The sequence below is a fragment of the Macaca mulatta genome, chromosome 2 (assembly GCF_049350105.2).
Source record: "Macaca mulatta isolate MMU2019108-1 chromosome 2, T2T-MMU8v2.0, whole genome shotgun sequence".
In the NCBI taxonomy this organism is placed as follows: Eukaryota; Metazoa; Chordata; class Mammalia; order Primates; family Cercopithecidae; genus Macaca; species Macaca mulatta.
In genome coordinates this window covers 4,949,281-5,193,073 of record NC_133407.1, presented here as the reverse complement: position 1 = coordinate 5,193,073, position 243,793 = coordinate 4,949,281, and the positions used below count along the sequence as shown (strand labels likewise).

The window sequence follows — 243,793 nt, the reverse complement described above, 5'->3', positions numbered from 1 at the left end:
TCGAGACCATCCTGGCTAACACGGTGAAACCCCATCTCTCCTAAAAATACAAAAAATTAGCCGGGTGTGGTGGTGGGCACCCATAGTCCCAGCTACTCAGGAGGCTGAGGCAGGAGAATCACTTGAACCTGCAAGGCAGAGGTAGCAGTGAGCCAAGATGGTGCCACTGCACTCCAGCCTGGTGACAGAGTGAGACTCCATCTCAAACAAAAATAATAATAAAAATTAAAAAATCATAGTGGTTATATTATGGCTCGATCATTGGATAGCCATGAAAAATTTGGCAAGTTGCTAAATTACCCTAAGCTTCAATGTTTTCATCTTTGAAATGAGATACAATCCCATTACTCCATGACACGGTATTATTGGAAGAACAAATAAGATTGTATACATGCCCAGTCTCGTGTCAGACAAATTATAAGACATTTTTTAGGGAAAAAATAGTATTGGAAGTTGAATGGTACTTGAGAATTTTTTTCTTCCCAAAAAAATATGAAATGGGGAAAAACACAATCGAGCAGTTTTATATTAATCTTTCTTATTTAAGAACAGGAAAGATTATACCTGGTTTCCCGGAGGATTGCTTGAGGAGTGTCAGCCCATCAGGACAAGGGAATGCAGAGAAGGCCTGGCTAACCCACAGACCTCACCAGCATGGTCTACCTGCCAAAATGAGAGAAAATGAGAGCCAGAAACTCAGGGACCCAATTCTCCCCTCCTAGACCTAGTATCCTTATATTAAACTGCTACTTCCAGTGTTAAGAACTCCACAGAAACCAAAGTACCCACAAATAATAAGAACTGTTTGCCTAAGAGTAAATGATCACCACACATTGATTTCATCCACTTTAGCCAGGTGAGGTGGCACACGGCTGTAATCCTGGCTACTCACGAAGCTGAACTGAAAGAATTGCTTGAGCTTGGAAGGTCGAGGCTGCAGTGTGCTGTGATTGTGTAATTGCGCCACTGCACTCGAGCCTGGGCGATAGACCGAGACTATCTCAAAAAAAAAGTTTGCTTTGTAACCCACAGAATATATGCCTAAAATGTTGTTTTCTTATTTTATTTTATTTATTTATTTTTTTGACACGGAGTCTCACTCTGTCGCCCAGGCTGGAGTGCAGTGGCACGATCTCGGCTCACTGCAAGCTCCACTTCCCGGGTTCATGCCATTCTCCTGCCTCTGCCTCCCGAGTAGCTGGGACTACAGGAGCCCGCCACCGCGCCTGGCTAATTTTTTTGTATTTTTAGTAGAGACGAGGTTTCACCGTGTTCGCCAGGATAGTCTCGATCTCCTGACCTCGTGATCTGCCCGCCTCAGCCTCCCAAAGTGCTGGGATTACAGGAAGTGAGCCACCGTGCCTGGCCCTTATTTTATTTTTTTAAGATCATTTATAAACTATTTCTTGTTAGGAAAAATATTTATTTCTTAATTATTTATTATAATTATTATTATATTTATTTCTTAATTATTTATCATCTGAACAATGTATGACATGCTAATATCAAAGAGCACTGGAAGGAGATTTACAACCAACCTCTGGCAACCTTACTGTCTAACTTGGGGTAACCCCTGCTGTTCAAATGAGAGAAAATGAGAGCCAGAAAAGTTACCTTCTACTACTTCTAAGTTAGCATTAGAAGTTGAACAGTACTTGAGAAATTTTTTCTTCCCTAAAAAATATAAAATGGAGAAAAACACAATTAAACAGCATTATATTCATCTTTCTTATTTTTAGAATAAGAAAGATTATGCCTGGTTTACTGAAGGATTGCTTGAAGAGTATCAGTCTATCAGAACAATAGCATTCAGAAAAGGCCTGGCTAACCCAGAGGCCTTGCCACCCTCGTCTACCTGCCTAGTTGGGCCTTGCTGGAAGCACTTGTGGCTGCCACCTACAGGCCTGCTTCCAGCCTATACGCCTTGTGGCAAAAGCTGCATGGCATTTGGCAGACTGGAAAATCATGCAAATATTCATGATCTGGCCAAAATCCCTAAATGAGGGTGAGCAAGCTGTTAAGAGAAATTCAACTGTATCCTATTAAATGCATTTGCAGGAACTTATGAAGATGTTTATCTCAAGGAACAGGAGATTTGGGAAGTACAGGTTGGTCATCATGAAATATCTGACAGTTTATAGTGTAAGGTGGGATTGACACTAATCTAGTGATTCCAGGGTAAGAACTAGGGTTAACAAGTGGAAACTGCTGCCTAGTAATTAAGAGTAAAGGCTGCAGTCATCTTGGCTGTGGTGATGGTTTCACAGATACACCATGACGTATTTTATACTTTGGATATGTGCAGTGTATTTTATTTCAACTTCAGTAAAGTAGAAAAGAGTATAAGCTATAATGTCAGATAGTTTGGGCTCTATTGCTTAGCCACTTACTATCAGTGTGATCTAGAACAGAGATCCCCAACCCTTGGGCTGTGGACAGGTATTGCAGGAGGTGAGTGCAAGTGAGCCAGCAAAGCTTCATCTGTATTTATAAGCCACTCCCCATCACTCACATTACCCCCTGAGCTCCACCACCTGTCAGAGCAGCAGCAGCATTAGATTCTCATAGGAGTGTGAGCCCTATTGTGAACTACACATGAGAAGGATCTAGTTGCATGTTCCTTATGAGACTCTAATGCCTGATGATCTGTCGCTGTTTTCCGTCACTTCCAGATGGCACCGTCTGGTTACAGGTAAACAAGCTCAGGGCTCCCACTGATTCTACATTCTGTTGAGTTGTAGAATTATTTCCTTATATATTACAATGTAATCATAAGAGAAATAAAGTGCACAATAAATGTAATGAGTTTGAATCATCCTGAAACCACCACCTCCCTCCCCAACAGTACATGAAAAATGTGTCTTCCATGAAACTTGTTCCTTGTACCAAAAGGGTTGACGACTGCTGATCTAGAACACATTCTTCAACCTCTAATACATCTCCTGGAGTCAATATGAAGTTAGGTGAGATAATGCATATAAAGTGCTTAGCATGGAATCAACATGTGGCAATCATTTACTGTTAGGCAAACAATTACTGTTATTTTGAGGTACTTTTTCGTTGGCATTCTTAAAATCGGAAGGAGTAGTTTAATATACGGCTACTGGGCATAGAAGGGGAGAATTGGGGCCCTGAATTTCTGGACCCTTTGAAAGGACATCAAAGAGCACTGGAAGGAGAGAGATTCACAGCCAACCTCTGGCAACCTCACTCTCTAACTTGGGGCAACCCCTGCTGCTCAATTAAGAGAAAATGAGAGCCAGGTAATCTTGGCATTAGAAGGAGCTTTTTGAGACTGGCTGGTCTTACTTCCACCCAGTGGTCCCAGTCTAGCCATGAGATGTTCCTGCTTTCCTCATGTCCCTGCTCTCAGTCCCTCTGCAGAGAGCTCCTTCCCCAGTCAGCACTCTGCTGGCATCTGACAGCCAGGGGGCTTGCATACCAAACACTATTAAGTAGTTAAGTGTTTAAAAACAGGTTGTGAGAAACACATTCATTTCCTGTTTCTTGCTGCCTTACTATGTGATGTTGAACAAGTCATTCCACTGCTCTGAGCCTCAGCTGACTAATCTGTATAATGGGACTGATATTACTGTCCTACTCTTGTGATATTGTAAAGTGCTTGTTTCTGCTCAGCACAGAGTTAAGTGCTCCATTAATGCCAGGTCATGAGATTATCATGCACATCATGAGAGGTAGTAGGTAAAATTGGTAGATATAGAATGCAGTGCCCAAGTCCTCAACTCACGAACCTGTGCAGCTACTGACAGGAGAAGGCCAAAGGGCTTTCTTTCTCCCTAGATAATTCAGGTACATTTTAGACAATGGTTCTCCAGCGCTAATGTACCTGCCTTTGTTCTCCTAACCTACTGGGTTTGCTACCTCCCGAAATTCCACTTTCCCTTATTGAATTTAATACCTCAGTAATTATCCTTAAATTTGGATCTCCAGGTTTTTCTTTGCTTTGATCTTTTTAGCCCCATGATAGAACGGATGGTCTCCAGCTTATACCTTCCTCAGATGCGAGCATTTCATATGTCCAAGCAGCAGCTGGCCTGCCTCCTACTCAGTGTACCAGTGACCTATAGGCCCTATATTCTGCCTTCAAGAATCTGTGACTGCTCCTGGGTACGCAGCCTGGAACCTTCTTTGCTGGGGCCTCTCAACCCCTGGAACATGTTAGGCATCACAAGAGCCTGGCACCACTTTCCCTCTCTCCCTAAAACATCACACACATACGCAAACACAAACTCACACACACACTATTGGAGCATGAGCCCTGGTCACACTTCCATTAGATCCAATGGTAACAGTTGCCTCATCATTCCTTTCCACTACATTCTTCACCCCTTTCACTTACTTCGGAAGGTCTGTTGCTAATATCTTCAGTCCTTTTGGTCAAGGCCCTGTCTCTGACCCCAAATGTCACTCACAAAGCCTAATGTTGTGGTTAACAATATTTGCAATTACTACTAAAATATTTGATGGCACACATATGTTAAAAATGAAAAGAAGTTTTCTGGAAGATTATTTGTTAATATTTATCAAAGAGGTTATCTGTATAATAATCATACCTAACATGAATGTTTGCCATGTACCAAACACTGTTGTTAACTCTTATTTTCCTATCTTCAACTCTAGAAAACAGAGACTTGCGTTACTACCACTTTATCCCACTTTTGGAATTCTCATAAGTGAATCATCTCAGATTCATTCAAATTGTATGTATACAAAAATGTATCACAGCATGGTTCAAATTGAGTTATATCCATATAATGGAATATTATGCAACCATTAAATATCAGAACATTCAGGAATGTTTAATATTTTGAAAAGGATAATTAAATATTAAATAAAAACAATATATGCATATTTTTATACAACATGAGCCCGATATTATCCATGGGCACATAAACCAAAAAAGAAAACAAACAGAGAGAGATGTGACAAAATCCTGACAGTGAATATCTCTGAGGGAGAATTCCTTGCTTTATTCCCTTGTCTCTGTCATTCAATTTTCCACAATAAACATGCTTTAGTGTTATCAACAGAAAAGGTAAATGTATTAAAAATATATTTTGCTATAGCACAATGTAGTTAAGTTTCGCTTAATTTCTGCTGGAGCCCAAGTGTCCTGCTCATCCTCGGGAGCTTCACAGTCTCTCCGATGCAGTCCACGGATGTGAATTAACATTATTTCCAAAGAAGAGGACCCAGAAATGTAAGGAAGTTTAAATTTACTCCAATGTACAGAAAATATCCAAATAAAGCAACCTATGGTCACTTAGTGCCAAGAAATGAATCCTCATTAAGGACCCACCAAACTTCCTGCACTGCCCTTAGAAATGGAAATTTAGCTACCATGTGTTAGGTTTTCTCTTTTCCACCAGGATGTTTTCTTCTTCCAGGATTTTTTATCTCAGCGATATCCTTGGTTTCTTTCCTCCCCACCAGCCCTTGTCTCTCCCAAATCTAGTCGGTCCTGGTTCTGTTTAAATCCTGCCTGGAGGTGCCTCCAAACAGACTCCCCTTCTGACCTGTGAGCCCGAACAGAACTGCATGTTTGTGCCTTTGGTAAAACTGGGCCACCTGAAGCACCACCACTTTCTTTCTTTTCTTTTTTTTTTTTTTTAGATGGAGTTTCACTCTTGTTGCCCAGACTGGAGTGCAATGGCGCAATCTCAGCTCACTGCAACCTCCATCTCCCGTGTTCAAGCAATTCTCCTGCCTCAGCCTCCCAAGAAGCTGGGATTACAGGTATGAGCCACCACACCCGGCTAATTTTTTGTATTTTTAGTAGAGACAGGGTTTCACCATGTTGGCCAGGCTGGTCTTGAACTCCTGACCTCAGGTGATCTGCCTGCCTCGGCCTCCCAAAGTGCTGGGATTACAGGCATGAGCCACCACGCCCAACCCAAGCACCACCACTTTCTTTTAACTACCAAAGAACTTTGGCAAACAGTTGATTCCAGGAAAAAAGCTGTTTCTTTCTCTAGGGGGAAAATGTAACAAATGCAAAATCTTTCATCTAACTGCAGTAAAAAATAGACACTTCTCTTCCATTTTAGTCATTATTTCTAGACATATTGAAAGGAGTATGGATGTCTAGTCTCCCATAATCTGGACCTAAAGCCAGGCTCTAGAATGGGTTAGGAGAGCATGTGCAAGACTGTGAAGGTTGTTCATCTACAAAATAGGGCTAATAACTTTGAGGACTGTTGAAAGAATAAAAATTGTACATAAATGATAACATAAGTATACATAAACCTAGCACTCAGATCTTTGTTTCTAATGCCATTCTCCAATAAAAGGAACCAAAGCTCCTTGGAAAAATGGCTGAATCTAGGACTGAGGACACAAATATACAAGATGAGCCTCTTGTAGTGCCAGAACATACAAAAGTGCTTAAAAAATTAATGAGGATGGGTCAAATGGGTACAGGAGAAATGAAGGAGCTCCCAATGGCCAAAGTTGGAACTATCTGAACAACAAAAAAAATCAGTACTGTTTTATAACCCAAAGTATAAATAAATATTTGTGAACCCACACTGATATAAATAAGTTATAGAATAAATAAACAAATGAGCGAGAAGAGAGAAATCTCTCATGCAGAAGAATTCAAACAATTTATGTAGATACTACACGCTTGCTAATTATAGGCTATTCATAGGGATTTCCTTCCAAAGAGTACAGTATAGAAAAGAAGGAAGAGAGAAGCTTTGCAGTGGAGAGATTTGACTGACACTACGCCAACCAGCCAGGTGATCAAGGTCAACGTCCACAGTGGCAAGTCATGCTGAGAGTATGTTATCCTTAATATAACGGGATAGGAATGGCACTTTGCCTCTGTGCACTTCCTTCCGAAAGCCCAGAATTCTAGTCTAATAGTGAGAAAAACGTTAGACAAATCCCAATAAAGCGACACGCTACAAAATACCAGTCTAGTAGTCCTTAAAATTGACAAGGTCATCAAAAGCAAAAGTAGTTTGAGAAACTGTCACAGCCAAGACGAGCCTAAGGAGAAATGACAACTAAATGCAACCTGGTGTCCTGGGTGAGATCATGGACAGGATAAAAAGCATCAGATAAAAACTAAGGAATTTTGAATAAATGACGAACTCTAGTTAATAACAACATAGCAGTATTGGGTTTTTGTTCTGGTTTTTGTTGTTGTTATTGTTGTTTTTGGTATTTTTTTGTTTTTTTGTTTTGAGAGAGGATCTCGCTCTGTCACCCAGGCAACCATAGCTCACTGCATCTTCAACCTCCCGGGCTCAAGCAGTTCTCCCATATCAGCCCCCAAGTAACTGGAATGACAGATGCACACCACCGTGCTCGGCTAATTAAAAAAAAAAAAAATTATGTGTGTGTGCAGACAGGGTCTTGCTACGCTTCCAGGCTGGTCTTGAACTCCTAAGCTCAAGCAATCCTCCCACCTCAGGCTTCCAAAGTGCTGGGATTACAGGTATGATCCACTTCACCCGGCCTGTATTGGTTACTTAATTGTGATAAATAAACCATACTAATGTAAGATATTAACAATGAGGAAAATTGGGTGTGGGGTATGTGAGAACTCTCTGTGCTATCATCACAGTCTTTCAATAAACCTAACACTATTCAAAAATGAGAGTTTATTTTTTAAAAATTACACATACAAATATGCTTTACCAGCAGGGCATGGTGGTTCATGCCTGTAATCCCAGCACTTTGGAAGACTTGAGCCCAGGAGTTCGAGACCAGCCTGGGCAACAAAGCAAGACCTATCTAAAAAATAAAAAATTTAAAATTAGCCAGGCGTGGTGGCACACACCTGTAATCCTGGCTACTCGGGAGGCTGAACTGGGAGGATTGCTTGAGCCTAGGAGGTCGAGGCTGCAATGAGCTGCGATTGTGTAATTGCACCACTGCACTCGAGCCTGGGCAATACATCAAGACTCTGTCTCAAAAAAACAAAGTTTGCTTAGTAAACCACATAACATATGCCTAAATTGTTGTTTTCTTATGTTTTAAGATTATTTATAGGTTATTTCTTATTAGGAAGAGTATTTTATTTCTTAATTATTTATCATTAGAACAATGTATGACATGCTAATTATAAATTATATACTAGCAAAATCTCAATGCATTTTTATTGATTTTTTTTTTTATACTTGACAAATGGGAAGGGGAAACTATCAGGTGACGTGAACAGAATGGAAGGATAAAGGACTGGAATAAAAGGCCTCATACCACCACAGCGTTTACCTTTATTTTCTCCTCATACGATTAAACTCAGCCTCTTAGCATATCCTATTCTTGAGTAAAGCAGGGAGGCAGCGTCACAGCAGTGAAATCCACAGGCTCTGAGTTCTCACAGACCAGAGCTTGCATCCTGGTTCTCTAACACGTACCAGTTGTGTGGTCAGGGGAAATAATTTATCTCTACAAACTTCAGGCTCTTCATATGGGACCAAAGGGTAATAATATCTCCCCTTAGGACGGTTGCTAATATTAAATGAGATGACGTATATACAATGCTTAGCACAGTGTATATATAAACTCAACAATTGGTAGCTATTATTATTATTAAAGGGGTGTAAAATTTGGCCAGACATGATTGTAAAAGCAAAGTAGAAAATCAATATCTGGCCAGGTGCGGTGGCTCACACCTGTGATCCCAGCACTTTGGGAAGCCAAGGCGGGTGGGTCACCTGAGGTCAGGAGTTCAAGACCAGCCTGGCCAACATGGCAAAACCCCATCTCTACTAAAAACACAAAAATCAGCCGGGCTTGGTGGTGCAGGCCTGTGATCACACCTATTCAAGAGGCTGAGGCAGGAGAATCCCTTGAACCTGGAAGGTGGAGGTTGCAGTTGCAGTTGCAGTTAGCCAAGATTGCCCTCTGCACTCCAGCCTGGGAGACAAAGACCTGTCTCAAGAAAAAGGCAGGGCAGGGCAGGGCAGGGCAGGGCAGGGCAGGAACGGGACGGGAAGGGACGGGACGGGACAGGACAGGAAGGGACGGGACCGGGAGGGGAGAGGAGGGGAGAGGAGGGGAGGGGAGGGGAGGGAAGGGAAGGGAAGGGAAGGGAAGGGAAGGGAAGGGAAGGGAAGGGAGATCCATGAGTTCAGAGAGAGATATAAATAAACAATTGAATAAATAAATGGGGAGAATAAATCTTCTGTACAGAATTCCAGATAATTTATGCACATAGGGCTCCTCAGACAGGGCTACACAACTCTGCACTCCTTAACCCTGGCTGCTGGTAGTGACTTCCTTCCACAATGCATGGTACGGGGGGTGAGGAGGAAGTAACCTCGCGGTGGAGAAACCCACCAAACACTGCTCAGTCAGATGAAGAAGGTTAATTTCAAAATTGATACATCATGCTGCTAGCATGGCGTGATGAGCATGGCACATTACCTCTTATGTTCTTCCTCCCTAAAACCTACAACTCCTGTCTATCCATGAGAAAAACATCAGACAAACCCCAATTGAAGGGCATTTTATAAAACACCTAATACCCCTCAAAGCTGTCAAGGTCAGCACAAACAAGCAAAATCTGAGGAAATGTCATGGTCTAGGTGAGCGCAAGGAGACATAACGCTTCAATCTAATGTGGTATCTTGAATGGAATCCTGGTACATGAAAAAGATATTAGGTCTGTGAAATAAAAAAATTTTAATAATAAAAGGACGTTAGGCAAAAGTAAGGAAGACTGAGTTATGGACTTTAGACTTCAGTTAATACTAACACATCAATATTGGTTTACTTGTTGTAATAAATGCACCATACCAATGTAAGATGTTGACCAAAGAGGAAGCTGCCCAAGCAGTCAGATGGCTTGGGCCAGGAGTTCAAGACCAGTCTCAACAACATGGTAAAACCCGCCTCTACAAAAAATACAAAATAACAATAATAGCCAGGCAACACGTGCCTGTAGTCCCAGCTACTCAGGAGGCTAAAGTGGGAGGATTGCTTGAGCCCCAGAGGCAGAGGTTGCAGTGAGTCGATATCATGCCACTGCACTCCAATCTGGGGGACAGAGTAAGACCCCATCTAAAAATATAGGGGAAACTGACTTTGTTTGGGATATATGGGAACTCTCTATCCTATCTTCATAATTTTTCTGTAACTCTAAAACTATTGTAAAATAAAAAGTTCATGTTTTAAAAAAGCAGTGGGAATAGAATGCTTGTTACAGTAATTGGGAACTACCTGTTTTAAAGCAGTCTTGTCTTTGTTTATTAATTTGTTAAAGTAATTGAAGTCTCCATGATAGCAATGTCAGAATTTAGATCTAGATGGATGGTATGAACTAGTTTAGGTTTAAAAAACAAACAGAACATCCTCAGTTTAGTGGGATGCCTCTGCCCCCTAGTGTCTTAACATTCAATCTGCGTTTAGTGGCAGAGGACAGCCTGCAAGCTTCAGTCACCTGATGTTTCAAGGTCTGGACAAGAGTGGAGACATTCTCAGAGCACCTGACCTACTAGGATCATATTCCAGTTCGTTCGTACACCCAGAACCTTTGCACCGCTGAGTGGTCCTTGAAGACACTGGTACACGCACGTGAGGGAACCAGCTGGTGGGAATGTAAAAGGCAGGAGAGCAGTTTGACATGTGACTAGGACGCCTTACAAATGTGTATAGACCAGGTGCAGTGTGACTCACACGTGTAATTCTAGCACTTTGGGAGGCTGAACTGGGCAGATCACTTGAGTTCAGGAGTTTGAGTCCAGCCTGGGCAATATGGCAAAATACCCTCTTTACAAAAAAAAATTTACAAAAATTAACTGGGCATGGTGTGCACGCCTGTGGTCCCAGTTAGTCGGGGCAGGGGATGGGGGTGGTGGGGAAGGGAATAAGGGCTGAGGAGGGAGGATGGTTTGAGTCTGGGAGGTGGAGGTTGCAGTGAGCCGAGATCACTGACATGGTTTAAATGTTCATGATATAATGTTTAGCAAAACTCTAAACAGTGTGTTCAAAACTTTAAGGAATACCACAGATGTACTTTAAGGAATACCACAGAGAGAGATATATATATCTATATATATATAATTATATAAAATATGTATAAATATATAAATATAAATATATATTTATATATAAATATATAATATATAAATATAAATATATAAATATATTATATTTATATAAATATAAAAATATAAATATAAATATTATATATTTATAAATAAATATATAAAAATATATTTATACATATATAAAAATATATAAATATAAATAAAATATATAAATAAAAAATATATATATAATTTTATATATATATATATATATATATAATTTGTATCTACTATGCTAGCAGCATCTGAGACATACATCTGTGGTCCCACCAGGACTTTGATCTCAGCCTTATCTCAGCCCTTTACCATCTGGTGGCAAATGACTCTCTGGAGCACCTTCCCAAGGCTCCTGGACCACAGGCAATTGGGAATGTGGCCTTGCCCAGTTCTTCTCACTGCCACTGCAACAGGCTGGCATGAGGGGCTCCTCAGTGAACCTCCTTCCCTGACTTCTCAGGTTTCCCCAGGAATCACAGTACAGTTTTTCTCCACTCGAGGTTCCCATCCCTACCACTCTAGAACTTCTAGCATCCCACAAGGTGTGGGGTCATCTCTGAGATTTACACCAGCACCCAAACCCAATCATAGTTACCAAATCTCTCCTCCCTCAGCTGTGGAATTTTATTGAATCCCAGCTCTTATATCATTCATTCTTCCAAAATCAATTATCTATAAAATAAAATTTAGCTTTTGTACACAAAAGTCAGACTTTCAAATTCAAAATCCTTTTTCTCCAGGTAAGGTCTCTTCTAGGACTTCAAAAATCTATTTAGAAAACTTAAGTGCTAATAATTGTTTTCTTTCTTTCTCTTTGCATTCCTGCTATAACCTTACCCTGAATGCACATAGAAAGGCCTTGTGGGTGGTTGAATGATGAGGGGAGGGAGGAGAGTAAACGGGAACTAATCTACATACACACACATGTATATATGTGCATATATGCATACATGTTTATATAAAGAATAGGGAAATTCATTCTACAAAAGTTTTAATGATTGTCTATGCATTATTTCTTCTTTTTAAATACGTTTCCATATTTTCCAAATTTCACAAACAAGTTTTATATAATCAGAAAAAGAAAATTATATATGGAAAAGAAACAGATAAGATGTCTGCCTCCGGCATCACCATCCACAGTGAAGGAAAGTAGGGAACACAAGCTTTCTGTTGGCCACATCTCATCTGCAGTTCCTGGTACTTGATCTTTGACCTTATTGATCACTCTCTCCTTGAAACACTTTTTCCTTAAATATTGGAACACCAAGCTGTCTTAAGCTCTTTTTGTAGTTCTCTATCCATCAAAAACCTAGATCTCAGCTAGGCACAGTGGCTTACTCCTGTAATCCCAGCACTTTGGGAGGACAAGGTGGGCAGATCACTTGAGGTCAGGAGTTCAAGTCCAGCCTGGCCAACATGGTGAAACCTTGTCTGTAATTAAAACACAAAAATCAGGCAGGTGTGGTGGTGTGCACCTGTAATCCTAGCTACTTGGGAGGCTGAGGCAGGAGAATCACTTGAACCCTGGAATGGGGGGAGGCTGCAGTGAGCCAAGATTGCGCCACTGCACTCCGGCCTGGGCGACAGAGTGAGATTCCATCAAAAAACAAACAAAACAAAAAAACCTAGATCTCAAGCCTGAGTCTGATTCTGTAATGGGACAAAACGTGTGTGTTGAAGGCGGGTGAGTGGGGAGAGGGGGGCAGTTGGTGAGTATGAAGCAAGAGGGTAATTTACACGTAGGAGTAATGTGACTCATTTGTAGCCAGTGGGCAGACTGTGGTAAAATAAAGATGACCATATATCCCCTTGAATCTGGAAGCCTCTATGACTATTTTGACCAGTAGAATATGGCACCAGTGACATTTAAGGCTCAGATCTTAAGACACTGGCAGCTTCCACTTTCTGTCACTTGGAATACTTTCTGTAGGAGTCCACTTTGTCAAAAGTGAACTAGTCTGAGAATACTCTGCTGTGAGGAAGCCCAAGCTAACCACATGGATGTGCCATTTGAAGAGAGACATAATAAAATGGTTGTCGTTCTAAGCCACTAAGTTTTGGGTTGTTAGTCACGCAGCAATAGATAATTGGAAGTTTCCCTCCTATAAAAGGGGTTAATACTATCCTTGTGGCTATATAAGAGGAGCTATAGTGAGAACTGCAGCCATATTAAACTTTAACTATCATCATGGAAGTTTCTAGAATTACTATGGAGGAAGAGGCTTTTCTGTATAGGAAAATACTTTGAAAAGCCCATTAGGAGTAGAAGGTGAGATCCTAGGGGATGAGTTGACAAAGAGAAATAAAAGATATAATCAAACCACTTTGAATTTGAATTGCGCAGGAATTTGGAGGTAGGAAAGAGCAGAGAATAGAGAAGCAAGTAGAAATAAGGGAACAGAAATGAAGGAGAGGCAAGAAATGTGGCCAGGGAACAGAGATCAAGTTTCAAAAATAACTGAAAGGCTTTTTAAAAACACAGGCATCTAACAAATTTGATGTTGATTGTATATCCATGGGGAAAATCTCTATTAGATTAGCAGCCCCTGGCGCAGTTTTTCTAATTAATTACTAAAATACCTGAAAATCCCTATGTCTCCAAAATGTCCATAAAGTTTGCTACTAGTATAGATAACTTTTGTGACATTTCTGTTTTGTTTTTAAATTCAGGTGGAAATTTTTTTAAGTATCTGAGTGCCACTCATAGGCTGACTTGGTACAGAAGAAGGATAACAGATGCCATTTCCTAAACTGAATTAATTTAGACATAGTGATTTTCAACCAGAGGTGATTTTGCCCCCCAAGGAATACCTGATAATTTCCTAAGGCACTTTTGATTGTCTTGACTGGGACAAGGACTGGGATGGGGCAGGGAAGAAGGACAGCAACTGGCACCAAGTGGGCAGAAGCCAGGGATGCTGTCAAGAATCTTGCAGTGCACAGCCTCGCCATCCACCAGGAAGAATCTTCCAGCCTAAAATGTCAATAGTGCCAAGATTGAGGAGTCCTGATTTAGAGGAAGTCAAAGATCCAAATCAAAGGTGTCCATGAGAGCCTAAGCTCCCTGCAGGAAGTACAGGAATCCTGAAGAAGACATTAGACTTTCCACGATCCATGGAATGTGGCTTGAATCCATCTTATGTAAATTATCGGGCAGAGGGTGATTCTAATTAACCTCTAGGTTACGGCATCAAATAAGAAAAACTAATCAGTTAAAGTTCTTAATTGCAAGTAACAGAAACTAACTCTGGAGAAACTGAACAGAAAAGGAAGGTATTAGGTAGTAGTGGGCAGCTCACAGAATCTCTGGAACAGTTGAAGGACCTGAGCTGGAGGCTAAGTAGAAAAAAACAACACTTCAAAGCATCCTACAGAATGGTCCATGAAGATATCGGTGCCTCCACCACTGGCACAGACACTGCTGGAATAAAGGAAGGATGAATGTTCTGGCAATCAAGATAGAATAGATGCTTCCAAATAAAGAAAGGAAAAAGAAGCAGGACCTCAAAGTTTCATTTTGAAAACATTTAATATCTTTCGGCCTTAACACGAGAAAGTGAAAACTCAGCCACGTAAGCTCAAAACCTCAGCGTCATTGTTGACTCCATAATAGTAATCCAAGTCAAAATACACTTGGATAAATACATTGCCCTCCTAACAGGCCTTCTGGTTTTAGTCTTCCACCTATAACCAACACTACATCCACTGGTAGAGTAACCTGCTATTTGGATTACGGTGCTTCCCTGCAAAGAAATTATGCATACATTACCTTTCAAAACAAATCCAAACATAATTTGACATCATTCACAGCACTCTGTGGTCTGTTCTGGACCTACACTCCAGTCTTCTCTCCCACTACTCATCTGGTCAAATGATTTGCTTATTGAGCCCTAAGCATACTTGGCAAATGGTTTTCTTTCTTCTGCACCTTTATTCTCACCATTCTCTCTTCTGAGATGCCTTTTCACCTTTTATCTATCTAAATCTCACATTCGTCCTTTAAAATCCAGCTCAAAACTCACAGAACACCTAACAATACCACCAACCTACTTTGTGATCTTGAGAAAATGATTACATTTCTCTGAACTTAAAAAGTACAAAGCGGAACATTGTATTTTGTATTCGTATTACACAATGTATACAATTAACATCGCATTTTTATTACATTTTGCTGAAAACTTTGTACTAGGAAACCCCATTGTCTACACTGTGCTCTAGTGGAACTGGAAGCTCTAAACCTGTAGTCCTGAGGCACCGGGAGGGTGAGTGCAAGAGCACGGTAATTCCGGTGACTTCTTTGCTAATGAAGTAGGACTCATTTTCAAGTCCACCCTTTATCAAACAGATCTCTATGTTGCAATCTAACATACAGAAGACTGTATCTCATGATAACCTTTTCTTCCAGTGCTTTCAAACAGTGAGGCTTTAACACTTACATGAAACAGTTCTGAAAATTAAAAACACTTCCATCTCTTTTATTCTCTCTGAACAGACAATATGTTTTAATGGAGCAAATTCTCAACTTTCAGACTGCAAATTCAAGTGCATAATAAATATTGCATTTCTTGGGCTGGGCGGGGTGGCTCACTCCTATAATCCCACCACTTTGGGAAGCCGAGGCAGGTGGATCACTTGAGGTCAGGAGTTCGAGACCATCCTGGCCAACATGGTGAAACCCTGTCTCTACTAAAAATACAAAAAGTAGCCGGGTGTGATGGTGTGTGCTTGTAATCCCAGCTACTCAGGAGGCTGAGGCAGGAGCATTACTTGAACTCAGGAGGCGGAGGTTGCAGTGGGACGAGATCAAATCATTGTACTCTAGCCTGGGCAACAGAGCGAGACTCCATCTCAAAAACATCTACATCTATATCTATCTATGTATCTATCTATCTATTGCATTTATTTAAATAGACTTAATTTTAACTGTACACCTTCATTTAGTTGGTTTCTGGGAAGCAATTGCTGCCATTTTGGTAGTTCTCTCAGTATGAAAAATAAAATTAAGTCATTCTCCCATTATAGAGAGTGTGGTGGTTAATTTTATGTGTCACCTTGACTGGATTAAGAGATAACATGACAGCTGGTAAAGCATTACTTCTGGGTGTATCCATGAGGATGTTTCTGAAAGAGACTGATTTTTGAAGCAGGGACTGAGTAAGGGAGATCTTCCCTCACTCAATGTGGGCAGGCACCATCCAGTCACCAAGTTCCTGGATAGAACAAAAAGGCAGAGGAAAGGAAAATACCCTCTGTCTCTCTCTTCCCCTCCCCCTCTCTCCCCCGGGAGCTGGGACACCCATCTTCTCCTATGCTTGGACATTCGAAGTCCACATTCTCCCCATTCCAACCAGAAACTGACACAAATACTATCCTGGCTGGGTTGTAGCCAGTTTTCTTAATGTATGTGCTGATTTCCTTAATTATTTCTTCCTATCTCTTCTGGCTATAGGATGGCTCCGTGGAATCCATTTTATTAACACCAACAATTAGTTGTTTCACACCCTGTGTGCAAGGCAGAAGAGTACGATCTGTCCGTTCTTGGAGATACCAGCTTCAAATTTGCCAACACCAGCAGCAATAATCAGGACAACACAGACAACCTGATATGTCCCTATAATCATGTTTTTGATAAAGTCTCCCTGGCCTGAGGCGTCAGCGATAGTCACTTGCTGGTCTCCAATTTCCACAGGGAGGTATCAATGGTAAGTAATATCACATTCACACTCAGCCTTCAGTTTATCCAACACCCAGGAATAGTGGAAGAAGCCCTTTCCCATCTCAGCAGCCTCCTTCTCGAATTTTTCAGTGGTTCTTTTTGATGCCACCACATGTGTAGATTGGATGGCTAGTAGTGGTGGACCTGCTCGAATCTACGTGTCCAATGGTGACAATGTTGATATGGGTCTTTTTCTTTCCCATTTTGGCTTTTAGGGGGTGGTTTTCATGACACCTGTGTTCTGGAAGCAAACCTGCGGCAATAGGAATCTATATGTATTGATATACATATACATATATTTCTATTCTTACTATAAGTAGTGCTTTTGGTGGCAGAGTTAGGCAGTCTAAACAACACTCTGTTTTCTGCTATTGCTCCCAGTTTTACCTGTGGTTAAGTTGGCCATATGACTAGGTTTTGGCCCACAGGATGTGGGGAGAAATGAAATAAGTCATTTCTATGCCAGCCCTTACAAATTATCTCAGACAATCCTCCGTGCTCTCCAAAGTGACCTTGGAAGCCACATGTTTCAGATGGAGTAGCTGGGAACAACCTGGGTCTTCAGTTTCCTGCCTTTGCAAGAGCTCCCAATGCACATCAGACTGCCATGTGAGAAGGAAATGACCCCGTATTGTGATTAAGTCCCTGAGATTTGGGGGTTTGCTTGCTCAAGCAGCGTATCCCATTCTGTCTCAACTGATACAATCACTGCATGCACACTACGTGTCAAGCACGACTCTGAGTGCCCATACATTAACTAATTTTATAACGAGATACACATATTAGCAAATATCATAACATCATGGTAACAGAATGATACAGAAGGACATGCCTAAAATGGCCATTGAACCCCAAATTTACCACACATGTCCTTCCAGTATTTCTTCTCCATTCTTTCTGCTTGTCTAAATCTCACCCTAAATTTCATTTCAGTTAAGGAACAAAGCGGCAAACGAGATACGTTAAAGTAAAAAGGAAGAAGTTCTAGTGTGTGTGTTTATTTTATATAAACATGTGAATCCAGTCTATTTGCTAAGAACTTCTTAAGAGCTGTGGAGTCCTAAAACCTCTCCTGCTGATAGAGCCTGGTAAATTGACTGCAGAAAGTGGATTAATTTTGCCTTCTCTAAACACAAGCACCACTGCTGTTTAGGTGGGCCTCCAAATGGGGAAAGAGTAGGTCCCGTTGTTCTAGTGGTGTTTGTGAGTTGGACCAGGATTATAGCAGTTGTCGTAGGATATAGCCTCAACTTGATTTATCTTGGCCCTTCCTACCACCAAGGATTCTTAGGACCATACAAAGTATGAGAGAAAAAGGAGACTGTCAACAGCTTGTGACAATGGGCAGCAAAGATGTGGGAGCTGGTCCCTTTGCAAGGCACACAATTTGACTCACTCTTACAGAGGAGGACGCTAGCAAGCTAGAAACTAGTTCGGTGTAGGCACCACTAAGAAGAATCACCATGCGAATTTCTCAAAGCCTAGTATATATATTTTTTTATTGTACAGGCCAAGTTACAGAATAGGATGAAGGTGGGGATTATGTTTTTAGTCTAAAACGGAAGCAAAGAGAAACAAACCAGAGTGTGAGCAAAAAATACCTCCAAGTAGGGGGAGAAAACCTCAGAACTGGGGGGGTGGGGAGGAAAGGGAAGGTACAATTTTGAACATGACATTGGCTTAAAAGATTATAAATTGTAAGAGGCATAGAAACTTCAAAAAAGAAAGAAAAAACTCAATTGCAAAAGCTTTTAATGATGGGAAGGTTGAAACAGAGTGAAGAAAAGCAGTGGTGTGCTGCTCAAACAATGGTGTAGGGGTAAGTGTTTAACAACGGGCTCTTCCAAAATCAGTGTGTTCATATGCACGTTTCTTATAAATTTTACTGTGAATAAATGCTTCATTACTATCAATCCTATCTATTTCAACAAAGAAGCTGCTCACATCACTAACCTATGAGTTTAGCTCTGACATGAATATGGGTTGTATTTTCCTGCACATTAGTGAATAAGAGAAAAGTGAAACAATGAAAACGTACATTAGGAAAATTTAAATTAATGAAGATGTGCAAGACTTCTTTACTGAATTAGATAATAGTTTTCAAATACTGAGAGAATATTTTCTCAATTCTCTATGTTATTCACAATGTAAAACCACAGACAGAATACACTTTAAAATTTAATCTGTAGTATTATTTTTTTCCATCACTTTCTTAAGATTAGATAATCAACAAAAAACAAATCAAGCCCTGATTTGTAGTGTGTGCTGATTTCTACAGTGGAAATACTGCCACCATAACTAGTTTCAAGCTATACCAGCAACATGTCCCTGAACACAGAGTTAGAAAGAGAGGCGCAGTAGTACCTCATTGTATGCATAGTGTTTCCACCATACAAACGTAATGGACGAAAAAACCAAGTGCATCGAAAATAGTTCTTTATGCTTAGTAGTCACAGGTAATCTCTGAAGTCCCCCAAATTTCTAGCACTCCTAATCCCTTCAAATCTGATGAATCTGATTATGTTTAGGTGGCATGAATTATTTAGGAGCCTGAAACCTCTCAAGAGAGTGTTAGGAAGGGACACTGAAGGGAAAACACTTACCTCTTCCTGCTCTCTAGGCATGTCTCTCCTCCCATTTTTGCTTCTCTGAGGCCCTCTCTTCTACTCCAGGCCTCCCAGCAAAACCTGGTTTTCTTATAAAACCAGAAGAGCCTTGAATTGCCAACATTTCTCCTGCTAACATCCCCAAGGCAAGGTTACAAAAGCTGGCTGTCTTTTCAATGAGGACAGAAGAGAGAAGTCTGGAAAACATAACATAAATCGAGAATGTATCTCACTTCAGGAGTTGGTACAGCTGAAGCAAGGCTTCAGTGTGAACACTGACAATGGGGCCACATGTTCGCAGCCAGTAACGTATTAGATTAGCAATCCCTGGCACAGTTTTTCTAATTGATACTAAAATACCCGAAAAGACTTTATCATATATATATAATATATACATATATACTTATATATTTATACTTTTCTTTTTCCTTTTTTTTTTTTTTGACAGAGTTTTGCTCTTGTGGCCCAGGCTGGAGTGCACTGGCATGATCTCAGCTCACTGCAACCTCCCCCTCCAGGGTTCAAATGATTCTCCTGCCTCAGCCTCCAGAGTAGCTGGGATTACAGGCACACACCACTACGCCCAGTTAATTTTTGTATTTTTAGTAGAGATGAGGTTTCACCATGTTGGCCAAAATGTTCTCCATCTCCTGACCTTGTGATCCGCCCGCCTCAGCCTCCCAAAGTATTGGGATTACAGGTGTGAGCCACCGCGCCCAGCCATATGTATACTTTTATATACATATATGCATATATAATATATACATGTATATACTTACAATATATACATATCTACTATATATAATAGATATACTATATTATATATACATATATACCATACTGTATATACATATATACACTGTATGTATATACATGTATATACTTATTATATATACATATAAGTATATACACATATATGTGTACATGTATATATGTATATACTTATAATATACATCTATATACTTACAATATATGTATATATTAATAATATATGTATATATTTTATATATAATATATATGTGTATAACAATGAAAACCCTCTAGCCAGAATCATAAAGGAATAATCACTCTGGAGTAGAATTAAAGGGCATAGTTATGGTCAATACATACTTTACTACATAAAAATAAAGGAGGGGCTGGGTGCGGTGGCTCAAGCGTGTAATCCCAGCACTTTGGGAGGCCAACGCAGGCAGATCACCTGAGATCAGGAGTTCGAGACCACTCTGGCCAACGTGGCGAAACCCCATCTCTACTAAAAATACAAAAATTAGCCAGGAGTGGTAGCGGGCACCTGTAATCCCAGCTACTTGGGAGGCTGAGGTAAGAGAATCGCTTGAACCCGGGAGGCAGAGGTTGCAGTGAGCCGAGATCGCACCACTGCACTCCAGCCTGGGCAACAGAGTGAGACTCCATCTCAAAAAACAAAAATAAAATAAAATAAATAAATAAATAGCAGGATGACAAGAAAAAACAAGATGATAGCTGTAAAAAATATTGTATCAAATAATAGAAGGAGATCTCATATATAGAGGAGTAGCCTAGTACCTGGCACACTAAATCAGTCTTTACTATGCATATAATCATAATAGTTGTTATAACAGAAAGATCCGAAGGAAGATTGTATCTCTGAATTTATTAAGGGACAAGAAAAAAAATCAGACAATAAGTTGGCATCTTCAGTATAATGAAAGAAGCTTGACCTCTAAGATACAAGCACAGTAAGCAATACAAATAAGTAAAGGAAATATTTCAAGTTTTATAATTCAAGAGTAAATCCTTAAAACTACTTAAAAAGCAGGAAAAGGCAAAAGTGTCACTGCAAAACAAAATGAAATTTCTGACATGCAGTAGATTCCAGAAAAGGTATAAAAATCTTTTTTTAAAAAATGTTAAACATAGAGGATTTCTAAACAACGATTAGAAGTACAATTTTAAAACTACAGCTAGTTCCAGGTGTGGCTGTATAAACTGATTCTTTCCTGCCCTTTCCCCACGCCATCACACTCACACATTCCATATCAGAGATAAATCATTACACACAATCTCCCCACAAAGAAGTCTGAATCCTCACCAGAAGCTGTGCATATGGCAAAGGGTAAATAAGTTTGCTGACCAGTTGACCTTAGAATAGGAAGATTTTCCTTGATTATCTAGGTAGGCTGATCAAATCACACGGATGCTTACATGTGGAAAGCAGAGGTGGAAGGGTTAGCATTAGAGTGATGTGGTGTTAGAAAGATTTGACCAGTCATTGCTGCCTTTGAAGACAGAAATGAGGCACAAGCAAAGAAATGTGGGCAGCCTCTCAAAAATGGAAAAGGAAAAATAAAAAAGGATTCTTCCCTAGAGACCCATTTCTTATTTCTGACCTTCAGAACTATAAGATCATAAATTCGTTCTGTTTTAAGCCACTAATTTGGGGTAATTTGTTATAGCAGCAATAGGAAATGAATACAAGCCGGAATAAATTCCACACAGCACACAAGGCTCTTTGCCTTTTATGCTCACCTTCTGCTCCTCGTCTCTATACTAAAGAGGCTGTCTTCTGTTGGGTCCATTTCATTTTTCTTCTGTATGCTTCTTTGCATCTTTTTTTTTAACAAAAAAAGATACATTTTAAAATGTTTATAATGTTAACTTTCAATACATGCAAAGTGAACAGAAAAGTATAATGAACTCTCATATACCCACTGCCCACCTTCCATGGTTATTAACCTTTTGTGATTCTTGCTTCATCTAACCCCTACCCACTTCCCATCCTCCTCATGTAATCATTCTTCATAGTTTTTTTAAAATGTAAAATGTACATACACAAATCTAAAATTTTAAATGAACAAATCTTCACTATCCCTTCTGACAAATGGATGTGTTCATGTAACCAAGACTGCTATCATGATATGGAACGTTTCCATGTTTCTAGAAAGTTCCCCAATGTTCCTCCCCGCTCTCCATATCTATTTTTCCTGGTCTAGAGTATCATATAAATGGATGCTCTAAATCAAGCTTGTCCATCCTGCAGCCTGCGGGCTGCATGTGGTCCAGGATGGCTTTGAATGCAGCTGAACACAAATTCACAAACTTTGTTACTGTTTCTTAAAACATTATCAGTTTTGACCAGGCACAGTGGCTCATGCCTGTAATCCCATCACTTTGGGAGGCCAAGGCAGGTGGCTGACTTGAGGTCAGGAATTTAAGACCAGACTGACCAACATGGTGAAACCCCATCTCTACTAAGAATACAAAAATATTAGCTGGGTGTGGTGGCAGGCACCTGTAATCCCAGCTACTCAGGAGACCAAGGCAGGAGAATCACTTGAACCCAGCGGGCAGAGGTTGCAGTGAGCTGAGATCACGTCATTGCACTCCAGCCTGGAGTGTTTGTAGGGTACAAAAAATTAGCCAGGCGAGGTGGCACGCACCTGTAATCCCAGCTACTCAAGAGACTGAGGCAGGAGAATCACTTGAACCCGGGAGGTGGAGGTTGCAGTGAGCCGAGATTGCACCACTGCACTCCAGCCTGGGCGACAAAGCGAGACTCTGTCTCAAAAAAAAAAAAAATTATATATATATATCCTCAGACTAGGGTTCCTAGGAAGCGACCGTAAATGTTTGTTCATGAGGATCATAACATGCTTTTCTGAGGGATGGGGAGAGTTTGATAATGATGATGGTGTAAATATGTGTAACTGCAGCTGATTGTTGGCTTCTCCAGGAAACCACAGAGGAAGAGTACAGTGTGAAGGAACTTGGAGATCTCCCAGGAAGAACTTTGCAAAAGCTTTTCTGTAAAAATGTAAATATAAAACTTATGAAATCAATTTTAAACATTTCCATTTCCATTCACATCTCTCATTACCTTCCTTTCTGAAAATTTCTGATTTGCTGGATAATTCTGAAAGGGTCCCTTTTCCTGCTAAGGTAAATATTTTGAGTTTTACCTGTGAATTGCTCAATTCCTAGCTGAACATAAAATTTTAGTCTAAAGTAGTAAAATTGTTTCACGACTTCTGGATCAGAAAAATATTTTAACATGTTTTTACAAGTAATTAATACACAAGTTCAGAGTACGAAAGGGTTTACAATATATGTAAGTCTCCCTCCCACTCATGAACCACTATCTTCAAGACCTTCCTTGACTCTGCCCTTCACTAGGACTTATCAGCTCCAGTGTTTCCGTGGGTTAGGCATGTAACATAAATGAGTAATGCAAGTGTGTCTGTTGTATAATGTCATATTAAATTGTATTCTTTCAACATCATATGATTTACTTGCATACTTGTGTTCTTTTGCCAAAAAAAAAAAAAAAACCCACTCTTTCTCCTTATTTTGGAAACGGCTGACCCTCTCAGTCCTTCATTTTCTCTCACTTTTGATATTGTAACCATCCAACAGGTTCTTCCTGCTCACTGCACAGACAAAATCCATTCACTGAGACCATGGCATTGCAATAGAAAAAGAGTTTAATTGATTCAAGGCCAGCCTACGCAGGAGAACTGGAGTTATCACTCAAATCACTCTCCCTGAGGGCTCTGAGGTTAGGGGGTTTTATGGACAATGTAGTGGGCAAGGGGGTAGGGAATGGGTGCTGCTGACTGGTTGGGGATGAAATAATAGGAGAACATTCCTCGTGTACTGAGTCCACCTCTGGGTGGGGCCACAGGATCACCTGAGTCATGAGTCATAAGTCTCTATGGGGTGAGTCTGAAAGATACCACAAAAAAAAACAGTCCTAGATTCTATAGTAATGATGTTATCTATAGGAGCAATTGGGGAAGTCACAAATCTTGTGACCTCTGGCCACATTGATTCCTGAGCAGTAAGGGACTATAGAAACTATACCTACATCTTAGCACAGTTCAGGCCCCTCTCATGATCCTATTCTCTTGGCCTTTCTTACAAAGGTGGTTTTTGGTCCCTGAGCAAGGAGGTAGTTAGCTTTAGGAAGCGACTATTATAATCCTTTCTTTCCAGTTAAACTATAAACTACATTCCTCCCCAAAGTTCAATTGGCTTAAGTCCAGGAATGACCAAGGACAGCTTGGAGGTCAGAAGGAAGATGGAGTCAACTATGTCAGATTCCTCTTGTCATAATTTTGCCAAGGCAGTTTCAATACAAGTAGTAGTTCCCTTTCCTCTTGATTTTTACTAAGAAAAGTAGAAGCACAAGCTTCATGATAAATAGCAATTGATGTGTTCAATTTCAGAAAGATGAGGGAGTTTGACCTACTGGAGAGGACATGAGTGCCCGAAGGATAAAAGTACTACTTGGCTCCTGGTTCCAAGACATTTTTTGTATATAAGAATTGAAGGTTGATGTTGTTAGGCGTCCTGATATTTTTATGATTTTTTTAAAATCGAAATTTCTTGATTTTTATTTTGGCAACAAATGTAGTTTTTGTTTTGTTTTGTTTTGAGATGGAGTCTCACTCTGTCACCCAGGCTGGTGATCTCACTCTGTCACCCAGACTGGTGATTTTTCTGCCTCAGCCTCCTGAATAGCTGGCTAATTTTTTTATTTTTAGTAGAGACATGGTTTCACCATATTGGCGAAGCTGGTCTCAAATACCTGACCTTGCAATCTGCCTGCCTCGGCCTCCTAAAATGCTGGGATTACAGGCATGAGCCACTGTGCCCGGCCCAAATGTAGTACTATTTTTAAAACACCGGATAGGCCAACACCATTCAAACAAAACAGGTCTGTGGGCTGAATTTGGTCCAATGGTGGCAGTTTTGTTATACAACAGTTTGCCCTCTTCTCATGGCAATACTATGTATATATGGGAGATTATTCGTTATCAGGACATACAGACCTAAAGCATAGGTTTTCATGGCTAGTATGGATGTAATTTATTGTCTAGTTTCTATACATGGACATTTATATTGATTCCAATCTTTTGCCATTTCATACAGTAGAGAAATAAACATCATCATGCATACATCTTTGCATATGTGGGAATGATTCCACAGGATAAATGCCTAGAAGTAGAATTGCAAAACAAGGGCTTCATAAAACATAATGATAACCACATATAAATGGTGATGGAGGTAAGTTTCTCCTTTTTTTGTGGTTAAAGTCTTTTATCCTTAATTTTTCTTTTTTGTTGTTGTTGTTCAAGTCTTTTGGTTTCTCTTATTTTCTAAAATAACAAGGAAGTAATGATTACAAAGACACTATTTGTACAACCCTACAATCCCAGGAAGATCTACAGTTTGCATAGGTGGGTATAGCAAGTTGCTAACTGGACCTGCCATTGAAATAGTCACCACAATAAACAAAGAGAATTCCAAGAGTCCTGCATTAGGGAATTGTACTGCCAGTGACTAGGTCTTCACTTGGTGGTATTGTGAGTGCATGGGTCCAGACTTATGATTCTGACAATTAAGGGAAAAGGAATTTTCTTTATGCTCTGTGTATTTGTGTATGTGTGTGGCATGGGTGGGTTGGGCGTGGGGTGGGTAGCGAGCAGGAGATGAAAGGTGCCTGAGGTAAAAAGGATGCACAGGACCCTTTGATTTTAGTCCCTAAAAATTGGCTTCATAACCTTTCACAGGCCACATCCCTTTTATGGGCTCTAGTTTCCCTTTAAAACATAAAAGGTTTGTGTTGGAAAGGAAAAGGAGTATTTAAAGCCACAAAGCCGACTTATATTACCTAAGGAGAGAATGCAGATAGAGAGGGAGAGGAGCTCAAGATGGCTGGCTGACATCTGGGCCTGCCCAACATTGAGAAATTTGGGAGGGGAGCCAGCAAAGGCGCCTGGGAGCAGCAGTTCCGGACAAAAAGGAGAACGTGACATCCAGAGAACCAAGAGAAAAAGTGGCTGAAGGAGTGCTCAGCACTGGCATCTCAGCTGAATGCTGCGGCAGGCTCAGGGGCCACAAACAATAGGGAGCTGATGGAGGCCTTGGCGAAGACCATTTCAACAAACTGATGGGCTTAAAATCAAGAAGAAAGTTTGTTTAAACAGCTAATGAACAAATCATTTTGACGCCTTTTATAAACCACACAAGCTTATTCCAAACCCGTTACTGGCCTAATTGATTGAAGTCCCTTTCCGACCTGATCCTCAGAGAGTCTAAGGGACTTGGCCTATCCACGACTCTTCCTCTTGCTTCTCACCTCCCAAGATTGCCCTCAGGATGTGAAAGTGCTTTCAAACAAAGATGCCCAACAAAGAAGCTGGGCAAATCTGCAAGAATTAGTTTGTATTAATCTATTACTGTATTTCACCTTGCACTCTCCTTCGTGCTTCGTGCTTCGTTTCCTTCGTGCTCCCTCAATATCCAACTCTTAATAAATTCATGGCTCCCGGTGAGCATTCACCACTTCTGATTCCACGCCTTTAACCCTTCCCGTCCCCGCCCAACTCTCGCTCCCTCCCCTGGCCAAATCTCCAACCCTCAAGGCTAATTCTGAATTCCAAACCGGAAGCAAGAGGGCGGGGCCACGTGACAGGCGATGGATTGCGCCAGTGCGTTCCCGATGCACTATGCGCATGCGCTAGTCCCCGCGGACCGTTCGTGCTGCCCTCCTAGAAAGGGTGAAGTGGTTGTTTCCGTGACGGACTGAGTACGGGTGCCTGTCAGGCTCTTGCGGAAGTCCATGCGCCATTGGGAGGGCCTGTGCCGCGGCTCTGTGCCCTTGCTGCTGAACGCCTCTTCCTGGGTCATTCCTGGACCGGGAGCCGGGCTGGGGCTCACACGGGGGCTCCCGCGTGGCCGTCTCGGCGCCTGCGTGACCTCCCCGCCGGCGGGATGTGGCGACTACGTCGGGCCGCTGTGGCCTGGTAAGTGCAGGCTCTAATCTGGCCCTGTTAATTCTGGGGCCTCTTGAGAGTGGGGTTGTCTTATCTCTATGTCCAAAATGTGCAGATAACTCTCAGGCCAGGCCGAGCGCAGTTGGAGAATTCCCAGATGTTCTTAAGGACCCAGAATGACAGGAGCCCTGCCTGGGCTGACGTTCGGAGCCGGCTTCAATTCTGGTCCTTGTCTCTGGCCCTATCCAACCCGAAAATTCTGGACGCCTCTCAATCTTGGCCTGTCTCTATTGTCCTTCTGTCTCTGCCCTTTACACTCTTGTGTCCTCAGTGTTCTGTCTTTCTCTGGTTGCCTTTTTTGCCTTTTTTCTGTCCTCTCCATGCCAGGTTTGGCTCTGTCCATGAGTCACCTCTCTCCACATTTCTTCTAACTCTCGCTGTCTTCTTTTTCTTCCATTTCCACGCCATGCGTACATTGCATCTTCAGGTACCTGGGCTCTTCTATCGGGTAAAGGGGCGTCCGTCTCTTTCCCTAGCCCGCTGATAGGAGTCAGAACTAGAGCAGTGACGCACACGGTGTCAGAGGTGGTGATTCGAGATGCCCTTTCAATAGCATTTTTTTTCAGTGTGTAGAGAGGGAGACTTGCTTTTTGATGCAAGGTTGTGAAAGTGGCACCACCGTTCAATCATTGTTGCTCTGGGCTGGTTTAATTCTAAAAAGAAAATCATAGAAATCTTTTCATTTCTGTGGGTTACTATATGCATTGTAATGAGTTTAAATTGGATTTTATAGGAAATTTTGTTCTAATATCCTTAGATACCTTCAAGCTTAGCTCATTGTTGAAGGCATTTGGTAGGAAGTAATATGCGTCAAGCAAAATTGGAAAAACGTGGTTTTCCTGAATTAACTTATAAACACTTGTCTTGAATTTTTTCCAGACCTTTTTAAGTGTTGTAGATAATTTACCGTGTTTATAAGGAATGGAATGTATTTGTTAGTTTTGTTTTGTTTTGTTTTATTTTGAGCCGGAGTCTCGCTCTGTCGTCCAGGCTGGAGTGCAGTGGCGCGATCTCCGCTCACTGCAACCTCCACCTCCCGGGTTCAAGCAATTCTCTAGTACCTGGGATTACAGGCGCCCATTACCACGCTTGGCTAATTTTTGTATTTTTAGTAGAGACAGAGTTTCACCATTTTGGCCAGGCTGGACTGGAACTCCTGACCTCATGTGATCCACCCTCCTCGGCCTCCCAAAGTGCTGGGATTACAGCCGTGAGCCACCGCGCCCGGCCCAATTTGTTTTATATACTGGAGTCCAAAATGCAGAACTAGACGAGATACAATAGTTAACGGTGTTAGTTAATTAGAATTATTGCCTGGGTATTTTTAATCTCACGGAATTTTAGTCTTTGAGTAAGTTCACAGCCCTTGGTATTAAAGTAAGTTATTTACAACCTTTGCATTTCTACTTCTCAATATTGAGCGGGGAAACGTATCTGATTTTCTTTAACTAAAAAGAGAAAAGCCTGCAGAAGACGGCATTCTCTGTTGGAGCGGTTAAGGTGTGTAGGAAGAACTACAAAGATGGAGTTTTAAAACCAACTGATTTGTAAGTGGTATTTATTTAATTGGATGTCATTGGGCTAAATTATTTCTAAAGTTACCATGGATACTATTGAGTCATGGCTTAAAAATGTCTCCTGGTGATGGCACAGTTTAGCTACCTAAAGAAGTAGAGATGTGGGAAGCCAGAAGCCCCAAACTCTGGAATCTGTCTTTTGCTATAGTTCCTTTGCATGTTGTGAAAGAATACAGTTAAATTCCTGCTCCCTAACAGATGAGAGCATAAGCATTTTTTTGACATACATATATAAATGCGTGCTCATGGACATGTGAAAAGATCAATACTAACATTTATTTGGGTGCAATAAATAATTTGTGTAAAATTATTTTTAAAAGAATTACATATCAGGAAATGATATATTGATTAAAAGTGATGGTCATTGAACAAGAGAGTAGTTGATTTCTAGGGGAAACCTATTTTGCATCATATTTGATTTTTAGTTTTGACTGAATATTGAAGTCTATATTCAAAATTCTTTTCCTTTAGAACTGTAAAGGCATTGCTACATTTTCTTCTAATGTAAGTGTTTGGTGCTGCTGAGAATTCTCATGACAATCTGTTTTTTTCGTCTTCATGATTATCTTGTTTTTCCCTTCACGGAACCTCTTAGGGTCTTTATCCGTTATCCTAAATTTCTCAAGGCTTGGACCAGATGTGGGTTTGGTTTTCTTTTCTTTTGCTACTCACGTGACTTGGCTCACTCAGTGGGCCTTTCCCTTTATCTTTCTTCATTTCTGAGAAGTTTTTTTCTCTTATTTTTTTATTTTCTTCCTTTCATTTTTCCTGTTCTTTTTCTTTCTAGACATCTCTTAGGTGGATAGTGGTCCTCTTAGATTGATCTGTTATGTCCGTGATTTCCAAAATAAGACCTTTACTCATCGTCTGTTAAAAGGAAAAGCATACATGTACCCTATGTATGTATGCACACTTTTTTATTTTTAAATTATATATGTATCTGTACCAATTATTTACATTGTAAGTCAACCCTAACATAATCTTAAAGGATAAGATACAAAACATACTGCATCTAGAAGCTTCAGTACTTTCTTCCTGAATTCCAGTAGATCCTGTTGTTCATCCCACGGGATGCCTTCCGCCCCCATCCTCCCGCTCCCTTTGGATACCACATTCCCACATCTCTGCATAACTTAACTTTCCTTTTATGTTTTTCACCTTTTTTCTTTGCTTTTTATGTCCTAGGAAATTTCCTTAATTCATTTTATGATTTTACTGTTGATTTTTTTTTAATACTGGCCATTGCAACTTTATTTATTTATTTATTTATTTAACACAGGGTCTTGCCATCTTGTCCAGGCTGGCCTCAAACTCCTGGGCTCAGGTGATCATCTCACCTTGGCCTCCCAAAATGCCGAGATTACAGGCGTGAGCCACCACATTAGGTGGCAACTTAAATTTTTTATTTTTATTTTTCCTTTTAGAGGGCACCTAGCACTGAGTATTGCAACTTTCATTTCCATGAACTTTTAAAAACATTTATTAAACTCTTAAAGACATGTTTAATTCTGTACACTTTCTATTGTTCTTTGATTGCTGTTTTTGAATAACAACAAGGAGTACGCATTGGCATTTTGATGGTATCCTCTTAATAGTCACAATAATAGTTCCCTTGGCATGCTGTATACCCTCAAGTCTTAAATGTTTTGTATGCAGCTATACATTGACAGTGGAATGGTCTTGCTCCAACTGGATCAGCAAGAACATAAAGAATCATTTAGCTGGTACAAAGCTGCGACTTGTGAATTCCCTGTTAACACCAAAGAGACGTGTGAGACTCATAGCGAAACTAAAGATGACTTGTGAGTTCCACACTGAGACCAAATAAGTCTTTATGATGGTGACAGAGAGTGGTGTCAATGGCTAAAGTTTTGGTCAATCTCTCTAAATTGAGGTGCTGACCAAAATGGGGAACTTAACTATATTAGACATAATTTTGAGAAACATGGGTATGTAGATGGTAATGGAGGAAATGGGTGTAGATGAGATTGCCTAGGGAGAGTGAGAAGTACGTTAGGTCTAAGCCCTGATGAGTTCCCAACGTTTCCAAGGTAGCTGAGGATACTGAAAATGAGTGGCCAGTGAGATAGAGGTAAAACTAGAGACTGCCCAAGGAAGAGGAAGTTTCAACAGTGAGGAGGTGTCAGCGTTGTCAGGAATTGCTGAGAGGTTAGATGAAACCAGAATTGAGCAAAATGGCCATTGGAAGCCTGCGGTGCCCTCAGTAAGAGCTGTTTCACTGAAGTGATAGAAATGGAAATCGGGCTGGGCACAGTGGCTCACTCCTGTAAATCCAGCACTTTGGGAGGCCAAGGTGGGCGGATCACCTGAGGTCAGGAGTTCGAGACCAGCCTGGCCAACGTGGTGAAACTCTGTCTCTACTAAAAATACAAAAATCCAGCACTTTGGGAGGCCAAGGTGGGCGGATCACCTGAGGTCAGGAGTTCGAGACCAGCCTGGCCAACGTGGTGAAACTCTGTCTCTACTAAAAATACAAAAATTAGTCGGGTGTGGTGACGGGTGCCTGTAATCCCAGCTACTCAGGAGGCTGAGGCAGGAGAATCGCTTGAGCCCCGGAGGTGGAGGTTGCAGTGAGCAGAGATCGAGCCATTGCACTCCAGCCTGGGTGACAGAGCAATACTCTGTTTCAAAGAAAAAAAAAAAAAGAAATGGAAATCGGGATGGTTTGGCTTTTATTTTAATAAAATAACTAGAGCAGGGAAATGGGGTACTTTTTTTTCCCTTTTAAGATGAGAGATAGCCGGGTGTGGTGGCTCACACCTGTAATCCCAGCACTTTGAAAGGGAGGATCGCTTGAGCTCAGGAGTTTGAGACCAGCCTGGGCAACATAGCAAGACCTTGTCTCTACTAAAATTAAAAAAAAAAATTAACTGGGCATGCTGGCACACACCTCTAGTCCCAGCTATGTGTGAGGCTGAGGCAGGAGGATCACACTTAGCCCAGATAGTCGGGGCTGCAGTGAGCCCTGATAATGCCATTGCACTCCAGCTTGGGCAACAGAGCAAGACTTTATCTCAAAAATAAATAAATAAATAAATAAATACCCTGTCTCACAAATAAATAATAAAGATGGGAGGAGAGATTTGACTTAAGATTCCTCAAAGGGCAGGAGGAAAGAGAATTCCAAACAGCGATTCACCTTTAATGGGAGGAAGATCGCTTAATTTTATGGATAGAAGAGGATTGGTGGAGATACAGTATGTGAACAGCTTTTATATGAGGAAGTTGAACATGTGTCATTGTAATAGGTTCCACTCTCTGTGAAGTAGAGGACAAGGTCATCTACTGAGAGTTGGGGGAGATCAAGAGAGATAAGGGGAGATCAGAAGAGCTTGGAGAACAAGAAATACTCCTAGCAGAGAATGGAAGAATGAATTGCTAAGAGAGATGAAGTAGGATTGTTAAGTAATTTTGAGGGCCTTGTTGAGATGTGCTTGCAGTTGGGTGTAATTTTCTCCAGTAGTGCTTTACTCCCTGGGTACAGGCATAGAGAAAAACAATAAGGCTTATGTAGGGTTTGTATTTTGTTGGACAAGTCAAACACAAAAGTCAGAGGACAAGGGAGTTTAGAGTATTTGCAAAAGAGTTATTGAAATGATGAACCATATAATCTAAGGTGGATAAGTGGGTGAATAGATAAGGAGCATGTGAATAGGTAAGGAGAAGAAAGAAATATTCCATTATTGATTGTTGACAGTGACTCTCTAATACAGCTATTATGCCATCTTAACTGATTAAGAAACTAAGGCTTTAGGAAATTCATAATTTGCCCTAACTGCACAGCTAGTAAGCAGTGAAAATGTGATTGGAACCAGAGTTCTTCTGACTCAGTAGACTAAATGGATGTAAGGATGTAGTTGAAAGAAGGGTGAGCTAAATGTTGTGGAACCATGAGCTCTTTCTCTGGTTGATATGCCTGTCTGTAAGTGATAACATGGGTCACCCTGGATAAACCCTTGTGATGATCAGTGACTTTCCTTTGTCCTTCCTCCTATGCCTAGTCTGCCATTCCCATATCCTTTCCTTTTCCCTTTTCCTTTCTCATTGCTGCCACCTAACTTTAGGCTCTTCCCCTTACATCTGGGTAACTGAAATAAGATCACCTTTTTGTTCCCCTTCTGATCCACCTTGACCTAACATTATCTTTACTATTTTCTTTAAATTACTGTTTCGTTAGTCTTATTCTACTCAGGAACTCTCTGTAGTTCCCCATTGCCTACAAAACAAAGTTGAGCCTCAGCCTTGTATTCAATGACTGTTCAATTGGATATTCAGTCCAGTTTTACTCCTCCTATGACCCTTCTATGCCAGCTCCTTGGGTCTTTTGCCCTTCATTGTCTTATCTCTGTGCTCTTCTTTCTCTTTTTTATTTTATTTTATTTTTTTACATTTTTGGTTTTATTTTTTGTTTCTTTTTTTTTGTTTTGTTTATTAAACCTCCATCACACTTCATCCTATAGAGTTTTGAACCAGAGCATGGTGCATTATCATCCAGGGGCTCTGGAGGAAGTGGCAGGGAATCCAAAATGTCACCTTCGCTTCTTATCTGGGGCCACATATATTTCTGCATCTGCTGCTTCCCACACTCTTGCCCACAAGTGTTGCTTGTGGAAATAATTTGAGATTTACTGTCTGGCTGACCCTAGTTTCAATCTCTTTTCCACCATTTGCTAGTCATTCTACCTTAGGCAAAATATAGTATTCAAAGAAAACTTCGGACAAGTTAAATTTGACGGAGTTCAATTGAGCAAAGAAAAGAAATTCCCAAATTGGGCAGTCTCCAGAATCACTGCAGATTCAGAGAGACTCCAGGGGTGCCTCATGGTCAGAACAAATTTATAGACAGAAAAGGTAAAGGGACATACAGGAATCGAAATTGAGACATAGAAACAGTGAGATTGGTTACAGCTCGGTGTTGACCGTATTTGAACGCAGTTTGAACACTCAGCGGTCTATGAGTGGTTGAAGTATGGCTGCTGGGATTGGCCAACACTCAGCTGTTACTACAGATGCATACTATGCAGTTAGGTTTTCAGTTTTGTCTTCCTATTAAGCTAGGTTAGAGTTTGTCCACAAGGATTCAAATATAAAAGTACGGAGTCCTTCTCAGGCCATGTTTAGTTCGCTTTAACAATTCCCCCCTTTTGGTCAGCCCCTCAATTTAGAGAGATTGACCAAAACTTTAGCCATTGACACCACTCTCTGTCACCATCATAAAGACTTATTTGGTCTCAGTGTGGAACTCACAAGTCATCTTTAGTTTCACTATGGAGTCTCACACGTCTTCTTTGGTGTTAATAGGGAATTCACAAGTCGCAGCTTTGTATCAGCTAAATGATTCTTTATGTTCTTGCTGATCCAGTTGGAGCAAGACCATTCCACTGTCAATGTATAGCTGCATACAAAACATTTAAGACTTGAGGGTATACAGTGCGCCAAGGTGACTATTCTTATGACTGTCAAGAGGATACCATGAAAATGCTAAGGTGTACTCTTTAAGTTCTTAAGAAATGAACTGAACCAAATTAGCCAAGTTAAGGTTCAGACAATATAAGCAGTTCAGCAGCATTAGGGTCTAATTGGTCAGAGTCTTCATGTGGAGTATGATAGTGCTTAAGGATCATAGTGCGCTATAAAGTAGCTTGACTTAAAGAGGTAATCATTTTCATTGTTACACTGGTAATACAAATCATAACTTGGAAACCTACTAGAAGAAATACAAAGATTAGAAACCCGTGGAAAACCCAAGTTTGCCATTCATCACTTAGGATGCCTGCAAACCAACTGTTAGTAGCTCCTATAAACATATCATGGGTTCCTTTCTCTTGAGAGATTCCTTTAATGTACTTGGTGGCAGTGTCTAAGGAAACAGCAGTATCAGCCACCTTTTTAATTAAGCTTTCTGTAGTAACAGAATCAGGGGAGAGATAAGTACAAAATTCAGTTTTGTTAAACACCATATAACATAGGCCTCCAGCTTGAGCAAAAAGATCTAAGACTGTATGATCTAACATTAAGTGTTTTTGTTGAATATGTATGTTGTCATGTCCCTTTCTGAGAGTAGCTTCTACCCATCTGAAACCCTGGGAGGTCTGACTGGCTACAAAATCCAAGATTTTTCCCAATACACAAATTAGCTTTGAATTTCGTACAAACGGTACTTCACTACCACCAAGAGTGAACCCCTAGGAACCCCACTGGAATCTTTCCCCAGTAGAAACTAGCTTATCCTTGTCCATTTCGAGGCTAGTGCTAATTTCATTTTTTGATCATTTTGGCCTCCAATCATAAGAGCTATCATGAGAATTTTCAGGGGAAGCAATTGGAAAGGCAGGAGCAGGCCAGCAAGGAGGCAGAACAGAATATGCAGATTCTCCACAGACCCAATATAGACCCTCAGGTTGGAAAAGGGGGCCACCTAGTTGTATTTGAGCAGGGATCATTCAGGTTTGTTCAACCATAAATCTGTGTAGCTCCTGAATATCATCCAGTAGGAAATTTACTTTTCTGTGGCCCCTTTATAGTGTGTTGTAAGGGTGTATAACCAAATCTAGTAAAAAGAGACACTACTGGATTGAATCTGGTTACATTATACAAGCAATATTTCGTACTAACATAAGTAATTCCCAGATCTTGAGTGTGTGATGCCTGCAAGCCCAGTATACATTTTGCAGACATCACTTAGATTGGTTTTTTATATTTAGTGTGATCAACTTATCAATTGAAAAAGAGTATTGTTTTTAGTGAGTGTAGGAAAGCAAGTACTAGTGATGTTTAGAGTATCAAGAATAGCTTTCCATTCTTCCCTTGGAGTTTCAGGGTGACTCACTGGGAAATGTGGAGGGGCACTGGCACCCATGGAATCGTTTCCTGATTTTTTGGAGTTAGCCCACAAACGCAATAATTACCCTAGAGCGTAAGCTCGAGCTGAAGCCATCCACTGACTATGGTCCCATGGATTTTTATGTAAGGAAAAGGAAAGGATTAGGGCAAAAAATGAGGAAAACAGAAAAACACATGAGGCTTTCATGGTGGCAGAGAAGTCTTGATCCGTGATCTTGAGAGAGCTACTGCAACTAGGATGCTGTCTGCTTCTGGGGAGAGATTTCCCTGGTCAACTTTTCCTTAAAGTCTCCAACACATGTACAGTTCCAGGAGTCTGAAGGGACCCTTTTGACCTGTGAGATGTGGACCCATGATTCAAAGCCCTGAAGCGTCACTGCACTCTGGGTAGTGAGAAGAACTTGGTATGGTCCCATCCAACGAGGTTCAAGAGTGATCTTCCTCTGATGTCATCTCCAGAAGGCCCAGTCTCCAGGTTCCAGACCATGGAGTTGATTGTCCTCAGTTGGTGGATGTCAAAACGCTTCCTTTACCTGGTGGAAGTATACTTTGGCATAATACATTAAAGTCTTGCAGTATTTAGTCATATCAGAGTTTAAGAGCAGGAGAAGCATGAGATGCTATTATTAGGGACATGGGCCTCCCAGTGACTATTTCATAAGGAGTCAATTTATATTTTCCAACAGGAGTGAATCTGATTGACATTAAAGACAAAAGGTAGTACCTTTGGCCAAGGCAACTCAATTGATTTAGTTAACTTGGCCAGTTTCAGTTTTCAGATGCCATTTCTCTTTCAACCTTTCCGAAAGACTGAGGGTTATAAGGACAATGGTAATGCCACTGTGTCAGTAACACCTTATTTAACTGCTTTATAACTTGCCCAGTAAAATGAGTTCCTCTATCACTGGAGATTTTTAGAGGGATCCCCCATAAAGGAAAAACATTGTCTTGATAATTTCTTAGCTGTGGTCACAGCATCAGCTTTCCTACATGGGAAGGCCTTTATCCAGGCAGAAAACATGCAAACTATTACAAGAACATACTGATACCCCATTGAGGGTGGTAACTGAATGAAGTCTATCTGTAAATGTTCAAATGGTCCATCAGGTGGGAGAAGTATACTACCTCAAGTTTTTCCAGGATTATGAGTTTGACAAGTCAAACATTGATTATAAACCATTTTAGCAATTTGGGACAGTCACCCCACCAGTACTTTTTCATAATTTGGATCATTTTGTCTGTTCCATGATGAGCTGTGGGGTGCAGAGCTTTCAGTAATGGAAGATTCAAGGAGGACCAGGTGGCCGTCCGGGCCCTCTGTGAGTCCTCCCTTCACGTTAAAGTTACATCCTTTTAGATACCAATTTTGTTTTTCCAAATCAGATGCATTGTACTGTTCATTAGGTCATCATAAGGAATTTGGCTTAATCTTATGGAGTTCATTCACATTGCATATATTGATGGTTTCAGCACTAGCTGATTTAGCATAAAAATCTGCTAAAGCATTTCCCTGATATTTGGGTTCATTTCTACAAGTATGAGCTTCAATCTTAATAACAGCAGTCTGCATTCATAACGGGATAGCAGAAAGGAGCTCATCTGTTTGGAGTCCATCATTGATGGGGATCCCACTAGAGGTGAGAAACCTTTGTAGTTTCCATATCGTACCAAAATCACGTACTACTCCAAAAGCGTATCTACTTTCCATAAATTTTTACTGACTTGTCCTTAGCTATATGACATGTTCAGGTAAGGGCAGAAAGCTCTACAGGTTGGGCTGACTTGAATTAAGAGTTCCCTTCTCTATTAACTCATTTTTGGTAGCAATAGCATATCTTGCCTGATTTTTTTTTTTTTTTCTGAGTTTTTGTCATAGGACCCATCAACAAAAAATAGTAATTTCAGGATGATCCAGTGGTGTATCTTGTATATCAACACGAGGGACCACTATTTCTGACACTACACTTACACAATTGTGGTCTTCACCATCATCAGGCAGAGATAACAGAGTGTCTGGGTTAAGTAGATTACAGCCTTTTAGATGAAGATTAGAAGGAGATAGGAGAAGTAATTCATAAGATGTTAGTCTACTTGCTGAAAAATTCTGGGTTTGATTGGAATTTAATAGACTTTCCACAGCATCTGGGACTTGCAAATTAAGTTCATTTTGTGAAACCAGATCTGATGAAGCTTCTACCAGCTTGGTGGCTGTGGCTACTGCTTTTAAACAATTAGGATATGCCTTAGAGACTGGGCCTAATTGCAGGCTGTCGTATGCAGTGGTCCTATGTTTAGCACCGTGTTCATGAGTAAGGACTCCTAATGCCTGATGGTAACACTCATGAACAAAGTGAAAGGTTTAGTGTAATTTGGAAGTCCTAAATCTGGGGGGCTGTTGTAAGGCCAACTTCATTTGGCTAAAAGTCTGCTTATGACGATCTTCCCAAAATAAAGGCTCTGGTACAGCATTTTTAGTGAGCTCATACAGTGGTGAAGCTATTTAGGAAAGAATTTGGAACCCAGGATCTGCAATATCCTGCAAGCCTAAGAAATGCTTTTGTCTTTTGGTTGCAGGTTGAGGAAAACTTTAAAAAGTTTTTATCCTCCCAGGTGAGAGGGAAATCCCTTCAGCAGCCAAGTCATGTCCCAAATAGTGGACTTTTTTTGAAAATTGAAGTTTTGGCCAGGCGTGGTGACTCACGTCTGTTATCCCAGCACTTTGGGAGGCTGAGGCGGGCAGATCACCTGAGGTCGGGAGTTCAAGGGCAGCCTGACCAACATGGAGAAACCTTGTCTCTACTAAAAATACAAACTTAGTTAGCCAGGTGTGGCGGCACATGCCTGTAATCCCAGCTACTTGGGAGGTGGAGGCAGGAGAATCGCTTGAACCCAGGAGGTGGAGGTTGAGGTGAGCCAAGATCGCGCCATTGCACTCCAGCCTGGGCAACAGAGCGAAACTCCTCCTCAAAAAAAAAAAAAAAAAAAAGGAAAAAAAGAAAACAAAGAAAGAAAGAAAAGAAAAGAAAATTGAAGTTTTTCCGTTGAAGCCTTGTGACCTTTATATCCAAGTTGCTGTAAAAGGTAAACAGAGTCAATTGCCGAGCACTGCTTAATAGGAGAGCATAACAATAAGTTATCTACATACTGAATGAGAGTAGAATTTTGAGGAAACTATAGTGTCATTAGGTCCTGATGCAGTGCCTGGGGAAAATATGAAGGGGCTTCAGTAAACCCTTGTGGTATTACATTCCAGGGGTATTGCTGATTTTTTCCAAGTAAAGGCAAACAAATACTGACTTTCTTTAAGGAATGCTCAAGAAGGCTGAGCCAAGATCTAGTACTGTGGACAACTTGGAATCAGTGGGTACATTAGGTTATAAAGTATTAGGATTTGGGACTACAGAAAATATTGGTATTACAATTTTATTTATTGCCTATAAATCTGGTACAAATCTCCAGCCTCATCTATTTGGTTTTTTAACTGGTAGGATTGGAGTGTTACGGGGCTGGTACATGGAATTATGAGTCCTTGTTTAATTAAATCTTCTACAATTGGTGAGAGCCCTTGAATTGCTTCAGGTTTTAGTGGATATTGGGGTAATTAGGCAAAGGTTAAGAATGATCTATTTGTACTTTTATAGGTTCTACACTTTTAATTCTTCCTATATCAGTTGGGGAAGAGGCCCATAAACATTTAGGTGTTTTCAAAAGATCAGGGATATTACAGGCTTGAGTTTCAATCTTATCAATTTCTGCCTGTAAACAGCATAACAATTCTGGTTCAGGAGAATCAGGAAACTCTTAAGATTATTTCTCTTTCTGAGGAAAATTGTATGTGCCCTTTTAGCTTTGAAAGTAAATCTTGCCCTAACAAGTTTACTGGAGCAGTATCACATAGTAAAAAAGTGTGGTTTTCTGAAATGGGGCCCAGAGTTACTTGGATGGGTTCAGATATGGGGGCCTCTTCAACTGGGTTTGAAACCCCTACCACAGAAATGACCTTTTTGCTCGTTTGGGATTTGTTGGCTTATTAAAGTGGGATTTATGGTAGCTAGAGTAGCCCTGGTATCCATGAGGACTGTACACGACTCCCTATTTCTTTTAACCTCTGTTTCCTCATGTTCCTTTACAGGTATTACGGGGAGCAATCCACCAGAGTCCCTTGGAGCCTCCTTAAAGTTGATTATTGTCAGGAGGACTAAGGTTTCCTGGGCTCCCTCTAGTGGTAAAACAGTGTGGCCTGGAGGGAGGTTTATCGGCGGACAATCCCTTTTCCAGCCCCGGTTGTTTGCAATACGGGCAGACATCTTGGGGTAAATAACTTCTTGTTCCAGGACCTCTTGATTGTGATTTAAAATGAGGACAAGATGGTCCCTTTGGTCCCGGTCCCTGTAACTGTTCTAAATGAAGGGGCATAAGCTTGTTAGCCTTTTGAGTTTTTTCTTGCCCTAGAGTCCTCTCAAAATGTTCGGCTAGGCTGGGCACGATGGCTCACGCCTGTAATCGCAGCACTTTGGGAGGCCGAGGTGGGCAGATCACGAGGTCAGGAGATCAGGACCATCCTGGCAAACACGGCGAAACCCGGACTGTACTACAAATACGAAAAAATCAGCCGGGCGAGGTGGCGGACGCCTGTAGTCCCAGCTACTCGGGAGGCTGAGGCAGGAGAATGGCGTGAACCCGGGAGGCGGAGCTTGCAGTGAGCTGAGATCCGGCCACTGCACTCCAGCCTGGGCAACAGAGCGAGACTCCGTCTCAAAAAAAAAAAAAATTCAGCTAAGGCCACCAATTCAGTCACATCTCTAACTTCCCATTGCAATTTATGGTTTTTAATTAAACTGCTACTGGAGTCCATTTATAAATAAAGCAGTTAATGCTGTTTCAGCCCCTGCAGGGAATACTCCTTGCTGTACTTTGAGTTCACAATGCTTCACAAACAATAAGTGAGTTCTGTAACCTGAAACTGGTTCCTCCTTTTTTGTTTTGTTTGTTTGTTGGCTTACAAGATTGTATGATGGACCAATTTTTTGTGGAAAAATTTTAGGAACTGAATGAAAAGATTTTCAGCAGTTTTTCTAGGTACTTTTGGTCCTTCTCGTGAGGAGCTTTTGGAGGGGCCTCTAATATCATCCTCCTCAGGTTTGGTCCGTTCTGCTGCTGCCATCCATTTCCGACCTTCACCAGCCCCCAGTATCATGTGAATAAATTGGTAAATTCAGGAAGTCCTGGATCCTAAGCTGCTATTAGCATTCTAAATTCCTCAGTAAATTTTTGAGGCTTCTCCCTTGGACCAGGGAAGTCCTTCACAATGGGGCTAAGCTCAGTTTTAGACTATGGAGTGAAAGTAGTTACAGCAGGTGAGGCCTGACTGATCAGAAGGTCTCACTTTGTAAGGCGTCTCTCTAACTTCCTTTTTTTTTAAATCATCTTCAGGGTAAAAGTGTAATTTAACAAAAAGATTAGTGGACTCAGAATATGTGGGTAGAGACGGACAAAGAGAAGGAACAATTGAGATTAGGTCAGTCAGAGTACAGTCCTCTTTCTTCATCTCCTTGGGCTATTGCTTAAGCTTTTCATTTGCTTTTTGCAAAGAATCTTTTAAGGAGGCAAGTTTTGATTCACTTAGTCTTTTAGAGGCCTTTGCATATCCATGAAAGAATACATCCCACTATATTTGTGGGGGCTTTGATCCCCCTTTTTCTGATATGCCTTGCAAACAAACAATTTTATCCAAATTAAAACTTCTCCATTGTGGCCATCTTAATTCTAAGTTTTCTTTAGTGAGGTTAACACATTTTTTCTAAAAATGCACACATTCTGGGCCCATAATTTTTATACATAAAATTAGCTGGAGTCCCTGAAGATGGAGTCCCAGACTCCTTGGATTGAGACGATCCCATTATTAAATAAGGTACCTATCAGAGGTCTGAGGCCTCTAACTTAATCCAATCCAGTTACTTATCCAATCCAATTTGGTCTTGGATCCAGTCCAGGCTAAGTATTGCCCAAGTAAACTCAGAGAGCTCAAAACACAAGTTATTGGCACTCGGAATCCAAGAGAAAACTCACCTATGACCTCCAGTTACATTCAAGACACCAGTGAGTGCAGTGGGTTCAGCAGGTACCTCACGTGGTCACCTGGTGTTCCTGGGGGTTGCCGGAGTTTTTCTTCAAATCACACTTCTGACACTAGATCTGTTAAAAGAAAACTTCAGACAAGTTAACTTTGATGGAGTTTAATTGAGCAAAGAAAAGAAACACTGCAAATCAGGCAGCCTCCAGAATTGAATGCCATTTGAACACAGCAGTCTATTAGTGCTTGAAGTATGGCCACTGGGATTGACCAACACTCGGCTATTATTGCAGATGTATACTACTCAGTTAGGTGTTCAGTTTTGTCTGCCTATTATGCTAGATTATGTTTCATCCACTAGGACTCAAATATAGAAGTATGGAGTCCCTCTCAGGCCATATTTAGTTTGCTTTAACAATACTTAAAGAAAAAATTGTAAAATAAGGGTACTTACCTTACTGGATGCTTCTGAGACTTAATATTTACATAGTTACACTGTAGTGAAAACAGCTAGCGTAATGTCTGGTATGTATAGGAACACGAGATACCACTTTCCCCATACCATTCTTCTTTACAGCATTGCTTCTGTTTTCCTTGATTCCTTTTTTTTTTTTTTTTTGAAGATGGAGTCTCACTCTGTTGCCCAAGCTGGAGTGCAGTGGTGCGATCTCAGCTCACTGCAACCTCCGCCTCCTGGATTCAAGCAATTCTCCTGCCTCAGCCTCCTGAGTAGTTGAGATTACAGGCACACACCACCACACCCAGCTAATTTTTGTATTTTTAGTAGAGACGGAGTTTCACCATGTGCAGGTTGGTCTCAAACTCCTGACCTCAGGTGATCCGCCCACCTTGACCTCCCAAAGTGCTGGGATTACATGTGTGAGCCACCATGCCCAGCTTCCTTTTTCTTAAGAAGTTTCCAGTCCCATGTATTTAAAGGAATTAATATTTTTTAACTACTTAGAATCAAGACTGGCCCTGATTATTAGTAAGCAACTAATAGTAAGCAGGCAACTATATATGCAACTATGAGCATATGTTAAGATATGGTTGTTGGTAACCTTTCATTCTCTTCAGGAAGAAGAGGGTGGAGCTCTACAGTGAACGTGTACATTTAAATTCTATTCTCTTTGGGGCTTTTTTGCTACTTTCATTTTTCTGGGGATCCAGGTGCTTGAGTTGGGATTGATTAACTTCCTTAATTTCCACCCCTGTGCTGTCAGGATCAGGAGACATAGATGAAGGTGTTCTAAACTGCTAGAAATTTTGTTTTTGAAAGCAAAAGTTTGCATGCATTTTTTTTTTTCAACTTTTACTTACAGTGAATAGTAGTTAATAAAATAAGTCCCTGCCTTTTCTCTCTTTGGTTTCGATTCCTGAGACCAGGATCATAGCCCACATATTAGAGTGGAGTCCCACTGCTTTGGTTTGAATCCTGCCTTTATTTCTTATGTCAGTGTGACTTTGGGCAAGTTATTTAAGTCTTTGCACCACATTTTCCTCATAAAATGCAGATAATACTAGTACTTTCTACATAGGATTATTAGCAGGATTAAATGAGATAGCGCATGCTGTAACCATGTCTGGCACATAGTCAATGATTAGTGAATGTGAACTATTGTGTGACATTGTGGTTAGTCAGGTATGGGAGTATGTGTGTTTCCTTTAGTATATTGCTCTTTTCATGTGGTTTCCTTTGTACTGTTACCCTATCTGATCTTTCTTCCATATTCATTTTTCTTTCAGTGAGGTCTGCCAGTCTTTAGTGAAACACAGCTCTGGAATAAAAGGAAGTTTACCACTACAAAAACTGCATCTGGTTTCACGAAGTATTTATCATTCACATCATCCTACATTAAAGCTCCAACGACCTCAATTAAGGACATCATTTCAGCAGTTCTCTTCTCTGACAAACCTTCCTTTACGTAAACTGAAATTCTCTCCAATTAAATATGGCTACCAGCCTCGCAGGAATTTTTGGCCAGCAAGATTAGCTACGAGACTCTTAAAACTTCGCTATCTCATACTAGGATCTGCTGTTGGAGGTGGCTACACAGCCAAAAAGGTAAACTTAACATTCCTACTGGTTTTCCAATTATTGTATCATGATTAAGTTTCTATAGCATAAATCATTTTTCTTTTGTATAGTGGAATACAATTGGGTGTTTAAACATTTATTTTGTGTCTCTGCCATGGACTAGATTGTTTTAATGATGCTAATAGGAAGATACCTTTAGAATCTTACCTATAATTATAGGAAATTAAAATGGCCTAGTGGAAGGAGCACAGGGCTGGGAGTAGGAACACCTAGGTTTGATTGTGAGCTTTGACGTTTAGTAGCACAGATGTGAAAGTCAGGTGACATTCTCACATAAGCCCTTCTTGGCAGCTCTGGGACCAGAAGCAAGGCATCCTGTCTCCCAGTCTGTCTTCCTTCTACCCCACAGTACTGTTTAGAGCAAAATTATGAAACCTGTTTGAAATAAAAGTATATTCTGAATTTTTACATTTCCCATATTTAACAGAGGAGTGTTTACATGTTTTATGTGCTTGTTTGCTGAGGCCACTTAAATTTGTTTCTTAAAAGTTTTGAACATAATACATTGTTCTTAGTAGATTAATGTGTTTTTATTAAATAATTTTTCTTTACGTGTTTATTTGGCATGCAGAGCATCTGATTGACACACTTTTCTTATCTTTTAGACTTTTGATCAGTGGAAAGACATGATACCGGACCTTAGTGAATATAAATGGATTGTGCCTGACATTGTGTGGGAAATTGATGAGTATATCGATTTTGGTTTGTATCATGAACATTAAAATACTTTTTTTGGTCATCTCTTGAGGAAAGAGAAGTAGTTGTATTGAGATAGTTTCTTAACTTATGAACCTAATATATCACAGTTTTATTTTAATGATATATGTAATATAATATCAATGAAAAAATCTGAACAAAAGAAATACCCAGTAGTCCATCACTTTACCACAGCTGCCACTAACCATTTGGAGCATTTTCTTTTAATTATACTTATTATATGTGGTTAGTATCTTTTTAACTTATGGATTGATTGAGACAGGGTCTCACTCTGTCACTCAGGCTGAAGTGCGGTCTTGCAGTCATAACTCACTGCAGCCCTGAACTGGGCTCAAGCCCTCCTTCCGACTCAGCCTCCCTAGTAGCCGGGACTACATGCGTGTGCCACCATGCCTGACTCATTTTTCAATTTCTTGTAGAGATGGGGTCTCGCTGTGTTGCCCAGGCTAGTCTCAAATTCCTCAGCTCAAGGCTCTCACCTAGCCTCCCAAAGTGCTGAGATTACAAGCCTGAGTCACTATGCCTGGCTTAATTTTTTTCTTTTAATTGTTTTCTTTTCATGAACACTACCACAGAGTAAAATTTTAGTTCCCTTTTTAAAAATTATGTAATCATGGTGAATATACACTTTGGTATTTTGTCCTTTGCTACTTAACATATTTTGTCAGCATTTCCATGCTGCCGAGTAGCCTTTCTATTAATAATATCATTTTCTGCGTTATGTGATGTTGCCCAGAGCGTATTTATTGCGACCCACCTAACTAGCTCCTTTTGAATAGATACCTTGGTTATCTCTACTTTTTGTAGCCAAGTTATTTAAAAGTCTGTTAGTATCCAGAGTAATTTCTTTTCTTAGTTGGCCACTGCTCTCCCTTTTTCAATAGGTGGATGAGAAAAAAGTATATTGGATAGCTACGATTGCCAGTAATTCATGGTGATCTTTAAGAAATATATTGTCATCAAATTTTTTTTTTAATTTTGTCAGATTTCTTAGTTTAGGTGTATGTGGAGGTGGAATTTTTACTTGCACTTATTCACAGAATTTATAAAGATAAAACTGTTCTATGTTGACGAATGTATTTGCAAAAAAAGCACACTTTCAAATTGTTCTTCTGGGATTAATGAGGAGAGCTTTCAACTTGATGTATTTGCCAGTACCACAGCATAGTGACTGAGAGCCTATATTCTGGAGCTAGACTGCCTGGGTTGGAACCCAGGCTCCTCCACTTTCTTGCTGTGTACCTTAGTTTCTCATCTGCAAATGGGGTTGATAATAGTAGCTGTTTTGTAGGGTTGTCAGGAGGATTAAACAAGTTAATACTTTAGCCCTTTATAAGAATAGTATCTGACATATTTTCTTAGTTTCACACTCTGTATGTTTTGATCTTTTCCAGAGAAAATTAGAAAAGCCCTTCCTAATTCAGAAGACCTTGTAAAGTTAGCACCAGACTTTGACAAGATTGTTGAAAGCCTCAACTTATTGAAGGACTTTTTTACCTCAGGTAAGGAAGGAGCTGTTTGATCCAATTTAAAATTTTAAGAACCATGGAGGAAAAATACATGGATTATTTGTTTATTCCCATTTTTTTTTAAACTAAAATATTTAGTATCAATGAAAAACAGGACTTTTTTAAAAAAGATAAACACAAAATTTTGTTATGCGATGGTTTTAATTTTTGTTTAGCCCAGTAAAATGGCAATTCATAAGCACTTAAACATACTTGGCTTTTAGTGAGGGGGAAAAAATATCACTTGTTCTTGACAAGTAGATGAGACTTCCTATGTATTTGCTTTTCATAAGTGGTTGGACCAATTTGGTGGTTTTTAAATAAATTTAAGTATGATAGACCATAATGAGTAGCATTTATTAAGTTTAATCCTGGCATATTTGCCCAATTATTGCCCTATTGTAATATGAAATCTGAGATCTCAGACATCTTTGTTTGCTCATTTCTGTTAAATTTTACATTTGTATTTCCCCTTTTGCTGGTTTTTCACAGGTCACAAATTGGTTAGTGAAGTCATAGGAGCTTCTGACCTACTTCTCTTGTTAGGTGTGTAAACAGACATTTTTGCTGACCTTAACATGCCTTTTAAATGCTTCTAATAAACTAGTTGCAAATAAAATTGCAGACCAAATTTATAATACTGCTTATGCTGAATTTTAAAACCCCAGAACTATATTAGGCAAACTCTTTATCCTTTAGGTGGAAATAATAAAATAATTATTTTGTGATAAAACTAAAATTCTTAATTATGTATGTGTATGATAAGATTAAAGCTGTTAAAAGAAAATTTACTTAGCAAAAATATTTTCTTGAAATAGATCTAATTGTTTTTGATAACTGAAATGAAAAGTAATTTTAGTTTGTCTCATCTGCCCTGTCATGGTTGACATTTAAATTTGTTTTCCGGCCGGGCGCGGTGGCTCATGCCTGTAATCCCAGCATTTTGGGAGGCCAGGGCAGGCGGACCATGACCTCAGGAGATTGACACCATCCTGGCCAATACGGTGGAACCTCATCTCTACTAAAAATACAAAAAATTAGCCGGGCATGGTGGCATGCACCTGTAGTCCTAGCTACTCGGGAGGCTGAGGCAGGAGAATCGCTTGAACCTGGGAGGTGGAGATTGCAGTGAGCAGAGATTGCGCCACTGCACTCCAGCCTGGGGGACAGAGGGAGACTCTGCCTCAAAAAAAAAAAAAAAAAGAAAAAAAAATTGTTTTCCTACTATACATGGTCTGTATTGCCAGTGGTATGTGGCTGAACTGTAAGTACTCTCATGTAAAATAATCCTTACTAAAGATTGTCTTATTTTTTATTGTAATTTTCAGTTATATATTTTTAATTGTTAGGTTAAACATATGCTGTGATTGCTATAGTTAGTATTTTTTTATTTTCTGCACAGGTTGTCAGTCATGTTCCTTAAAATAAGAATAAAGGTGATTTGATTCTTTGAACCTGAATTGCTGTAAAAATCCATTCACCTTTTCATTGACTCAATGTAATGTGAAATTCAGCTTAGGCTGTTGACATCACTGGAGAATGTAAAGGGTTGCGTATTTATCTTTAAGGTTCACCAGGAGAAACGGCATTTAGAGCAACAGATCATGGATCTGAAAGTGACAAGCATTTTAGAAAGGTAAGTGTAAAAGAGAATTGTTCACGTAGGTAGTCTTGAAAGATTTTTTAAAGTTTTTACTTCTTTGGAAGATTTTTAAATGATAACATCTGAGGAGCAAATTCAAAAGCATCCAAATAGAGGTATTGTTACTAATCTTAGTGCAAAGTACAAGGTATTACGTGGCAGTTCTAGAAATATAATTGAGAAGCCCATTTCCTTCACGTATGTTCTGTGAAACATTAGTTTCAAGGGTTGTACCCAAGAAAGAGTTTTGTTGTTAAGTGTGTGGGGGGAGAAAGGCTGCTTTAGACAAAGCAAGCAGCCTTCTTTTCTTTCCCTAGGACTTCTCAGACTGTAATACATTCATGCGCATTGTGAATTTCCGAGGAGTCAAAGCATACAGTGTTTTCCCGAATTACTTACCAACAGAACCCTTTTGCTCATGGAACATCTTATAGGGACTAGATTTCACTTTGGGGAAACTATAAAGGGAATAGGAAGTGGGTAATTAGGAAATAAATCAATTCCCCAATATTGATAGTTAACAAAGTTATGTATGGGGTTATTTACGGTGTGTTATTTTCAATACATATTCATTAACAAAATCCATATGAAAGTTATAGGAGAATTGCTGAGGCAGAATAACATACTTTGCTCTGTATTTATAATGCTCATGTATTTACCTGATGTTTTCTGAGTCTTCACTTTTTTCATTCTTTTGGAATTGGTAAAATAACTGATTCCTTGAAAGTTTTTTTCTACATAATACCTAGATAAATAGATTTATAGAAAAAATACTGTATGAATGTTTTAACATTAAATATGGAACGTGTAATTTTTATATTGGAGGTTATTGTAGTTTTAATACATCGAGGAAATAATTTTATGTTTATTTTGGAAGCAGGAGGAAGAAATAATTTCTATAAATAGATTTTCATCTCTTTCCTTGTTCTTCAACTTTGAACTTTTTACATTATATTCCAAATTTTAATTATATTTCAAAAGATGTTTTTCTTTTGCCTTTTAATTTTATCTTTTGGAGAAAAATGTCTGTCAAAATGTATGTACGTGTATTTGTCTTTTGATTTGATCTTTTTTGACACTCTTTTGCATTGACATTATTTTAACCAAAGGACACTCTTTGATTGTTCTTGCTACTGGGGGAAAAAAAAAATAAGTAGAAATTAGCTTAATATTTGTGGCTTATTTTGAGTGAAGGCCTTAGCCCTTAAGGCAATTAAATTTAATGTGGAGAGAAGATCTAATCTAATGGGGAGAAGGAGCCTTTGTTACAGGTATGGTAGTATGGTTCTTTGAGTGACAAGATTTCTGTTTGCCAAATTGGTAATGGCCAGGTCTGTATGTCAGTTTTCTCTCTGATATGGCCTAGGATCACTTTGGTGAATGAAAAACCTGTTTAAGGGCCTGACTCAGATAATTCTCTTAAAACCCTACTAAGATTGTAAATGAATAATCAGTAATTGAACAGAAGCTCTGCAATAGAAAAGAAGCCAGATAATTATTTTTGGAAATTTAATTATATTTACAGATTTTATTTTATACAATAGACATGGAATTAAATTTATTACATTATGTTCTAATTTACTCTTTGCTTGTTTTAATTTGCTTGTTTGACAATAAATGTCCTTGTAAACTATTTCCTTTTGACTTTTTCTCAATTTGTGGTGCTTATTTTGCCCATTAAAGACTTATCAATTATTTTTTTTTCAACTATTTGTTATACCTACTGAATCTAGAGTTGTAATTAAGCTACTTTCATTACTGGTTAAGTCAAATTATAGCAAATGCTACTATAAAAATTTACTATCCAAAAATGTATCTCAAGTCCTAACTGATGGTTTCAAATTCTATTGTTAATAATATGCAGCATCGTGTTTGCAAAGTTTGGCTGTTACTTGTGATGCTTGAGAATGATGAGTCACTCAGCTAAGATGCAGATAAACTGACTGATTTTGAGACTTGTGTGCAAATTAATGGTTGAATGTAAGCATGCAAAGAGAGACCTTAGCTTAGCAGTACCCTTTTTGAAATCACTCTGACATCAAGTTTGAAAATGTGGGCAATAATCAGAGGTGGTAGGGTGGCCAGGCTTTAGCTGAATACTTTTTTAACTGGTTCAGTCTGAGGTCTGAAAGCCCCAGATTTAAAATACTATTTAGAGTTTGAAGCAGTCAAGTATTAGTTTAATGGTTGTCAGGTTTGTAACAAAGTTTCTGGCTAGACTTCTAGAAATGTAAAAGTATATGTGAATCAGCTTTTTAAGAAAGTAATAATAATTGAAAAACATTTCTACAACTAGAACTGAAGAAAAGAATTGTCCTTTCTAGTAGGAAAACACATCTGGAGAAGTGCTGGCAAAGAGCAGAACAGTTAGGACCATTCAAAGTCAACTGAAGTGGAAGTGACGGGGAGCTGAGGGGAGCACAAATAGTTTGACTTCAGTCAGACCAAGTAAACAACATGATGAACCGATAACCTGTGATTCCCAGCCTGGGGTTACTACTGGAGTTTTAGGTGTCCTGGAAAGTTATAATACCGGTCTTCAAAAAGTCTACAGAAAACATAGATTTCCACATAATGCTGCTGCACAGGCTAATGAATTATCAAGTTTCTTTGGTTTGGCCTGGATTTATATCCATTCAGTTTGTGGACACTAATGAATTATTTATGTCATGTTAATCAGAAGTTCTGATGTGATTTGATTAATGAAACATTTAAACAAATAGTAAAACCAACCATTTTTAACCTCGCCCTACTATCTTGAGGTATGACTGACATACGTTAAAACCACCTCTTAATAAATGCTTCTTGTTAATCAAAAATTTGAAAACGTATGTCCGCTGGAGGAAAAGAGACATAGCCCTTGATGTGCATTGAATATTATTGAGACTTGGAGACCTTCAGAACTACCTGAAGACAAATTGAAGTGCTGCCTATTTTAGAGAATTGGTGGACTAATTCAATTTGGGAGTCAGCAGATTTCTGTATATCAGTCATCATATATACAGGTGACAAGACCACTTAGTTCATTCCCTTTTTTAGATTCTGTAAGATTATTGTGTTCCAGTGAAATTGATTTGCAAAATGTGACATTTTATTTTCTGTGCTTTTGTTCTATGTTTCTGATTGGTTATAAGCATCTCACAGAAGTAAGGCCATTCGGAAGGCAACAAGCACATTTATAATTTGTAGAAAATATTTGAAGGACTTTTTCATGGCCCAAATCATGAAAAGTAGTAGTATTGTTTTAAGTATAATTATTAAATGATAATACATTAATGTTCTTTCTTGCAACATATTACTCTCATTTTATTTTTTTTTTTTTGAGACAGAGTCTCGCTCTGTTGCCCAGGTTGGAGTGCAGTGGTGCGATCTTGGCTCACTGCAACCTCCGCCTCCCAGGTTCAAGTGATTCTCCTGCCTCAGCCTGCCAAGTAGCTGGGATCACAGGCTCCCGCCACCACACCTGGCTAATTTTTATATTTTTAGTAGAGACAGGGTTTCACCAGGTTGGCCAGGATGGTCTTGATCTCTTGACCTCATGATCCGCCCACCTCGGCCTCCCAAAGTGTTGGGATTACAGGCGTGAGCCACCCGGCCCTCCGATTCTTAATTTTATGGTTTATGTTGTACCTCCCCAGATGAAGTGTCTCTTTTCTTTTTTCCTGCATGTTTAGTTTTCACTCATCCTTGTAGCACAGCTCAATTGTCACTTTATGAATCCTTCCATAACCTTCATAGCTCCATTAATTATACTCTTCTCAGTGTTTAAAACACTTGCCATATGAAACACTATTTACTTTTGCTTACATTCTTACCATTTAGTCGGCCATTTCTGTTACTAAATCTTTTTCTCAGAGCACCTGGGATAGTGTTGCATCTTAGTAAAACCACTTGATTGGTTTAACTCGGTAGAGGCTGATTAAAGTAAATAAATCTGGCTGATGCCAACAAAATTTTGGTCCCCTCAATTTTTTGCTCTGATTACCTGCAGATTCTCCCTGGCCTTCATATTTGGCAACCATTGAGGAGAACAAGGCTGTAAAAGTAGTTCATGTACTTGATATTCTGAATTGTAATTAAGCAGTGTGGCTTAAATAGGATTTGCTTTTCTGGGATTTCCTATGCAACAAATAATGTAGTAACTGGAAATCCAAGTTCAAGGCCCTGGCAGATTTGATGTCTTCTGAGGACCCTCGGCTTCATAGATGATGCTTTCTCCCTATATCCTCACATAGCAAAAGGGGTTAGGCAGCTCTGGCCTTTTTTTGTAAGGCCAGTAACTCCAGAAACCTCATGACCTCATCACCTCCCAAATGCCCCACCTCTCAATACTATCACATTTGTGAGGTTAGGTTTCAACATATGAAATTGTGGGGGACAAAAATTCAGACCATAGTATAGTATTTCAAGATTACTTAAAATCTTCTCTACCAAACTCATTAACTTTTAGGTTAGCACAGTATTTTCATTTGATATTTGGTTTCTAGAGTTATTACTGATTTTCTTGATCTGATGTTATAACTAAAAAAAAAACAGAACATTGTACGTGAAATGAGACTGAGATGTGAAATGAGACTGAGATAAGGAAGCTGACTCAGAGATGGAGATTAAAAAAAGAGATGAGAGATTGAGATCTGCAGTGTCAAACTGACAACAGCCAGGAGTCAGGAGACATTAAGAGACTACATCATCTTTGATTGTTAATGATTATTTATTGTTATTTATAAATACTACTGTATTTTATATATGATATATATTATTTTAAAAAGTATTTTTGTGCCATTTCTTGAAAGAAAAATTGCTAAGCTTGGGAAAACATGTATTGAAAAATGTGGTTTCTACATCTGAGGAGTGTATCTTGCACAGTAGGTGCATAGATTTCTTCCTCTTCCTGTTCCACGTGGCCTTAGCTTAGAGGCTGTGTGGCCATCACTTGGTATTTAGGGTAAGACTGGTGCACAAAATCAAAGACGGGTAACCTTGGTATAATTGTAGTATCATGTAAATAGCTTTTCTATGTCTAATTCTTGTTTTCTTCCTACTTTTTCAGAAGGTCAATTTCAGTTAATTTCAAGTATCTTTACATAATAGTGCTTCAGTAACAGGCGTGGAAGGAAAGTGACATGTCCCTAGAGCATTTTCTTGAAATCTAATAGATGATTGGAGTATTTACCATGCAGTTGTGTATATACATAAGCAGTGAATTCGAGATGAATTTTTAAGCTATACATAAAAAAGCACTGTGTGCCTCATAGACATGAGTAGGAAATGTGGAATGTGGCTGATCCAAAGGGAGTGAGTTATCTCGATTAATCACAGTCAGTTACAGATTGAACTCTTTGTTCTACTCTTTGCCTCCTTCTCACTATTGCACTTGACTAGTGTTTAAAAAGAAAGAAATGTGGAATATTTTCTCACTGCTTTGGGATTTTATAAATGAAAATACTAGTGGTATGTAAGTACAGCAGGTACACTACTGTATAAACCAACATAGGAAGCCTTCTTTAAAGGGAGTTGTTTGAGAAATTTGAACACTTGGATGATTTGAATAAAGGATTATGATAAATGACCAAATGAATGAAAATAAATCAGGTTACTCTTCTTTCTGCTTGATAAAGCAATTTTTTTTAAGGTAAAAATTATGAGAATGATGAGGGTAGTAGGTAGCATTGTCTTTCTTTGATAGATTTGTTAATGATCATAAAACTGATTTATTTAAAGACATGTCTTTGTATAACTATATTTTATACTTTTGTATCTGGAAACAGATACTGAATTTCAATTGTCATGTGGAAGAAATCAACTAGTTTTATCCTTTGATTTATAGTAAATCAACCAGTTTCATTTATTGTCTAATATTGGCAATGATCACAGCCTAATGTATCAAAACTAACAATAAAAATTCTCCAAATTATATCCAGATTTTAAGACACTTTCTAATTATATAAAATTAAATATTTTGGGCAGTCATTTTTTTTTTTAACTCTGAAACTATTTAGAAGTCCTACTTTAGAATATCTTAATAAATACCCATTTTCCTCTTTTTATTTTTGTAACTTGGGTAAAAATTGAGTCGATTGTTTTCCCAGAACGCTGTTCTTAAACAAATGGTTACCTCATTCATTAGAACTTTACTTTTTTTAGGATTTCTAATTAAGAAAACATTAGGCTTGTAACATTGTCAAATCTTGGTTGTCTTTCCTCCACATTTTTTGAGGTCAGTTATCTAATAGGCCAACAATTAAGCTATGTAGGAAATGACGTGTGTTTTAGTATGCCACATGTGAATATGCTGTATTAAAAATTGTGTCAATATACTATTTTATAATTATGAAGTGGAATGAATTTCAGAAATAGAAAGGGTGATTTTTTGTGCTTAGGTCCAAACTCTGTTTTGTTTTCATTTCAAATGTTCATAATAACTATATTGTCTCCATATCTTAATTGTGTTCTTTTATAGCACTTTTGTTTAGTAATTTGTATATGCTTGCCTGTATTCTCAGAGGCTGTTTCTATTTAATGTCATCAGAACAGCTCATAAAAAAGTAAAAATTCGGTCAGACTAGTTATTTGATGTTATATATGAAATCAAAACAGAACCTGAAATATTATCTTTTAATTTAAATAAAGAACCCTAAATTTTAATCAAAGGTATGGAGAGGCACATGGAATATATGACTTAATGTAAAACCTTGATTAACTTAATGCTGGAAACCTGTTTCTAGGGACCTTTACTTGAATCAGTGAAATATCAAGAAAAAAATATTTACGTAAGAATAATAATTTAATAATTAAGTAAGCTAGTATGATCTTCAATCAATCCTGAGAGAATCATGGTTGAGAATTAGAAAATTTTGACCAGTAAGATCAACACTGTTATAAAAAAAAAAAAAATCTGTATTTTTGTCCATATTTGGTGTATATCTGGCTCATTTCATTTAGCACTTAGTATTGCACTTTCCTTTTCACTTTTTAAACTGGGCTGTTTTATTTTTCTGAGACATCTAATTTACTGAGGAGGAAAATGGAAATGCAGTACAGAGCCCAAGGGTATGACAGCTCTAAATGAGTTTCCATTTCTGTTTTAAGTTAACCATCCCTCCCTATCTTACATCTGTTCCTTTGTTGCGCCCTTTGGTTTAACATTGTTCTCCTCCCCGATTTCCTCTTCTCCTCATTGTGAACTCATGGCAGGGTCTGCTTGGTGAGCTCATTCTCTTACAACAACAAATTCAAGAGCATGAAGAGGAAGCGCGCAGAGCCGCTGGCCAATATAGCACGAGCTATGCCCAACAGAAGCGCAAGGTGATGGATGGTTCAAGGGGGCTACCGATACATTCACACTAATCAGCCATTTCTGCCAAGATCATGTCGCCTTAATCCATTCATGGACTCCAAATACAAGAAATTGATTTGACAAAGTAAACATACAAAGATATATCATAAATATGGAACTTCTCTCGAGTGGGTAGTATAGGAAAAGCCAAAAGTAACAAATTCAAGCAGAGTTGTTTTAGTTTCTGAAAATTAGGTTATCTGTAGGGTTCCTGTATTTATATTTAGAATAAAATTAGGAATTGCTGTTTATGTGGTCCAGTTATTGAGTCACCCTAAGTTTGTAGGCATCTTACCTACCTACTTGCTCCCCAAGTTTTTATTTCCAAAGTGAAAAGGATTGTTGTAGATGACCAGTTTACACTAAAGAATAACATTTATTTATTTGTTTTAGCTAAAGTGTATGGATAGGAAACATTCATGTTCTTATAGAAGAAAGTTATTTTGACTTAACTTTTAGGCAAAAGCGCGTAGTTCTTATACACTTTGACAAACTCATTACGTACATTTTTCACGTTAATCAAAGTCAGCACAAATAAATTTTCACCTTGGACTACTGAAGGTTTGAACACTGGAAATTTGATATCATCCTGGTTGCTAAAGAACAAGTTCTAATAAAAACGTAAGTCTATACCAGTATGTGGCTTTTGGTGCAATCAGCAGGTCCATAAAAATATTATTTTGATGGTTAGGTAATCCCACCATGTAGATCCCAAAGTTCATGTTTGGAAGAGACTTTTAGGTCAAAGTGAAATAAATGTAATGAGTTTAAAATTATACTCTGAGATCTTGAAATCAGCTAATTATGTTACATCTTATTAGATCAGAAAAGTTTTGAAGTTATATACAAACCCTAGTCAGGAACAAAGATTCAGTCATATAATTCTTGTACATTCTGCTATTTAAATCAACCAATATTATAGATAATGATTTAGTACAGTAATTTTGCTGGCTAACCTTACCTCATTTGGTGGTGGTTAGGACTTCAGAGTACTCACCATAGTTTCATTTATTTTTTCAGCGTCACTTCCTGGCTTTTCTCAATTCCATGGCTGTGGAATCAATTCCTATACATATTTAGCTTTGGTGAGCAAAAACATAGGTAGAAAAAGAAAAGAAGTGGGTTTCCTACCTGGTTAAATTAAAGTAGCTGTGTTAAGCCGAGGAGGACTTATTTTGAACGGTACTTTAACAATCCCTGTTCTGTATACTGTGAATATATCATTTAAATAGCTTGACAAATTGGATGGTTAGGCTGAGCCACCCATACTTTAGTTTCGTTACAGAAAGAAGGGAGAAGAGCGAGTATGTTCTTATATGTTACTTAGAAATAAGAATGTAGCTGTAGTTACATGTTGTTCTTAAGTTTTTTTCATAAGACATCTTGAAATGTGTCCCATAGGCCTGCTATTTAACATTCTGAGATATGACTTAAGATTAATGATGAGCTTTTGAATCTGACAAATCAAGAGATATCTGTAATGAATACTGATTCATTTTCTCATTGCTGGAAGCTAATGTTCATTTTAAGCCTCCTTTACTAGCCTTTATTTGGGCTTAGAGATGTTATTCGTCTTTCTAATATGTATTGGGTTATCTGTTTAACCCTTTTATACCTCCCTTTCCCCATTTGTAAATTAGACACTGGCAAGACGTTTTACCCTGAGTAGAGCAGCAAACAGGGCCTGTTCCTGCCCACATTGTAGTTACCTTGAGGGGAAGAAAATGTGACTTTAAAAATAATTTATGCTCTTTTATAGTGAAATTATCCCTCTTACTCTCCGAAAGACTGTTACCTTACAGTATCCTCCACTCCTTTCCCCCTGTAGTTACTACAGAGATGACTTTTCAGTTCTTCACTCCCATAATGATCAAAATCCTGATTCACGAGATTTTTATCATTCCAGGCATGTGAGGTTTACTTGATGCACAAAACCACAGTACTTTTTGTTGTTTTTTAATTGTTTTTTCTCCCTTATCTTCTTGAAAGTCTAAGTAGATCATCATTTTGGGTATCTTATTAGTAGCAACTAAGAAATTTTCCCTATATCTTCTGAGCAAAAGATAAAAAAGAACTCAAGCAGAGACAGAAGATTAAAACTACCATTGGTAGTTTTGCCTCCTATGGATATGTTCACATACATCGAAATTTTTACAATGACCTTTTTATATATGTATTTCAGAATTTCAGAGTGGCCTCAATGGCTTAATAGGAAGAAATACTTGAAATTTTTAAATTAGGCTTGGTTTTGTGAGGAGCTAGTAAAGGTTTTTCTCTTTCAGCTTTAGCTTGTTTCTGCGGAGGATTCCGCTCTTTCTCCATCAGTTTCATAGCCCTGGAATTGTAGAAAAGCTCTGGTTTCAAGACCATTGATACCCATTTCTGTCAGGGTGAGTTTTAAATTTATTTCATGATGCAAACAATATATTGAACATCAGGACATGAACTTGCTCTTGTTGTAAGTCAATGAATTTTATCAGTAAATCACATCAAAATAAAATATACCCCATTTGCTAGTTAAGACCTAGAGTGACAGATTGAAAATAGCTTGTGTTATTCTCTTAAGAAAATATATAAAAATTATCATCTCATCAATCTTAAATGTTTGTTTTATAAATCTAAATGTTTTTATCTTGTTTCCTAGGAAATATTAGGTCTGATTTTTTACTTTACCACCAGTTGTCTTTTATTTTACTTTATTTTTTTTGAGACGGAGTTTTGCTCTTGTTGCTCAGGCTAGAGTGCAGTGGCACAATCTCAGCTCACTGTGACCTCTGCCTCCCGGGTTCAAGCGATTCTCCTGCCTCAGCCTTCCAAGTAGCTGGGATTACAGGCATGCGCCACCACATTGGGCTAATTTTGTATTTTTAGTAGAGACGGGGGTTTCTTCATGTTGGTCAGACTGATCTCGAACTCCCAACCTCAGGTGATTGGCCTGCCTCGGCCTCCCAAAGTACTGGGATTAGGCGTGAGCCACCGTGCCCGGCCAGCTGTCTTTTAATATAACATTGTGATTAATTGTGATGTTCCATTAAACTAAGCAGAGAGGAAACATGCTGGTAAACCATGTGTGAGTTATTCATTGTACCAGAAAGGCAAATGATACATTTAAATACTCCTAAAATTTAAATTTATAAACATCTTAACAGTTGTGATCATTAAATACTACTAATCTAGCATAGAAATTATATTTTTAATATTCTGCTAACCTTGTGTCATTTAAATTTTTTATATAACCTTTTTATTTTGCCAAATTAAATTAACCTTTTATAGCCCTTGGCTTATACTAAACATCCTAACTTTTTTGTTTAATTGTATTAGTTTTTAAGATATTGCCCCAGATGTCAAGTAATGCTGGATTTTCTATAATAATTTAGGATATATTGCCTGAAGTCAGTATTTACATTTAAAACTAAAACAATTTATACTAATACAGTTTATACATTTCATACTAATTTAGCTACAGTTGGATAAATATTTAATGGGACAGAGTAAATCAAAGTACCTTTTAAAATGAATTGGAAATTAAATCCGCGTAACAATTTTTTATGACCGCACTGTTACAGTGTGATGGCATGCCAAATGATCATAATGTGGAATTATTTGTTTCTTCATTGGCTTTCAAGATTCTGTTCTTTAGTTTGTGGACTCCTCTCCAACTTGCTTGTCTCCTCACAGTTTAGGAGACTGTTAATAATTCTTGTCCATCCTACATAAACACACACAGTCAAAATGAAAAAAAGCTTCTATCAGCAGGTCTGTGCTTGCTGTACAGGAATGGGAAAGCAATTGAAGTTTGCATTATCTTTTTTCTAATTACCAAATCATTTTTGGAGCTATTTAGGCATAGACTTTTAAGGGAAAAAAAAAATGTGCAAGGGTTGTCATCTATATTGTTGAAATAAAAAATTGAGGAAATTATGAGAAAGTATTTAGAAATAGAAATTAAAATCTTAACTCTTCATATTGTGGACAAGAGTTATTAATGTCTACCTGAATGAGCAAATCATTTAAAACTTTTTCATGTATATTTGCTGCCATGTTGTGTTGTGATTGCTCAAATAACCAATGAATGAAGATCAACAAGGATTTAAATGAAGAAGAATATGAATTTAACTATTTTCTCCTGTGAAATAAGTTCATATTTACAAGTTTTGATTTTCAGAAGTTAGACAATTATTTTTAAAGGCTGGGGATGACAACTTCTGCCTCTTACCAAGAAGTCAAAGCACAGTTATGTGAATTTGTCATAAATCACATCATTTTTATTATATTTGATTATTATATTTTGTATTTATAATTGTATTGTGACTACTTTAAAACCTGTTATATAATAAAATTGTTTGTTTTTTAATATTTTATTTTAGAATTACTAGCATTAATAACAATTTGAAGTAGTTTACACAATACCTGTGGGTTTTATTTTTGTTTTATATTCAAATTAATTTTAGTTGCTTTACTTGGCTTCATTGCTATGGATGCATTCTCTGTATTGTGAGTTAGCAGAGCTTTCCTTGAAACTGAATTTAAAAGCAAGCATTTGGCTCCACTTAAATCTCTGAAAATGCGCAACTTGTTCTTTGCATTTATTATATAATTCGCTACTTATGGTACAGAAATGGATACAATACAAAAATATTTCCTTATAAGATACACTGTGACCAATGAACTTTTTAAATAGCTGTCAACAGTAACATGTATTTGACTTTTCAAAACACATTTCTGGAGGGATATCAGTGCTTTATTTCCCCAAATATCTGAGTCCCTATGCTTTAGTACAAAACAGCTTCTGAAGAATTTAGTAACCATATGTGTTGATTTCTTGTTTTTCTAACTAGTCTTTCATAAGAAATTACTAGAATAGCAACAGAAAAATGATTGCCTTTTAAGGTTTTTGTTTCTCAATATAAAATTTTGGTGAACTATTTTTTTTGATAAATACAGATATTTTTACTTAAATCACTTGATTTAAAATTACTTTGATTAAATATGCATATGAAGTCAGTTTTTTTAACTCTCAATACTTATCAAAAAAATTTAACTTGTTGCACATTCTGTATAAACCTAATTCTATTCAACTAAAATTATTTTAAACATTTAGGTGTCAGACAAAGAGAAAATTGACCAACTTCAAGAAGAACTTCTGCACACTCAGGTAATCGTGATGACTAAGAAAATCTAGGGACTTTAAAAAATTATATTCGAATATAACTTTGGTGATTGGACATTTATTTTTTCAACAGAGCAAAATTTGGAATGTTAATGATAGAACCTTATTATCAATAGATGCAAAAGCTAATTGAGAAATAAGGAATAAAGATGGAACTAGATAAGTATGGAGTTAACTCATTTATATGTAAAAACCTATTTTGAGTGAATCTTATGCCCAAAAGGAAGAAAGTGGCTTGTCCTTTTAAACCATGCTTGCATTTTTACATTGATAAGCTAATACAGTTAAAGAAATTTGAGTTGAGTCTACCTCATCGTTCTAGTGAGCTCTCAGGAAGCTTTTACTTTGCTTCACAAGTCTGAAACCAGACAATGCTTATCTAAAGTTCTTTTTCTGGCACTACTTAGAAAAGCTATTTTCTTATAGTTGGTAATAAAATTATTATTTTAAGGACCTATTTTGTGCAGTGTAATGAGTGGATAACATTCTAGTACAAAATTACCCTATCACAGCCCAGCGCGGTGGCTCACGCCTGTAATCCCAGCACTTTGGGAGGCCGAGGCAGGTGGATCACGAGGTCAGGAGATTGAGACCATCTTGGCTAACATGGTGAAACCCCGTCTCTACTAAAAATACAGAAAATTAGCTACGCATGGTGGTGGGCACCTGTAGTCCCAGCTACTCGGGAGGCTGAGGCAGGAGAATGGTGTGAACCCAGGAGGCGGAGCTTGCAGTGAGCCCATATGGCAGCACTGCACTCCAGCCTGGGCAACAGAGCGAGAGTCTGTCTAAAAAAAAAAAAAAAATTATCCTATCACTCAATCATCAGTTTTTCTATGTAGGTAACACTGACATGCATTAATTAACTTATTTTTTAAAGTTCAAAGAGTTACTGTCAGCTGGGCATGGTGGCTCATGCCTGTAATCCCAGCACTTTGGGAGACTGAGGCAGGAGGATTGCTTGAGCCCAGGAGTTTGAGACCAGCTTGGGCAACCCAGAGAAACCCCATATCTACAAAAAAATTTTTAAAAATTAGCCAGGTGTGTGGTTTGTGCCTGTAGTCCTAGCAACTGGGAGGCTAAGGCGGGAGGATCACTTGAGCCCCAGGAGGTCAAGGTTACTGTGAGCCATGATTGCTCCCTGGCCAACAGAGCAAGACCCTGTCTGGAAGAAAAATAAAAAAAAAGAAGAAGAGTTTATCTTGGATCTCTTTTTTGTGAAAAAGTGGAACAACTACAAGTTGAGTATCTCTTATCTGAAATGCTTGGGGCCAGCATATTTTAGATTTCAGATTTTTGAATTAGGGATAGTCAATTTGTAGTATATGTTGAGTCACAGATTTCTTTGGTATCTATTTATTGCATCTCAAACCTCACTATACCCTAGACTCAACTGTGCTCTGAGTGGCACTATATATATGTTTTTAAGGCTTCCTAGCCAGGTGATTCCAGTCTGCAACCAGGGGTAAGAATCATTATTGGTCACAAAGCACAGCCTCTGGAGCACATTAGAAATGCACATTCTTGACCCCGTCCCATACCTACTGAAGAATCAGAAACTCGGAGTGAAACCCAGCAATCTGTTTTTAAAAGCCCTCAAGGTAATTCTGATGCATTCTAAAGTTTGAGAATTATTGTTCTAGAGCTTTGAGAGACAGCCAAATAGCACATCTCTTCAGGATGGCTACAGATTGGCTTCTGTACCACAGAATGTTTCCATCCCCAGAAAATGTAGACCCCGAAAATGATTTTGTGCTTACAAAGAAATGAGTCAGTGGAAATTCTACCCTCTTATATATCCCTTGATATAAACCCTTCAATTTGTGCAGCTGTAATTGGCAGCCACTAGGCACTGATAGACTGTATTATGGAGAATTCACTGGGTTTTCTGTATCGATGATGTCCAATAGAAATATGCAAGCCACCTGTGTAATTTTTAATTTTTACATTAAAAAATGGTAAAAAAGAAACGTGGAATTAGTTTTAATAATATATTTAACCTAGTCTATCCCAGATAGTATCATTTCAATATGTGATCAGTATAAAAAATATTAATGAGGTGTTTTACACTTACAGCACAATCTCACTTCAGACCAGCCACATTTCAGGTGCTTGATAACTACATGTGGCTAGTAGTTGCCGTATTAAACAACACAGATCTAATCCTTAGGTACTACCACAATTTTGTTATATATACTATTACTAAATATAAATGAATAAGTTTATGTAAAAATATGTTTATAGTAGAGTCTAGCTAGTAGTTCTGTCTCATACTATGTATGTGTTCAATTATGTATGTGTTCTTTTAATTTGGCTTGAGTTGGACTTTCTGTAAGGATAGAGCCATGATTTCCTGTTACTTACTTTGTTCTTGAAAGATTCCAATAAACTAAAACGAGTGTAAGGAATATTTTCTGTTATAAAAGGTATGATATTATAAGTTGGACATAAACATTCTGCTGTTTGTAGGAAGGGGTTATTTTTAATAGGTTTCTCTGTATTGTTAATGTTTTGAGAAGAAATAAAAGCTGGGAAGACAAATTAGAAAGGATCAAATTTATTTGAGAAGGAAAATGTGTAGCCAAGCAACTACTTGACAAAAAAAAAAAACCTGTTTAGACATATTAGTCTTCTTTAAAATTCTGTTTTTATATCATTATTTTGTGTGTGTGTGTCAAATAGTTCCTTGACTACACATTTTCCTTCTCAAGTAAATTTGATCCTTTCTGATTTGTCTTCCCAGCTTTTTTTGTCTTTGCCAGGCCGGAATGCAGTGGTGCAGTCTTGACTCACTACAACCTCTGCCTCCCGGGTTAGCGATTCTCCTGCCTTAGCTCCCTGAGTAGCTGGGACTACAGGCACCCACCACGACGCCCGGCTACTTTTTGTATTTTTTGTAGAGACAGGGTTTCACCATGTTGTCCAGGATGGTCTCGATCTCTTGGCCTTGTGATCTGCCCACATCGGCCTCCCAAAGTGCTGGGATTACAGGCATGAGCCTCTGTGCTCAGCTTATATCATTCTTTTAAATATTAATATATTATCTCTGGACACGGAAATACAACAAAACATAGAAGAGTTTGAGCCTCTGACAGACCTCTATTCCCAACCCTGCTTCTCTACTAGATGACCTTGGGCAGGCTGTCAGATATTCCTTGCTCTTTATTCCTAGTCTGTGTAATTCCTGCTTTATGGGGTTTTTGTGAAGGTTAAGGGAGTTAATGCGTTTGCAACACTTACTAAGGAGTCTGTCACATAATGCATGCTTGGGTACTGCTAGCTATTATTATTTTATAGCATCTTAATTAAAACATAAAATAATGCGAAGAAAGGGAAGAATTTGAATTTTTGTCAAATGGCCCTGTAATATGAAGACTTAAAATTTTGGTATAATAGGAAATATTCCCTTCTAGAATGTACTTAAGAACTGCTTGTTTAAATTCTTACATTTTTAGTATTTCAGAATAATTTTTTCATTGTGAGTAGCAAGGAATTTTCCAAATGAAATTCTTAATTATGATAGAAAATTACAATTATTTCCACTTTTTGTAAGAGATAATAATCATTGTTTATTTTATTCCCAATGTTTTCATAGATGCTTTTAAAATGTAATACATTTTAAATAGGAGCTATGACTTCCATATTTTGGAAGATTTTAATTTAGACTTTATACTATTTGATAACCCATCTTTTTCTTATATAGTTACACTTATTATTTTGTTGCAGTTAAAGTATCAGAGAATCTTGGAACGATTAGAAAAGGAGAACAAAGAATTGAGAAAATTAGTATTGCAGAAAGATGACAAAGGCATTCATCATAGAAAGCTTAAGGTATTCTACGTTTATCTTGTTTATTCTCAAAACTTTACTGCTTAGCATTGTGTGTTCATCAGTACCAGGTTTTAAGGAGCTGTGAAGTATGCTGTCGTCCTTTTCTTTCTAATCTAATGTCCTTGGAGGATGGAAGATCTCTTCCTATATTTAACACATTTTAAAAGTTGTAGTCTCCAAATGCTTGTTTTATACCATGCCCATAAAATCTTTACATGTTATTTCATGTGAATCAGTTTATTTTTCTGAAATATCTAGTTTATCTCTAGGTTTAACTTTTACATAAAATTTTATATAAAATCAGAATTGTTAATTGATGGACATGTAAGTGACTTATCATTATTGCTTTGCTTGTATGCCAGTGAATGATTAGACCACTTTCTTCAGTTTTTAAAAAATTAACACTTTTTTTCTAAGGAGAGCTTTCTTAGGCATTGTAAAGAATTTTTGAAAAAGTATGTGCTGGTATTGTTACCATCAGCACATTGGTGAACTTATTTATCAATAAATTGAGTCTTACTATTCCCCACCAAACTAAGCCATATGTGCTAAATTGAATTGAAACAATTATTTAACTTAAATCTCATATAAGTAAGCAGGGTTTATATGTAGCAAAACTACAGTAAATCATGGCATATACATTCTGTAGTCACAGTACAAAGATAATATTATAGTTCTAGCTTAACAAACATGCATTAGTAGCTTTGACTCTAAATCATGACTGCACAAAACAGATCGATAACATGACTGTTTACAAGTGGCACTTAGAACTGAGAAAAGTCATTTCCAAGTGCTAATATATGTAGAGTTTACCTCAGAAACAGTATTTTCTCTCATAAAATGCAGTGGCAATGAACATTTTTTATTTTTGGGTGGGTGGGTTGGCAATTGCTTGCCATTTAATTTTTTTAGGGATTAAGAAATGAAGGGAACCTTAAGCCATCATTTTGCTCCTGCCTTAGCATTAAAACTTATCCATAATGATTAAATGCTTGATGGTACTCCTTTTTTTCAGGCCTGTTTTTTTGTTGTTGTTGTTCATTCATTCATCAAATAATTACATGAAGCTTGTTACATGCAATACAAGGCACCACGTTCTATTCTGATTCTACAGCAAGAAACGATACAGGATATTTGCCCTTGCTACACTCGTATTTCAGCCTGCCCAGTTGTCAGTGGATACTTAACCACTCTTCCTGGTTTAACCATCTTCCTGGTTTATCCTTTATTCAGATGTTTGCTTGCACATGCTCTCTATCCTCTTCCCTCTTTCTCCCTCATGCATGCCTCAAACTTGGCAAAGAATAATGTCATTGTCAGTTGGTTACCTGACCACCTTTTTTTGCCTTTTTGGTGCTAATGGTCTTTCCTTGCATTCAGTATTAGCTCATCAGTATTAAGTAATAATTTCCATCTTATTTAATGAGAATGTTAGGAAATCCTGAATTAATTAACTTTATTAAATCATTATATCTAAATAAAATAAACTGAATGATAAATGGACTTTTAATCTGTACTATTTTAGTTTTTACTATGAAGATGTATTTATGTAATTTGAGAAATCAATACAATGATTGTGGAAATTTCAATTTGAATTTATCATTTTTTTCTCTTGACACATCTGTTATGTTTTTTCTGTACTTTCACTGTTTTATATTATAATTTTTTAAAATTTTTACAGAAATCTTTGATTGACATGTATTCTGAAGTTCTTGATGTTCTCTCTGACTATGATGCCAGTTATAATACACAAGATCATCTACCACGGGTATGTGAAAAATTGATAGTGAACTTGCCAATTAGCAAAAAAAGAAGCAGCTTAGCTTCTTAAAAATTATGTGTATATATGTACACATACACATATATATATACTGGATGTAGGCATTTATATTTTTGATATAATCTTACATGTTCCAAGTAATGTTTTAAGCAGTATTATTTGACTATTTTAGTTCATTATAAATATAAGTACATTATATTTATGAGTTACTATATGTGTTATGAAGGAAGATATTTGTGTTATATAGTCATAATATTTGTAATAAATACTGAACAGTGGATTAAATTAGCCATATGCGTGAAATTTAACCTTATAGAATTGAAAATGTGTTTGTAAAGAGTAAACTAGGTATGGAAAAGACTTACAGAAAGTTAACAACCTGGTTTTAGAAACAGTGGTTTAAATTAGCACAAGTTTTTAAAATAAAAATTGGGCTGTAAATAGTGGATCCAATTACTGTTTTGCTGTCCCTATTTTCCATGTGCATACATGTAGCAATCTTTTTTTATGGATTTTAAAACATTTTTTTCACCTGTACAAATTTTAAAAGACTAAAAAACCTCAGAGCAGCATTACAAATAGGTTTAAATTTTAATTTGGTATCAGAAAAATATGAGTAAGTGTTCTTTGTTTTGTGGGAAGGTTGTTGTGGTTGGAGATCAGAGCGCTGGGAAGACTAGTGTGTTGGAAATGATTGCCCAAGCTCGAATATTCCCGAGAGGATCGGGGGAGATGATGACACGTTCTCCAGTTAAGGTAAGAAAATAGGCCGTCTCAATGAGGTTCCTTAGGAGAGTAACTGCTTCAATGAGATCTGTTCATTGTGTTGAAATGAAGACTTTCAACCAAAGAAAGAATTGATACATAGCGTTTGGAATGATCCCTAGTGTGAAAATCAGTAGGAGGCACAGCCAGGAGGCCAGTGCGGCAGGAGGTGAGTGAGGGGAGAGTGGTAGGAGAGGATGTCAGAGACCCAGTTGGGAGGCCTTTGGATTTTATTCTGAGTAAGATAAGAGAGAAGTTAAGAAAATGAGAATATTGGAAGTGAAGTCAATGAATATAGATAATTTTCTAGTTTTATTGTGACAAAAGAGCAGAGAAATGAGGCAGTAGCAATTGAATGTTGTTGAATTAAGGGAAGGTTTTTAACCTGTTTCCTGTTTAGAAAACACGTGCAGCTCACCACCAGTGCTTGTTTAATTTTACGTAAACACCCTTTGAAGCTGAAGCAAATCTGACTAATTTTCAACGTGAAAATAAAATATAAAAACTGTTCTTAGAGTTATTTCTAAACAGTACTAACATCGGAATCATCTCAATCATCAGAAGGTCTGTTTTTTAAAAGTCAGATTTATCAGATGAATCTTTGGCCAACAACTTTTTGAGAATGATGTAAACATCACACATAGAAATTCTACGTTTTCTAGGATTTGACATTTTCAGCTATTGAAAATTACTATATTTTGTAAATGGAAATACTCCTACTAAAAACAGGATGCTTTCAATAGAATGATGTCTTTTGTTTCCAAAATCAGTATACTAGAGCTATGCGAAAATCATAATAAAAGCGAGATATTTTATGGCAGAGTCGTCTTGGGGCAAACACTGCAGCTGCAAGCGCTGCTGGCAAGTATTGTCGGAGCAAGTGGGAAAAGGGTTAAAGATTTCTATATGCTGATTATAATGATTTAATAAAGGGCGGAAATGATGCAGGAAAGAGGGAAAATTACAAGAGCAAAGTGGCTGAGGTGAAGGAGATTGCAGCTTGGTGTACTAGTCCATATCTAGGCACGCTGACAGTTTTTCCATGGTCATAGGAAGAAGGCATGGGGCTGCAGAGTCTTTCATTGAACAGATATTTATGGAATGCTTAATGTGTACCAGCAGCGTTCTGGGCAATATGTTGGTAAACAGCAACAACAAAGAAGATCCTTGCCATGATGGAGGGTATGTTCTAGCAGAGGGAGACAGATAATAGATAATAAATATAATACATGACTGTGTAGTATGTTGGAAGACAATAGTGTTGTACAAAAAGAAAAAGTAGAACCAGGCAAGGAGAATGGGGGTACCAGGGTATTCGTAGATTGCATTGATAAGGTGGCGTTTGAACCAAGATTTGCAGAAAGTGAGGGAGTAGTCATTTAGATATCCTGTGTTCAGCAAGGAGAATAGCTGATGCAAAGCCTCTGAGGTGGTTGTGTGGCTGTCATGTTCAAGGAATAACACAGAGGCCTGTGTGGCCAGGTCGGAGTGAAGAGCTAGCCATGGTCGGGGCGAATGATGACATTAGAGGAATAATGGAGAGCAGGGAGGAGCAGATCAATAAGGCCTTATAGGCCATTGTACAGACTTGCGTTTTATTTTAAGTAAAATGAGCCAGTGCAGGATTTCGAGCAAAGTAACAACAGTGCCTTTTAAAAGGCTACTCTTTTGAAAATAGTTATAGGCAAGATGTAGAACCAGGGAGTCCAGGCTACTGGAGTATCCAGGTGATTCTTGAGCTAGGGAAGTAGCAGTGAAAGTGATAAGAAATGGATAGATGATAAATGTATTTTGAAAGTAGAATTAACAGGATTTCTTGACGGGTTTGATACGGAGAAGGGAGAGAAGAAAAGCGATGGGGAGAGAGAGAGAATGTGTCAGTCATCAGTGATGGCTCCAGGGTTTGTAGCCTGAACAGATTGAAGGATGTAGTTTGCGTGGAAGTCTGTCAGTGGATCAAGTTTGGGGGAAGAAGATCAGGGGTTCAGTTTTGGACTTGCTGAGTGGTGATAACAAGCAGTTGGGTATAGCAGTTTAGACAGAGGTCTGGGCCAGAGACACACATTTAGGAGTCATGATCAACTATCTAAAAATAGTATTTAAAGTCATGATCTTACTGGAGAAGATCTTGAAGGGAGTGAGTAGAGATAGAGCAAGCAGTATATTCTGGGCACTCTGAACATTAAGATGTTGAAGGAAGAAAAAATAACAAACGAATGTGTGAAGGCACAACCGGTGTAGTAAGCAGGAAAGCAGGGCAGCTCAGTGCACACAAAGTGGGGTAAAGAAATATGGAGTAGGGGGGAGTGATAAGTGAGGTCACATGCTGCTGATCCATCAAGGAAGGTGAAGATAGAAACCAGTCATTGAGTTCACCAGTGGAGGCAAGAAAGGGGAATGTGTGGAAGTTTCCTTCTGATTTCTTCTGCTTACTCAGTGAAATACTAAGCCAAATGATCAGCTCTTAATTAGAAAGGAGAAGAGATTGAAGACTGAGGCAGGAAGAAAAAGTGAAGTCTTTTAAGAGATTCTGGTGACTCTAGGAGTGAATCAGTGGAGGAAGTCAAGTGATATTAGGATTGCTGAGTTGGACTGAAGTCCCTTTAAGTTCTGTGGACATACATTTTAAATGAATCTGTATGATTGTGTTTCGTTTTTTTCGTGTTCAGCTGGTGGGGGTAGGTGTACAGTAATTGGAAAATTGAAATTACCAAGAATTATGGCAAGAATAGTGGGAGAAAGACAGTGAGGCTGATGCTGAAATCTTCAAGAAATGAAATCTGTTTACAAGTGCAGCAGGACCTGGGCAGCCTAGTGTGATTCATCCAAATTGCACTTTTGTGGGTCTAGCTATGAATTGAACTGTGTTATGTGTTACTAGTTGTTCTGTGTGTGGTACTGCGTGAACGTACCAGACTTTACATACCCCTTTTACTATCGATGGGAATTTGGGGTACATCTAACCTAGAGAAAAAAACAAAATGGGCCTTAGACTACATCTCATATCATGTTCAATAATCAGTTGTAAAAACGTGGGAAAGAAACCCACCTTTTACATTGTTACTAGCACCCTAATTGTAGAGGCTGTGGATGATAGTTCAAGAAGGAATTAATTTTGTTTTGGCAGGCAGAGCGTGAACAGGCAGAGTGTGAACAGGCAGAGCGTGACCAGGCAGAGCGTGACCAGGCAGAGCGTGAACAGGCAGAGTGTGACCAGGCAGAGCGTGAACAGGCAGAGTGTGAACAGGCAGAGTGTGAACAGGTGTCCTTGAAACACATGAGGCTGGTCTCTTTCCGGTGTGTCGTTGGTCCCTTAGTGTTTACTGGAGCTTCTCTTTGACCAACCCTGAATTCCAGTGTTTTGTTTCCCTAGAGCAGTGAAAGTGCCAGAATCCCAACTTAGCATTTTAACCTCCTTAGCAGCTTCTTTCTGCTTGGTTTCTTAATATGTGAATGCCTGGAAAGGAAACTGTGCACAGGATGTAGGGTTTCGTTTTGGAGGTTTATTTCTGCAGTCTGTTTTTCTCTGGGATTGTGGCACGTTAAGACGTGACTGCTTGATAACTCTGAATTCCAGTCTTGTCTACTCAGCCCAGTGACACTGCTACACATTTTAAGTTTTTCTCTTGGGCCTTTGCCCTGTGCTACAAATCAGCAAATCCTCTGATGGAAAATAGCTACAGGAAAATCCTTCCAGCTTAGGCTGGCCACTATGGTTGCTTTCAAACAGCTGTTTATTGTTTTTTAATCTAGCCTGTTTAGCTAATCTCAGTAGAAGGAGTTGTATAGAAAAGTGGCAATTAGAAGTTTAGAAGTTTTTGTGAAACCACTGACTGTTAATATACATTGCTATAACATTTCTTGGCCAGGCACGTTGGCTCATGCCTATAATCCCAGCACTTTAGGAGGCCGAGGAGGGCGGATCACCTGGTCAGGAGTTCAGGACCAGCCTGGCCAACATGACGAAACCCTGTCTCTACTAAAAGTACAAAAATTAGCCAGGCATGGTGGTGGGTGTCTGTGATCCCAGCTACTCGGGAGGCTGAGGGAGGAGAATCACTTGAAACCAGGAGGCTGAGATTGCAGTGAGCCGAGATCACGCGACTACACCCCAGCCGGGTGACAGAATGAGACTCCGTCTCAAAACAAACAAAAAAACAAACAAAACAAAATTTCTTTCCCAAATATCACTCCTTGAGTGAAGCCTGTCATAGCTCCCTTATAGTCAGTTCCATTCTCTTCTGTGGCACTCTAGGTTTTGCCACTCTCTTCTGTTATGTCTGTGTATATTTCTCCCAGCATGTAGTGAGGTCTAAAACCGGGACAGTCAGCTCTGTGTTTCCCCACCTACAACACCTGACACATAGTTCCATCTCTATAGATGTTGAACGAATGAATTGTCCTTTACCTAAATTCAGCTTTGAAGTTAAATGCAAGGTTTCCTTTTAGTGTTTTAGAGAGATGATTTTGGGCTTAGTGCTGTGTATAACCTTGACTGGGGAAAGAAAGAGGCAGCAGCATTTTAGGTCATAAGAGATAAAAGGAACCAGCATTCTTGTTGGGAAATCGCAACATGTGTGACATATGTACAAACAGTACAAATACAAAATTATTGTCTTCTCAGAACTACCATGTTGACAACTTCAGGGGGTGCGCCGGCAATAGTGTGAAGAGACTCTTGGATTTGTGGAATGCAGTAGCCCTGTCTAGACCACGTAAGGGCTGTGGGAATTAATAGTAGTTGTAAGTGCATCATTACATCTCAGTTTTCTGTTACTATCAGGTGACTCTGAGTGAAGGTCCTCACCATGTGGCCTTATTTAAAGACAGTTCTCGGGAGTTTGATCTTACCAAAGAAGAAGATGTAAGTAAAATTCATCTAAGGTTGATATGTGTAATTTTATAACCTGGATGAGCTTATAAAAAACAATTACAGAATATTTGTGAATTAAGATTTTCTTAGAATTTTGTGTTTTCCATTAGCTTGCAGCATTAAGACATGAAATAGAACTTCGAATGAGAAAAAATGTGAAAGAAGGCTGTACTGTTAGCCCTGAGGTAAGGGTTACAATTCATTTCAGTGACATTTTATGGAAATTAAATGTTTATGATTTCAGATAAATCATAACTTGGTATCGATGTTTAGATTGCTGCTGTTCCAAGATATGTAGAGCTTTTTAAAAAAAAAAAAAAAAATCCAAATAATATATCATTTTGTGGGTAATTTTCCAGAATACTTACTTTTAGGATCAGAGAAAGAATACCATTTTTGTGAGCATCTTATCTGAATGGATGAGATACAGAATTTTCAGAATATATTTCACCAAAAAAATTCTTAACAAATTCCCCCCAAAATTTAACAGTATTTTATTTTTATTTTTCCTGAATAGACCATATCCTTAAATGTAAAAGGCCCTGGACTACAGAGGATGGTGCTTGTTGACTTACCAGGTGTGATTAATGTAAGTATATACAAAACATGTATTTTATTTTATTCCTATTGTGTGAAGCATTTATAATGACATTTAAAACCTTTTTCTTTAAGACTGTGACATCAGGCATGGCTCCTGACACAAAGGAAACTATTTTCAGTATCAGCAAAGCTTACATGCAGAATCCTAATGCCATCATACTATGTATTCAAGGTAAATCATATCAAAAGATTTTAGCATACTGATATATTTTCTTCTTTAGCAATCCAAGCTTTGCATTAGTTTGCGTTATGTAAACATACAAGATAAATGCATTTTTTGCCTTCTTTTCATATTTATTTTATTAGCAAATAAAATCGAAGTTGAAATTATTTTGATAAGTTTTACGTAAGCATCATTGAAATTTTTATTGGCTAGGATTTCTTTTTAGTAAATAACGTAAATGTATTAAAATCTTTCTTGCTATAATGTAGGCACAGGGGTATAATTTGTGCCAAGTTTTAAAAATCTACTTTACATCTTAAAATTCCACAGTGTCATTTTGTAATTTTTTTCAGACGGATCTGTGGATGCTGAGCGCAGTATTGTTACAGACTTGGTCAGTCAAATGGACCCTCATGGAAGGAGAACCATATTCGTTTTGACCAAAGTAGACCTGGCAGAGAAAAATGTAGCCAGTCCAAGCAGGGTGAGATCAAATTCTTTGTTGCAAGCATAGATTCTTTGTAAAAGCTCCAGCTGTGATAGGGATTGGTTATTTAAAAAAAAGCAAACAACAAAAAAACACCTTACAACTAAGATTTATTACAATGAAAAGATAAAGCAAAGTCACAAAAGGAAATGGTACATGGTATGAAATCTGAAGGAGATCAGGCTCACATTCCCACTAGTTCACTCCCAGGAGACTCACATAGGGCACATTTAATTCCTCCAACAACAAGCTGCTTGTTAGAGACTCAGCCCTTAAGGTTTTCATTGGAGGTTAGTCATTTCGGCACCCTCATGTACCAAAATTATTTCATACTCCCAAAAGGAAAGCCTATGTTATAATTAAACGACATTACTTGAGTAGTGAGCCACAGTTATATAGGGAAAGGTTTATATCAGTGTAGGGAACTGTTTACCATTTAAGTTTTCAGATACAAGCCAAAGGCAGGCAGGCCTTTTTAAGGATAGTAGTCTCAGGCCTGCTATGTTAACCCTTTTCTAGGTAGCCACCATAACCTCCGCTCTGCCTTATTTTTAAGGGTAAGGCCTGCCATGGCATTAATGGTTCTGATATGGAGAAGGGGAGAAGTGAGGTAGAAACAAATTTCTGTGGCCTCCTCCCCATCTTTCTTCATTCCTTTCATTTCTTTCAACTGTGGGATAGTGAGTTTATATTTCTTCTGAGATGCAACTGAAGCTTATTTCAGTCCTTTTTGTATAAAAGATTCAGCATTAGCTTAGGTGTAACTGATTCTCATCCCATTATTAATCTGAACGGGCTTCAGTGGGTAGAAACTCTAACATATGTGAAAGATCTCTGTGCAAATATGCATTTTTCTGGGTACATAGTCTATGTTTTTTTGTTTTGTTTTGTTTTGTTTTGTTTTGTTTTTTTGTCACATTTAGAAATGGATTTTTGATCCTAAAAGAGTTGAGAACCAGTGGATCCAAATATTAAAGAAGAAGGTGGGAGGGGAGGAAGGAATAAAAGAAGACAATCCAGCTTGGTCAGAATTTAGATATTTGAAGAAAGTATGGAAAAATAATAATAGCTACCATTTATTGAGTGCTTCCTGCCTGGCACTGTGCTAAGTATCATATTGTCCCATAATCTCATCAACCTTTTGGAAAAAATTAAGTTGTTTACTTAAGATCGCATAACTACTAGGCAGCAGAGCAGAAATTCAAACTAAGGTCTGTCTGACTTTGAAGAACTACACATCATTCCGGGTTTTTGATATGTGTGTTTTAATAATACATTTTCAATATAGTAAAATTAAATGTAGTTTTTTCAAATAGCAATGGAAAAACATTTTAAATGCTTTTGTGCAGATTTATCTATTTAACTATATACATGTATAGCATTATTTTGCTTTCTAAATTGTATATTATGCTTTTAAAACTATGTAAATTATATCTCACATTAATTTTTCCCACTTTTAAAAATAGATTCAGCAGATAATTGAAGGAAAGCTCTTCCCAATGAAAGCTTTAGGTTATTTTGCTGTTGTGACAGGAAAAGGTATGCAAAGATGGGTTATAATAACTTATTTTTAGTTTCTGTCATTTTCAAATAATACAGAGTAATTTTCTTGGTGAAAATTTGACCATCATTATTCCCCAGGGAACAGCTCTGAAAGCATTGAAGCTATAAGAGAATATGAAGAAGAGTTTTTTCAGAATTCGAAGCTCCTAAAGTAGGTATCTTGTTAAAACATTTAAACATTTTACAGTAAGAGAGTAGCTTAAATTAAACTGTTTTCACTTAAAAGATCAGGTTTTATAACTATTAGTTTTACATCGGATTTCTAGAATTTTTCCCAAATAGTGAACTGTATCTAATAAGCAAGTCCTTAGCTACTTTTTAACAGAATTGAGAGCAGTTTATCACATGGTACAATACATAGTGGCATGCTTCCTTGGATGTGGACACCGAAAGACAACAAAGATCTCTGCCTCTTACTTTATTTTACTTATAAAGTGGTTTTAGAAAATCGACGCTTTCATTTTTAAATATGTGTACATATTTCTCTTACAATATTAGGAAAGGTTGGAGTGGAGTTGTCAAAGAAGTATCCCTAGATAGATACTGACAGGAGATAAGATAAGCAAAAAGAGCTAAAGACCAGTTGTATTACTGTATACTAAGACTTTAAATGTTGAGTTTCTGGAAATAGAAAAGTATGTTTGTTCCTAGGTTAGTATGGTAAGTCAAGATAGTTCTTGCAAACCATAATCTTACGTGCTTTGGGGAGTACACTGACAACATATAGAGCTGTGCTGTCTAATATGGTATCACTAGTTTTGTGTAGTTATTAAAATTTAAATTAGTTGGAATTAAATTAATTTCTGGAAGATGGCTTTCTTCATGTTCTTTTTAAAGCATGGTGGCTCACGCCTGTAATCCCAGTACTTTGGGAGGCGAAGAGGGGCGGATCACTTGAGGTCAGGAGTTTGAGACCAGCCTGTCCAACATGGTGAAACCCCATCTCTACTAAAAATACAAAAAAAATTAGCTAGGCGTGGTGGTGCGCACCTGTAACCCCAACTACTCAGGAGGCTGAGGCGGGAGAATTGCTTGAACCCTGAGGGGGTGGGGGGCGGAGGTTTTAGTGACCCAGGATCACGCCACTGCACTCCAGCCTGTGTGACAGTGTGAAACTCCAGCTCAAAAACATAATAATAATAAAATAAAAGATAACATTAAATTTAAATTAGTAAAAATTCAATAAAATTAAAAATGCAGTTCCTCAGTTACACTAGCCACACATTTCAAGGGCACAATAACCCAGTGTGCCAGTAGCTACCATATTGGAATGTTTCCCTCATCACATTAATTTTATTGAATAGCATTGGTATAAAAGGTAAGAGTGGCTGTTAGCAAGCACATTCACAGACTTGGTGGTAATATGGTTATCGTTTTTGTCATTTTAATATACTTTAGCTCTTGTTTTTTTTTTTTTTTTAATAGGACAAGCATGCTAAAGGCACACCAAGTGACTACAAGAAATTTAAGCCTTGCAGTATCAGACTGCTTTTGGAAAATGGTACGAGAGTCCGTTGAACAACAGGCAGATAGTTTCAAAGGTAAGTTGGATTTTTTTAAAGAAGCAGACAACTTAAAACATTTTCTTAGCTGGCAGCCTTTGGCATCCATCCCATTCTGTACTTCTTTCCTTTAACAGTTGCTTGGTAGTTCATTTACAGTTAGACAATATCTGGAAAATAGAAGAATACAAACCTTCAGTTATACAAGAACGAAATTTTTCCTTTCAGAGGAAGCATCTCTAGGAACACATTTGCAGAGTTCAAACAGATGAGAACGTTTGCTAGTACTTGGAAGTACACAATAAATTATAGAGAATTCAGATTCACCCTGTTGAGGGCAAAGAGAGCAGATGTGTTGGGAAGCAGAGCACCCTGGACTTCATTTACATGGTACCATTTCCTGAATCAATGTCATGGTACCATTTCCTGAATCACTCTCCTGCTCAATGTCTTTTATCTGAAGGGAATATGTTTGCTTTCCCTTTTCCCATATGTAAATCCTACCTGATCCTACCTATTTATCCCAGTTGTCCGTCTGCAACCTTGTATTACTTTTATTTCCATTTTACAGAAGAGAAAACAGAAGACAGAGTAACTTACCCAAATAACTTACCCAGTGGCACACAGCATAGGTAGAACACCCGGGATTTGCCTGTTGGTGGTACAACTACTGCAAAGTCCATTCTCTCAGCAGCTCTATGATACTAAGCTACTTCAGCTGTGTGCTAATGGATTTAACATGGAGAAACTAGAATCAGGGAGAATAGTTTTGAAAGCTGTTGCAAAAATGAAATTCTGAGACGTTGAGATCCCAGAGTACTAAGGGGTGATAGGCACACTCTCAGAAATTCACTTAATACAGAGGACATGTATTTTAACCGCTTTAACAACTGCATCTGGAAAGAAGGAGAATCATCAAACTTGAACTTTTCCTTCTTCCTCAGCAACTCGTTTTAACCTTGAAACCGAGTGGAAGAACAACTATCCTCGCCTGCGGGAACTTGACCGGGTAATATTTGGATACTCATGTATTTTGTATGTATCTTAATTTAATGTTGTGTGCTGACTAAATTTATGTTGGGAGAAAAATCCGATGAGCTAAATTACTTTGGTTTTGACTATAACTACTAATTTGTAAGAATACATCTCTAGGAGCAGTTCTCTCTGACAATAATTTAAATTATTTATTATATAATATTAAAAACAGGGATTATAAGATGTCAAAACAAGTGTTGAAAATATTTTCTGAGAAGGTAATGAATATGCTTTAAAGGTTTTGTAGAATTTGTGTATTCATGTAATTTAGTGGGAGTTAAACATTGTTTTTCCTTGATTTTAAAATGCCCATTAGTTAATAAAACACAGCATTAATGTGTAATTACTGATGTACTAAATTAATATGTATTGATGCTTTCATATAACATGAACAAGTGTTATGTGAAAAACTGCATTCAACATTGAGAAGGTAGATATTTATGTCAGTTTCTTTGTCCTTATCTGGATAATGGCATTCCTTAAAAAAAGACACTAGAAGTGCATTTTTACTAGTCACGTGTATTTAAACCCAAATTCAGCCTAGTAGCCTGTCAAAAACCTCCTTTTGGTTATCTCTGAAAATCATGACGGGGTAAATTTACTGTCTTATGGAAATCTTACTTACTTGTATTTATATTGCCTAGAATGAACTGTTTGAAAAAGCTAAAAATGAAATCCTTGATGAAGTTATCAGTCTGAGCCAGGTTACACCAAAACATTGGTAAGTATTTGATATTAATCTCTTTTCTGAAAGACTTTACTGGCCGGGTGCGGTGGCTCAAGCCTGGAATCCCAGCACTTTGGGAGGCCGAGACGGGCAGATCATGAGGTCAGGAGTTCGAGACCATCCTGGTTAACACGGTGAAACCCTGTCTCTACTAAAAAATACAAAAAAGTAGCCGGGCGAGGTGGCGGGCGCCTGTAGTCCCAGCTACTCGGGAGGCTGAGGCAGGAGAATGGCGTGAATCCAGGAGGCGGAGCTTGCAGTGAGCTGAGATCCGGCCACTGCACTCCAGCCTGGGCGACAGAGCGAGACTCTGTCTCAAAAAAAAAAAAGAAAGACTTTACTATATGGGTTATAATGAAATACTAAAACTTAGATTGATAAAGCAGTGATTTATTATTACCTTGGCTCTTAGGCAAAAACACAATAATATTTTTTTTAGCAATATCCACTATTGTAGTCTAACCAGTTGAATTTCTGGAAGATGGTTTTCTTCATGTTCTTTTAAAATCTTGATTCTCTTTGCCTTTTCTTTATCTTATACTTAATAAATACATAATCATAATTTCTGTAAAGTCATTTAGGCAAAAGTTTCATCAAATTGTACTTTAGGTAAATATCAACCTGTCAAAATTGGTTTATAAAGGGAGATTAGTATATATTTTCAGCTTCTCCATTCTGAATAAGAACAGTTAGTGCTTTCTGTACCATGTGGTTAATATGTTATATACAAATCACATTTTGAACTTAATGCTATTAATATTTGAAATTTTTAAAAATAGCAAGTAAATGCACCCTTTTGAAAAATTTTTTATGTTAATCTTTTCTAAGGCAAGCTTACCTTCAGTTTATGTTTTATGTAAGTTTGGCCATTCCTAAATTCAGTGGAATGAGACATAGTAAAACAAGGTATTATAAATAACCTTGACATTTTTGTAGTCACATGTTAATTAACAAATTCCTCAGGCAGAAATTATCATTCTGATGAAGACTGGTATTTTTAAGAATTTATTCTTGGAGCACAACTATCCTCACTGCCATTCATTGTAAATATTTTCTGTACCTAGTCTATTCACTCAGTTAAAGGTTATCAAAAGTGAGCCTTGATAGTGGTATCTAGTCTGTACATTTAAATTCAGCATCACTAGTTTCCTCATCTCAGTGCCCTTTCTTCGTCAGTGGTGAAACCTCTTCTGTCTTCAAGTAGTCCACATTTGCCTGTTTTTAATCTCCATTCCTTCTCCAAAAAAAAGAGATCTGATTTTATCTGTTCTTGTTGATTAATCAAATATTATTATGACACAACTTATGTTTATTTGTATCTTAGCCCAGTTCCATGGCTTTGTGTCAGTCAGCTTTGAAGTTACAAAGAGATACATAGGTTTACAGATTAACTATAATACCAGTTGCCTTGCTAGATTGTATGAGGGTATTTAATGTATATAAAAGTGATATATAAACTGTAACAACTAATAATGCTGTTTATGGGGAGAAAATGTGGTCCTTCTATAAATTAATTTTTGGTATCATCAAATGGAAAGGTTAGTTTTGTTTGGACAGAGCAACCCTGAACTCAAAGTATTTCTTCACTAAAGTGAGCCTTGAAAATAAATGTAATTTATTTAATACAAAGGTAACGGAAGAGAATTGCCAAGGGACAGTGAACGCATACCACCAGATTGCCCATTGAAAAGGCAGGGGTCAGAACTAGGACATCTGGCTGCTAGAGATTTCTTTGCGTAAGCTGCTGGATCATATATGATTCTCTGTTTTTTCAGACTGTAGAGGCTGAAAAAATGTTATGCTAACACAAATATAAATCAGAATAGCAGGTCCAAGCCTTAGCTGTTCATGCCACATTGAATTCAAGTGCATTACACCCCAAATATTTTCCAAATATTTTATTATTGTGACATAGTTGATGTTGTCTTGAAGTTTCTGTTGGTATGTTTTTGTTGAATAATGCCTATGTGATATTTTAGGACAATGCCTAAAATGCTTACAATTATTTAAGTCATAAGACTGTTTAAATCTATATTTAGTTATCTAGAAACAGTGTTAAAAGCATTTTATGTCCTAACATGACAGTTTGTTATTTATTTGTAGACATTCCACTGTCCTTTGGTTAAGTTTTAGGAAGGTTATTAGGGGTATAGATTTGACATATAATACATTATAGTTGGAAATAGGCTCTCAGCATTTTTACGCCGTGCCTGGTTTTCAAGAATGAATCACTGACATTCAGCAGGAGGTATTGATATATCATTAACATCATGTGACCATCAATGTAGATATATCTTTTCTAGAAGGATAGCTAGCTAGCTTCACAGAAATACATTTTTTCAAAAAATGCTAGTATGGTACATTTTTAGAAATTCTCGGACTTCAGAAATCAAAGATTTGCAATGTCATAATTTGAGGTTTAAAACATGAATAAGTGTTAAGGCAGAGGCAGGAATATGGTAAGGGCCAGGAGATGAGAACAAGAAAGGCGACACAGGTAGCTGTGTACTGTGGCTTTAACATAAATGGGGGTAAGAGGCAGGAGATAAAACAGTTGATGTAAGCAAAATATTAAGTTTATTAGCCATATTCAGAAGCTTAGTATGTATTCCGGAAGCAGTGGGGGGAGGGTGGTCACTGAAGAGGATTAGGTCAGATTTGCATTTTAGAAAGGTCTTTGTAGTAGGCAAAATGGAATACGGGTGGAGAAGACTGTAAGCAAGGAGGCAGTTGGCTGTTGCAATAATTTAGGCAAGAGGTGTTTGTGGCTTAAACTTGGATAGTGAGTGGTAATACAGGTAGAGAAGAGACACTTGTGAGATACTTGAGAGGTCACGTAAAAGATAGAATTTACAGAATTTAGTGATTGTGTAGATAATGAAGAGTCTTAAATAAAGAGTATGTTTATGTTCAGTAATTACATTGCTGGGAATATATGCAAATAATGATATATTTGACAAAGATGAACACATAAAACCTTTCACCTTGGTTTTTTTAATAAATGTGAAGAAATGGAAAACAATTTATGTTTCCTATTTGGAATTATATAGTATTTGGTTTATATAGAGCAGATTGCTGCTCTATGGATAGAAGTAGCCTTTGAAAAGTATAGGATGTTGACATGGAAAACTAAATACAATATACTTTTAGATTTAAAAAAAGGATTTATAGAACACTATGTATAATTATGAACCATTTGTGTGAATACACCCACACAAACAGTTACATAGACATAATTTTTTAAATAATAAAGCCATAAATAGTGGTTGTCTTCTAAAAGGGGAACAATGGGATGCTTCTTACATTTTCTGTATTGGTTGAAATTATTATATGGAATATAATAGTCCTCTACTTTAAAATTAAAAAAAAATCCATTTAAAAAAGTATTTCTTTAATTAAAGTGGAATGTAGGTAAAGTTTCTGTAGATAAAGAAAGCAATAAAACTATTACCTTTATTATATTTTGTTAATTATATTTTGTATATTAGTAGAAGTTATCCCTGGTTGATGGTAAAACCTGGAATCCAGAAGTCACCTGTAATAACACAATATAGTCCAGGCGCGGGGCTCATGCCTGTAGTCCCAGCACTTTGGGAGGCCCCCATGGGCAGATCACTTGAGCTCAGGAGTTCAAGACCAACCTGGGCAACATGGTGAAAACCCTGTCTCTAATAAAAATACAAAAATTAGTCGGGCATGGTGGTGCACACTTGTAATCCCATCTACTTGGGTGGCTGAAACAGGAGAATCACTTGAACCCAGGAATTGGAAGTTGCAGTGAGCCAAGATTCGCCACTGCACTGCAGCCTGGATGACAGACTGAGACCCTGTCTGAAAACAAAACAAAACAAAAAACATAGAATATAGGCTAGGAAAATTGTTAGATGATAGCAGCAAGCAATAAGGTAGCAGATGGCATAACTAGATGGAGTAGCTTCACAGTATAAGGGTTTTTATATGAACATTGAGAACTGATGGTTCAGAAGAGAGACTGGGGTGAGGAGGACTTAGCTTCTACTTTCTAACTCTGAAGGCCTTTCAACTACTGAATAGCTTCCTCTGAGCAGAATCTGAGGATGGAGGACAGTCACTTTCCTTAAGGAAAGGTTTGGAGATAAAAAGAAAAGGAAAAGAGAATGAGAGTATGAAATGGTTTGTCATGGAACCGGGTATTGGGAGCACAACAGAAATTGTTGTGATGGAGGGAGCAGTGGGGGTCTGGAACAGAGGAGAGCCGCTTGGCGATGAAAGGCAGGAGAGGCTGGGCAAGGAGAATTGAAACAGCTGCCTCTGTGGATGTCAAAGCAGCAACCTCCCTTGAGAAAGTTGCCTTTAGCTTCTCGGGATTTGGTAGTCAGGATTTTAAAAAGGGTGTCAGGGATATGGATTCCTGGCCCAGAGACTCCAGGGAAAAATAACAGACTATGTCTCTTCTTCTGAAGCAGGATGAGACAAAAGCCCTGGAGGGCAGAGGCTGGATCCTGGTCTTCAGTTCAGCTTTCAGTTATCTTCTTGAGATTGTGTTTAAAGTGGTGTCTGAAGGGGAGGCCCTGATAGGCTGCTTTTCTTCATCTTGCTCCTTACACTCTCCCACTCTCTGTCATTAACTCAGTGACTAAATTGTCTTTGTTCTTTTGGGCCCCAGTTGTATATCCTCCTCAGACTCTGTTTTCTTTACTGTTGTAACTGAAAAGTGACCTGAAAGTTAGCAATAGGAAACCAGGATCTGTGTTCATTGATTCAGTAGACTTAATTTTACACAAAATGTTTAGTAAATAGTCTTGGAGGGTAGAAGATGTTGACTCGCCTCACCAGAGGAGTTCAGCTGGGCTTTTGGACAGCGGGATATTTCTGCTACCCTGAGATTTGTGTCTATATCCTAAAGGGTTGAGGTTACTACTCTTAAGAAGGATCCCCTGATAAGTAGAGTTTTGGTTTTTTTTTTTTTTAATGTATATTGTAGTATTCTATTATGGTGTAAGTTTATTACCCAAATAAATATTTTCTTGAGAGTTCAAATTAAAATAGTTGTATTTTTTTATTAGTCACCCGTATTCTTTTAAGATGTCTTTCATGGCAGAATTTTCAGCATGATTATGCATCTTTTACATTGTTACCTTAATCCTGAATTACTGAACGATTTTATCTAACAGCATTCTATGACATCTGTGATCTGATAAGTTGTCATGTTTATACCAAGAAGTTTTCAGTCTCGGACTCTCCCATAAACACATGAAGTATGTGTTAATACTAGGCAGATAAGTGTGCATGAAAAGATGCTCAAAATTATTAGTCATTAGAGAAATATAACATAAAACCACAATGACCACTACAAACTTACAAAAATGGCTAAAATTGTAAATGACAGACTATACCGAGTGATGGCAAGGGTGGAGAGGACCTAGAACTCTCATTCCCTGCTAATGGAAATGTAAAATGCGGCAAACATTTTGGAAAAAAACATTAAACATGTAATTACCATATGATCCAAACATTCCACTCTTAGGTATTTACCTAAGAGGAATGAAAGCATGTGTGCGTAAGAAGGACTTGTACTAGAATTCTCATAGCAACTTTATTTGTAATAGCCAAAAGCTGGAAACAGCCTAAGTGTCTGTGTACACAAGAATGGATAAACACGTTCATGCAACATAATACTACACAGAAATAAAAAGAAGTGAAATATTGCTAGATGCAGTGGCTCACACTTATAATCTCAACACTTTGGGAGGCCAAGGCAAGAGGATTGCTTGAGCCCAGGAGTTCAAGACCAGCATCAGCAACATAGTGAGACCCCCATCTCTACAAAATTTTAAAAAATTAGCCAGGCATAATGGCATCCTCCTATAGTACCAGCTACTCGGGAGGATGAGGTGGGAGGATGGCTTGAGCCCAGGAGGTTGAGGCTGCAGTGAGCCCTGATTGTGCCACTGCACTCCAGCCTGGGCAACTAAGCAAGACCCTGTCTCAAAAAAAAAAAAAAAAGTGAAATATTAATACATACAACAGCATGATGAACCTCAAAATAATTATGCTGAGTGGAAGAAGAAAGGCAAAAAAAGAGTATATGCCACATGATTGCATTTATATAAATATCTAGAAAATACAAACTAATCACAGTGACAGAAAGCAGTTCCAGTGGTGACAACTTTTGAGGATGATGGATGCGTTCATTATCTTGACTGCTGCGATTTACAGGTATATACACATGTGAAAACTTCTCAAAACTTTAAATATGTACAGTTTATTGTAAGCTAATGGTACTTCAGTCAAGCTGTTTTTAAAAACAATATTATATTTAGATTTGGTGTTTTTGATACTTTTTTATTTCAGGGAGGAAATCCTTCAGCAGTCTTTGTGGGAAAGAGTGTCAACTCATGTGATTGAAAACATCTACCTTCCGGCTGCCCAGACCATGAATTCAGGAACTTTTAATACCACAGTGGATATCAAGCTTAAACAGTGGACTGATAAGCAGCTTCCTAATAAAGCAGTAGAGGTTAGGATATAATTTAATTAAATGGGTAAGAAGCATTATCTGAAGGGAGTAGAAGCTGTGAATTTTGGACTTTATTCCCATCACAGCCTCTTTCTTTCTTTCTTTCGTTTGGGTCCTTATATCTCATTTATTCTTTACTCCTCATCTCTGTGTTGGGACTAACCTTGATGTTGCTACCAGTTACTACGGTTATAAAAATTTACTAATTGTTATGGTGTTGGCCTGAGGGTATTGGTACTTCTTCCAAAGACTGTATTTAACAAGCAAATTTTGCTTGAATGTGAAATATTTGCTTGAATGTGAAATATTTTGAACATTTCATCTGAGCTCAGTTCTACTTAAATTATCATTTTCTTAGTTAGGATCCTGACAGAAGATTAAACTAGGAATTATTTAAAAAAAAAAAAAAAAACTACCTTAAAGAATCTGTTTCCGCTACCATGTCTCTTGGCTTTATCACTTAATAGCTGTATGGTCCTTTGCCTAGTTGCTTAACTTTCCTATGTGTTTTTTTATCAATAAAATGGTGACAGTAATATTGCCTACCTCACAGGGTTGTTATAAGGATTAAATAAGTAATTGTATGTAAAGTACTTAGACAATGCCCATCCCATGATAACTGCTCAGGAAATGGACCTGCTGTTATTATGATCATCATAATCTGAATTGATCCGTCATGTACATCACCGCATAAACAGTGATTGTTGAAGCTAAGAGTCTGTGTCCTGTGCTGTGTGAGGTTGCTCACAAAATTGAAGTCCATGTTAAAAGTAATTTTGTTTTTCATACCTGTCTTAAAGGCAGTGTCAGTTTCTCGTTATTCAGATGTGATTTCACCCCTTTCCTATCTTGCTCCAGTCTTGACTCCCTTACCTCTGTTCTCAATTTCTTCAAGCCCCTTTCTAAGAACTCTAGCAGCCTCCCTGCCTAAGTTGCACATTGCTGAGCCCTGGCAGATCTTGACACATTTACCCCTGAAGAAATTAGAGAGTGGCTGCTCCCCCTTCACTAGTTCTCATTACTGGCACTGACATTTTTTCTGGGCCGTGTCCTGTGATAGGATATTTTCACATCCTAAGGTTCAAGCAGTGGAAGTGGTTATAAAAGCATCAATTTTTCATTCCACTGCTGCTTTCTGTCCCTCAGCATTAGGTGTCATGGAAAGAATGTAGATCTGGTGAGAAGGTCAGGAAACATGGATCTTAATACTCGCCCCACCACTCACTCCGTATTTTTGGACAGTCACTTCTTTATGTTTAAAATGAGAGAGGGCTAAAATTCAGCATTAAAAAGCCCACTTAGTTGTAAGTAGATTTTGTTCTCCATTGATTTTGTTCTTCATTATTTTTGACACTGTGCTCTTCCTTTCACTTTTCAGATCATTAGGAGTTAGCTATAATACAAAGCTGAATACTCTTCAGCTGTGTTTGAAAGTGTTGGCACATTGCTTCATGTCTTTGCTTAAAGACAAAGATACGAAGATGACTGAATCATTAAGACATTTTAAACTTTTTGCAATGTGAAAGAAGCAGGCAAACTCGTGTCTTAGAGGTTGAAATAAAAGTGAACTAACTTGGGTGGCAGGCTTAGAATACATACCTTATCTTGAAGAGACCAGCCCTGTTCAGCTACAGCAGGTGGTGTCATGTAGGAATATGGGTATACCCTTCTCAGTCAGTTCAAGAGAAGCTGTCAGCACAGACTTTTAAATGAAATCTCTCAATTTTTAAATATTGGCAAGCAATTTTAAAAATGTGAACCACTATGCATGTCTAGCAAAGCATATCTGGAAGCCATATCTGTCACCAGCAACCCATGTGAGACCTCTACATCATTGGCCTTTTAATGTAGTTTCACATATGTTTTCTGATAAGCTGATTTATTTATCACATCTGGCTTGAGCTCATGTGTTATTTTTCATGTTAAACGTTAAAGTATGTAGTAATAATACACCTTTTTTCTTTCAAATAATTCTAGGTTGCTTGGGAGACCCTACAAGAAGAATTTTCCCGCTTCATGACAGAACCCAAAGGGAAAGAGCATGATGACATATTTGATAAACTTAAAGAGGCCGTTAAGGAAGAAAGTATTAAACGACACAAGTGGAATGACTTTGCGGAGGACAGCTTGGTATGTTGTTTGTCTACTGGGGTATCAGCCTCATATTTTTATATAACTTCTCAAATTGGTTCTTTTTCATAGGAGACTTTTTATATGACTAAATTACATTCTGAATTAAAAATAATGAAGTAAAGAAACAGATTTATGATCTGTAATCTGCCCTTTAATATTTCCCTGCCCTTCTAAAATCACCTGTTGCTGTTTCTTTCTTGGCTATCACTTCAGAAAAAAGTAAAACTTTGCAGTAAACAGGCTCTGATAAACTTCTACAAATGTCATCTATTAGCCATTTTATGGGCCTGTCTGTAGATAACTGATTCTAATTTTACCCTCTGTGGTAATGAAAGGAATTAAATACATTGGTTTTCAGTGGACTTATAAAATGTTAGACTTATAAAATGTTAGACGCCTAAAATCATACCACCAGCTACCATGTATTGAAGCTCATTATGTGCCAGGAGCTCTGTAAGCATTATTTTATTTAATTCTTAACTAGTCCTATTATTGTCATTGACAGAGCTGGGATTCAAGCCCCTCTCTAATGGCAAAGCCTGGTTCCTGACACCACATGATAAATCTTTTGTTACGTAGAATGCTCTCACTACCAAAATCAAATCTGTTAAGTGCCTGCTCTGCTCAGAGAGTTACTAGAGGTGTTGTTGAATTACAGGATTGAGTGATTTTCTGGGAAAATGCAGAGCTGGCTGTGATTAGCCGGTTGTAATTATAATTTTGTTTTAAAGAAATGTTTGTCTTTATGGCCGGGCGTGGTGGGTCACGCCTGTAATCCCAGCACTTTGGGAGGCCGAGGCGGGCAGATCACCTGAGTTGGGGAGTTCGAGACCAGCCTGACCGACATGGAGAAACCCTGTCTCTACTAAAAATACAAAATTAGCTGGGCATGGTGGTACATGCCTGTAATCCCAGCTACTTGGGAGGCTGAGGCAGGAGAATTGCTTGAACCCTGGAAGGGGAGATTGCAGTGAGCCAAGATCGTGCCATTGCACTCCAACCTGGGCAACAAGAGTGAAACTCCCATCTCAAAAAAAAAAAGAAAACCATATTTATTCTTGTTAAATGCCTTATTAAGACTGGCTTACTGAGAAAATAGTTTCATTTTTATTCATCCAAAAGTTATAAAATTTGGAAGCCAATTTCAACTGTAATAAATAACTTTTATGATTTTATAGACCTTTTAAGTGTCTACCTTTTACTTTTTCCATTGCTGTTAACACTGGGAATAATGGTTATTAATTTTTTTCTCCTCATTTTTGAAAAGACTACCATATAGGTCATATGGCAAAAAGGAGAGTTGAACATGATCTGAATTATTAAGCCCTGAATTTTAGGTTTCTAGATGTTGCATTTCATGTAGTTACATTTGTAATATTTTGTATAATGTAAATGTGTAATATTACCCGTGCACCTCATATGGTTAGCTTATTTAATTTGGGCCAGGAGAGAATCTCCATTCTATATGTTTTAGATAGCAAGCTAACAAATAAGCAGGCAAGTAAAAGGAGCTTATGCATTTTTGTGGGAAGGATATATTTTTATGCTGGTTTATATACATAGTTATTTTTCCATATTTACTAAGCTGTCAATTTGAATAAAACTACTAAAATGACGAGATGTAAAAGAAGTTAGCTTTTTCTTTTCTTGTTATTTTCAGAGGGTTATTCAACACAATGCTTTGGAAGACCGATCCATATCTGATAAACAGCAGTGGGATGCAGCTATTTATTTTATGGAAGAGGCTCTGCAGGCTCGTCTCAAGGATAGTAAGTAGAGACGCAGCTTATTGAGTTCTGAGTTCACAGTGGTGAAGGAGTTATCCAACTTTAGTGAACATTTGTAAAAATATATTTAACATTTAAAAGTCTTTGTCATTAATACTATAGTTAAATATTATTTGTGGAATTTTTTTTTAGTCAACTGCTTTGTAGCTACTAAAACAAATGGACACATGATGCTTATATGTACTTATATTCTATAAAGCTATAATGCAGAATATTTTAGTGTGTTTGCTATTGTACTTACAGGAATTGTATAAGCAATTATACTTTTATGTATCATAAACTCATGTATAATTAAACTCTTACACATGTGCCATATCAGTCATGTGGGCTTTTTCCTTTATTTCAACTGCCTTCATACTGATATAGCACTTTGAAATAGTGAAGAAAGCAAGACCATTATTAGTTATAATTTGTGTACAGGTAAGTAATAAAATTGTTGATAAGTTAATTTTTTTTTTTTCTAGCTGAAAATGCAATTGAAAACATGGTGGGTCCAGACTGGAAAAAGAGGTGGTTATACTGGAAGAATCGGACCCAAGAACAGGTGAAATAAACGCATCTCTAGTCTTACGATGATATCATTGTGTTCATTTTCATTCAGGCATTAAAATATAACCTTTGTGTGGCTCTAGACCAGTCTCAGGAATTTTAAATGTTTTATGTCGTCCTTTCTAAATATAATGAATCTTTAGAATAAAGAATAAACTACATAAGAAAGTTTTTTTTAAGTGAAGTAGCCATGTTGTTAAAAGACAAGAGATGAAACATGCCCCTTTTGTGGTTGATTACTTTGTTCATTTCAATTCCCTGTTTGAGGTAAAAAGAAAGATTAAAGTTATGAACAGGCCAGGCAGAGTGGCTCATTCCTGTAATCACAACCCTTTGGGAGGCCAAGTTAGAGGAATCGCTTGAGTTCAGGAGTTTGAGACCAGCCTGGGCAACATAGCAAGACCTCTGCTTTATTAAAAGTCAAAAAAAATTAGCCAGGTGTGACGGCACATACCTGTTATCCCAGCTACTAGTGAGGCTGAGGTGGGAAGGATTGCTTAAGCCTGGGAGGTCAAAGCTGCAGGGAAAAAAACTTGTGAATAGAAGAAAATGGTAAGGTTTTCAGAGGACGTACAGTGAATATGCTTGGGGGGGAAAAAGATACAATTTTTCTTGCCTTATTTTATTATCTTATCTATATCTATCATTAAAGTCCCTACCTCTCACCTCCACCCCTGTTCATTCCTTTCTGATTCTTATAGCTTCTTTTCCTATCTGATATTCAGTCTTATATCACTGTCTCATTCCTTGTTCATTCCTTAAATGAAAGAATCTAAATAGAACATAGACTCTAACTACATAAATTAATGAAATAATGAAGATGAAAAAGATTTAGCATCCAATCCATTTTCTTTTCTTGTTTGCTTTGTTCCTTGAATTCATTTAGAGAAAGGAGATCAAGGAATGGAAAAATAGAGGAGAAAGAGAGAATAAAAATTGACCAAATGAGATGTCCCTATTTCTTTATATTTTCATTTTCATTTTAAACACAGAGTTAATTGTATAATCTATATCCTATTTTTTCCTAGTTTCCCACATTTCTTGTTTCATAAGTTCTCTATCAGACATGAGTCTCAACTTCCTCAAAATAATGAAGAGACAGTCTTCTTTTTCTTTGTGTTTTATTATTATTATTATTTTGGTAATGACTTTTGTGAAAAATGAGCCGTTAAGAGACTGAAGTGAAGCTGAAGAAGTGGACAGTTAGTGATTGGGTCATGCGTGTGTTCAGGGTGCATTGGTTATCTCTGCTCTACAGATGGGCTGAGAGAAGGAGGTCTGTCAGAAAAGAATTTCTAGGGATCCATCCAAGGTTTCTGACTTTGATAGAGGAAGATGCATTGATTAGAAAGAGCTGCTGTAAGGGAGATAAACTGCAAAAGAAAAATGGTGTCTGGCCTTCAAGACTTAGTGATATTAGGCCTAAAGTCTCTAGAACAATTGATGGCACTCCTCAGCAACTGACTGGTGGTTAATGTGCTTTGGCCAAACACTCTCTGAAAGAAATGATTCCTGCTAGTAAGTTATTTTTGTCAGGAACTTAAACCCACAGGGGAATCCCTTCAAGAGAAACAAAGGAATTCACCTGAAAGTCAGTGCAAAGGGTCTGTAAACCTAGAAGAGGAATCGGGAAAGAAACCCTTTAGAGAAGAGCCTTCTCCCCCACAGGATTTCAGGGCAGCATGTGCGAGACCCAGGCTGACTGTAGAACAGAGGCCATAATTTGGAATATAGAAGGGAGGGGCATCTGAATCACCTAGGGAGGTGTTTATATATATTGTTTTGGTTTTTCCTTCAAAAGCTAGCCTCATGTCAGACTCACGGAGTCAAGCTCTCCTTCTCTGTCCTTTCTCCCTCCCACTCCCAGTTGAAAACAAGTGTTTTCAGCCTCACACCTGGAGGTCACAGGGAGAGACAGAGATTCTAGAAGAGGTTGAGAATATCCCTGGGTCTCACATAGTAAGTTCACATAGCTGAATGACAGGATTTGGCAGGAAAAGAAACTTAAAGATGAGAAATCCATTCTCTGAAAAGTGTTTTGTGTTTTTGTGTTTCTTTTTTGTTCGTTTTCTAGGAAAATTCATCCCTTTGAAACATTCTCACCTTGTTTGAGCCAAACTAATGGACATTTTGGTCAGGATAGATCCAAGAGTAGTTCTCTCTTCTGAGGGCCAAGTGTAGTGACAGTCAAGTGGTGATGGATAGAAAGGGGGAAGTAAAACACGAGGCAGGATGAGCTTGGGAACACCATTACCAGCAATTTCCTTTCCATCTCAGACTGAATAGTACATGTTTAAGCAAACAGTGAACTTTCTCTTTATCAAATGCTCTTTTTTCTAAAGTGTTAGTTTTCAGAGAATATTAATTAGTAGTTCCATTTACAAGCTAATTGTTTGCATGCATGTGTTAATCTTGTCTACTCAGATTTCATAGCTGTGATAGAGTTTGGGGCAAAAAAAACACTCAGTTTCATAGCTGTGGTAGATTTTCTATTCTAGTAATTTATTTAGGGTAATGATTGAATTTAAAGCTAGTTTCTTGTATCATACAATTTTGAGTGGAGGTTTGAAAAATGACAAGATTAATTTAACACAGTGTAAGAATCTTGTTATCAAACATAACTAGTGTATGTACGTTTTCCTCCTTTGGTAAAGAGATTATGAATAATTACAGAAAAGAGACTGGAAGTGAATTTAAGAAGGATAGATACCTCACAGAAGCAGTCTGAAGTACCTTTTTTTTTTTTTTTTTTTTTTTTAAGACGGAGTCTCGCTCTGTCGCCCAGGCTGGGGTGCAGTGGCCGGATCTCAGCTCACTGCAAGCTCCACCTCCCGGGTTTATGCCATTCTCCTGCCTCAGCCTCCTGAGTAGCTGGGACTACAGGCGCCCGCCACCTCGCCCGGCTAGTTTTTTGTATTTTTTAGTAGAGACGGGGTTTCACCGTGTTAGCCAGGATGGTCTCGATCTCCTGACCTCGTGATCCGCCCATCTCGGCCTCCCAAAGTGCTGGGATTGAAGTACCATTTTTTATGAAAAGGCTTTTTAAAAATCAAACTGTGCATTTTATATTTATTGAAAAAGAGACATGTCAACAGGTTAAATCCTTACAGTAATCTCGTTCTTAAGTGTAGTTCTTAGATATGAGGCATTTTAGAACGTCAACTCTTCCCATGCATTCAGAGTGCTTTTTTCTAGATTCAAATTATACCCTACGGTCAAGAAAGAAAGAAAATACATAGTAAGATTCCTGGTGCTGTAACTTCCACAGCAAAAACATTTCAGCAAAAGTAAACACATAGCAAGTATGGCTAGTCCCTGTGTTTTTTCCTCGCTCATAAGGCAAATTGTTCTGCGTTCATAGGCCATTTACCATATTCATAAGCCCGGGTGCTGTGTTCTTTCTCGTGTTTCTTTCTTGTTTGTTGTGATTAAGCTTGTGGTATCTTTTATGCAATAGTAATATATTTATTAAAATTGAGACTGTTTTTCAAGCGCCAAATTGTGAACCATCTAAACACAGTCCTTTTTTAAACATTTTAAAGTGTGTTCACAATGAAACCAAGAATGAATTGGAGAAGATGTTGAAATGTAATGAGGAGCACCCAGCTTATCTTGCAAGTGATGAAATAACCACAGTCCGGAAGAACCTTGAATCCCGAGGAGTAGAAGTAGATCCAAGCTTGGTAATAAATACTGCTGAAAAGCAGGAATCCGCTTCTTTAATATTTGTTTCTTGCAGTAAATGTTACTACAAGTGTTAGTTAGATATTTAAGTGCTTAATTTGACTTTTGTCATGTGTACATTCGCTGACAGTAAAAGCTTAGTCATTTTGTTTGCGTGAAGAGAAGGAATTTTATTCTCAGTATTGCTTTTTTAAGGGTAATGCTTTAATTTGTAAATGGGGAAATTGACTTTGGCAAGTTCAATGGTCAACAGTCAGTTCTTGCAGAATGGGATGAAGCCGACCCAGACCTTTGCCCCACATCACATTGTTTCAGATTGCAAAATAGAATTTCTGTTTAAAAATGGCATATGTTTAAAAATATATGTGTTTTTGTGTGTGATTTACAGTCAAATGTAACTCAATTAGATGTGAGTGGATTCAGAAAAAATAAAAAATAAAAATGTTTTTTTTTTTTTAAATTAGATACAACCATTGAGTTCTAGCTCCATATTCCTCTTTTATTAGTGTGAGAATAAAAATAGTCTATACTTTAGGCTACTTTTTGCTTACCTTCATGATACTTTTTGAAGATGAATTTTAAAAAATACTTTTGGGCCTACGTTTTTTAAAAACTACATTCTCTACTGCTTAGTTAAGATATAAGAAATTCAAAAGCTCATTATTATATTAGCTTAAGTGAACACAATTAGAAAAATAAGTCTAGTAGGGAAATCAATCATTAACAAATTGCAAAGCCACACAAACTCTTTTAAAGATTATATGCTATTTATGTTTCTGTACTTGAGGGATGAGTATACTTATTTTAAATTCCATCGGAGGTCAGAACAAGTAAAAAAATAAAAATAAAATTGGTAAAACTCAAAGCAGTTATACATCTAGCATTATTTATAAATTGAAAATGAGATTGAAACTAATTATTACATCAGATATTTTCATTGAATATAGATTTAATTTTTATTCTCATTGGTCCCAGTTCTCGTTAACAATAAGTTATATTCAGTTTGACACTTTTAAATGTTATGTGGCACGTTGGTGAATACAGTAAGAGGGATTTTCTCTTCAGAGTGGTATAGAAGAGATGTTACATGATTTTTTTTTTTTTAAGTTTTTGCTCATGTCTTAGGCATGAATTGATTGTATGTCTTAATTAGTTTCTAAGACCAAGAAAACCTCAGGTTTGTTAAGTGACAGTTTGTTCAGTGCACTTTGCAAAGCTATAAAATAAGTAGCAAAGTACCACAAGAAGAATATTGCATGGACTAGATGTCAGGACATGTGAATGCTAGTGTATTTCCGTTATATTAGCTAATAATATGTCCTTTAATAATTGATACCACTTTTCTGACCTCACTTTTCTTATCTGTCTAATGGGGTTGATGTTTGTTCTTGTTAACATTATTGCTGTTTTGCTCAAAGAAGGACAGAATACCGGTATTAAAGAATATTGAACACTCGGACTATCTAGCAATAAAGTGGTAGGAATCATACTGGTATGGTAGCAGTGAAATTTGATAAACAGAAAGGAAATGTTGAGTTGATAGACGTGATCTGAGACCGTCTTCTTAGTCCTGACTCTTCTTAGATAAGGCTTTCAACCTCTTTTTGCATTGGTTTCCTCACGTCTAACTAGGGGAAGATAATACCTACCCTATCTACTCCACAAGATGATTATTTAATTATGATAACAGCATTTGTTTAAATCGTTGCTAATTTTTAAGTACATAAACTGGTAATGGTTCAGAGTAGTAGTAGATCTAATCTTTGTCTTAAAAAAAGTAAGTGAATAAAAAAATTTGAATAACTATGTAAAGAATAACCTTGCTTTTACTTTTAATTAACTTTTTTGGTAAATAAATTTTTTGTACAACTTCTCAGAGTGTGATTGATCAACATGAATAGTATACAGTAACTCTTTGTTTTCTTTTCTCATTTTAGATTAAGGATACTTGGCATCAAGTTTATAGAAGACATTTTTTAAAAACAGCTCTAAACCATTGTAACCTTTGTCGAAGAGGTTTTTATTACTACCAGAGGCATTTTGTAGATTCTGAGGTAGGGTTTCCAAAAACAAAGAGAAATATTTTTAAGCAATAGTTGTTAAAGTATGCTTAAAAGTAAACTTTAGCTTAAGCGTTAATTTTACGTCCTTTGATCATCTGGGGAAAAAAAGTATGTATAATTTATAAAGAATAATCTAACTCTTATCTTTTCAAAGATATTTGCCACTTTGTTAGTAACTACATCTTACGTGCGTATTATCCCCAATGCTTATAAGAATGTGTGAATATAAATAGTAAAAAAAAGTGTGAATATAAATAGTAAAAAAATAAAGTAACAGGAAATAGTCTCTTATAATTCCCTGACCTATAAGGATTTTAGTGAACATTTTTATGTATTTCTTTTCGACTTTTTCTATACACAGGGGGAGAGAGAGAGAGAGAGGGAAAGAGAAAGTGTGTGTGTATCTGTGTGTGTAACATAACCACCCATTTGCATAATGGAAATCATACTGCAAAACAATTTTTATCATGCTTTTTTCAGGTGTCATAATTCTTTCTCCATATCACTACATCTTGTTTAATCATGAAGTTCTTGTATTAGAATGATTCATAATATAAAGTAACCCCTAGGTGGCAGCAGGCTGATACATTTTGAGCATTTTCTTACAAGCAAAAATGCTTTCAAATATCCTTTTGAAAAAGCTCAGTTCATCAACAATCTTATTTAATTGAGACCTCTGACATGCTGTTCTTTCGTTTCCAGTAGATGAAAATAAATTCGTATTTAAATGCACCTAATTAAAAGTGGCAAGTTTTTTTGCATAATTTTAATTGTGGAGGAAACTTCTTTCTATAGAAACTTCTGTAGAAAGAAGAAACTTCTATAGAAACTGCCTTTTATAGAAAAAGCTTCTTTTTAAATACATCAATCTATTTTCATACACAGCTGAATTTTAAAAATGACTTGAGTGCAGACTCAAAGAGAAGGGGTTAACCTAAGGACATATTTAAGATAAATATGGTTAATGAAATGAAATATAAATGGAGGGTATATGCTATGAATTTCAACTTACATACAATGTAATGGAATTGTCTACTACTCAAGCTTATTTGCTTTGTCATTAGAATTGAAACAAAGCTATCTAGGTGTCAGACATATAGAAGCCAAATTATGTAAAATTTCATGGCTCCGTACAGAAAGGATTCTGTAGCTTAGATCTACAGTATATGCACTAGGTAAATCTGGGTACTTTTTAAGCTTAGGACGTATGTACTGGTTCTAGCAGTTGTATGTGTTTACGATTATAGTTTTCATTTTAACTTTGCATCTGGTAATCTTAGTTATTTAATATTTCAGTTGGAATGCAATGATGTGGTCTTGTTTTGGCGTATACAGCGCATGCTTGCTATCACTGCAAATACTTTAAGGCAACAACTTACAAACACTGAAGGTAAGCCACATAGGGACTGCAGTCTTATTTTGACATTAAAAAATAATAGTGGTGATATCCATATTTAATACAAGGATGCCAAAATACTTCCCTAAAACAGATTTATTAGAAAAACTGGCCAGGTGTGGTAGCTCATGCCTGTAATCCCAGCACGTTGAGAGGCCGAGGTAGGAGAACCGCTTGAGGCCTGGAGTTTGAGACCAGCCTGGGCAGCATTGCGAGACTCTGTTGCTACCAAACAATAAAATAAATTAGCCGGGCATGGTGGCACACATCTGTAGTCCTAGCTATTTGGGAGGATCCCTTAAGCCCTAGGATTTTGAGGCTCCAGTGAGCTATGATCATGCCACTGCACTGTAGCCTAGGTGACAGAGTAAGACCTTGTCTCTTTAAAGAAAAAACAGAAAAAGAAATTATTTGCTTTTAAAATAAACCATAATTGGAAAAGATGGGCTATAAAACATACCGGGAGTTTATTTTCATTGCATGAAACTCTTTTGGGAATTGACTCCTAGATATCACTTAGTTTTTTGGGAAATCTGCGCTTCCATTAGAGTATATAGCTTGAGAATATGACATTCTCTGAGACTCTATGACTGTGAAAAGTATTAACTTAGCAATAGTTCTAACATGATAAAAATTTACTCTCCGTATATAGGTTAATTTTATCATCTTTTTTCATTTATAAAAACGATGCTTCTCAGGTTTTTTAACTTTCTTTAAACAGTTAGGCGATTAGAGAAAAATGTTAAAGAGGTATTGGAAGATTTTGCGGAAGACAGTGAGAAGAAGATTAAATTGCTTACTGGTAAACGTGTTCAACTGGCGGAAGACCTCAGTAAGTAGTTCTTCCTGCCCTCTACCTTACTACCTTTCCACCTTTGCCATTTCCATTTGCTTGTTGATCCATTTAATCTCAAGCTTACAGAAAAGGTACAAAGAATTGGGCCGGGCGCGGTGGCTCACGCCTGTAATCCCAGCACTTTGGGAGGACGAGGCGGGCAGAAAACAAGGTCAGGAGATCGAGACCATCCTGGCTAACACAGTGAAACCCCATGTCTACTAAAAATACAAAAAAATTAGCCACGTGTGTTGGTGGGCGCCTGTAGTCCCAGCTACTCGGGAGGCTGAGGCAGGAGAATGGCATCAACCTGGGAGGCGGAGCTTGCAGTGAGCGGAGATCCTGCCTGGAAGTGCACTCCAGCCTGGAAGAAAGAGTGAGACTCTGTCTCAAAAAAATAAAAAGTGTGTTACAATGAATTTTTTTCTTCTCCAAACTATTTGCAAGTAAGTCAATGACCTTAAGTCCTATCACTTCCAAGTAGGTTCATGTATAGTTCTTAGAAACCGATTTTTCTCACAGCAACCAAACACTGATAAATTACAATATCTAATTCTCAGACCCCTTTCAAGTTTCACCCATTCTCCAGTATTATCCCTCCATATAACAAGATGTCCCAGGCTCAATACTGACCCAGCTTCCTTTTTATGAAGAACGGTGTTTAAAAATGGAGACCTAGACATTATATATGCTCACTGTTATTAGAATATCACTAATTCCTGGTTTCTCAGTGGAAAGAGCTAGGAAATAAGTGTTGTGTATGTTTGTGTGTGTGCAGGTGAATATACACACACTGACATCTGTACTCCTAAATCATGTGTATATTTATATATTAAAACCTGAGTTGATACTGATGCTTCCCATTTTAACCCAGCTTACAGGATTTGTTCTAGTGTTCTCCCTTTCGGTATTTGTCACTCCCTTTCCTGATGGAAAATGGGCTTCTAGTATCCTTAATATATTTTCACATTTTGGTCAGTCCTCCTATACACAACCAAACTTGAATGAAGATATGTCGTTTTCCATTGCAGAAATGTTCTTTTTCCCGAGCTTGGACTCTTAACACTACACACCAGGCCATTACATGGTGCCACACCCAGCATTGACACTTCTTTTACCTTGTCTGGGCTCTGACATCTGTGCCAGGTTGCTTTTCTTCATGGAGTCCTTTTTACTGAGCTCTGCTCTGACGCTTCGTGCCGGGTGCCTCCCCATCTCATCCTTCCCACCTGCTAGCCCCTACCCGACCCCACAGATTCCCTCTTCACCTGAAGCCAGACCATGCCTTTGTGGAGATACCCTCTTTACCCTGCCTGTGCTTTGCCAGCCTGCACCAGGCCACCCTCCTGCACAGATACTCTCCTCCTTACTGGACCAGGCTACCAACAGCCCCGTATGAATCCATTGTAACCCAGGTCAGGCATTAACACCTACAGTAGGCTACCGCAGCTTCCCCTTCCCACCCTCCTAGCTTGGCCCTACTAATAATCACTTTGTCACTGTTCAGGGGGATATTTGGTTCTTTCTTGTAGGTTCCTAGCTTTAAGATAGGATTGCCTACTAAAATTTACTTAGATCCTTGAGAACTCAAGGAAATCAGTGAAACATTATTGTTATTAAATAAAAATAAAATACCTGTAGTTGGTTCCTCTGTTTGAGCCTGTCTTGTTACAAGTTTCCCTTATTTCAGCTTCATGTAACCAAGTATTTTTTTCTTTCAATTTTTTTCTTTCAATTTGCTGTCTTACTAGTTTTCTGATGTCTAAAAGGAAAAAAAGCAGATACTATTAAGAAATTAGAAGTTCTGCAAATTTAAAAGCAGTCTCTAAGCTGAATTGTAGGATTACAATCAATCAATAGGAATATCCTGAAGAAAACAGGCAGGGTTCTTCTGTTTTATACCCTGTGCCTGCGCAGTGTGCTCTCCCCTCGTCATCAGCCCTGTGGTCTCATTCTCTCCCTCTAGTAATAATCTAAGGTCTGCAGTGCTTTCTCCTTTCCTTTTCTTTCTTCCTTTAAATATTCTTCTTTTGAAACATTTTAACTTTTATTTTCATTTTCTGTCACTTTTGGTTTTTTTCATGCCACCTTGGCAGTATAGTTAAGTTTGTGCTAACGTAGAAGATTAGTGCTCAAATCTGAATTGCCATTTACTACTAGCTGTGTCATTCTCGGCAGGGAATCTCCCAGAGCCTTAGCTTCTTTATTTGTAAAATGACTATTATAGTGGTTGTTTCTCAGGATTGTTAGAATTACTTCAGCAAACATTTGCAAGTCCCTGGTTCATAATTGCATGGTAGATTAGCATTGTTACAGGAAGAGGTATGTCATTGTCACAGTATATACAAATATATTTCTTATATATCCCTCATGATATAATTATCAAGACAGTGAAACAATTCAATGAATTTTACCAGCATAACACATTTTTAAGTGATTGAAAAATCGTAAGCATCTTTTCTTATGTTTTTAATAGAGGCTTTGCAACACCGTCACTCTCCGCTCCCAATTTGATTATTTTAAAAAAGTGGATTACTAACTCAGATAGGTACACAGTCAAGCCAAGTTTTATGTTCTACTGGTGGTTTTCCTGAGAAAGCAGTTATGTAACTCCCTTGGAATGATTTACTACTTTTGTACATATAAAATTGTGGTGGTGTTAACGTACCAAATAATGTCCTTGGAAGCAAGGGTTTTGCCAGTGACTCAGCTCCGTCAGTCACCCTCAACGAGATGAGCCATGACTTTGTCCATTAGTTGGAAAAGAGTCTGGAGAGTGCCTTTTGCTTATTGTTTATCATTGGTCTGACACTTGGGAATATGGTCGTGGCTACTTCAGCCAGCCAGAAAACTTTCAAAATTTAAGTTATTAATGTATTATAAGGATCAAAATTTCTAGTATAACCTGTTCAGTTAGAACATAGTATGTTGGTTAATTGGATTTGGAGAAAGGGAGGCAATCAAGTTTTTATTGCAGTTTCAACATGTTGCAAAAGATTGTATAGATTGTTAAAATGTTGATGCATTCATATTTTTTTTGCCAGTTTTAAGCTTGTACGATTTTAAATCATTTTCTCACCTTGGAGACTCACTGACTGCCCTTTTTTTTTTTTTTTTTTTGAGATGGAGTGTAGTGGCTGGAGTGCAGTGGCACAATCTCAGCTCACTGCAAGCTCCGCCTCCCGGGTTCAGGCCATTCTCCTGCCGCAGCCTCCCGAATAGCTGGGACTACAGGTGCCCGCCACCACGCCTGGCTAATTTGTTTTGTGTTTTAAGTAGAGACAGGGTTTCACCATGTTAGCTAGGATGGTCTCCATCTCCTGACCTTGTGATCCGCCTGCCTCAGCCTCCCAAAGTGCTGGGATTACAGGCGTGAGCCACCGCGCCCGCCCCTGACTGCCCTTTAAGATGAGTACATAAGTAGTAGTAATACATTTTTCTTTCACATCCTGAAGGAGATATACTATGTTCACTGTTGAAATGAAACCATAAAGCTAGAGTTAGGAAGATTGAAGAAATGAAAAAGCTCACATGATTTTTGTCTCAGGAGAGGCTCTTCTAGGAAGGAGGCTCTTCGAGGATTCTTCGGAGATACGGTGGATTCCACAGCTGGAACAGGGAAAGGACAAGATGAGCCTGTGGGTGTAGAAAGGAAGGGAGTGCTTGAAAGATGATGAGGCGATGTCAGCAGGTCACAGAAACCCTCTGAAGCAGGCTCCACCTGGCCAGGCTGGGGACAGTTTGGGCTCCAAAATAATGACAGTAACAAATTTTAACTCACTGAATGAAATGGGAATCCATACATTGGTAATTATGTAAATAGAGGAATAAAACCAGTGATGCAAAAAGGGATGTATATGTCATCCCACAAAATATGTTCACAGAACATACGTACTAATTAAAAGAGGGAAAAGAGTAACTTTACAGTGGAGAGGCCTGGCAATCATCACTTGAAGCAAGTGGTCAGAGTTAATACTATCAGTAATGGTCAAATCAAAACCATACGCCATCCTCTAAAATGCAAGAAGACTCCTGCAGTACTTCTAGTATATTCTTACCAAAGATGTAGAACTTAAATTTGGTCATAGCAATACATGAGACAAACCCAAGTTAAAGCACAGTCTGTAAAATAACTGGCCTGCAATCTTCAAATGCATAAAGATCATGAAAGACAAGGAAAGAGTGAAGAACTGCTCCAGTTGGAAGAGACTTAAAACTAAATGCAATGTGTGATCCTAGATTGGATCTTTTTGCTCTAAGGATGTTAATGGGCCAGTTAGTAAATTTGAAGGGGATCTGAGGGTTCCTTCCATTGTAGTAATATATCAGTGTTAATTTTTAAATTTTGATTGTTAAGTTGGGATTATTTAGGAAAATACCCTTATTCATAGCGAATACAGAGTAGAATATTTGGGGATGATAACACATGATTACAACAAATGTTTCAGGAAAAATGTGTTCTTTGTAGTGGTCTTGCAACTTTTCTCTAAGTCTGAGATTGTTTTCGCATAAAAGGTTAAAGGTTTAATTTTGTTTTTTTAACTGATAATGGATTAGGGTCATGTGAAAGTACTTTAGAGAAAACAAGACTTTTGAAAACATCATCTGTGAAGACATTGAAAGACTGAGTTACCTCATGGGTAATTTAATAGGATATGCAGCTGATTTTTCACCTAATTTCTTGTTTGCAGTATCTACCCATACTTAGAATTGTCTGGTCTTAAAATATGCCCATTAGGACTTTCATGAAATTCTTTTGATTTTTGTAGAAAGTTCAGTTTCAGAGGATTTTTTTAAATAGATATTTAAGTTTGGTATCAACTTAGATAAAATCTATTTGGATTCCCAGTATAAATTTTAGTAATGTGTCCAATCTGTTTATTGAAATAGACTACAACTTTAGAATACTTTCTTTAGAGACATGAAGATTGGTATGTTATGGCTCAATTCAAAGTTGTTCTTTCTATTATGATCTATTTTATGATTCATAAAATCTATCTTGTGTTTGTCATCATAAGTGGAATTTGTTTTCTGCCCCATTCTACCTCAGAAACTAAGTATCTGGGCACCCATAACAATTGGTAGTAGTGTTTGCTTTGCTACTAAGCCAAGTTTCACCAGTACAGTGGGTAATTATTTTATTGTTCTATGAACATTGTATCCGCTGTTTACTAGGTTATTGTGAGGTTTTGGACCTTCATAGAAATTGCTTGGAACTGTTGTTCACTAAAGCCTGTTATACTTTTTATTCTCTGTGCATGTCATCAGGGACTCATTGATACTGACACATTCGCGGGTCATTACTGATCGTTTAGATTGCTCTAAGACCTAAGGGGTCTTGGCCAGGTGTGGTGGTACATGCCTGTAATCCCAGCACTGTGGCAGGCTGAGGCGAGTGGGTCACCTGAGGTCAGGAGTTTGAAACCAGCCTGGCCAATATGGAGAAACCCCATCTCTACTAAAAATCCAAAAATTAGCTGGGCGTGGTGGCCGACGCCTGTAATTCCAGCTACTCTGAGACTGAGACAGGGGAATCGCCTGAACCCGGGAGACAGAGGTTGCAATGAGCCGAGATCACACCATTGCACTCCAGCCTGGGTAACAGAGACAGACTCCATCTCAAAAAAAAAAAAAAAAAAAAATCTAAGGAGTCTTTTGTCCTTATTTTACAATAAATTTCTTTTGATTTTGTGTAAAAACTTGAAACTGTTTTTGAATGTAAAGTAACATTTGAATACTTTTCTTGTGCCAGATATTAGGTTAAATGCTTTATGTGAATTTTCATTTGATTGTCACAGCTTTTGAGTTAGGTAGTTATTTTTCTCATTTTACAGATGAAATGGAGGGTTAGAAACCCATAGGTAGTAGATGCTAAAGCTGAGATTTGGACCTGGGTCTTCTAACTTTTAACTACTGGGTCTATTAAAATAATTTGGGAGGGAGGAAAAAACTCAGGCCTTTGGAAAATATGATTACATAAAATTGTCCTTTATATTGAGAAGCTTCCATAGTTACCAGTGTCCTTCACAGGGTTGATCAGAAAGACGTACATATTAGTGATGATGATAATGGTGAAGATAATCATTATTACCACAGGTACTTCTTATAATATAAGTATCTTTGGATTTTAAACTTTCAAATTGTATGAAAACTTTAATAGAACATCTGAGTAAATGAACAGTACAGTGTGCATGAAACCACTAAGCAAACTAAGGGAAATTAATTTTCTTTATATGATTTGTTAACATATCTCTAGATATACTTTATCAGATTCCACCATGGGTAAGTAGTGCCGAAGTTGCCCCGTATTTAGAGTTTTTCAATGAGGTTGTGTTCCTACGTAGAATCCTAAAGTTCAGCTATAACAGATATATTAATAAAGTCTATAGAATCTTTAATTGAGCATAATGGTGGCTGTTATTTTAAGTTGAGGCTTTTTGTTGAGCTGGATTGAAAGTGCAACTTATTAGAAGTTGCAGTATATTTCTTCCTGTTTCTTGTTCTTTATGTGAGCAGAAGATATACTTTAGTAGACCGAACACTTCAGAGCTGTATCTCATTTACCAATAAAATGTGAAAACAGTGGTAAATTCCTTCACTTGGGCTACCATTGTACAGGCCTATTTTAATGGTATAGTTTACTATCCTTTATGTTAAAAGCAGTATAGCTTAAAGAGGCTGGTAAATTGGAATTTTCCAATATCCTCAGCTTTTTTTCCTCCTGCAGTTAATTTGCTCTGCCGACTCCCTACGCGAGGTGGCAACAGCTGGCCCTTTGACTGGAGCTTGGGGGGATTAGAGAGTAGGGATCGCAGCAGCGTGCTCGGCCTCTTGCCTCTGTTGACTGTTCTTTATTGTTTGATGCCTGAGCATCTCCCAGACAGCAAGCAATTGTTTCTCGAAACTTAAAGTTTGTTTCTCTTGGGAGTAGACAATGCTGTTGGGGCTTGTCTTTGTGTTTCTTCACTTTCCCAGTCTCCTCTTATCCTCCATCCTATGCTTTCTCTAGATAATTAGAAAGGAGCAAAGATACCACCTTTTTATTTAGGTCTGCATGAGATTCTAAAACTTAGAAATATAGGCTATAGATGGAAGTTTCTTTTTTCAGTAAACCACCTCAGTAACAAATCATGTTTTAAATGAAAACTTTGTTCTTCATAATATCATTTAGTGAGAGAAAACAAATGCATTAGTGCATTTTTGAAATTATGGTACTAAAAGGGAGCAGCAGCAAGGTGACCTAATGCTGCCATTTTAAAAGCTAAGATTAGAAATGTGTCATAACTGCTTAAACCTAAAACGGTCCTTTCACTGACTCCAAAATATAATTCTAATTTATAGGATAGTTATAAGAAATCTCTATGCCATGTGGAAACTTGAATAAAAAGTAGTCAGAACATAGCTAAATAGAACCCTGAGGTAGGCAGAATGATTTTATTCTTCACATTTAGAAAAGAAAACGTCAGTTAACCCTGGAACTTAATTTCTACTAGTGACTTCACATTCCGACACTTCTCCCATACCTGCCAGACCCTTGAGTGTCGTTACGGATGAGAATATTGTCTGTGAAGTAGTATGAGATGGAAATTTTCCTAGGAAGATTATTGTACTCGGAATTTGGAACTGAAAATTGTGGAAAGGGGAAGTGATGTGTTTAAAACTGTTTGTGGAGGTGGGGCTCTGCCATGTGTATTTTGACAAAGCTGCACAGGTGATTCTTGCCATCTCCCATTACTGTCTACCCACCTGCCCCTGAGCTGGCACTCCAGAGAGTTCTTTCAGTACATAGCAAGATAATTTCTCATGCTATTAATTGGGATAAAATTGAAATATATTTATTTGTAGAGCCTGAGAGACAATGGCACTTTGGAAAATTTGGTGAGCAATTTGAACTGCATCTGCACTAGTATGTTCTTTTTGTTTCTGTAGACTTAACCAAAGAAAATGAATTTTAAAGGAAGAGAGGGTGACACCAAGTTGTAGAATTCTAGGTACATAGGTTCAGAGGAGATTTTTTTTTTTTTAAGGAAAAAAAAAAAAAAAACACCCAATCAAAAAGTATAGAGCAGGGCGTCCCGGAGAGAACACATGAACTAATCATCCCGGCAGTATCGTTCATATCTCGGTACTGTTGCTCTGTTTCCTTGGCTCACAATACCATTTCATTTCTCCTGGTTTTTAACACATCTCGAGGCAACCTTTTCCCTTTCTTTTTATGCACTTCTCTCACTGTGCCTCTTCTATGTCATCATCACTTCAACCTAACCCAGTATTTTTCTCCTACCTACTTATTTACCTTCCTTCAGTGACTAAAAACCTTGCTCAGATACTGCCAGTGTTGTTTAATTGAGCAGAATAGAAGCTTCTCACTATAGGCAACTGTAAATCAACGAAAATAACCATTTAAAGAAGAAAAACATTTTCATGTCTATCATGGTTGATCCCTTCTGCCAAAGTGATTTGGTTCGTTCATAAATTCCCCATACCTTGTGTGTTGCATATTGTGCTGTATACATGTTTACTGAATGTTTGATTGTGATCTTGTAATACAGACTGTTCATTTAAGCCCCCTTCTCTTGACTTAAAAAGTTGAGGAGAACTAACTATTTTCATCCCAAGGAAACTTTCTTCTACTCTGTCTTGCCAGGAAGTTACTGCTCTTTTCTCTTATAGAGCAGCTTGCATCTGTGGCATTCACTCCTGTTCCTCCCACTGCTTCCATCTTGCAGTCTGACTTTCATCTATATCAAAACCACTTATTGATGGACCACCAATGATTTCCTAATGCCAGTCTACCCAGTTCACCAGGAAACTTCAATAACTCTTTATGTTTATTAGGAATTTTTAAGTTTATTGGAATACATTCAAGTGCTTTTTGGAATGATTATATGATATAGAAATGTATATGTTTGAAAGACAGAAACATTGTTTTTTTTCCTCTTCACTACAGAATAAACAACATACTTGTTTTATGGTAACAATACTTGAATTCTTTAAGGTATCTTTTCATAAATGTGGCAATTTTAAAAATCTGGCCTTTGTAAAATAATTTTTTATAGTAAGACAATGAACACATTAAAGCAACTAGGGAAGATAGTGAAGAATTATTTTTACCTTGAGTCTGTATAGATGAAGTAGGCTCTGGTTTGTGTTGGAACAGAACAAACAAACAAAAAAACCTGAGTTGATACAAAGATAAAGTAATCCTCAGGGAAAGTCCTCTGTGTTAGAGAAGTAGTTATTTACACACCAAATTCCCCGTGACAACGCCTGAGTAGTGTGGTTTCCAGGTTATTGATGAGAAAATCGAGACCCAAAATGGGTCTTTTAGAATGGAGTACATTTTTCATGGCCTAAGTCTGTCTTAAAAAGTCACCATTGAGGAATACTAATAAATTAGTATGAGAGTAAAAGAAATTTTCTTTTCTATAGTATTGTACATGCTGCTGGTAATCAACACTTTACTAGCAAGTATGTTCTTTTGCCTTAAACTCAGGTTTTAACTGATTAAGAATAAAGACAAGAATGTTCTCTCCAATAATGTATGGATTAAATTTGCCATTTATCATTTTAAAGTAGGTTTTATTTATATACTATTGTGAAAATACTCTTATGTATCCAAAAGGCCAATGCACAATTTTTTTTTCTTTTTCTTCTTTTTTGAGAAAGAGTGTCACTCGCTGCCCAGGCTAGAGTGCAGTGGTGTGATCATGGCTCACTGCAGCCTTGAACTCCTGGGCTCAAGTGATCTAATACCTTTAAAGTTGGGAATAAACTTTATCTTAAGCGTTTTTATTTTAAAGTTGTTATGTTTTTGCATATTCAGTAGAAAAAGTAGAATGTAGTAATTGAAAACCTAATCACAAAACAAATCATTGGACTATGCAACATTATATAAAAAATAAAATTAAACAAGATATGAAATCTTAAGAGATTGGTGGATCGATGCACATGAAACTAGTAACCTCTGTTAAGCACAATTCTCCAGGTAGTTGGAGAAATTAGTTAAATGTGAAGAGAATTTTAATTTTTCACTATTTTGTACATTTCTAAACTGTGTCTTCCACAGCCCTTCTCCCCCAGAGAGCACGATTCAGAATTACCTTTGAAATGTTATAGTCTTAATTATCCTATTCATGGAATGACGAAGCTATTACATGATGTGCTCTACCTTAAAAGTAACAGATATTTTCCCAAGTAACCTATTGCCGATTGTGATGCCAAGAGACATTTCATGGGACCACATGGTCGTTGCTCATCATGATGCCATCCTCAGTGGTTGGGGGATTCACAGTGAATTCTCGTATCCTGTAACTATGCATCATGGATCCGTCATCTGAAAATAAATCAAAATCTTTATTAAACTCAGTTTTCACACTTGTACCACCCATTTAAGATTCTTTCATTGTTACCTCCTGTGTATGGAATGTTTCCTTTTAATTTCTCTTAGAGCAGCTCACTCATCTGTTCTCTAGTTTCAATATTCTGATCAGTGGAAGTTTGCTGTTTTTTGTTAACTTCAGTTAGATCTCCTTTCTGGGCCAAGAATTAAAGCCTTTTTATCTTCAGTCTCTCCTTTTGTTGGCACCGCTTCATCGTCTGTGTCATATGTACAGATCTGTCTTTAGACTGATCTTTACCAAAGTACACTACCGGAATTTGAGGGGTTTTGTTTTTTTTTTTTTTTAACATCCTTTTTATTATGACAGAGCTAGTGTTTATGCATTGTGGGAAATTAGAAACTATAGATGGCAAAATTTTAAAAACTAATTGCCACCACCCAGGGTTTAGCACTGTAGTTTAAGACAATTTTGAATGTGGTCCTAGGGACATAATTTCTGGACGCATTTTTCGTAAAGAGGTCTCAGGTTGGCTTCTTACACCCACACATCTTCAGCTCATTGTCATTGCCCCTATTTTTAATTTCTCATCGCTCAGTGAGCTAAATTTTTCTTCATTGTCTTCATATAAACTTATTTCAGAAATATTCATTAAGAGGAATAAGCAGCATTAGTAAAAATGAAACCTATGACACCAGTTATTTATAGTTCAAGTATTCGGGAAGCCATATTGTAGCATAGCATGTACTGAAAATCACTGTCCTTTGAACAGTAATCCCATACCTATATTTGGTACCTGGCCTTCCCGTATGTGCTTGTGTATTCATTATATCTCCTTTCTTTCTTCAAAGATGCTCAAGTCATTCTCATCTTAAAACTAATGGGTTGAACCTTCCGTGCAGTCTAGTAGCTACTGTGAACTCTAATCTCTATTACAAAGGTTAGCTCTTTGAGTCTCACTTCTACTGAAACTATGTTTTTCCCAAGATTACTGAAAATTTAAGAGAAAATAATGCCCCAGGCATGCATTCAGGACTAGAAAATACTTCCATGTACAGAAAACCAAACACCACGTGTTCTCACTCATACATGGGAATTGAACATTGAGAACACATGGACACAGAGAGGGGAACAACATACACCAGGGTGTGTTGGGGCATGGGGGGTGAGGGGAGGGAACTTAGAGAACTTAAGTGCAGCAAACCATCATGGCACACATATACCTGTGTAACAAACCTACACATTCTGCACATAGATCCCGCTTTTGTTTTTGTTTTTGTTTTTTAAGAAGAAATAAAGGGAAAAAAAAAAAGATTTCAAAACTTTAAAAAAAAAAAAAAAAGAAAGAAAGAAAATACTTCCTTGTAACTGCATCATTTGGTACTTTGGAGTCCATATCCTACTTGAAACTCTAGGATCTGGCCCTCACATTTATATAGTGCTTTGCAGTTTACAAAACTTCTGCTTGTCCATGTGTGTCTTGTAAAGTCATATGAGGCTTGTAAGGCATTATATGCCCATTGTTCAGATAGAGAAATTAACATTCATTGACGTAAATGGTTAAGCCAATTACATAAATATTTATGGCAAAGCTGGGGCTAATCATATGTGTTACAGATAGGACTTTTTTTAGAATTGTTTAGGTATTCTGTTCATCATTTGTCTTTGGGTTTGTGTTTGTGTTAACCATAGACAACCAAGTTCGTGTAATTTGGCTTCTTTTTTTATGTGATTTTTAATATGTGTTAAGGATCTATAACAATGAATTTGCCTCCTAAAGAGGTACATAATGTTTTCATTCCTCAAAAAAGATAATTCTCAGTTTATAAATCTATGTATACTCAGTGCCAGTTGAATTTTGTGATTGTTCTTTTCAATAGAAAAGAAATTGTGACTTAAAGGTGATTTTCTAATTTAATTTAATAAGTGAAATTAGTTTAGAAATTATTTTTATTTTTCTGAGCCTGATTCTCACTCGGTTGTGATAAACAGCACCTCTGTAAAATAAATTCAGTGATAAACCAAGAACTTCTGAAATCAGCCTAACATGAATACCTGTTCTTCTTGTGCTAAGTTTCATAATACTTTATCCTAATACACTATTTTTTTAAGAGATGGAACTTTTATTTTACTTTTGCTTTCACCTCACCTAATTCATAATTTTATTAAAACCTACAATTTTTAATTTCATTTTATAATAAATTTGTAGTTTGGTTTGTAAAGCAGGATTACATTCTCTGATCTTATACTTTCTTTTACTTTTAAAATTACAGTGATGAACTGACTGTTTAAGAATCATTCTCATGATTCATTCGTCTGTTTTGCCTCCTTTTTAAAGCTTCAGCACTGAAGGTCTTTTGACAAACCAATATTTATAACAGTTTGACAGCAGGATGAGGAACAGCGTTTGTCTTTGTAACAGCTTGAAGAAAGACCCTTTCCAGGACCCAGTCATGCAGTTACAATCTTGACCTCTTTCTTATGCTGGGAACATGCATACAGCAGCACCTCCCATGTGTTTTCTTGTCCCATTGACTGTCCATTCACTTCCCATCTGTTTTGCAGTCTTAAAGGAACAGAAGGGGCCCTCTTATAAATCTGTCTTTGCAGGTGATAAATGATGCCTATCTCTTTAAGGGCTGCCTGGGTGGTTTTCCTTTTCTTAGAACATTTCTGCTTTCCTCCTAAGTAAATTCAGGGAAAAATATAATTTTAGAAAGAAGAGAAAAAGAAAAACAAGATGAATTTTTTAAAGCATTTTTAATTGACTAAGAGTATTTTACTGATCTTTTTTAGTCTTCCCAATTAATAATGCCTAAATAATATTTTTTTAAATGTATTATAGACATTTAAATTTTTATCAGGGAGCAAAATGAATGTATTCATTTTGAAATAATGGAACTTTTTTTGAGAAAAAGCAATGTATCATTAATGAGTTAACATATAAAATAACTTTTTAAGTTTTTTGTCATAATTTAAGTGTGGAGCATCTTATGTATTGGATACAAAAGTGAAATATTTCAGAGTAAATCATTGTAATCTTATGGTAAAATCTATTCATTTTTTACATTTAAAAAGATGATCATAAATCCCATAAACATTTATGCTTTTACTTCTGTTGCTGAAAATAAGCATTATAGGAATAGATATTGATATCATTGGGTTTGCTAAGAATTCAGCAGAAATAAAAATAATTTACTTTTTCTCCCATGCAGAAATTATTTATGCAAGGTTTTATGTAACAAATATTGTCCCTCCGTGGCCCTGCAGAATGTTCTTAAATTACTGATTTAAAAACTATTACCAGTATAAAATGACCACTTTTAGAATATTGTGTTGTATTATTTGAATCAGCTGGCTAATAATATATCTTCTACAGACTAGCTTGTTCGCTTATTAATTATCCAAAAGGAATTTGAGGCAACTTACATATATCCTATGCAAAAGATAAAACTACTTAAGTGAAAACTTTGAGTTGAAGGAAAAGGAAAATCCAGGCAAGTGAAATAAAGTAAAATATAAGATAGAATTGGTGCCCCCTCAAAATGCATGCTCAAGGGTTCTACATACAGGCAGACCTCATTTTGTTGCATGTCACTTTATTGCACTTCACAGTTACTGCATTTTTAACAATAGAAGTTTTGTGGCAACCCTGTATTGAACAAGCCTGTTGGCACTATTTTCCCAACAGCATGTGCTTACCTCATGTCGCTGTCACATTTTTATAATTCTTGCAATATTTCGAGTTTTTCCATCATTATTCTATCTGTCATGGTGATCTATCATCAGTGATCTTTGATGTTTGTATTGTAGCTGTTTTGGGTACCACTAACTAACTGTGCCCATATTAGTCAGTGAACTTAATCAGTACATACGTGTATTCTGGCTGTTCCACCAACTAGACATTCCCTGTCTCTCTCCTCCTCTTCAGGGCCTCCCTATTCCCTAGGACACAACAGTATTGAAATTTGGCCAGCTGGTAACCCTGCAATGGCCTCTACATGTTCAACTGAAAGAAAGAGTGCCATATCTCACTTTAAATCAAAAGCTAGAAATGATTAAGCTTAGTAAAGGAGGCTTGTTGAAAGCCAAAACGGGCCATTAGCCAAACTGTGAATGCAAAAGAAAAGTTATTGAAGGAAATTAAAAGTGTTATTCCAGTGAACACACAAATGATAGAGCAGAACAGCCTTTTTGCAGAAAGTTTTACTGGTCTGGATAGAAGATCAAACCAGCCATAACATTCCCGTAAGCTAAAACCTAATCCAGAACAGGTCCCTAACTCTGTTCGATTCTCTGAAAGCTGAGAGAGGTGGGAAGCTGCAGAATCAAATCTGAAGCCAGCAAAGGTTGATTCGTAAGGTTTAAGAGGAAAAAAGCCATTTCTGCAACATAAAAGTACAAGGTGCTGAGGTAGCAGCTGCAGCAAGTTATCAAGAAGATCTAACTGAAATAATTGATGAAGGTGGTTATGCTAAACAGCAGATTCTTGATGCAGATGAAATAGCCGTCTACTGGAAGAAGATGCCATCTAGTAGTTTAATAGCTAGAGAGAAGTCAGTGCCAGGCTTCAAGGCTTCAAAGGAGAGACTGTGCCTCCCATTGGGTGCTAATGCAGCAGGTGACTTTAAGTTGAAGCCAACCCAAAGAATTTACCATTCTGAAAATCCTAGGGCCCTTAAGGATTATGCTAAGTCTACCCTGCTTGTTTTCTAAAAGTGGAACAAAAAGCCTGGATGACAGCACATCTGTTTACAGCATGGTTTACTGAATATTATAACTCTTGAGACCTGCTCAGAAAAGTTTTCTTTCAAAATATTACTGCTCATTGACAATGCATCTGGTCAAGCAAGGGTTCTAAGGGAGATGTACAAGGAGATTAATGTTTTTGTGCCTGCTAGCACAACATCCATTCTGCAGCCCATGGATCAAGGAACACTTTCAACCTTGAAGTCTTATTATTTTAAAAATACATTTCTTAAGGCCCTAGCTGCCATAGATAGTGATACCTCTGATGGATTTAGGAAAAAAAAAGGAAAAGCTTCTGGAAAGGACTCACCATTTTAGATGCTGTTAAGACCATTCAGGATTCATGGCTGGAGGTCAAAATGTCACCATTAACAGTTTGGAAGAAGTTGATTCCAACCCTCATGGATGACTTTGAAGAGTTTGAGACTTAAGAGGAGAAAGTAACTGCAGATATGGTAGAGACAGCAATAGAACTAGAATTAGTTCTCTTGTAATATGATAAAACTTGAACAGATGAAAAGTTGCTTTTTATGGACAAGCAAAGAAAGTGTTTTCTTCTTTCTTTCTTTTTTTTTTTTTTTTTTTGGCAGTCTCAGTTTGAAGAAAGTGTTTTTTGAGATGGAATCTGTTCCTGGTGAAGATGCTGTGAACATTGTTGAAATGGCAGTAAAGGATTTAGAATATTACATAAACTTACTAGATAAAGCAGCTGCAGGGTTTGAGAAGATTATCTCCCAATTTTTAAAGAAGAAAAATTTGGGTAAAATTTATCCAAAATTACCTATTGTGGGTAAAATGCTATCAGACAGTATCACATGCTACTGTGAAATCTTTCATGAAAGGAAGAATCAGTCAGTGCAGCAAACTACAATTGTTATCTTATTTTAAGAAATTGCCATAGCCACCCTAACCTGCAATAACCACCACCCTGATCAGTCATCAGGGTCAGACCCTCCACCAGCAAAAAGATTCTGACTCACTGAAAGCTCAGATGATCCTTAGCATTTGTTAGCAATAAAGTATTTTTAAATAAGGTACGTACATTGTCTTTTTAGACATAATGCTATTACACACTTAATATATTACAGTATGCTGTAAACGTAACTTAAATGCACTGGAAAACCAAAACACCTTATGCGACTCTCTTTATTGTGATACACGCTTTAGTGTGGTAGTCTAGAACCAAACTTGCGTATCTCTGAAGTATGCCAGTACTCTGCTAGAGGGAAGATGCAAATGTAGCCCTCAGTTTCCTGGTGGCTGGCAGATACAAAATGGAAAGCAGAGGTCATTACATCATTCGTGGTGGCCATCAGACAGCAACACAGCAGTTGCTTAGGAGAAGCATAGGTCTTCTTGGTACACACAGCTGAGAGAAATTTCCCTTAAAGTGGACCCTGAGTTAGATGATATAATAATGAATCTAATGGCTACGTATAATCAGCAATATCCTGGGGCCCTTTATTGTAATGTTTCTCACGCAGGCTAACATACGCAGTTCTAGGGAAAAAATGATGCTGTCCAAACATATAGCTATTTGGTTTGGCTTATCTAAGGATAAAATACCTAGTATCCAGAGAAATAGATGAACTTACATCCTCCATACAGTCTCCCATAAATATTATTTGTTTTTGCAGCTGATCCTTTAATAAGTATCAGGTAGCCAGAAGTTCAAGATTTTACACTTACTGACATTGACAAGCACCTGGAATGGTACTACCTTTTTTTTTTTTTTTTTTTTTGAGACATCTCACTCTGTCACCCAGGCTGGAGTGCAGTGGTGTGATCTTGGCTCACTGTAACCTCCACCTCCTGGATTCAGGTGATTTTCCTGCCTCAGCCTCCCAAGTAGCTGGGATTACAGGCGCCCACCATCACGCCCAGCTAATTTTTGTATTTTTAGTAGAGATGGGGTTTCGCCATGTTGGCCAGGCTGGTCTCGAACTCCTGAGCTCATGTGATCTGCCCGCCTCGGCCTTCCAAAGTGCTGGGATTACAGGCGTGAGCCACTGTGCCCAGCCAAGTACTACTTTTTTTATTAGTTAAGTCGGAGCCATAATCATTATAACTGAGCTGAAATTAGGATTGCCATCCACTTAAGAAAGTTGAGTGGTCTAACAAGGATAAAAGCCTAAGTATAAGGCTAATTCATGTTCATACTGAAACCTTTTGGGGAATAGGCCTAAAATACATAGAAAATATTTGAAGAGGTTTTAATCGTACTAGCCAAAGGGAGCCTGGTAGAAATGCTTGTGTTATAAGAGTTTATTTTTTAAAAAGCTGAATTTATCTGACCAGGCACGGTGGCTCACGCCTGTAATCCCAGCACTTTGGGAGGCCGAGGCGGGTGGATCATGAGGTCAAGAGTTTAAGACCAGCCTGGCCAATATGGTGAAACCCCGTCACTACTAAAAATACAAAAAAATTAGCCAGGCGTGGTGACACGTGCTTGTAGTCCCAGCTACTCAGGAGGCTGAGGCAGAAGGATTGTTTGTACCCGGGAGGCAGAGGTTGCAGTGAGCCGAGATCATGCCACTGCACTCCAGCCTGGGCAACAGAGCGAGACTCCATCTCAAAAAAAAAAAAAAAAAAGCTGAATTTATCAACAAATTGCTATGGAGCTTTTCATATATTCAGCATGCTGTAATATACCTCACAGACTTTCCAAAGGCTACTTTCTTTCTAAATTATACTTTATGGGGGTCACAAAATAGCAAATCTTTAATAATCACCTTTAATGATTAAGTATTGTTTAAGTCAGACTACTCAACTATGAATGCATAAATATTCATGGACATCTATTACATAGCAAGCAGTGCTATGCTGGGCCGAGTGATTTTAAATAACAGACTTTTTGGTAAGTAGAGAATTTATACAAGCAGTCCTTGCTGTTCTCCACATTAATGCTTAGAAAAAATACGTTATAAAAATGATCTTTCCAAAATGAATTATGAAGCCCCGTGAGAATGATATGGCAATTTGTGGTTACATATTTTACTAGAGGGTTAATATCAAATAAATAAAAAGATACTAAGGAATAAACAAAAAGAATTTTAAAGATGCAGTTATATAATGAATTAGAACAATACATTTTAATCATAAGTTTTAAATTAGTGTGGACTTTGAATTCTCGTGGACAAATTGCTTCATTTTATAGATAAAGCTAGGACTGTGGCTTACCCAGTTATAAAGTTAATGGCAAATACCACATTGTCATATATTTTAAATGATACACTCTGCTTTATAAAAATCATATAAAATAACTGCCCCATAGATTATTAAAGATGTTAGACTAGGGAGCCTTAAAATTTTTTTTCATCGAATGTTTCTTTCATTATTAATTCCATGAAGTCCATGTTACAGAAGATTTTGTCTACAACAGTGCAGTTAACATTCTTCGCATTAGAAATACAACCACCAGCTAGAGTTCCTAATCAGTATAAGGAAGTAGTTGTTAGGAGAGGGGATGTGCTTCTAGTCCAAATGAAGATTTCCATTTTGAGTTTTTGAAGTAATGGAACTCACCCAGCCTTTACAGGCCCCAGAAATCTGGGAACCTCAGCTTTCAAAGTACTGTACCAGTCCTTAACGGTTTTCCTGGACATGTGAATGATGCCTCCTTCTGTAACATGCGGGAGTATTCAGTTTGTCTTCATTGAGTGTTTAAAAATAATCATGCTTATTTTAAGGAAAAAATCTACAGAACTAAGATTCAGAAGTGCTAGATTTAGTCATATACCTTTGTCTATCTCTTTGGTTCAACCTTTCATCAACTGTAAAACATGCACATTTTTTCTTGTGCTAAATCTAAGAATTTAACTGTAGTTTTGAGAATCTTGAGTGTAGTCTCTTGTTCACCTTTTTTTCCTTTTCTTGTTTCCCCCACACCCTAGATTCACTTAAATACTGAACTTCTAAAGGGCAAGTTAATAGTGTAGTTGTTGAATAAAAAGCAAACCTTTTCATGAACAATATATATTACATAATAAAAAGTGTTCCTTTACTTTTCAGTACTATAGTGAATAGCTTTTTACAGTAGAATCTCACTTAGAGGGTGTCTTAAAGCTTAACACAAAGTGCTTATGCAGCATGTTATAAAACAGTTCTATTAAGGTACATTTGGATCTTTGGGTGTGTGGTTTGCTTAAAGTACACTGCATTAGTAAGTTGGCAGCTTGCTTTCTTTAAAAACATCAAAAGTTTTAAAAGGTTTATTTCAGGGCATGTGTTAGTGTTTTGTGTGTGGTTCTTTGTTCCTGTTCTAAACTGTTATTAACCACTGAAGTGAACCTTCTCCCGGGTTTGGCCTTTTGGTATTCACAGTGTATTCAAAACCTAATTACAGATTAGTCTATATTTGAGACTTTAGAGCAAGTATCAGAAGACCCAAAAAGAAAATGAGAGTAGCAGTATCATTTCATGTTGAGATAAAGAGACCCAAAACATGAATGGGCGTCAAGTCATCTGAAGAGAAGAAAAAAGAGAAGGAACTTCATTCACTGAGATGGTTTATGAGTTGGGGATTATGGGAATATTCATGACTCAATCAAGAAGCACAGTGAATTGATGTTTGAAATAGCTCATCTTTTAAGTAAACATTGGATAAATGCAAAGTAGACTCAGTATTCACTACACGTAGAAATAGCTATTTCGGTATAACAGAAATAGCAGTTTGTTAATTCCTTCCTGAGTTGGTTTAATTTACCAAGTAAATCACAAATTTTATTCTTTATTTGTGAATATTTAATTCAAATATTTAATGGAAATATGAGTTTGCTTTATAATTACTCATGCTGATCCATACACCTATTTCTGAGAGAAAGCAATTTCTAATGGTGAAATAGTTACAATAATATTTTTGAAATTTGAACGCACTGTGATATTGAAGCATTAATTTGAAGGATCGGAAAGTAGGAAGTTTTTGTTGGCAACATTCAACTTCATTGTTTATGGATAACTTGGCTTTCTGTGCAGCCAGATGGCACAGTTAGTGTACAGACATTCTTGGAAACTTATGTCAAAATTTAAAATGAATGAATTTATGAGAAATAATTCTGCTTATTATTTGTAATAGAGCTTTCTTGGAAAGCAAGAAATCAGAATGTAGTTTCTAAAGCTTCAAGTGAGTATGTATACATAGTCAGCATCTTTCAGCCTTGATAATAAGATGCAACCATTCAGGTGAAGGGATTTTTTTCCCACTTGTGTCGTTGGACCTGGGTATCCTGTTCTATGTTGCTTGTCTGGTTCAGGTGGGAGCCACCAGCTTTCCTTGACCTTCATTATCTACGTGTGTCTTGCCTCCCATTCCCAGGCTTGCTGTAGCTCTTCTGATCTTCCTCCCGCTCGATCACTAGTGTATATTCATGAAGCCAGCTACGTTCGTTTTTCCCTTTGAAAACTACAGCCCTTATGTTCTGTGCCCGATTTTGGGCAACTTCATTTATCATTGATTGAGCATATGCAGTGATCGGGCCTTGTTCTGGACATGGAAGGCGCTGAGCAGTTGTGATCCCATCTTGTATTGTTCTCCAAGGGCTTCTCCAAATGTGTATGGATTTAGTCTCCTCAAGAGGGCACAATTTTCGTCAGAATATGATAGCATATTATGTACTGTTTGGTCATCCTTAGGCATAGACTACTTAGGAGGTGTCAGGAACTATTTTGTTCCCTGATTTTTATTGAAATGCCTGTTGTTGTTGTTTTTTTTGAGACGGAGTCTCGCTGTGTCACCAGGCTGGAGTGCAGTGGTGCGATCTCGGCTCACTGCAACCTACGCCTCCGGGGTTCAAGTGATTCTCCCTGAAATATGTCTTATTTTAAGTCAAAGGTAATACTTAAAGACCAAATAGACTTAAAATAACAGCATTTGCTTTGTCGCTATGAGCTTTGCTTTGTTATTATGAGTTAACATATGGTAATAGACTGGGTATAGTAGCTCACACCCTGTAATTCCAGCAGTTTGTGAAGCCGAGTGGGGAGGATTGCTTGAGGCCCAGACTTCGAGACCAGCCTGGGCAACATAGTGAGACCCCCATCTTGACAAAAAAAAATTAGAAAATTAGCCAGGTGTGGTGCTACATGCCTGTGGTCTCAACTACTTGGGAGACTGAGACAGGAGAATCACTTGAGCCTAGGAGGTCAAGGCTGTAGTGAGCTGTGTTTGCATCACTCCTGGGTGACAGTGCAAGACTCTGTGTCAAACGAACATGGTAGCAGATGTAGTGTGTGTTTCTTAATCAGAGAAGTGTAGACAAGGCTAACTCTCCAGGCTTTAATGTCCTCATATTTAGTAATGATACCTGCAAGGTTGTATGAGAACCAAATGAAATGCAAAATTTGGAAATACATAGTAGATACATCATAGCCTTAGAATGAGAGAGTAAGCCGGGAATGCTTCTCAAAAGTAGGATATCATGTGTGTCCTCATATCCAAGTGCATTGTGAAAGTGAAAGAACAAAGAAAAAAATGTTTTTCAGTTAATGTTTAAAGGATACATTGATCATAATTGCTCTTTTAACACTCACCTCCAGTCTCTCCCCCCCTCCCCCCGCCCCCCGTTCACACCTCCTGCCCCCGGTACTGCCTGGTAACTTAGTTAAGTGTCCTTTGTCATTCCTGAGGTTTCAAGGCATGGTAGTACTGTGTCCTGATATTCTAATCGTAAATATTTAAGGGAAATTTGGCATTTTTTCATTTTGTGGTTTTCATATTAAAGTACATTAAATAGTCTTTTTGCTTTCATTTAGGAAAAAAAACTGCTTACCTGTTAATTTTAGAAAAATCTGATTTTCATTTAGACCTTACAGAGTGAGACACTCGCATCAGAGTGGCTCTGGATATCTTTCGATCCAATTGGATCTTGCTCTGAATAGTCTCTTGTAGAGGGTAAGGCTGCTGTGCCACCTCCCTGCAGTAGTCCATCCAGCTTAGGATGGGGGTCACCAGTGGGGCAAAAGGATGGGTAGACCTGGCCGTGCACTGCCCTGTTGTTCTCAAATCATGTATCAAATGGAGTTGGACTTCTCTTCATACAGTACAGCATTCCCAAGTAGAAATATTTCTCAGTGAAATGTGGAGAGAAGCACCTGTTTGAGATTCCCATGTGTTGTGTGATTTAAGTTAGATGATTTTTTTTTAAAAAGACCACATTCATTTCCAGAATTCTAGGTAACAATTTAGAAAATGTCTTTCTCCTAACCCCCCCACTTTTTAAAAATCCTTCAACTGATGAACTGATATGAAACTTTCTTACATTCACTGAAAAAAAAAAAAATAGGTTAAGCTGTTTCTAAGCAACTAAATGAATTAATTTTAAAACTAAGAATGTGGCCTTATTTTGGGAAAGCAAGAAAGTTTACTGGTTTGTCTGCTGTTTAACAAATGGAGGTGAGCCCACCAGAAAATTGAGACTCAACTTCTAAGAGATGGGTTAGGAATTTTTTTAAGTTTTTCTAGTTTAATTTTATATATAAGGAGTTAATGCTGCCTTCATAATAGCTATTATCATATCTTCTCAATACATAGTTTGAGTAAAACCATTGGACTTTCCCTTCCCCTCCCCCCACAGGTTTTATATCAGCCTGAATCGAATACCTAGAATGAGCAGTGCTGCAGCCAGGCGTAGTGGCACTCACCTGTAGTCTCAGCTACGCAGGAGGCCGAGACAGCAGGATCCATTGAGCCCAGGAGGCTGAGTCTAGCCTGGGCAACATAGCAAGACCTACCAGTTTTAAATTACTGGAAAAATAATATGGAAAGAATAAATTACTGGTAAAAGAATATGAAAATGTTACATTCTTTATATCCAACCATGGTAGGCTTTTCTGAGTTCCTGCAGTGCTAATAAGAATTCATTAAAAGACAATTCTTCATTTTCTTGGGTACTCATCACTAATGCTGCCTCGCTGGTAAAAAGGAATACTTATATCTTCAATTGCAGATTGTTTACTTTTAAATATAAAAGATATAAATGTCAAATATTAAATGCATTTTACATGGTTTTCCTGCATAAAGTAGAATGCTTGCCAGTTTTGCCTCTAGGTCACTCACTTTGAACCAGCCAACCCACCTTAATTGATACTTTCCACTAATATGTTAAATTACATTAAAAGGACAAAAATATTTATCATGCTTACTATAACCTACATTTTAAAATAGAAGCCAGGCACAGTGGCTCACACCTGTAATCCCAGGACTTTGGGAGGCTGAGGCAGGAGGATCACTTGAGCCCAGGAGTTCAGGACCAGCCTGAGCAACAAAGTGAGACCCTGTCTCTACAAAAAAATTACAAATAAAAACCTAGCCAGGCGTGGTGACACCTGCCTGTAGTCTTAGCTACAGGCGAGGCCAAGGCGGGAGAATCACTTGAGCCCAGGAGGTTGAGGCTGCAGTAAGCCCTGTTAGCGCCACTGCACTCCAACCTGGGCGACAGAGTAGGACCCCCATCTCAAAATATAAAATAAAATAGGAGGTGTATGACTAAGTTAGCAATGAAGTAGTATAGATCATGACTTTTCCACTTTTAATAGGGGATTTGGCATGTACTGTGAACAGTTGACTTGTGGAGGAAATCTACATTTCAGAGAGAGATAAACTTTTCTTATTTATAGCTGGCAAAGTACTTTTTTGTATGTGTTTTTACAGAATCATTGCACTTCTCGTATTTATTGCAAGCGTCTCCCACAGTTTCCCTTGTCTTTTAATTTAGGACATATAAATAAAAGTATACATTTCAATGTGGCCATATTGATGGATCTTTTCCTTTGTAACTCATTACTTTATACTTAAGTCATTTCCCAGTCTAAGGCCACCTCTGCTTTCTTTTAATTTTTTAAAATGGTGTCATTGTTGTATATTTTCCTGTGACCCAGACATTTCTAACTGTGGGTTCTTGATTGGGCTCCAGAGAATCTGAGAATTCCTTAAAATTCTCTACATAATTGTACATGTACTTAATACATGCTGTTTTCCATGTTAAGAGTTCACAGTTTTTAGATCCTCAAAGGGGTCAGTCTGTCTCTCCTCCCACTTCCAAAATATGTCTGAGACCTACTGCTATAATCCATCTGGACTTTATTTGGATAAAACGTGGTATGTTGAGACTCATTTTTCCTTTTTTCCCCAAATAGTTAAGTATACCAACCATTTAGTAAATAATTACTTTGAAAAATAAATGTTTTTCTTTAATTTATTTTTATCCCCACAGAGAAAGTTAGAGAAATTCAAGAAAAACTTGATGCTTTCATTGAAGCTCTTCATCAGGAGAAATAAATTATATTAAGTGAGTAAAAATTCTATAACTGTATTGGTGATGACTAAATACAAAATTATACTTTTCTTAATAGTTTATCCTTCTGCTTCACTTACATCCTGGTTGTTACTTATGCTGTAATTTCAGTGGCATCAATCTCTGAAACTAGCTTCCGAAATTCATTTGTGTAATGTTCCTTTGAATAACTTGATTGCCTTCTGGCTGAACTAAAAATATCCTCTAGAACTCATTTTGAATAGAACAAAGGTGAACAGAGAGCTAAGATACTGTATAATATGCAGGTGACTCATTTTCTAGGTGTAAAGAATTGAGCTGTAGTTGACATTACTTTATTCCTCATTGCTTATAGTCTGTCAATAATCATGTGTATGTTAAATATTTAACTTACAAAGTTTTCTGTTTGACTTAAAATTGTAATAATTGTTCTTAATCTTTATCTCTTTTGTTTAAAAACATTTAGATAAGTGTTTTTCCTACTTAATTTATATAGCCTTAGAATTTAGTACTCCTCTCAATGAATTTACTTTCTTGTCTGATTCTGTTTTCTGGCATTAGAGGCATGTTCCTAATAAAATGCATATTTAAGGACTTTTCCTTAGTAGCATAATCAATTAATTGTTGCTGAAAAATGGTAAACAGTAAGTCACTTGCATGAGGTGAGCCCTCGCTCTGTCACCCAGGCTGGAGTACAGTGGTGCAATCGCAGTTCACTGCAGCCTCAACCTCCTGGGCTCAAGCAATCCTCCCACATCAGCCTCTCAAGACACTGGGGCCACAGGCTCATGCCACCATGCCCAGCTAATTTCTGTAATTTTTTGTAGAGATGGGGTTTCTCCCTGCTGTCCAGGCTGGCATTTGCTTTTATAAAAGGAGTTGAGAAAAGAAAAATGCTGTAGTTAAGTCATTATCACTTCATATATTTTGTCACTTTTGTCTGTGAGCCTTACCCTACAGACAGCCTGCAGCAGGCTCAGAGCTGGAAGGAGTAGAAATGTGCAAGCTTCCCTCCCTAGCTACACTCGGTTCAGGTCAGTTCAGAAACGGCTCTTAAACCAAACAACCTACTTTACTGTCAGGAAAATGTATTTGAGAAAGCAGGTGGAAAGGGAAGCACAACTCACATGGTACATCATTGGGAACAGTACGCCAGCAATGAAGGAGAGAAACAAAGCGTAGAAAACTTGAAAATAAAGCTTTGTTACATTGTTTCATTTGTTTCTTTAGTAAGTTAAGACAGGCCAGTGCGGTGGCTCACTCCCAGCACTTAGGGAGACCAAGGTGGGTGGATCACTTGAGGTCAGGAGTTGGAGACCAGCCTGACCAACATGGTGAAACGCCATCTCTACTAAATATGCAAAAATTGCTGGGGCGTGCTGGCACATGCCTGTAATTCCAGCTACTCCGGAGCCTGAGCTAGGAGAACCACTTGAACCTGGAAGCAGTGGTTGCAGTAAGCAGAAATCGCACCACTGCACTCCAGCCTGGGCGACAGAGCGAGACTATGTCTCAAAAAAAAGTTAAGACAGATATGTGGAAATATACATAATCATCTTTAACACAAGGCAAACATAATTTTTGTGTTTTATAAGTGTCCATGTTCATAAATCCTTTCTACATCTTCTGTGTATGAATATTTTATTTTAAAACCATTAAGTGTTATAGTATCACCCTAGTCATGATAGTTACCATGAATACTTACTATTAGAAGTAAACATCTTTAGTACCTTGATCTCCAGCACCAGAGCTTACATGATAGTTTTGTTTACCAATCTGTATGTGCTTTGCAGGGAAAAACTGATGAAAGCCCCGGAAGCCCCATTAAAAATATAAGCTGTATTTCTGTTTTTTTAACAAAATGAGGAAGCTGAAAGCCAGCCAGTGTTTTACATAATGGTGTCTCTCCACTCAGCTGATCAGTGTGACATCCAGAATTGCTGTTGCTGCTACCTGTCTAGTCTCTAAGACCCTTTTCAACCCTCGTGACTTAAGACTCTGAACTTTTACAAAGTATCTTGTGAACTGGACAGATGATCTGTTTTGTACTCTGCAGATGCATTTAAAAGAGTAAATCTGGCAGAATGGTAACCTTGCTTCATTCTGACTGTTTTATAAAAGTTACCAAGGACCCTAAGGAATACTCTCTCCAGTGTAGTTTTAACACATAGGATTCCTAGTTAATTGTTACTCTGATATTTGCTGAAGATGTTTATATGCTATACAGCCATACACAGATTCTCCTCCAATTAATTTTAGTATATGCTTTTAACTTTTTCTACAAGAAATGAATTCCAGTATATTTTTATTTATGTTTGATAAGAAAATTATGCCAATACTGTTATGGTAGGTGATAGACTATGTAAGTTTAGAAAAACTAGCAAACGTAAGCAGGTAGGCGTCAACGTTGTTATGATCATGCGGTCATAAACTTTGTTTAGAAATTTTGCATTTGTCTCCCCTGACCTCAGTTTGTTAAATGGGTTTATTTTTACAGATTCATACTCATCATCAGCTCTGCATATATCTGAAGAACAAAAACATCAACATCTTTTGTCCAGCCTCTTTTTCTTCTGCTGTTCCACCTTTCTAAACATACAATAAAGTCATGGGATAAAACAATTGATGTGTGGTACGGGCGTTTTCACCGTCAGCTGCCTTTCGAATGGAAGAACAGTGGTAATGGATTAACATCGTACTTTGCTGTACTAAAGTGACAAATGGGAATAATAGACTTGGTGTGGCCATTAGGTTCAGTCCTTGAAGATAAGAAACTTGCTCTCTGTTGGTTGTCTTATCTGTGGTGGCACTAGTTTACCGCGTTAACTGAGGTTACTCAGTGTCAATTTCTTCTCCAGAAATACAATGCTAGGTGTTTTGAAATAAAACTTATATAGCAATTTTTTTAAAGTTATCAATTGTATATAAAATCACGATAGCCTGCTAAATCATTGTGTGTGTCTATAGTATTCTATTCCCAGAAACTATCTGACCATGATAATTCAGTTTATATTCACCACATGAAAGAAAAGTAACAGAAGAACCCCTAAAACAGGTTAATTTGGATTGTAACAATTCAGTGTACATTCAGTGAAAGAAATTTCAACCCTTCATAGCCAGCGAAGAAATTTGCCTTGGAAGCTAAGTCAGTACCAGCTTTTACCTATTTGATTCAGTTGCTGTTTTCTCACTCTCTGTATCCATTTGAAATTGATTTATTTTAGATGTTGTATACTTACGTTAGGCTTTCTGGTAATAGTGGTTTTTTTCCTGTTGACAGAGCCACTGGATTATGACACAGGATGAGGAAGATTAAGGATAATCAATTGACTAATTTCATTTAGAATATTATCAAACATTTCAACTAGACATCAGAAAAAGGCTTTCTTTCATAAGACTATTTTAAATAGAAATTATTTCAATAATTAAAGTAATGTTGACCATCCCCCTCTTAGCTGAATAAAGAAAAATTTAGTTTAATTTATTGCAATTTAATTACAGTACTATCTTCACAACATTTTCATGTGTTTTAAATAAATATTTTTTAATTGGCTAAAGGACATTCAAGCAAAGAAATGCTTTTTTACTTACAATGTCTATCTCATTTGCTGCCTTTTCACTAAGGCTTCACTTTGTTAATAAAAATGTCCATTGTGTGATGTTTTTTCTTTTACAGTTCACTAAATCTTATTTTCTTGGAATTGCTTTTTGGTAACAGCTCCATTGCTGCTCCCCATCTTATTGTTTTCCATCATGCATGCTTCGCTGTGATCCCTCAAGATGTAACACTTGGTACACACGGTTGAGGATATGGAAAAACCCTTCCGAAAGCGGGAATTCAGTATATGTTTGTTTTATTCTGTTTGATGAGGAAAGTAGGTCCAGTTTGAAGCAGCACAGATGTGCTGGTAGATGCATAGTCAGGAACTTTTTTTCTTTCTTTTAGGTCTAGGGACAGGAGTGAATAGAAGGGGAGGAGAACTCTGTTATGTTGAATACACAGATTAGGAGATCACCTTACTGGATACACCCCTCTAACCAGTGCTTACAGGTTAATGCATGTTAATGAATATTTTTGCAGTTGTAAAGCATAACAATTACAACTACACATCTATTTCTAAAGAATAAAACAGGCCCATATTTATTTACTTCTGTCAACTATAGAGAGAAAGAAGTACCCTCGGCTGTATTTCCACAGATTTCTCCCAAGGAAAAGGCTAATATTAGTCACTACTGTTATCACATCCCTTTGTGTAAGTTTTAAAAAGAGGTGGAGGGAGAGCTTCGTTTCTTTGAGGAGATCAGTATTGTAACGTATATGAATAGATGATAACAATTAATATTACTGAAAGTCCCACGTGAGAGTCCTGACGTCCTCTCCATGCCGCACGGTAATTTGGCTTCTTTCATGGGTTTTTTTCTTCTTTTTAGCTGATCTCATCCTAAGCATGCTTTATTTTTCCTTGAAAGCTAGGTATTTATCAAGTGCAGACGTTATTGAAAGAAAGTAAAATTCAGTCTCCAGAGTAAACCCTGTGTCTTGTGTCGGTAGTTCAAAAGTTCGAAATGACTCAAATTTCAGCAAAAAGATACTAAATAGACAGAAGTTGAATTCGAACTAGCCACAGAATCATTTGTTTTTATGTCAGAATTTGCAAAGAGTGGAGTGGACAAAGCTCTGTATGGAAAATTGAACAACCGTAAATAGATGATATCCAAAATTAATTCGGCTAGGACTTCAGTTTTAAAAATCGGCGTACCTAGGCAGCGCACAGTAGGAAATAAGTGGTCCTTGCAGCTTCCCCGTTTGACCCACTGTGCTGTAGTTGCATGTGGAACAATCAGCCTTTCTAGTAGGTTACTGTATTGCCCTCTCATTGTATTCCCATTTTCCACAGTTTTTTTCCAGCAGACTTCTTTCTGCAAATTATTCAGCCTCCAAATGCAAATGAACGGTATAAAAATAAGTAGGGAACATGGCAGAGTGGTGCTTCCCAGCCTCACCATGTTGGAATTTGATGTGGGATAAGAGAGTATAGATTTAAAAGATAAAATCTTTAGTTAATAATTTTGTGTTTATTTATTCTAGATGTATGTATCTGAGGAAAGAAATATGGTATTTTTGCTTTCCAATAAAGGGGATCAAAGTAATGGTTTTTATCTCAGTTCTCTAAGCTGGTATATGTTGTAGCTCTAGCAGTATGGAAATGTGCTTTAAAATACGCTTACCTTTTGAATGATCATGGCTATATGTTGTTTAAATATTTAAAACTTACCTTGTTTTCACTTGTGCACTGTGAATGAACTTTGTATTATTTTTTTAAAACCTTCACATTACATGTAGATATTATTGCAACTTATATTTTGCCTGTGCTTGATCAAAGGTCATTTGTGTAGATGAGTAATTAAAAAATATTTAAATCACATTATAATTCTATTATTGGAGAGCATCTTTTAAATTTTTTTCTGTTTTAATGAGGGAAAGAGAAACCTGTGTACCTAGGGTCATTATTTGACCCCACAGTATAACCAGATTCATGGTCTAACAAGCTCTTAATGTGGCTTTTCTCTGAATGCTTAAATTTCACATGCCTTGCATTTCACAGTTGTACTCCATGGTCAACGGGTCCTTTTTTCACATCGTGGTACTGGTCAAAACATTTGTTATTTTCCTTGGTAAGATATATAAAAAAGGTTTTATAATTTCACTTTGCTGCCAAGGCTGTCATTTTCAATAATGCTGCTAACATGTTCCTATGAGGCTGACTAAAAAGTTATAACTAAGCCTTAAAACTGGAAGAGACTTTAATTTCATCTACCATCTGATTATAAACTCCTGTTACTCACTTTGTTATTCCTCCAGAACTTTGCTCATAAATGATACCTACTAACTGTTTGTTGATCATTGGATATGTCAAGTTAGGCAGAGTATAGGTGTGCCGCCTTAATTCCTTCAGAAGATGCATGGGCAAGAACATTTTCAATCATGTCAGCATTGGTTTTCTGTATCAGTGCTAACAGACTCGTCCTAGTGGGAGGCCCCAGACTTTTATTTTAAACTAGGTTTTCACCCTTTGTGTAATTCAAGTTCAGAATCTTCATGTATCAAAAAGTTTGAAGAATTTAGTTACCAAAGATTTAATGAGCAATGTATGTTTCTTTAGCATGTCTGATTGAAGAATTAATATATTTATCAAATTGAGATAGCTACCATGTGCCTATAGATAATACAGAGGTATTTAATTACAAAGTACGTCTTAAAATAACCACATCCCCGATTCGTGATAACTAAAACAATCATATCCTGCACATACTGGACCCAGTTAATAAGTGTAGAAAACTTAAGGGTTCAAACAAGTACTACAAAAATTGTTGAAGGTTCAAAACCAGGGGACAGGAAGGCTTAAATGTGGGTGATCTGTAGCTGGAAGAAGACAACTTCTAAAACTAAGGGTAGGAAAAACCTGTATCATAAGGCATTCGTTTAAATTTATATCCTAAAATGACAGAATTTGGCTTGAAAATTGAGAGTATGTATGTGATTCCTCTCCAAGACTTATCGTGAGTTACGTACACATTCCGTAGAAGTAGTATTAACGTGTATTTGTGGTCAAGTTACTGACAAAGAGGTAAATACTACTTTTAAATGCTTTTAAATGAAAATCGTTTTCTTGATTTGTTTGTTTGTTTGTTTAAGACAGAGTCTGGCTCTGTCGCCCAGGCTGGAGTGCAGTGGTGTGATCTCGGCTCACTGCAAGCTCTGCCTCCTGGGTTCAGGCCATTCTCCTGCCTCAGCCTCGGGAGTAACTGGGACTACAGGCACCCACCACCATGCCTAGCTAATTTTTTGTATTTTTAGTAGAGGCAGCGTTTCCCCGTGTTAGCCAGGGTGGTCTCGATCTCCTGACCTCGTGATCCACCCGCCTCGGCCTCCCAAAGTGCTAGGATTACAGGCGTGATTGTTACTCTGTGATAAAAAAATTCTTGTTCCTGCTGTTAGTACTTTTAATTCATTAACCCAGGTGTCAACTGTTCCTATCGAAATATTTGGGAAATCGAAGATCTGTTTTTGAAAAAACTAGGCCAGAGGCACTCCTGAAGATCTAGTCACAGTGCAGTGATATTGCCAGCAGCCGCCCACAGAGATATGTCTTATGGCTGTATTAAGAATATAAGCTACACTCTTTAATGTTCAGAACAGAATATTCATTCTGCTGCTTTTGTAGTTACTAAATCACAGAGCAACAATATGGAAATTAGAATTTTATCCATTTGTCAGAAAATATGCTCATGGTTTATGTGACCTAATACTTTCCAAAAGCTCTTGAGACCTCTCATATTTGTAAGAGAATATGTAGGGAATAGGTTAACCCCATTTTTTTGCTTTGGTAAACTTCATCTGAGATTAGGCCAAATCATCTGAAAGCAATACTGCCTGGGCTGCTACTTGCCTTCCTCTTTGATACTACGTCCTTGGCTTTCACAGGCAAAACCATATGACACATCTGTTTGAAGAAAATACACAGTCTCTTTTGCAGAAGTCTCACCTAATTACATGTATTGATTATCACTGAAATTCATTAAGGATTACTAGATAGTACCAGCGGTTACCCCTCCAGACACATGGATGTGCTGCTGGCCTTGTGGCAATGAGAACTCAAGACCTTACCATTGTCTTTGCTTCAGCTGCCAGGAAATGCTGAAATTATTTCCCTCTCAACCAAAGGAATGAACCTAACCATTTTTCTGCTCCCTTAGTTTGTGTTCTATTTTTGTTACTAATCTCTCTTTCCATACATCTTAACAGAGAAACAGCCCTGCGTCACTAACAAAATACAATGCTTAGTTATTTCTCCTTTAAGAAATATATTTGTCTAGAGGGTTTAAGTCAGGAATTCCCACATTTGCCATAATGCTCCAGGTGGTAACACAGCCACTCCCCTTGCATGCCTAATGTATATAATTTTTTTCTACAATCAATTATAGTAAAAAAATCAGAGATCACCTCAAGACACAGTACACACCCAGTAACGACAACGTGCCCGGCTCCCCGCCTCCGTGAGCAGCACTTCACGGTAGCAGGAGGTGCCTGGTGTGTGTGGAGAGGAAGGATGCAGAGAGATGCGTAAGTTTGTAGCCATTCCAGAAATATCAACACATCCTAACTAAGGGTCTATCATAAAGGTCTGAGCAGGACTCGGGACATGACAAAGTGTTCTAAAACTGGCCAGCAGCATTTTGGGATCCATGAAGAAACTCCACTGAATTCTTTTTGAATGGTCAGTATCCTATCTTGCCAAGGATTGGTCCCATGAAACATTTTTGGTTTTCCTTTAAAATTTTGTAACTCAGAAGAGAACTTGAATCCAGAGCAGAGAAACCAGTATACCTTGCGTTTTGCACCCATTATCCCAGACAGTATTATTTCCATTTTATAGATGAGAAAATCAGCTCAGGTTTTGTACATGGTTATTCTAGCTGAAATTTGAAAACGAGTATGATTGCAAGCCTATGCACTTTCAAAATATGCTCCCTTTCAGAAATACTTCTAGGAAAGTAAACATTTATGATACTAGGAGCACAGTAGGGCACATGATATACCTAGAAAGTGCAAAATGACCTAACTCATAAAAATCGCCTACGATAGTCTTTCCTAATTACATGAGGCTGTTGCTGCATTGCAAGAATGGAACCATCTATCAGCAGAGATACGTGGCTGCCTCTGAGACCTCAATGGACAAGAAGAGAATGAGATTCAGTAGGTTCTCATTTCATGTTAACTCCAGGCCTTAAGTTTTAGGTGTAAAAAACAAGTGCTTTGCAATTCTCAACATGTTAATAATGTTAATTTTCTCATTTTAGCCTGTGCAGATTCTCTCAATCTTTTTTAGTTAGTCCAAGTATTAAAATAGGAATTACTCTTTCCTCAGTTTTTAAAAACTTGATTGAATATTTTATTTTTCCAAATTACTCTTTTTTTTTTTTTTTTTTTTTTTTTGAGACAGGGTTTCCCACTCTGTCCTCCATGCTGGAGTGAGTGCAGTGACACAATCATAGCTCACTGCAACCTCGACCTCCTGGGCTCAAGAGATCCTCCCACCTCAACCCCTCGAGTAGGTGGGACTACAGGCACACACCACCATGCCTAGCTCATCTTTTTTTAAATTTTTAGTAGAGATGAGATCTCAATATGTTGCCAAACTGATCTCGAAATTCTGAACTCAGGCAATCCTTCTACCTCGGCCTTCCAGAGTACTGGGATTACAAGCGTAAGCCACCTCGCCTGGCCCAAATTACTACTTTTGACTGTTTTTTTCCCCCCCTAATAAAATTATTTTGAAGGAAAAGCTATTAGCAGAAGCCTTGAAAATTTCTACTAAATTTATATTTCAGGAATCTCATGTACATTCTTTAATTTTCTTGCATTGAGATGTGTCTGGTTTCCCAAGACTGTTAGGACCAAAAGATATTTTCATGCCAAAATCTGTATGAGTTATCTTTACACGTATCAGGACATCTCTAATACGAATGCTTAATTGAACATGCCTGCCATTTGCTGCCTCTGCCATTTCATGGGCTTTTGGTACCATCATAAAGCCACTCCCACTTTCATACATTCAGATTTCTCTAAACATCTGAGGCATTCATGTTCTTACTAATTGTACTCTTTGCTCTGGTCATAGCTGAATCAAGATTCTGAGAGTGTAATTTTGTTCATGTCAAAAGCATTGTTTTCTTATCCTGTTGGTGGATTGAGGCATTTGGACCTGGATGCTGTCCCCATTGGACGCCCCCCGTTGGTACGTTTCACCAGCTGTGTACTCTGTGATTGGCTGGCCTTTTGATGTGCAGATACTACAAGTTGGTCACCAACTTGTGTACAATGGGCCTGTTCTGGTTCATGTGAAAATCAACATCCTTTTTTGTGTTACCGGGTGACAGGATGCTACAATACTATTAGCATTTGCAAAGAGTGTGCTCTGTCCAAGGGTGTAACCACAGATCGTGTGCTGCTCAGTTTGTGTTTCTCTATTATGTGAGAGACACAAAGAAGCTGAAGGCTGGCAAAGGCCTGTCAAATCTTGTAATGTAGCGCTCGACCCCCAAACTCCACTTGGCCTCCAAGCATCTCTTGTTCCCTGTCCCACCCCTTTCTCTGAATGGGCTCTGAGGTAGGTAAATGAATTCAGGGGCCTGGTAGGCGGGGGATTCCTTTCTGACCTCATTCCTGTACCATTTGTTTGCAGGCTTGTAGGGGGAGAGGAGGACATTTTGGAATCCTTTGTGTCAAATCATTTTCTTGCAGGTTGGGGAGTTAATGGTAACTTTGTCTGAAGCCAGCCGAGCAGAAAGCCTCCACGGATGAGGCGTGCTGTGCTCAACCTCCTCAAAACCACAAGATGAGAATGTGGAAATGGAGAACTTTCTAGAGCAGATGAGTATGTGGCAGGGCTGCGTGTGCCACATCTAATGGGAAGCTTAAGCCTTCCTGTGTGTTTAGGCATACAGTAGTTCATTTTAAGAGTGTTTTCCTCTTTCTGAATCATGGCGTTTTTATTGATGCCTGTAGTTTGGATAATCTTTTGTGCAGCCAATATTTGTATATTCTGCACCATTTTGAAAGCCTTCTGCTACCTGGCTACCTATATATATTGTGTGATTTCAAGAAGTTTTGTCATGTTTTTATCCTCAGATTTACTTTGTTTACCTAAAAAATGAACTATTGTTTTAGAACAGTAATAACTCTTTGGGAAAAAAAAAAAAAAGACCCAGAGAGAAGCAGTTTGCTCAATTAATGTTAGAACTAGAAACTATTTCCTGATTCCTAGGCAAGTACTATGTGTTTCATGAAGATTTAGATCCAGGGCCACAGGTTCAATACTTCCAAAGCCAGGCATTTTGTGAAAGAAGTTGGGGATCTAAATGTTTATGTGAAACCTCCCTATTTTTAAACGTTAGCAGCTAATTTTGAAAATCTTAAATACTTGTGTGAGTCCAAGAGAAACATCTGCAAATTCTGCCCACCCATGAGTCACTATTTGAAACCTCTGATTTCAACTGTAGCTTTCTGCTCATTTCTGGCCTCGGTGCATTTGGGTGATAATAGTACCGTCTGAAAATAACATGATTACTGGTCATTTTTAGAGACGCAGAGTTTTTTGTTGTTTCAGCTTTATTATGAGGCTGGACTGAAGGGAAATTCTCATTTATTAAATGCCTGCTGTATCCCAGGTATTTTAAACACATTATCTTGCTTATTCTTACAACTTCCTAAGGTAGACATTCTCGTTTACCAACAGGCTAACTCTGGCCCAGAGGCGTTGCCTGAAGTTCCACCGCTGGTTAGTTGACAAAGTCTTTCTGGGATCCCATGTAGGTCTGACTGCAGATCTTAGAAAAAGAGCAGGTACACAGTGGGCTGGAAGAGTACTAATAGCTTTCTTCCCTTACCTGTTCAGCCATCCTAAGGAGGCAGTTCCTTTTTATGTCATGACCTGGTTGGCAAAAAACCGTTACTGCACTCTGGGTACTCTGGATATAGTTAGCTAGAAATAAGGCAAGTGAAGGTTTAAAATGTCCAGGAATCCCAGCATCTAGGAATAAGTTGGCCTCTGCTGTGAACCTTGTACAGATGCTCCTTGACTTAGGATGGAGTTACATCCCAATAAACTCATCATAATTTGAAAATACTGTAAGTCTAGAATGCATTTTAATACACCTCACCTACTGAACATCACACCTTAGCCTAGCCTACCTTAAACATGCTCAGAACACTTACATTAGCCTGCAGTTGGGCAAAGTCATCTACCACAGGGCCTATTTCATAGTAAAGTGTTGAATGTCTTGTAATGTGCTGAATACTGGACTGAAAGTCGAAAACCACAGTTTTCTGGGTGCTTGAAGTACCGCTTCTACCGAATGCATATGGCTTTCGTGCCATCATAAAGTTGAAAAGTTATCAATCAAACCATTGTAAGTCGGAGACTGTCTGTCTATCTGCAAACTGCCCTATCTTTCATTCACAGCCATCTGCCTTGAAAGAGGAGTCCTCCCCATTCCTTCTTCAGCCCCCTCAAAGCCAGTGTGTTCTTTTACCGTCTGGGCCCTTGCACCATATCCTCACCACAACCACTGCCACTTTGCCATCTGCCCCTCACCAAGGCCACCAGTGATCTCCATTTGGCCAATTGCCCTCAATACATTTATTATTTGGCTTGGCCCCTTAAGGTTATTTAATACTTTGTGATACCCTTTCATTCTCCCTCTCCTCCCTCTGGGACATTTAGAACTTTGTGACATACATTCTCTCTCTCTCTCGCTCTCTCTCTCTAACCTCTTATTTCTTTGGCTTCTGTGCCACTACTTTCTCCTGGTTTCCCTTCTAATGACAAAACGCCTGTTGGTTTTCAGTGCTGCTCACAGGCCTGCCTGAGTGTTGTCGTTCCCTGGGCACTTGGCATTTCTCGACCCTAATTCTCCCTGGCTGATCAGCTCTCCCTGCTGTATCTGCTCCCGCTCTCAACTCGAGCTCCATCCTGCTCCTCTCTCCATGCTTCACAAACCCATATCTCCAACTATACCTGCACGTCCCACAGACACTTCACACTTAACCTATCCGAAATGCAACCAATTCTTTCTCCAATAAACCTGTCTCTTCTCCAGATTCCACTATTTTTGTGACAGGCACTGTGATATACCTAGCTGCACAACACAAAAACCTGCGACGCTCTCCCCAGTGCAACCAACAAATCCAATCACCACTTTCTCTTTTTTTTTTTTTTTTTTTTTTTTGAGACAGAGTCCCACTCGGTTGCCCAGGCTGGTGTGCAGTGGCACGATCTCAGCTCACTGCAGCCTCCGCCTCCCAGGTTCAAGTGATTCTCCTGCCTTAGTCTCCAGAGTAGCTGGGACTACAGGTGTGCACCACTATGCCTAGCTAATTTTTTATTCATTTTTATTTTTATTTATTTATTTATTTATTTTGTATTTTTAGTAGAGACGGGGTTTCACCATGTTGTCCAGGCTGGTCTCGGACTCCTGATCTCAGGCGATCCGCCCGCCTCCGCCTCCCAAAGCGCTGGGATTACAAGCATAAGCCACTGCGCCCAGCCCACCAGTTTAATATATTTGTGCCCCTCCACTCTTTCCCATCCTGTCTGCACAGATAGGTGGCTCCCATGTCTCACCTTCGTTGTTGCCACGGGCCTTCATTTTCATCTCCTGTTCATCCCCCACCCTCCTGCCAGAATGAAATATCTAAAATAGGAACATGATCATTTGATTAAAATCTGTCTCCAGGTAGCTTTATTTCTCCATTGATAAAATAAGAGGGTTTGGTTGGATGTTCATTCAACATTCTTCTAATGCTGACGTTTGTGAAAGCTTTAATTCTGTTTTATATAAAACTGCCTTATGTAAATAAAACTGCCCTTAATTGGCATAGAGCTTTATTGTCTCATTTAATCTTTAAAATATGTCCACAAGGTAAATAAGATATTCATTGTGATGGAATAAATCGAACTGATTATCCTATTATTTTAAACAATTAAATAGTTTGGTTCTGGCACTAAACTTTGAAGTACTTATTACAGAGCTTTACTGAAGATATAAAACACTTTCAGGGGAAAATCTTTGCCTTTTTTGGCATCTGGAGGGTTTCTCCATGACTAGATTGCCTTCTGAAATGCCAGTGCTTACTCTGTACCAGCAGTTGGTAGAGGGTGGTCTTTGGGTCCTTGGGGGTCCTCAGGATCATTCCCGTGGTCCACAAGGTCACCATGATTTTGATAATAATACTAATATTTGCCCTTTTCACTGTGTTGACATTTCCTGGTTGTAGAAAAACCACAGCACACCGCACTGGAGCCTTGGTGTGAATCAAGGCAGTGGCACCACCGGTCCTAACAGGCACTATGGCATCTTCACTGCCATGCACTCTATTTTTTTCCAAAAGAAACACAAAAGTCTGGTACACAGATAACATGTGCATATAATGGATAATGGTGATCTTGAGAAAAAGTACTTGTATAATTGTTTAATGTGTGATATAAATGACCACTTTTTTTTCAAGGAACACCATTTTGCTTAAAAGAATGACTGACAAACTACATGAGTCAGGCTTGGTCATCCAGCAGCCATTTACTCAAACTAAGCAGAGTGAGCCAGCCACTTTGAGGAAAATCACTTTTGTGTATTTATTGCCAATGATACAAATTACACATTTAAGCAAGAATGAACATTTTGAAAAACTTGTATCTGTCATTGAGCTTGACAGCTTTTCAGTGTAAGTATTTCTGATGAGATAATGATATTAATGGATGTGATTTTTGGGTATTGTAAAGTGCAAAGTGTCAACAGTTGGAGGAGCTGCATAACCCCAGGAACTAGTATTTCTCGAATGGTTAATGCATTGTGCTAACAAATCAGACTTGGGTAAAGATGCCTACAAAATGGGAGCTGGGCCAAAGGAGTTTAGCTCACAGAATATGAGAAGTTCATTGATACGGTTTCAGATGCCACATTACAACTAACCTTTGTTAAGTGTTGGTGCAGTATCAAAGAAGACTCACAAGAACCTGAAATGGCTCTTACATTCTTCCCTTTTTCAATTCCATAAGGCCAGGGTTTCCACATCCACGTCAACCAAAACGGCATATCACAATAGATTGAATGCAGAAGCAGGTAAGATAATCCAGTTATCTGCTATCAAGCCAGACATTAAAAAGAATTGCAAAAATGAAAGATGGTACTACTCTTGTTGCTATATTTGTTTTTTTTCATCAGAAATGTTATTTATGTTAACATGTAATTGTTTTGTTTTTAAAATAAATTGAGTAATATTTCTCAGTTTTAATTTCTTTTTTCTTTTTCTTTCTCTTTTTTTGTTTTTTTTTTAATTGAGACAGAGTTTCACTCTTGTCACCAAGGCTGGAGTACAATGGCGCAATCTTGGCTCACTGCAATCTCCACCTCCCGGGTTCAAGTGATTCTCCTGCCTCAGCCTCCCCAGTAGCTGGAACTACAGGTGCGCACCACCACACCTGGCTAATTTTTGTATTTTTAGTAGAGATGGGGTTTCACCATGTTAGCCAGGCTGTTCCTGAACTCCTGATCTCAAGTGATGCACCCAACTCTGCCTCCCAAAGTGCTGGGGTTACAGGCATGAGCCACCGTACCCAGCTAGTTCTAATTTCTAATATAATAAATATCAACAGACATAACCTACACAAACAAAAACTCTTGGGGTACTCAATAATTCTCAAGAAATTAAACATTTGACAATCACTGCTTTGTACTACGAGGCTTACCTATAGGATCAGACCCTTTGATTAAAATATCTGAAGCTCTGCACTGTCCATGAAAATTACCTGTTGGCTTCTTTACCTGAAATTGGGATACATTTTATATCAATGGCAAGTGCCAGAAGCGAGGCCAGCAAATGGCAGTGATCCCTGGTGTATTGGTTGCATGTTCAAATCAGCTGTATCACTCCACCAGATCTGTTATCCCTAAGGACATGGTGGTGTCCACATCATTACATTCATCAGCTAGTTTTCAGGCCAAACCTCACTTCGCCCATTACTGTATTCTGTAACGCTGACCACTTCATCTTTGAAGTACTTGCTTCTCTTGGCTTCCATTACAGCACACACTTCTGATTTTTCTCCTACCTTCCTGGCTGTTCTTCCTCCTCAGGGCTCTGTTCTGGCCCTCTCCCAACCTATATTCTCTTCCTAGATTTTATCCACTCCCATAGCCTCAACTCTCATTTAATTGCCAGTGCTTCCTGATGCCTATTCAACATTATCACTTGCACTTTTCAAAGATACCTCGTAGCTAAACTCATGGTCATTCTTGCCCACCTGTACTCACTTCACACTGCTCTGTTTCACTAAATGGGAATATCATTTACATCATTTACCTTTTTGCTCAAGTCAAAAACTAGGAGTCATCCTTGACTCTTCCCCCAACCCCATGTCCACATCAAATCTCCACCATGGCCTATTAACTAGACATGCAAACATCTCAAATCCATCCATGCCTTTCCATCTGCACTGTCACCATCTTGGCCCTAGTCATGATCTGCAGGGCCTCTTAACTCATTTGCTCTCTTGCTTCCCTCCGGCCTAGCCTCTGTACTATAGCCAGATCCTAGATGATTGTTATTTTTCTGCTTAAAGCCATAGTATGGACTGGCACCGTCCTGATAATGTTCAGAGTCATCAAGACTTTTGGGGGCCCAGTGAGATCTGCCCCTGCCTTCTCCAGCCTCCTTTTTCCCTGTGCTTCAGGCACTTCAGCTTTCGGGTCTATAAATACACTTTATGCTACCTTGGGCTTTTGTGCCTCCTCTTCTCAACCCTGAACTCCCATTTGCCTGGCCTACTGCTACTTATCCTTAGGGCTCTCCTTAAATATCGCCTCCTCTGGGAGCCCTTCCCTGACCTAGCTCCCAACTCAGACTAATTTAAGTCTTTTATATTCTCCTGTAGCACCCTAAACTTGGCCCTCTTCGTGCATGTGACATTCCCAGTTACTTACACAGTGTCCGTCTTCCCATTTAGATTGTAGATTCTAAGAAATCAGAGACTGACTGCACCTGATTTCCCATAACACAGTGCCTGGCACAATACATTGTGATCTAATGAATAAATAAGCTTATTTGAATGTTGGGGCTATACAGGATTTTGAAGACCCAATCCCTGTTCAAAAACATGGCAAAAATGAATCCCTGAAGAAGAATATAGCAAAGCTAGTTTGTTACAGTTTACAAAGCTAGTTTGTTTGGATCTCTGAACCAAAGACTTCCAGGCCTCCTGATTTGTAGTATGATTTTCTTCTCAGGATGGTATGCTCGTGAAGACCCTGGGCCCTGCAGGTCTCAGTACTGGGTTAAAATCCTGGCTCTGCTGTTTTAAGCTGTGTGGTATCAAATTCTTCTCTAAGCCTTCATTTCCTCATTTCACACAGTGTGTGTGTGTGTGTGTGTGTGTGTGTGTGTGTGTGTGTGTGTGTGTGTGTTTTCCATCTCAGGGGCTTTGGGGTTAAAATTAGATAATATATTTAAAGCACTTTCAAAGCGTCTAGCACATGGTGAGTGTCCAAAACTATTCGCTATTATTACGGACGATGTTGGTTTACATTCAGATCTATCAATAATTGTTTCCAAACCAAAAACAAGAATGGCATCAGAAATATTGATGTAATTGGCTGGACGCAGTGGCTTATGCCTGTAATCCCAGCACTTTGGGAAGCCAAGGTCCAACATGGTGAAACCCCATTTCTACTAAAAATACAAAAATTAGCCGGGCGTGGTGGCAGGCGCCTGTAATTCCAGGTACTCAGGAGGCTGAGGCAGGAGAATCGTTTGCCAGGGAGACGGAGGTTGCAGTGAGCTGAGATTGTACCACTGCACTCCAGCCTGGGCGACAAAATAAGACTCCATCTCAAAGAAAAACAAAAAAAGAAAAAAATACTGATGGAATCTTGCCCCTCTCCTGCAGTGTCTGCTCACCTACGCTGACACAAGTACAACTTACTCTCCAGAGGTTTTTCCTCCACTCTTTCTGCTAAGCAAAGGGTTGCAGACATTTCAGTGCCCTGCTTCCAGTCAGGGCCCAGCTCTGCTGTGGAGCCACTGCGGCTCCAACTGCTTTGCTGGTGCTGGTGCTGTGGGCTTGGGCCTGGAAGAGTGAACAGTCCAGTTCACAGTCCAAGCCCTGTGCATTCATGTCTGTTCAGGAGAGGCCCCTAAGGGTGTTACCTGTGTGGCACCAACTCAATAAGCTGCACTTACGGTTTCTGAAGAAAACGTGGGCTATCATACAGGTCGGTATTTTTCTTAAGAAGATACAGAGAATCCAATTTCAACCCATTTTAGCAATGCTTAATGAAACGCTGACCTTAGCGCAGGGATATTAATGATGACATTTTTAATGCGGCACACCAGGGTTTTTGTTTGAGGACCCACAGTTGACAGAGAGAGAGAACCCAGCATCAGGGAGAACTGTGCTGCCCTGTGCAAATACTTTGTTCTTACCTCCTATTGACCATTTTCCTCCCTTTCTTTTGACCGCTAGGAAACCCAAAACTAAATGATCAGGCTATCGTTGCTCTCACATGGAGCCTTACATTATATGTCTTATAACCCCCTAGAAAGATGAACCCTTTCATTAGAAAAGCAGATTCAGTCCTTAATTTAATGGTATTAAATTTTTCCTTGGCTTGATTTCATTTTGCTCCCTTTTTTTCCCTCGTGTAACTTGGATTTCTTCATCTGCATTATTGTGGGGATTTCCAAAAGTGACCTCAGATCCTTGTGTCCGGTGAGGTAAAGTGTGAACTTAAACACTCAACTACCAGTGAGTCGGTAAGCATGTTGCCTCACGTTTACTGACGCCAAGCGGCAGGTTGCATGTCTGTAGCTTTTTTCTTGTTATGTCTTTTAACTCTTCTACAACCTAGGGACACGGGTGAGTGAGGGAAAGCAGCGTAGCAGTGCCTTATGAAAATCCGCTGCTTCTTCCAGTCTACGCGAGTAGCCGAAAAGTCAGCAGGGACCCAGAGGCTGCGGAGCCGGACCGCGGAGCAGAGGCCAGGCCGGTGGGCAGGAGGAGGTGGGAACACCGAAGGACTGAATCCGCTCCTCTAATGAAAGGGCCCTTCTTTCCAGGGGATTATAAGAATATTCATGACCCTTGAGATCAGCAGGTGAGGCTCAGCCCTCCCAACTCATCCTTTGGGCAAATAGTTCAGAAAGCCGAGGTTGCCAGGATGAGAAAGAAACAGTGGGAGTTGGGAGCTTTTCCCGCTTCCCTTGGCCCCCAACCCCCTTTCATTTTCAGAGGAGGGCAGGGTGGGGGCACTTGTCCTGAGGTGAATCGAGGACTGTGTCTTTCATTTCCAAAGAGCGGGCAGCGAGGCCGAGGCAGAAGTCCCGTGACATGACTTGAGACACAAAATGGTATCTTAGCATCGAAGACTCCCTTTGACAAGAAGAAGAAAAGCCCTTTTCTTCCCAGCCCGGATTAGGCGAGGAGGGAATTCTCTGGAACATGTGTGCATTGTTTCGTGGAGGGCAGCCAGGCCGGCCTGGGGCTTGCCTCCCAAAGTCAGCCCAAGGAAGCTTGTCCCCGTGTAATTAAAAGGGAAGGGAAACAGCAGGGAGTCTTGTTCCGCTGCTGCCCACCAAAGTGGGGTCCCCAGGGGACGGTGTGGCCCAGGAAATTGGCTAAATTAATGGTTATGGGAGGCCTCCCTGAATGTGCGAGCCCTGGAGGCAGAGAGAGGGCAGGGCAGGGCAGGGGGTCTCATCAGAGCCCTTCTGAGAAAATGGGAGAAAGAGAAGCACTCTCTGAGTGGGGGTGTCTAAGCTCTTGCCCCCTGACTGGGCACTCGGGCTGCCCTAGGGACACAGCACCTGCAGTGAGGGGTCAGCCCCTCATGGACAGCAGAGCCTCCGGGCAGCGTGTCCAGGCCCTCCCTGTCCAGCTGATGCAGGCTGGCCCCTCGCATTCTCCAGCTGACAGCGAGGCCGAGAGCGAGGAGGTCACAGGTCATGGCCGGCCACTGGGGCCCTGGAGCTCACAAAGCGGGAGCCGCCTCCCTGGGCAACATGAGTTTCTGGAAAGCAGTCTCTTGTATTTGTCCATGGTACAGTGTCTCACTCAGAAATTATTGGGAGAAGTGAAAGCCTGAGCTGGAAGCCAGCGTAGGCATTCATAGGGTTTAGCCCATTTATGAAGAAGGAATGTCCTTTCCTTATGAAAAAGAAAGCTTTTCTTTGTGAAGAAACGCTTTATAATCGCCATTTCCTGAAAACTTCCATTCAGAAAGATGAACTCCATGCTTCATTTTCGCCAACTCACTTCTTTCCAAATCTTGTAGATTGGATTACAGAGGACATCGGGCAATCGTAATCAGCAGTCTGGAGATTCATGACCCCTCTCCACAGCCTGACTCCAGGGTACACGGGCAAGATAATAGTGACAACAGCCATGAAATGAAGGAGGCTGGCTTTCCATGACCCCACACATTCTGCCTAAGGCCACACACCTCCCAAAGGCCACAGTGAATGAGCAGGCGGGCCTGGGCACTCAGGTTTCTCTGGTAAGTGATAAATCTAAGTCAATATCGCAAAGTAGACGTGGCTCCTCTGGCTCTGCAAATATTGGACCAAAGACTTGAGTGCAGCGATGCTATTGACGATTACGAGATGGCGGCATTGTTGTCTTTGTTACCATGAAGTGCAGCTCGGTGGAGCCTGGCCTAACACCCTGTGTACACAGCGGGGACAGTGTGTTCGGAGGCCCGTGTGTTTGCTCTGCCAATATGCGCTGGTGGCCAGCCCTCAGACACTCCCCACTCCCATGGTTACAGCTGGGGGTGTTTGAAACATACCGTCCTCTCCCGTACGCCCCGGGGCTGCCGAACAGCGTCGAAGCCACATGCTCCTCTCCTTATTTTAGTTCTTTTTAAACAATATTTGTATTGAAGTACAGTGCACACATATCATCCGCATAGCTTGATGAATTTTCACAAACTGCCACAGCCTTGTATTGAGCACCCAGGACAAGAAATTGAATATTTCCAACATCCTCCAAGCTCACCGGTGCTCCTTCCCAGGAATCACTCCAGCAAAGTGCCCACTATCCAGACTTCTAATATAGATTAGGCTCGCTTGCTCGCCCTTCCTTTCTTTCTTTCTTCTTTCTTTCTTCTTTCTTTCTTTCTTTCTTTCTTTCTTTCTTTCTTTCTTTCTTTCTTTCCTTCCTTCCTTCCTTCCTTCCTTCCTTCCTTCCTTCTTTCTTTCTTTCTTTCTTTCTTTTCCTTCCTTCCTTCCTTCCTTCCTTCCTTCCTTCCTTCCTTCCTTCCTTCCTTCCTTCCTTTCTATCTTTCTTTCTTTCCTTCCTTCTTTTTCTTCTTTCTTTCTTCTTCTTCTTCTTTTTTTTTCTTTAAGAGACAGGGTCTCACTCTGTCACCCAGACTGGTGGCATGATCATGGCTCACTATAAACTTGAACTCCGAGGCCCAAGCTATCCTCCAGCCTCAGCCTCCCAAGTAGCTGGGACTACAGGTGCATACCACCACAGCTGGCCAATTCGTAACTTTTTTTCTTGTAGAGATGAGGGTCTCACTGTGTTGTCCAGGCTATCTCAAACTCCTGGGCTCAAGGGATCTTCTTGCCCCAGCCTCCCAAAGTGCTGCGAATACTGACGTGAGACCCTGTGCCTGGCCTGTCTTGCCTGTTTTAAGCCCCAGAATTTTGAAACTTTACCTTGGCATTTGAAGCCAATATAACCTGTTTGTCCAGCAGACCATGATTATGAGCCCACCAGGTACAGTCTTTTGGCTCTGCCTCTAATTTGATCAGTTCTCTTCCAAGCTCTGGCATCGAAGGCTGACTCTGTTAAAGGATGGAGTTGGTCTTTGTGTCTCTTGGGGTCCATCCAGGGCCAGCATATGGTCCCTGACTCCATTATCCAGTCCTGAGCATGGGAGGGGTGATGGGTGTGACCATGGAGGATGGTTTCTACTGGCTCAAGCCAGTTCTCAGAAGGTGACTACTGCCTTTACTACTGCCACCAGGCCTCACCTCCCCCTTCCCTCCATGCCACCATCCAGAAATATTCCAAGACAGGTGATATAGTTTGGTTATTTGTCCCCACCCAAGTCTCATGTTGAATTATTGTAATACTCAGTGCTGGAGGTGGGCCCGATGGAAGGTGTTTTTGTCATGGGGGCTGATCCCTCATGGTTTGATGCTGTCTTTGAGATAGTGAGTGAGTTCTTGCAAGATCTGATCATTTAAAAGTATGTGGCACCTCTTCCCAACATTCTCTCTCTCTTGATCCTGTTCTGACCATGTGATGTGCCTGCTCCCAGTTCACTTCCACCATAAGTAAAAGCTCCATGAGGCCTCCCCAGAAGCTAAACAGATGCTGGTGTCATGCTTGTACAGCCAGTGGAACCCTAAGCCAATTAAACCTTTTTTCTTTATAAAATTATCCAGACTCAGGTATTTCTTCACAGCAGTGAAAGAATAGCCTAACATAGAAAATTGGTACTGAGAGTAGGGCATTGCTAAAAGATACCTGGAAATGTGGAAGCAACTTTGGGACTTGGTCACAGGTAGAGGCTGGAAGAGTTTGGAGGGCTCAGAAAATGACAGGAAGATGAAAAGTTTGGAACTTTTTAGAGACTGGTTAAATGGTTGTGACCAAAATGTTGATGGTGACATGGACAGTGAAGGCCAGGCTGAAGAGGTCTCAGATGGAAATGTGGAACTTATTGAGAACTGGAGCTAGGGTCATCCTTGTTATGCATTACCAAAGAACTTGGCTGCCGTGTGTTCATGCCCTAGGGATCTATGGATGTTTGAATGAACTTCACAGTGATGATTTAGAGTGTTTGGCAGAAGAAATTTCTAAGCAGCAAAGTGTTTCAGAAGTGGCATGGCTGCTTCTAACAACCTAACTCACATGTGGGAGCAAATAAATGACTTAAAGTTTGAATTTATATTTAAATAGAAAGCAGAGTGTAAAGTGGAAAATGTGTAGCCTGGCTATGTGACAAAGAAAGAAAAAGCTTTGTTAGGAGAGGAATCCAAGCAGGCTGTGGAACAACCACTTGCTAAAGATATTTGCATAACTAAAAGGGAGCCAAGTACTGATATCCAAGACAATGAGGAAAAGGCCTTGAAAGCATTTCAGGAATCTTTGTGGCAGCCCCTCCCATCACAGGCCTACAGGCTTAGGAGGAAAGAATGGTTTCCTGGGCCAGGCAGAGGAACCTGCTGCCCTGCACAGCCTTGGGACACTACTCCCACATCCTGGCCACTCTAGCTTCAGCAGTGGCTCAGACACACCCAAGTACAGCTCAGTCTGCCTCTTTGGAGAATGTAAGCCTTAAACCTTGGTGGCTTCCATGTGGTGTTAAGCCTGCAGGTGCACAGAATGCAAGAGTGGTGGATTCTGGGCAGCCTCTGCCTAGTTTCAGGGGATGTATGAAAAAGCCTAGGTATTCAGGTAGACACCTGCTGCAGGGGCCGAGCCCTCACAGAGAACCTCTGCTAAGGCAGTGCAGAGGGGAAATGTGGGGTTGCAGGCCCTACACAGAGTTGCCACTGGAACACTGCCTAGTAGAGCAGAGGGAAGAGGGACACTGTCCTTCAGATCTGAGAATGATGGATCCACCAGCAGCTTGCATCTTGTGCCTGGGAAAGCTTCAGAAACTCAACTCCAGCCTTTGAGAGCAACCTCAGGGGCTATACCCTGTGAAGCTACAGGGGCAGAGCTGCCCAAGGCCTTGGGAGCCCATCCTTTGCACCAGTGTGCCCTGGATGTGGGACATAGAGTCAAAGGAGATTATTTTGGAACTTTAAGATTTAATTACTCCCCTGCTGGGTTTTAAGCTTGTGTGGGACCTGCAGTCCCTTTTTTTTTTTTTTTTTTAGGTCAATTGTTTCCTTTTGGAATGGGAATGTTTACCCAATGCCTATACCCTCATTGCATCTTGGAAGTAAATAACTTGTTTTTTTTATTTTACAGGCTCATAGGTGGAAGTGACTTGCCTTGTCTTAGATGAGACTTTGGACTTTGAACTTTTGAGTTAATGCTGGAATGAGTTAAGACTTTGGGGAACTATTGGGAAGGCATAATTGTATTTTGTAATGTGAGAAGAACATGATATTTGGGAGAGGCCAGGGTGGAATGTTAGAGTTTGAATATTTGTCCCCACCCAAATCTCATATTGAATTGTAATCCCAGTGCTGAAGGTGGGGCCTAGTGGGAGATAGTTGGGTCATTAGGGCAGATCCCTCATGGCTTGGTGTTGTCTTTAAGACAATGAGTGAGTTCTCGTGAGGTCTGGTCATCTAAAAGTGTGTGGCACCTCCCTCCCCACTCCCACTCTCTCTCTTTTGCTCCTGCTTTTGCCATGTGATGCTCCTGCTCCCGCTTTGACTTGTACCATGAGTAAAAACTCCCTGAGGCCTCCCCAGAAGTTAAGCAGATGCTGGCTCCAGGCTTGTACAGCCTACAGAACCATGAGCCAATTAAACCTCTCTTCTTAATAAATTACCCAGTTTCAGGTATTTCTTTATAGCAGTGAAAGAATGGCCTAACATAACAGGTCAGTTCTGGATTCCCTCCCACCACTGGAAGGCATCTGGCCTGTTCTGGTCCTGAATCTAGCCCGTTTTATCTTAAAACCGTATCAGGCAGATTTAAATACACTGTGCTGCATGACATCCCATGTCTTTCAGCATCCCCAGAACCATTCTGTCTATATGTGTGGCATAGAGGGGAGGAAGTTTAAACAGCTGGCAGAGAGCAGGCCAGAGCAGGAGGTTCAACTTCCTTACTCATAGGTGGGGAAACTGAATCCCCAAAAAGGGAAGGGAGTTTCTTGAAGCTGTGTTTAAAGTGTCTGGGGCCCGGCTCCCTCCAGTTCACCAAACTCAGCTCTATGAGGCTTTTTAAGGACTTTATGGCTCATGTCAAGGGACAAAAAAAGAAAAAAAAAATCACCACTGCCACTTCCTACCAAGGAAACACACGCACATACATAAACAGCAAAAACAATTGCTTCCATCCATAGAATTTTCATTTTATTGACTTCTCTCCTGCATTCACATCACCCCCTGCAACACCCCAGGAGGCTGCTGCTTCCTGAATCCACCTGGCTCCACAGTCAAGGCAACCCCACGCTCTATGAGCATGATCTCCATTTTACAAATGAGTGCCTGAGGTTTGCACGTGGACGTGTGTTGCCCAGTACTGTGTCCCCAGCCAGGGAGCTGGCTTGGTGATGCCAAGGTTCTGGGGAGGCTCCATCTACTGCTTGCTGCCCAGTCCCACCAGGGGCAGCACCTCTGGAATTCCTGCCCACAAGACCCAGGGTGTGGGTTCTGGCAAGCCCCACCCCATAACCTGAGCATGCAGGCTGGGTTGTAAATGTCAGAATGCAAAGAGACTCCAGTGACTAGAGGAAGAGAGGCTTGGCAGGGACTCCCAGCTTGCCTCCAGCCTGGGGGCCTCCACAGGAGGACCCAGATGCCCTATAGCCCAACACTCTTGAGAACATTATAATTCCCCTTGTCCCAATGCTTTTGCTTCACTTCCTTCCAAGACACAGTGCCAGCAACACCCCAGGCACTAGACGCCCTGAAGGCCAGCAGCGGAGGGCTGAGGCAGGCTGGGTGTCTGCACGCGCTTGGATGAATCCTGCAAGATGCTGCTGGGATGCACAGGGCTGGCAAGATCTGGCTGTGGGAGCATAAGGTTCCGTTGCATTCAGTCTGGCTTCTGGTCTCACCCTAGGCCGGGCCCTGTTAGAATGTTGTCCTCAGTTCAAGAGGCCCACGCAGATTGGCAGGAATTGTACCTAACAAAGACAGTAATCCAGGATCATAGGCAAGAATTAACTCTAGAGAACTAGTGCTCTGAAAAGGCATAGACTGTCATGGGAAGACAGAAAGAGCAGATCCAAGTGGAGGAGGAGGAGGCACTTGAACTGAGTGGAAGAACAGGCAAAAGTGAACTGTCATCTGTGGCATAGTAAGCCCTTACATAACCGTGGTAACAGTCAAGAAAGTGAATAGTAAAAATGCACCTAGCATAGTGTCTGCCACATAATAGGTGTTCAGTGAATGTCATGCAGGGAGTTAGATGAATGTCATGCAGGGAGTTAGATGAATGCCATGCAGGGAGTTAGGTAATTGAAGCTGCCTTAGTGGGACTAGAGCCAAGAGTGTGTCTTTGTCAAGGAAAGGGAGGAAGGCTAAGGGAAGAAATGGAAGAGTTGGGTTTGATTTAAATTTTGACAAGTTAAGGAGTTTAGATTTTTATCCTGAAGATGATGGGGAGCCACTGAAGGGTTTTGAGCAAGAAAGTGACAAGATCAGAATTGCTTTTTTAAAAGATCATTTTGCTAGGAGAAAATATTTGTAAAAACATATCTGATAAGGGACTCTTATCCAAAATATACAAAGAACCCTTAAAACTCATCAACAAGAAAACAACCCAATTAAAAACTGAGTCAAACTGGCTGGGCATGGTGGCTCACATCTGTAATCTCAGCACTTTGGGAGGCAGAGGTGGGCAGATCGCTTGAGCTCAGGAGTTCAAGACCAGCTTGGCCAACATAACGAAACCCCATCTCTACTAAAAATACAAAAAGCACCTGCACACGGTGGTGAGCACCTGTAATCCCAGCTACTGGGGAGGTTGAGGCAGGAGAATTGCTTGAACCCAGAAGGCGGAGGTTGCAGTGAGCTGAGATAGCGCCACTGCACTCCAGCCTAGACGACAGAGTGAAACTTCTCAAAACAAACAAAAATCAAAATAAACAAACAAAAAAAGAGTCAAACACCTCACCAAAAAAAATAGATGGCAAATAAGCATATTAAAAGGTGCCCAACATCATATGCCATTAGGGAATTGCAAATTAAAACAACAATGAGGTACCACTACACACCTATTAGACTGGCCAAAATCCAGAACCTGACAACACCAAATTCTGACAAGGATGTGGAGCAACAGGAACTCTCATTCATTGTTGGGCAAAATGGTACAGCCACATTGGAGGTCAGTTTGGCAGTTTCCTACAAACTAGACATACAGTTGTTATACAATATAGCTACACACTCCTTGGTATTTTCCCAAAAGAGTTGAAACACTTATGTCCACAAAAAAATCTACACATAGATGTTTATACAGGTTAAGCACCCTAATCCAAAAAGCCAAAATGCTCAGAGACCTGAAACTTAACTTTTTGAGCACAGACATGACACTCAAAGGAAAGTATCTGCACACATTTCAAAATCTGAGACAATCCAAAACCCAAAACACTTCTGGTCCCAAACATTTCAGATAAGGAATATTCGACCTGTAGCAACTTCATTAGTAATTGTCAACATTTAGAAACAACCAAGAGATCTTTCAATAGGTGAATGGATAAATAAACTGTGGTACATCCAGACAATGAAATATTCTTCAGCGCTGAAAAGAAATGAGCTATCAAGCTGTGAAATATATTTAACTTCATACTCTCAAGTGAAAGAAGCCAATCTGAAAAGACCACATACTATACAATTCTAACAACACGACATTCTGGAAAAGGCAAAACTATGGAGACAATAAAAAGATCAGTGGCAGGCCGGGCGCGGTGGCTCACACCTGTAATCCCAGCACTTTGGGAGGCCGAGACGGGCGGATCATGAGGTCAGGAGATCGAGACCATCCTGGTTAACACGGTGAAACCCCGTCTCTACTAAAAATAGAAAAATTAGGTGGGTGCGGTGGCGGGCACCTATAGTCCCAGCTACACAGGAGGCTGAGGCAGGAGAATGGTGTGAACCCAGGAGGCGGAGCTTGCAGTGAGCTGAGATCGCGCCACTGCACTCCAGCCTGGGTGACAGAGCGAGACTCCGTCTCAAAAAAAATAAATAAATAAAAGATCAGTGGTCACCAGGGGTTGGAGGGAGGGAGGGAGGGTTGTCTAGGCACAGCATGGAGGATTCTCAAGGCAATGACACTATCCTGTATGATAGTATAGGGGGGATGCATTTATCCAAATCCATAGAACGTTCAACACCGAGAGTGAATTCTAGTGTAAATTATGATTTGAGGTGATAATGTGTGTCAGTGTGGATTCGTTGCTTGTAACACATGTACCGCTCTGGTGGGGGATGCTGATAATGGGGAGCTATGCATGTGTGGGGGCAGGAGATACACAGGAAATCTCTGTACCTCCTTCTCAATTATGCTGTGAACCAAAAACTGCTCTAAAAACTAAAGCCTAGTAAAATTATTTTAAAAAATCATTTGGCCATAGTGTGGAAAGACGATTGGATTTGGAGATGAGGAAGTAGAATAGGGCTGGAGTCTAAGAGACCATTTATGAGTGTATCACCAGCATCCAGGCGTGAAAGGATGAGGGTCTCAGCCCAACTGTGGTAGCAAAAATGAACCTGATGGAACCAACACAGGGGCTCACTATTTGGCTGTGGCTTGGCATACTCACCCTCTGAAAGGGGGCATAGAGGGGCTGGGGTGGGGGAACAATGATGTGTCCTGTCCTTGAACAGTACACAGAGAAAGCCGCCAGGAAGGATGCCCTGGAGGTGGGCAGGGCCAGCAGGTAGGTAAAGCTAAGCAAAGGCTACCCCTGGCATTATCCTGGCTTGCCTTGGCCTTGGCTCCTGGACTTGTCCTTCTCAACTGCATCTTGCGGCATTGAGAGGTGGACTCAGGGTCAGGATGCTGAGGGTTATGATCTTGCTGACTAGCGTGCCTTTCACTGAGCACTCATGACTTGCCAGCATTGCACATCTTTAAATACTCCTCACCATCACCCTGCAAGGCAGGTTTTAATGTGCACATTTTCAGATGAAAAAAACTGACACTCGGAGAGGTCAAGCAAATACTGCACATGGTGGAAATAGAACTGGAGTTCGGTCTCTTGACTCCCCGCCCAATGTCACAACCCTGCCAGGGTTCAACAAGATTAAAAAAAACAAGGTCCTCTATGACCTTAAGAAAAGAGATATAAGAGGTTTTATTAAGAAACATTTTTTTTTTACAAAAATTATACTTTTTTATTTTTATTTTTAAAATAACTTCAAAGTTGCAGAAAAATTACAAAAAAAGTGACAAGAACTCCCATATACTTTTCACCCAGATTGACCAAGTCTTTAAAAGTAGACTATATTTGCTTCATATATTGCTGTTGAATTCAGGAGTTTAGACCATCTCCATTTAATGTGATTATTGATATGTTGGGTTTACATGGAGCATCTTACTGTTTTAAATCTATTGTCTTGATATTTCTACATGTTTATTGACTTTTTCTTCCCCTTTCTTCCTTTTCTTTTCACTTTTGAGTTAATTAAATATAATTTATGATTTCATTTAATCTCCTTTATTGACATATTAGCTGTACCTCTCTGTTTTGTTTTTAATGTTAGCTTTCGGTTTGTGGGACATTTTTTTCTTTCTCTTTTTTTTTTTCAGACGGGGTTTCGCTCTTGTTGCCCAGGCTGGAGTGCAATGGCACAATCTCGGCTTACGGCAACCTCTGCCTCCTGGGTTCAAGCGATTCTCCTGCCTCAGCCTCCTAAGTAGCTGGGATTACAGGCATGCGCCACCAAGCCTGACTAAATTTTTTGTATTCTTAGTAAAGATGGAGTTTCTCCATGTTGGTCAGGCTGGTCTCAAACTCCTGACCTCAGGTGATCCGTCCACCTCAGCCTCCCAAAGTGCTGGGATTACATGCATGAGCCACCACCCCCAGCCTTTTTTTTTTTTTTGAGACAAAGGTTCTCATTCTGTCACCCCGGCTGGAGTGCAGTGGCACAATTGCAGCTCACTGCATCCTCAACCTCCAAGGCTCAAGCAATCCTCCTGCCTCAGCCTCCTGAGTAGCTAGGACCACAGGAGCATGCCACAACACTCAGCTACATTTTATTTTATTTTTTGTACAGACAGGGTCTCATTATGTCGCCCAGGCTGGCCTTGAACTCCCGGGCTCAAGCAATCCTCTCACCTTGGCCTCCAAAAGTGCTGGGATTACGGATGTGAGCCGCTGTGCCCAGCCTATGGTGCATATCTTTAACTCAAGTAATATATATTTCTCACACAGAAACTTACAGGAGTATGCTTCCATTTCTCCCCCCAATCTTTGTGCTATTGTTGCTACACATTTTACTTCTACATATGTTATAAATTGTCCAGTGCATTGTTATTATTTTTCCTTTAAATGGAAAATTATCTTTTTTTAAAGTTAAATAATAAGAAAAAAGCTCCTACATGTAACCGTGTAGTTGCCATTCCTGGAGTTCTCCATTCCTTTCTGTGGATCCCGACTTCCATCTGATATCACTTCCTTCTGCCTAATGCATTTCCTTTAATCTTTCTTATAGTGTAGTCAACTGATGATGATGAGCTCTTTCAGCTTTTCTGTGTCTGAAGAATCTATTTTGCCTTTATTTTTAGAAGACATTTTCTCTAGATATAGAACTCTAAGCTGGTTTCACTTCTCAGAACTTGAAAACCGTTGCTCCACTATCTTTCAACTTGCATTGGGTTTTTTTGTTTTGTTTTGTTTTGTTTTTGAGATGGAGTCTTGCTCTGTCGCCCAGGCTGGAGTGCAGTGGCACGATCTCAGCTCGCTGCAAGCTCCACCTGCGGGTTTCAAGTGATTCCCCTGCCTCAGCTTCCCAAGTAGCTAGAACTACAGGCACCTGCCACCACGCCTGGCTAACTGTATTTTTAGTAGAGATGGGGTTTTACCGTGTTAGGCATTGTTTTTAATGTTTGTTTTTTTGTGTGTTTTTTATTTTGTTTTTGTTTTCTGAGACGGAGTTTCCCTCTTGTCACCTTGGCTGGAGTGCAATGGCACAATCTAGGCTCCCTGCAACCTCCACCTCCCGGGTTCAAGCGATTCTCCCACCTCAGCCTTCCGAGTAGCTGGGATTATAGGTGCCCGCCACCACGCCAGACTATTTTAATTTTTTGTATCTTTAGTAAAGACAGGGTTTCGCCATGTTGGCCACGCTGGTCTCAAACTTCTGACCTCAGGTGATCTGCCCACCTTGGCCTCCCAAAGTGCTGGGATTACAGGCGTGAGTCGCCACATCTGGCCTGTTTTTAATGTTAAGTCTGCTATAATTCTGTGCTTTGTTCCATTGTACATGATTTGTCTTTTTTCTCTAACTGCTGAAATTTCTTTTTTTCTTTTTGCTACTGGCTTTAAGAAATTTAGTTAAGATATGCCTTGTGCTTTTCTTCAGGTTTCTTATGTTTGGGGGTTCATTGACCTTCTTGGATCTGGGGGTATATAGTTTTTATCAAACTTAGTAAAACTTGAGCCATTATTTCTTCAATACTTTTCTCTATACTCTCTCCAGTTGTGTGACCCCAATTGTATACATGTATGAGGCCACTTGAAGTTATCCCAGAGCTCACTGATAATCTGTTCATATTCTCCCCAGGCGTTCTTCTCCTTGGGTTTTATTTTGGCTTGCATTTTGTATTTCGGTTGTGATAGCATCAAATTCACTAAGCTGCCCGTGATCACCAATCTGCTGTTAATCTTGTTCGGTGTATTTTTATCTCAGATTCAGAATGATGAGAACTCAGGGTGGTGGGTGGAGAACCCACACTTGCAGCTGCAGGAATCAGACGTTTCTTAGAATGGTGGCATTTGAGACCAGCCTCAAATGTAGGGAGTGGAGCTATTTCAGGAAGAAAGGTGCAGGTTTAAAAGGGTGGGGGCATCGCTGGTGGAGGGACCAGGGAAAGGCAGGGCACAGAGGCCGGGAGGATCCTGCTGATGTGGACGCTGGTTGACTGTAGAATGTTGAAAGGACAGAGAATGGGCTGCAAAGCAATTGGGGAGAGCCTTGAATGTACCGGTGAGCCTTCAACATTTTTAGAGGAAAAAGCATTAGGCTGGGATTGGAATCCAAAGCTCAAAACCACACAACATCAAGACCAGAATTCCTAACAGACATGGGATTACAGATCCTTTCATTAAAGTCACTTCTTCTCCTTGGTAATTAACTGTCACATCTGAAACAAGAGGTTTGAATATTGCTTCTCTACTGTTTGGTATACACAATCTCTGAGGTCCCCTTCTGCTCTAAATGGGCATGACTCTTGAGTCAACTTAATTTTGAAATCACTAGAGAGTCATTGCTTTAGAGACGGAGAGTGACATGGTTTTTAAGGAGATGAATATTTGAGCATTCATGATCAAGTCAGGTGAGTAGTACCCATTGTGATAGCTGTTAGTGAGTCTTGCAGAGGAGGAACTGCATGCTTAGATCTATGTGTTTTTCCCATTCACTAAAAAATGAAGATGAAAGAGGGCCAGAGAGAGATAGCATGGAGGATATATTTTGAAGGATCAATCAAGTAAACATCAAATGAGGAAAAAATGATAGCTTTAAGTGTTGAATACAATCCAGAACTGTCTGGTGGGAAATCCCAGCTGGAGGCTGGGACACTGTTTATGACCCAGCTAATTGCTTTAGATGTAGTGGTCCAAGAATTACAGCCAACTTGGTTCAAGTTTTTACTAATGAGATTTCAAATGAGATTCTGTAACCTGTGAGTCTTGGTTTCTTTGTTTTAAAAAAGTGGTAAGAATAACACCCAGATCATAACTTTGTAGTAAGGATTAAATATGATAGCATGTAATAGACTATGAATGTCATCAATATCCAGCATGTTTTTTTAAAGTAGAAATTGACAAACTGATTAGAAAACTCATACAGCAATACAAAGGACCTAGAAAGTAAACAAAACAAAATAAAACTTTGCAAAAGAAGAACAAACTAGAATGAGATTAGCAAAACCTAATAAACTTATATAATAAACTTACATATAACTTATTATATGAAGTTATATAATATAGAGTAATCACGAAAGTATAATTTGGCATAAAGACAGATAGATCAATGGAAAAGAATAGAGAGTATAGAATTAGATCCACACATACATGGACACCAGATTTTTTACAAAAGTTCAAGGGCAATTTAGTGGAGAAAGGGTAGTTTTTCAACAAATGGTGCTGAAGCAATTGGACATCTATATGCTCAATGAACTTTGATTCACTATCACAGCATATACATAAGTTCACATATGTATACATATATAGTTATATACATATATAATAAGTTAATGTGAAATGAATTATAGAGCTAAATGTTAAAACTATAATGATAAAACTTAAACAAAAGGAACAGGAAAAAAAACTTTGCATCCTTGGGTTAAACAAACATTTCTTAGATACAACAACTAAAGCACCATCCATAATAGCAGAAATTGATAAAGTGGATATCATCAAAATCAAACTTCTGCCTTTCAAAGGATACTTCTAAGAGAATTCATGGGCAACACAGAGAATGAGAGAAACTATATGCAAATCATATGTCTGATAAAGAACTTGTATTCAGAATATATAAAGAACTCTCAAAACTCAATCACAAGAAATCAAACCACCCAATTTAAAACACACAGGTGCTGCTTTATACTCCAGAAAGTGTGATTTAAAGACACAAGATCATGGCCCTTGTCACAGTCGTTGAACGTGCACTGAGATGTTTTTCTTTCTTTCTTTCTTAGACAAGGTCTTACTCTGTCATCCGGGATGGTGTGCAGTGATGCCATCATAGCTCACTGCAGCCTCAAACTCCTGGACTCAAGCGATCCTCCCTCCTCAGCTTTCTGAGTATCTGGGACCATAGGTGCTTGCCACCATGCCTGGCTAATTTTTTTTTTTTTATTGTTGTTGTAACTGTTTTGTATAGACAGGGTCTCACTATGTTGCCCAGGCTGGTCTCAAACTCCTGGGCTCAACCAGTCCTTCTGTCTCGGTCTCCCAAAGTGCTGGGATTATAGTGAAATACTTTTCTATAATTTTTAAAAATTATAATTGAAAAATAAGTACGCTATTGTAACCTGTAAGGTCGTGACAATTTTTGTAGTTGTATTTGAAATCAGATTTCTATAACCTGCATTTGTGTACAGAATTTTCAGTGGGTTTATATATTGTGAAATTTTTGTCTAAGATTGAGGTGTGGATTATGCTTAACAGTAAAAACTGAAATGAGATTATTTACTTTGTTTAAAATGCTCTGCTGTACAACTTGAGAATTGTACATCAATTTACTGTGTATAATGAACTGAAATTGTTTATACCTCCAAGTTTTTACACTGAAGATTCACTAGCTTTTATTAAACTCAAAACTTTTTATTTTCTTATTAAGGGAATAAGCCGTTCAGCTAAATCTGCATATATGTGCTTTTTATTTTCTGGATGCACAATGAAACTTTATATTTGTATCTCACTGCATTCTATCTGATTACAGAAACTAAAGCACAGTTTACAAGCCCAAAAACAAAACAAAACAAAAAATGTAGGTGACAGATTTGAATAGATGTTTTGCTAGAGGAGATCTACAATAACAAGTAAGCACCTGAAAAGATGAGATGCCACTGCACACCTATTAGGAGTAAAAGACCGATCATAGCAAATGTTGACAAAGATATGGAGCAATGGGAATCTTCACACTCTTGGTGGAAATGTGAAATGGTATAACCACTCTGGAACACAATTGGAAGTTTCCTAAAACATCAAATACAAAACTGTCATATGATCCAGCCATTTCATTCCTGTCTACCCAAGAGAAATGAAAGCATGTGTTTTATACAAAGATGTGTACACAAATGTTCACAGCAGCTTTGGTTGTAACAGCTAAAAACTAGACATATCCCAAATGTCTAGCAAGAGAGAAAGGGATAAACTAGCTGGTATATCCATACAATGGAACACTACTTGGCTATCAAAAGAAATGGACCAGCCAGGTGCGGGGGCTCACACCTATAATCCTAGCATTTTGGGAGGCGGAGTCGGGCAGATGGCTTGAGCTCAGGAGTTCGAGACCAGCCTGGGCAACATGGCAAAACACTGTCTCTATAAAAAATACAAAAAAATTAGCCAGGCATGGCGGCGCAGGCCTGAAGTCTCAGCTACTGGGGAGGCTGAGGTGGAATAGTCACTCGAACCTGGGAGGCTGAGGCTGCAGTGAACCAAGATCACACCACTGCACTTCAGCCTGGGTGACAAAGTGAGACCTTGCCTTAAAAAAAAAAGAAAAAAGAAAATGGACCACTGACACATGCAACAACATGGGTGAATCTCAAAATGATTATGCTAAGTAAAAGAAGCCAGATTTTTTTTTTTTTTTAAGAGTACATACTATATGGTTCTAGGAACCATACATTCTAGAGAGTGCAAGCTGATAAATGGTGATAGTAGATCCATGGTTGCCTGAATACAGGATGAAGGTATTACAAGGACACAAGAAAAATTTGGGGGCAATAGACATGTTCATTATCTTGTTTTTGATGATAGTTTCACAGATGCGGAAACTTATTAATTGTATACTTCAAATATGTATAGTATATTGTACATCAGTTATACTTCAGTAAAGAAAAAAATATGAAAATTTGGGCTTCTATGTTGTACAGATATAGGTTCAAATTCTGTATTTAAGTCCCAGCTTTACCACTTATATTCTATATAACCTTAGACAAGTCACTTACTCCCTGTGAATCTCAGCAGTCTCATCTGTAAAATGAGGATGATAATATTGCTATCTTCCTTGTACGATTATTATGAACACAGAACAAAACAATATTTATATAATGCTTAATACAGTGCTCAGGACATAGTATGTGCTTAACAAAAATTATTATTAAAGTGCTTCTCACTGCACCTGATATTAGGTAAATGCTCAATAATGTTTTACCCCATCTCCACCCTTACTTTCCCTACTAAACTTTCTGTGTGTGGTCACAAAACAATCTAGCACTCTAGACAAAGAGGGGTCATTAGCTGCATCAGGCAGCCAAAGCCAGCTTCTGAGTGAGGCAGTTCGGCTAGGTCTAGGTCTCCCGTCTTGTCCCCAGGTGGGTGTGGCCGATGTCGGCCCCACCAGGTGAGGGCTGGAGGCAGTCCCCTTTGAGCATGGTGACTCGGCCTAAGAAGTGTCTGGCACAGTGGAGGCTAGACCCCTCCCTTTCTCCTGGACCCTCATGGAACTTTCCACATCCACAAGTGCAGCCGTGCAGTTTGTAAGCCCCAGATCTCCCTCCAGGGTAGAGAAAGCACTTTGGAGGAGGGTGGCCGTATTGTCCAGGAGGTTTCTTTGGCCACAAAAGGCCTGCTGAAGTCTCCACATCCCTGAAACAAAACTAAGACCAGAACTTTCATGGAAGAACAAGGCCTGCTCTGTGTGGCCGCAGCAGCTGAAACTTTAGCAGCAGTGACTGAGACAGCAACCCCGCCGCTAACTTCTTCTGGCAACAAAGATGCCCCCCTTTCAGTTAACCTTTCACGTCCTCTGACTGCCTTGACAAAGGGTTAGAGTTTGGAAGCAGGTAGAGCTGAGAGGTGTGCTTGGGATGGGGGAGGCGGCCGGGAGTCGTGAGCAGGTTTCAGGTGCATTCGAAATAAAGGGAGTTTGTTCAGCTTTTTATGGAAGGTTTCCTCATTTGCCTGGTGGCAGCTAGTGATGCTGGTTTTAAGTATCAGATCTGGCTTTACAAACCAGCCCTGATGGGAGGAGAGCTGAGCTCTGAAGGCCGCACCTCTTCTAAAGGGTGTCTGCAGGCATTCTCGGCAGTCTGGGACTTGGGGACTTTTGGAAGGAAGGTGGCTTACACACCCCTAGGTTTCCCAAACATATTGCCGGGACCCATTTTAACCTCACACGAAGCCTGTGTGTGAGTTACATATTACTTCCATTTTTCGGATAAGGCAACAAAGGCTCAAAATGTATTTGAGCTTGGAGTCAGAAAAATGTTGTTCCATTCACGCATTCAGCAAAACTGAAAATGGCACAGTGTGGGCGAGGTATGGGGATAAAGTGCAGAATACACACGGGCCCGTCCTCGAGGGCCTCACAGTGCTGTGATTGTGTCCATCATGCCTTGTTGTGTGGCCTTGGGAAAGTTGCAAACCTTTTTTTAAGCTTCAGCTTTAAGATCTCTGGAAAAAAAAAAAAAGATTATAAATCTTTACTCAAAAGATTGCCATAAAGAGAAGTTGAATTAAATGAGATAATATGTGTCACATCTCCAGAGTCTAGCACAGAGTAGACACTCCAGAAATTTGGCCTTGATGACTATCAGTGATGAGGAGTGTGGGGATCCAGGTAACCCAGTGCTCCCATCGGGCCTGCATTATGTGGGAAGAGCCACGGCAGAGCCGGAGAATCTCCTGAAGCTGCATCCGCCCTGAAACTGGGGAAATATCCAGGGACCTCATAATCCAAAATTGAGATCCCTCCCAAACAAGGAGTAGCTTTTGCTAAGAGCTTTTATTTTGAAGCTGGAGTATAAATTTGAGTCACTGTCATTCATTCAACACATATTTCTTAGCACCTGCCATGGGGTATAACGTTGCTATGTTATGTACAGTACAGTAAGTTTCAGGCTGCTATGATGCACGCCCTGACAAGGGTGCCCTGGGATAACAGAGGAGGCACCTGTTCCGGCCTTGTTGTGGTGGGTGCTGCTCCCTTTCCATCCCATACCCTCATCCCAGGCAGTCAGTCACCTCCAAAGGCTCCTTCCTGCAGCACGGGTGTGAGCCTGCCCTCTGTTCACTGTTGCCACAGCCCAGTCCACGGCCCCACTGAGTGACTACAGTCACCTGCCCATGGGCTGCTCTGTCCCCAACGTCTCCCTTCCACATTGAGTGTGCCCAGCCATGCTTCCTGAACTCAAAGATCTCAACATCTCACTTCTTTGCTCAAAATCTTCAAAGGCTCCACTTACATGTTGCAGACCTCTGCAGTACAGCCCAGTCTGCCAGTTTCCAAACCGACCTCCCACTTGTGGCCCGCACTCATCCCCTGCACCATATCCCCTTGACTTCAGGAAATCCAGTTGCCACTTCATATGCAGACTTGCACAGCTCACTTTCTGAATGTCCTTCCCACCTCCTCCATGGAACCCCAGCCCCACTTCTAGCACCAGGAAGACCACAATTGTATATACTTTAAAAAATCAGTCTTACTCTGTGAATCGTCAACTCAGTTTCTAACTATTGACAGTAATGACTTAAGGAATGGCGCTTCCCAGCCCAGGGGTACTTGCTTAGCAATCGTTGATTCCCATCAGTTGTTGATTCCCATCAGTCGTTGATTCCCATCAATCGTTGATTCCCATCAATCGTTGATTCCCATCAACTGTTGATTCCCGTATGTTTACACAGTGCTCTTCACAGACACTCAGACCTCAACTCACTCAGGACAGAGGGCAGGGTGGTGCCATTATTATCATTCCCATTTTACAGATGAGGAAATAGTATTAAAGGAGCAAAGTGACAAATGCAAATGAATAAATGACCCAGGTGAAATGCAGATTTCAGACCTGCGTGTTCACATCCCATGTCCCTTCACTCCCCACCAACACATACGCAACTCTAAGATCAAATGAGTTATGTTTTATTGAGGAGATTCGTGTGACAAATACATATTTGTTGGAAAAAGTGGTAGAGGAAACTTCCAGTCAGCATGGCCAATGTCCTGGTGGATGCAGGGGTGGCAGCTAGCCAGAGACTCAGCCTGCCTTCACCTGCCCAGAGACTCAGCCTCACATGCTATGCCCTGCAGCTCAACTCAGGGAATTGTACCATCAGGCCAGTGATTGTAGGGGGCAGCAAGGGAGCTCCAGATACCATCCCTGGCTTCAAGGAGCAATTTAGTGTATTTACCAGATTTGCAAAACACTTTTATGCTAAAAGCTAAGGTACAAAAAATGATATAGGTAGATATTCACAAGGGCTATGGGGATGCAGGGGTTACCCTCAGAGCTAGTGGGGACAGAATCAAAAGGTGCTCTGTGGAGGCACTGGGATTTGAGAGATCCTGAGGGAGGGAGCCATGGATTCATGGAAAGGGAACAGAATGAGCAAAGGAAAGAACAGGATGCTCTGGTAAGAGGATAGATGGAAGTGGAGGGAGAAATGGAAGGGGCTTCTCATTCCAGAGAATCCCCTTGCTCTTCTACTTACCTGAATTCTCCTCTTTCTTTACCGACTGGGGCTGAGGCCTATTTATTTGATACTATAGCTTCAGATTTAAGAGATGCATCTTTTATTAAGTTCCATGCTCTTAATTTGATTATTAAATTGAAAATTTATAATTTTTTAAAACAGAAAATACTAGATGATGCCAAATGTACATGATCTATGATAGATCTTTAATTTTAAAAACACAATTCCCTTGCTACTGCTATAAACCGACCTAACATTGCAGTGAGCGTTCTCTGCAGCTACTGACAAGGCGGGGAGCCAGCAGCCAGCTTCCTCTGCATGCTTTTTGGGTGGGTAGCTGTTTGCCACTGGAGCCTGGGCTGCTTGCCGCCTGCCATGGGGCTCCCTGGCCCTGGGGACACAACCCACCCTTGCGAGGAGTCCGTGTGGCTAAGTGTAGGCCGGAAGGAGCTGTCGGGGAGAGATCGCCCAGCGGCGTGTGGAGAGGAAAGCCAGGAGAGTGCCCGTCCTCACGGGGCCCACAGCCCCCACAAAGCCCTGGAAGGAGCTATTGAGATTTAATTGTGCAAACCCACGTGGCTGATGGGAAGGACACGGGAGGGGCTTTCGGGGGCTTCTTTTCCTTTCTTCTCTTTCTTTTCTCTTTTTTTCTTTTTTTCCCCTGACTGATGGAATAAAAAGAAGCGCTGCGTCTGTCTGTGCAGCCTGGGGACTTTCTTAGGGTTCTCTGTGTGGTGTTATTTGAAAAAAGACAAAACCCCCAAACAAAACACAGTTGTATTAACACAAAAGTCCAACTCCACGGTTGAAATCTCCCTTTCCATTCCCAGGGACGCGTTTCCCAAATGAACCCCAGCTCATCCGTGCAGACAATGGGGTCCCCAGGGAGCCGCACGTGATCAGACCAGTGAGTGAGGGGCCATCGGGTCAGCAGCCGGGTCTCTGTGACCTCCCCCAGCTCTGTGAATGAGGGATGTGAGTTTTCTATCTTCAGCCCGTATCTCCTGTGATCAAATGTGATGCCAAATGCCCAAACGATCCAGGCACGGGGCATGTCCACGTTATCGGTCCCTGAAGTCACTTCTATTTGCTTGTCTTGTCCGCACCCCCACGAGACTGTTCCCCTGGTACCCAGCACAGGGTATATAAGCCCAGCTTACTGAACAAATATGTATGGGTGTGTGTACCTGCTCACATTGCCTCATCTCATGTATTTTAAAAAGTTTTTGAAAATCTCTTTAAAAGACATCCCTCAGCTGCTGGAATCTGGAAAACAGGTAGAATCTGACACCAGGGCCTAAAATAGGTACTTTCAGAGGAATCTGTGGAGTGGTCCAGGCCAAAGCTGTAGCTGAATGAAAGGAAAGTTGCAGGAGCTCTTACCTAAGTTATGGTATTAACCAGGTAACTGAGTGCAGCTGAATTTCGGGGTCATAAGGACACACCCTGAGGCTGTCAGAGAAAAACAGAATTTTCTTGGTTTTGATGCTGAGGTGCTCTCTTAAGCAGGGGCCTCTTGGATAAAATTTCAGGTGTGTCCACCTGGAGCTACTGCATCTGGGGCTACAGGAAGTTACGGTGTGGGGTTTACAGTCACGGAACAGAGTGAAGACAGGTGAAAGTTCCTTCAGTCCTTTGTCTTACAGATACAGAAACGAAAGCCCTGAAGGAAGGCCAGCTTGGAAGACGAAGAGATTGTAAACCTCTTTTCCTTCATATTCTGAGCACAGGAAGAGTGTGTCTTGTGAAAGATTCCCTTCCCTTACTTCAGACTCAGGGTGTCCACTGTACAAATGTTTTCAGTTATAAAGCTTAGCTTGATGGGCCAATGCTTTTCCCATTCCCTGGCTCGCCCAGGGCTGTGGCCACTTGAAAAATGCTCCAGAGAAGGTGCAGGTCGCATCTGGGGTCTACATCAGCCACAGCAAAAGAGAAGGGCCTCAGTGGGGCCTCTTGGCTCAGGCCGAGGCTACAGCCCCCACATGACCTTCTGTACACCTTGGCACCAGCCACTCGCCAGCAGAAACCCAGGGCTGAGGCTGCAGAGGACTCCAGATTAGCCAGGAGAAGATGGGCAGAGCCGCCTCAATGCTCTCTCTTAGATGCCGGGGCCCAGGCCAGTGGAGCCAGGTTGAGGCACACGAGGGATTGTGCAGTGTCCCTCTCTCCCCTGCCTCTGTGCCTTGTGACGTTGTTGCAGGAGGTCGCCGTAATGGTGGTGGGCCGTGACCTCGCCTCTTTGATCTCACTGCAGCCCTGGCCTCTTCCAAGTGCAGCTTCAGGCTCTCCAGCCCCTGTGTGGCCTCAGTTCGGCATCGTTGGCCCAGGTAGTGCTGACCGTTCCTTTGTCCCCGTCACCGTGGAGCTTTGTCAGCAGGCCTCTGTTGGACCTTGAACAGAGTGACCGAATGACAGTTGTCAGGAGGACATTCGCTTTATTCTGAGTCAGACTCGTCGAGCCAGCTCCGAGAACCTGGGGCTCGCATGGGAAGCACAAGCCTTGTGTTTATATTTGCTGCTGCTTCTGCGTTGGGCTTCTCATCACTTCTTACTCTGTCCTGCTTGTCTTTCACCTTTCTCTTCCTGAAACAAGACTTCTCTTCTCCTGTGGTATTGAAACATGGTAGATGTTTGAAGGAGGTAACAGAACTGGATCAAGAACAAAGACACAAGGGAATGAGGAAGCTCCTAAGGGTCCAGTGGAAGCAGAAAGGGCATTCCATGAGCGGCCGGAGACCTTGGGATAAGCCCACTGCTGCCACCATGGAGCTGTGTGGCCTTAGGCAAGCTGCTTCCCACACTCTCCTTGCCTCAGTTTCTACATCTGTAAAATGCGGATGAAATAAGCCTACTATATGGGTCCATTGTAAGACTGGATCAAATCATGACTATCACAGAGCTTTGCATAGTCACATGGCCCAGATCTGCAGACTTCCAGCAACCCACAGAAATTTCTCTGGCAGAAGCAATGCTAACAGACAAGTATTTCTCACAAGCATTCTCCTTATGCTAATGAGTGGTTACATAATACTCTTCCAAGCCTCTCCAGGTACAGTGCTTGCAGAGAGGAACTAGGAGTTCCCCCTGTGGCTGGGTAGGGAGCAGGTGCAGGGGGTGGGTCTGGGCCATCTTCCGAGGATAACACGAGATACTAGGTCAGACTCTTGGAGTGTCATGAAAGAGGATTATCCGAGATGGCCCTGATTCGCATGCATCATGTTTTCTAGAGGAAATGCTTAGCCAACGCTTGAGAGTTTAGGGAAATCTTTAAATGACAAACTCAAGACTCCCCATCAATTTTGGATCCTGAACTTCATTCAAAAAATGATCTAAACCACTGTGGGAGGCTAGTGAGCTTTTCCCTTGGTCAAGCTCTAGGACTGATTGTATCTGAGAATAAATTAGCAGCCAGCGAAGTGATTTAATCGACAGAAATGTCTTCACCCAAACCTGCCTCTGTTACCTCCCAGCCTCTGCCCTGCTGCCTAAAATACCACCTTGAGAGAGCAATTCCTCTAACTCCTCTTAGAAGCCAATCAGCCACAGAGAGTGGCCAATATCTGTTATTAGTTACTGTGGTATCTCATGGCTGAATGGAGCAAATCCTGTTTTTTTAATGCATGCATTGTTCTGCAGCTTGATCTGTTTCACTTAATGCATCTTGGATATTTTCATTTCAGTATGTATGGACTTCTCATGTGTATTTTTGTTGCTGCATAGAGTAGGAAGGACCACAGAATAAGAAGAGTTGTCCAGCAACAGCACAGCAGCCTTGGAAGAAAGTGAGTTTTCCATCACTCAAAGTGGCCAAGCAGACACTACCCACACAGCAGGCATGACGAGGATTCCTGCCCTGGATGATGGGGTTATAGTCACAAGAATAAGTAGTTGACGCTTACTGAACAATTACTACGTCTCTAGCATCACTCCGCATACTTTACGTGGGTTGTCTCGTACGATACTCACAGAACTCTATGAAGTACGTATCATTATTATTTCCACTAATACAGATGAGAAAATGAAGGCTCAGGGAAGTTAAGAAACAGCCACAGGTCACACATCTAGTAAGAGGCAGGGCCTGGATTCAAACCTGGGGGAGGATGCCTCTGGAGTTCAGGCTCTCAACCTTAGTGCTGTAACAACACCTGCCTTCACAGGAGGTCTCCAAGCAAGCATTCTTCCATCTTTGAGGCGCAGTGGCTCCCCATTTTGCCAAGAACTGCTGTCATTGGTGCTCCTGTCAAGTTGGACGTGATGGCTGCTACCTCCCTTGCTCAGCCGGAGAGTAAGGCCAATAAAAAACGTGCATCACTGAGGGGTGATAGGCTTCCCCTGGAGGCTGGAGAAAGTTGGAATGTCCCCTCTGGGACACGCTAGCCTAGGAGGGTTGGGGGCTGCTTTTGAGGTGTGCCTCCCAGCCAACATCCAGTGCCCCGTCCTGGGGCAACAGAGACTCCCAGGGGCTGGTATCTCTCGCAGGGGCTGCACCAGCCACTCCTTCGGTATTTTGACTTGGTATTCCATCTGGTTAGCGTGCACACGGCCTAGCCTCAGGCTGAAGAGGAGATGAAACCATTTGGGGCCTGGCATGTCTTGTCTTGGCAGCTCACCGCCTGGAAGCCAGCCAGGGCCAGGACTCCTGGCCTCTGCTGAGCATTGACTCCTCCAAGGCCAGCTTGCCTTCAGTGGCTCCGCAGGAACGGAATCCTGCTGCTGGGATTTCCTCATAAAGGCTCACAGGTCCCTTTTACAGAAAGGATAGAAAAGGTAGAAAACAAATTCCTGGGCAGATTCCTTAGGCTAAGAAAAGGCCTACAAGGTGCCATTTATTGAACACCTACTACAAGCCCAGACCTTGACAAACTGTGACTTCTACTGTTGCTTCTGGTGCTGCTGCTACTCAATCCAGGTGACACAATGGCACACACGGTCAGCCCCGGGCTTCGCAGGAAATACATCAGGCCAGTGCAGGAGTTTAACGAGAGCCAGATGGCCCATGTCCCGATTCTGGTTCTTCTACGTCCTGACACTGTGACCTTGGGCAGCTTACTGAACCCTCCTGTGCCACACTTTTTTCATCTCTAAAATGGGGGGAGAGATAAGAATACTATGTTGTTCAGAGAGTAAATGAAATAAGACATATTAAGCACTTAGCATAGTATCTAGTACTTAATAAACATTTTCTTCTATTATTAGCGTCTCATTTGTTTTCACAATCATTTACTAGGTCAGTATTATGATCATCCCCATTTTAGAGATGAAAAAATTAAGGCACAGGGAGGTCTAGTAAATTGCCCCAAATTACACGACTAATAAATGACTGAGCCAGAATTTAAGCCCAGGTTTTTCTGACTCTGAAACCCTCACTCCTACCTTCAACTACACTGCCTCCAAGGAATCCTAGAGCGTAACGCAAACATTCAGGAGTTCCTTAAATTGGTTCTTCTGGTCATTGATATTACGTGGAAATGCCAGATATTCCCACCTCCAGAAATAGGCTGCTCATCTGAAGCAATTGCTTATATTGATCAAAAGGTCAAGGGCCTTCCATAAAACATTTCAATAATAAATGTTTCAAAGATGTGAATGGTGGCAGATGTGAATCGAGACGTAGCGTAGTTTTCTGGAGAGATCCCTGGGCTGTGTCCGGAGACCCACATTTCCTTTCGGGCCTGTCGCTAATTCGCCTTATGACCCAATAAGTTAGTAGCCTTCTCCAGGTTCACTTTTCTTATTTGTGAGATTGAGATTCAGTGCCCTTCAAGAGGTTTTCTGACTCAATGAACTTTTTCATTCGTTCATGCAACAAGTTTTATTGACCACCTACTATGTGCCAGGAACTATTTTAGGAGCTGCAAACGCAACAGTAAACAACAATATAGATGTGGACGTGGTCCTTGCCTTCATGGAGCTTGGAGGGAGATTGATGGAAGGAAACTGATAAGGACCACAAAGTAGCAAGTGGCCTGAAAGCACAGGGCTGTAGCTCCCAAGAGGAAGGCTCGTAACCCAGCTTGAGAAGCAAGGCAAGTGTTCCTGAAGAGAGGACATTTCCGCAGTAGGATCTAACGTGGAGGGGAGTGAGGAGAGAGGATGCCGAGAGGAGGCCACATGTGTGTGGATCTGTGGACATGGCACATTTGAAGAAGCAAGTGAAGGTTAGATTGGCTGTGCCTCTGAGGGTGATGGCAGGAGGAGCTAGCCAACAGGAAGCTGGAGAGGCAGGCAGCGTTCTGACTTCATGCCAGACCTGGTCAACCTGGTTAATAATTTTGATTTTATCTTTAAATTGTTCTGGAGCATCTCAAGGGTTTTAGGAAGATCCTCCTGGCTCCATGGGGGAGATCAGAGCAAAGGTGGTAAGAAGGGAAGCGGGCTGACCTGTAAGGTTGCATCTGTGGCAGACTCTGCGACAGAGACGGTGGTGCCCCTGGTGTGGCGTGCAGGCCCTGGAGAAGGAAGATGAGAGGCTGGGGCCGATTAGCAGGTGGAACAGGCAGGGCTCAGTCTTGTGGCTCATGTAGCAGTGTCAGCAGGACCACAGGAGGAGGCTGAGCACTGTATAGGGTATAGGCCCTGATCTGTGGCCTGGCCACCCACAGAGTGCTGAGCGTGTCCTTCCTTCCTTTACTCTGCACATACACTCTCCCTCATACACTGGCCCTCTCCAGGGCATCACAGGCCCCTGTTGTGCTCATAGCTCAAGCCCCAGCCTCTTGTTCAGCTCCTGAGCTGCACATTCATCCATCCATCTGGTCGCCAACTGGTCATCCCATCTTGGCCATGTCTGAGCACCTCCATCTCAAGGTGTTCAGAAGGAAATCATTCATCTCTCCCACCCTTACCATCCCTCTCTTTCTTTTGGGACCCCAATTTTTGCAAACAGCACCACTCTCCATCCAGCCTACTTTCAAACACAGGCTGCCCACAGCCATGGGGAGCCGTGTGTGTGCCCCCTGCAAAATCACCGTGCATCCCTGCAACTTCGGGAAGAGCTTAGCAGACCGCTGCAAGGGGCGGGAGGGAGAGAGCAATTATCGGCCTTCAAGGCTCCTCCTGCCACTGGTGGCAGGAATGTTTCTTTCCTGGGTGTCAATACAAGCCCAGGGTCATTTTTCAGCGTTTGCCAATGGCTGTAATTGCATAGGCCCGAGTGGCTCTCCAGAGAATTCCTGCCGTTCCCCATTCTCTCCTCCTGGACAGTGCTCTATAGATGCACCCCAGGCCATGGATCATGTTTTTCACATAACCCGTTAATTACTAAATAAAACAAGCCAGCTTTCAACCTGATTAGCCCAGATTAATGGCCAGCAGTGGGTTTCAGGCGCCTGCACAATTCATCACTGAAAAGAACTGTGTCTCTAATGATTTAGCTACCTGGCCTGGCCGGGCTTACTCCAGGCTGCAGGCCTCCTGGAGGAGTTAATTGCTGTTCTTCGTTTCTGACCTGGAAAGGCCCAGGTGACAGTTCCCATTAGCCAGGCTTGGCCTGCCTGATGACAAAAGATGGCAGGAAGCCCTCCCCTCCCACTTTGCTCAGAAGATACATGGAGGTCAAGTGTCCCAGCCCCACCACCCAGCTGCCAGCTGAAACAGGTTGAATCGACCTGGAAATTTACGTTTTTTCCCTCTTTGTCTCCTGCACTTTCTTTTTTCCTTCTTGAATATGTTGAAAGAGTGAATCATTTTTGTCTTTATTAGATTTCACCAAGAATTCTAGCGCCTTTCCTAGAAATGAGAAGAAACTTATTTCTTCTGGTTATTTTCTGTTACATTTTAACATAATTTGGCTCTTCTGTGAGGGAGATAGAGGGACAAAATTTCTGCAATCATTTATCAGAGAAATATCCTTTGATGAACAGCCTCTTCGAATGTCAGAATTGGGCACAAGCATCTGATCTAAGTCTTGTCTTTTCCAGACAAGGATGTTGGGGCCGAAGGGAGAAGGAATGAAGTTATCCAAGTTAACAGTGAGTGGCGGCACTGAGATTTGCCAGGCCAGGGGGCTTCCCAACAGCCAACAGCCAACAGCCAACATCCAACAGCCTGAGGGTCGGCACAACTTCTTGTTTACTATTACAGTACCTTACAATACCACCACTTACTGAATATTTACCTGTTTTTTTGTTTGTTTGTTTGTTTGTTTTTTGGGACAGAGTCTCACTGTGTCACCCAGACTGGAGTGCAATGGTGCAATCTCGGCTCACTGCAAACTCTACCTCCCGAGTTCAAGCTATTTTCCTATCTCAGCCTCCCGACTAGCTGGGATTACAGGCGCCAGCCACCACGCCCAGCTAATTTTCGTATTTTTAGTAGAGATGGGGTTTTGCCATGTTGCTCAGGTTGGCCTCAAACGCCTGACCTCAGGTCATTCACCCGCCTCGGCCTCCCAAAGTGTTGGGATTACAGGAGCCACTGCGCCCGGCCTAGACATCTTTTTATTTAACAGTCACACACTCTGTGAGAGAGAAACTGTCCCTGTTTTTCAGGTGAGGAGACTGAGCCATTGTTTTGTGCTGGAGCAGTGCTGTCCAGTGGCACTTTCTGCAAGGATGGGAATGTTCTCTATCTGGGCCTTCCCATCGCACAGCCACTGGTCCCATGTGGCTCTTGAGCGTGTAAATTATGGCAGCAACGACCACATTTTCAGATTGTTCATGGCTGTTATAGAGAAATATAATTGATTTGTTCTTTCCTTTTCTTTTCATTTTTAATTTTTTTATTATTTATTTTTATTTTATTTATTTATTTATTTTTTGAGACGGAGTCTCACTCTGTCGCCCAGGCTGGAGTGCGGTGGTGTGATCTTGGCTCACTGCAAGCTCTGCCTCCCGGGTTCCCGCCATTCTCCTGCCTCAGCCTCCCCAGTAGCTGGGACTGCAGGCACCTGCCACGACGCCCAGCTAATTTTTTTTTGTATTTTTAGTAGAGACAGGGTTTCACCATGTTAGCCAGGATGGTCTCGATCTCCTGACCTCGTGATCTGCCTGCCTCAGCCTCCCAAAGTGCTGGGATTACAGGCGTGAGCCACCGCGCCCGGCCTCATTTTTTACTTTTTATTTTTGTTGTTGTTGTTGAGATAGGGTCTTGCTCTGTCACCCAGGCTGGAGTGCATGGTCCTGACTCACTGCAGCCTTGACCCCCCAGGCTCAGGTGATCCTCCCACCTCAACCTCCTGTGTAGCTGTGACTACAGGCACATACCACCACCACGCCTGTGTGATTTTTGTATTTTCTGTAGAGATGGGGTTTCGCATGTTGCCCAGGCTAGTCTCAAACTCTTGTGCTCAAGCAATTTGTCCACCTCGGCCTCTGAAAGTGCTGGGACTACAGGCATGAACCACCATGCATGGTCAGTTTTTCTTTTTCTTTTTCTTTTTTCTTTTAACAATTGAGTTTTGTATGTTGATCTTGTATATTATAAACTTGCTAAACTCATGTATTATTATAGTTTAGTATAATCTTTTTTATTTTTTATTTTTATTTTTGAGATAGGGTCTTGTTCTGTTGCCCAGGCTGGAGTGCAGTGGCACGATCTCAGCTCACTGCAACCTCCACCTCCCGGGTTCAAACAATTCTCCTGCCTCAACCTCCCAAGTCGCTGCAATTACAGGCCCATGTCATCATGCCTGGCTAATTTTTGTATTTTTAGTAGAGACCAAGTTTCACCATATTGCCCAGGCTGGTCTCGAACTCCTGACCTCAAGTGATCCTCCTGCCTTGGCCTCCCAAATTGCTGGGATTACAGGTGTGAGCCACCATGCCCGGTTACGTTTTATTTATTTATTTTTATTATTCATTATTTATTTCCTAGAACTGTTTTACGTTTACAGAAAAAATGAACAGAAAGTAAAGATTTCCCATATACCCCGTTCCAATCTCCCCTGTCTTATTAACATCTTACATAGTGTGGTACAGTTTGTTACAGCTGAAGAACTGTATTGATACATCATTGTTAGCTGAAGTCCCTAGTTTAGAGCTCACTCTTGATGTTGTCAGCTCCACGAGTTTGAAAAGTGCACACTGTATCCATCATTACGGTTTGGTACAGAATCGTCTTGCTGCCCTAACAATCCTCTGTGCTCTGCTTATTCATCCTTCCCTCCTCCAAATCCTTGGCCACCACGGATCTTTTCACTGTCTCTATAGCTTTGCCTTTTCCAGAACGTTATATAGGTGGGATCACACAATATGTAGCCTTTTCTGACTGGCTTTGTTCAACTAGCAATATTCATCAAAAGTTCCATCATACCTTTTTGTGCCTTAATAGCTCACTCATTTTTATCACTGAATAATAGCATTGCATTGTCTTGATGTATATCACAGTTTATTTGTCCTTTCACCTGTCGAAGGACATCCTGGTTGCTTCCAAGTTTTGGCAATTATGAAGAAGGTTGCTATAAACATTCATGTGCAGGTTTTTGTGTGAACATAAGTTTTCAACTCATTTGAATTCAAGAAATGCAATTGCTGGATGGTAGGGTAAAATTATATTTAGCTGTGTAAAAAAGGGCCATATTGTCTTACAAAGTGGCTGTACCATTTTGTATTACTGCCAGTAATTAGTGACAGTTCCCGCTGCTCCACAGCCTTACCAGGGTTTCGTGGTGTCAGTGTTTTGGACGGTTGTCATTCTAATAGGTGGATGGTGGTGTTCCTTTTTTAAAATTTGCAGTTCTCTAATGATGCATGATATTGAACATCTTTTCATATGCTTATTTGCCATCTGTGTATCTTCTCTGGTGAGGTGCCCATTCAGGTCGTTTGCCCATTTTTTAATCGGACTGTTTGTTTTCTTATTGTTGAGCTTTAATGGTTCTTTGCATGTTTTGGAAAACAGTCCTTTATCAGATGTGTCTTTTGTAAATATTTTTTTCTCTGTCTGTGGATTTTCCCCCCTCATTTTCTTGATGTTTTCTATAAAGCAGAAATTTCTAATCAAACAAAGTCCACCTTATCAATTCTTTCTTTCATGGGTTGTGCCTTTGGTGTCTAAAAAGTTATCACCAAACTCAGGACCATCTAGATTTTCTCCTGTGTTATCTTCCAGGAGTTTTGTAGTTTTGCATTTTACATTTAGATCTGTAATCCATTTTGTGTTAATTTTTTGTGAAGGATATAAAGTCTGTTCCTAGAATCATTTTTTTTTTTACATGTGGATGTCCAATTTTTCCAGCACCGTTTGTTGAAAACACTGTATTTTCTTTGTATTGCCTTTGCTCCTTTGTCAAAAGATGAGTTGACAACATTTGTTAGGGTCTATTCCTTGTTTTTGTAAGGAGACAGCGTCTTGCTATATTGGCCAGACTGGAGCATAGTGGCTCTTCACAGGTGCGATTCCACTACTGATCAGCACAGGAGTTTTGACTTGTTTTTTCTGACTTGAGCCAGTTCACCCCTCCTTAGGCAACCTGGAGGTCACCATATTTGTGCTGAACTTAGTGTGGACACCCAGTTGGCATAATGCACTAGAGCTCAGATCTCTGGGGCTCAGGGGATCCATGAAGATCTATTTCTGGGCTCTCTGTTCTGTTCCATTGATCTATTTGTCTATTCTTCCTTTCTTTTGCCAATGCCAGACTGTCTTTATTATTGTAGCTTTATGCTAAGCCTTGAACTTGGGCAGTCAGTCCTCTGACTTTGTTTTCCTTCGATATCGTTGGGAAGAACTGACTTCTTACAATATCGAGTCCGCCTATCCATGAATTTAAAAATCTCTCCATTTATTTAATTAGAGTTTCACAGTTTTCCTTCTGTATGTCTTTACACATGTTGTTAGATTTATACCTAAGTATTTCATTTCGAGGTGTGCTAATATTATATAAATGTATTATATTTTTAACTTCAAGTTCCAATTGTTTATTGTTGGTATATAGGAATGTGATTCACCTTTTTTTTTTTTTTTTTTTAGACAGAGTCTCACTGTTGTCGCCTAGGCTGGAGTGCAGTGGCATGATCTTGGCTCACTGCAACCTCTGCCTCCTGAGTTCAAACCATTCTCCTGCCTCAGCCTCCCAACTAACTAGGATTACAGGTGCCCACCAACACACCCAGCTAATTTTTGTATTTTTAGTAGAGATGGGGTTTCACCATGTTGGCCAGGCTGGTTTCGAACTCCTGACTGCCCGCCTTGGCCTCCCATAGTGCCGGGATTATAGGCGTGAGCCACGGCGCCCGGCTGTGATTCACCTTTATATATTAATCTTGTGTCCTGTAACTTCACTATAACTGCTTATTAGTTCTAGGAGGTGTTTGTTTTGTCAGTTCTCATGTTTTCTGCATGCACAATCATGTAATTTGTAAATGAAGACAGTTTTATTTCTTCCTTCCTAATCCATATGCCTTTTATTTAACATAAACATTTGTTTTTTAATGATATCCTCATGCAGTTTTTTGTTCTATTTTTACTTCTTTTCTTCCTTCCTTTTTTAAAGGCCTAAATTTTAATAGGCCTTTAATGGATAAATGTCAAAAAAAAAAAAAAAAGACACTTAACTTCTAACATTTATTTTCAAATCTTAACACTGCATTTAAATGGTTAAAGTAACACAAATTTATATATAAACCTAATAATTAGGAAGCAATGAGAAAATTCTTATTCTAAGTAAAAATTGTTCTTTCTTGCAGCTCAGAACTTTCTGGCAGTTTTGTTTTCTTCCTCTGAAGTACTTCTTTTTAGAAATTCCTTTAGTAAGAATCTGTTGATGGCAAAATTTCTCAGTTTTTATTTGTCTGCAAATGTCTTTATTTTAGTCTTTTTCTTCAATGATATCTTAGTTGAGTTTATAAGTCTTGATTGACAATTATTTTTCTTTTGCACTTTGTTTTTCTGTGTTTTTCAAAACCAGCTGGGCATGGTGGCACACGACTTTAGCACCAGCTATTTGAGAGGCTGAGACAGGAGGATTACTTGAGCCCAGAAGTTTGAGGCTGTAGTGTGTTATGATCATGTCTGTGAATATGTGAATAGCCACTGCACTTAATTAAGCCTGGGCAACTTAGTGAGACCTCATCTCTTAAAAAAAAAAAAAATCTGTGTGTATATATATATATATATTTTAGATCTATCTTCCAGTTTACAAATTCTTTCTTCAACTATGCCTAACTTCACGTTTCATTTAGGTTTTTTCTCACCCGCTTAGTTTTTAATTGTAATAATTATGATTTCTCATGTTTACAATTCCTTTTGGTTGTTTTCTACACATGCCTGGGTCCTTTTGAGATTATTTTGTTCCTTGCTCATGTATTTTGATTCCCTCTTTTATTTCTGAAAACATTTCTTTTTACTTCCTTAAAACATAATTATTTTTAATTCTATGTTCTGTAATTCATACATATGAAGTCACTGGGAATTTAATTCTGCTGTTTGTTGTTTCTTCTGATTCTTATTGGTGGTGGCTGGGTTTTTCATGTGTTTAAACATTTTGTGAGCTGGGTTTTGACTGTTCAGCTGGGTTTATTCGTGGGAACGCACAAGGTCTGAGTTTTGAGTGCATCCTTACAGAAAGAATATGCATTTGCTTCTGCCAGGTGGCCCTGTAATGGTGTAACACTAGACCATTTTTAAGTTAACTCTTCCGCTGGGGGTTTCCAGTCAACAAAATTGTGTGAATTTAATTCCTTGTGCAGATAAGTTTCATTTTCACCTTCCTTTACCACTGGACAGCACAGCCTTTTACTGAGACTGTAGCTCTTCAGGCTTCTTACTTTATTTGAGGTCTCAGTTCCAATTTTCCAGCTTATTCAGGCTGAATATCTAGTCTTCTGTTCCCTGCAGGGCCATTAAAACTCCAGCTTGTTTCAGCGATTGGCAAATGCTCTCAGGACAGCTATAGCTTCAGCACAAACTCCCTCTTCAGTTTGGCGTCTGGTGACTTCCCTTACTTTCAGGTCAGCTCAACTCTGAATCTAAAAGTATTCCTGTAATATTTTATCCAGAATATCTGTGTATTTTATCTCAGGAGGGCTTTTTAGGCTCTCTGGTTATTTGCCAGAAATACCATAGCACAAGTTTCTTTCTGGGTATATTGAAAATATCTGCTAGGTAGCATACTACTGGCAGCTACCCATCACCAAACGAATAGCAAAGTTATAATAATTTGTGGGGGTTTTTTTGTAAGAGAAAAATGTGCACCTAAGTTCCTTGCCATGAGATGACTTACGGAATCTTCACAGTTACTTGCCGTCTGCCATTTAAAATAATTACTGAATCCAACCTAATTGGACAAATATGAACTACAATATCTTGTACTAAGCTCAGAATGATAGAGCAGATGAGGGTTTCTCTGTCTACCTAAGTTATAGATATCTCACTGACACATCTTGGATTCTTTCTGGGCATCATCAATGTTAACAAAACTTAAATTCTATGTTTTGTAATCAAATAAAAATACATAGAAGTTCTAATATTTTATTTCCCTCACGCCAGTGGCTAATCTCATCTTCCCTCTGGAGTGCAGGTACCAGTCCCCACAGTGGAAACCTGTTTGGTTGCCGCAGGTTGGGGTAAGTTACATCTGGCAAGTAGTGGGTGAGGCCAGGAATTCCGGCTTAAACATCCTACGGTGCGCAAGACTCCCCTCCGTGGCTGAATTATTTTGTCAAAGATGTTGAAAATGCTCAGTTTGAGAAGCACTGAGTCAGACACTGAGGAAGTGTGGCAATCTCAGGTTCTGGTTTCACTCCTCACTGCCACCCTTCACAGTCCTCCTGATTCAGGTGTACCACGCTATGCTTCCTTCCCCAATTGTAAATATACTCTTCATGTCTTTTCTTCCAGAGCTTCACACACTTCCTGGGCATGGTGCGTGAATTGTTTTCCAGCTGCAGCATTTCTAACTGAATCTCTGTCTCAGAGCTAGATGGTGTCCACAGGGTTCAAGAAGGGCACTTTTCCTAATCATTTACTTTAGGCTGTTATTCAGATAACATCATCCTTCTAAACCAAAGAGACTAGGAGGAAAAGGGGAGGGGGCATTTACTTTTCCTATAAAGCAAACTCCAGGTGACTGCAATGCAGTATCTTACGTGGTCACAGGCTCTCGTTCTAAGAGCAAATATGGAGGTGGATGGGAAGAGATGGAGTGGAGAATACAGGAACGGAATCAACACAGCAGGGTGTGTTTGTAAATATGGAGGTGGATGGGAAGAGATGGAGTGGAGAGTACAGGAATGGAATCAACACAGCCTGGTGTGTTTGTGTGCGGGGAGATTTTGAAAGTCCCATATTTGGGCTGAGAAGACCCAGATGGCACCCCTGAACCTCTATTCAGCTTAGATAAGCTGGTCAGTAAGGTCCAGGACAGACAGACAGGCAGGAGGCCAACGAGGGGGAAATGCAGGGCTCCAAACTCCTCCCTACAGAGGCTTGTAGGACTGTGTGATAGAAATTAGGGGGAACTTTTCACCTGTCTCTCTTCACTCATGACACAAACCCATCCTTGAGGAAAGAGCGAGAGGTCAGTGAACGTGACAAAATCACCTCCAGGCTGGCCCAGGACTCTGCTGGCCGAGGGCCAGGTAACTCGTTCCTCTCCACGTCTCCCCTTCTGACCTCCCCCAGGCCTGAGCCCTCCTTGCATCTAGAAGTTGTCTGGCCCATTTGTGTCCTTCCACTTCACAGAAGGTTCAGACTAGAAGACTCTTGACCTCGTGTACTCCTTTGCTCTGCATTTTAAACATGAAGAAACCAAGGGCATGAGGGAGCTCTTTGTTCCCATTCAAGACGTCTTATTTCCAGGGCAGTTCTCCTTGGCCTGAGGGGCTTGAGAGCAGGCACTAACCTTGACTTTAGGGGCCCCAGAAAGGAAGTCAGCCGTGTCAGAAATGTGTCTGGGGCTCCCCTTGGCAATGGGAGCCATTCAGCTTGTACCTGAAGGAACAGTTAGCCCAGAGTGAGACCCAATTCTTAGCTTAGAGGAACAGATGCAGAAAGACTTAAACCTGGATCAATGTCTTTTCCCACAAGGAGTGAGAAAATAACGTTGAATCCTCTCACGCTGCTAATAGAAAGGAGACAGGGCTCGGGTGAGGGCAGCCGGGGAGCACAGGAGGAGACAGGGCTCGGGTGAGGGCAGCCGGGGAGCACAGGAGGAGACAGGGCTCGGGTGAGGGCAGCCGGGGAGCACAGGAGGAGACAGGGCTCGGGTGAGGGCAGCCAGGGGGCACAGGAAGCGGCATTTTCCATTCAACTTTTTCTGCTTATGCAATAGATCTTCATTATCTACACTGTCCCGTGGCTCTCAGCTCCCCTGTGGCTCTCCAGCAAATATGGAGGTGGATGGGAAGAGATGGAGTGGAGAATACAGGAATGGAATCAACACGGCGAGGTGTGTTTGTAAATATGGAGGTGGATGGGAAGAGATGGAGTGGAGTACAGGAATGGAATCAACACAGCAGGGTGTGTTTGAGTTGTGCTTAATGACATAAACTGCTTAATAAGCGGGGACTGGTGCCCCGGAAGAGCTGATGGAAGAGGAAGGCGGCCTGCTTCTATCTCCTAGTGTACTGCGTTCCTTTCTCACAGCTGATTTCAGATACTGGCCAGTGGGAAGGAGACAAAGGGCAACTGGCTTCCCAGCCAGACCCCCAGCATTTGCCCTGTTGGAACGCTGGCTTCAGGCCACATTGCCGCTCACTTTCCCCCATGAGGGGAAACCAGGCCTCCATTTTGTGTGCTCTTAAGCAAGAATTTCCTACTTTGGTGCTGTCTGTCTTAGGCTCCACCCAGAAGTCTCATTCACCTTTTTGAGACAGAGCCTCGCTCTGTCACCCAGGCCAAAGTGCAGTGGCAAGATTTCCGCTCACTGCCACCTCCGCCTCCCAGGTTCAAGTGATTCTCTTGCCTCAGCCTCTCGAGCAGCTGTGACTACAGGTGTGTGCCACCACGCCTGGCTAATTTTTGTATTTTTAGTCGAGATGGGGTTTCACCATATTGGCCAGGGTGGTCTCAAACTCCTGGCCTCAAGTGATCCACCTGCCTCAGCCTTCCGAAGTACTGGGATTACAGGTGTGAGCCACTGTGCCTGACCATCATTCACTTTTATTTACCAAACACGTATTGCCAGGTAATTTTCTAGGTGCTTACAGGTATTCATCTACATAAGCTGGGCACAGTAGCTCACACCTGTAATCTCAACACTTTGGAAGGTAAAGGCGGGAGGATTGCTTGAACCCAGAAGTTCAAGACCAGCCTGGACAACATAACGAGATCCTGTCTCTACAAAAAATACACAAATTAGCCAGGCATGGTGGTACACACTTGTATTCTCAGCTGCTTGGGAGGCTGAGGTGGGAGGATGGCTTGAGCCTAGGAATCCAAGGCTGCAGGGAGCTATGTTCACGCCACTACACTCTTGCCTGGGTGACAGAGTGATGCCCTCTCTCCAAAAAGGAAAAAAAAAAAAATGTGTCACAGAGTTAAGTACTATTTCTAAGCTCATTTTAAAGATGAGGAAACTGAGGCACAGAGAGATCAAATCTGCCCAGCCACAAGGAACATGGCGGCTTTCCTGTACTCCTAAGCTCTGTTCTGGGCCAGGCCTGGCACTATGTTTTTTTCTGCTCTCCCCTGGGCCCACTCTGCACATGCTCCTCTTTCTCCCGAGGCCCTCCCAGGCTGCTCCCCTTTCCCCGCTCTCCTGCCCACTCTCAGCCTGTATCTCAGATTCTACTGGCCTCCTGTCAGGTACATTCTCGTCTACACATTTTCAGCTAGTTCACTGTCCAAGATTTTCCTCCAAGATCAAAAATCAAGAGGAGACATTTCTCTCTCAAGGAAAAATCCTGAAAAACTGTCAAGGATTATACTCAGAGATATTGTCCTAATGTCGTTTATAACATTGAAAAACTGAGAACGGCATTAGTGTTCAGTAATAGGGGATCTGTTAACAAAATAGGGAGTGTCATGCAACCATTAAAAATGCCTATTTCTGGAAGGTTTTAGTCAGGGAATGTGTTGAGGGAGAAAATGAGACTCACATTAAATATAGCACAAGGGCGAGTGGGAGGGATATGGGGGTCTATGGGCAATTTATCACTGACACTATTAAGAATTGCTGTCACTCGGTAATGATAAAAAGCAGACCACTTTTATTTTAGTTTATTATTGCTTTAAAATTTGCTGCAATCTACCTCCTTGTCACTTGTACCCAGGGGCAACTGCTCTCACCAAGCCTCCCCACGTGGTATGTCACTGCTGTCATTTTGCCCATCGTATGCCATTTAATTGCTCATTCAAAATCTTTCTTATAGAACTTCAATCACTATGAGATCATTTCTCTGCTGATTAAGGAGGTTGAACATACTTTCACGTGCTTATTGGCCATTGATATGTCTTCTTTTGTGATTCAAAATAATTTTTTTTTCCTTTTTAATGCTGAATTACATGTAGGCGTTCTTTATGTGTTCTGGATACAAGTTCTTAGTGGAACCTCTTAACAAACTGTGGCTTGTTTTACATGTTTTTAAAATTTTGTGAGCCCAAAATTTTAATTTTCATGAAGTTCAGTTCATTAATTTTTAAATTTCATTATTAGTGCTTTAGTGTCCTGTTTAAGAAATCTCTGCTTACACAAAAATGCCAAAAATATTCTGCTTTTTTTGGAGATGTTTCGTAGTTTTAGCATTTAGTTTGAGATCTAGGATTCATCTGAAATTAGTTTTTGTGAATTGTGTGAGATAGGAGTTGTCAGTCCTTTTTTTCTAGATAGTGGTGCAGTTATTCCAGCACTATTTATTGAAATGACTTTTCTTTTTTTTTTTTTTTTGAGACAGAGTCTCGCTCTGTAGCCCAGGCTGGAGTGCAGTGGCGGGATCTCAGCTCACTGCAAGCTCCGCCTCCCGGGTTCACGCCATTCTCCTGCCTCAGCCTCCCGAGTAGCTGGGACTACAGGCGCCGCCACCTCGCCCGGCTAGTTTTTTGTATTTCTTAGTAGAGACGGGGTTTCACCGTGTTATCCAGGATGGTCTCGATCTCCTGACCTCGTGATCCACCCCTCTCGGCCTCCCAAAGTGCTGGGATTACAGGCTTGAGCCACCGCGCCCGGCCGAAATGACTTTTCTTTTGCCATTGATTTGCCTTGGTGCCTTTGTCAAACTTTGACTATACATGCCAGATGCTTCTAAATTCTATTCTGTTCTATTGATCAGATAATTTTGTCTATCCAATAAACTTAGTAAATATTTTATAGTAATCAAGTAATTTCATAGTAAGTCTTAAAATCAAACAGTATAAATCCTATTTGTTTTTCTTTTAAAAGATTGTTTTGAATAATGTAGGTTCTTTGAATTTTCATATAAACTTTAGAATCAACTTTTCAATACTTACAAAAATCCTTATTGGGAATTTTATTGAAATAGCACTGAGTCTAGAAATCAATTTTGTGGCATTGATATTGTAACAATATTGTCTTCTAGTGCATGAATATGGTAAAAACAATCTCCATTTGTTTTCAATCACCTTTAATTTCTCTCAGCAATGCTTTAGATTTTTAATGTAGAAGTTATAAATGTCTTTCGTTATTTTTTCCTGAGTGTTTTATATTTTATCCCATTATTAATGGAATTATCTCCATTGTTTCATTTCCAATTGCTTGCTACTGGAATACAGAGGTACAATTAACTTTGTATATTGACGTACAACCTGCTAAATATACTTAATACCCTTGTTAGATCTAGTAGCCATTTTTAAACTATTCCTTATGGTTTTCTATGTAAACAATCATATTTTCTAAAAATAATGTCAATTTTACTCCTTCTTTTCCACAACGTCATAGCTTTATTTTTCTTTTTTAATGAACTGGATAAGATATCTAATACAATGTTGAGTAGAAGAGGTAAGAGTGGTCATCCCAACCTTGTTCCCGATATTAAGATGTAAAGCATTTGAATTTTTACCATACATAAGATATTAACTGTAAGTTTTACATAGATACCCAATGCTAGGTTGGTTGAGGAGTTTTCATTCTTTTTCTTGTTTGCTTATTTTATTTTTTCCCTCATAAATGGATATTCAATTTATCAAGTGCTTTTTCTGCAGCTATTGAGATAATCATATGATTTTTGTTCTTTTCCTGTTAAAATTGTAACACTTTCTATTACTTTGTTAAAGATTTTTGTATCTAATTTCTTGAGAAACCTTATTAATTTTCTTTCCTGTGATGTCTTTGTCACTTTTGGCATCAGAAATGATTGACCACCTAAAGCGAGGTGGGAAGTAATTCTTGCTCCTCCTCTGTTTTATGAAAGAGTTTGTAAAAGATTGGCATCATTTTTTCCTTTAACGTTTGGTAGAATTCTTCAGCGAAGCTGTCTGAAGCCGGAGGAGTGTTTTTGTTGTTTTATTTGTTTGTTTTTGTGGGTAGGGTGTTAACCACAAATTTGATTTTCTTAATAGATGTAGGGCTATTCAGGTTACCTATTTCTTCTTGAGTGAGCTTTGGTAGTGAGCTTTTTTCCGTGTATTTTTCAAGGAATTTGTGCCTTTCATCTAAGGTGTTAAATCTATTGGCATAAAGTTTTTCATAAGATTCTCTGATTGTCCTCTAAAAATTAATAGAATCTGTGGTTGTATTAGTGTTTTCTCACATTGCTATAAAGGAATACCTGAGACTGGGTAATTTATAAAGGAAAGAGGTTTAATTGGCTCATGGTTCTGCAGGCTGTACAGGAAGCATGGTGGCATCTGCTTCAGCGGAGGCCTCAGGGAGAAACGGGGCGATGGGGTGGAGGTGCCACACGCTTTTAAACAACCAGATTTCACAAGCACTCACTATCTCTAAGACAACACCAAGGGGGATGGTGTTAAACCTTGAGAAAACATACCTATGATCCAATCCCCTCCTACCAAGCCCCACCTCCAACACTGGGGATTTCAATTCAACATGAGATTTGAGAGGGGACACAGATCCAGACCAAATCAAAAGTGATATCACTTTTCTGTTTCTTGATATAGATAGTTTGTTTCATTGCTTTTTAAGAAATCTCTTATCATTTTGGATAGTAATTTATCAATTTTATTGATCTTGTTCAAGAATCAGTATGTGGGTTTATTAGTTTTTCTCTATTTTTGTTTGTTTATTTGTTTTTGAGACGGAGTATCTCTCTGTTGCCCAGGCTGGAGTGTAGTGGTGCAATCTCGGCTCACTGCAAGCTCTGCCTCCCGGGTTCACGCCATTCTCCTGCCTCAGCCTCCCGAGTAGCTGGGACTACAGGCGCCCGCCACCTCGCCCGGCTAATATTTTATGTTTTTAGTAGAGACGGGGTTTCGCCATGTTAGCCAGGATGGTCTCCATCTCCTGACCTCGTGATCTGCCCGCCTCGGCCTTCCAAAGTGCTGGGATTACAGGCATGAGTCACCGCCCCTGGCCTCGTTCTTCTCTATTTTTAAGTTACATTTCATTGATATCTCCTCTGATCTTTTATTTCCTTCCTTCTGCATGTTCTGGGTTTGTTTGCTTTCCCTTTTCAAGTAAAGGCAGAAGTGGAGGCCATTCATTTAGAACTTACATTTTTTCCACATATTGTCATTTTGCACTAAAAACTCAGTCTAAATACTGGTTTAGTTGCTTTCCATAAATTTTTAATATATTATATTTTAACTTTTATTCAGTTAAAAATACTTTTAAAGTTTCCTATTAATTTCTTCTCTGACTCAAGTATTAGTTTCTAAATATTTGGTTATTTTTCCATATATATTTCTGTTATTGATTTGTAATTTAATTCCATTGTGGACATATAATATACTTGTATTACCCGAATCCTTTAACATTTATAAATCTTTTAAAATGACACTGAATACTGACTATCTTGCTTACATTTTCTGTGTCCCTTGAAAAGAATATGTATTCTGCTGTTGTTAGGTGGAGTGTTCTATTAAATATCAATACAATAATTGGTGAATAGTGTTTTTTAAGCCTTCTATATTCTTATTTTCTGTTTACTTTTTCTATCATTTATTGAGATAAATATTAAAATCTCTGAGTACAATTGTGTTCCTTTCCTTGCAATTCGATCAGTTTTTATAAAACTCTGTTATTAGGTGCATAAATGTTTAGGACTATTGTGCCCTCTTATGAAATGACTTTTTTATCATATAGAATGACTTTTTTCATTCTTGGCAATATCCTTTTCTCTAAAACCTACTTTGATTGAGATTAACATAGCACATCAGCTTTTTAATTGTTTAACATGTTTTGTTAAATTTGTTTTATTTTTAACCATTTGTATCTATATAGTTGAGGTAGGTTTCTTGTAGGCAACATACAGTTGGTTTTTCCTTTTTTATACAATTTGAAAATCTCCGCTTGTTAACTGGGGTGTTTAGGTCATCTACATTTAATTATTGGCAATGTTGGAATTAAATTTAACATCTTATTTATTTTCTTTTTTTCCCATCAATTATTTGTTCTCTTTTACTTCTTCTCCTGTCTCCTTTTTGGATTAATTCAGTATTTTGTATGATTTGTACTTATCTCCTTTGTTGACTTATTAACTACACCCTTTTCTCTTGTTATTTTATTGGTTGTTTAGGGTCTATATTATATATCTTTACCTTACCACAGTCTACCTTTAAGTGATACATCACGTCATGTATAAGAACCTTAAGTGTATTTCCATTTCTTCTCTTCTTGCATTTGTGCTGTTGTTGTTATACATTATACTTCTACATATATAATAAGCACCATGGTATACTGTTATTATTTTTACTTTAAACAATTATTTTAAGGAAATTCAAAAAAAAATTTTTTTTAAGTCTTTATATTTACCCATGTAGTTAGTATTTTTGGAGCTCTTTCCTACTTTATGTAGATCTGTATTTTCATCTAGTAAGCTTCCTTTTGTTTGATTGACTTCTTTTATTCCTGCCTAAACTTTTCTTCATCTGAAAACATTTTTATTTCACCTTAATTTAAAAAAATTATTTTCTGGTAAAAATTTTGAAATCGACTTTTTTTTTCTAGTACTTTAAAGATATTGCTCCATTGTCTTCTAGTTGCATTAATTCTAACAAGAAATCTGTCTTCTTCTTCTCCTTCTTCTCCTTCTTCTCCTCCTCCTCCTCCTCCTCCTCCTCCTCCTCCTCCTCCTCCTCCTCCTCCTCCTCCTTCTTCTTCTTCTTCTTCTTCTTCTTCTTCTTCTTCTTCTCCTTCTCCTTCTCCTTCTCCTTCTCCTTCTCCTTCTCCTTCTCCTTCTCCTTCTCCTTCTCCTTCTCCTTCTCCTTCCTCTTCGTCTTTGTCTTTATCTTCTTCTTTCTTTTTTGAGACAGTGTCTCGCTCTGTCACCCAGGCTGGGGTGCAGTGGCACGATCTCAGCTCACTGCAACCTCTGCCTCCTGGGTTCAAGCGATTCTCCTGCCTCAGTCTCCGGGGTAGCTGGGACTACAGCTGCATGCCACCACGCCTGCCTAATTTTTTGTATTTTTAGTAGAGACAGCATTTAACCACATTAGCCAGGATGGTCTCGATCTCTTGATCTCTTGACCTTGTGATCCACCCACCTCAGCCTCCCAAAGTGCTGGGATTACAGGCGTGAGCCCACTGCACCTTATCCTTTTCTTTCTTTCTTTCTTTCTTTTTTTTTTTTAAGACAGGGTCTCGCTCTCATCCAGTCTACAATGCAGTGACATGATCAAGGCTCACTGCAGCCTTGACCTCCCGGGCTCAAGTGATCCTCCCACCGCAGCCTCTCAAGTAGCTGGGATGAGAGGCATGTGCCATCAGCCCTGGCTAATTTTTGTATTTTTTTTTTTTTTTTTTGTATAGATGGGGTTTTGCCATGTTGGCCAGAGTGGTCTCAAACTGCTGAGGTCAAGCAATCCATCTGCCTCTGCCTCCCAAAATTCTGGGATAACAGGTGTGAGCCACCATACCCAGCCAAGAATTATGTTGTCTTCTTATTGTTGTTCTTCTACATGTAATGTGTCTCTTTTCTATGGTTACTTTTTAAATTTTCTCATTTTTACTGGTTTTAACTAATTTAATTACCATGATCTTTGGTGTGGTTTTCTTGATGTTTCTTGCACATGTTACATGTTTCTGATTGAGCTTCATGGCTGTGGGCTTATAGTTTTTATCAAATCTGGAAATATTTCAGCAGATATTTTTTAAAATTTTTTTTCAGTCACTGCCCTACCCCTGAGACTCTAATCTATACATTTGATCTGGCTGTTTTAATTTGTCCTATGGAATAAAGCATCCAGTGATGCTTTGTTCTCTCTCCTGCCCCATTTTTTTTTCTGTGTGTTTTATTTTGGTTAGTTTTTATTGCTATGACTTCAAGCTCACCAACCTTATCTTATGCAGTGGTTAATCTACCATTAATCATATCCACTGAATTTTTTATCTCAGATATTGTAGTTTTCATCTTTTGAAGTTCCATTTGGGTCTATATAGATATAGACCCAAATTATTTATATGTATGCGTGTGTGTATACACACACCCACATATTTATACATGATTTTCCATGTCTTCAACAACTTCAGTTTTTCCTCTAGTTTCTTGAAAATATGAAATTAAGTCATAATAACTCTTTTAATGCTCTTGTTTACTACTAACATTGCATCATTTCTGAGTCTGTTTTTTGTTTGTTTGTTTTTTTGTTTTTGAGAGACAGGATCTCACTGTGTTGCCCAGGCTAGAAAGGAGTGGCATGATCATAGCTCACTGCAACCTTGAACTCCTGGGCTCCAGCGATCCTCCTACCTTTGTCTTCCAAGTAGCTAGGAGACTACAAGCACAGATCACCACGCTAGCTAGTTTTTTTGGTTATTATTATTATTATTTTTAAGTAGAGATGAAGTTTCTATGTTGCCTAGGCTGGTCTTGATCTCCTGGGCTCAAGTGATCCTCCTGCTTTAGCCTCCCAAAGAAAGTGCTAGGATCACACGTGTGAGCCACCATATGTGTGAGCCACCATGCCAGGCCCTGGGTCAGTTTTAGTTGATCAATTTTTTTCACCTTATTATGACTTTTTTTTTCACACCTTGCATGCCTACTATTAATACTTTTTTATTGAGTGCCAGACATTTTGAGTTTTAGCCATTGGATGCTGGATATTTTTGTACCCCTATAAATATTCTTTCATTTCTGATTAAGATGCAGAAGAAAAACCAGATTTACCCTTACAGATAACTCTTCTTTGTACTCTGCCTGATACATTCATAACTACAAAGCTTTTCATCCTAGCTTTTGGGAACAGGCACTATTCCTAACTCTATGTGAGCCCTGAGTTCTGTTTCAGCAATTCGTTTGTATTGTCTTTTCCCAGCTTCTGGTATTTTTCTCACATACATACCCTGACCAGTCTTCAGCTAAAGATTTATGGAGAATTCTCTGAGACTCTTCAGAGTTCTCTCTTTGTGTAATTCTTCCCTCTCAAGTGTTCTGCCCCATGACCTCTAGCTGTCTTGTCCGCATTTAACTCTCAGCTCCATCTTCTCAACTCATGAGAGACCACTGGGCTCTATCTGGGTTTTCCTTCTTTGTACATGGGCTTAGAAATCTTCTTCAGGCAATAAGCTGGGGGGAAATGGTAGGGCTCATCTCATTTGTTTCTTGTCTCCTGTCTGTCCTTCACTGTTTAATGTCCAATGCCTTGAGTGCTATCATTTAATATATTTTGTCTATTTTTCAGTTGTTTTTGCTGTAAATCTGGTCTTTATTACTCATTGATATGGTTTGGCCATGTCCCCACCCAAATCTCATCTTGAATTGTAATCCCCATAATCCCCGTATGTCATGGGAGGAAACTGGTGGGAAGTAATTGGATCACGGGGGCTGTTTCCCCCATGCTGTTCTCATGAGAGTGTGTGAGTTCTCATGAGATCTGATGATTTTATAAGTTTCTGGCATTTCCCCTGTTGGCACGTATTGTCTCCTGCTGCCCTGTGAAGAGGTGGCTTCCGCCATGATTCTAAGTTTCCTGAGGCTTCCCCATCCATGCAGAACTGTGAGTCAACTAAACCTCTTTTCTTTACAAATTACCCAGTCTCAGATGTTTCTTCATAGCAGCATGAGAATGGACTAATTACAGTAAATAGGTACCAAAGTAGTGGGGCGCTGCTATAAGGATACCCAAAAATGTGGAAGTGACTTTGGAACTGGATAACAGGCAGAGATTGGAACAGTTTGGAGGACTCAGAAGAAGAGAGGAAAATGTGGAAAAGTTTGGAACTTCCTAGAAACTTGTTGAATGGCTTTGACCAAAATGCTGACAGTGATCTGGACAATGAAGTCCAGGCTAAGCTGGTCTCAGGTGGAGATAAGGAACTTCTTGGGAACTGGAGCAAAGGTGACTCTTGCTATGCTTTAGCAAGGAGACTGGCAGTATTTTGCCTCTGCCCTAGAGATCCGTGGAACTTTGAACTTCAGAGACATGATTTGGGGTATCTGACGGAAGAAATATCTAAACAACAAAACGTTCAATAGGAAGCAGAGCATAAAAATTTGGAAAATTTGCAGCCTGATGATGAGATAGAAAAGAAAACCCATTTTCTGGGGAGAAATTCAAGCTGGCCACAGAAATTTGCCATAAGTAATGAGCAGCTTTATGTTAATCACCAAGACAATGAGGAAAATGTCTCCAGGGCATGTCAGATAACTTCATGGCAGCCCCTCCCATCACAGGCTCAGAGGCCTAAGGTGGAAAAATGGTTTTGTGGGCCTGGCCCAGGACTCCACTGCTGTGTGCAGCCTAGGGACTTGCTGCCCTGTGTCCCAGCTGCTTCAGCCTCACCTATGGCTAAAAGGGGCCAAGGCACAACTCAGGCCCTTGCTTCAGAGTATGCAAGCCCTGAGCCTTGGTGATTTCCATACGGTGTTGAGCCTGTGGGTGCACAGAAGTCAAGAACTGAGGTTTGGAAACCTCCGCTTGATTTCAGAGGATGTGGGGAAATGCCTGGATGTCCAGGCAGATGTCTGCTGCAGGGGCCCTCATGGAGAACCTCTGCTAGGACAGTGTGGAAGGGAAAGTGGAGTTGGAGCCCTGACACAGAGTCACCACTGGGACACTGCCTTGTGGAGCTGTGAGAAGAGGGCCACTGTCCTCCAGACCCCAGAATTGTAGATCCACTGACAGCTTGCACCATGTGCTTGGAAAAGCTGCACTCAATGCCAGCCCATGAAAGCAGTCACGAGGGGGCCTGTATCCCGCAGAGCCACAGGGGCAGAGCTGCTCAAGGCCATGGGAGTCTGCTTCTTGCATCAGCATGACCTGGATGTGAGACATGAAGTCAAAGGAGATGGTTTTGGAACTTTAAGATTTAATGACTGCCCTATTGGATTTTGAATTTGCTATACATATTTGTTCTATTTTCAGTAATTTATCTAGGGTTTACAATAAATATGTTTAATTTCTCACAGTCTAATTTCAACTTATATTTTACTATCTTATGTATTATGTAAAAACTTTATAGCAATACACCTGCATTTTCCTTCTCCAATTCTTTGCACTTAGTTGATATACATTCTATTTTGTTAAATATTATAAACTCCACAATATTGTTTCAACAGCCAATGACCTTTTAAATAAATTAAACAAAAGTAAATAAATCCCTTTATATTTATTTACATTATTATTTATGACATTTTAAATTTCTTTGCTTAGATCTGAGTTTCTATCTTTTATTTTTATCCTCCTACATAAAGTACTTTCTTTAATATTTTTTGTAGCATATTTCTGCTGATAAGTTTGCTCAACTTTTGTCTGGTGAATGTTGTTATTTTGCCTTTAGTTTTGACATTTTTGCTAGATGTCGACTTCAGAGCTGAGAGGGTATTATTTTCACATTGTTGTTTTCCTTCTGTACTTTAAAATCCATTTTATTGATTTCTGGCCTTCATTGTTTCTGAAGAGTTCAGCTGTCATTTATATCATTGTTCCCCTTGTATGTAAAGTGCTTTTGTCCTCTAGCTACTTTTAAATGTTTTCTCTGTATTGTTCATTTTCATGTTTGAGCATCCCATGCCTGAATGTAGATCTATGTGTATTTATGTGTATACCATGTGTATTTGTGATTCAATGTGTTTACTGAGCATTTTTGATTGGTATTTTAATGGTTTTCACTAACTCTGGGAAATTTTCCAGCCATCACTTTTAAAAATATTTTCTTCTGTTCCATTTCTCATTTCTTCCCCTCTGACACCCTGATTTCATATATGTGAGACTGCTTGGTATTTCCCTACACATCATGGAAAATCTGTTTCATATTTTTTATCTCTTTAAACTGTTTCAAGTTGAATAATTTCAAATGGCCTATCTTCAAGTTCATTAATTCATTCTCATGTAGTCTGCAATCTGTTATTAAGTTCATCTAGTAGAATTTTTAATTTTACACATTATTCTTTGTAGTTTTGGTAATTCTGTTTGGTTCGTTTTAATGTTTCCATTTCTCTGCTGAGATTTCCTATATTTTTATTTAAATCACTGAATATGTTAATAACTTTTACATTTAAAGTCTGGTGTGTTAATTCTAACACCTGGATCATCTCAGGGTCTATTTCTATTGATTGATTTTTTTTTTCTTGAATTTAATTGGGTCACATTTTCCTACATCTTCACAGGTCTGATCAATTTTTATTGTTTGTTCTCTGACACGGATAATATAGGGAGTCCAGATTTTGTCACCTTCTTTTAAAGGACATTGAATTTTGTTCTTGAAGGCAGTTACATGTTTGGAATATAATTTTGGTCTTGTTAGAGTTGTTTCTTTTTCTTTTTCTTTGTGAGAGTGGGTCTATTTTTTTTATTCCTTCCCTACCCCCCTCATCCCTGCATTGATGAAAGGATCTATTTTTGTATTGAGCTTAGTTTTAGAACTGGCTCGTAAGGGTCACAGTTCTTCATCTCAAGGCATAACCTTTTTAGAATCTTAACTGAATCTTCAAAATGCTCGTCTTGGGCCAGAAGTCCAATGTCCCTCAGCAATGCAGGACTTCTGGTTTCTCTGTTCAGCTCTCTGTATCCCAAAGCTCCAATCTCTGCCTCCTTCGCTCTTTTTATTGCAGCAGGAGAGTTTCCCTGGGAAAAAACTGGGGCGACCATGGAACTCACCTCATATAGTTCACTTCTCTCCCAAATCACATTCCCCTATTGCCTGTTGCTCAGTGTCTGAAAACATTTGCCTCATGTGTTTTGTCCCCATTTGTAGTTGTTTAAAGTGAAGGCAAGTGAGGTACCAGTTGCTATGTCAGGATCAGACATGGAAATCCCCATGTGTTTTTAATTCTTTGCAAGATTAGTCTTCCTGATGATGCAGACTGGAAGGATCCAATTTCTCTTAAACCATTGTAATATTCTTTAACAAGCCCCTTTGCTTAAAGCAAGGAAGTCATGTGTCACTCAGCCTTGGCTGACTGAATGATTTAACTGAGAAAGTTTATAGGGATTAACTAGAAACTGGCCAACATGTACTATAAAAAGAGAAATGGTTGCTTTATTACTAAACACAATCTTTTCTGACTGCAGACTCCCAAAAAGGGAGATGTTCAGCACTGGGCAGACTTATTCTACTAATTTTCTCTCTTACACCCAGGAAATAAACGTGTTGTTGGACTGCATGGAACCACTGTTTTCAATTATACTCATCACCTTCTACCGAATCTCTCTTTCCACGTTAACAGAAAACTGGGCTATATCTGAAACCTATAAGCACTAAATATACCTGCAAAAACCTATCTTAGCATAAGTTGTCACTTCCTCACTGCCTAGTGTAAATTAGTCTCATGTGTTATTCTTGCCTTCAGCTCCCTCTTCTTTTATTTCAGAGCACTTAAAATTATTTGTAATTACACATATATGTATTGCTCATTTTTAGCGTCTCCCAATAGATTATAAGCTCTGTTAAGGCAAAAGCCTTGTGTGAAGCACCAGTCTAGCATAGTGACTGGTAAATAGGAGGATCTAAGAATAATTTGTTGAATGAATGATTAAATGAATGAATCCACAAATAAGCAGATCCTTTTGGTATTAGACTAAAATAGATGAAAACAGAAGACCTTAAAGATTAAAAGAGAAATAAATTAGCTCCTGAATACTCATGGTTTTTATTCTTCAAGGCACAAAGGCCTCTTAGCCAGAGATGCCTCTGAGGAGCTACTTTCAACAGGAAACTGAAGAATCAATCACAAGATGTTGCTGTTACTGAGACCAGGCCAGGAGAGGATCTGCCCCTTCTGTAGGGGCAGTGTGTTAGTCTGTTTTCACACTGCTATAGAAATACTACCTAAGACTGGGTAATTTAGGAAGAAAAGAGGTTTAATTGACTCACAGTTCTGCATGGATGGGGAGGCCTCAGGAAACTTACAAACATGTGGAATGTGAAGGAGAACCAAGCACCTTCTTCACAAGGTGGCAGGAGAAAGAGAAAGAGAGAAAGGGGGGAACTTTCAAACACATTTTTTTTTTGAGATGGAGTCTCGCTCTGTTGCCACATTGGATTGCAGTAGCCCGATCTCAGCCCACTGCAACAGCTGCCTCCCAGGTTCAAGCGATTCTCCTGCCTCAGCATCCTGAGTAGCTGGGATGACAGGTGCATACCACCACGCCCAGCTAACAACAATAATTTTTGTGTTTTTAGTAGAGATGGGGTTTCACCATGTTGGCCAGGATGGTCTCGATCTCTTGACCTCGTGATCTTCCCTCCTTGGCCTCCCAAAGTGCTGGGATTACAGGCATGAGCCACTGCACCCAGCCTGTCAAACACTTTTAAAGCATCAGATCTCGCCCACCAGGTCCCTCTCTTGACATATGGGGACTACAGTTCCAGATGAGATTTGGGTGGGGACACAGACCCAAACCGTATCAGGCAGCTATGGTCAAACCAGGCTTTTGTGACACACTAGATTTGGTCTCCCCAGTTTGTACCCTATAATTTCCCTCCCAACAGTAGCACATACTAGGAAAGGACTTCCTTCTGTCTGTGAGAGGGCTCAGCATGCATGAATTTTAATGACTCCCAGGACACTAAAGACTCTACATGTGGCCCCGATGGCATCTTGTCTACTCTTGGTTGTGACGGCAAATGAAAACAAGGACAAAGACAGGGTACTCTTTGATTGAAGGAGCCCTGGACACAGAACACTAAGGACCATTTGGTGAAAACTTCTCATCCTATGTGTGTGGAAATTGAGTCTAGAGACCATGATGGGACAGAATGATTCTTAGATCACGTCATGGTAAAAGACATCATGAGGACTCATTTCCAGGACCTCAACCTTCTAGTTCAGGCTGTATTGTTTATTTGTTTCCCTCCCCTTTACCTTTCCATCCATCCCTGTCAATATACCAGGCTGGGTTTTATCTTGGACCACCTGAAAGAAAGAGCATGACACTTTCTAATCCAGTGTGACCGGACAAAGTCTGAAAAGATGCCTTTCTATTCTGGCGACACACTCCTAAGTAAGTTTGAAATTTCCAGAGAAATAAGACCTTGGTCAAAAGTTCAATGACTGTTTAGAATCAGAAAAGACTGCACTGGGGAGTGTGGTGGCATGGAGCGACCTTAGAGGCCTGGACCTTAGAGGCCTGGGCACAGCCTGTTCCCGACCATTGTGTCAACAAGGGGAAGCCCTTTCTTTCTCTGCCTCTTAGTTTCAGCATCCATAAAATTAGAGGCTAGAATAGATAAAGGATAGAATCTCTGCCATTCCATTGTACTTACATGTTCTTCTACACCAGCAGCACGCTTGGAGGAAATGTATACTGCTACTGTATAGATGTGTAGAATCTGTTTCACTGTATGTTCTCAGAAACAGAAAAGATCCGTATTTCTGAAGAAATACACATACAAGCCTACATGGCGTCTGAAGCAAACAATCTGAAAAGTCGGTTGATGTGGACATCCTGGAGAAATCTGCAAAGCTGCTGCCCACCCAAAGGCCATTTCCTTCCACAGAGCGGATGAGCATGAGCTTCCCCAGAAGACCCCTCCAGTGGGGTTTAGGCTGTCAGGATTCCACTTCTAGCTTCTCCTCTGACCTGCTGCAAGGCTAGCCAGCTCTCTCTCCTGATGGAGATTAATCTACAAGTTCAAAAAATAAAGATGGATACAAACTATTCATAACTATTGTTTGTATCCTAGGATGAGAGTTTAGGTTGAAGACAAAAATATAAAGTTTAAAAACAATGTTTAGGGGGATAAACTGTTACCAGTTCAAGTACTCTATCAAGGACAGTTTTGTATAAAGTTCTTTCAAATCTTATAAATTATTCAAGAATGACTCTTACAAACATAAGCAGACTCAGCTATGGCAAATGGAACCCTGATGAAAATGGTCATTAATTGTGACCATCACAAAATTGTCAGCCTTTACTGTCCTAATACATCTGATTTTTTATATGATAAGACCTGGCACAGAGGTATTGAATATGTATAACTGAAAATATACAGTGTATACTATCATAAATGCAGAACAACATGTGGGTCTTCACTGTCTGTTCTTACAGAGGAATCCAGTAGCTGTCTCACATCTTCATGAGAGGTCTGAAGGATGCTGGATACAATTGACATAAGGGAGTTTTCAAAAAGTAGGTGAAAACATTCTGAGTAGAATTAAGGAAACTGGAAATTAACAACTTGATGTCATTAAAAGTTGGGGGGAAAGTGGGATAAGCCCTTTTGTTCGTATATGACCATAAAAATATGTTTTTGCATGATTTTGAAATGTCAGTCCTAGTTAGAGTTGGGCTTTTCAAAGTGTACTAACTCTCAGAACATATAATATGATGGAGCTGTTGTAGGACACTCGCAGGGTCTTCTCCAGTCAAGCATTCTGAGTTGGGCAGAGGAAACACCGGGCCTTGGCTGCCAGGTGGCCTTCCTAGGACTCTGCCTGCTCCCAGATAAAGCGCTGCTGACCTGCAAGCTCACTGGGCTGCAGACAAGCTGCTGGAGAATCACAAGGAATTTGGAGATCCCTCCAGAAGTGGGGAAAATGGGATGCTTCCTCAGCCCAGGGAGTATGTGGATCAGGAACCCAGAGGGAGGACAGGCCCTCAGAGTCTATGATAAATGAGCTGTTTCTCTTGAAGTCTTCTTCATCTCAGTTCATGACAACTCCTTCCTTCTAGTTGTCCAGCCCAAAAACTTTGCAGTCTCCCTTAATTCCTCCATTTTTCTTACACATCACATTCAATTTCAGCCGCAAATTCAATTGTCAGCTCGTCTCAACTCAATGTTGGTGCTTGTCTAGATTATCTCAGACCCCTCTAAGTGGTCTCCCAGCTTTCTGCACAGCCCCACTGCAGTCTGTTTTCCACGCATCAGCCTGAATGATCCTGCTAATACCTAACTCAAATCATGCTGTTCTTCCTAAAGTTCTCCAGTGACTCTCTATTTTACTAATACTACTCACCAGGCCCTAGGTGACTTGTACCCCCATTATCTCTCTGCCTTTATCTCATGCCACTATTTACTCTGTCCCAGCTACACATGCTCCTGAGGCATGTCCCTGCTTTGAGGCCTTTGTACGGCGCCTCTCTCAGATGACCATATGGCTCACTCTCTCACACCTCTCAAGTGCTTTCTCAAATGCTACTTTCTCATAAGGATTTCCCCAGCCTCCATAGATAAAAGTAAGTTCCATATTGCCTCCACACTTCAGCTTGCTGTAACCTCATTTTCTGCTTTGTGTTTCTCTGCACCTTGTTTCTCTTCCAGTTGTTGCTCTCTCTCAGTCTACCTATTTTACGTAGTTGTCTTCTCCCTTCGCATTGTTTGTTTTTCTCCTCTAAACCACACATTCCATGAGGATATGCATTTCCGTTTGCCTCATTTTCTTCTGTAACTGAGAATCATGCCCAGTATATGGTAGGACTCATAAATATTTGTTGCATGAGCGAAAGACATTCCCTATGTAGGTGTACAGGAGGTAAGTGAAATGTGACATTTGCTTCATCTGTTCTTTTATTAAATCTATCATTAAATGTTTACTGAGAGTCTTCTCTGAGCCCAGTGCCGCCAGTTCCTCGAGGACCTCAAGTTGTTGAGGGGGTCATAGAAGTAGCCATCTAATTTGAATACAAAGCAGACTTACAAGTGCTATAGCGAGAGTTCAACGGGCAGCAGGACGCAGAGGACGAAGAGAGGCGTTCTGTCTTGCCGGTGGCGTTGAGCGATTGGAAGTAGCTTCATGGAGAAGATGGCATTTGAGCTGTGCCTTGATGAGTTCCTAGTTGTCCTGTAAGCATCTGGATCAGTGTGAGAAGTCACAGTTCCTTGACTGTGACTTTAACCCCTGCCAGCCCAAAAGCCAAAGCTGAGGAGGTGCTTTAGCCTCCTCTTCAGCCCCTCAGCCCATTTCAGAGACCTCTGCAGAGAGAATTGAAAAGATCACATCTGCCAAGCAGAAAGCAAGGCTTTCGGTAAGGTCACAGCAGACGGATTGCCTTCACCATGTCATCCTGGGGAGTGTGTGTGTGGACAATCTGGGCAGGAGATCAGAGCTTTGGCAGGGAGGGGCATGGGCAGGCTGGGCCTTGTGGAAAGCTGGGCCCCAGGGCTCTCTTGTGAGGTAGAAGATGGTGTCATTCAAGAGCAAGGATAGGGTAACAGGCCTTGCAGCCCTGAATAGCTCCCCTGTCTCTGTCTCCTGGTGGCCTTGAAGTCCCATTTGCCCACAAGGGATGGAGGTTTTGTGAAGAAACACATGACTGGTTGCCCCAACTATCGCAAATCTGACCTTCTGTTCCCATTTCAAACTTTAGAGTGGAGTCTTCTTGTCTTTGTTCTTTGTTTATTGTGTTCTTCTTCATTCCCTCCAAATGTCTTAAGAGGCTAAGGCAGAAACAAGTAAAGGAGAGGCCTGGTTTTATAGCTGCCTGGTTTGGAACACTCCCCTCTTGCTGGTTTCTTGGGATCAGTGGGCTTACCAGTCAGAGCGTGTTTTGAAACTGGGCCACATGCGGAAGAAGCTCTGTGCCCCTTGGCTGTGCAGATGATGGTGGCCGACGAGCACCTCCTGGGTGTCTGGTGCAACTCTGGACTCTGGACTTGCAAAAGGGTAAAAGTGGTGGTGGGCCAGGTGGAAGATGGCTGTGGCCTGTGGCTAGGTCCCGGCTCCTGGGCTGCTGGCTGAGTCCAGGCCACAGCAGGGGCAGCCCAGGTTGAGGGGCAGCCACAGTGAGGAGGGCTCAGGGGGCATGTGGAAGACCCTTTACTTCACCGTGCCCCCTGGGGTGGGAGTGAGCTGGACACCTTGCTGAAGCCACATGACGTGTGTACGTGGGACCCCAGCTTATCGCCTACCCTTAGCCCCACCAAGGGTCCAAGCCCTTTCCCTGGGGAGACGGTGACCATGCTCGAGTCAACAACCCTCAGTTAATCGGCTTCCAGCCAGCTATGAAGATGAATAAAGAGAACCTGGACAACTACCCAGGCATGAGCCCAGCACGCTGGCTTCAATCATTACTCTGCAGGTGGAGTAGAAAAGTGACCTTCAGCTCACCTCTGTACTCACATCAAATGACAACCAGGGGACTGACCTTCCACTGCTTTGTGTGGCAGGGAGGGCTTAAATAAATAACTTACCTTGGGGGAAAAAGGCATAAAACCCATGCCTGTGGCCCACAAAGCTCCCCCTGTAAGTTAACTCCTAGACGCAGGTGTTTTGAGCTGATGCAGAATTCAGTGCTTTAGAGATGATGAAGCCAAGAGAGGTGGGTGGAGGGAGAGTAGATGACAGCCCAGCTGAGGAAGAAGGGGGAACACTGAGGCCTCCAGGACTCAGAAGTCTGCTGTCATACACCTTGGCCTTGGGCTGGCCCATCTCAGTGAACTCTGGGACAGAACTGGCAGTTGTAAGGCTGAGCACAAGTGGACCCACGACCTCTGTGTTGGTAACTGATTTTGAAGCTATTAATTTAATCTTACAATCAAAAATAACGAAAAACACCAACACAATGAAACAAAAACAGCAAAATCTCTTTTCCTTATAGGATGCCATCTCTAGCCCCCCGTGATTCTTGTAATTATACCCACCTCCCTTTTTTATGGCTAATTTAGAGCCAGGCTGCCCGGGTTGGAATCCCAACCCTGCCACTTGCTGGCTCACTTGGGGATGGCCAGGTATCTTAACTTCTCTGTGCCTCAGTGTCCTTATTGGTAGAATGAAGATAATCACAGAATCTACTTTTTAGGGATCGAATGAGTAAAGATTTTTGGAGTGGTCATAAAATCAGTACTGCAAATGGTGTAGTCACCTCCCATCTCCCACCCACCCCGAGGCCTTCCCTGGCTCCTCTGGTCCCGCTGAGCTGCTCTTCCTAAGTGTTCCATCTGTTGGTGTGGAACGATACTCATGCCTCGGCTCCAAAGAGTCCCCCTCTGTAGGTAAACTCCTAGACCCAAGCCTCTGCTGCAGCCCATGCCACCCGTGCTTGGCATTTCTTATGCTGACAGCTCTTCCTGGGCACGGGGTTTGTCTCACTTATCCCTGTGTCTCCGAAGTCCTCACAGTACCTGGCACACAGAAAAAATGCAGCAGATGCTTGTTAGAAAGAAAATGAAACTCTCTTCTCATCTAATGATTCCAGCTATCACCTCTCCCACTTATTTCACAGCAGCTCTGGGAGCATGGCAGAACTGGGATTATTATCTCCATTTTTAGAGGCCCAGAAAGGAGATTCCAAGGTTCCGTGAGTGGCAGGTCAAGGCACAGACACAGGCCTCGGTTCAGAAACTCGTCACTTAGTTAGCCCTTCCTCTTAACAGTTTTTGTCATTTCTTATTCTAGCAGCTGCATGCATCTCCTGACTTATTCTGGCCACCTCAGTGTGCCCTGTGTGTGAGAGGTATAGCTTAGTGCCTGGAAGCCCAGCAAGCCAGGGGCTTGGAGAGGTCAACTGGCTTGTCCTCTGGGCCCTGGGCCTCTGCCTGCTCTCAGAACAAAGCTTCAAGCAGCCTGGACAACATAGCAGGACCCTGTCTCTATAAACACATTTTTAAAAATTAGCAGACATGACAGTGCACGCCTGTAGTCCCAACTACTCAGGAGGCTGAGGTGGGAGGATCACTTGAGCCCAGGAGGTTGAGGCTGCAGTGAGCCAAGACCACACCACTGCACTCCAGCCTGTGCAACAGAATGAGATCCTGTCAAAAACAAAACAAAACAGAGCAAAACAAAACAAAAACTGCTGTGAGCTGTGAGCCAGCCATTTGGACCCAGCTGCTTGGATGTCACTATGTCAAAATATCCTCAACAGACAATCTGCAATCCTGGCGCTTACCCATCCTTGAGCCTCCCTTGCCCATTCCGCAGCCCTCAGCGGATGCAGTGGGGATTACTGTGGTAGCTATTGATAATTGAGAAGAAAGCAAGCAAAAATAAGTGCCTCCCACTTTTTTGGTCTCTTTTGGCTGCATTGAAATGCTTCTGGCTTCCAAATGGCCACATGGAGAAGCCTGGGACTCCCCTCAGATGCAACCTGTCTCTGTTTCTGGCTCCTGGGGACTGTAGAGCTGAGTCAGCATCACCAGCTGTACAGGGAGAGGCTGCTATTGAATCTTGTGATCGGGGCCGAGGGAGAGCTGGAGTAATCGTGATTCACAAGTGCGCCTCAGCTATCACCTTACAAATCATGTTCTCATCCATTATTCATATGACCTTCACAGTTCTCTGGCTAGGTCAGCAGGATATTACAAGGAGCAAAAATGGATTTTAAGAATCTCAGTAAGCTGAGATTGGCTGTGACTTTAAGCAGAAACCGTGGTGTGGAAAGTATGGCATAGGGATCTAATACAGCCCATGGTGAAGATGGTGGAGTGAATCCAAAAAACAAAACACATCCTGGTGCAGCCCGCACACCTGGCTCCTTTCTAGTGCCCCCAACTGCGTGAACTTGGGCAAGGCACAGCCCCCTCTGGACCTCAGTTTTTCTATCTGTAAAATGAGGTTGATGAGCTCCAAGTTCTAGCCTAGTGATATAGTTCAGACAGTTGTCTCAACCCAAATCTCATGATAAATTGTAATCCCCAGTGCTGGAAGTGGGGCCTGGTGGGAGGTGTTTGAATCTAGGGGTGGATCCCTCATGGCTTGGTGCTGTCTTCACAATACTGAGTGAATAATCTTGAGATGTGGTTGTGTAAGTGTGTGGTAGCCGCCCCCCCACCCCAACAACCTGCCCCTGCTTTCACCATGTGATGTGTCTGCGCCCCCTTTGCCTTCCACCATGACAGTAAGCTCCCTGAGGCCTCCCTGGAAGCCAGGCAGCTGCCAGCACCATGCTGCCTGAAGAGCCTGCAGATTCATGAACCCATTAAATATCTTTTCTTTATAAATTAGCCAGTCTCAGGTGTTTCTTTATAGCAATATAAGGACCACCTAATACACTGAGCTATTTGGATGAGACTATATTAAGACAGAAGGGTGAGGAGACACCTCCCCACTGCTCCCTCAACACACCCACATACCCTGAAGTGGGGGCAAATGTCACTATAAAACCAACAAGTCCATGAACATGTCCCCAGTTGTGAGCAAATCAGTAGACAATACCTACCTTAAGTGTCTGATCCTAACTTCATTGTGTGATTTTCATTTTACTTTGATGGCTCCTGTACTCATGGGGTTCTCCAAGAACCTCAAAAGAGTTGTAACAAGATGGAGTGGGCCCAGAGGACCCGGTGGTGCTTGTACATTTTGTCTTTTTTGGTGTGACCTCAGAAAGTGATGAGTGAGGGTCCTTTCATTTTCTGGTTGGCAGCAGAGGGAGGGGCAAGGGGCCCCCCGCTTTACTCCAGTCAGAGCCAAGGATTGGCGGTAGATGGTCTCTTCTTTCTAGATCGTCTGCTTCTTAGTAGTAGCAGCCTGCCCTGTTTTCATGTTAAACACTGCTCAGGGCAACAAGCATGGTAGAGCCACTGTATACATCAACTCTTTTTTTTTTTTTAGACGGAGTTTTGCTCTTGTTGCCCAGGCAGGAATGCAGTGGTGTGATCTCGGCTCACTGCAACCTCCACCTCGCAGGTTCAAGCAATTCTCCTGCCTCAGCCTCCTGAGTAGCTGGGATTACAGGCACCCGGCACCACACCTGGCTAATTTTTTGTACTTTTAGTAGAGAGGGGGTTTCGCCATATTGGCCAGGTTGATCTTGATCTCCCGACCTAAGGTGATCTGCCCGCCTCTGCTTCCCAAAGTGCTAGAATTACAGGCATGAGCCACAGCCCCCAGCCTACATCAGCTCTCAACTGTGTTGTGAATTGTATTTGTGGATTACATACATATCCTTGAAAGCAAAATTAAATGGAAGCTCAATCAATCATTTTGCCATACTCAAAATGTACACCTGATATTGTGAAGTGCTAAACCCTATGGAAATGACAGTTGTCATTAGTTCAATGAAAAAAATACAAGATTGAAAAACAGGACTTTCAGCATGTGTTTACCATCAATTGATATGAACCGAATAGCCATATATCTCTTTTTACTGGGATGAAACTGACTGCCGTCACAGAAAGAATGGGAAAAAGTTTGATTTTGCTAGAAAAAAATAACATTATGAAAATTAAAACTCATGATTTTAGAAAATGTAATATCATCCACTTAAAACAAATATGGTTTATTACAGCATTATATTGCAATAATGTTGGAGAGATAATTTATTAAAATAAAACAAAAATGTATGGAGTAAGCAAAATTGAATTAATTGCTTCTGAACTTAATGTTGTTTTCTTAAATTGAATGAAATATTTTGAGTCTTTATTCATGCTTTTTCATAGCCTTTGCAGACATTTTCACTAATATGTATTAGTGAAATAGAGAAACCAATGTATATTAGTGAAATTAATATTTGTTATATCTCAGATGGATATAAAATAGGCATTTTAACTAGGTTAATAGAATTTTAAAATTCTGTAAGAGGTATTTGTTTTGAATTATAGATCCTAGGAAATGGAATTGTTTTAATCATCTAGTTTCTATGCATTTAACTTTCAGAACATCCCAATGCAGGAAAAAAAGACAGGCTTGTATTATGGTTCCTAAAATTTAGAACACAGATTACTGTAGAAGTTCTCACAACTGCCCAAAAGGAGTTTGAAAGAATAAACAGAAAGAAAAAGAAAGAACAAGGAAAAAGAGTCAGCCCTTGGTGAGGGGACACTGAGGAGCCTTGTGGGCCTAAGTAGGCAGACAGTGGGGGCCAGAGGTGGAGCATTCCCTGTGCGGCCTGAAAAGTGACTCAGAGCCCTGCCCTCCAAACATCAGCACAAATGAGAGAAGCCATCAGCTGCAGTCCATTTTCCACTGACAAGGCTTCTTAAAATAAGGTGGTTCAAAGCGCAGGAACCCAAACACGGACACAATGAGTGAAGCTCACAGGTCCTGCACCTGCCGCTGGCGTCTGTTACAGCTCATTTCTTTCATGTGTCAGGTAGAAAGGGCGCTCTATATAAACTCTGCACTCGCCGAAGAATCTCTCCTCTACAATCAGCAGCCCGTACTTCACGTGTCTGGTGGGAGCGGGAGAGGCAAGCAAGGTTAATGACTCGCCTAAGGTCACGGGAAAAGTAAGTGGAGAAATAGGAGCAGCCTCCCAGACCTTGGGCTTGTTTCCCTCACATTTCTGTGCTGTGACACGCAAAGCAACGGAGGAGAGGACAGTTCTCCTTTTATCATCCTTTCCAACAAGTGGAAAATTGCTTTGCTGAGACAGTGACCAATTTCTTTCTAAAGCGTTCAATATACAAGTCCTCCTAAAAGTACCTGTGTAAATGGAACTCACGTCTTCTTTTTCTTTTCTTCTTCTCCTTATTATTGTGCTGTTGGTTGTGCTTAATATAAGTATTATTTGAGGTTTTCTCTTACCACAGCCCTTTAAACCACAAAGACCCTCTAGGCTTCTGATTTTGAGGTCACGGAGGCCACTCCTTCCCCAAATTCTGATCTTCGAAGGCATCAGAGGAGAATGGCCGTGAGAAGCAGTGGGCGGGATCCCACCCTTGGCTAGGTTTAGAGTTCCGTTGAAGGGGCTGATGGTGGCTACTATTTGTTTTTACCATCTCTCGCTCTCTCTCTAATAATTCCCTCCAAGTTGGACACTTAATATAAGGTCCTCGTAAACTCCTTCAGCTTGAGAGTTTCCAGGAAAGGGAATGTTAATTTTGTTGACAAATTTCAGTATCCCAAAGCCCCAGGTCTTAATTCATTGTGCAAACTCTTGATCCTGAGCCTGCATGCTCCCCTTGTGCCCCTAATTAGTCTTGTCATGAACTCCTACACTGTTGTCTTAAACACAGCCCTATGTCCTGAGAGCCAAAGGGCACTTTGGGGTGAGTAGTGTTGTATTTGTGTATATTTTTAAAAAATAGTCATCGCTCCTCTGGCTGTGGCCGCCGTCATTTTTCAGTGGAGGTGTTGCCATAGAGATGTTGTCTGATCCATCTCTATTGATATCACCCTTTAAAGGGGCCCCTGAATGGGCACTGAGGTAGGTAAATGTATGCAGTGACATTGAGCGGATGATTCTATTCTGAAAAATTCCCGCACCATTTGTTTCTGTGCTTGTCTGAGGGCCGGGACACGGTGTTGGGTTTTGTTGCACGTGCTCTCTTCGCAGGCCCGGAGTTAATGCGAGCCTTGTTTGAAGCCACTGAAGCAGAAATTTCTCTGCTGCCGAGAACAAAAGCTTCACAGGCCACCTCGGAGGCTGCTTTGGGAAGGCCGTGTCTCCGGGGCTCCCAAAGGAAATGGGAGATAACCGGGAGCAGGCAGGAGCACCTCGAATTCCCCCAGCCCTCCTAGACTGTCTGGACACATCTGGCCCCGTCTCTTCTGGGGAAGTGCTGGCCTCTGCAATCAGATGTTTTGATGTAATTTGCCCTTTTCCAGCCCGTTGAGAGAAATCATCTGAAAGATAGGCGTGCTTTTCTGTCCGTGGTAATAGGTGTGTATTTGTACATCTTCTCTGCATCTTTTCTGCTCATGTGATGGGGAGAAGCTCTCTTATAAACAACAGTCACAGTTACACTGATTCACACCTTTATGTTTAAAACAAATGATACCACGTTCTCTTCCTACTCTGAGAAAAAGAAAAGGAGGAAGAAAAGACGCAAGGGGGGAAGGATTTATTGAATGCCCTGTGTCCTGAAAGAGTGTCGGGGACTTGGTAAGCCATAATAAACAAATTTTGTTGAAAAAATGAACAAGGGACTATTTAAAGCCAAGCATTTTGCTGGGAATTTCCAGAAGTATTTTTTTCTGTGCTTTTCTCAGCTCTGTGACACTGGAGTTATTAGCCCCTTTTTACAAAATGATTGAGTGACTTACCCAAGACCACACCGAAGACAAGCGGTGGTCCCTGGACTTCAATCTGGGTCTTTTTCCCAGACTCCAGCAGCTCTGCCCATAACTCTGTCTGGTGGACTCTGCCCATGGGCTGGTGCTGTGGGAGCTAGGACTGCTTTCTCACTTCTGGGCACGAGAGTAGAGTGGATGGGGCTCCACTTTCCCCACGCTCCTTGCTCCGACCCCTGTTCTTGTCCATTCGGCTGTGGCCAGCCCCTGCCTGGTGTTAGCAGCATCGTAGAAGGGAGGCTCATGAGTGCAAAAGCAGAAACTGCAAAGATATAGACATTTCCTGAGCCTCGAGATTAGGTCCAGGGTGGTTTTTGTAACAGTGGTTCTGGACCCCAGATGTCTGCTTCTTTGTCAAGTTGCCCCACGTGTGGGTCATGTTCACCAAAGGCTTAGCAGGAAGGCAGGGGATAAGCTTTGTTTTTTATTTGTTAGTTTGTTTTGTTTTGTTTTTTTGTGAAACTGTGGCATGTGGATTTTGGACCCAGAACTTCAGTGTTCATTCATCCTTTCATTCATTCACTCACTCCTAACTTCATTACTTTATTTATTCATTCACATACTCAATACACACTGTAGGTAGGACATGAGCCTGGCACAGATGTCCGGCATGAAGCGTGCAGAAATGAGTAAGACATGGGCCCTATTTCCCATACACTAAGAAATGTTTAATAATAGCACCAGAAATAACAACAGTTAACAGCTTATGGTTTACAGAATGCCCTCACAGCTCTCATCCAATCTTCACAACATAAATTGTGGTAGGAACTATTGTGAAATGGATTTCACAGATGAGGAAAACAATACTCAGAGTTGGCCAAAAAGTCAGCAAGTGGCCAGGGTGAGTTTGTACCAGTCCTTTGATCCCAGATCCTGTGCGGTTTTGAATAGCCCCAGCGTGGAGGAGCTTGTCTGCATTCCTCTGTCTGCCACTTTATGACCAAGGGGTCAGCCCATTTTGGACAATGAAACCACCTAAACCCACTCTGTTTGACTCCTTCGAGTACGGGGAAAGGCTGGCATTTTGCGGAACTCTTCAGGAGAGGCTGCTTGGTTTCTGTTCTTGACAGTTCACAAGTGGGTTGCAAGGGTCTCACTATTTTGGACTGAACTAGTGATTTTCAATTTTGTCTGTACATTGGAAGCTTGGAAACACTCAGGCCTGGGCCCCATCCCAGAGATGGTGATTCACTGGCTTGAGATGGGGTCCAAGCAGTATGTTTTTCTGTCCACATCCATTCTGAGCTAGGGTGTTCTTTGGCCCTACTCAAAATGTTCGGTTTTGGCCTGTTCTGCAAACGTCCTCTGACTGGAGGGGAATGCTGAGAGGAGGGAGGTGTATGCTTCAGCAGCTGTCTGGGCTGAAGCGATCTCATGCCCTGCTAGGCACCATGCTGGGGTGGACGGCCCCTCGTGGACGGCCTGGTGAACGCTGCAGGTTCACATCTCACTAGCAGTTCTCTGGGAAATAGGTCTAATGTCTGATGTTAAGGGTTGCCTTCAGTGGCCCAGAAAATTCTTGTTAAATTAGAAAATGTGATGCCACTGCTATCCTGTACAATACTTACAGGGGTAATGACACTGTGTCCGGGAGAGGAGGCATGAGAATGGAAAAGACAGATCGCTTCTTTTCATAGGACTCCCAGTCTGGAGGAAAAATACATACAGAGATTATTTCAACAGAATAGGACATGGGGAACGGGAACCGACTCTGCCTACAGAGGTCCAGGAAGGATGAACCACAGAGATGTCCACGGTTTTGAAGGGAGGGTTGGATTTTTCCTGGCCCAGCTGTGGGGGGTGCTTTGCAAATGGAAGGCATAGCAAGAGCAAAGGCAAATGGTGCTCAGGGAAGGCGAGACATCCAGCAGGACCAGAGGGGGAAAGGTGAAGCTAAGCCTAGAAGGTTGCAGCTTTGCAGCTTTATTCTAGAGTCAAGAAAGAACTGGGAAAGGATTTCAAGCCAGGGCATGACATGGTCTGTGTCTTGGGAAAAGCAGTTGTGCAGTAATGTGGAGAATGCACTGGGTTTACAGTGATTCCAATGAGCAGTGGAGACTGAAGGGAGAGAGACTAATTCAAGCTATCGCAGGGCCAGAACTGGGCGGTGGCTGAAGGTTGGAGAGAAGAGGCCAGAGGAGGATGCTCATGTCAAGCCCCTTGGAAAGGAGAGAATGGGACTATTTATAATGAATTAGCAGCCAGCAGCCGCTCCTGTCACTGCTGTTAGAAAACTGGCCTTTGACCACCAGAGGGTCCATCCTCCAACTGCCACTCACTGACTCGCTGCAGAGTCATGCAAGGTGATGCTCCCCATAACTACGGTCTTGAAGCATCTCAGGTTCTAGCCCCTCAGCTCCCTATAGGGGTTAATCTGCATCTGAACATACTGGTGCTGGCATTCTCACATGTGGGGCCTTAAATGTTAGAGTCTCTCTTGCTGACCGAATGCTCAAATATTCCGGGTTCCCCAGGGCTGAGAGCTATTAGGGAAACAAAGGAAAGCCCTTTTAATTAGGCTCTCTGCGTTTCCCGGCAGGAGGGGGGAGGAGGGGCACAAAAGCCCCAGTTGTTCTGGTGATTAGATACAACAGGGGAGAAGTTTAAAACATCTGGGCATATTTATACCTCCAAAGCCATGACCGAAACACGTGAGGATTCAAAGGGGCTGAGCCTTCCACTGGGCTTTTGTTTACATTTATCGGCAGATGCCTGGGAGGATCCAAGGCTGATGGAAAGCCTCAGGGGCAGCCCTTGCTCAGTCTCTGGAGACACTCGCCTACCCCTCCCGCCAGAACCCAGGCCTGGGGAAGAGAGGAAGGAGACTTACTATCCCCGGAAGTTACACTATAGTGTTGTTCAGCACACCACTTAAAACAAATTTACACAGGGTGGGGAACATCACACACCGAGGCCTGTTGCGGGGTGGGAGGAGGGGGGAGGGATAGCATTAGGAGATATACCTAATGTAAATGACGAGTTAACGGGTGCAGCACACCAACATGGCACCTGTATACATATGTAACAAACCTGCACGTTGTGCACATGTACCCTAGAACTTAAAGTATAATAAAAAAAAATTATTTCAGGTTTAGGGATACAGGTGCAGGTTTGTTATACAGGTAACCTGCGTATCTCAGGGGTTTGGTGTACAAATTGTTTCGCATCCGGGTACTTAGTGTCGTACCTGATAGGTAGTTTTATGATCCTCGCTACTTTGTTTCTTAACCAAGTATCCCACTTTATACCCAGCAGGCACACTGAGGGCATGGAAGCTAGCAGACCGATCTCCAGCAGTTAAGAACTGTATTAAAACCCACAACAATTTTCTGTAATACATAAATGCATATACTTAAAAAAAAAAAAGGCGGGGAGAAGGAGCAACGAGTGTTTGCACAGATTTGTCCTCAGTAGTCACTGGCAAATTCAAACGGAAGACTATAGGTGAAGACAAAGATCCCAGTGGTCTCTGTTGTGCAGCATCTGGCAAAATACAGGTGTCATTGAGACTCTAGAGTGCTTGAATGTCCTTTTCTACAAGTTATGACTAGTATAAGCTATTAGAAAAAAATGTCAATAAAAGAAGGCAAGATTCTTCTCGTTTGATCAAAAGCCCAGTGCAGATCTTCTAGAAAAGTCCTCTATGCAAATCCTCTCACCCTGAGAGCCACAGAGGACAGGAAGCCCTTTCCCTGGCTGATGCCACTTTTTTTTTTTTTTTTGAGAAAGACTACTTTTCAAAAAGCATTTAGAACAAATTGTGCCGTTTGAGAGAAGACAGGGATAGAACAGAAGCCGTCAAGCTTTAATTTCTCTGCTAATTAATGGTTGATCATCTATCCTTTTATGATTCTTGACCCCAGAAGGAAAATTTATTAGTACTTTTAGATTTTGCACAGTCGTGCTAAATGAGGCATGTAATGCGTTAATTTAGTGCCTCGTTAGCATAAGCAGGGCCTCCCCAGCCCACCCCATGCCCCATGGAAGGCTTTCTCCGGAGCTGTGGGGAACTTACCTGGCACAGGAATGGATTATTTGGCTCTGGTGTCTGAGAGGCCATAGCCAAGGTGGGGGCTTGCCCTACCCACCCTGGGGGATTCAAACATCAGCCCTGTCTCTCGTTTTAATGAGAACATTTAAATCTCCAAGTCTTCAAGCCGCTTCATACCAGTCCTCATATTACAGAAGGCTCAGTCTGTGCAGCTACTTTTCAGCATCTCAGTCCTACCCCTCAAATCAAAAAATGAAATCTTGACCCTAGGAGGGGATTTCTGTTGGTTGGGATAGTGAACGGTTGGTGTCCTAGTTGATTCAGGTCATAGTGAACACAGGCATTTAGCCTAGATATTTACCTGGAATAGATGCCAGCTCAGTAAATGCCCAGGTTTGCTGCAGATACGTTTAAAACTCTGCAAAGGGTGCTTCAAGTTGATGCAGTTCAGCCCCCTGTGCTTTAATGAAGGCAGAGAAATATGGAGAAGTTTGCTGGGCAGGGAGCGGGGACTCTGCTCTGACTCTGCCGCCAACTCCCTTGGGAACTGCGGAAAGGCACTTGCCCTCTTCGGACCTCTGCTCTCCCAGCTGTTAAACAATCTATCAATCTTCACGTCTAAGGTCCCTTCCGGTTTTGACATTCCATCATTCAACATGTTGGGAATGCCAGGGGCAGACTGGGTGAAAGAGAAAGTCTATCTCTTTGGGCAAACCTGTTTTTAGGAACATAATCCAAGAAGATAATTAGATGTACGCAAGAAAATAAGGTATTTATAATGTAAATGACGAGTTGATGGGTGCAGCACACCAACATGGTACACGTATACACATGTGACAAATCTACACATTGTGCACACATACCCTAGAACTTAAAATATAAAAAAAAAGAAAATAAGGTATTTATGAGATTATAAAAGACTGGTTAAATAAAATAGAGTATATCTATATGACACAATCCTATGAAATCATTAAAAATAACACCATAGAATATTATAGGCATGGAAAGACATTCATAATATTTTGTTATGCAAAAATCCAGGGCTTTTAAACAAGACTTCACACAGGATAATAGTTTTGCAAAAATATATCCAAAAAATATGCCTAGAAAGAGATCTGAGGGAATCTACACCAAACTGTTAATATCTATCTTTGGGTAGCAGAGTTTTAGGAGATACTTGTCTTTTTTATAACTTTCTGTATTTCCAATACAGAAAATGAACGTGTATCATTCTTAGAAAAAATACAAATGTGTATCATTCTTGGAAATTTACTTAAAACGAATGTGTATCGTTCTTAGAAAAAAATTATAAAAATTATTTAAAAGAAACAAAATTTTGGTCTTAAATATGTGTATTCTTTTCTCATCTCATTTTTCAGATACATGAAATGGCAGCTATGAAACATCTTCAAAGGTCAGAAAATAAGTGATTTGTTGATTTGTTGGCTCGAGGTCAGCCAACAATAAAAAATTTGGATGACCAAAACAGTTTGACATATATACAACTCTAGGTGAGTTAATTTTATTAAGACTGAAGAGAAACAAATGTATAAAGGTTTTCAAATGAAGAACCTGGCTTGACTGGTATGTGTCCTTATTATGATCCCAGAGTGTCAGTCCTGCAGAGGGCTTAAAGACGATCCACGTTAGCCCCCACATTATACAGACAAGTAAGGCACTTGCTCCAGGTCTGGGAGCTGGTTACAGCAAAAGCCAGGACTAGAACCCTGTGTCCAGCTCTAGGTCCCATCTCAGGGCCAAAGCTATAAGGACACCCGCCCTCTCCGTGTGACCATGGAGGATGCCGGGGCTGATATTTCCTTCCTGGAGCGCTCCAGGTATGCATTCTGATGGCTCACGTTACTTTCTTCTCAGTGGCGGTCCTTGGCTCTAGAATGTGATCTCCTTGGAGATAGACGTGGCACTAGGCCTGTGGATCCTGTCTGGAGTGGGCAGAGCTTCTTCCAGAATACCAGGGCTTCCTGCCACGTTCTCTTCACTGCATGGCAGTTTGTCTGTGTTCTCTGAAGTATTCTTCTGGGTTAATTTGCCCTAAGGGAGGAGAGCAGAGATTGGAAAAGTCAAAATATTAGATTATGTGAATATCACTTATAAGTTACTTGGAAATTCAATTCTACCACTATCCCCTGAGAATGTCCTCACTGCTGGGAACTGTCCTCACTGCTGGATCTTTGGGAGGAAGGAGGGTGATGAAAGGGAAGAGGAAGATGCTATAGACACTGCTGCTGCCCTCCAGGGTCTCAGAATCTGAGTGGGGGAATAGTCAATGGGAAGAAGGAGCCCTAAAATAAGGCAGCCTAGAAGAATGTGAAAAGGTACAAACCAAATACAACACCAGCAGACTCAACAGAGATTGTTTAGTTTGGAGGGAGGAGGTCCCTGAAGGCTTCCAGGAAAGGGTGGCATTTGAGATAGGTCTTTGGGAAATAGAATCTCAACATTTAGAGACAGAGAAAGGGGCATTTGAGGTTGAGGGAGCTGTGAGTGACAGTATGGTCGATGTAGATGCAGAACAACCTTGGGGGTGGAACTAGAAACAGGTAAGGGGCCAATGTGGCTGGAGCTCAGTGCACATAGGAAAATATGAAGAGAAGGTGTTGGAGGGACATGGGGTCATGGTTTGAGGTGCTTGAAGAACCCGTAAAAGTATCTGGACTTATCTTATATGCACAAAGGGGGTGTTGCCTGTAGGATTTTGAGGTGAGCTGTGCTTTAGGAATTTTTTAAATTCACATTGGAGGGGAAAAGACTAGAGTCAGAAGCAGTCATTTTAGAGAGAAGAAATAATCGTGACTACAGGAAGATCCCAGGCCCCCTCCTTCCAGCTGGTGAGGAGAGAAACCAAGCTCTTTGGTTCTTCTTAGACTTTGTGGCTGCTCTTACAACTTGCTGAGAGAAACTTCTGAGCTGGTGTTTCAGCAGCTTTAGTTAGAAGCCAGGAAATGTAAGTAGTGATGTTGTAATAGAAGTGTAAGTAGAGAGCAGTGATGTTGGTGGCCCCTCTGGGACGGATGGAAGGCTGGCGTCCTCCCCACTACCATGCAGGAGAAATTGTGCTCCCACGCTAAGAGCTGGGACCCCAGTGTGGTCCTGAGTCCGCGACTGCAAAGCAACATTTTCCAACTAAGGGATGCCTCAGGAAATAATAAACCTCTCAGGATTTATGGGTCAGGAAATTCTTTCAGGAGAGGAAATAGAGAAGAGGTAAAGCAGAGATGGGGCAAGGCAGGACAGCAGCTGCCCAGGACCCTCCTGGCACAAATATTGGGCTTGGTTGGGTTGGGGAGTTGCCCATCAGAACTCATGGCTGAGAAGGACTTGAACGATAATCTAATAGGATCTCTCTTTTGCTTTTCCCTTCATTGAACTCATGGTTCCTTCTCTGCAAAATAAGAAGGTTGAACTAAATGACCTCCAGGGTCCTTGCCTCCAGGTTATTTGATGCTTGTGGTGAAGCCAGTCTTCTCACTAAGGACTCCGATTATGCCGTGTGCCTCATTTTCCCCAGCTGAAAATGCAATCAACCGAGTCACCTATCACCCACGTTTGGGCTGAGGATTAACGATGAGAGGACATCTGGAGACTTCCCTCGGAGGGATACAGCTGGGCCTCATTACCTCTTATTTACTGTCTTTTTACTCTGGAGATGGGCCCACATACTCACTCTGAGGAACAATGACAGAAGCATGCAGACCATCCCGACACACCCTCCAAAACACCCCCCAGCCCAGCAACCAGTCGCCATAAAATGCATAAATCCACACGCACACAGACTCGGGCACACACATATGCACACGCACACACGTCCTCTTTCTTGCCTTTTTCTGCCTGGTGTCTGTCAAACAGTGCATCCCTTTTATTCTCAGAGATCTGAGACCGGCCTTGTTCTGGAGTTGGTGAATTCCAGCACACCCACTGCCTTCATTTCAAGCTGGAGCTCCGGGTGCCGTCAGCAGATGGCGCCCGGAGCTCTCAAACGACTGGGTGAAGGCCTCAGGCCTGAACTTCTGGCCTCCCCACTCCCACCCTTGGAATGGGATAATTTGGGAGTCATCTGTGGGAGGCCTGCCAAGGCCTTAAATTTACTACTTGGAGCTGGGATAATTTTCCCCAGACGGGACGGAGCGGGAGAGAGGAGGAAGGAAGCAGGGTGGGGGCTGCAGTCCTGGTCAGGGCCATGACAGCTCCAGCTCTGGCAGCCAAAGAAGGCCTCACTGCAAGGCCCCATCCGAAGGGGTGTCTGAAACAAGGGCAGGTCACACCCTGGAAGGGGAAATGCTTTCACTGGTATGAAAACCCAGGAGAACAGAAGGATTTACAGACAAAAAAATAAAGCCAACAAGAGCTTCCAAATCATGTCTATCCCTCCCACTTCCAATCTCTGAATCATCTTCTAAGCCCAGTTTCAGCCTCACCTACTGCGTGAAGCTCTCCCTGACCCACACACATCTCCTGTCAGTGTTAACCATTCATTTCCTTTTAACTTTTTATTCTGGAATTTTCCAAGCATACACAAAAATAGAGAATATGATATGGCCGGGCACGGTGGCTCACGTCTGTAATCCCAGCACTTTGGGAGGCCGAGACGGGCAGATCATGAGGTCAGAAGATTGAGACCATCTTGGCTAACATGGTGAAACCCCGTCTCTACTAAAAATACAAAAAAAAAAAAAAAAAAAACTAGCCAGGCGTGGTGGTGGCGCCTGTGGTCCCAGCTACATGGGAGGCTGAGGCAGGAGAATAGCAGGAACCCGGGAGGCGGAGCTTGCAGTGAGGGGAGATTGCGCCACTGCACTCCAGCCTGGGTGACAGAGCGAGACTCCGTCTCAAAAAAAAAAAAAAAATATATATATATATATATGTGATATTATATTATATATATATATTTATAAAAAAATATATATATATATATATGATATTACAAACTCTCTTATACCCATCCCCAGCTTTAATAAAGGCAATTATCAATGTTTTGCCAAATTGTTCCTCTATTCTCCAACCTTTTTTTCTGGAATATTTTAAAGCAAATCCCAAACATCTTATCATCTCACCCCAAAACACTTAAGATATTTTTCCCTAGAGTTATTTATTTTTTATTTATTTTGAGATGGAGTCTTGCTCTGTCACCCAGGCTGGAGTGCAGTGGTGTGAACTTGGCTCACAGCAACCTCTGCCTCCCAGATTCAAGCTATTCTCCCGTCTCAACCTCCTGAATAGCTGGGATTACAGACTCTCGCCACCATGCCTGGCTAATTTTTGTATTTTTAGTAGAGACAGGGTTTCGCCATGTTTGCCAGTCTGGTCTCGAACTCCTGACCTCAGGTGATCCGCCTGATTTGGACTTTGAAAGTGCTGGGATTACAGGCATGAGCCACCACTCCTGGCTTTCCCCAGAGTATTTTAAAACAACCTAGACATCTGCATGCATCTCTAACTGAGAAGGACTCCTTTCCCTTTAACATAACCATGTGCCATCATTATATCTAACATTTACAATCATTCTTTATGGCACTTAGCTCCCTGTGGCATTTGTCATGGTTCGTTTGGTGTGAGAGTTACACTGAACATAAGTGTGTGTCCCCTCCATTTGACTGTGGTTGCGTTTGGAGCATGGATCAGACCTCACTTATTCTGGAGTTCTCATGGACTCCAAATAGCACCTGCTCAGAAGCCCTGGAAAGTCAGAGCACAATTAAGGACATTCGCTCTAAGAAGACACTCTCACAGTCATCACTGGAACCCAGAGTCCCTCCAGTTGGAAATGTGAAGTCAAAGGAGGAAATTGCTCTTAGTCTGAGTCACAAGACTCGTGTCCTTTTCTCCTGAGGTAGATAAGAGACACACACACAGGCAGATACACACCTCATGGCTCCAGGAGCCGCAGAGGCAGAGAATGCAAAAAATGTGGCGGTGCCAGCCGCAGCGAGGTCTGGAAATGCCTTCTTAATTGAGCCTTTCTGGGAGCTGCACAGGCTGGCTGGAGGAGGGACAGGACCAGAGAGGAGAGTGAGGTGGAAGGGGCCACGAAGGGCCATGTCTGAGATGGGGCCCAGGGGTCTTTGATCCTACTTCGTTTGTCATGAGTTTAGAGACCCGGAAAAAAGAGTCTTCAGATTCTTCCAATAAAGCACTGTTATCTGAGAAATGCCCACCAGGACAGAATTGCTCCATCTTTGAGTGCTGCTGTCTATAGGAAAGTTTTTTCTAATAGGAGAGTAAGTCTGTTTTCCTGCAGCTTTCACCCATTGGGGCCACTCTGAACAAATTTAGTGGTTTGACAGGAATGATCTGTGGTGGAGATGGGACTCAGAAACCTCTGCAGGGTGCCTAGTAAGTGCTAGACATCTTGCATGCATTAAGTCGTAAACCAGAAAACGCCGGAGATACCTTTGCTGTGGGTATTACTGTCCTATGTTGCAGATGAGGAAAGGGGCTCTGGGAAGTCTGCAGCTTGCCCGGGACACAGGGTCCACCCGGCCCTCGTCTAACCTGTCTTCTGGTTTCCCTTCAGATGCCTGGAATCACAGCTCCTGGCTCCCCGAGCCCTCTGGTCTCCGGGCTTCAGCCCTCCCTCCTAGGACATACTTCCCCAGCCCATCATGACCAGTTCTGGGCTGTCCTCTCTCTGGTCTGCAACCCTCTTCAGTGAGATCCCAGACAGGAACAGAAGCATTCCTGTTGCTTTGCTGGGAAAGCACCATATGCCAGACAGCAACCCATGTACATCATCATTTGCTTGAAGAAATAACATGAGCTTGTGACTCCTGGCCACACTCTGGGTAGCAGGAGGAGCATAGTCTGAGGTCAAAGGATGTCACAGCTCTCAGCCAGGCTGGCTGAGAGGTTCTAAAACAACCCTCTCCAAGCTACTGCTCTCCTACTCCCGGGACCTGGAGCCGCTGACCCTGCCGTGGAACAGGTCGCATGATGTTTTAAATCAAATTGTGTTTATTCTTGGGTGAATAGGTAATACATTCTCATGGTTTAAAGTCTAGAAAGGTACCAACGATATAAAGTAGAGATTCTCCCTCCTGCTCCTTCCTCCCATCACCCATCTTCTACTTCTAGGAACAACGTTTTCAGCTTCCGGTGCATTCCTTCAGATGCAGTCGTCATGGATATAATACAAATAAGTACATACGTGTGTATCCCTATTCCTTTTTCCTTTTTAAATACAAAATCAATATATTATACTGTTTACCACTGTTATCCCCTTTAAAAAGTTTTTTAGATTTTTTGTAGAGACTGGGTCTTGAGACGTTGCCCAGGATGATCTTGAATTCCTGGCCTCAAGCCATCTTTCACCTCGACCTCCCAAAGTGCTGGGATTATAGTTCTGAGACAATTGAACTCCCTCCTTTTTTCACTTGGCGTATATACCTTCAAGTTTGTGACTTGAAGGGGTTTAAACTTACCCTCTTCTGCACCAGTGGTCCAAATGTGAACCCTACACTGTGCACCCAAGACAAAACACAATGCAGGCTGGGCATGGTGGCTCACACCTGTAATCCCAGCACTTTGGGAGGCCAAGACACGCAGAGAGCTTGAGCCCAGGAGTTCAAGACCAGCCTGGGCAATACAGTGAGACCTTATCTCTACAAGAAAAAAAGAAAGAAAGAAGGAAAGAAAGGAAGAAAGAAAGAAAGAAAAGAAAGAAAGAAAGAGAAAGAAAGAAAGAAAGAAAGAAAGAAAGAAAGAAAGAAAGAAAGAAAGAAAGAAAGAAAGAAAGAAAGAAAGAAAGAAACCAAAAAACGGACCTAGCGTTGTACCCCTGCAGTCCCAGCTACTCAGGAGGTTGAGATGGGAGGACCACTTTAGCCCAGGAGGTAGAGGTTGCAGCGAGCCGTGATCACACCACTGCACTCCTGGGCAGCAAAGTGAGACTCTGTCAAAAAAAAATAGGTGAAACTCTCAGTTAATGCTTGTTAAACAGATAATCTCCACGTAGATATAAAGAGACAACTGCAGATACATTGTTGTTTGCATCTCCCATGTACATTTTCCAAGAGATTTTGCACTGCTTTTTGGGGGATGTGACCCCTACTTTAGAAGGACAGTAATCATCCAGGGACTGACATGATTTATCCAGACTAAGCTGCTGCCCTACTTCAGCTCCTCTGATTTTGTGCTTTGGAAGCATTAGAGTTGAGCATCCGAGAATAGAGAGACTTGGCTGAGTTTTCTAAATAATCACTTCAATATACACAGATGTGCTGGGAAGAAGTCGTGCTGTCAATGTAATGCAGTCGAAGGACTCAGGTTTCTCCTTCCACCTTGAACTGAAGATGAGACACGCACCAAATCATTTTTTTCTAAGCTTTCTTTTAGCTTCCCTGGCTGCAAAGCAGTGATAATTCAACTTGCTATTAGGGTTTTAAGTACTTCAAGTTATTAAATACCTAGCATTAAACAGTACAAAAATATATTTTTAAAAATACCAACTAGCAAAGTGCTAAAATGACACTCTGTCTTTGCCTAAGTATACTATGAGAAATGCAAAAGCTGGTCTCTGGGGGGCCATCTGCTGAGCCCAGGAGTCTAGGAACCTTCGATGATATATGTGCAATCACTGAATTATGCTGGAGGAAAGATCTAAAACAGACGTGGTTTCAGAGCATTCATGATAAATGGTTCTTCACAAATTGAAGCTGATTATTTCTCTCCCTCACATTCCCAAAGAGGTGGTCTCTGCTTTTACGCAGAGTTCGTTCCTGGAAACTCCATCTTACAGGGAAATCCTGGTCTGATTGTATAGTTGAGGGTCTCTCTCTTCAAACGTGTTCAGTCTCAGGAGAGAACTGAATGGATGAAAGTGACAGGCAGGAAGAACAGGCACTTTTAGACCACGTCAAACAAGGGGGCAGACACTGAAGCCTGCGTGAAATGATGCTGTGGAAAGAGAATGCAGTTTCATATAATGAACAATCGGCGCAGTTATTGAATAATGTAGATGGCTGTTGAAGTAGAAAAGTACAGATGGAGACACAGTAAGACCTGACGCATGCCCGGGAGATTTAGAAAATGCTCCCCAGGCCGGCGCAGGGGCTCACGCCTGTAATCCCAGCACTTTGGGAGGCCAAGGTGGGTGGATCACAAGGTCAGGAGATCAAGACCATCCTGGCCAACATGGTGAAACCCCGTCTCTACTAAAAATACAAAAATTAGCTGGGCATGGTGGCGCATGCCTGTAATTCCAGCTACTTGGGAGTCTGAGGCAGGATAATTGTTTGAACCGGGGAACTGGAGGTTGCAGTGAGCTGAGATTGTGCTGCTGCATTCCAGCCTGGCGACAGAGCAAGACTACGTCTAAAAATAGAAAAAAAAAAATAAAAGAAAAAGAAAATGGTTCCCCAAATGGAGCCCACAGTGCTGCCCCCAGCTTACTCTTCCCTTCACCTGGGCCCTTCTTCTACCCAGAATATCTTGGTCCAGGGTAAGGGACACCTGTCACAGAGAATCTTTCTGTGCCTCAGTTTTCTTCGTAGGAAAGTGGCCGTGCAGCAGTCCAAGGACATTTGCAGAATGTTGCAGAGCCTGGGAACCAACAGTCTCCCTTCCAAGCCTGATGGAAGAAATGGCCTCCCTTCCAAGCCAGATGGACCACAGACATCTGAGACCAGAAAACCAGAAGCCAGCTGATTAAATATTAATAGTTAGCTGGTATGGGAAGGTCTCTTGAGAGAGTTCAAGATCAGCCTGGGAAACATATGGAGACCCCATATCTACAAATAGTAAAATAAATTAGCTGGGCATGTGCCTGTCGTCCCAGCTACTCAGGAGGCTAAGATGGGAGGATCACTTGAGCTCAGGAAGTTGAGGTTGCAGTGAGCTATGATTGTGCCACTGCATTCCAGACTTGGTAAGAGAGCAAGACTTCGTTTCAAAACAAACAAACAAACAAACAAACACAAAAAAAGCCTGTAATCCCAGCATTTTAGGAGCCTGAGCAGGGCGGATCATGAGGTCAAGAGATCGAGACCATCCTGGCCCACATGGTGAAACCCTGTCTCTACTAAAAATACAAAAATTAGCCAGGTGTGGCGGCACATGCCTGTAATCCCAGCTACTTGGGAGGCTGAGGCAGGAGAATCGCTTGAACCGGGAGGCGGAGCTTTCAGTGAGCCAAGATTGCGCCACTGCACTCCAGACTGGGCGACAGAGTGAGACCCTGTCTTAAAAAAAAAAAAGAAAGAAAAGAAAAAGAAAGAAAAGAAAAGAAAAGAAGTAGCTGTGTTAGCTGGGCCAAACTAAGAACACCAAGTCAGTTTTGTCTATGTTTTACAGCTACAATTTTAAATATCAAATTTAAATATTGAAGAGTTGTTTTTTTTTTTTCCTTTGAACTGGTGACTGGCTTTGGCTCCCAGCAGAACAAATGGAGAGAAAGCAATGAACTGTCTGTGGAGTGAGGGTGCATTAAAACACGGACTGAGGATCTCCCCTACGGGGCGGGGAGACTGGGACAAAGCTGCCAGAGGCTGCTGGCAAGAGATACCCACTGGTTCTAGACCTGTCAGAGAGCGCTGGAGGTGGGTGGGGAGGTGGGGGTTGGGGAGCATGTTGGAGTTGGGCTTGGGTCATTGTAGGTGAGCTGGCGTGGTTCTCTCTAGGAAAAGTTCCAGAGAGGCCTGGCTCTGGGGAATTTGGAGGTTTTACTCCCTGGCATCATCTGCAGTAGACAGTGATCTGGCAGATACTATCTCTCCCAACGAACTTGGCAAGGGTCTGGTCCTGCATGAGGAGGCAAGGAGTTCTCTTGGATCAGGTGAGCACATCTAGGTGAGGCAGCACACAAGAGCTCCATGCCTTCTGTGCAGACAGAGGGAAGTTAGCATCCGCAAGAGGCAACTACACAGCTGCACACCCGTTCAGTGCTTCTCCCAAGGCACACAGGCGGTGTGGCAGAGCCTGTTCCTTGCTGACCAGTGTCCATTTCCCCTTTCTTCCTAAGTAGCAGATTCCAGTTTTATTTGGAGTGGTGATGAGACTACATTTCCAGATCCCCTTGCAGCAAGGATGGCCAATAAGACACAAGCACAAGTCATGAGGTGGGTCTTCAAGGGGCCTGACTTGGTGGGCAGAGCACTATGTTGGCCTTTGGCGTTGCCCGTGTTCCTCTGTGGAGGACTCTGCAGTAGCCCATGAGGTTACAGGGCTGATGCGAGACTTATGCTCTAGTAATGACTGATCATTTTGTGGGCTGCAGCCTACCTACAGATGTCTTTTAGATGGGCAAAGAAACTCCCAATTTGGCAAAGTCACTCTGATTAGGACTCTTACTACCAGCTAAAAAGAATTCCTAACTGATCCGGATGGACTTGGAGAGAAAAGAACTCGCAGTCACTGGAGATGTGCAGCGTCAGTGGCAGGCGTTAGTGGGGTGAGGCGCCTGGCAGGGGCTGGGTAGGAAAGTGCAGGACTAGAAGGCTTCCGTTTTTGATATTTGGTGACCCTCTGTGAGGTGTTCAAATCCCAGCCTGCTGGGGCTATTGGTTAAATGGTTTTAGTCTGAGCCTTAAAACAACAACAGGCTCAAAAGAGAAGAAATTCATCACAAATTAGTGGCCCATTTGTGTCACCTGCCTCTAAAGTCGGAGGCTCTGCAGTAGAAGAAGTCCTGTGTTGCTGGGAAGAAGGTGGCTTCATGGACACTCCCGTTTCAGTGTGACTGCCTTTGGGGCCTATAGGGGGCACTAAGGAACTACAGGATCTTGCTGCCTCTCTGGCGGGGTCAGCGCTCAGACCTCCAGCCACCCCTAGCCAGCAAGAGGAAGGAATGGGGCTGGGGCTGGGGCTGGGACAAGGGTAGGTTATAATGGGTAGAAATGAAATCGCCCCTTCCCCATTCTTGTTAAAGATCTAAACTGCAGAGCACCTGAGTTTAAAGTTCAGAAGAAAATGTCTCCCCTCTGGAACGAGAGCTTGACATTTCTGTCCCTGAATCTTAGACTAGCAAGGGGCCTTGGAGATCAGCCAGTCCTCACTATTCATTTAGCAGATGAGAAACTGGAGGCCCGAGAAGGAAAGTGATGGATTCAAAGCGAGGCAGGGCGTTAGCAGCAGGGCTGGGCTGCAGTCTGCGCCTTCCAACTTCCAGCCGAGTGTTCTTTCCACCACACCACACCCACCGTCTTGGCCACGTTTGTTCTCTTTTCTGGCCCTGGGGGGACTCTGGCAGGGCTGGGGGTCTGATGTGAACTGGAATCTGTTCAATTTCACCTCTCATTGCTCCTGCCAGCTCGCCAGCTCTGGCTGATGGAGGCAATTAGAACCAGACATCCCATAAGGGCATTCCAGAAAGATCTCTTAAAATTCCACAGCAGCTGGGGACTTGCCTTTCCCTGCAGGGATCATCTGGTGTGTAAATACCTAGTTGTGTAAGGCACAGGGTTGGGGGGCATGCTTACACACACACAGTCTCTCAACCCACATTCACCCACAGATAGAAAAATAGAGAAATATTCAGTAGGAATTCCTTTTCTTTCTACCTCCCAAAGAGAGAAGTGAAGAATTTACAGGCCACCCTGAGAACGTCTAATTACTTGCTGCTGAGGGATGGGTACTGTATTTGCACTGGGCAGTGGGTGGCAGAGGGTGAGGCACATCCCTGGTTTTCTTCCTCGCACTGCAGAGGACTACTTCCCACCGCTGGGTTCTGAGGAAGGCCAAGCCGTGTTTGTGGCCGGCTTAGCAAATATGCAATCCAGGAGCCTGACTGAAAGGTGTCGCCTCAGTTTATCTGTGGGACCCCTGAGACACCAGAAGACAAAATGGCAGAGCAAGGAACTCCAACCCAGGACCACTGGCTTTGACTAACCTGTTCAAAGATCTCCAGTGACTGTAACCTCAAAACTGAAGGGTAGAGGGCTCATGAGTCCATGGAGCCCTCTCTTTCTCAGGGCTCCCATTTCACAGTTTTCACCAGCCAACCTTTCTTTGGCCAACAATGTGCTACTGTTAAGTTGTCCGGTGTTCAAGTAGATCCAGCGGGCTTTTTGTTAGAAGTCAGTGGGAAACAGCCAAAGCATTGCAAAGGCAGATGGAAAAACCATACACGTTCTCTCATCTGAGGGAGCACCTAGTTCCACTGTGATTTACAGGAGGCTAGAAAGGGAAGCAAAGGGTCATCCTTCTGACATGCCTACATACCAAATTGGTTGCAGAGCTTAAGAGAGAGCCCACATCTTCTGTTCCCGACACTAGAGTGTTTTCAGCACCATCGCACCACCACTCCCCAACTCCTCCCTTTGAGGTTGCATTTGGCCTGAATACCCCATGAGAATGGTGTAAAACACTGTGAAAAAATTAAATCAGGTCATGATTACTATAATTTTTATTAGGTAGGCCCAATAACTCTGAGCACCTTTTGAAAATCTATCCTGGGACTTGTGGTTAATTGGTGATTAATCACCGATCCATTTATTAGATGATTTTACATTACCAATTGATGTTTTATCTCTGTATCCCCCATTTTCCAGTGATCTCCTCTTGCTGACATCCCTTAGATCTTCTGTCTGTGTTCCAGATGGAGCATTTTGCAGACTAGCACTCAGGGAGAGAAGAATGAATCCATCAGTTCGTTTTGCTGATGGTTTTGTGTTTGGAAGTAGAAGTGCATTTGTTTATTTACTTATTCAACATCAAGCACTTGCTGGTGCTGGGGAAGGTGCCAGGTGCTGGGGTAGGAGTTGGGGAACAGAGGGACAGAGAACTTGGCTTTAAGGGATTTAAATTTTGGTAGAGGGAGACAGAACGTACCCACGATTAGCTCTAATATCGAGAATAAGCCCTACCAGAGAAGGAAAGATGAAGTGAGCTCAGCGGGAAAAATCGCTTTGAGAATAGGTGGGAGAGCAATCAGGTGGGAGTTCCTGGAGGCGGTGGCATTAAAGCAATGCCTAGAAGGATGAGTGCTTCTGCTGTGCAGACTGGGGAGGTGGAAGAAGTGGGGCAAGGCATTCTAGGTGGAGGAAGGCAAACAGGAAGGACAGCCATGGCTTGTCTGGTAATCATGAGAGGGTCAGTTTGGCTGATTAGGCTGGTCAGCTGGAGGCAGTCCTTGGAGGGTGACGGATATCAGGTGGAGAAGTTTGGGCATCAGGCATGGGGAAACCACCATGGCTTCCTGAGTGGGCAAGCCATGTGGGCGTGACTACCCTTGAGAAGGCTGAGCAGCAGCAGCAGCGTGGACTGAGTGGGCATAAACACGCCGTGACCAGCCTTGCCCCAGGGCACCTCTCTGCCCTGCAGTCACTCAGAGCTCTGCTGTGTGCCCATCTCTCCCACTCCCCCAGCATGAATCCACAGACCCCAAGAAAGACCTGCAGTGTCTTGTGTTTGAATGATGATCCCCTGGCAGAACTCAAACCATGCGCCCTGCTGAATGGGACTCTCTTTTCCCTTTCCATAAAATCAGAGAAGTTTGTAGAAACCTCAAAGGTCATCAGTTCCAGTTGATGACATCCAGTTGATGCTTAGATTTCCTCCATTGCTTCTCTGCAAAGTGACTGTCTGTTCTGTGCTTAACTATCTCCAGTGATGGTGAGCTCACTGCTTCAAGAGGCAGTCCCTACTCAGGGTAGTCCTGGGCTCACTAATAGAATGAACAGGGCCTGCACCATCCCCATTTCTGCCTCACCCTCACCTGCTAGCACTGTGACAAGATATCTGTCCTCGTGTGTTGAATAGCACTGAAAGAGAGAGCTTACCAGAGAGCACATGAATTTCCCAGAAAGTCCCTGGAGTAAAAATCTGGTATTAATTACTCCTGTTTGAGCAGCACTTTAGAGTTTGCAAACAGCTTTTACAGGCTTTATTGTTCTAGTGCCCACAACACCATTGTGAACAATGCTGTGGCATTTCCATTTTATGTATCGGAAACAACTCCAAAGGGAACTCACCCCAGGTTGAACATTGTGTCAAGGTCAAAGCCAGGATCCTACTCCCATTTCTTCTAACTCTAAATCTTGGAATTTTCCCAGCAAACCAGGTAAGGCGGGAGGTCTGTCCCCAAACACTAGCCTTGGGACCTTATTTTTTTTTTTCATTAAACAATGTGTTATGGATATAATTAGTTGAATCAAAGGGGCAGGATGGTGTGTGTGTGTGTGTGTGTGTGTGTGTGTATTTGGTGTGCATGCATGCACGGCCATGAACATGCCCATGGAGGTACTTTATACTAAGCTGAAATACTTGACTAACAGGTTTCGTCTTCCTGTTTCTCTTCTAGAAGCCTCACCATGGCTCTGTCTCAGGGCACTCAGCCCCAAAGTGGTGGAGCCAGAGCATTTCCATCGGCACCACATGCTGAGCCGTTGAGCTAGCGTGCTGGCAGAGGCAGGGCCGACACAGGCTTTGTCGTTGATAACAGGATGAATACTGAGGGCCACCAGCCCATGGGTCTTTACTCGTCTATCCTGGAAAAAGGAATGTTTTTAAACACCTCCACTATCAATCCCCAAGAAAAAAAACATTTGTTATGCATTGTTTTTTGTGTCCTCTGATGTAACTTTTTATCCAGGAGTTCAGAGACCTGTTTCTTTATTTGTAAAATGGGCATAGCTGTGTATGTATGTGGCGAGGTGGGGTCGGGGGGGTAACCATGGAAGAATTGGACTAGTTGTTCAAAAGGGACCTTTTCAGTTCTCGGTTTTTGTTTTGTTTTGAGATGGAGTCTTGCATTTGTTGCCCAGGCTGGAATACAATAGCATGATCTCGGCTCACTGCAACCTCTGCCTCCCGGGGTCAAACAATTCTCCAGCCTCAGCCTCCCGAGTAACTGAGATTACAGGCGCCTACCACCACGCCCAGCTAATTTTTGTATTTTTAGTAGAGAAGGGGTTTTGCAATGTTGGCCAGTTTGGTCTTGAACTCCTGACTTTGTGATCTGCCACCTCAGCCTCCCAAAGTGCTGGGATTACAGGCCTGAGCCACCATTTCCAGCCCCTTCTAGGTTCTGAAAGAGGGAAAACATGTAACGTGGTTCTAAAATTGACAGTGACCCAGGTGTAGTGATGAAGGAGTAGATTCATGCATGTCCAGTTGCCAAAGCAGAGAACCTCCAGGTGGCCCTGGGGCTGTGCTTGTCTTCCCAGTGAGGGGGGTATGAGGAGACTGCAGAGACTCCTCCTAACAGGGCTGCTGTGGGATCCCACCAAAACGTTGTAAAGAACTTGTTACAGAGTTTGGGGGGATTGCTGTCCACAGTTTCAAATAAGATGTTGCAGAATGACAACATCAGGGTGGCAAGATACGTCCAAAAGAATACTGAAGCAAGACAGAAGGTGGCTGGAGGTTGGACTTATGAACTGGGTGGGGCTGGTGATGGCGAGGAGAAGGCGAGAGGGTCAGCTCCTTCAGAAACACCCAAGGAAGGAGCACCAGGAATCCGCAAGGGGTTACCCTGTAGGGCACCTGCCCAGCAATGTGTGGACAAAAGATCTGGGTTTAAGCCTGCCTCACCACTTACTAACTGTATGACTCTGAACAATTAATAGCACCTGACTCAGACTCAGTTTCCTCAGTGGGGAAACAGGAAGAATACTCCCTATCTTACAGAGCTGCTGAGAGAGTTAAATTGCATGGACTATGTGGAAACGCTTAACAGAGTCCATTCATACAGGTGTTGGTTCAGCAAGCATGTGCTATGTACCTACCGTTTGCCTGGAAAACAGTAAGTACTCTATCACTATATTAAAAATATAAAGTCAGATAGAAAATGCATTCTTTGAAGTCTAGAATGATCCATAAGTATTAGGGAAGTTGGTAAATGAAACCATCAGAAAGAGAGGTGAGTGTTTGTTTTTCATCATTTTGGGTATTCATTGTTGGAGACAGCTCAGCTATTCAGTGAATTCGGGTACCGGCAAGATTAAATGGAGGGGAAGCATGGATAGAAGCCATCTCCTCCAACAGAAAAGAAAGACAAAGGCCTGAGCTTTCACAGCCTGAGCTTGGGCTATTTAAACCAGTGCTGTAACATTTTTCTTTTCTTTTCTTGTATAGGGGTTTTGGGGCTCTGTCATCTTTACCACAATACTGGACACAGGAGGCTTCTCTAACCATGTTTTAGCCCATTTGTTCCTCATTTGGGATCCTTAGAATTTTTAGGGGTCCATGAGGATTGGAGTAGGGATTTGTGACATATTTTCAAAATTTCAAACATCCTATAAGAAACCATGTGTCCTTACAATGAGGTTTTATTTGGCTGGAAGAAGATTAACCAGTCACGTTGATCAGAGGCTCCGGCATATGCTTTGATGAATAAAAAAGAGAAATAAAATAAAGGCTGCTGCTTAACAAGTTCAATGTGTTGAGAAGTCAAAATTCTTTCAACATAGACCATAGAGCAGTTGGAGATATAATAATAAAAAAAAAAGGAGTAAACATATCATTGAAAACGTTAGTACCACTTCAACCCAACGCTCCCATTTTCCAGTTGAAGACCCAGAAGCCAGGGAAGTAAAGACACTTCTGAGGTCAAAGCTGGTCAGTGACAATGCCAGACCCAGAGCCCAGGTCACCAGGCCACAGCGCTTTTTACTGCGTCAGTGCTCGTGGGCCTGGTTTTAAAATTGACTACATTGATCTGGGGGTGTTAGTGAAAATAAGTCACCTTCCTAGAGTCACTGCCTGGGTATCAAAGGGAAGAAGGATGCCACAGAGGACTTTCCCTTGGGCTTCTCTTCATTTGGGTGCAGTCACCTGATGGGTTGTTCGTCCAGCTCATGTTTGGCTGATGTAATTTCCCAAGGCAAGGACAAGACTGACAGGCAGGAACGCCCGGGGAGGTCCTTGGGGAAGATGAACATCCTCTCTTTATCTTCAAAGCAAATGTTCAGGAAGAGAAATGGTAACACTTCCCAGAATTCAGGCTGAAGCAAAACACAGCTGACATATCGGACTGGCATCTCATCCGTGAGATGGGGAGACGTGACCGTCAGGGGTCACTGAGGAAATGAATGGGTAAATTTATCTTACAGAGGTCAGTAAATAAGGGAGTGGGATATGTAAGAAACAACTCATCTGTAAAAGGAGCACATGGACAAATCTAGGTTTTCCAAACAGAGGGACTCAAAGTTGTGAGCTGTTGAAGAAAGGTATTTAGTTGAAACGTCTTCCTCAAGGTTATTGGTAAATAGCCAAAACTAGGGCACAAGAATTCTGGGAAAATTAGATAAGATGAATTTAGTTTCACAATGGCTGAGTGGCCATGTATTTCCATTAGGGAAGGCTACAGATGCTTCATTCAGCAGCATCTAATGATTACATTTGGAACACACAATTGCTGTTTCTGTTTTGGGGGCTATGACAATTTAATGAAATATCTGGTTTGGATTTCTTCAGGCAGTTGGTCGCTTCAGTTTCCACAGATTTAAGATTCCATCCTCTCCCTGCTTTCTTTCAATGAAGTTGACGTACAGTGATTCCAACTGGATAAACTTAATAGTCACACATAACTTTCGACTAGGAATAGGTGGACTGGAAGTAATAACTTAGTCTTACTTTTCGAAGTTCTAAAGTCATGTGGAAGCCTAAATGGCTGTTTGAACCCAGACATCACTCCTAAAGGCATTCCTTTTCTTCATCCCCTCATTCCACAAACACTTATTAAGCACCGACAGCAAGTGAGGCACCAGGAAAGGCATGGGAGGAGGGGCTGCGGTGTGGGAGGATGGCCAAACACACTGTCCTCACACCAAGTAGTCAATAGTCCTTACTACACAGAATCTGGTAGGGAAGTTGGAAAGTGAGAAGTTCTTCCCAGCAATGACTAGTGTTCTAACCATCACATCTCAACAAGTATTTAATGATGCAGAAAACGCTCTCAGCAAAACTGTAGATACAATATGCTTTGAATAAGAAAATATTGGTCTCTTTCCATGACACACACGCTTCAGAAGCCCAGATGTCAGCCACGGCTCTGCCCTCTCTGCTTGGAACTAACGCTTTACCAAGCCCTGGAGACGATGGTGTCCTCATGGTCCCTGGCTCTGTCTGCTGCTTTGTGTCTCTCACTGCCATTTGAGGTGAGTCACCATCTCTCATCACTGCAGCCTCCTCACTGCCCACCTGTGTCCACTCCTGTCTCTTCCACACGGCAGCCTCCTGGATCTGCCAGGAAAGCAAATCTGATTTTTATGCCACCTCTCCCCATAGTGGCTTCTATTGTTCTTAAAGTTATAACATCTTCTAGTGGCCTGTGAAGCCCTGCACAACCTGGTGTCTCCATGCCACCTGGACCCTGACTGGTTTTTTTTTTGTTTTTTTTTTTTGAGATGGAGTTTCCCTCTTTTGCCCAGGCTGGAGTGCAGTGGCGCGATCTTGGCTCATAGCAACCTCCGCCTCCCAGGTTCAAGCAATTCTCCTGCCTCAGCCTCCCGAGTAGCTGGGATTACAGGTGCCCACCACCATGCCTGGCTAACTTTTGTACTTTTAGTAGACATGGGGTTTCACCATGTTGGCCAGGCTGGTCTCGAACTCCTGACCTCAAGTGATCCACCTGCCTTGGGCTCCCAAAGTGCTGGGATTACAGGCATGAGCCACCGTGCCCGGCTAGACTCTCTACTCCAGCCAGGCTGCTGTTCTTCCATCTCCCCATACTCATGGGCTCCCTCCTCTCATAGGGCCTTTGTACATTCGACTCCCGCCAACAAATCCCTTTCTTTACCTCTTCATCTGGCTACTGCTGACTCATCCTTTAAGTATGAAACTACTTGTCATTCTCCTGGGAAAAATGTCTTCCACCCCTCTGTCTACATTAAATTTTCCACTTACATGCAACTAGAGCTTCATGTGCATCTTCTTTATAGTCCTAAAGACACTTCAACTTTAATTTTGTGTGCAGCTATTTGATTAATGTCCAGGTCTCCTACTAGACTGTGAATTCATGAGAAGACAAATGACTGTGTCATACAGTAGTGACTCTCAAATATGTTTTGACAGAATGAAGGATGATCTCATGCTTCGCCCCTAGTAGGTGTTCATTAAAGCAGCTGGATGAATATGGGAAGAAGAGAAGCAATATTAGTTAAGAAAACTGGGTCCCAGCACTTTGGGAGGCTGAGGCGGGTGGATCACCTGAGGTCAGGAGTTCGAGACCAGCCTGGCCGACATGGTGAAACCCCATCCCTACTAAAAATACAAATATTAGCCAGGCATGGTGGTGGACAGCTGTAATCCAAGCTACACAGGAGGCTGAGGCAGGAGAATTGCTTAAACTCAGGAGGCAGGAGTTGCAGTGAGCCAAGATCACGCTACTGAACTCTAGCGTAGGTGACAAAGCGAGACTTTGTCTAAAAAAAAAAAAAAAAAAAAAAAAAAAAAAAAATTAGCCAGGCATGGTGGCGCATGCCTGTAGTCCCAGCTACTCAGGAGGCTGAGGGACAAGAATCACTTGAACTTGGGAGGCGGAAGTTGCAGTGAGCTGAGATCATGGCACTGAACTCCAGCCTCGGTGACAGAGCGAGACTTGGTCTCAAAACAGCAACAAAAAGGAAGCTGGGTATCAGTCCCTGATGCTCCGCTGACTTGCTCAGTGGCCTGTCTTTCTCCAAGCATCAGGGCCTCCTACCCAGCATGTAGGGGTGAGCCACTCTGCTTCCCTCCAGGGGTCTGAAGGACCTAAAGTTGAATCTTAGCTCCCACTGTCTGGCATATGATTTTGAGCCTATTTTACTTCTATGAAAAGTTATTATGTTTAAAGTCTCTCCAAGTTCTAAAAGTTGAGAAATCTGTGAGGGCCTGCACTCATAGTAGTAAGAATGGAGAGGAGATGGATAAAAGAGAGATTTCACATTAAGTGATGAAGTAAACCAGTGGTTCTTAAAGCAGGATCCCAGACGAGCAGCATGAACATTACCTGGGAACTTGCTGGAAGTGTAAAGTCCACAACCCCACCCCAGATCTACTGAGTTAGAAGCTATGAGGAAGGGTCCCAGGAAAAAAAAATTAGCTGGGCATGGTGGTGCACACCTGTAGTCCCAGCTACTCAGGAGGCTGAGGTAGGGGAATCACTTGAACCCAGGAGGCGGAGGTTGCAGTGAGCTGAGATAGTGCCACTGCATTCCAGCCTGGGGACAGATCGAGACTACTTCTCAAAAAAAAAAAAAAAAAAAAAAGCCTTCCAGTAGGTTCTGAGGCATGCCCAAGTTTGAGAATCACTAGGTTAGAGGCTGAGGGTGAGGAAGGAAATGTTGAGGGCAGAGGAGGAAATGTAGCCAGCTGGCACTCTGAGAGCTTGACTTGCCTGTCTCCTAATAGTATTGACTCCCTGACTTGTAGGAGCTGTCTGTAGGGCACAGGGGATTCGGGGTACGGATTTTATGTAGGTCATCTACAGATAGAAAACTCGCTTTTACGAGGAATATATAGGAAGTTATAATCAGGGAGAATCTCACGTCCTGATTTCATGAGATGTCCCAACACAGCATGAAACAGAACAAGGCCCTGGGAAATGGGACCATCTCATGCACCTGTGTCCTGAAACATCTGGCAATCCCAGACACAGGGAGAGTCAAACAGCACTGAAGAGACTCCACTATTTCCTTTTCCCGGAAACATCCAGGGCCTGAGTGATCCATTTGTGCCTGAGCGACCCCTCTCCTAATACAGACTCCAATAGGCACTGTAGAATTCGCGGGAATGCTTTCTATTCTGGCCAAATAATCAAAACATTTAGGAGGTAGAACCTGGAGGGGGTGTCCAAACGCAACCCCACCCATGTCACCACAAAGTTTTGCACAAGAAACCCAACATCTGGTTTCTCGTCTGTGTGATTACCACTGGGATGCTGTTGAGACCAGGGACCCATTGTTGTAAATTCACAGAACTTGGAACCCAATCAACTCTTTCCTCACACTGTGCTGATGTATTTTGTGCATGCTTTGGCCATATTATTTTTCTGTTTGCTTGTTTTAATCAACATGTTACGCACATATATATATACTGACAACCGTTATCTCTAGTTTTAAAATATTCTTTTGTACCTGCCGAAGTTTTTTCAAGGAATGCTTGTCATCATCATTATCAAAATCATTTAAAAGCTAGTGTTCAATGGGAGGGATTCTCTGGGAGATGAGGCTAGAGGAATATGTTCATTTATTTGCTCATTTAAAATATATTTATTGAGTACCTATTAGGTCTCAGTCACTGTTCTAGGCACTGGGAGAGAGCAGTGAATAAAATCAGTTCAAGCCCTCACAGAGCTTATAGTCCACTGGGGAAGATAAACTGTCAGTGTCATCAGATAAGCAAACAGGACATCAGACTGTTACATGTGCTGTTAAAAAAAAAATGAAGCAAGAACAGAGGGTAAGGAGGGTCCGAGTAGAAGGGACTATTTTATTTTGGGTAGTCAGGGAAGGCCTCCATGCTAAGGAATCTAAAAGAAGCAAAAGAATGGGCCCTGCAGACATGAGGACACTCCAGGCAGAGGGAAGGGCACGTGCAAAGGTCCTGAGTTAGGAACTTGCCTCAAGTATGCAGGGGCCCAGTGTGACTGAGTGGAAGAGGCACCGGAGCAAAGAGTAGAGATGAGTTGAGGGAGATAGAGAAGGCCAGCTAGCGTTGGGCCTTGCAGGCCACTATAATGAATGGTGCTTTTACTCTGAGCAAGGTGGTAATTACAGATTTTGCACACAAGAATGGTGCTTTTACTCTGAGCAAGGTGGTAATTACAGATTTTGCACACAGGGGTTATATGGTCTGACTTCTGAGTTCTAACAGGAACACGCTGGCTGCTATTTGAAAATAATAGTAGCCGGGTGCTGTGGCTCAGGCCTGTAATCCCAGGACTTTGGGAAGCCAGGGCAGGCGGATCATGAGGTCAGGAGTTCAAGATCAACCTGGCCAAGATGGTGAAACCCCGTCTCTACTAAAAATACAAAACTTAGCCAGGCATGGTGGCAGGCACCTGTAATCCCAGCTACTTGGGAGGCTGAGGCAAGAGAATCACTTGAATCCTAGAGATAGTGGTTGCAGTGAGCCGAGATCGTGCCACTGCACTCTAGCCCGGATGGCAGAGCAAGACTCTGTCTCAAAAAAAAAAAATAAATAAAAAATAAGAAAAGAAAAGAAAAAGAAAATAGTAGCAGAGCAGGGGAGAAACCAGCAAGCCTGGTCAGGAGGCTCTTGGCAATCATTCGGATGCGAGATCAGGAGGTTTGCTTAGGGTGATAGCCATAGAAGTGGTAAGCGATAAGAACTCTGAGTCTCTTCCAAAGTTAGAGACAAGATTTGCTGGTGGATTGGGTGTGGGACAGAGAGAAAAGGTACAGCCAACCAATAAAAGCTACCAGGTTTTTGTTTTTTGCAACTGGATGAATGGAATTGTCTTTTAGCTGAGACAGGAAGGACTCTGGAGACAGGGAGGATGCACTGAGAGCTCAGTTTGGAGAATGTCAATTTGAAAAGTCAGTAATACACACTGAGGCTGGAATTTAGAGAGACGTACTAATAAATATGTAGTTTAACCCAAAGACAACCTAGAAATACAACTTCCAGTGAAGCTGAGAAAGGTAGACTTCAGGAGAGGAAGTTACAGGCAGAAGACACAATGGGAAACCATGGCCCTAGAGTTGACGAGGAGGCCTCAGCATAACGTGACAGAGGTCAAGGCTGAGAGATGAAGCTAAGCCGTGTTCCCCAGCAGGTCACGAAGATTGGCAACCCGTTACAACAGACACTGTGAGATAAATTCCCACGTTCTAGCCAATGGTCTCCTTCTAAAATCATGCCCAGGACATCAAAACTTCAGGGTCACAAGGAACTGAGGCAGTTATTTCAAGTTCTGACCATAGATAAAACACAAGACATTGCTGATTTGAATATTAATCGATAACACTCCAACTTCAGTTTAAACATCGCTTGGGTCTCTGCATGAGTAAAAACTGAGCAGAGTTTTGCTCTTACCAAGCTGTGATCCCGCCATTATCTTCATCTGGCAGGGACTTGCTTTCCTGTTAAAACTTTTAAGCATTCCTTCTGTGCCGTGTCTGTTACACAGAGCAATACATAATGGCCTAGACAGGATTATTGGCCCAAATGACAAAACCAGATGTGATATGGAAGTTTTTTTCCTATAACCACACATATATCTTTGGCCTCACACAGCTGTTCATTGTAAATAGGAAGATTCACACAATGGGCGAGATGGGGCGCAAAACCCACCATCCACATTCCTTTAGGGGTAGGAAGTAGAGAAGGGGCATTCCTCAGGTCTCGTCTCCTGGCCCCGGCAGGTGTGAGCTGCTGCCTACAGGATGTGATCTGCAGATTGCGAATGGGCCACTTTCCAGAGGACAGCAAGGTAGCAAAAACCTCTTGGGATGGGAACCTGGGCCCCAGCGCTGCCACTTCATGTCCTAGGATTGGGGACAAGTCGCGTCAGCACTCCAAGCTTCAGTGTGCTCCTCCATGCAGTGGGGATAAGACAATCCTTGTCCTAAAAATGTCTTTCTCAAGTTTTCAAAGTTAGGATTACGTTGGCCTCATAAAATGAGACGGGAAATGGTCATTTCCTTTCTTTTTTTCTGAGAGCTTCTGTAAAATGGGTCTATAAGTATTTGATAGAAGTCACCAGTAAGACCATCTGGGTCTGAAGTTTTCTTTGTGGAAATGTTTTTGAATAAGATTATGAATTGAAATTTTTTTTTTTTTTTTTTTTTTTTTTGAGACGGAGTCTCGCTCTGTCGCCCAGGCTGGAGTGCTGTGGCCGGATCTCAGCTCACTGCAAGCTCCGCCTCCCGGGTTTACGCCATTCTCCTGCCTCAGCCTCCCTTGTAGCTGGGATTACAGGCGCCCGCCACCTCGCCCGGCTAGTTTTTTGTATTTTTTTAGTAGAGACGGGGTTTCACCGTGTTCGCCAGGATGGTCTCGATCTCCTGACCTCGTGATCCGCCCGTCTCGGCCTCCCAAAGTGCTGGGATTACAGGCTTGAGCCACCGCGCCCGGCCCATGAATTGAAATTTTTAAATAGAAATTGGGCTGCTTAGATTTTCTGTTTCTTCTTGAGTCAGCATTGGTAAGTTATGTTTTTCGAGACATTTGTTCCTTGAAATAAATTATTGAATTTGTTGACAGAGTTCATAATATTCTTTTATTATCCTTTTAATATCTGTAGGATCTATAGGATATTCCCTCTTTCACCCTTGAAATGAGTTATTTATATTTACTTTATTTTTTTTTCTTGATTAGTTAATAAGGATTTGTAAAGTTTATTAATCTTGTCAAAGAATAAAGTGTGGCTTTGCCAATTGTTTCTATTTGGAGTATGGTTTTTATTTTATTGCTTTCTGGTCTTTCATTTATTTCTTTTTTCTTATATTCATATTTTTTTCTCTATTTTAGATTTAATGTGTTCTTTTTGCAGCTTTCTAAAGTAGATACTTAGATCATTGATTTTAAACCTTTCTTCTTTTTAATATAAGCATTTAAGCTATAAATTACCCTCTAAACACTGCTTTAGTTGCATACCATAAATTTTGGTGTATTGTATATTCTTTATCAGTCAGTTCAAAGTATTTTCTTTCCTCTTTCTTTCTTTCTTTCTTTCTTTCTTTCTTTCTTTCTTTCTTTCTTTCTTTCTTTCTTTCTCTCTCTCTCTTTCTTTCTTCTTTCTTTTTTTTTTTGACAGTCTCGCTCTGTTGCCCAGGCTGGAGTGCAGTGGCACAATCTCGGCTCACTGCAACCTCTACCTCCCAGGTTCAAGTGATTCTCATGCCTCAGCCACCCAAATAGCTGATGCTACAGGCGTGCTCCATCACACTTGGCCAATTTTTGTGTTTTTAGTACAGACCAGGTTTCACCAGGTTGGTCAGGCAGGTCTCAAACTCTTGGCCTCAAGTGATCCGCCCACCTCGGCCTCTCAAAGTGCTTGGATTACAGGTGTGAGCCACCTCACCTGGCCTCAAAATATTTTCTAACTTCCCTTTTAATTTATTCTTTGACCCAGGTCAAAGTGTGAAGCATGTTATTTAATTTCCAAATATTTAGAGGATTTTCTAGGTATCTTATTGTAATTGGTTTCTAGCTTAGTTTTGTTTGCTGGAAGAACACATTCTATAAGACTTCAACTACTGGAAACATTTTGGATGCATTTTGTGCCTCAGCAAATGTTTGATCTCAGTGAATGTTCTATTTACAGCTGAAAATGATACATATTTATACTTATTGGGTGTGGAAAGTTCTATAAATATCAGTTAAGTTGTGTTGTTTGGATCTATATCTTTACTATTTACTTTTTTGTATACTTGTACTATTAATTACCAAGAGAGGGGTTCAGAGCAAGTTTTTTAAAGCATAAATCAGAACATGGCCTTCCCAGTGTAAATTCCTCAAAGTCATCTTAGTGTGTTTAGAATAAAATCTAATCTAGCCTGGGCAACATGGCAAAACTCCGTCTCCACAAAAAAATGCAAAAAAAAAATTAATCAGGCAGGGCGGTGCATGCCTGTGGTCCCAGCTACTCGGGAGGGTGAGGCGGGAGGCAGAGGTTGCAGTGAGCTGAGATCACGCTACTGCACTCCAGCCTGGGTGACCGAGTGAAAGCCAGTCTCAACAGAAAAAAAAAAAAAGGAATAAAATAGAATCTTCTCCTGGCCTGTAAGAGACTATATAATTCATTTCACATCCTTCCCTCAGATATCCTCTTCTAGGACACCAGCCTCCTCCCCACCCTAAACACTAATTACACACCAATTACTCTGGCTCTTTCTCTGTTCTCTGAACCCACTAAATCTATTCCCACCTCAGGACTTTTGCACTTGCTATTGCTGTTCCCTTAGCCTGGGCTTATATCTTCACCCAGATGATCGCACGGCTGCCTCCTTCACACCCCTTAAACCCAAATGTCATTGCCCCAGAGATACCTCCTAGGACCTCTCTATCTGGAGTATTCTTTATCACATCACCCTGAATTATTCTCTTTGAATAACTTTTTACTATTAGAATTAACCCCTTTTATTAATTTTTTACTATTTATGGTTTATATGTTGGTTATGTTCAATGCTCCATTTCTAAAGCTGAGAATAGAGCTGGCTTTTAGTGGATATTTAATAAATACTTGTTGCATGATTGGATAGTGACTGGAAGGACGGGTGGATAGACTATCAGGATTTAATGCCATTCAATATTATCTGCCTTGCTTCATAGCTGTTTCCATTTAGGTGTTATGACTGGGCTGTGAGGTCTTTGAAAACAGGAACTCATTCTACTTTATCTCTATCTCTACGTCTCTGACACAGCAGAGCAATTGCCCAGTAAATAATTATTGGACAAAACCATGGATGGCCCAGGTGCTTTCAGAATACTCTGTACACACCGGTCAGCAGTCACTTTATTGCATTACTGTTCTCAATCAACTAAGCCAGAGTTTGGCACGGGGTCTTGTACATAATATAAGGTCAATACATGCTAGTAGAAAGAAAGAAGAAAAGAAGGGGCCGGGTGCAGTGGCTCACGCCTGTAATCCCAGCACTTTGGGAGGCCAAGGCAGGTGGATCACAAGGTCAGGAGTTCGAGACCAGCCTGGCCAACATGGTGAAACCCCATCTCTACTAAAAATACAAAAATTAGCTGGGCATGGTGGCGCGTGCCTGTCATCCCAGCTACTCGGGAGGCTGAGGCAGGAGAACTGCTTGAACCTGGGAGACAGAGGTTGTGGTGAACCGAGATTGCGCCACTGAACTCCAGCCTGGGCAATAAAGCGAGACTCTGCTAAAAAATAAAAAAGAAAGAAAGGAAAGAAAGAAATGAAAGAAGGAAGGAAGGAAGGGAGGGAGAGAGGGAAAGAAAGAAAGAAAAGAAGGTAGGAAGAAACCTGTCACAGCTGTAACGAAAACATTAGTTGCAAATTTCAGGTCTGGGGCCCCAAGATGAAAATGTTAGAAAGGGTCTCCTTGCCTGTTAGCTACTTTGAGAAGTCAGAAGAATTACAGCTTCTCAGTGGATGTTACACTTGCCGGGTGTGGGATGCTCCCATCACAGGCAAAGGAAGCAGGGCTATAGAAATGGTTTATTCCCCTATAGCCCTGTAGTATAGAACAGATGTCACAGCAGTTGCCCAGAAAAAATGGTGACCAAAGCATTTTCATGTACATCTGATTAGCTGTGAAGGCTTAATTGTTTCTTAAATGTTTGTTGGAAAGGAATACTTTCTAGTGAAGAAGAAAGAACGAAAATGTGCACCACAGACCATGAAATCATTCTGCTCTGATCGTTGAGCAGTATCTTTTCCTTTAAAGTCTTCAAATTAACCTGGGACTTATAGAAGTTTTGTCACTGTTGCATGAAACACTGAGTTCATTAGAACTCCCAGAACTTCTCCCCCACTGCACAGCGAGCTTTGTCTGTGACAGCTTATTCACTGTCTCCGCCCATGCCTAGCCACAGGCTTGACCCTAGGTTGCACTTAGCAAGTGGGCTCTAAGTTGAAAAATGCAGACTTGGAAGCTGCATTGTTCTCGCCTGAGGTGGATAAATATTGAGGTGGTCAAGCAACCTTTGTGTTCCCCGCTCCCCGCAGCCCACCTGCACCAACGATGGCTGTGCAGATCCATGGTGGGGCTGCCCAGGTTTCTCCTTGGCTTCATTCACTTTGTCCAGAATGAGAAGGAGAGCCAGGGTTAGGTCAGGTTTTGACCTTTGATAGCTCTGATTCCATGAAGTGAGTAACCAGCCAAACCATTACAGAATATTGGGTATTTCAAAGTGTGGAAAATCTGCAATTTGGCTTCCTTAGACAGTGACGTATTATTCTGGAGAGGAGTGAACATTAGGGTTGACTTATTTTGGTCTATAAACCTGTACTATATTCTAGTAATAAAAATGAGTAAATCCTATATGTAGAAATAAAGGCTAGCATGTGTCCAAAACACAGACTAGAAATGGATGAAGATTGTAGACTTAAATCTGGATTCCTATGTGTATCATTTACCCATCAGATACTAATGAAATGCTACCACAGGACTCCTAAGATAAAAATCTCTGATATTACATTATACAAAATGAGGTTTGTAGTAAAAATTTTTAAGATTAAGAAACTGGAGATATTTTTTGGTTTATATGACTTTCTAAAAGGCATTTTTTAAAGTATAATCTATATATCCATGATGCATATTACAACATCCAAATTCACAGGCTTATTTTAAAATGAAAGAAAAAGAAAAATCTATCAGAAAAAAGTCAGAGCCGGAAGGAGGCTTTATGTGTAGATTGTCCACACTGTCTGCAAATAAGCAGGTTGGCCTATAGCAGGGGTTTCCAAATGCTGGTTCTTGGACCTGAGCCAGCTCCTGCTGCGTGTTGCATCACCTTGCAAGCTTATTAACCAGGCAGATTGCCAGGCCACATCCCTGGAGGTTCTGAGTCAGCCAACTCGGTCTGGGAACCATTGGATTCAAGGCGCTTTCCCAGACAGGACATTCAAGGAGCCTGGGACTCCAAGCTTGTCCCTGCCCTTCATCACTAAGGATGGTCAGAGTGAGGATAAAAATGGCGTTAGGTCCACCTGTACTGGGACTGGGCCTCTGTGTTAGAAAGGACTTTGGGTCCCCAATCGTTCAAACCTTTTAATTCACAAGTGACATTTTTTTGGTTGCCATCTACAAATCTACAGCTCTAACCACACTGATCTCATTCATTCATTCCTTCATTTGTATCACAAATATCTACTGAGTGCCTACTGAGAATGCAGTGGTCAGTTCTGCTTTTAAGTCCAGTGACAACAGCAGGCACGTACACAGATTCATGACCCAATGATCATGGAGAAAGAGCGAAGGATTAGGGTAGCATCTAGAAGGAACTATCATGATCCATCGCCTAGTGATGAGCACACTTCCACTTCAAGCTGAAAAATGAAAAAAAATTCTGAGGAGGCAAATAGGCAACCCAAAGTATCTGTCAACGAGGCCATCACAGTCATTCAGTAAACCATGTTAATTTCTTAGTTCATAACTGGACCATGGTTATACAAGATGCCAACATTAGGAAAACTAGGTGAAAGGTAGACAGGAACACTCTGTATTATTCATTATCCTTGCAAATCATCTCTAAGTTTAATTTTTTAAACAAGTTTTAAAAAATTATCATTTGGATAGAGAAGGCAGGGGAGAGGCCCAAGGTAGTGACTGTGGGGATAGCTGAGCTAGGCATTTTTGAGAGATTTAGGAGGCAGAATGAAGAGAATTGAGAGATTGTTCATGTGTGGAAGGATGAAGGAGAGGGGTGCTTTGGCCAACAGTGGGATATGGGACACCATTCCCTGGGCTAGAAGAGGCAGAGTCTGGGAGGAAGGATGGTGAGATCAGAGGTGGATGTGGTGACTTTGATGTGCTTGTGGGAGCTTCAGGTGGAGAAGGTTGGAAGACCATTGAATATCTAGGTCTGGGGCTCAGAAGAGGGGTCGATGCTAGATACAAAGATTTGGAAATCAACAAGGAATAAATGAGGAAACCATGACTATGACAGTAATAGAAATAAGTGAGATGCATGGACGTCTCCTGAAACGGGTCTAGAGAATGATAAATAAAAAATGAGTAGCAGTCAGAGCCTTAAAGGAGCTCGACAGAAAAGAATAAGTGGAAAAAAAAAATCCAAAGAGGCAGAGGGAACACTAGCCAAGTATGATGTTATAAAGGTCAAAGGGAGGAAGGATTTTCAGGAAAGAGGCAAGACCAATATACAGAAAGGTCAAGTAAGATAAGAACAGCAATTAGTGGGTTGTTGGCAACTTTGGTGAGTTTAAATTAATCATTATCTTTCAACTAAATGTTCTGGAGAGCACAAAAACAATATGGAAAAATCAGTGAATATTTTAAAGTGCCTGCTTTGATGAAACGTGCCCTGAGCATCAGTCACCCTGGTATTGTAAAGAATCCACGTGTGATCCTGGGTGTCAGGCAGATCTAAGATCAAACAGTGACTCTGTCACTTGCCAAGTGAGAGACCTTGAGCAAGTTATTTAATTAACCTTTTCAGTTGCTTCACCTATAAAATGAGGATGGCACTACGCACCTTGCTTGTTGAGGATTAAAGATAATGCATGTAAAGCTTCTACCATGGTGTCTGACTCATAAAGAATGAAAGTCATCATTATGGGCCGGGTACCCCCTTTCTGGTGTCTAAAGTACCTTATACATCCATCTCCTGTGTCGCCAACTGCAACTTACTGAAACAACTTGGTCTTTATAACTGTCTCCCAGCCCCAGCCTTCGCCAGACTGCCAGCTTCTTAAGGGTGCCTTCTTCAACTTAGTTTCCCCATCAGTCAACACAGAGCAGACATCCTGGAGGTGACCTTGCTCGTGCAGGATCAGAAGGAAGCACTGGAGGTGGGCCCTGCCCTAGAGATACTCATGGGAAGACTTCTACTGAGATGAAATTGGAGGTGCAGGTCTGAAAGCAAGATAGTTGTGTGCTCACATGGGTCTGAAAGGAGCTGAAGGTCATTTTTTAAAGTTTGCCATCACTCTAATTCTGTAAATCTCAAAGAAAGGATGATGAATCAGAGAAACTGAGGAGGACACGTGGTGCAACTTGATAGTTCACTGATTCACCCAAACTCACACAATATGACTCTATAATTGTGGAGAGTATACCTTTCTGAATCAAGAAGAAAAAGAAAAACTATCAAAATCAGGATTCATAATCTAATGAAGGATTGTGAGCAGGCACCAGGTACGAAAGAGGAGCTGGAAGGGTAACAGCTTGAATGTCAGGGTATGGGGATTTTTAAGTCATTTTAAGAGCTCCATAAGAAGCATCTCGGAACCCAGGGCCATCCTAGGCCACCAACACGTGAGAGCCCAGAGTGGCTCATATGCTCACTGTGTTAGTTTCCCACAGCTCCTATGGCAAACGATCACAAACTGGGTGAAAAATGTGTGGTCCCACAATGCTGGAGGCCAGAAGTCTGATATCAAAGTATTGGCAGGAATGGTTCTTTCTTGAGGGCTCAGAGGAAGCATCTGTGCCTTGCCTGTCTCCTGGCTTCCGGTGACTGCTGGCAATCCTGCGCATTTCTTGGCTTTTACAGGCATCACTCCAATCTGTACCTCTGTCTTCAAATGGCGCTTCCCCTCTGTGTGTCTCTGCGTCCAAACCTTCCTCTTTTTATAAGGACACCGGTCACTGGATTAGGGCCTCCCCTCAATTTAGTATGACGTCATCTTAACTTGATTACATTTACACAGACCCTATTTCCAAATGAGGTCACGTGCGCAAGTGCTGGGGGTTTGGAATATTGGCATATTGTTTTGAGGAACACAGTTCAACTTACAAAACTTCCAGTTACTCCTGTTGCCCTTCCACCCTTGCACGCCATTCCCCGGCCTCTGAGAACTGCGTGCGGAGATTCAGTCTTGCCGTATTCTCACCTCTCCGTGCTGCAAACGTGCTGGGCCTTTTCCCAGGAACGCTCCTTTCAGCCCCTTCTCTTCCACTGGGAAACTAGTTGGGATGTTATCTTTTAAAACTCAGGGGACTTTTCCCCTTTTCTAGGAAGATTTTCCTCCCTCTCACTATTTCTCAGAATCACTTGCTGTATTTTCAGTTCCCCCTAAACCCCTCTGTATATCTTGAGTATGACAGTTAGCAAGATAGATTATGACAAACTGTCGGCATGCCTTCTCTTTTCACTAGACTGCAAGCTTTGTGAAGACACTAGTCCTATGTTTTACCTTTGCATTCTCTGTGGCTGCTACACAGCGGGTATCCAACTGCTTAAGAGTCAGAATTTGGTAGGAGGCTTAACTCAATGCTCTGTGGCGTTGGAGTCTGTTTGAACAGGCCAGCCTGGTCAAGCTAAATTGTGCCATTTCTTCTAGCCCAAACCAACACTTTCCATGGGGTCAAGCGTGGGCTGTCAGGGAATTTCCAATCTAATTTCCTCTCCTTCCCATCTCCGTGGGAGGTTTCTGTGCTGGATCCTGTCAGGCCAAGCTTGATGTGAGCTGACAGGATGGACTGGTTGCTCCCCACTCTGCCCTAAGGGAGGCTGCAAGCAAAGGTTGCTGGCTGGTGGGGTCCAGTGCCACAATGCCGCATTCAGTGGCTGCTGGGGGGTTCCCCTGTGTTTGTGTGGGCATCTCATGGTCCAAGGCCAGCAAAGGCCCATAAAAATGTCAAGCCTGTGAAAAGGACAGAGCTCTTTGGCCTTCTTTCTCCCCTGGCGAGAGGTTTTCTTCTTAGTTATGTCTCCTTAAAAGAAGTCCTTCCTTTTCTTCACCTGGGGCTCCTGCCCCTCCAGTGCTCTCACCAACAAGCATAGAGAGCAGAGGTCAGAGGAGACACGGCACAGACGTCAGTGGCATTTCAGAGCACAAAAGTCTTCTCAAAAGAGAGTTTAATCCACCGCTTCTCACAGGTGGGGAAACTGAGGTCTGGGGTGAGAGGGAGCCTTGCCTGAGACCATGCAGAAAGCTGGCAAGAGAGAGAGGGAGAGAGCCCAGCTCCCCAATCCCAGACAGGGCTGCTTTGCCTTCAGCCGCACTACCTCTGCCTGTCTCTTCCGGGAAAGAAGACACTGAAGGTTTAACTGACATTTGACAGCAGAACAAACTATGCAGAAAGTTCACCTAAGCCCTTTCCCTGACTCTGTCCACTTAAAAGAGTGTTAATTATTCAAAGACGTGCAGACTCCATTCTCAGGGACAGAACAGAGAGGAGACCGTGTTTGCTGTCCAGGGCTATGACATCAATGCATCACTGTTCCTGGAGATCACAGCTCAGGAACACTACAGAGATAAAAATGGACTTGGACGTTGACTGCACATTCAATAAAAGGTTAAATGTGGCTGGGCATAGTGGCTCACGCCTGTAATCCCAGCACTTTGGGAGACCAAGGCGGGTGAATTGCCTGAGCTCAGGAGTTCGAAGCCTGCCTGACCAACATGGTGAAACCCTGTCTCTACTAAAAACACAAAAAATTATCCAGGGGTGGTGGCATGTGCCTGTATCCCAGCTGATCAGGAGGTTGAGGCAGGAGAATCGCTTGAACCCAGGAGGCAGAGCTTGCAGTGAGCCAAGATCGCACCACTGCTCTCCAGCCTGGGCAACAGAGCGAGACTCCGTCCCAAAAAAAAAAAAAAACAACAACAACAACAACAACAACAAACAAACAAACAAACAAACAAAGAAATGTGTTTTAACCTTTCATTAAAACAAAAACCGGTTCATTCTTCACCACTTATTTATAGGACCCAAGTGTTCAATTAGTGTCTTAAAAAAATAAGGGGGGAAAGGATATTTAGATTCCTTTAAATCCAAGTCAACGAGAGCCAAAGGAAACACCAGCAGTCTCACATTTGTGGGAGTCGGTTCTGTCACCACTTCTTCAGCTATTCCTCTCTCCACCACTGGCCAGCATGAGCCCTAATGCTGTGATAGATGGAAACTCACGTTCTTCAGTCTAGCTCCAAGGCCCCCACCACAGCTTGCTGCTCACCTGCCCTTCTATTTCCATCCCTAGGCCTCACCTCATTGGCATGAATTCCTTCACTGCATGCTGAGCTTGTACTATTTTTCTTTGCTTAGGATTCCGTCTCCTCTCTTTCTCCCCTCATCTCCATGCTTCCCTCTCTACCTGTCTAAATCCTAAATCTACCTTCAAGGTCATAAAACAGTCCTGCATCTCTCCAGTCTCATATTTCCTTCTTTGAATCTAATCTCCAGGGCACCTGCTTTGCCTCTACTGTGGAAAATGGGGCTTCCTGCCTAGTGGTGGACCCTCCATCCATTCATCTATCCATTTAGTGTTTATTTACTACTCATCGATTCATTCAAGTCATTTACAGAATATCTTCTATGTGTCAACAGTGCCTGCCTCAAGGAGCTCACCTCCCAACGTGGAAGACAGAAGACAGATAATTGTAACAGCATAAGCATTGCCACAAGATCGAAAATGCATTCCGAAGGCAGTGGAAAGTCACTGGAGGATTTAAAAGAGGCAAAGCAGTGACAGAAACAAATACGTGTTCTCAAACCTGCTCTTGGAGCAATGTGGAGGGTGGATTTGGTGAGGGTAGGAGTGCGGTGTGAGGATAATGATGGTGCTAAAGTGAGGGTTACAAGGTTCCTTAGGGGATTATTGCAATCATTCCAACATAATATGAAAGTGCGCCCAAGGGAGAAACAGAAGGAATACAGGGGAAGGGAAATGGGGACTGAAACTGACAAAGTCTTGATTGTGGGCAGGGACTGTGTCTGTCTAAGACCCCATGGTTTCTGGCTGGCCCTCTTGTGTGGAAGGTAATGTTGGTCACTGGTTCCAGCAAGAGTAGGTTGAGGGAAGAGCTGAGGGGCTCGCTCATGCCCATGCTGTGATTAAGGAGACTGAGTGCAGGAAGACAGAGGTCTACATGGCTATTCCATGGATATGGAGCTTAGGTCCCCAGCAGGCTGTAGATTACTCATGGATATGTTTTCCCTATTGGTACTTGAGGTCAGAAGCAGAGACTGAGAACTACTCCTGGTTTTTCGGTGCTTTCTTGAGTATGTACATGTTCGTTTGCCTTGTGAGTCAATGCAGGACTGAAACTCCAAAATAGATAGTATAAATGGAGAGAAGGCACATTTATGGGACAGAGCAACAAGTGGGAGCCTAATCACTTTGATTTGCCACTCACCACAGCTCCCTAGCCCCAGTTCATTCACCTATGATGGAGATGTTGATACCTGGGACATAGGACCACCATGAGGCCATGAGGTCATGTGTTCTCATCTGCCAGCTTCATGAGTCTGTGGAAGAAGCATTGCCTTCGGGAGCTTGCAGTCATAGTTCTGGTCATGCCTGTGGACAAATTGTTTCTATTTACTGAGTTTTAATTTTCTGTCTTAATTGCAGGATCTGAAAGACCATCTCCAAGTTTAAGATGTTACATCCCAAAAATACTGTAAGAAACTACTGATTCAAAGAGTCATAACCACACCTATTACACTTCAAGGCTCACTAAATGAGAACAAGAATGGCAAAATGACTATCCAATGTCACGAAGACAGCCAAGCCTTGGGATCATCACTTACTAAGGCCTGACATCTTCAGAGTGACGGCTTATGTTCATTTCTCCACAAGCGGGACATTCACGGACCTCCCAGCGCTGGGAGTGTCTATTCCTGTAACAATGTCAACTGAGCCGTATCCACATGTTCTCTAAAATAATAACTCACTTTGTGCAGAGAATGCAGAGACATTGTAACGCGGATGCCAGAGAAAGGGGACAGGGGAAGAGAAAGGCCTGGAGCATCACGTGGGAGTGGAGCCTTGGAGAGGAGACCAAATTGCCTCTTGCATTCTACCTGGGCTTGAGTGCGTTGTAGTGGAGAGACCACGAGTTGGACGTTCCACACGATCTGACTGGAGTCCTAATCTGTTACCTACTCAATAGAGGACCTTGGAGAGTTACTTAACCCCAACTTAGCCTCTCTTGGTCTCTTCATCTGCAAACCAGGAAAAGTACCAGCAACCCTGGAAAGTGATTGTGAGAATGAAATGAAAGAATATAGGACCTGGCACAGGTTGTGGCCAGTAAAATTTAGCGACCTCTACAGAAACATTATTCTTCAATCACCTTCCACTTTTCCAAACCAAGGGGAGGCTACCAGTGGGCGGGAATGGGCCATGGCCAGCTTGGAGTCCTCTGACTGTGGTGGGGGAAGGGAGGCCTCCCTTGTTTCTTCCTGCAGCCTTGGGGAGGCCTTTCATATGCATCTGCCCAGGCTAGGGGATTAGGCAAATGCAGGCCACAATTTGCAAAATAGCACGTCTGTCAGGTTTGCCGCGTGAAACTTTCGTGGGGGCTCTTGTTAACTGGTGAGACCACAGTGCTCTGATGAGAACACGTCTCAAGCGTGGATCAGCCTTTTGGACAAGCATGAATCCTGTTTGCCTGCTCCTCAGCCTCCCAGGGGTGGGGCTTCCAATGAACCAGGGTTTGAACAAAAGCTGGGATTTGTTTTCCAATGTGAAATCTAGCAGGAAGATGTGTTTAAATCAAGGCCCCAGCCCCTCACCCCCACTACCTCAGACCCCTCCCAGCTCTTCCAGTGCCACCTGCAGTCTGGGATGAGGGTGTCAATGTGTGTTTGGAAGGTAGAGGCGTGAGGGCAGAGGGGACTTTGTATTGGGTATTATCCCAGAGCAGGAAAGGGTGATTCAGTTAAATGTTCATTAACTTATCACCTACTTTGCACCTAGCCGGATGCTAGACACAGGCGGAGCTGAGGGAGAGACAATAGGGGACTGGGGTCTTTTGCTTCAAGAAACAGAGTCTATAGAGGAATAAAGGGCTATGTATAGCTACAGTGCAAAACTGAATACAAGCACTCAAAGAGAAGTCACAAGTGTTTTTGTGCCGGCAATACAAGGCTGCATTCCAGGCCACAGGTCCTCACATTGCTAGCCTCAGGCTTTTAAAGACATTCCAGCCACTTACCTGCAAGACTTCCTAAGCAACATACCCTAGTCCAGAAGAGAAAACAAAACTAGCACCTGCCTGAGAGATAAGAAGAATATATTTATGCCTTTCTTCCTTCTCTCAGAGGCAATTTACTACGATGGAGGCTCTAAGATAATAAAGAAAGGCATGAGGGACCTTGTCTGCTGCTGCTTTGATTTGTCCTTGGCTCTACCTGGCTTGAAGGAAAACCTCAGCTGGAAGCTGACGTATGAAGAATGAACAAGTGAATGAATAATGATACACAGATGAGCATATCACAGCCCTGCTGCAGAGGGACTCTACGGGGCAAAACGCAGAGTTCTCAATCACACAATTAGCCACCTGCTTGAGCAGATTCCAGCTCAATGCTTTCTTCCGGGCACTGTACCGGCTTCACTCAGAACAAGTCCTACGTTGAGGAGAAAGACCAGCATCTTGATTGGGTGAAAGTGTAACTCACATTCTTGAACTCACACTTATCTGGTGTCAAAAATTACCAACAGCACAAAAAGATCTGCCTTTTAGGTCTTCTCAGAGAGTGCAGCTGAAAATGTCGGGGTGAAGACCAAATGGCCTCCGAACTGCTTGTCCCAGCGTTCGGGACCACCGCGACCCGCTCCTGTCTGCCTCTTCCTACCCCTGACACTCAGAACTCACCGCGCCCACTGCTCTTCTTC

At 40.8% G+C, this 243,793-nt stretch overlaps 1 protein-coding gene and 2 long non-coding RNA genes across 11 annotated transcripts; 2 read left to right on the top strand and 1 right to left on the bottom strand.

Moving 5' to 3' along the window:
• Positions 1-19,378: 19,378 nt before the first annotated feature.
• On the bottom strand, positions 19,379-27,717 carry LOC106997184 (uncharacterized). The gene is made up of 3 exons (XR_001443316.3): positions 26,617-27,717; positions 21,894-21,973; positions 19,379-19,582 (listed from the first exon to the last, which is right to left on the bottom strand). It is a non-coding gene; the product is annotated as an uncharacterized LOC106997184 (long non-coding RNA).
• OPA1 (OPA1 mitochondrial dynamin like GTPase) lies at positions 26,971-123,439 on the top strand. 8 transcript variants are annotated; one of them, XM_015132523.3, is made up of 31 exons: positions 26,971-27,172; positions 43,463-43,781; positions 44,420-44,516; positions 45,926-46,033; positions 46,532-46,585; positions 47,608-47,675; positions 54,876-54,986; positions 60,119-60,172; positions 63,914-64,018; positions 65,700-65,786; positions 66,441-66,554; positions 71,347-71,427; positions 71,547-71,621; positions 71,954-72,025; positions 72,109-72,208; positions 72,553-72,683; positions 74,153-74,225; positions 74,328-74,400; positions 75,675-75,790; positions 76,696-76,760; positions 77,431-77,507; positions 83,847-84,012; positions 85,990-86,142; positions 87,806-87,914; positions 88,397-88,476; positions 92,024-92,164; positions 94,103-94,219; positions 95,525-95,618; positions 96,346-96,456; positions 120,758-120,832; positions 123,315-123,439. In XM_015132523.3, exons 1-30 carry the CDS (start codon positions 27,141-27,143, stop codon positions 120,820-120,822), a joined length of 3,048 nt encoding a protein of 1,015 aa, XP_014988009.1. In that variant the 5' UTR covers positions 26,971-27,140; the 3' UTR covers positions 120,823-120,832; positions 123,315-123,439. The 8 variants fall into 8 exon arrangements, with proteins under 8 accessions (XP_014988009.1, XP_001087037.2, XP_014988010.1 ...); XM_077991159.1 differs by lacking the exon at positions 26,971-27,172 and adding an exon at positions 39,781-39,956; XM_001087037.5 differs by lacking the exon at positions 46,532-46,585.
• A 49,608-nt stretch (positions 123,440-173,047) lies between these two features.
• Positions 173,048-186,752, top strand: LOC144339494 (uncharacterized). 2 transcript variants are annotated; one of them, XR_013414495.1, is made up of 4 exons: positions 173,048-173,280; positions 173,850-174,909; positions 175,602-175,718; positions 178,165-186,752. It is a non-coding gene; the product is annotated as an uncharacterized LOC144339494 (long non-coding RNA). The 2 variants fall into 2 exon arrangements; XR_013414496.1 differs by lacking the exon at positions 178,165-186,752 and having other exon boundaries at positions 173,850-173,895; positions 174,170-174,909; positions 175,602-178,143.
• Positions 186,753-243,793: the final 57,041 nt, after the last annotated feature.

Excerpts from the sequence above, each read along its gene's own strand:
- OPA1 (XM_015132523.3), top strand. The coding sequence starts at position 27,141 with ATGTGGCGACTACGTCGGGCCGCTGTGGCCTG. Across the intron at positions 65,787-66,440 it reads CACAAGATCATCTACCACGG|GTTGTTGTGGTTGGAGATCA; the intron begins GTATGTGAAAAA and ends TTTTGTGGGAAG. Across the intron at positions 72,684-74,152 it reads ATGTAGCCAGTCCAAGCAGG|ATTCAGCAGATAATTGAAGG; the intron begins GTGAGATCAAAT and ends TTTTAAAAATAG.